This window comes from Leptodactylus fuscus, chromosome 4 (assembly GCF_031893055.1).
Source record: "Leptodactylus fuscus isolate aLepFus1 chromosome 4, aLepFus1.hap2, whole genome shotgun sequence".
NCBI classification, from domain to species: Eukaryota; Metazoa; Chordata; class Amphibia; order Anura; family Leptodactylidae; genus Leptodactylus; species Leptodactylus fuscus.
Window position 1 is genome coordinate 74,533,340 of NC_134268.1, and position 231,930 is coordinate 74,765,269.

Sequence of the window (231,930 nt, forward strand, 5' to 3'; positions counted from 1 at the left end):
GGCGTTTAAATACATTTAAAAACAAAAACTTTTTTTTCTTCTTTTCCTTTTATGATCAGACCCCTTAGGGACCTTGAAACTACTGTATTGCAGTGACTAGCAAAATGACTTCACTTCTATTAGATGCTGTCTCTGGCAGTGTGTAATAGATCTAATGCAATGAGAAGACTGGGAGCCTTGGATATGCTCCCGGCTGTCATGGCAACTGATCACTGCCCTCTGGTGACGCATGGCACCTACCCAATTTAGACACCACGGTCCCATTTAACCATAGCATCTAAAGGGTACCGATCACTGCTAATAGCGGTGGGTGCTGGCTATGTTATACAGCTGGCATCCACCCTTTATGGAGAGAGCTCAGCTCCTGAGCCCTCTCCATACATCCCCATGCGATGCAGGACATACTATAACGCCCTGTGTCGCTAAGGGGTTAAAGGGGCTGTGTCACCAATACAACTTACAGTAAGTAAACTCAATATGTATTTTAGAATAACTTTCTATAGTATTATTTAAAAAAAAAAAAAAAAAAAGTTTCTACATATAAGGATTGTAATTCTCTGCTTGTACAAGTATGGTAGCCCATGGAGTTCAAATGTATAGGTCTATGCGTGCCCATTAAAGGTGCATGTACAGGTTATCATGTAAAATAGGTCAATATGTTTTTGTAAGTAAAAGAAATGCTTCTTGGACTGTTGGGGGGTTGAAAATATTTTCCCTGGTAAGCTGCCAGTTCTGGGCACAGTTTTACCCACTCAGCTCCTTCTAACTGAATCAGAAGAAAAATCAATGGATGGGTTGATACTATTTAATTGATAAATGGATAAGAGAAGGTGCTGAGATACAGGAGCAGGCACGTATGTAGACTGCATATAGTAACTAGACTACTAAATAGCTTAGTCCTCCATGACTGATGGATTGTTAGAGATAAGACGGTACTGGGTGTCACCTGAAGCTCTTCTTCCAGGGGCGGAGTCTCTATCAGAAATCTGATGCTGTCCAATCTTAAAAGATTATGCCTGTGTATGGAAGATCCTGCTGGAAGACTGAGGGCATCACACTAGAGGTCATGGCACTCTTACAGGAGAAACCACCCCCAGGAAAAGTTCTTAGATTGCCACCCAGTAGTTTATTGACCCCATATTTGCATACAGTGCTCATAAATTATCAGGGGCAATATCTAAATAAGACATGGGGCTACAGAAAAAAAAAACACATTCTAGAATCTGTGGAGTAGCAAAACAAGGTGAGATAAGTAAATAGAGACATAGTGACAGCAGTGGTGAACCTAGCCTCTCTGCTGCCTGAGGCGGACAATCAAAAGATGCCCCCCCACGGGGGGGGCCCTCAGACAGCGGGGGGTTGGGGGTGCTAGCGGTAACATTACAATAAATACAATGCAGTAATATTTTATGAAGTAATACTCACAGGAGATGTCTTCCCACATTTCCCGTCTCTTCCCTTTGGACCGCCATGACCACTTCTTCCAGCTGTGACTTGACTCTGAAGAATTTGAAACACAAACATCTTTGACTCCTCACTTCTCCACACACCCAACCCCTACATCCCCAGGGGAGGTGAGGGAACATAATAAACACTGTTACTCACCTCTCCGGGATCCGATGTTAATCCTAGCAGGCTTGGGGCCTGTATGGTAATGTGGCAAACGTCACGTGGTCTAGGATATTACCAAATAGGTCCAAAGCCTGCGCTAGCAGTAACAGGCTATTACGACTAGCACAGGCTTTGGGCCTATATGGTACTGCTAGCACAGGCTTTGGACCTATATGGTAATATCCCAGACCATGTGCCATTTTAAGCATTACCATATAGGCCCGAAGCCTGCTAGGATTAACATCAGATCCCGGAGAGGTAAGCAACATTGTTTATTATGTTCCCTCACCTCCCCTGGGGCTTCGATTATTATACTCGGATGTCTCAAAAGACCCCCGAGTATAATAATAGCGGTAGTGGGATCGCGGCCCGGGCCTATTCACTACCGCCCGCCACAGCCTATAGTACAAGGGCAAGCGGGGGCGGCAGTGAACAGGTCCGAGGAGGTTGGTAAATAGGCCGCTACCTGCTGCCGCTTCCTCTTCACCTGGCAAAGTAAGATGTCTGCGTCTCAGCGTAGGCGGCATAATGATGCCACCTGCGCTTTAAACACCAAACGTCTGAGCCAACGCGAGAGAGCAGCAGCTCTACCGCGTTAGTTTAGCGGAGAAAAAAAAAGTAAAATAAATAAATAAATCGCCCGTGCTGCCGCCCCCCTTCGGAGGGCCTCTTGAGGCAGTCGCCGCACCTCGCCTCATTAGAGGGGCGGCGCTGAGTGACTGATCCTCTTTTAGGCTAAGGCCTTACGCTGCTGAAACACAGCTTTTTTTTGTTACAGATCTTGTTGAGGTTTAAAGCCAGGAGTGGATTCGGTAGAAGTATAAGAAGCTTCCTATATATTTCCCATTCTTTTTGTAGGCAGTATTACCTTTGGTTCAAAAAACACAACAAAATAATCCGTGTTTCGCAACATTAGTCTAAGGTTCTTCTTCACAAGCCAGTTTTCGCTCTTCACTTTGGCCAAAGTAAAAAAAACTGCAGTAAAATCTGCAACAAATAAAGCCACTTTTAGCTTTAGGCCTCCTACACATGGACAAATATGGACTGAATGTTGCTGAAATTTCCCACGCTGAATCTGGTCCAGAAACTGAGACTCTTTGCATGATTGTGATCTATGATGATGAAACTAGGATACCCTGCAGAAGTGCGCAAGGAGGCAGGGACATCTAGCCTCATAGATCACAACCATGCAAGGAGTCCTGATCTTCTGATTCGGTTTTCCTCTGTAATCCACAATCTTCATTTGTCCTCTCTCTGTATTCTAGTAATAGGCGACAAGATTTTTACTAGCTATGCTGCTGGAACCTGTAAAACAAGAAGCACTTTTGTTGTACCAGTCTGTTTGAGCACTAGATGTCAGTATATACATAGAAAGAAGATATTTTACATGACAACACAAAAAAAAGGACAATTTTTTTTCTCAACAATATCTTTAACAATATGTTTAACTCATCAGGTAAGGGGGCGTTCACACTACCGTCAGTGTCCGACAGGTAGTATCCGCTCCTAGTGTCTGTTCAAAATCTCGCACGGACATTAGGAGCGGACACTAGCTGTGTCCGTGACACCTGTCATTTATTTAAATGGCGATCGGGTGCGTTCTTTTGCACTCCGTGCCCTTCCTTCACTGTCCGCTTGTAAAGATGTCCGACTTTTCAAGCGGACAGAAAAACCCAACATGTAGGTTTTTTCTGTCCGCTTGAAAAGTCGGACATCTTTACAAGCGGGCAGTGAAGGAAGGGCACGGAGTGCAAAAGAACGCACCCGATCGCCATTTAAATAAATGACAGGTGTCACGGACACAGCTAGTGTCCGCTCCTAATGTCTGTGTGAGATTTTGAACGGACACTAGGAGCGGACACTACCTGTCGGACACAGACGGTAGTGTGAACGCCTCCTAAGAAGAGAAGGAGGATAAATAGGTTTACTATTGTGACTATTGGTGTACCTTGGATTTTCCTGAGAGATGAGAGAAGGTTCACAGGGAACCCGATTCATCATGCCAATGGAGCACAGCCAAGTTGCTGAGATCTCCACCTCTTGTGAATGGTAAAAGACCATTTTGGTACAACCCCTTTACGTATACAGTTTTGTCTTCTAATATTTTGTCTCTACATTCACAATAGATATCTCACAGGAGACGAAGCCTCAGGCAAAAATCAAACAGGCATGATTCCATATTGAATGACATATCGGACAGCTAGAGATGAAATACAATCTTTTTATCATTCCTTCATTGTGATGTACTCTACCAGTGTAGTGGATGAGATTTAAAGAAATATGACCTTCACACTACGTCTCAATCTTGCGCCATGTCAGTTATTGCTGCAGGTCCAGCTGTTGCTTTCAACCTTTGCAACGTATGGTAATGTGCATGTTAGGCTAAGTTCAGACAGGGTTTTTTGGTCAGGATTTTGAAGCGGAATCCGTGTCAAAATCTGGCTCACATTTAAATCAATGGGAGCCGGTCATTTCCTTTTTCCGTGAGTGGTTTGTCTCGGCTCATGGAAAAAAAGAAGCGACATGCTCTGTCTTCAGGCGGATTCGCCTCGGGACATCTGCCTTGCGACACCTCCCTCCCAACTTGGCCCATTCATTTGGGCCTAAAACGGAGCGGAATGCTGCGACTGGATGCCATTGCACTGCTGTGGGCAAGTCCATTACAGACATCCAGCAGCAGACCTGTCTTGTGTGGCCTTACCGAAACATGAAAAAAAAAAAAATCAATCTTCTCCTCACCATAAATATTATATTATGTACAACATTCTTCCCCTTTCTTGGTAATGCTCTGGCGTCAGATAAAGAGAGGCATATACTCTATCATTATATCATTAGTGTCAGTCCATGTATTCTTTCACTAAAGAACTTTAGCTGTGTGCTATTTTGATCCATCTTTTTTAATGATGTTTAAGCTTCTTGTAGTATTCACAGACTTGTTCTAATGTCTGCTATATTTACAGAAGTGTTTTCTGAACATAGAGAGAGAAGATATAGAGTAGTGCAATGGTGCCAGTTTTGAATTGCATTGAAAGGATGGACCTCTGGGCTGACCCTCATATTAATCATCTTAAAACCTTCTTTCCAAAAAGTAAAAGCAGGGCGAGCTTCGACAAGAAGCTACTAATATTAGGAGACCATATTAAATATCACTGAGCAAATCTTATCATATACACAATAGTATGAATTTGGTGCAAATGATGTACCGTATATACTCAAGTATAAGCCGACCCGAATATAAGCCGAGGCCCCTAATTTTACCACAAAAAAACTGGGAAAACGTATTGACTCGAGTATAAGCCGAGGGGGGAAAATGCAGCAGATACTGGAAAATTTCAAAAATTAAAATGGTCGGAATTTTTGGGTGCAGTAGTTGCTGGGTGCTGGGGAAGGGGAGGGGGTGTTTTGGTTGTTTGTCTGCCCCTTCCCTGAGCTTGAGGACTGTTTCTTTTTTCCCCCACTTGAAATTCAGACTGGCTGAATATAGGGTAACTACAGTGCTCCTATTAACCCCTTTCCGACAGAGGATCCCCTATATTCAGTAGACCGGGCACTTTCAGACACAGGGATATCTAATGGGTATGTGTATCACAGTCATTCTTTACTTTTGTATGTATTCTAGGGAAAGTGAGAGTGATTTAGAACTTTTTTTTTTTTTTTTTAAAAGCTCCTTTTCCCCACTATTTTACGGGAGATTCTATACATTGATATTACGGCTGGTCATAGACTCCCCACCCTCACCCCACAGACCTAAAAAAAATAAAAATAAATTTATTTTTTTTGCTTGACTGGAGTATAAGCAGAGGGGGGCTTTTTCAGCACAAAAACTGTGCTGAAAAATTCGGCTTATACTCGAGTATATACGGTATATTTTCAACATTCACTGAATAAAGACCTTTTGTCCTCCATCAGGACAAATATACCCATTTTACAACTGTGTAGGAAAGCAGACTGCATACACAGCACAACATAAAAAAAAAAAAAAAATGTTTATATAAACTTGTTGCTTTTCAGTAGGGGAAAGCTATTAGTGTCACATGCCCCTGTGTGCACAAAAGCCTTTTGCAGAAGGTGAAAAGCAGCTTGCTTATTTATAAAGGAGACACTGCTTTGAGCAAGTGCAAGAAGTAGTTAACTGTGGCTACAATCACTATTGGGGGGGGTTCACTGGACAGGAGACAGAAACCCGGCGCTCAGCTTTCATACCCATTCACTTGAATGGGTTTGTAAAGGTGACCGCCAGTGTGTGTCTTCTGCCTGTCCGTGGCTGTGTCCGGCTAAAAAAAAACAAACAAACAAACAAAAAAAAAAAAAAAAACGGTTTCCCCACAGACAGGCAGAAGACACACATGGGCTGAAGTGAATGGGCTTGAAAGATGAGCGCCGGGTTTCTGTCTCCTGCCCAGTTTTTCAGGGCAGAAGACTGAAATCGGATGGATTGTACAAACTGGCAAGTGAGTGCAGGTGTGAACCTCTCCTTATGAGGACACTGAGGCATTTGCAAAAAGAGTCATGCAAAATAGTTATCGCAATGCCCTCTGTTTCATATGTACTTGCTCCTGGTCCCCCAGAAGGTGACATAACATCATAGGCCCTATTCTAGGATCGTTTAACCGCTTCTGATCTGGTCATTGTTTGTATATTCTCTTAGATTTCCAGCAAAACTTCTAAATTCTTAGGGCAAGAGTTAAAAGCACATTGGGGCTCATTTACTTAACACATAATCATTTTTAGAAAATGTAAACCTAGTCCTAAAGTACATCACATTTATCACAGTAGTTGATGCTGGATGATACGTCTTGTGTATCTTTAGGATTGTCTACACTAATGTTATACCTAGCAGTTAACTGACTTTCCAACTATAAATTGTACAAGAATTTTGTCACAATTCTGATACTAATAAGTTGCATGTTAACATTTTTCTCTTAATCAAGTCCCATCCACTTGTCAAACAAGGCTTAAAAGTGTCTAAAATGCATAATGAATCAAATGTAAGGGGCATAATTAAAAGCTCATGCAATAGCTCTGCTTGGGACCCCAGTTCAGCTCATTTTCAATAGTCATCAGCCACGTCCCATTTGTACATTTTAGCAGCATTTGCATTTCTCTATTTGGTCCCAGATTGCTATGAAAACTTGTCCATAACAAATCTGTGCACACAAGTTTTCTTTCATTCCCATCCAGTCGGCGCACCCCACATGGTAATAGTCCCCCACAGAATCCCTCTGACTGCTAACCAACTGCTATTTTTCCCATTAAAGGATTCATTTTCTCCTTTGACAGTGGAAGGATGTGTATAATAAATCCTCCCACACCAGCTCACTGAAGGGCAGGGGGAGGGCGGGGATAATACATTTATAATGTGCAGAGAGATTACGCCACACTAGTGTGTTGATGGTGACCTGTAGGATTCCCATGGCTTAGGGGCACAGTCACATCTGCAACCACTGGGACCCCATAGAGTTACTCCACTGCAGGCATACAGTACACAGCTCAGGTGCATATTAATACAGAATTCCAGCACATTAGTACATCTGCCCTCTTGGCCATTTCCATTCAACTAAATCTGTGTAACGGAGATGATAATTATTTAGCTACAAAAAAAAAAAAAAAAAAAAAAAAAATTGTATATAATACTATTCTAAAATTTGATTTGAATAATGTGACTACTTACTGTAATGAAAGATTATAGCTAGCAAATAAACTGGGCAGAGCAGTGTATTTTACATATACAGTTTATTAAGTATAGACAAGTTTATAAACAGAATATTACAATAAAATCATAAAAAGACATCAAAATTTCAGTCCAATTCTTATATTGCAGGCCTTGTAATTTTAAGGTAATTCCCATACAGTATATTACAAGCAAATATTCAATAGTAAATATACATCATATAAACAGAAAACGGATAAAATCATTTAACAATGATTCTTCTGTGTAGCGACATGTATCGAGCAGACAACTAGCATAAAAGATGCGGGATATGTATGCCAGCTATGAGCTTGCCTACATTTCCCTGTACACACACGGCCCTGTGGAGGGTGCACCTCAACTATAAGGAACATGAGTGCCATATTGTAAATGAGGTGAACCCTTTGCTGATTCAGGGGTTCGTAAATCTGCCCAAAATCTATAAAATTAATAAATATGTACAATTATTCATAGCCTTCCTTTTACATGATATCCCCATCCAGCCATGAATCCAACTGGTAAGACGTTCTATATGATAGAAATTATAATAATCTCATTTCCACCAAAACCTTATAAACAAACGGTAAAGTGCTGCTGCTTAGTCCAATGATATACCAGACATATATATGTTCATTAAAGGTTTTGTACATATGAATTTTTTTACTTTATTTGGAATGACAGCACCACTGTTATATGGCATAAATTCTTAAAGTAGTGTGAGCTCCTGTAAAGGGGGTTCTAGAAACACTTGACACACCATACCTCTATGGTCACAATCTACTTGTTCTCTAGGTTTGGTCTGTTGGGGTACGTTCACATGATGTGATGCAAAAAACATTTATGGGACTGAGAAATCAGTTTCATGAATGTCAATGGAAAAGCCCCTTTTTGTAACTGTGCAATGGTTTAGAAATCCGCTATTTGACTTCTAGAAATCTCCAACTGGTTGATAAAGAATGCAGGACAGTTGTATAATATCTATATAACTCATATATTCCATTAGTAAATCATAATTGTAGATATTAGCTTATCCTGTGCCTGCCAGCAAAGAGCCAGGGTCGTATAGTTGTGGTTTTGCATATTGAGCTGGGTATTTACCTGTCAGCATAATGATTTTAATTGCAGGTATACATATCACATGACATCCGCTGAGCAATATAACTAGAATTCGCATTTTTAATGTACAAATATTAATGCAGCTATTTTTTAGCCGTTTCACATATTACATCCTACAACCAGTATTCATTGCTGTGAGCTTTGACCCTGAAAGCAAATTATGAATTATTACCTTAAGAAATAACCACCGTATCATAATACAGGATATATATGACAACATGGTTACATTATTAAAACATGTTAAAGGGGTTACCCTAGAATTTAAGAAATTGAACCTGCAGTAAATGTCATTAAAAAAAAACCCAATCACCTGTTAAATGCCCTAAGTCTTGGCTTCAGGAAAATAAAGACCTATGAGGACCACTGCAGCATTAGGTAAGGCTGGATTCACACTAGCGATGGAGTCTCCATAGGAGCCGCCGCAGAATCTGCCTATAATTTACGGAGATAGAAGTCCTTCAAGATGGACGTTTCTCTCCACCGATTTCAGTAAAAAAGCAGCGGAAACCTGGCGGAGACAATATAGTCCATTTATAGTCTGTTTTTTACATGTAACTGCTTTTTAAGTAGATAGGGTCTCCATCTTCCTGATCCTCATGCAGACCCAAAAGAAAGAAACACACATGCTAGTGTGAATCAAGTGAAAGTAATATTTGGTTCTGTGTTTTATAGCAATTCCTGCAGCCCAGTAAGCTTATTGGTCTAGAAAGCAATACATAAAGGGAAGCCATGACAGAATTCCAAGCAATGGGCCAAAGTCACCAACATCATGGCCTAGAGAGGCAAATTTGGACTTTTCTAATGGACGGAACATGATGTTTAGAAAAAAGGTGTAAAATATATAAACCATAAAGTGATTTCAATACATAAAAAAACAATAAAAAATGATTGTCATGTACAAAATAGTGCTGTAGATCTTTCAAGCTGCCGCTTCACATCTCTGGCTGAACAAGACTTCAACTATATTTGGGTCAGCAAGAGTGGAGATATCTCCCAAATCCTTCTCATTCCGAGCGATCTGTCGCAGGACTCTCCGCATTATCTTACCTAGAAAAATAGAAAATATATATATATTTTTTTTAACTCTGTGTTAACTAAATACTTGTTAAATACAATGATTTACTAATTTGTATTAAAAGGTGGTCTTGCATAAAATTAGGAAGATGGGGTCTGCTGTTCTTTTCTTCAAGAACTACCACTCGTGTCCACAGACTTTGTTAATGCAGCTCAGCTACTGGGCCTGCAACGCCTGCTGCAGCCACAGCAGCATAGAAAACCCAGCTGAAGAAGGGTGTGTTACCACCTGAAACGTTACATCATGTATATTCAATAGCGGTGGCCACAAATCCATAAATTTACATGCTGCTACTTGTAATTTTTTTATGAAATTTTCAAGAAGAAGAATGGTACAACAAAGCAAAGAAAACTGACAGCATAAAATATAAGCAATCATAACGTGTTAGCATAATATTTGATCTAGATTGATGCACTGTACTGTAGTGATCAACAGTTCATGGTCATATCATGTACAGTCCATGGTAAAGTCATGTACAGTCTATGGTCATTCGATGATCACATAGGTGTCAAGTTTGTTAGAAGACAGAGCTCTAATTACTGTGCTGCAACTCTAACGAGCCGTGCACCTGTATCCCCATCACATGACCATGAAGTATTCACCTGAAGTATACAAAGAATGATAGCAAGTGGAGATATAGAGAACCAATGAGGAATTGATACAGAAAATACATAGGAAAAAGTTAGAACTGTTAAGCCTCTATATGGCCAAAAAAAAAATATTTAATTGTGGAGGTTATCTGGAAAAATAGTATTTAATTGTGACACTATTGGCAAGTAAATACTAGGAAGAGGGTTAGTATATCTGGAAAGTTACCGTATTTTTCGGACTATAAGACGCACCCAGGTTTTAGAGGAGAAAAATAGGGAAAAAAAAATTTTCAGGCAAAAAATGGTAAAATATTTCATATATGGGAGTTGTAGTTTTGGAACAGCTGCAAGGCCACATTGACAGGTGACCCTGCAGCTGTACGGGGATGTATAGGGCGTTTTTTTTGTGGGGCCAGCTGTACTTTTTAGATATACCATTTTGGGAAATGTTTATTGCTTAGATCACCTTTTATTTAATTCAGAGGCAAAACAGAGAGAAAAACCCGGCAGTTTAGCACTTTTGATTTTGACGTTCACTGTACATAAAAATATTAGTAGACCGGGCATTTTCAGACACAGGGATACCTAATGTGTATGTTTCACAGTAATGTTATACTTTTATATGTATTCTAGGGAAAGGAGGTGAACTTTTATTTATTTTATTTTTTATTATATTTTTTTTTTTAAGTGGGTTTTTTTTTTTTTTTTTTTTTACTATTTTAATATCCCCCGCCTAGGGGGCTTGAACCTGCAATCATTTGATTGCAAGTCCCATAGACGGCAATACAAGTGTATTGCCGTCTATGGGAGATTCTATACATTACTATCGCGGAGGGTCATAGACCAGCCGCGATAGTAATATATATCTATGACAAGCCTCGGAGCCTTCATTAGGCTCCCGGCTGTCATCGGAACAGGTCGGCTCCTGCGGCCTCGCCGTGCAGGAGCCGGCCTGCATCACTAAAGGTATGGGGCTAACTGACTGATGAACCTGCGGAGGAGGAGTGGGTTTGCAGCATGGCCGCGCTACTGCCACCGCTGGTTTTCTTCAGCGGCAGGAGCGTGGCAATCTGCAGGCCCCGGCAGCTAAGACAGTCCCCGGCATCTGCTGTAATAGACCGGCGGATGCCGGGGAGTGTCTTAGCTGCCGGGGCCTGCAGTATTGTCACGCTCCTGCCGCTGAAGAAAACCAGCGGTGGCAGTAGCGCGGCAATCTGCAGGCCCCGGCAGCCAAGACACTCCCCGGCATCCGCCGGTCTATTACAGCAGATGCCGGGGACTGTCTTAGCTGCCGGGGCCTGCAGATTGCCGCGCTACTGCCGCTGAAGAAAACCAGCGGTGGCAGTATTGCGGCCATGCTGCAAACCCACTCCTCCACCCACATTCAGACTATAAGACGCACCCTCATTTTCCTCAGAAATTTGGGGGGAAAAAAAGTGCGTCTTATAGTCCGAAAAATACGGTATATACATATTCTGCAACAAACCGCAAATAACCATGTTACACTGATATTAGAAAATACATTGCATGTTTTACCTGATCGAGTCTTTGGCAATCCTGGAGCATTCTGTATAAAGTCAGGGGTTGCTATTGGTCCGATTTTCTCTCGAACTGCAAATGTAAATTTTAAGAAATTTTCTTAAGACCCAGTTTAAAAAAGAAAAAACAAAAGAAAAAAAACCTTATCATACAGTACAATGGCATATAATAAAATGGTAAGTTTTTTGCAGGCAGATCCTTCTTCCAAATCTCCCATTTATTGCAATGGGAGTCAGGCAGATTTGTTGTCCTTCTGATTTTTAGATACAGGGAAAAAAAAATGAAATGAATGGAAGTTGGGAGGATTTTTTTTTTTTTTTTTTAAAGTTGGATCCCGCCTCAAGTTCTATCTGTAAAATACAATCATAAAAACAAAAAAAACAAAAACAAACTTTAAATTAAAAAAAAAAAATTTATAAATAAAGAAAAGCTCCCTTTGTTCATTCTGTAGACATTCAATGGCAACATTAAGTATATTACAAAGTTTTAGCTCATGTCGTTTAGATTAAAACAGGACCCCATAACCCTGATAATCCAGTGACACTCCGTTTTACCGCTTCCAAAACCGAATATGACCAGTAGAAATTTGAGTAAAAATGCAACATGGCATATAACAGGGTAGTTTATACAATATAGGATCTTACCTTGCTTTTTAAGTTCATCTGCAATCAGATCTGTAAACTTCTTCCCATCTTTCAAGATTACAAAGCAGTAAAGACATTCACCTTTTACAATGTGTGGACGGCTTACCACTGCTGCCTCTGCTACTGCTGGGTGCTCCGCCAGGGCAGACTCCACCTCAGCAGTGCTTAGCAAATGACCTGTATAGGATAAGAATCAGAATAAGATAAAGTACCAACGACGTCAATGGAGTCATAACAGAGCTCTTATAGAGGTGAATGAGGCCTCTACTGCACTGTATGAATCCGACAAACGTCATTCGATATCAAAATGTTTTCCCCCAAAGATGTGTAGTATATGTACCAATTCACAGAGCCTGTACATTCTGCACCAGAACGTTGTATGGTCTCAGTGCATTGAGGTACAGGCTCTATGCAGGCGTGTGGGTAGAATATGTGCCATACAGTATTTACAAGTGTAATGAATTCAGCCTAAAATGCAAAGTGTTTATAACAAATCGCTCATTACACTTACCTGAAACATTCAGCATGTCATCAATGCGACCTGTGATCCAGATGTATCCATCCTTATCTCTCCTGCATCCTGTCATTCAGAATAAAATGTATGAGGTTAACAATTATGGCAATTACATGTACCTTACTGTGCAGCCCTTTCTACAGGACAGTTATAGAAAAGTTCGCTTTGACTGGCTGTTGTCCTTTTCTAATGCCGTAAAAGTTGATCAACTACATATGACTGATTTCAGCATTTCCAGTGGTCACACGGTATACCATGTGTAAGGCAATGACACCAAGTGATAGACTAACAATACTAACAGGTTTCCATTTGTTTGTAAAATGGCTATGTCTGTCACCTCGGCTCTTACTCTGGCCAAGCCTGCAGGTTTCGGCAGGACTGACTGAACAAAAAGTTTGAGCAGGTTACTTTTCCCTAGAGATGATTCATAGTCAGTAGTCTCACAGCGACTTATTCCCCTATCCCCATTTAAAAAGAAGTACTTCCACAGCTAAAAATATCCTTAAAATACAATGTGGCAAATACAGGGATCACTCACATAAAAACTTTACTACATTCATGATTATATATGAGACATTTCTTTAGAAACTGTCTTACCATCTCCAGCAACATAATACCCAGGGAACTTTCTGAAATACGTGCTTTCAAAGCGTTCATGGTTGCCATAAAGGGTCCTCATTATGGATGGCCATGGCTGCTTGAAGACCTATATTGTACAAAAGGGCGAGGCTTGTAAAAACTTTAAAAGATACATGGTGATAGATTGTGGCTTTCCAGAGTCAAAAGAGTACATGCACCACAAGCACAGGGGCAACATCTCCACATTTTAGGACTTAAAGACCTCCCATGTCTTCTTGGACCCTTGTAAATACACTGTAGGTTTGTAGAAAACACTGGAGATAACCGACTTTGAATTTACATGTTAACTCCGTGAAGCTCAGTGATGGATCACAGTATTGATGGCTTAAAATCTTTTTCGCTAGGATTTTAGACTATGAAGAACCCTTTTAAAAGTACACATTTGTATAGTGGTATTCCAACCACAACTAGGATGTAGCATCATCTCCGTTTTGTTGGTGTTGACCAATGGAACACCCACTGTTATGGTCCATGAGTAACTCCGCTCCTGACCTTACTGAAGAAGTTACTGTTAAGAGGAGCGCAACACAGTAACATTCACCTGAATAACAGGTTTTGTACATGGATTGTGTTTGGTACTGCAATTCAGATCTACAAAAGTGAATGAGGCTCCACTGCCATAACACACACAACCCCTGGACAGTTGAGATGCTGGATTTGGGAAAAAAACAAAAACATTTCTGGTTTTTTAACCCTGTAACTCCTTTAATGCAAATTCTTCTTACCAGGTAGCCCTCAGCTTCCCCTTCCAGCTCTTTTCCATGCTCATTCAATACTGCAGGAACCACGCCAAAAAATGGAAAAGTCTGCAAAACACAGATTAGGGTCAAACCACAATGTAAGCAAGCATGACATGGAATACGCTAGCAATAGAAATTAGACATGTAAATTATTACAATATTAGGAAATGAAAACATTTTAGGTCTAGAGTATACATGGAAAGTATCACAAACACCACAAGGGGCCCAAAAACTTTACATTAAAATAACAGACAATATGGACATTAAAGCATAACTGTTAAAGAGTTTTTGTAAATCCGTAACTCAGGTGAATAAAAGTCATAATGTATATCTTATCAGAGGAAAATGCTTCCAGCTCCTATTATCAGGTCCCCTCCTTACAACTGAAGTCAGACTACGGTTCAAAGATGTCTACTGAGGGGGATGGGCAGGAAGAGGAGCGAGTGAGAGGAAGAGACGTACTCCAGCAAATTACAGTAAGCTTTATGTCATACCTATACTGCTCTTATGGGACACAAGAAATCAGATTTAGCATACGTTACTTGATGCAACATAAACCTAGGACAATATGTCAAAACTCAAAACAGATCAGGAATGCTCATACTTTTGGGCCTCCCCGGATACAAAGGAATAGCCATAAAGGCTTATTCACGCTCAACCTTAAGGCTGCTGGACAATGGATCTCAGCAGCATAAAAGCATTTCTCTACCAGAAGATGAGAAGGTATATAATCTAATTTATGGCAATCACTTACAGCAGATCCTGGTTTCAGAGGTGTAGCTGCTGGCAAAGGTGTTACCACATGACCTCCCTGAAAATAGGAAAGGAAAGAAAAAACACATTATATTGTTTCCATTTCGTTTAAACGTTTTCTATTTGGTTTAAGCATAATCTGGTAAACTTTTAGAATTAAAAAACAAAACTAGCTGGGATGCAGTGGTTAACTTGTAAAGAGAACCTGCCACCTCTGCTGTATTTTCTCATAATGGAGTCGTGCCATTCTTCTGTTTCTCCTCTCTTAGAATCCATTGACAAATGGACGCTTCCAACCAGCTTGGGTACCGATTCCACCATTTGACAATCAGTGCTGATTAGACTGAATGACACTATGTAGTAACTAATCCCTGAATACTAAAACCCAGTTGTCAACTTATTCATTAATTTCTAGGAGGAATAACAATAATTTACTAAGAAAATTCAGGAGACCTGGAAGGTCCTCTCTAAAGGGGTGTGCCCATAAATGCCCCTTCACAGAATAAGAAATAGGACGAGTTGGGACAACACGGTGGTGCAGTGGTTAGCACTGCAGCCTTGCAGCACTGGAGTCCTGGGTTTGAATCCTGCCAGGAACAACATCTGCAAGGAGTTTATATGTTCTCCCTGTGTTTGTATGGATTTCCTCCCATTCTACAAAGACATACTGATAGGGGAAAAAAAAAAAAAAAAAAAAGTACATGGTGATCCCTATATGGGGCTCACAATCTACATAAAAAAAAAAAAAAAAAAAGAAATATGATGAGTTGAAGATTGATAAAAGCACAAATGCTGACACCCCCATGAACTACAAGAACAGACTGCTGAAGATGGCTGAAGTACAATACCCTGTTATCTCCAGCGGTCACACAGAAATTAATGGAGTAGCTGTGTGACCGCCACTTCATTCAGACAGAGGTGAAGGGCACCCCTTTTTCCAAAATTGGTGGGGATCTCAGGGACTGGATACCCGCCAATCTGCAACCTATCCTGTGTGATACATGGTGAAATACCCAATAATGGGTAAATCCCTTCATGGGGTGGATTGAGCACTGGTTTAAAGAGGTTTAGCCATCAAAAAGTGATTTCATCATCACATACGTTCATGGCTAACCACTGTATAAAGAAAGAAAGCTACATATTTAGTCATAACTTTAGCATCTATAGCTACATACTATAAGAACTTCTATAAAGAACTACTTACCGTTTCTGTCTGCCAAAAAGTGTCAACAATGGGACATCTCTGGTTACCAATAACCTTATAGTACCACAACCAGGCTTCTGCATTTATGGGTTCTCCGACAGTACCCAGAATTTTCAAAGAATTTAGATCATACCTGCCAGAAAATAAGACGCATCAGAGATAATAATAACCATAATGTTCACTGACACTTAAAAATAGGTTACATTTCTTTCACAAAGTGTACACAAAAGGCAAAGGATTTCTAATTAAATATGTTGATCACTTTTGGCTTTGTCTGGTGCTAGTGAAAGCATAAAAGGTATATTCCGGTAACATAAAATTACTTGGCATTCAGTGGGGGTCCCAGTGATGACAAAAGCTGGAGTGGTTTGCACCCCAGTGTGAATGTAATGAAAGGTTGGAAATGCATATCATATCTCCATTTGTTTCAAAGGGAACTTCCAGAGATGGCCGCAGTTCCAAACTGCCGATCCATTCACGTGCCAAACACCTCAGTTCTCATGATTTGTGAAGGTTTCCCTAGTCAGCGAGTTACCCCCTACCGTTTTGATAGGGAGTAACTTTTTGTTACTGGAATATCTCTAAGATTTTTGGATTGAAGACAAGAGTTACAAGATTTACATTGTTAATCATAAAAACATTGTGGAAACTGCTGAAAACTCACTTTTGAATGACATCATTTCCGTATTTCATCAGTAGGCGTATGGCTGTGGGTGCAGTATAAAACTGGTTCACTTTGTACTTCTCAATTATTTCCCAAAATCTTCCCACATGTGGATATGTCGGAATGCCTTCAAACTAAATACCATAAGAAAAACATTTTAGAAATTTCTTCAGACACCTTCCTCTCACAGAGAGTGCTGGTTCTCCTTCTAGAGATGCAACTCGTGGCGGGAGACTCACAGGTAATGCAAATTATCTCTTCTCCAGAAGGAAGAAAACTGTTGGCATTAATTTACTGAGACGTTACCTATAGGCGGCACTACTAAGACAAGTATCTTCTATCTGGGGGAAGAGCTAATTTGCAGATGGATATATGGATGGATGGCAAGAAATTTGTCTATAGCAAAAAATAATATGCTACAACTAGATATCTCTCTTCACTTAACCAATTTTGTGAAATTCAGTTTAGTACGCAGTAGGAATAGCGGGATTAGCATAGGTAAGACTGGATTAAAGTATAACTTTATATAGTGAAATTCCTTTGCTCCAGTTCTCACTGGATGAACTAACTATTCAATATCATATAATAGTATATAACCTTACTGCCATGGGTAAATGATTTCTTGGTAGTTACACACTTTGGCAAGCTTACCATCACACTGGTGGCGCCATTGGCTAATGGTCCATAGGTTATGTAAGAGTGACCTGTGATCCATCCAATGTCAGCTGTGCTCCAGTACACATCATCTTCATGGTAGTCAAACACGTACTTGAATGTTAGAGCAGTATAGAGTAGATATCCAGCAACTGTGTGCAGAACACCCTGCAGCAATGAAACCAAGCATTAGCAGGAACAAATGTAAGGACAGTATGTTATATGTATGTATGCAGTGGTTTAATTAGGCCGGAACGCGGCGGAACTCAGTTCATGCATAATTTAAAAATGCCAGACAGCGTTCCAGTATAATTTCTTATTTTATACCGTATAATTTTTACAGTATAAACTAAGAAATTGTCTGACCCACAATGTGCCCCATGGGCATGGGGCTTGCATCCTTATGCTTCGTGACGCAAGGCTCTGCTCACGTGACATCCGAAGTCCTGCCGTACTACATTGAAGATAGCTGACGTGATCTGCGGGAAGTGCTATGGAGCCAGGGATAGGCAAGTAACAGGTTGTCTGTTTTTTTTTGTTTGTTTTTTTGTTTCCTCCCCTGGGCCTCCGATTATTATACTCAAGGGCAGACCTGGGCAATGTGCGGCCCACGGGCCACATCCAGCCCTCTGACTGATTCTATGCGGCCTGCATAGCTAGTGGAAGTTTTTCAAGGATCTGTGATGAGGTCATCACAGCCTATCACCAGGATAAGGGTATGACTCGTTAGTGGGCGGAGCTACACGGGACTATGTGCTTACTGCAAGCTGTCGGCAATGGGGGCTGCTGGATGATCAAGAGAGAAGAGACAGCATGTGTGAGCAAGAGGGGGGAACTAGGGGCAGATGTAGGGGGCATTAAACTGGGGCAGCTGGAGGAGGATGTTAAACCATGGGGGGAGGGGGGTAGCTGGAGGGGGGACATGTCTGCCTCTAGTTGCCACCAGTTTAATGTCCCCCTCCAGCTGCCCCAGTTTAATGTCCCCTTTTAGTTCTGCTGGTTTATACTGGGGCACCACGAGAGGGACTTAATACTGTGGGACATTTGGAGGGAAACGTTATAATGTGGGGGTGTATAATGTACGGGTGACTGTAGGAGGATTTTACTTTGTGGGGCACATGGAAAAATGATTGAGAATGGGCGGAGTCAGCGGAGAAGTGGGTGGGGCTAAATTTGCTGCAGCGCACATGGCCCTCTAGAACCATTACTATTTCTCATGTGGCCCCATGGGAAAATTAATTACCCACCCCTGCTCAAGGGTCTGAAAAGACCCCAGAGTATAATGATTGTTCATGGGTGTTCACAATGGGGCATAATAAAGTGCGCATTGGCCACTTGGGGACATATAATACTGTGTGCAAGGGACACTTGGGACATATAATACTATGTGCAGGGGCCACTATGGGGCATCATTTATACCAATATTGGGCATACTAGTGGGCAGGTATGTGCGTGTCTGCGGCGGGGCAGGGTTGCAGTGGGAGCCATTATTCCAGAGTTCCCCCTAAATGTTTTTTCCAATCTAAGCACTGTATGTATCAATGTACAAACTTACGCTCCAAACAATTACATTAGTTATGTACAATTAAGTTTACATACAAAGTTTACAAACCTATATAGCAGAAAACTAATGTTTCACTGTGGCCCTGACTGACATCCAGGCAGAGCAATAGAAGAGAGGAAACAAGACTATAAGGGCTAGTTCACACGTGAACAAAGGGGCGGATTTTGACAGCGGATTTCACTTCAAAATCCGCCCCTTTACAATGGTGGTCTATGTAGACCACCGGGCTTTTTTTTCCCACTAGCGGCGGGCTGCCGCTAGCGGGGAAAAGAAAGGACATGTCCTTTCTTCAGGCGGAAGCCGCGCAGGCTCAGCCGCGCGGCTTCCGCCCCCGGCAGCTCCCTCCTATGTCGGCTCATTCATTTGAGCCGACAGCAGAGGGTTAAGCCGCGACAGCGATGGTCGCGGCAGGCGGGTTTTGACAAGAGAGAGACGCGGCTCACCGCGTCTCTCTCCGTGTCAAAACCCGCGCGGGCAGTTCACGTGTGAACTGACCCTAACAATACAAATGTATAGGTCACTCAGGATCCAAGGAAAATTAGATGACAATCCCTATGGGCAGCTTCTTTGGGGGCAGTATCTGCTACTTAGAGAAGTATCTATGTCTGAATATCATACGAAACAACTTTAGAAAAGACGACAAATCAAAGACACTTTTCCTGGTAATTTCTGGGTTAGGGCCCCTTTACACAGGCTGGCTGATTCTGAACGTGTAAAGCAGCCCATTCATTTCTATGGGGAGCGCACGTATGCCGGCTCCCATAGAAAGCAAAGGGATGTTTTAAACGCCGCTGATTCAGAACATTTACAAGTTCCAAATCAGCCAGCGTATACTCCGTGAGAAGGGGCCCTTATGGAGAATACTCTGCAAGCAGGAGCAGGATGTAACAGACATTCAATACCTTCGGCATAAAACTAAAACATATGGACTTAGCACTTTCTATTCTTTCTATTTCCTCAGATTTAAAAGGTCAAATATAGTCTATGGATATATAAAATGACTGAACGCGTCAGCCTCATATCCAGTAGAGCAGTCTCTTATCTTTACAACTGAAGAAACAGGAAACAATGCTCTTAATAAGTTCTGATAGAGTGAAGAGATCCTGCAGACAGAACTCATGGTGTGCGGTTTTCTGAAGTATCAGTAGGATTTACTTGTATCTGACAATTCCAATACAAAGCTCTGCAAAGATTTTGTGGTGTGTTATGGTAGACACAGACTGATACTGCAAGGTGTATACTTTCCAGGATATTGTATTGGAAAATGAAAAGGCATTAGGTGGAATGTTTAGTCAGGGAGCGGCGCGGTGCTACATGTCATAAAACAAAGAATGTGTTTACAAATGTCCCTAGGTACGTGGACAAGGCTGACATGACATTTTGCTTGAGTTTCCTGGTAGCACTCTCAGACTAATAGGCTTTGAAGAAAACAAATCCACACTCACATCAGTGAGAAAACATATAGCACATGGTGGCTTTAAAGTATGGGTAGGAAACCTTCGCCACTCCAGCTGTTGTGACACTACAACTCCCAGCATGCATACTTGCACTGCTCTTCTTGGAATTCCCATAGCAAAGAATGTAACATACTGGGAGTATTTGCCACGTAGCAGCTGGAGTGCTGAAGGTTGCTGATCCCTGCTTTACTGTTATAAAAAAAAAAAAAAAAAAAGCTCTTCTCATGAATCCTAGTCATCAGACAATCATCCACAAAACATACTATATGAAGTGTTGACTCTAAAGTGAAGGCAGATGTCTGAAAAAATGAGGTCAGACATGATTGATTTGAGCATTATTGATCCTTTTATCCTCAAAGGAGATAAGCCGGGGTGTCTGGCAGCGGCTTATTCCTCCATACTCCGAGAACCATGTTTAGAGGTGGTCAGAAGTAATCGCTTATTCAGCTGACCACTATCTATAATGTATGGCCACCTTAAAGAAAGTAGTGGGAAGTCACCATATAGCCCTATTAGCAGAAGTGGGGTCATCACTTGGCATTTAAGGGGGCCGTTTAGGTAATTGTTCCCCAAGACAGTTCTACTTTTCACAAGGGAGCTGTATGTGAACTGTTATTGGTTTGCTGCTCACTAACTCACTTTCTATCGTCAACTACAGAACAATATAGAGGGTTCTGCTTCATCTGAAGGGCACTTTGGTTTCCTGTATTTTACAGAGAAAATTTTTACTTCAAATCTGATTTTTTTTATAATAAAATTTCTGTAAATCAAGTTAAACGTTCCTTAAAAAAATTACAATAATTACAAAATTTTAAATGATTACATCCATGAAATAATGATATATTTACCTTTGGTTTTCCAGTCGAGCCACTTGTATAAAGGATGAAGAGAGGATCTTCTGAATCCAGCCACTCAGGTTCACACTCCTCATCCGCCTCCGCCATCAGCTCATCCAGCCACCTGTCAGTATCTGGATTCCAGGCCGTCTGCAGACAGGGACAAAATATTCATCAGTGTCCAGCACTATCAATGAGTGTGAACAGCTGCAACACATAATGTACTAATGTCAAAAATAGAAAACGTACAGGATTATTATTCTCTTCTTGGAATGGCTACATAATAGACTGGTCGTAAACATGTCCCTCTTGTGGGTATCAGACTCCCAAACCATAGAGTTCATACTAGGGTTGAATTATTATGTCCAAAATCGAAATCACATTTAATAGAACATTTTACCTTGATTTTGATTAATGATCATTTTAGGGCACTTCCCCTTTTTATATGCCACCCCTCCTATTTATACATCATGTCATATAAATTTTGATTTTGGATATTCAGATATCAGTAATATAGGTCGTGACATATCCTTTAGCCAGTGCCAGTGGGAGACAGGATGACATGGAGGAAAAGTAATTGAAATAACCAATGTGAGCAAGTTCATATCAGTTAATTGGCTCGCCTTTCCCAGTCCTACTAGTCCATAGGGTAGAAGAGTCACCTCCTGCACTTGGATAAACTAGAGAAGTGGGGCAGGTCTCAGACTACCAAAGCACAGAATGCGTACAGCAGTCTGAGACATTCCCACTGCTACTAAATGGACCAGCCAAGAACAAGCAAAGCACAATGGGGAGGGGGAGGAATTCATCAAATGTGCCCAAAAATAACTTCACTTACCACTTAGTCTAATGTAAAAAAAATGGCTCTCTGTTGAAAACTATATTATTTATTTATTTATCCCGACCCCTGTGGTATTGCAACCTGTTTTTTTATTTGGTGCCTTACGTTTATAATGCAACTTCTAGCGACACAACTTTTTGTATTATGGACAATTGTTGAATATGACTAATTTGTCGGCGCAATTCCTATTTTTTTCCTTTTTTTTACGAGAAATTGCAAACACTGCTAGACAGGTGCAAATCCGTCATAAAAGAATGTAAAGGACAATGAATATGTCTAATAGGTAATATGAATTAAATTAGGCGCAAACTATTTTTTTCTGCAAATCATTTGATAGTCATCCCCCTCACAGTCTATAGAAAAGTCAGAGAAGCTGGTGACCATTATAGAAAAATGAAGAGGGGACCTGCAATATGATCAGAGGGCATTTTATACATGAATTTTGCAGTTATTGTGAGCCAGAGAGTCACTTTAAGGAAGACATGGGGCACTATGACAAAATAGGAGTAAAGAGGGGGGGTGGAAATCTGCAATGTAAAGTGATACAATGTAAAGTGTATAAGTCTCTGATAAAGAAAAAGAACGTACAGTAAAGCATATTACAAGTATATTACCTGAAGTTTTGACTTGTTTTGGTTGTTCAGCCTCCCACTAAGGTGTTTTACTACAATGCAGTTCTTCACAGTGTGTGCCCTTTGTGACAGAGAAAAAAATAAATGTAATTTTAACATTCGGTACCGTATATAAGATGGTTTTATCTACATGTGCCAGTCACTATATTTTACTGCATAACACACTTTAATAAACTTTCTAGTATATGAACTTGACACAAAATCCAAGCGGCCTCCTCTCAAAAAGCTTGGACTTCAAGATAGTGGTCATCCAAACAGTGTTGTAATACATGCCGTGTCTGTAAGGTCAACTTCACTGGACAAATATGGTACATGTCGTATGCACCATATTGGCTCAGTGGTTAGCATTGCAGCCTTGCAGCACTGGAGTCCTAGGTTCAAATGTAGATTGTGAGCCCTGTATGGGACAGTGACTGACAATATCTGTAAAGCGCTGCGGAATATGATGGCGCTATATAAGTAAGCATAATAAAATAAATAAATAAATAAATAATACGCAGCAGAGTCTATGATCATAGCTTTCAGGTACTTTGATAGAATTTACTTGAATTAGGGGGCATGTAGGCTAGAAACACTGAAAAACTCTGTGCTCTGTTCACACTAGTTCCAGGGGTTCCGTTTTTAGAAGTTGAAATGTGGATCTTATGGAATTATTTCGGTTAAGTGTGAAACAGATTATAATGGATACCATTGACTTCTAGTGGTTCAGTCAGGGTTTAGTTTCTGAAAAAGCATCTACTGACTTGTAATAAAAGTTATCACATTGCAGAAATACGGTCTGCCTTGTCTGAGATGGTGAATATATGGTTCTCTGGTAAAAATGTTCCAGACCTGGGCAGAGCTTAGAGTTATAATGTGTAATCACCAGCCTACAAATGGTGCACAGCCTGCTGTATCCTCACATGGAGGGAACTCTATGTTGTCTTTCACTAGATAAGCCTCTGGTTACACTGACACTAGGTTTTCTGTTGCTTTTTGGTGGGTAGAATAGCTTTGCTATTCTTACAGCAGTGACCAGTGTCATCCATATCACAGGCATGGGTGAACAGCTGAAGTGCAACAAGATTTCAGTTTTTGTACACAAATTGTTCCAAAAAGGGGGCACCCCCACTAAATAGGATAAAACGTAACCTTTATTTATATTTTTATTTATTTATTTTTTTTAATTAAAATACCCCAACACAGTATTCGGCCCCTATAATTCTTGCAAAGGGCATATGTGTAAGTGTGTCTATCCACTCTACAGATTGAATAAGAGTGAATTAAATACCTCCCAGAATCACAGGGTGTGTTTCTAACAAATGCTTCACACGTCTCCTTGTGACTGAGATTACACTTGCTGCACACTATATACTATATACCTCTCATCCAGCAAACCAGAGGACAGTCTATAGAGTGTTAACACTGATTACAATGTGTCGTTTGTATTAACCCCACAATATTGTGGGGGTATTTTTTTTTTTTTTTTAAATATTATAAATAAAGGTTATGTTTTATCCTATTTAGTGGGGGTGCCCCCTTTTTGGAATTATTGTAAAATTGGTAACCCTTGATCCAGTGTGTTCTTTGTACACAAATTGCAAAGAAAAAGAATATTAAAAGTCATACTTGTCCTTGCACTTTTGAATAGCCTCATCCGCAATATGTTTCAAGTTGATAAGTTTTTCTCCTCTAAACACACCATCTGGAAAAGAAATATTTTTTTCAGGACTCATGACTAAGTTCTGAAGCACATATTCTAAAAGGGAATGTTTACACATTGCAGATTTACTGCAGAAATGTCAGCCTATACATGCCACTGAAACAACCCCAAACACATGCATGGAATAGATTTGCAGTCATTTCTACAACAAATTTGCCACATGTGATCATACATGCAGAAGGTAATATGCAGTGCTAAGCAGTTTACATACCTGCAGTGATCAAGGCAACACACTCAGAGTCCAAGATTCTTTCGCAAAGTGAATCAGAGGAAAATCCTGCAAACTAATACAATAAAAATACATCTTATTGTATTGTAATACACAGGGCATAAACAAATGGTCGTGAAAAATGCAACTAAATATGCAACAATAATTGCGTATTCAAAGTATATTGTGCTATAGCTTACAGTTATCTGCTGGTGATTCTGCCATTTGTAATCTGCTGCATATTCACCCATGCGTACCCTAGCTAAGGCCAGCTTCACACAGGCATATTCGGTCAATGAAATATGGAATTATATTGGCCATATTCCTTAACTAAACACTGACCAGAGACCCAGACTCCAAGCATCATGGCCATTTATGATACTAGGAATACATGCCCTATCGGTTAGGGGGTGTTTACACTGCCACTGCTGTCTGCTCCACTTTTTTTTTTTTTGCACGAACACAAAGTCGTACATGCAGGACTTGTATCCATGTGAAAAAAAAACAAAAACATTTTCCAGGCAGAGGCTGCATACAGACACCAGCGGTTACCTTTAAAAACCCATTCAAATGAATAGGTATTACAGCTGACTGCCGGCAAGTCGTCCCCTGTCCAGTTTCCCGGGGGTGTGGGATGTAAACCCATGGGCAAAAAGCAGCAGTAGTGTGAACGCCCCATTACTGTTCTGCATTGAAAACTTGATTACAATATGTAACAGTAGACTCAAAGGAACTTCTAGAATCAAACTCTGGGTCTCTGCTCAGTGTTTGGTCCAGGAAACATGGCCGACATATAGTTGGTATTTCACAGACCAAATTTGCCAATATGAAGAAGGCCCAAGTTGGAAGAATTGTATAAAACAATAACAATGTGTACCAGTTTTTCCCTCTCCTGTCTGATGTCGTAGCTCTGTGTATTTCTGCCAAATAAAGGCCTAAACTGGAACAATGAAGTCAGTGGCGTAACTAGGAATGGCTGGGCCCAAAGACAAACATTTGACAAGGATCCTCCCCCCCCCCACAAACAAAACAATTTCCTGCACACACTATTATGCAGCATAGTGGCCCCTGCACACACTACTATGCCCCATAGTGGGTTACTCCAGCAGGTAACGGCCTACTAAAAAAAAAAAAGGGGGGGGGGGGGAGCATAAATTCTTTTGTTGATTCATACACTTCACACCCCCAGATATTTCCTTTGAAACTGGGCAACAATTTAAAATTTAGCCTTTTCTACATTTATGTCTAAAGCAAATTATGATTTCAGTGCAAACCTTTTCACATACACAGATCTGTGCCACAAATATTTTTCAATTCCAACAAAAGTTAAAGTATGACATTCTATAAAACTGTATGAACATGAAGGGATAAGGAGGTAGAATAAGAACCTATACACTTGTCTGTATGGAGTCCTTTTACAGCCACGTGCAGGAGCCCAAGCTCTTTGCAACGACTGCATTTTATTCCAAGCAGATTAGTCTTATCAGATCTTCACATGACGATCAGAGTTACCCGCGCCGGCCATGAATCATGATAAATTATGAAGCAGATTTCACTGTAGGTGGATGTTCTATGCCAGCACAAGCATTTGGTGTTCCTCCAAAACCCAGGAAATAACTCATATGAGTACTATGTAAAACACTTCAAATAAAACGTACTCCTCTCATATAGCATTTTACTACTTTTACTGATGTTTATCTTTGCAAAATCAGAGCAGCGAGATGTTACAAAAATGTAGGAGGGATTTCTTTAAATCTCTTTTTGCAAACATTTGAAAACGTTATACTTTTTAGGTCTTGCAGGGTTTTTTTAATATTGCAGTTTGTGTTAACTTTCACTGTTCTGCTGCAGATTCTCTTGAGAAAATAACATGTAAAAAGCAACCTACGCTAGGTTCACACAAGTGTTCAGGTTTCCATCCTTCGGGTCCGCTTGGGGACCTGCAGACCCCATATACTATAATCTTCCTTGCAGGACTTTTCTCTCTGTCAATTTTAAGCAGAACATGGGACGGAGTCTCGTACAGACTCAAATGGTAGTGTGAACCTAGCATAAGGCTTTTACGCATGGTACCATAATGTGTTCTAGTAACATTTTTAGGTTCGGAGTGAAGAGGAAAAAAAAAAAAAAAAATAAAAAAAAATAAAAGAAGGAGTAACCTACCACTATAGAGTGAACAGCACCAATCCTTGCACATGCCAACATGGAATACACTAGCTCAGGGATCATTGGCAAATAGATAGACACTCGGTCTCCTTTCTTCACTCCTTTAACATGAAAAAAGAAACTTAGTGAGATTAAAGTTACTTTACTAGACACTTTTATGGCATCACATTGGGTCAAGTATGAAGCAGATAATCGACTCTTGCAAACAGCAATACAATGGGTCCCTATTTCAATGTGCACATTTTGCTATATAGCACCAGACCTGAATGAGCTCAGTGAATAAGCTACTAAATGCACCAGGTACCAAATGTCCATATGTGTATCTACAAATACCAATGCGATATCTGTTTCTTACCTATATAACATACAATATTTTTATGATCGCTTAAAGCCATACAAAGCGCATGGACAACATGTCAAGCTTGTGTTTTCTAAAAATTGCCAAGCAAAGCAATGATAACATTACCATAGCTGCTACTTTTATTTTATCACAAGGTTACGCACCTTCATTCACAGGCATAAATTTATTTCTCACAATTGCAAAATGTAAAACTGCTTTATCAATCTAGTAGCAGTTTCTGTGTTCTGTTGATGAATTAAAAATTTCCAAGTTTTTGCAAGCTTTTAAAGTGAAATTTTGACGTCATTATGAGCCACACTTGGTTTTGGCTTAAAAAAATATTAGTATATTACTGATATATAGTTATAAAATAGAAACCATTAAAACTGTTGGGCAAAATATATTTTAAAATTGTAGAACTTCCCATATAACCAAGATTAATCTTTGCCTAGATCAAAAAAAAATTAAAAAATTCCAATTTATATAAAATACTAGCAAATCTTGGCTACAATTTGTGGTAAATGACTAACTGAAATTGGTTATAAAATAAGTAAACCATTCACAGGAAAGCATATTAAACCCTTCTACACCCAAGATATCTAATGCCCGTAAATGTGTCACACGATTTCTATGTTACTACATTATGTCATGCCTTGTACAAAAAGGGAAAAAATAAAAAAAAACAACACATGAACACAGACGTTTATGTGGCATTAGTTGAAAGACCTCAATATCATTGATAACACTGCTTATATGACTTGGCCAGTAATATTAGCCCACCCATTGTACCTTCCCCCTTGTTCCATCCTCTTCCTGTCACTTGGATTTGCACGGTCATACATTACACTTTACTGGTGTTTCTTATACGTGTATGTTTTATTGTAGTAATACCATTTTTGTATCATAAAATTATTAAATAAAGACTAAATAAGAAAATAATGTCACAATAAATGAAAGAAAGACCTCATTGTCTGCTGAGCCAAATTTGGAAACCCTAAAGGGCAGCAGTGTACCCCATGGCTGGCCCGGACTATCACTACATAATATGCTCTTTTTGATTTGAGCTGGGCATTTCATAGACTCCGTATAAAGGCTAACAACGCACTTTCTAAAGAACAAACCAAGTATTTATTACAAGTCCCTATACTGTTAAGGGTTGTCGCATGAGGAGAACTTCTGTTCACATGTTCTATTACAATACAGTATATGAACATTATTAGTTCATAAAACCCCTCAGATCAGCTAATATTCAGTGGTGTAGGTTATAGGATCAGGCTAGTCTCCCCCCCAAAAAAAAATAAAAAAATAAAAAAAAAATATCATACTTCGAACAAATTTGCACAAATTTGAAAAGAAACAACAACAAAAAAAAAACACAGAAGAGGGCTAAGGGTGCATTCACACTGAGTAAACGCTAGCTTATTCTGAACGTAAAACACGTTCAGAATAAGCGGCGTCTAAAGCAGCTCCATTCATTTCTATGGGAGCGGGGATACGAGCGCTCCCCATAGAAATGAATGGGCTGCTTCTTTCACTCCGTGCAGTCCCATTGAAGTGAATGGGGAGTGCCGGCGTATACGGCAAGCTCTGCTCATGCCGGAGCGTACACGCCGGCACTCCCCATTCACTTCAATGGGACTGCACGGAGTGAAAGAAGCAGCCCATTCATTTCTATGGGGAGCGCTCGTATCCCCGCTCCCATAGAAATGAATGGAGCTGCTTTAGACGCCGCTTATTCTGAACGTGTTTTACGTTCAGAATAAGCTAGCGTTTACTCAGTGTGCATTCACCCTAAAAGGGAACTTTCCACTGTCTGACTACTGTGTTGTTTGTAAAATACCACACGAGCATTCTGTGTAAAGCACGCCATATGTGTGTTAGATACAATCTGTACTCATAACAAGACTGACAGAACGTGTTCTATTTCTATATCAGATATACACATAAATTATGTACTAAAATAGGAACAATGGAGGAAGTTTATCACTAGAGGTGGTTTGAGGCTATTACCCCACGTGGCATTCTGCAGCAAAAAAGCGAAAAACACCGCGGGAGCAACGCATCGAGGTTCTTCAAGCCACGCTTTGGACAGAAAGGTTGCAAAGGTTTCCTCAGCGGACTTTCTGCTTCAATTATACTTATAGGGAAATTGCCAGCATTTCTGTAGGTATAATGGACTTGCTGCAATTTCCAAACAGTTTTGGAAATCACTGAGTGTCCACTCGCATGTTTTGCTGCAAAGTAGGGGTGGGATTCAGTAGAATCCTATCCACTTTGCTGTGACTCTAAAACGTTGCCATGTTTACGCCTCGGCACCAGATGAGCCACAGTTAGGGAGCGTTCACACTACCGTTGGTGTCCGACAGCTAGTGTCCGATGCTAATGTCCGTTCAAAATCTTGTGCGGACATTAGCAGCGGACACTAGCTATGTCCGTGACATTTTGCATTGATTTAAATGGACATCAGGTGCGTTCTTTTATTGTCCGTGGGTGACCTTAACTGTCCGTTCCCAAAGATGTCAGTCTTTTCAAGCAGACAGCAAAGTCAGACATGTAGGTTTTTCTGTCCGCTTGAAAAGTCGGACATCTTTGAGAACAGACACTTAAAGGACACCCACAGACAGTAAAAGAACGCACCCGATGTCCATTTAAATCAATGCAAAATGTCACGGACACAGCTAGTAGCAAAAAAGTCAATGGTACCGCACACTCTAAAATTATATGTGGTGCTAGCGAAAAAAGGTCCTTCGACCCAAATATACTAGTGAAAATAGATTTTGCTGTACACACTGTTTTGTCATCAAAGGAATATAGAGATTTATTTTACAATATTGTTAACTCTTTTGACACAATGCAAAATATTGGCATAGAAAGACAGGCTAGATCAATTGGATATGACGTTTCGGTCCTTAGACCTTCATCAGACGCGATCTAGTGTGGTAGCAGGATCAGTATAAGTGTCAAGGCCTTTGATCACAGGCACCGGAAGTGTCTGTGATCAAAGTCTGCTCTAAGTGTATGTGCAGCAGAGCTGAGTCATCAGCACAGCAGCCTCTGCTGTACATACACAAGGAATAGCAGTGAGGAGTGCACGGTGAGACTTCCGGTGCATGGTGGAAGCAAATTAACATATGAATAAAAACTTATTCCAAATCTACTGCGGCAATTTACATACAAAAGGTAGGTGTGGAATAGCCTTTCTAAAGCCTATGCAATGATATGCTCATCTAAAAATAATTTTCCCAATGATAGAGCCCCTTTAAGCAATAATTTCAGCTATAATTTACTCCAGTTTGCTGGGGCAAGTTATAATGAACTAGTCAGATCATGGATCCCTCACTCATTCCCTGCCACCTTTTTTGGAATTGCTGTGTGTGGCAAGAAAACAGAACAAAGATCTGGTGCATGGCCATTAATAAATCTGCCACAATAAATTTAGGATGCAGAATATATTTTACAGTTTTGTTTTTTAAGCCAAATTTTCATCCCCCCACCACCAACAACAATGTAGTAACACATTTTTAAAGCTGAACTTTTTGGGCATCGGCAGCAATAATCACATTATTTACCTAAATTCTTCAAGACATTTGCCAGTTTGGAAACCTGTTTGAGTAACTCTGCATAGGTAATGACTGTAGAGTCAGAGGGTGAATTTCCTTCCCTGAAATGAAAAAAAAAAGTCAGTTTAATTTCCAAAGAATATTTGATAGTCAGCCATTACTACACTTATTCTATATGTGGAGGGGTACATGCACATGTAGTTCTTGCTTCTGTTGTGGGGCGTGTTGTCAGTAACCTGATCACTGGTTCTTGCCATGAACTAGGACCCACATAGTTCAGTGAGCCATGGGATATATCCTCACACAGCAGCAGGGCTCAGCAAGCAAAAAGATGCTGCAATATAGCTGGTGTCTGGGACCCATGAAGTGAGGCAGGATGGCTGTAGGTCATACATCTATATACTAGTAAACTGAACGGTTTGCTAAATATTCTACCCAGCTACTCCTCTCTACTCCTCATACACATACATGCTCAGTTTAGCTAAGTTCATATGTATTTATAGTGGAAAGAGTGGAGTAAGCCGCTGACAGGCACCTCTGGCAGCAGCTCATCATAGAATAGGCTATCAATATTAGATCAGTGCGGGCAGAAATATCTTGGCACCCATCAACCACCTGTCTGTAGAGTCCCCAGGATCAATGGCTTCCATGTACAGTTTACCTGCACAGCTCCACTCACTGAAAAGCATTGGCTCTGTCAAACTACTGTGTCAGTGGTGCTAAAAACTAGACCCTCTATCCATAAATGTCTATTTTCCATCAATATAAATGATATTATCATATAAGTGTAATACATGACATTGCATGTAATAAATACACAATATGAAAGGTAACTCTGAACAGGCACCTCAGCAGTTAAAGGGACACAAAAGTGTTGTGTACACAAGTCATGTCCTGAGCCCTGCCTTACTGACGTGGAACCAGATGTTGTTACAGAACTGTTAAGACAAAACAAACAAGTGAAAATATATATATATATATATATATATATATATATATATATATATATATATATATATATATATCTGTATAAACATACCCTAGCAGTATATAGATCACAGAATATTCTTCAATTCTTGAAAGTGCAACTACTTAAGGATCATCTCAAAGAGGTCACATATTCTACGTTAGAAGCATAAAAGGAGTGAACAATCTATCATTCTGATATGACAGGTTATATATACTGGATTAGTCAAATGCACTGTTACACTCGAAACTGGTTATATTATATATATATCTTTTTTAATGCATATTGAAATGTTACATATCTGGTAAACCTATGCAGGTCTGACCTACATTTATGAGTAGGAGACATCAATATAAAGCTTTAAGATTATTTTAGATGAAGTCAAACTGGTTATCTTAACATTTAATAGCAATAACCTAAATGGCACAGAGCTCTTCCCTTTCTATGCCGTCATTGTTCTATATAAAGATAAGAATGCCGTTTATAATGGATGATTTACGTCTAGAGAATATCATATAATGTTTAGTTCACAGGGAACCCTAATAATAGGTTATATAATTTATTGACATATATATGACTTATGTCATCTGTGAAGTAGATGTACTCTATGACCTATTCTTGCTAGAATGATAAGGACCAGTCTCTTAAGAATTAAGGCCAATGTGCCAACAGGTCTCACCAGAGGAAAAAGATATATAGGACCCCAAAACTGCCAGTCAGGAGAGCAGGAACTTCACAGAGGCGTCAGGTTCCAATGAGTGTGTTAGAACAGTGGTCCGCGACCTTTTTTCCACCAGGAACCAGTTTGAGCAAGACAATTTTTCTATGGACCGGTGGGGGCAGGAAGGGGTGTGGATGGAGGCAGGAAGGGGTGTGGTTGGGGTTAAGCATGGGGGTGTAGATTAGAATCATGTACATATGAAAACATAAGAGAAAGTGCAAACTGACGGACACTGCAGGTTATGAAGATGGCTACTGATGACAGACACTGTTATGAAGATGGATACTGATGACGGATATCACTCCTAATGCTGCTATTAACTTCACTACAGCCTCACTACACGTCACAGGGACAAGTGACGTGTAATGTAGTTGCCCAAAGTTTGGTAGGCGAGAGCGGGGTGGAGCCAAGACCCACTGCATGTCCTGCATAGTACTAGAATTCCGGATATACAGCGGGTCCCGGCTCAACCCCACACTTTGCTCACCTTATCCCGAAGAGCTACCACCAAGCGTCAGCAGCTGCTGACTCCTCGCTGCCGGTACGCGGACTGGTACAACATGCCCCACGGATCAGCGGTTGGGGACTCCTGTGTTAGAAGAACTATCATACCCAACAAAGATAGAATATTTGTGTATGAGACCCTTCTCTCTGTAGTCTCCAAGAGGACAGATTGACAACCAATCTGAGGAAAAAAAAAAAAGCCATGGAGCCAGGATGGGCCGCTGCCATCCATGTGGACACGCTGTCAGTGTATCTCACACTCTCTTTTTTTTCTCTGCACTATCTGACCACTGATGAACCTTTCATATAAGGGAAACATGTAAGGGTCATGCTAGTTCAGGGCAATAGCCTAGCCTCTAGCCTTTGGCAGATGGAAGCTGTTACATTGAATATTTAGTACAATGTACAGGCAGTATGTTATAAAGCATGAGCAGAGTAATATATAGTTTTTCAGGAAAAAAAAAAAAAAAGATTCAGTATAACTTGTCATTTATAGCTCTTCTCATTCTCAGTGTAGTTGTCAAGTAGGCGGTCATACTATGGGATTGACAGCTACCTTTGTATATATGGAAGACTGTCAATCTCTGAACAGAGCTCCTACAAGTTTGGGAAGACTGCAGCAAGTTGAGAAAGAACAATATGTTTATGTTCCCCATGTTCACATATAATATATATAGCAGAATATACAAGGAACGTTTTGAGCTATAGTAACATACACAATAACACCAGATAAATTGTTAACCAAATATCCAAACAATGAACCAATCTAACATTAGATTCACTCAGGCAGAGCTTCACAACTTGTCCCTGTCCTCAGCACTATACAGGTCATTCAGCTCTATCAGTATGTCCTTCAAGTCATTCTAGATCTTCCCTGTTTACCACAAGGCACTAAGAATAGCCCTGAATGGTGACACCCAGGCTCTGTTCCTTTGTAATGAGGACAGAATGTAGTCTATCATCTTTATTCAATATCAAGATGCCTAAAACTATATTCAACATCTGGGTCACCTCCAAAATAGCTTGAAGACTTGAGCTACATAACTTCAATGCCTATAGTTTAATAATATCTTTCCAATCTCCTAAGCAATTTGCTGAAGTGGAGCACATCAACCCACATGCACTTTATTGGGTTTATTCACTTCAACCATATACTGTATGACTTACTTCAGGGGAATAAGGAACCTCTGGATTTCCTAACACACTATATCTTTAGTGAGATCTGTAATGTGTACATCATGGAAATATTCACATTATAACTAAAAACTATACACATATACATGTATGAGCACATGGGTGAAGAGGTACTGTAGCGATACTGAAGCTCATAATTCAGTACTGATGTGGACATCTAATCTGAGAACGCTATGATCTAGAGAAAAGTATTTATGTAGAGTCAGTTTAGGATGTTGCAGTGTCGTACAAAAGGGCCAACACTAAGGAAGTCACTGTTCTATCATAAGAAACACGTCTGCACTATTTTATATTGTTTGGATTGGTCAGACACTGGCTATTCGCACCTTTCAACTTTATGCTGGAGTCCATTTGCCATTTCTGAGTGGCTTACTCTCTGGGTTTCCTAGATGTTCAGATGCATTTAGAGGTTGCTAGAAGCCCCATTATTTAGAGAAAAGGTGACTTACTGTTCATCTCAGTTGAGAGTTAGTTTGTGACAGAGCACCTTCAGCTGTGTAGGCTAGTTAGTGGCAGATTGGGTTAACAGGCAGTCCCATGTTAGCAGACTTAAGGTCCACAGAACTAAGACTTCATGGACCTCCTGATTCTTGAACACTTCCACTGCTAAAAAGTGTGGGGACCTGGGTATCCACATCCAAAATATGGCCTGCATTTCCCCAATGGTAGTTTGAAATGGTCCCAGGGGCCACCGCAAATCACTATGGTGGAAAGAGTCAGAGAAATGAGGTAAGTGGGAAGAGTATAGCCGTGCACGTAAAGTGCCATGAATGTGAAACCTGCTGCTATAAGTGCATTGTGCCTCCATGTTGCTATGATAATGGGATGCCAAGTAACTTGAGCTATGCCCGACTTCACTGCCATCCTATCTCCTGAGGCTTTATTTGCACTTAATACCAAGGGTTCCCAAAACGCCATAACACAGGAGACCTGAGTGTAAACTGCTAATCACTATACCACACTAGGGGCTATAAGAGGACTGGATGCTAAAAACAACTGTGACCAGTAAGGCCATCATCTTGGGCGTATAGCTTACAACGTCATCTCCACACTAGTGCCCTAGGTCGCTGCAGTATGTATACCTGACAATAATACACATCAGTATCTGCAGCACAAATCTGAGGCTGAGCCATGTATCACACCCTTCCACCATGGTTTTAGTACAGTTTCCTTTGCTGAAACCATAGCAAGATAGGGTAGGACACTTCTTTGTTAAAGCATGCTGAAAATTAAAAAAAATAAAAATTATTAATTGCAGATTCTAAAATCAATGAAGATTAGATGAGTATTACACTGAACTTAATGTGGTTTTTCCAATAAAATATATAAGGCCTCCACAAGATGGACATGTAGATGTTCTTTCAGCAAAAGTATAAACAGATTATTCTACTACAGGGGTCCTCAAACTTTTTAAACAGTGGGCCGGAAGCAGAGCAGGTCGCACAGACATCGGGAGCAGTGCCCTCCAAATTTAAAGTGAAACGTGCTCCATGGCCTGGCCCGAGCTGCCCAGGAACTTCATTATAAATGCACGCCTGCCGGCGTTGTCGGCGGGGCCAGACAGAAGTGCTTGGCGGGCCGCATGTGGCCCTCGGGCCGCAGTTTGAGGACCCCTGTTCTACTACATATACTGTATTCACAGGCCAGGAATGTCATAAGTGTTCACAAAATACAGATAACTATAGTAAATATTCTACCATACCTTAACCACCATATTAACTAGGTTATCTATAGGACTCATCAGTATACAGGGAAATACATGCAATGTCAAACTATCCTAGTTAATATATGATGCTACCATAAACTTCCAAAGCCATTCAGAGTCAATAGGTGCATATCATGGAGGGCCAACAATGCATGTGCATCTTAAAGGGAACCAGTTATCGGGAATGCAGTGCAGTCAGCATGCTATAGAGGAAGAACTAGACAGATTGATATATAGCTTTGTGGGGAGAAATTCTGCATAACATATTTTATTTACTAGAGTCTCTGCTCCTTCTTTGCCATAAAGTCAAGGTTGTGGTCTTATCAGTGACTGACAGCTATCTCTGTATGGACAGTTATAGACAGAGGCAGTCAGAACCTGATAGAGCCTCTCCCTTGACTCTATGGTAAAGAAGGAGCAGAGATCTAGATTAATAACGTTTACATTATACCGAATCTTTCACCTTAAATCTATACATCATCTATACATCATGCTGCTCAGCATCTCCTGCCCCATTACATAACGCCTGCAGATTGCAAGTCACTTCCCTGGTGACGGTTTCCCTTTAATAACTTAGGCACATCTTCACTCAGCCACACAGGGGATTAATATTGGCAAATTCCCCAGTGTCCTAGACCAATGTAAACATTGAAGAGTCTGTAGCACTCAACCTGGCACCATGGCCCCTTCCCCAGGAGTCTGACACTCACCATTCATGGCCCACCCCAAGGACAGGTTATCAGAATAAAAAAAAAAAAAAAACAAAAAAAAAAAACAACCCACACTGGACAACCCCTTTAATGAGAACACAAACAGATAAGGTTCTTTAAAGGCTTAAGGGGAAGTTGAAACATGTGTACATGGTATGTAATAATACAGGCTTTTAGCCTCATACCCTCAGTTTACAATGCGTGGAATGAAAAAGTAGTTACACTTGAACAGCCAGTTGCACATATCACAAAGGATGTGTTCGGATAGATGACCATCAAAAAAAGACCCTGAAGCTGTTTATTTTATTTTTTTTTCCTGAGGGTGATGCTACACAGTGTTCCCAAAGCAGATACAACTGCACCCAGTACTGGGGCCATAGGAGCTTTCACTTATAAGCAAGTAAACCACAGATGAACTGAAAGCCTTTTCTCATTAGGCTGGGTTTAAACAGCACCTTTTTTTAGACTGAGTTTACACACTACTTTTCTTTTACTGATGAACTGTATGCAGTTTTTAGTTATAATGAGTAGCACATTTTACTATACTTGGTGTCAGACATTATGGTGAAACCCTCTTGTTACTGGCATTGTAGTGTGCTACAATTTATTAATTTATCCTAAAAACTCGGGGCCACAGTGTGGTTTTATTTTCACCTGCACAGCAGTATGCCCAGACAAGCACTGTAGAGGAAAGAACAGAATGGTTCCATATAAGTGAAGGGGTCCATGATGCCAGGAGCAGCACTGGGCAGGGAAGTTTTATGGGGTTGCAGCACTGTTTGACATCAGTGATTGATAGGTAGGGGTCCTGCTTCTATCAGGAGAACAGGTAGCTCTGTTCACCAACCACTTCTTTGAATAAAAGCGAACATATATGAGCAGCTTTCTCCATTCAAGCCTATATGAGTTGCAAAAAAGGCATTGCTAGCTTGTGGATATGTATACAACCAAACACAGAGAATGGATATGTTCCTGCATGACCTGGCAAGAACACTGATCCAGCATGTGGGAAGGGGCTGGCCAGCTGTTTTTGGCGCTTGTGTACACTAGCAGAGCTGTCTGTCACATCCATTACATCACTTGTGGTCAGCTTTATTACGTTCTCTAGTAAATACTAGCTATATTACCAGAAATACGCCGTCTTATCTCCAAGGTTCTTCTCCATGACGTTCCTGTCCACAACATTGTAGCAGACATTGGTCTTGGCCCCTTTCATGAACTCCACATAGATTTTGCCTTTGGTGATATCGAAATTATAATCCAGCACTTTCCCGGAGGGGGGAGATTTCCAATAAAATTCAGAGGCAACATCCATCCAGAATTCTGAGGAGAAGGAAGACATGTATGAGGAGGCACCAGAGCATGAGTCTCATCACGTCACGTCTCCTTATAATACACTGTATAATACTATACATTCTGCATATATGTAGCAGAGCTGATATTGTCATTTATCCATCTCAGTCTTCTGACATAACCTGCTTATTTACAGTCCCTTGTAGTCCTATGTAAGGCTACAGCACCATGGTATTATAATGGCTTGTGCACTAGACTACCAAACTCTTCTAGTTGTGAACTATACTCAGCTGGATGTGACAAGCTCAGCTCTGCTACACCTGGCAGGAGCACACCACGTCCTAGGCTCTTCTATGAAGGAATACCTTGTGGGTTTTGGATGGACTTCTCATACAGATCTTTGTATGTTCTCAGGTCTGGGACATAAGCATGTTCTCGCAGGGGCTCTGCAGGCTGGTACACTTCGTCTTCTGGAGCTTCGGGACTCGTTGCCTTCACCTGACTTGGCATCTTTGCTGCTCAAACCACAAGCAGGTTAATGGTAATTTTTGGAAAGAGTGATGTATGAGGTGCTAGTGAGTGCCCCCTCCGGCAGAGGTGTGCATGTAAATAGAGGTGACAGCGGGACTGGACTACATGGGTTTAGCAGCGCTAATCCCTCCTCGCCCCCTCCTCACTCGCAGCCCTCTCCGTCCTGCAGCAGGACCCGATTTGTGAATCTCGCCCGGGTCTGTATTCTCATATGTCGCCAGCCAATCAGTGCCCGCCCTGCTCACACTCCTTCCTTCTGATTGGCTGCGGCGCGCTCGGCTCATCTCTTGCCATTGGACTCTGAGGAGATGGTTCGCACACAAGACGGTGGAGCCAGCGGGCGGAGGGAGAGGGCGCCGTAAGGAGGGGGCACTGGAGGAAGGGGACGCTCCAGTCATAGACACATGCACATTAGAGGCTACTGCTTCACAGGCTGCCCTTCTCTGCCAGTATTGTGGGTAGGGCACTGTACTGAGGTGTGAGAGCCATTCATGCAGCACACAACCTTAATAGGGCACTTCCTGATTGCACTGTGGCCACATAACTCCTGAGTCACGGGGAACTCCTGATAAATATGTCCTTTCTACACCTGACAACTACCTGTGTGTGTGAGGGCTTCCTAGGCTAGAACTGTATGCTAGTCCTCCCCAAAGCAGAGCATACCCTGAGCTGCTGTAATGTCTGCCCTCACACACAGCTCCACTACCTTAGTAGCCCAAAATATTCAGTCCTATGGCTAATAGATGCTATCATAACTAAACCTGAGACATGACTCCTAGTGCATAACTAAACCTGAGCCATGACTCCTAGTGCATAACTAAACCTGAGCCATGACTCCTAGTGTATAACTAAACCTGAGCCATGACTCCTAGTGCATAACTAAACCTGAGACATGACTCCTAGTGCATAACTAAACCTGAGGCATGACTCCTAGTGCATAACTAAACCTGAGCCATGACTCCTAGTGCATAACTAAACCTGAGCCATGACTCCTAGTGCATAACTAAACCTGAGACATGACTCCTAGTGAATAACTAAACCTGAGCCATGACTCCTAGTGCATAACTAAACCTGAGCCATGACTCCTAGTGCATAACTAAACCTGAGCCATGACTCCTAGTGCATAACTAAACCTGAGCCATGACTCCTAGTGTATAACTAAACCTGAGCCATGACTCCTAGTGCATAACTAAACCTGAGCCATGACTCCTAGTGCATAACTAAACCTGAGACATGACTCCTAGTGCATAACTAAACCTGAGCCATGACTCCTAGTGCATAACTAAACCTGAGACATGACTCCTAGTGCATAACTAAACCTGAGCCATGACTCCTAGTGCATAACTAAACCTGAGACATGACTCCTAGTGCATAACTAAACCTGAGACATGACTCCTAGTGCATAACTAAACCTGAGGCATGACTCCTAGTGCATAACTAAACCTGAGCCATGACTCCTAGTGCATAACTAAACCTGAGCCATGACTCCTAGTGCATAACTAAACCTGAGACATGACTCCTAGTGAATAACTAAACCTGAGCCATGACTCCTAGTGCATAACTAAACCTGAGACATGACTCCTAGTGAATAACTAAACCTGAGCCATGACTCCTAGTGTATAACTAAACCTGAGCCATGACTCCTAGTGCATAACTAAACCTGAGCCATGACTCCTAGTGCATAACTAAACCTGAGACATGACTCCTAGTGCATAACTAAACCTGAGCCATGACTCCTAGTGCATAACTAAACCTGAGCCATGACTCCTAGTGCATAACTAAACCTGAGACATGACTCCTAGTGCATAACTAAACCTGAGGCATGACTCCTAGTGCATAACTAAACCTGAGCCATGACTCCTAGTGCATAACTAAACCTGAGACATGACTCCTAGTGCTTGTGAGGGTACACTCCTCTGCCATGTTCAGGACGGACTGACCCTACTGTATATACTGTAAACATACAGCCGCCTGCAGTTTATGGGTCATTTGGGCTGTAGGAGAGTGGACCTATCCTCAAATGACAATGGAAGTTGTAATAGCAGCGCTCGGCCACTGCACAGTGTACGGCGCTCTCTTCATCCCACTCTGTACACTGCAAAAATTAGCAGACCAATATGGGGTCCAGGTGTCGGACCTCCACCAATCTCAAATGAATTACATATCCTAAGGATACATCATTTATTGTGGGTCTCTAACAACCCCTGGGGCTGACCGGTTCATTTGCATGGATGACCTGTCCTCAGCAGCAGTCGTCAATTAGAGTACAGGGGGGGTCTAACACATGGAACCCAGTCTGATCAGCTGTTTAAAGGGCTGCAGTGTTCAGGTAAGTGCTGTGACCCCTTCACTGTTTATAAGGCAGAAACTAGATCACACAAATGCTATAGAACAGACACCATGTAATGCATACAGTGAATGGGTGATGGCGCTTCCACAAGATCCACAGCCCCTTTACACAGCAGATTAGCTGGGGTCCCAGTTGTCAGACCTACTGTTGATTTATTGACGATGTAGCCTGATGATAGAGCATCAGTAGAAAAGAACTGATCAACCCCTTTAAATACAGATGAAACCCTGTTGAGATCAGAGATAACTCTGAAACAAATCCCTCCTAGATGCAGTGTTCAATAGTGACTGCAGCATCTAAAAGGTTATTTTCTGTTGTTTTCCCCTAGTTGTCCGACACCATGTTTCCGTCCCTGGGTGCCTCAGTCAGGGAGTGTGACATGTTGTCATGGCAGCCAGAGACCTAATCAAGGCCCCTGGGTCTAAGATGATTTACGTATGTCATTGTTGCTGAGGTATCAGTGCTGCAGCGATGATTTACCCTACTTAGCCTTAAGTAGATTGACTAAAAATATACCAGTCTTAGATGGGTCACTTTTTGGAAAAGCGATCATTGCTGAATGGGGCCTCTTTTAAGGTTTTGTTATGGGGCCCCATGGTTAAAAATAGTGAGTGGGGATACTGGGAACGCAATTGGCGCATCATCATCAGCTTTATTACTTAGTTGGAGCAGTGTAGGAGCATTATTACTGGGGGGGGGGGGGGGAGTGGGCATTATTACTGAGTGGAAGCGCAGTAAGACATTATTGCTAATTGGGGAAGAAAAGGCCATCATTACTGAGTGGAGACATAAAAGGGAGCATCAGTACTATGTAAAGAGACAAATGTTGGGCTTAGTAAGGAGCATATAAAGAGGCTCTTTAGAGGCACTTACTTTGTGGAGCCTATGGCAGGTAAAAGACATACTGTGCAGGATTTATAGTGGCACAAAAAGTGCAGTACTGTTACTGTGTAAGACTCCAAATGTGGCATTGTTACTAGAGATGAGCGAGTACTGTTCGGATCAGCCGATCCGAACAGCACGCACGCATTGAAATGAATGGAAACACCTGGTACTTCCGCTTTGACGCCAGCCGGCCGCTTAACCCCCCCCCGCGTGCCGGCTACGTCCATTCATTTCTATGCGTGCGTGCTGTTCGGATCTGCTGATCGCTCATCTCTAATTGTTACCTTCTGGAGCACTATTGATGGGACATTTATATAGATTGGTAATATAGTTGTGGAGCAGGGAGCCAAGTATGTCTGTGTTCCAAATTCTGCAGAGCCAAGTCATGGTTACGAGAAGTCATTAAAATCTGTGCTACATGAATAAGGAAGTGAAAACTGTATTACTATCATACAACATAAGGCATTGGGTGTAATTGTATTCACTTGCATGGTCTGCAGAATAGATGTTTGGAACTGGTATCTGGCAACACAAGGCCATCCTATACTGCAAAGGATGGTCTTGGAATAGTGTATTCTATTCAGTATGTTGGTAATATTTAGTCACTATGTAGTGGTAATATGTGGCCATGGTTTGGCAGTATTATTTGACTTACTAGTGGTAAATCATTATATACTGTGTACTCCTTATCTTTATATGCAGTATTTTTCTTAGTATTATACACAGTGTCCTCTATATTATTATATACTTGGCATAATGCACCATTAAATATGTGTCAATGTGTTAGTGATTGTACATCTACTGGTGGCCTTAACCAGTAGTAACCAGTCACAAGCATTCACATACCATGGGGTATTTGGTGTGGAGGTTCACACAATCCATACATTTTGGCTGATTAAATGTATTTTGCATTATTTTAATAGCAGAGGACAATGATATTCTTTATTATAAAAAATACTCCTTTAACCTTTAAAGAGGACCTTTCACCACCTCCAACAAGTCTAGCTCTTAACATCATTTACTGCTCCCCTGCTTCTGGCACAGTTGGAATTTCTTCTCTAGCGCCCACCATTCCTGAGCAATATGTGCTGTTAGTTTTGCTGCCTCATATGCTCTGTACTGTTAGAAGAGCGCTGTGAGGCAGGAGCTGACTCTACTGAGCTTAAACAGTACATCGTGCACCAAAACTAACTGCACTAGTGGCTTGGGAATGCTATAGGATAGAAAGAAAATCCCAATTGTACTAGAATCAGTGGAGCAGGGATTATTAACAGATGATAAAAACTTGAATTGGTGGAGGTGGTGAAAGGTCCTCTTTAACCCCTTAAAAAAAACCAAAAAAACAACCTGCCTTTGATGTATTCTAGTGAGTACAAAGAGATGGCTGGGATTTTAGCGTATCCATCCATTAGTCATTTAGGTTCATGAATATGGCTGAATTAGAGGTCACAAAAGGTGCTGTAGGCAGAATCACCAAAATGATAATACTTGTATGGCAGGACAGAAACTGGCTGGTAGGAAGTCCTGTTTCTGATGATAGCAGTGGGGCTGCCAGGCAGGAATGATGTGAGGGTTTCTATATTGATCATTTTTGTGCACGTGTAACAATGAGATATTGTTAATTTTACTGATAGTAACAGAAGACTTTTCTTTACTGTTGTCTTCCTGGTACCATCAAGATGCAGCTTTACTATTTGGGGGGATGTACATAAAATATAATCAAAAGGAAATGAGAACAGTTGGCAATTGCAACCAGATTGTAGAGCTTAGTTTCTTCTAAGGCTCACGTTACGTGGCAAATAGATGGTCATCAATGTAATAATAATTGAATAATACATTTTTAAAGTTCTTTATAAATCAGTAATCTTTCTGCAGCGCTCTACAGTAAGTTCAGTAACATAAAAGAACAAATCAGGTACAATGTTACAATACAAACACAGGCTTACAATCTTCAAGAGATGGAACAGGTCCGTCACAGCAGGAACTGTTGATAGTGGCTTGTTGTTCTGATGTGTCGGGTGCAGAGTCTTACTATTTTTTTTTTCCACTGTGAGTTAAAGGAACAAGTTATCTTTATGTTGAGACTTGGTACAAATATTTTGATACTAAATATAGATTTAATTTTTAAGTTTTTCTACTTTTGCACACAAATGTATGTGTTGTTACATTAAAAAAGCCATAATTTTATTTATCTGTCATTGTAGTCAAAGATTTTTTTTTTTTTGGAAATAACGTTTTATTAAATTTTAAAATGACATCAGTAAACCTATATCATTGAAAACAATAAGTGTGGTGGTACAGACACAGATAAAACATTCAAAAGTGCTTGTAAATAACCACAAATTGAGCATTGACACAACGGAAATGGAAAGTGGGGGAAGGAAGCGAGCGAGAGACAAAAATGGGAGGCTGAACTTTATAATAATAATAATAATAATAATACATTTTATTTATATAGCGCCAAAATATTCCAGAGCACTGTACAATTTGTAGGGTTCAAATACAGACAGAAAGATACATTACAAAGAAAGTCATTTCACACACTGGGACTGAGGGCCCTGCTCGCAAGAGCTTACAATCTATGAGGTAGAGGGGGTGACACGAGGTTGCAGGGGCGGCATTGCTTATACGGGGGTCAGACAATGTTGTAATAGAGGTTACTGTCATTACACTAACATAAAACTTTATGAGCCTTCACTGGTGGTGTCCTTTAACATGTGGATGGAGCTTGGACATATAAAGTTAGCCTGAAATGGCATCATATCATGTAGGGTAATGTGAGAGCGGGGACAGAGGAGGGTTAAATTTTGGGGATTCTAATTATAGTATGGAAGGGTTTACCTTAGAAATTGTGATAGGCCTGTCTGAATAGATGTGTCTTTAGTTTGCGTTTGAAGCTGTAGAAATTGGGAGTTAATCTGATTGTCCGGGGTAGAGCATTCCAGAGAAGTGGTGCAACTCGGGAGAAGTCTGGTATACCAGCATGGGAAGTTTTGATAATAGAACTAAGACTAAGGCCCCACAGGATGACCCACAGCTATAAAGTGTTGCGAGAAAAACCGCAGCAGGAACATAGCAGCACTTTAAAAAAAAAAATAAAAAAAAGTTCATGGAGTTTTCCTCCGCAGACTTTGTTACAATTATATCTATGGGGAAGCTGCCGGCGTTCCTGTAGATATAATTGACATACTTAGATTTCCCAAACTGGCACGGTTTTTACCACAAAGTGGACATGGGATTCGCAAGAACGTCATCCACTTTGCAATTACTGTAAAACGACACAATTTTTCCTGCGGCGTTTCTGACCTGTGGGACCCCGGTCAAAATATCTCTCACTCCTGAAGAAATATCCTCTGTTCTCATGCCTTCCTTGAGCCCCTCTAGATGTGTACACTTGCAATAGTCGAGCTTTTAATTGGTCACCAAATGGTATAAATTGCCCATTGTAATCCATAAGTTCTATCCTGAGGCTTCACCTTTGGGCCATAAGGCCCTAGACTCCTATTTGTGTATTTGGTGGGAATGCAAAAAGATATCCCACTTCTGGTCGCTCATTCAGCAGATTGTGAACCAGATTTGTAGACTCTCCGAACCTCTGACCCCAGTAGGCATAGTTTTGAATTTATGGCCCACCCCCTCTTCCACCTTAGGTCTCCCAAGTGACTCTGGCTTCAACTTCTGTCTATCACCAAGTCTTTGATCCCCCTTATACTGGGCATCAGAATCCCCTCCCACAATATCTCACTTTCTACAGTCTCTCAACTAACCCATATGGAGGAACTCTCCCACTTTGAACTTTGCACTTATCAGAAGTTCATCTGTATGTGGGTGACCCTACGTGGGCACACCCCTGGGATCCCCCTGGTCAATTAGGATATTTTTTGAGACCCTTTGGTTCTTATCCCCAGCATTAATTTTCTCTCCCACCTCCCCCATGTTCCAAATAGGATATTTTTTGACTGATGTTCATTTTATTTATTTATTTAAGGGGGGGGGGGCTGTTATAAAAAAGCAGCAAATTTGACCGGTTTTATTTTTGGAGTGCAGCAACCTATTAACCAACTGCATAGCAAAAAGGCTACGTCCTGACAGTGGAAATTATGTCTCTATTAATCACCAGGGCAGGCTTAGTAGTGTAAATTAATATGCATCTTGTCACAGTGCCATGTTTAACCTGCTAATTACAGACCTATTTCAGGCCTAAAGGAACAAGTCATTGTTTGAAAATTTTGCATCTTTTTGGCATTTCAAAAACTGTAACAGCTTTTGTTTTCCATTAATACAGTTGCATAAGGGCTTGTTTTTTGTATTTGTATGTTATTTGTATTTTTCAGTGCCATCATTTTCAGATGAGCATGGTCATAGATAGACCTTTGTATCTAATATTTAAGGATTCAGTAATGACTGGGTCTGTTCCACAGGATTGGCGAATAGCAAATGTGGTGCCAATTTTTAAAAAGGGATGTAAAAGTGAACCTGGACACTATAGGCCAGTAAGTTTAACTTCTGTGGTGGGAAAGATATTTGAGGGCTTTCTAAGAGATGCTATCCTGGGGTATCTCAATGTAAATAATCTTATAACACCAAATCAGTATGGGTTTATGAGGAATCGGTCCTGTCAGACTAATCTGATCGGCTTCTATGAGGAGGTCAGTTCAAGACTGGACATGGGTAATGCAGTAGACGTGGTGTACCTGGACATGGGTAATGCAGTAGACGTGGTGTACCTGGACTTTTCAAAGGCTTTTGATACTGTTCCACATAAACGGTTGGTATGCAAAATGAGAATGTTGGGACTGGGGGAAAACATATGCATTTGGGTTAGCAACTGGCTCACTGATAGTGTACAGAGGGTACTTGTTAATCGTAAATATTCAGACTGGGCCACAGTCACCAGTGGGGGCCGCAAGGGTCAGTATTAGGTCCTGTCTTGTTTAATATCTTTATTAATGACCTGGTAGAGGGTTTACAAAGCAGGGTGTCCATATTTGCAGATGATACTAAACTTTGTAAGTTAATTAATAATGAGGAGGACAGTAGAATATTACAAAGGTATCTAAGGAAGCTGGAGGCATGGGCGGAGACTTGGCAAATGAAGTTTAACGTTGACAAATGTAAAGTAATGCACTTTGGTCGACGTAATAAAATGTATGACTATGTACTTAATAGTAAATTACTGGGTAAGACTGCCAATGAAAAAGACTTAGGGATTTTAGTGGACAGCAAGCTTACCTTTAATGACCAGTGTCAGGCAGCTGCTGCCAAGGCAAATAAGATTATGGGATGCATTAAAAGAGGTCTAGATTCTCATGACAAGGACATAGTTATGCCTCTACAAATCACTGGTATGGCCACACTTAGAATATTGTGTGCAATTTTGGGCCCCGATATACAAGAAAGACATATGTGAACTTGAAAAAGTGCAAAGACGGGCAACCAAAATGATTAGGGGAATGGGTGGACTGGAGTACAACGATAGATTAACAAACTTGGGGTTATTCAGTTTAGAGAAAAGACGTCTACGGGGAGATCTAGTAACAATGTACAAATATATGAAGGGACAATACAAAGAACTTTCTAAGGATATTTTTACTCCTAGGCCAGTGACAGTGACAAGAGGACATCCACTACGTCTGGATGAGAGAAGGTTTCACCAGAAACATAGAAGGGGATTCTTCACAGTAAGAACAGCGAGGTTCTGGAACTCTCTGCCCCAGGAAGTGGTGATGGCGGATTCACTGAACAAGTTCAAAGTGGGCCTGGATGCCTTTCTTGAAGAGAAAAATACAGTCCTATGAAAAAGTTTGGGCACCCCTATTAATCTTAATCATTTTTAGTTCTAAATATTTTGGTATTTGCAACAGCCATTTCAGTTTGATATATCTAATAACTGATGGACACAGTAATATTTCAGGATTGAAATGAGGTTTATTGTACTAACAGAAAATGTGCAATATGCATTAAACCAAAATTTGACCGGTGCAAAAGTATGGGCACCTCAACAGAAAAGTGACATTAATATTTAGTAGATCCTCCTTTTGCAAAGATAACAGCCTCTAGTCTCTTCCTGTAGCTTTTAATCAGTTCCTGGATCCTGGATAAAGGTATTTTGGACAAACAATTCAAGTTCAGTTAAGTTAGATTGTCGCCGAGCATGGACAGCCCGCTTCAAATCATCCCACAGATGTTCAATGATATTCAGGTCTGGGGACTGGGATGGCCATTCCAGAACATTGTAATTGTTCCTCTGCATGAATGCCTGAGGAATTGGAGCGGTGTTTTGGATCATTGTCTTGTTGAAATATCCATCCCCGACGTAACTTCAACTTCGTCACTGATTCTTGAACATTATTCTCAAGAATCTGCTGATACTGAGTGGAATCCATGCGACTCTCAACTTTAACAAGATTCCCGATGCCGGCATTGGCCACACAGCCCCAAAGCATGATGGAACCTCCACCAAATTTTACAGTGGGTAGCATGTGTTTTTCTTGGAATGCTGTTTCTTTTTGGATGCCATGCATAACGCCTTTTTTTATAACCAAAAAACTAAATTTTTGTTTCCAAAATGAAGCTGCCTTGTCCAAATGTGCTTTTTCATACCTCAGGCAACTCTATTTGTGGCGTACGTGCAGAAACGGCTTCTTTCTCATCACTCTCCCATACAGCTTCTATTTGTGCAAAGTGCGCTGTATAGTTGACCGATGCACAGTGACACCATCTGCAGCAAGATGATGCTGCAGCTCTTTGGAGGTGGTCTGTGGATTGTCCTTGACTGTTCTCACCATTCTTCTTCTCTGCCTTTCTGATATTTTTCTTGGCCTGCCACTTCTGGGCTTAACAAGAACTGTCCCTGTGGTCTTCCATTTCCTTACTATGTTCCTCACAGTGGAAACTGACAGGTTAAATCTCTGAGACAACGTTTTGTATCCTTCCCCTGAACAACTATGTTGAACAATCTTTGTTTTCAGATCATTTGAGAGCGGGCTGTCCATGTTCGGCGACCATCAAACTTAACTGAACTTGAATTGTTTTGTAGAAAGAAATGGTCCAAAATACCTTCATCCAGGATCCAGGAACTGATTAAAAGCTACAGGAAGCGACTAGAGGCTGTTATCTTTGCAAAAGGAGGATGTACTAAATATTAATGTCACTTTTCTATTGAGGTGCCCATATTTTTGCACCGGTCAAATTTTGGTTTAATGCATATTGCGCATTTTCTGTTAGTACAATAAACCTCATTTCAATCCTGAAATATTACTGTGTCCATCAGTTATTAGATATATCAAACTGAAATGGCTGTTGCAAACACCAAAATATTTAGAACTAAAAATGATTAAGATTAATAGGGGTAACCAAACTTTTTCATAGGACTGTATAATGGGTTATGGTCTCTAGATTTTAAGGACACGTTGATCCAGGGTTTTTATACTAACTGCCAGATTTGGAGTCGGGAAGGAATTTTTTTCCCCTGAAATAGGTCAATTGGCATGAGCCTCATGGGTTTTTTTTGCCTTCCCCTGGATCAACACTGTAGGGGATTGTAGGGTTATAGGTTGGACTTGATAGACTAATGTCTTTATCCAACCTCATCAACTATGTTTGTAACTATATGTATCATTTTCAGATATTAGCTACAACTAGGCACATCACTTGGCGGTATGCCAGCAGTAGTAAATGTGCTTCTACCTATATGTAACATACAATTTGCCTTAGTTTTACAGGCATTTTTTCAATGCTGTAAATAATATATTTTTAGTTACTGTAATTTTTATTTAGATGTTTATGTGCTCATTAATTGTAATAATAATGTAAATAAAGCCACAATAAAATCTGTCAAAAGTTCTGACCTGCAAGAAGAGACGTTCTATCCATACTACAAAGGAGAAAGACAATGAAAGGTGGAGCTTCATTTTAAAGGGGTTGTCCAATTCTTTTTATTGATGGCCTGTCCTTTACAAGTATAGCTCTGAACAACCTCTTTAATAACTTATTAGAATGTACAGTGCTATATATTTCATGAAGCCTGTATTTCAGCTTTGGGTTAGTCACATCTCATGACTTCCAGACTAGTATGAGGTATAGTAGTAACAGATTTTATTGTCACAGCAAAGTTTCTTCATCTCTTAGTTAGCTAAGTACTCTAGACAGGCAACCTGGACATTTTGCAATAGTTTAATGATTTCAGTATAAGAGAGTTTATTAAAGTTCAAATAAAACTATGAATCATTTGCTTGACTAATTTTACGATATTCACTGGAAAATTTTGTGAAATTCAATAAATTATTAGTCAGTCACTGGTCTTTCAGGGCGTGGAATACATCAGACCTTCTGGCAGATGGGGTGATTTGGACAAAAAAAAAAAAAAAATCCTCCAAGAAGAGGCCCAGCGGATCTTCAGACTTGAAAGCCTGAAAACACTTGGTCTCAATGATGGCATCTCATATACATGCTTTATTTATGATGTTACAGTAGTGGGGGGATTTACCCTTTATGACTTGAACATGATCCCATGATAGGGATCTAGTGACAGACTTCATAGACTCTTGTCATACTATAGACTTTTTGATTTTGTATTATGCATTGACAACCGGACCTAATAATAAGGACGTGTGCACAATTGCTCGATATATGATATAATATATCATATAATATAGTAGGCTATTTGAGACCTGACCTTTTGCTTTTTTGCTTTGTATTTCCATAAGCAATAGGCAGATGAACCAGACAATACTTACCCCTGGCTGATAAGAATCTGAGATCTTAGGACCCATTCATTTCTATTGTACCATCCATACATCCATAATTTTTACAGATCAGTGCCCAAGCCATAGAAACCATCCAAAATATGAAGCAGATCCTATTCTTGTCTGTATTTATAGCACAAACTCGCACATAAGTGTAAGAGAACATACAAGTCTTTTCATGGACCGTGATTGTGGATGACATACTGATGCAAAGTGAACTTTTTTTTACAGAATGTGTCAAGTAGACCAATATCTAGAACAGGGGTACACAACATGAGGCCCACAGTGCTATTCTACGCCGCCAAAATCATGACTAAGTAGACATGTATGTCTAGGTCACAATAGTTCTGTTGCTGTCAAATATTGTCTGCTCATGTATTCTCCTGATAGATGGAAAGCTCAAGATTGGAACTTCCATATGTCAATTTGTGAAACATGGTCAATATACCAGACATGCCTCAGATAGGTACACCTCTAAGTCTTCATTGTGTTCCTTGGAAGTGGTATAATGTGATATTGCAGCCCTCAGAACAGAAAAGAATGTATAACCCTGATCTGGAAGTACTCTACAGTATAACTGAATATTCCCTATAAGGGAGGAAGGAAGCTCCTCTTATTTTATGGATACAGATTATACTTCTTGTTTTTCTGTTGCCTCCGACCTTTTCCCCATTCTCTTCACTTGGTGAGGGTCACTGCATGGCCTTCCTCATAAATTATCAGTTTGCTCACCTTGTCCTTTGCCTTTCAGTTCTTTCCAGAATTGCAACTGTGAATACATGTCCAAGCTATGTGAAATGTCAAAAGTCACTGGAAAAGCCATTCAACTCTATGACCTTTATTAATGCTAGCAACGTGAAAGAAGCAGCTGAAAGCTCTTTGGGTTATACCTAGGCTAAAGATAACGTCCCTGCAATGCAATTTTACTAATTTCTTCTTAAAAAATTGTAAAACATAGAATACAATAAAGAATGTCATAATATTTTATCCATTTGAGTAATAATTCTGTGTGCTTCCATGTAAATGCAGTAATGGACAGGTATTCTTCAATCTGTTATCTTTTCCTATACCAGATAGTGAGGGGCTTATGGTGGATTTTGGAGGGGAGACTTGCTACAGAGCGGCACACTATTTTATATATAAGCCTCAAGAACTGTTCCACATTTTATCACACAACCAACAAAGGTGAGCAGAATGTTATCTTCCGGACACTGTCTATTGTGCCCAACAATACTTCTCATGGAGTGTCTTCCCTTCTTTCATACCAGTTGTATAAATAGTACATGGAAGGTTTCTGGTTCTGTTACATACATTGCATTGGGGCACACAAGCTTGAAACATGATGTCTTACTCCTACAAGGCCTAATTAAAGCAATATATTTAAGTAAAAATGATAAATAATAAAAATATTGTTTATTGTTCTAAAAAAAATTCATGATTCGAGCTATGATCAGTAAATATAAATAATATCATCTTATAGTAACTGAATATGTGCTCCACTTTTCCCACTGCAGGTAGGACAGTACACTTTACCTTCAATGGACTTGTGCTCAACTTGTGCTGCCCTGACTTCTCTGGAGACATCAGGGAGCATCAGAGATGACCATGATGAGAATATTACTCATCTGTAAGTATTACACAGATTTTCTAAACAACCCCCTGAGGTGGGCAGGCATATCACAGGCAGGTTTTAGACACTAAAACACTGGTCCATAAAAACATACCTGTCACATATTTAGAGTCTCAAGACCTCCTGACATGTTCTCTATAATATCCTACTGACTGCTGCTTCACTAATGGGTGACGGGCTGAGACTGCCACTGGGTGCCCATGGCTCACTAGTTGTCCACCATGAACTTCAAACCTCTTTTTCAAAAGTCACCAAATTTACTAGCCACTTGCTTTGTATTATTTTTTCTTGTACCAGCACCTCAAACTCTAATACCCACACCAACTGTGATCCCACTGACCATGGCCTGCATAGAGCTGGTGGTAGCATTGTGTAGTTGTGTCAAACGGTAAAAAAAAACTCATTCCAGAACCAAAATTTTATTGGACTTGATTGTAGCAATATAAAGTAAGGTACATGTTCACATTTCAACACTCTTCCCACAGTTTCAGTTACCTACAGTTTCTGGGAGGCAGCAGGCGTGATTATTCTTTCCATAGACGATGTTCCCTTACGTACTCATGGACTTAGCCTCCAGTTCTACATGACAGGGTAGCTGCTTCTTGGGGCAGTGCTGACAAACATTCAAACAGATGGACCACACTCTGGTCTTGTATCTGTCTACTCTCCCAAAAAGGTGCTAGGGCCACACTTTATACAGTTCTCCTGAACCCTGGCATACTGCAAGCATCACTTTACAGTTACTGTAGTGCTGGGTCATACCACGAGAAGTGGCTAAACAACTCCTCTCATGGTATAACATCTAAATGCAACTAAAGTTCCACCTTACACTTTGTACCTGCAATTCCCGGGACATCACTCCTGCACTCATACAGAACACCAGCAACTGTCTCTCTGCTGTCTCAAATATCATGTCCTCACTCTATCTGAAACTAAATATCTCCAAGACTGAACTACTACTGTTTCCACCATCTAATAGATCTGTCCCTGATATATCCATTGCAGTCTCAGGCCTTACTATAACTCCTAGGCAGCAGGCACGCTGCCTCGGGGTCATGTTTGACGCAGACCTTTCCTTCACCCCTCATATTGAATTACTCGCACGTTCATGTCACCTCCACCTCAAAAACATCTCCAGAATACGCCCTTTCCTTACCAGAGATACACTAAAGACACTTATTGTCTCTCTGATTCATTCTCGCCTTGACTACTGTAACTCCTTACTAATTGGTCTTCCCCTCACTAAACTCTCCCCTCTACAATCTATTCTGAATGCAGCGGCCAGGCTCATCTATCAGTCTAGACGCTATAGTGATGCCTCTGGTCTGTGTCACTACACTGGCTGCCTATTCATTATACAATAAAATATAAAGTTATCACCCTCATCCACAAGGCTCTCCATAATGCCGCACCTCCCTACATTTCCTCCCTCATCTCTGTCTATCGCCCAACCCGTGTTCTCCGTTCACTCAATGACCTAACACTTACATCCTCTATTATCAGAACCTCCCACGCTCGTATACAAGACTTCTCCCGAGTTGCACCACTTCTCTGGAATGCTCTACCCCGGACAAATAGATTAACTCCCAATTTCTACAGTTTCAAACGCAAACTAAAGACACATCTTTTCAGACAGGCCTATCACAATGTCTAACGTAAACCCTTAACCTTCCTCTGTCCCCGCTCCCACATTTCCCCACATGATATGATGCCATCTCAGGCTAACTTCATAGGTCCAAGCTCCATCCACATGTTAAAGGACACGACTGTCGATGGCTCATAAAGTCTTATGTTTATGTAATGACAGTCACCTCTATTACAAAAGTGTCTGACCTCTGCATAAGCAATACCGCCCCTGCTACCTCTTGTGTCACCCCCTCTACCTCATAGATTGTAAGCTCTTGCGAGCAGGGCCCTCAGTCCCATTGTGTGAAATGATTTTATTTGTAATGTATCTTTCTGTCTGTATTTGAACCCTACAAATTGTACAGCGCTGCGGAATATGTTGGTGCTATATAATTAAAATTTATTATTATTATTAATTAATATGCTGGAAAATATTAATGCTGCATATACTTTATCAAATGTAAAAATCTGACGTTTATATTGGAACGTTTCCTTTAATTATGGTGTTTCCCACATTTTGGAGTAGAGTTATATACGGTAATCACATTAACAATCGCTTTAACAACCATAACTAACTAAATAAATATAATTTGATCCACAAGTGGCCTCATTTAGCAAAAAAAAAAAAAATCACTCCAGAGACCTTTCCACAATCCCCCACTGCTCTTGTTTACATTACAGGGGATTAAAAGGTGAGAATTAGGTTTTCTTTCAGTAAAAGAGTAGCCGTTTTAAGAACTAAGTGTGGTTTGTAGTGTGTAAGCAAGTATGGTTTTATTAAGTTCTAAATAAATGAAGACATACAGATTCTGGTGCTGGGTTTTCCTTTACACTTTCATATGGCATAATAATATTGACTTTATTTGTAGACTTACCTATAGTGACGAATGACAGCACGTTTAGGAAAGAAAGAGACTGACTAGAATGGATTCTGGGGGAATGGCATGATGTGAGACTGTGAGTAATCTACATTATACTGTGTGGGGGTCAGTACAATGTGTTGGGATCACCAGGGCGACGTTATACTGTGTGGGAGGCTGCAATGGGGGTTATGATTTATAGAGAACACTGGAGGGCCTGATACTTTGTAGGTGGAACAATGGAGCGTCATGTTGTGTGGGAGCCAAGAAGGAGCAAGAGACCATATGGAGGCACCAAGGGGGCATTATACACTGCTATGTTAGAAATGGCCAAACACATCAGAGTGGTGTATGTTGAGCTTTGTCCACAAAGTCTCTTAACTGCCAAGAAATCTCTAGGCGAACATCAATACTGAGTCAATGTAGTGCTGAATTGTGGAAGGAGAGTACACGGGCAGTTCCCAGCACCACAAATACACCACAGCTACAGTGATTGAAGATTAGAGCACAGCCATCGATGGTTGTAGGTGGTAACAAAACCAGCCCTTGATTATTCAATCCCTGCCTGTCTAATACCACATGACCATTTAGGTTACATCTGATCAAGTGACCTTACTGATCCCTCCCCTGCCTATCTTTGGGGTTGAGGATAATTACAAATAAAGAATAACCCAAACTTTCTTCCCTTTCAGAGGCCTAACAGCAGGCTATTCTGAAGGCTACAACAATGGTTATGCTGTACACAGGGCTTTGCAGGCAGTTTAAGTAAATACAGTACAGGAAAAATTTATTGACTTACAGGTGACATCTCTGACTGTAATCGTTCCCATTTCTCATCTCTTTCATCCGGACTGCCATGACCACTTCTTCTAGCTGTGACTTGACTCAGTAAAATTAATAAAACAGACATTGTTGCTGCCTCACTTTGAGACACCTGACCCACATTTTTCTCGCCTATACAAAGTCCCCATCCTGCTGCTACTCGGTTATAAAATACATGATATAGAAATCCTCTGTAAATGAATGATACCCCCAAATGAATCTTTAAATTAACAATGCCTCTTTGTGCCCCCTTAAAGGGGCTCTATCAGAAAAATCATGCTGATAGAGCCCCACATATGCGTGAATAGCTTTATAAAGGCTATTCAGGCACCGTAAATGTTATATTAAACTACCCCCCAGTTTTAAAATAATAACCTAAAAAAGAATGTGCTCTACTTACGGATCGTGCATGCTGGGCGGGCATTCAGGGTGTGTCGGGATTGTTCGGGATCAGAAATATTAATGCATGCAGCAGGCCAGGGTTATAAATAAAAATGCACTGACACTTACCTGCTTCTCCCCCCCCCCCCCTCCCTCTGTTCCTGCACTGGGCCTGCCATCACCTTCACTGCACTATTTGTATACAGAGTGGCTGCAGCAGTAATGTCAAGTTGACCTCAACAGTACAGCAACATACAATGTTTGGCTACTGTGGTCCACTGTTATGATATCTCACTTTAGCTGGAGCAGGTGTCACTCATTTCTCCCCAGAGCAAGCCCCTAGTTGTTGTTTGGCCTGGTGGTGGGGACACTGGAGTGCCGAGGACAGGTGGCTATGTTGTTTTTTTTTTGTTTTGTTTTTTTTGTTTTTATTTATTTCACCTCCCCCTGCCTAAGTACTGTGATTCCTGGACAACCTATTTAAGGCTAGGTTTACATCTGTGCATAGCTCTCCGTTGTACCAGTTCAGCAATGGACTTGAACGACAGAGAGCTGGACTATAATGGGTTCATTGGGTGTCCGTAGACTCTAGTGCAGGTGTGAACTTAGCCTGAATCAATAATACCCACTTTAATATTAGTATTAAGTTAGTATTAGTATTGTTTTTAGTAATCCAAGACTGCAGAGGTTAATACCTTCTTACACCCTTAAATAAATACTGTTTCTCAATAGCCCCCTTATACTAATAATGTCCCTGCTTGCCCTAATGACTCCATATATGGTTACTGGGCCATAATATGCCCACTCCCGCAAGCCACTACAGGCCTGTAGCCTACCGGTTATAGAATGGCCATGTGTTTCAACTGAATTGGTGTCATATAGATGCCAATACAGTTGAAATTATTGTATTTGTTTACGGCGGCCCTGGAGTGAGACCCACAAAGTCAGCCCCCCCCCCCCCCTCCATCCCCGTGATAGCTAAGTCTCTGCTTTTATGGCATTTACATAATACCAAAGCACAAAAATTTGCCACAGATTATTGGGGGGTAACAGGTATAGTATACTTTGACAACCTCCTGGTGTTTCGCCAAGACACATAAGTCCGGTTAGGTCAGAGGGACCCACAACGTTTATGTCATTTCCTGTTTTCATCACTTCCTCAACATTTACTGGTTTATATTTGTTTATTTTCCAAGTGTTTGGGACTGTTGTTGTTGGAGCATTAACTGTTGTTTGTGTGTGAAACAGTCGCCCTTAACAATGATGAAGAAATATTTGTCCCAGACGACCAATGACAGTCTCTAATGATCTTAAAATCTCACAGCTGGTCAGATTGGATACAAAAAGCTGTTTGTAAATGTGAACTTGCTTATGTATACTGTGTAAACTGATATAGTTGCATCAGCTGAAACCACCCAATAAAAGCTTTAATCCACAATATTCAGACAGTTACCAGTAAGCAAACAGTTCAATACTTGGAATCGACCAGCTAATGAGCTGCCAAGAAGTAACACATTGGAAATGCACTTGCAGGATTCACCAGTGACATATGTAGCCTCAACTTGGGCAAGTTACTAGAATGTGCTTGAGAACAGGCTAAAAATGAGGGTGGGACTCAAAAACGTATACCATTGGACAGTGACAGCTTTACCAGGGCTGGAATATTGCTAGGATATCCCATAATATCCCTGGGTAGGAGCGCACTTAGATGTGTTTGGTCCCCACACCCCATGCTAAACCCCTAGCTAAGCCTCTGTGTTACAGACAGTGAGCTGTGAACCCGCTGTGAAGAGCCGGATCAAGCACCCAGCAAACCGGGGCAGGCATCTAGGCCCTCAGCACCTGAGGGGGCAATGAGCAATTCCACAAATACAGATGCACTCATTGCACTGTTAACAAAGTCAAGCAGTAAGTGCAGTTTTCCTTCTTATTCACCACTCTTTTCTCCTCGAACATCTAACCATCTCTGCTCTGGTGCTGCCAGGAGCACCAGAGCAGGGAAGGGGCAGAGGTTCAAGAAGCTAAGGGTGGTAAGTGAGAATGAAATCTGCAATGACCCCTCATTCCCTGGGACACTGTAAATGCGCAAAGCACTGGAAAGCAGGTGGCTAGCATAAGTGGGGCATTGTACTATATGGGGACATAAGGGGCATTTTATAGGGGCACTGTACTTATTTGGACATAAGGGACCATTATAGGGGGACACTGTAATATATGGGGTCCTAAGGGACCATTACATGAGAGCACTGAACTGTATGGAGGCATAAAGGGCCATTATATGGGGCTTAAAGGGGCATTTTATTGTATGGGGACATTATAAGAGGGTATAATGGGGTACAGTATGGGGCTTAACAGGCCATTAAATGAGGGAATAACGGGACCATTGTAATGTATAGGGGTATAAATGAGAATTATATGGGGTATAATGATTTTACTACATGGGGCATTATTTGTGGTGGAGCATACTATGTGGACTATTTTAGTGTATGGGGACATAATATGGGTTCCATTATACTGTGTGGGGACATCATTATACATGTAGGGCTATGTCAAAGTATTCAAAGTTTTGCGAAGGCTGAAAGTTATAGAAGATCTGTGGCCATTCCAACACTCTCTTGGATGTATTTTGCAGTAGCAGCTTTTAAAGTTGTGCCACAAAGGAGCAGACTAAAGCTCTATTGCGCTAGGGCCATACAAACCTGGAACCGATCCTGCCATTGTGCCACCTAACCGGTTTGACTTAGAGTCTAAGGGGATATTTACATCCATTTAAACAGCCCATCTATCGTAGGCTACTGTCATCAATTTTGAAGACCTAATAATAGAGACCTGTTTACATTACTTTACGTAATATCAGTATATATTATACTTTGTATAACATGTTTGTCAATGTGCTTATACTCATAATAGTCTGATATTGTAATTTTGTGTATAATCATATTCTCACCTTTACTACTTAAAGAACTCATGCACATGACCATGTCCATTGTCAGGGTGCTAGCCGTTTTCTTTTTTTGTTGCAGATTTTGCTGCTGCGTTTTTTTTGAGCCAAATGCAAGAGTGGCTTCAAAAGGAATGGGAAGGAAAAGCCTATATTCTCCCTTGTGCTAAAGTCACTCCTGGCTTTGGCTCAAAAAACACAGCAAAATCTGCAACAATAAAAGGCAATTGTGGCCTCAGCCGTATAGTCCTCTTAGTGTCAAACATGTATGGCATTGATAAGACCAAACTAATGATTGCAGTTCACAAGGTTAACACTAGATGGCAACTTTTTACAAATAATTCAACATATTCAACAAGTCAGTTTACAGTATATACAAATAGCTTTCCTATATAAACTAAAGTGCCATTTACAAGGTTTATTAATTTGTCATCCAGAGATTACCACTGGAGGATGGATGTACCTCTTCAAGCACAGAGGGGGATTCACCTACCCCGGGATAGGCTCCTCTTGTTAGTTCTTACCATGTTCATTTTCTAAAACTTTGGAAACGAGATGAAGAAAAAAAACAATTCTGGCAGACTATTTTTAAATTATGCTCATTGCAATACAATAATTTTATAGTTCTAGTCATTATGGATGAGACAATACCTTCTGTGTACTCTTTACTTTATTGATGCATGAAAGCATTTTAATGGTATAGAGTGTAAGCTCTTGTGAACATGGCCCTCACTCCTATTGTTTGATATGTTTATTTCTTTGTCACATTGTAAAGTCTCATATTGTCTGTTCATGTGTCTTTTGGTTTGTAAAGTGCTAATAATAATGGCAAAAATTGTTCATGTTTTGTTTTTCTTTTTAAAATATTTCCAAATAATATATATATATATATATATATATATATATATATATATATATATATATATATATATATATACTAGCTGGTACCCGCGACTTCGTCTGCGGTGATTGTAGCAGTGGGTATATACAGGCGTGGGTAAGGTTTTCGTACTGTGTATAAGGTATGGGATATGAAATGTAACTTTGTATCTTGTTTTTGCTCTAATTCAGAGAATACGTGAGACTTTTGTGTTGAAGGTAATTTGTATTTGAGCTGCTATACGGTGTTGTGAGAAACTTTACATAGTGACTTTGGGACAGAAGTATTTGAAGTTAACCCTTTCCCGCCGATGGGCATTTTTTGATTTTTGTTTTTGACTCCCCTCCTTGTAAACCCCATATCTTTTTTATTTCTCCGCTCCCAGAGCCATATGAGGTCTTAATTTTTCCTGGGACAAATTTTTCTTCATGATGCCACCATTATTTATTCTATATAATGTACTGGGAAGCAGGGAAAAAATTCAGAATGGGGTGGATTTGAAGAAAAAATGCATTTCTGCGACTTTCTTACGGGCTTTGGTTTTACGGCGTTCATTGTGCAACCAAAATGACATATCCCCTGTATTCTGTGTTTCGTTACGATGCCGGGGATACCAAATTTATATGGTTTTATTTACATTTTGACCCCTTAAAAAACATCCAAAACTGTGTTAAAAAATTATTTTTTGCAAAGTCGTCATATTCCGACAGCCGTAACTTTTTTATACGTGTGTGTACGGGGATGTATAGGGCGTCTTTTTTTGCGGTGTCGGGTGTACTTTGTAGTTCTACCATTTTCGGGAAATGTTATTGCTTTGATCACTTTTTAATTAAATTTTTATCAGAATTAAAACAGTGAAAAAATGGCGGTTTGGCACTTTTGACCATTTTTCCCGCTACGGCATTTACCGAACAGGAAAAATATTTGTATAGCTTTGTAGAGCGGGCGATTTTGGACGCGGGGATACCTAACATGTATGTGTTTCACAGTTTTTACCGTATTTTTCGGACTATAAGACGCACTTTTTTCCCCCCAAATTTCGGAGGAAAATGAGGGTGCGTCTTATAGTCTGAATGTGGGTGGAGGAGTGGGTTTGCAGCATGGCCGCGCTACTGCCACCGCTGGTTTTCTTCAGCGGCAGTAGCGCGGCAATCTGCAGGCCCCGGCAGCTAAGACACTCCCCGGCATCTGCTGTAATAGACCGGCGGATGCCGGGGAGTGTCTTAGCTGCCGGGGCCTGCAGATTGCCGCGCTACTGCCACCGCTGGTTTTCTTCAGCGGCAGAAGTGTGACAATACTGCAGGCCCCGGCAGCTAAGACACTCCCCGGCATCCGCCGGTCCATTACAGCAGATGCCGGGGACTGTCTTAGCTGCCGGGGCCTGCAGATTGCCGCGCTACTGCCGCTGAAGAAAACCAGCGGTGGCAGTAGCGCGGCCATGCTGCAAACCCACTCCTCCACCGCAGGTCCCGACAGTCAGTTAGCCCCCCCCCCCCGGCCTCATACCTTTAGTGATGCAGACCGGCTCCTGCACGGCGAGGCCGCAGGAGCCGACCTGTTCCGATGACAGCCGGGAGCCTAATGAAGGCAACGAGGCCTGTCATAGATATATATTACTATCGCGGCTGGTCTATGACCCTCCGTGATAGTAATGTATAAAATCTCCCATAGACGGCAATACACTTGTATTGCCGTCTATGGGACTTGCAATCAAATGATTGCAGGTTCAAGCCCCCTAGGCGGGGGATATTAAAATAGTAAAAAAAAAAAAAAAAACACTTAAAAAAAATATAATAAAAAATAAAATAAATAAAAGTTCACCTCCTTTCCCTAGAATACATATAAAAGTATAACATTACTGTGAAACATTACACACATTAGGTATCCCTGTGTCTGAAAATGCCCGGTCTACACCTGGCCCCACAAAAAAAACGCCCTATACATCCCCGTACAGCTGCAGGGTCACCTGTCAATGTGGCCTTGCAGCTGTTCCAAAACTACAACTCCCATATATTAAATATTTTACCATTTTTTGCCTGAAAATTTTTTTTCCCTATTTTTCTCCTCTAAAACGTCTTATAGTCCAGTGCGTCTTATAGTCCGAAAAATACGGTAACTACTTTTATATGTGTTCTAGGGAAAGGGGGGTGATTTGAATTTTTAATCCTTTTTATTTGTGTTTATATTTTTTTTACTTTTTTTTAAACTTTTTTTTTGCATTTATTAGACCGCCTAGGGGTATTGACATGGGTGGGCGGTGTCACGGATTGTCAGAGTGGTGGGGGTGGGCAAATATGGCTGCTCCAGAGCGTTAAAGAGAGCCTCCTGGAGTATCGTTAAGGTGAGGGGCAAAGTGGTAAAGTATATGTATATGAGATTGTGTGGGGTTAGGGGCGAGGCTGCAGAGGGCAATAGGAATTTTGTGGCTTGCTATGGTCCAAAGTGTGTGAGATTGCAGAGATGGTGGTGTGAGTTTGGGTTTTGTGGGGGTCCTGGCACAAACGTATGTGCGCTATTGTGACGAAAAGTAGCCTATTGTTTAATCGGGTGTATTAACTATGTTTGTGGAAAATTTCAGCCAAATCGGTGGAGCGGTTTTTGCGTGATTGAGGAACAAACATCCGAAAATGCAAACATCCAAACCCACAAACTCACAAACTTTCACATTTATAATATTAATAGGATATATGTTACTGGCCTCTGCCTGCAACTATGTCTGCGTGTTGTTGGCGTTGATGATCCGCCTATATTCAGCAAATTGCTGCTGTCGATTATCCGCATGCTCTGGCGTTTCGGCAGCTCTCAGGCTGGCCTGCCGCTCAACTTGTTCCTTGGGCCATGCCTGTGATTGTTCCGACATCTCAGCAGCTCGCTGGGATGCCATATGAGTGTGTTGTTGGCGTCGATGATCCATCCTCTCCAGCATTTTAGCTGCTGTAAGAGCAGCTTGACGCGTAGCTTGCTGAATCCTCCTCAGCTCCGCTTGAGCAGAAGTCCGTTGACTTCTGGATACTTTCATAGCTCTGGTTTTTTTTTTAAACTTGTGACAAATTTGATTTTCGTTTCCTTACCATATTTAAAATTGGGAAACTGCTAATTTGTATTAATGGCGTTTTCTCAAATCAGTTTCCGAACACGCTGCCTCCAGAGTCTGCTTCTGACTTTCTGTATTTGTGTCTGCCCTCCTCCCTCTGGCTCAACAGGACACAGAGGATGTACTTATGCAGAGTCTTCTGTTGCTATCTGTGTGTTTACATAGAGAGATAACAAAGCAGGTGTTATCAGCAAGCTGCAGATTAGATGATTCTCCTGGCAGGAAGAGCAGTTTAATATAGTACAGTCCTATGAAAAAATTTGGGCACCCCTATTAATCTTAATCATTTTTAGTTCTAAATATTTTGGTGTTTGCAACAGCCATTTCAGTTTGATATATCTAATAACTGATGGACACAGTAACATTTCTGGATTGAAATTAGGTTTATTGTACTAACAGAAAATGTGCAATATGCATTAAACCAAAATTTGACCGGTGCAAAAGTATGGGCACCTCAACAGAAAAGTGACATTAATATTTAGTAGATCCTCCTTTTGCAAAGATAACAGCCTCTAGTCGCTTCCTGTAGTTTTTAATCAGTTCCTGGATCCTGGATGAAGGGATTTTGGACCATTCCTCTTACAGAACAATTCAAGTTCAGTTAAGTTTGATGGTCGCCGAGCATGGACAGCCCGCTTCAAATCATCCCACAGATGTTCAATGATATTCAGATCTGGGGACTTCCTTATCTCTGTCTACCGCCCAACCCGTGCTCTCCATTCACTCAATGACCTAAGACCTACATCCTCCATTATCCTCCATTATCAGAACCTCCCACGCTCATATACCAGACTTCTCCCGAGTTGCACAACTTCTCTGGAATGCTCTACCCCTGACAATCAGATTAACTCCCAATTTCTACAGCTTCAAGCACAAACTAAAGACACATCTTTTCAGACAAGCCTATCACAATTTTTAATGTAAACCCTTCCGTACCATAATTAGAATCCCTAAACTGAACCCTCCTCTGTCCCCACTCCCACATTACCCCACACAATATAATGCCATTTCAGGCTAACTTTATATGTTCAGGCACAATCTGCATGTTAAAGGACACGACTGGTGACGGCTCAGTTTTATGTTTGTGTAATGACAGTAACCTCTATTACAAAATTGCCTGACCACTGTATAAGTAATGCCACCTCCGATGCCGCGCCTGCTACCTCTTGTGTCACCCCCTCTACCTCATAGATTGTAAGCTCTTGCGAGCAGGGCCCTCAGTCCCATTGTGTGAAGTGACTATTTCTTCGTAATGTATCTTTTTTCCTGTACTTGAACCCTACAAACTGTACAGTGATGCGGAATATGTTATATAAATACAATATATTACTATTATTAATATTATTATTATTACCATGTGTCATCATTACATTCACAGATACAAAGTTTCATTCAGTACCAACAACCCCTCCTAGGTGTATTTTTATCAATGAGTGCACATACATTGTGTCCGTTATGTATACGGTATTTATCCAATATCCCACATATCACCAGTTGAGGACTTCTCCTAGTAACCCCGCCTCCGTGTGCCGTGCTCACCTACAAGACATCACTGCGCAGCGGTCACATGACTCGGTTATTCAGCATTTGATGTATTCTCCCTTGCCTGAGCTTGCTTCTCATTGGCTGTCGGCCTGTTCCCTGGGATCTGCGCTCTGCTAGTGCTGCCTGTCTGCCTCCGGTGCTCTTGGGGCCCAGAGTAGCTTTGACCTGAGCCGCGATGTTCCTGTGCTCCAGGCTCCGGGCCGGTGTCACTAGCTCGGTGAGTAGATTGTGCACTGGAAGCGGTGACAACTAGCTGTATAGGAGGAGTGTGGTCGCGGTATAGGCCCCGGTGTGTGCACGACCTTCAGTGTCCGCACGGCCCTCACCTCTAGCTGTCACCAAGCCCGCTGCTGTGCCCTCCAGGCTGCTGCTACATGGTTAGCTCTGCAGCTACTCCGTCCTACATACAGCCAAGCTGTGGATTCACCAGGAGAAAGTGGTGACGTCTTGTATCTCTTCTGCACACATTGGGGCATGTTCACACAGGGTATCTGATTCCGCCAGCGGGAATGTTTTGTCCTTTCCTATTGTGTCTGATTTTGAATCAGTGGGCTGAAAATACCGCAGCACATCAATTACAGCGCAGATTCCCAAGGAAAACAATGGGAGGTAGTATTGCTGTATTTTCCATGCTGTGTCACAAAACGTCTGTACCACCCATCTGAATAGAGTCAGTGTTAAAATTGATACTGTAGATGGCCATCTTTTTGTAGAACACAAGGTCAGGGTATATTACACGGTTGTGTTTCAGAAAAACAAACGTAAACATGGATGATCCTCTGTTAAACAGATCTGGATGCTAAAATGTGATGTGAATGACCCCTCTGCCTGTAAATGCGCTCACTGTGATCGCCCTAAGAGGGGGACAGTTGAGTATCACTGTATAAGACTAGTTTCACACTTTCACTATTTAGTCCGATGTAGGATCAGAACAGCGGACTGCAAAACAGATGCAGACACTGTGGATCATTGACTTTAACATTAAAGGGGTTTTGCCCACAGGATAGGGGATACGTGTCATAATTCACCAGCACTGTAATAACATCACATTGTACAAGGATACAGTTTTGACATTAAAGACTTTTGTTCCCTATTGAAGCAATTGGATAAATGGGGGGGCCTGAAATGTCACCTGCATCCTTCATGGGAATCAAACTCCAGTGTGCTCAGCACTGGGTGCACCATTCACTTCTATGGGTCTTCTGGAGATTGCAGTCCTGAATGCTCCATAGAAGTGTTGGTTGGCCAGCACACTGCTGCTTCATTCACATGGAGGTTGCAGGGGAGCTTTTGATCTTCCTCATTCTCTTGCTCGCTTGGATAGGGAATAAGTGTCTGTCATGACAAAACTGTATTCTGCGGTACATTTTATATTCCCTGTACTGAATTCTGAATAGCAATAGCCTCCTGAGGTTATGCACAGACACAGCAGAATATTTCCACTGCAGAGTCTGCATGCGTGTAGAGTCTAGTGGACTCCTGATAGGTATTGCCCCTGTAGCATTTGAAAGTGGTGGAATAACTTTACTTATTCTGTAATTTACTGCGGACAATCAATATGTTATGACATAGCCTTGTAAGGTGGTTCTCCAGTTTTATATTGATGACCCCTCCTGAGAGTAGGTCATCAACATCAAATTGGTGGGGGCGCTGGGTGTCACTATATTCAACTTTTGATGGCTCCTGACAATCATGACAGCTTCTTCCCATCCTACAATTGTGTCATGGGAAGGGGCAAATTGTTTTCAGGGGCACTCCACTCCATATATCTAACTCAATATCTTGTTATAAATGTTATGAGTATGTTAATTAAAGAAAGAACCCAAATCTACTAGTGAGTGAAATTAAATGGGTTGTCCTGGACTTCAAGGGGTGGTGCTAGGATAGGAAAAACATGCTTGCCTTCTCCCAGAAACGGGGCAACACATAACCATGGGTCAGATTTATTCAGTTCATATAACTGAACAGCAGTGCAGACACAACCCATTACCCCTTTAACTGGTCCCTGCCCAGTGACTTGCTGTTACGTCAGTGATATCAAGAGAGGATGTCAGCTGTAACACACAGTGCAGATATAGAATAATGAGACATCGAAAAAAACAAAAACGGGACTAGTGTCCTTAATCCCTTCACGCAAAATCATGTACAGGTACTTGATTAAGTGTGATGGTGTGTATAGAGAGAGGGCTCAGGAGGTGAGCCCTCTCCATACATGGTGGATCCTGACTGCAGCCAGCAACTGCATCTAACAGTCGACACCACCAATCGCAGCTGTTAACACTCTAAATGCTGTGGTTAAATGCAACTGCAGCATCTAAAGTGGCTGTATTTACAACACTTCCCACCTCCCATAAGAGTGATCAAACCATCAGCTGTTCCCTAAAATAGTATCAATAAAAATATAATGTTGTCCCGTGTAAAAAGATGCCATATGCAGCGCCATACACATAATTATGAAAAGTTACAGGTGTCACAATATGGCAACACGCAATTTATTTTTTCTATTTTGCAAAGTTTTCAATTTTTTTAAGGTGTCAAAACATTATAAATGCTACATAAATTTGTTATCGCCATGATCGTACTAAACCGCAGAATACAGATAACATGTCATTTTTACCATATAGTGAATGCTGTAAAAATTAAACCCATAAAAAATTGGTGCAAATGCATTTTTTTTTCCCAATTCCAACTGGTTCTGAATTTTATTTTCCAGTTTCCCAGTACATTGCACAGGAGATTGAATGGTGCCATTGCAAAGTACAGTTTGTCCTGCAAACAATAAGCCATCATGTGACTGATGGCTTTTGGAATGTGGGTACGAAAAAACGTAAATGAAAAAATGAAAATTGGCTCAGTCCTGAAGGGGTTAAGAATCAAGCTAGGCAGCATCCTTAATGAGTGTAATATAGAAGGCCTATCTTTATCATGCAGCTATTACCGCCTCCTTCAACTCCAGATCTTTGCATCCTTCAATAGGCGCTGCTCCATTGATTCAGGTGCTTTTGAAATATTCTCTATACCACGTCTTTCCTGAGCCAGCAGTGCAGTCAGGTGACTGTCTCTAGCTGTCTGCTTCAACCCAGGGGCACCCACTGACCAATTACCATATCGGGTGCTGAAACTATTAGCATTGATTGCTCTGTAACATAGGCCTAAAAAAAAAATCAGAGGAACTGCACCTATCGAGGGATGGAAAGAATAGGAGGTGGTGACGTTTTCCAGCCGAAATCACTTTTATTCTATTCACTGAATAGGTGATAAATATTAGACTGTGCGGAACCGACCACTGAAACCCCCACTGATCACTAGAACAGGCACCCCTGTCACTGTCACATTAAGCAGGGGTTGCAATAAAGTTGTGGTTGAGCATGCACACTACTACTTTATTCAAACTCTGGGGGCATTCAAAATACGTAAAGCCAGCGTGTATCACAGCCGTACACGCCGGCATTACAGCAGGGCTGCCGAACACTTCCCATTCATTTCTATGGGAGCCGGCATGCAAGCACTCCCCATAGAAATGAATGGGCTGCTTCTTTCACTGCGAGCAGTCCCATTGAAGTGAATGGGAAGTGCTGGCGTATACGGCAAGCTCTGCTCATGCCGAGCCATACACGCCGGCACTTCCCATTCACTTCAATGGGACTGCTCGCAGTGAAAGAAGCAGCCCATTCATTTCTATGGGGAGCGCTCGCATGCCGGCTCCCATAGAAATTAATGGGAAGTGTTCGGCAGCACTGCTGTAACGCCTGCGTGTACGGCTGTGATACACGCTGGCGTTACGTAGTGTGAATGCCCCCTTATAGTGTCAGCACTTCCATTGAGTTTGGTTGGAGTAGTGGATGCATGCTCATCTGCTCCTAAGAAAGGTTCATGAAATCTGCCATCAAAGGGCCCTCATATGTAGTGTCCATGATCTGCACTTGTATCTATTATCATTGAAGGGAAGATCAAACTGAAACGCAGAAGCAAATTAGTGGGTTGCACAGAACGGATAGTGTCAGGCTATAGATTACCATAAACTGCAATTCTTTTCTGATGGACTCAGACAACTGTGGAGAACTACAAATGTCCCAGCTGTACTTTCTCAAAGATGTCAGGCTTCATGTAATAACATTTATAGCAGGGCTGAAATGTAAGGACAGAAACTTGGAGCCCCATGAAAATCTGCATGTTTGGTGCACTAGAAGGTGTGCGAATGACAGGGCTGTGGAATCAGAAAAATAAGATACTGATTCAGGCTTCAGAATAAAATTATTGTTGGTTGTATATTGTATTATTATTGATATTGTAGAATTAACTCGAATGTGTAGTTTGTCGCATATTTTACTATTATAGGACCTCAGTCACTGTCTCTCTTCCTGTATTATAGGATCTTTATTGATTCTGTCTGACCATGACGGTAAGCCATTTATGCAGGAGTTAGAAAACTAGAGGAGTTGAAGTCAGTGGTGTCAGGAGTACTGCGATAATGGTCATGTCTAGGCTCCTGTCATCCAGAAATTGTCCATGTTCCAAAAAAGTCACTATTAAAAGTATTGGCTAGTGTTCTACTTCTATGTGATATATGAAGTGATATTGCTGTGTGATAAGAAGCAGTCTTAACTTTTTTTTTTTTTGTATTGTTGCAGGTACGACGGTACTTACATAAAACGGCAAAATGCAGTGGAGCTGGAGGAGCCTCATTCGTGGTTAGTAGACATTTTGCAAATGGTGAAGGAAGAACAAGAGCTCTAATCTAGAAGAATTATCCTAAAAAACAATTGTAAAAGTTCTTATGCATATGACACAGGTGGTTTTTTTTCCCCCATAGGAGTCACATGATAGGAACAATGCTGTGTGCTTTGTTGTCAACCGTTATTAGATACCAGGGGTGCTAGCACCCGAAACTGAGATTTTTTTTAGTTGAGAGGGAGCATGCCCACAGATAGAACTACTATCTGACACTATATATTCTACTTTTGGTTTTCACTTTGGCTGTACGCCATCTTTTAATAGTATTTATTAAATATTATGTTTTAGCTAGGGAATATTCAGTGAATGGGGTATTAAGGGAACTTTCGGTCCCCTGTCCTCCAGATCACTGGGGACCTGGTGTTGTAATAGTATGCTGCCAACACAACAAGTCATTTGAAGAAACTTCTTCCCTCCTAGATATTACATGATAATAATAATAATAAATTTTATTTATATAGCGCCAACATATTCCGCAGCGCTGTACAATTTGTAGGGTTCAGATACAGACAGATACAAAACAAAGAACGTCATTTCACACAATGGGACTGAGGGCCCTGCTCACAAGAGCTTACAATCTATGAGGTAGAGAGGATGACACAATAGGTAGGAGGGGCGGCAGTGTTCAGACAATTTTGTAATAGAGGTTGCAGCCATTACACAAACAAAGCTTTATGGGCCGTCACTAGTAGTGTCCTTTAACATGTGGATAGAGCATGGACAAATATGTTAGGCTGAAAAGGCATCAAGAAGGGTATATATATAATACTCCAGCAAAGCATGACAATTCTACACTTCCAACTTTGTGGTAACAGTTTGGAGAAGGCCTTTTTTTGTGCTGGCATGAGAAATAGTAACACAGAGCACAGAGCAAGGCGTATAAAGACATGGTTGGATTAATTTGGATTGGAACAACCTGACTAGCCCTCACAGAGCCCTGCCCTCAACCCCTTCAAATGCCTGTCCAACATCTGTGTCTGACTTCACAAATTCTTATGGGTGAATGGGCAAAAATACCCACAGACACACTAAAAAATCTTCAAGTAAGCCTTCTCAGAAGAGTCTAGAGTGTTTTTAGCAAATGGAGACCAACCTCATATTAATGGCTGTGGATTTAGAATGAGATTTCCTAAAAGCTCCTGTAGTTGTCCCAGTACTTTTGTATAGTGTCTATAAGATTTAAGCTGGCTATACACAGAAGATTGTCTGCTGAAAGTGGGACTGATAATTTCAACATGCCCAGTACTTTATATTCCTGGATATAAGCCGCCACCAGTGGTTTGCAGCAGCAGCGGCTTACTCTCCTCACCCAATGGTATGGGAAATAGCTGTTGGCTGAAGGAGCTATATAGATTTTATAACCTTGGGTTGCTGCCACATGAGGTACAGAATGTGACTATAGCCACAGTCAGTGCTGTGGTTGCCAGTGCTTTTACTTCTAAATAATTGAAACCGTTATCTAGCGCTGTTGCTGTAACAGCAAAACCACACGGCCATAATGAGAGAAATCTGTAATGAATTCAATTAGAAGTGAAAACATCAGTGGCCCAGTAAAGAATATGGCAGTAGGCATGTTCAGAACCCTGTGTGGCACCGCTATTAGTTTCTATAGCATTGTCCAGTAGAGCTTAATTAGCTTGGTAAGTAATTGTATTAATTAAAGTGATGTAGCATCGCTTACAGAGTAAAACCTAGTGTACCTGACTGCTTTGATTGGACACTGTATATATACACAAATATGAATAATTCTCTTCTGGTGCTCAGATGTTTTTTCCATGTGTGTGTTACAGCACAGAGATACCCCTGAGAACAACCCAGATATTCCCTTTGACTTCACTGCAGAAAATTACAAGGTACGTGGCGTGCACTTTGGGTTATGTAACATTAGAGCACTCAGACGTTGCCTTTTATATAACACCATTAGTGGCTGCAGAGCCGGCATCTAAATTGCTTTGCTTTTCATTCTGGGCTTCGCTGACACTGGAGAGATTTATATTTTAACATTTTACTATTTCTTTTCCAGAGAATAGAGGCTATAATTGGCAACTACCCAGAAGGTCACAAAGCGGCAGCTGTAATCCCAGTGCTTGATTTGGCTCAGAGACAGAATGGATGGCTGCCTATCTCTGCAATGAACAAGGTATGATTAGCAGAATGGAGATATAATGTGCGTCAGGAGCCACTCGGCTTCTTTATACAATAAAGTCATTGTTAAAATGATTTTTTTTTCATACTGAACATGAGGTGCCTATGGGAACATGCAGCTATCTAGAGGATTTATGGAAACAAATAAGGAACTTTGTGCAATTTATGTAAGACATGTCCTGACTAGGCAGAGCTGACACACAGGACTGTGCTTGAGATGTATAATGACAAATATTCGTAGGGCTCGTTCACAGGGAGGGGGTGGATTTTGGCGCTGAATCCTCCTCAAAATCTGACCCCTCACAATAGAGGTCTATGCAGACCGCTAGCGTTCTTTTTTTCCGCTAGCGGTTTGTTCCCATTAGCAGAAAAAAGAAGCGAGCTGCCCTTTCTTCTGGCGGACTCCGTGGCTGTTTCAGCCGTGGCATCCGCCTCGTGGCAGCACCCTCCGAACTAGGCCCATTTATTTGTGCCTACTCTGGAGCGGGAAGTCACAGCAGGCGCATTTTGGTCCTATTCTGCTACGGTTCCCGCATCAAAATCAGGACCAAAATACGCCATCCCGTGCCCCATGTGAACGAGGCCTTAGGGTGCATTCACACTACGTATACGGTGACTGATTCTGAACGTTAAAACACGTTCAGAATCAACGCATATAAAGCAGATCCCATTCATTTCAATGGGAGCCGGTATACGAGCGCTCCCCATTGAAATGAATGGGCTGCTTTTTTCTCTACGAGCGCTCCCATTGAAGTGAATGGGAAGTGCTCGCGTGTACGGCTCGGAATGAGCCGAGCGCCGGGCCCCCTTCACACGGCGAGCCATACACGCAAGCGCTTCCCATTCACTTCAATGGGAGTGCTCGTAGAGAAAAAAGCAGCCCATTCATTTCAATGGGGAGCGCTCGTACGCCGGCTCCCATTGAAATTAATGTGATCTGCTTTAAATGCGCTGATTCTGAACGTGTTTTAACGTTCAGAATCAGTCACCGTATCCGTAGTGTGAATGCACCCTTAGAGAGAAAAATATTATGCAAAACAATATTGGCTATTCTTGGGGTGAAATATGTTGTTGTGTTTTAAGCTGGCCAAACTTTAGCCTGCCTAAATGTCCAATCCAAATTTTGGCCAATTCTGATGACAAATGTTAAAAAAAAAAAAAAAAAAAAAAATACTGTTTGCAATGGCCAACTTTTGTCTGTCAAAAAATCTAAGGCAATTATACCATTATTTTCTCTGTTACAAGCTCTGTACTATTCACCTAGTCTTTTTGTTTTACTAAAAAAAATTTTGTTTTGCCATAAAAGATATATATTTTTTCATTTTTTTTTTTTATGTGGCAGTGATGGAGCCTTGTCAGGGGATTTTTTATTTTATTTTTTACATTGTATCAGTTTATAGGTTCATTGGTATCATTTGGAATTGTTAAAGTAATAGTTTGGCCCATTATGAATGCAGCAATACAAATGTTATGTTATGTGTATATATACTTAAAAAAAAAAATCTCACAAATAAATTGGGCAGGGAAACAGTTTGTTTAATATTTTAAAACTTTTAACTTTTTTTCAAAATTATTTCAAATTCCCTGTGGTACATCTCGACTTGGTGGCTTGCTCACTAGTATAAGGCAATGCAGTATATTATGCCTAAGATGTAAACTATGCTAAGCAACCTATAAGGCCCAGCTTCTGGGATGGCCTAATTGGCGTAGGAAGATTGGGGGGGGGGGGGGGCGACATTGTCACTGGCTTTTACAAACCACTCAGATACAACAGCCGCTATTGATTGTGGTATCTTTTGGAATCTTGACTCTGTCTTATCACTAACTATGGCCATTACAATGGGTGCTCAACTGTCCATTAAATATACCGGATCAAAGTAACACACATGTATGACATTCTGTGGTAACTAACTCTTGTTTGCTGTATTCATGAACAAAACTACTGCTCTGTGCAGATAGAATTAGCTTGTTATAAAAACAATGGAAAGATTTGTTTTGACAGTAACTGGTGTGTTTTTTAGGTAGCCGAAGTCTTGGATATGCCTGCCATGAGAGTATATGAAGTGGCAACCTTCTATACAATGTTCAACAGGAAACCTGTAGGAAAGTACCATATTCAGATTTGTACTACAACACCTTGTATGCTTAGAGACTCTGATTCCATACTGGAGGCTATTCAAAAGAAACTTGGTATGTCCTTGTAACCAGTGTCCTTTGTGTTAACATGTATTTATGCAAACTTAACCACTACTTGCTGACTGTCCATTGATTTTATACATCCGGCGGTTGACATTTAACTCTGCAATTACGTATCTACAGTGTTGGCCAAAAGTATTGGCACCCCTGCAATTCTGTCAGATAATACTGAGTTTCTTCCAGAAAATGATTGCAAGCACAAACTCTTTGGTATTAATATCTTCATTAATTTTGCTTGCAATGAAAAAACACAAAAGAGAATGGAAAAAAAAGTCAAATCATTGATCATTTTACACAAAACTCCAAAAATGGGCTGGACAAAAGTATTGGCACCCTCAGCCTAATACTTGGTAGCACAACCTTTAGACAAAATAACTGCGAACAACCGCTTCCGGTAACCATCAATGAGTTTCTTACAATGCTCTGCTGGAATTTTAGACCATTCTTCTTTGGCAAACTGCTCCAGGTCCCTGAGATGTGAAGGGGGCCTTCTCCAAACTGCCATTTGAGATCTCTCCACAGGTGTTCTATGGGATTCATGTCTGGACTCATTGCTGGCCACTTTAGAAGTCTCCAGTGCTTTCTCTCAAACCATTTTCTAGTGCTTTTTGAAGTGTGTTTTGGGTCATTGTCCTACTGGAAGACCCAGGACCTCTGAGGGAGACCCAGCTTTCTCACACTGGGCCCTACATTATGCTGCAAAATTTGTTGGTAGTCTTCAGACTTCATAATGCCATGCACACGGTCAAGCAGTCCAGTGCCAGAGGCAGCAAAGCAACCCCAAAACATCAGGGAACCTCCGCCATGTTTGACTGTAGGGACCATGTTCTTTTCTTTGAAGGTCTCTTTTTGTTGATGCCTTTTCCCAAAAAGCTCTACTTTTGTCTCATCTGACCAGAGAACATTCTTCCAAAACGTTTTTGGCTTTCTCGCGTAAGTTTTTGCAAACTCCAGCCTGGCTTTTTTATGTCTCTGGGTAAGAAGTGGGGTCTTCCTGGGTATCCTACCATACAGTCCCTTTTCATTCAGACGCCGACGGATAGTACGGGTTGACACTGTTGTACCCACAGACTGCAGGGCAGCTTGAACTTGTTTGGATGTTAGTCGAAGTTCTTTATCCACCTTCTGCACAATCTTGCGTTGAAATCTCTTGTCAATTTTTCTTTTCCGTCCACATCTAGGGAGGTTAGCCACAGTGCCATGGGCTTTAAACTTCTTGATGACACTGCGCACGGTAGACACAGGAACATTCAGGTCTTTGGAGATGGACTTGTAGCCTTGAGATTGCTCATGCTTCCTCACAATTTTGCTTCTCAAGTCCTCAGACAGTTCTTTGGTGGTCTTTCTTTTCTCCATGCTCAATGTGGTACACACAAGGATACAGAACAGAGGTTGAGTCAACTTTAATCCATTTCAACTGGCTGCAAGTGTGACTTAGTTATTGCCACCACCTGTTAGGTGCCTCAGGTTAGTAACAGGTGCTGTTAATTACACAAATTAGAGAAGCATAACATGATTTTTCAAACAGTGCCAATACTTTTGTCCACCCCCTTTTTTATGTTTGGTGTGGAATTATATCCAATTTGGCTTTTTGACAATTCTTTTTGTGGTTTTCCATTGAAGACAAATTAAATGAAGATAATAATACCAAAGAATTGCAATAATTTTCTGGAAGAAAATGAGTATTATCTGACAGAATTGCAGGGGTGCCAATACGTTTGGCCAACACTGTATGTGTTCTTACAGCGTTAGCAGCTGCTTAAAATGATGCGGGATCTGGCTGTCAGTAACAGTCAGATTCCCCATATTGAAAGGTATGGATAGTGATAAAAATCAGTAAAAATGGCTAAATACTACCGCTGTCAGTCCCATGCAGTTTGGATCAATTCCCAGCAAACATGTTCCATCTAAACAGAGGGAAACAAGACCATGCTCTCATAATTATTTGGTATTCCAGCAGTCAGACCCATATGATCTGCCACTTATCACCTATTCTGTAGGTGGGTGATAAGATACATTCTTGCAAAAAAAAACTTTTAAATGAATAAAAATGAAACAAACATGTGAAACTCAACATTGTATGTGTAGAAACTACAGCTTGTCTTGCAAAAAAATAAATATCATTGCAATCTTCACACTGGCTACTGGAGCAGACACATTGAGCTGCTGTTTATTCTCTGCAACTCACGTGTCAGCTTTACTTTATAGACTGAGACAGTATGAGCAGAGACATCTCATTATCATTAGAGGCCAGCAATTTAGTAACAGATGGCTGCTCTGTTGTATTACACAGCTAGATCTCTGCTGCCTGAAGTGTGACCAATAAGGAACACATTTAGTGGCACTCTTTAGTAATTGGCATAATCACACAGGCCGATGTAAACTGGGGAAGGGGTACACAATCTCTACTGCAATTGCTTTTCCCTTTTCACTGTATGGTCTATTGACCCTGATTACAGATTAATTTGACCCTGTACAATCATTCCTGGCTGGCGCTTGGTATCTGCCAAAGGAATAATACTCAATAATTCCAGGAGATTTAAGTTGCCATAAAGCACACACCCTGCTGCACCTTTCAGTAGGGATTCACCTTGCTATAATATGACTACATTTTAATCACTATTGAGAGGGGGGCAGGGTGAGTTCTCTGCTAATGTATACATTTGGACTACTGTATTTCAGAGAACATGAGGGTCCCAGGTACTAAACCCTGCCAGGTTGACATTGGTGACTTATTGTAAGGATAGGCGATCAATATCATTTGCCCAGTAAATTTGGTACAGATCTTCTTATGTTTGGTGATAAGCACATACCGTATTTTTCGGACTATAAGACGCACTAGGTTTTAGAGGAGGAAAATAGGGAAAAAAAAAAATAAGGAAAAAAAATTGGTGAAATATTTAATAATATAATAATATAATATTTCACCAATGTAAATAGAACCGGGGGCTTTCGGACACAGGGATACCAAATGTGTATGTGTTTCACAGTAATGTTTTTGTTTTATATGTATTGTAGGGCTATGGGGGTGATTTGAACATATCTATCTATCTAATCTATCCTATCTATCTAATCTATCCTATCTATCTATCTATCTAATCTATCCTATCTATCCATCTCCTATCTATCTATCTATCTATCTATCTATCTATCTATCTATCTATCTATCTGTCTGTCTGTCTGTCTGTCTGTCTGTCTGTCTATCTATCTATTCTATCTAATCTCATCCATGGATGGAAAGAGACACCCTGCAGTGAAGCTATGTAAGAAGAGAAAAAGGGGCGGGCCAGACGGGTGAAGGAGGTGTGGTTTTCTAAGCAAACTTGAAAACACACCTCTTTCACCCATTTGGCTCGTCCCTCCTTCACTGCCTCTCACATCTTGCTCCGGCAATGAAGCCACACAGACAGGGAAGTAGGGGCGGGCCAGACGGGTGAAGGAGGCGTGGTTTCAAGCTTGCCGAGAAAACCACGCCTCCTCCTCCCGTTTGGCCCGCCCCTCCTTCCCTGTCTGTGTGGTTTCATTGCCGGAGCCAGATCTGAGAGGCAGTGAAGGAGGGACGAGCCAGACGGGAGAAGGAGGCGTGGTTTTCTCGGCAAGCTTGAAACCACGCTTCCTTCACCTGTCTGGCTCGCCCCTACTTCCCTGCCTCTCATATCTCGCTCCTGCAAACACGCGACACAGACAGGGAAGGAGGGGCAGAGCAGGCAGGCACCGTGCTGCTCTCCGTGCTGCTCCTCATAGACAGGACACAGACGCTGCACACGCTGCATTCGGACTATAAGACGCACACACATTTTCCTCCTATATTGGGAGGAAAAAAAGTGCGTCTTATAGTCCGAAAAATACGGTAAGTGGCTGTTCTGTTTGTATGATTTCATTGCAATGTCTGACAGCTGTCATGGTTTGTGTTCCTAGGAATACATGTTGGAGAGACCACACCTGATAAGATGTTCACGTTGACAGAAGTTGAGTGTCTTGGTGCTTGTGTAAATGCACCAATGGTGCAAATTAATGACAATTATTATGTGAGTATATCACTGCTGTGCACGTTTTTCCTCAAAAATCTATCTTCTTGTGTATAAGAATTACTCCATAAGGCCTGATTGACCCCACCAGTCACTGCATTACTTTTTGTATGTCAGTGGGAGAGTATTATCAAGAGGGACATTTTCAAGGTCTATATTAATGGAGCCTTCATGCTGTAATTTGTATCCGTTTTATCAAATGTAACCCAATGTGATAAATGTGGAGCCTGGACCTGTCACATGGAAAATGTTGCATAATCTGTAGACTCCCTTCTAGAGCAGAAGTTGTGCAGATTGATATGTAGGTTTGTGTAAAAAGAGTCGGCCTATTTATCACCCCCCATTACTGTGCATACAGAGATAGCCGTCAGTCACTGATGGGACCGCCTCTTTGACTTTTAACATAGAAAAACAGAAATTTTGAGCAATTGACATGGTACTTTTCACGTGATAGATACCTATTAAGCCTGATGTTATTTTTACTCCACTTTATACACCACAAAACTGCACCCCCCCTCCCCCACCAGAGTAAAATTGCAACACCTTTTTTATACTTGAACTCACAATTCAATACAGTATATGCATTAGTAAAGAATGCAAAGCATGTTTCAGGTTCAGTCCATAACTCAGGATGGATATGGATATTATCTATCTATCTATCTATCTATCTATCTATCTATCTATCTATCGCTACACAAGATTACTTGTAGGGCATAGCAGATTTTACCTGAGTAGGTAATACACCTGTTATGTTACTTATAACATTTGAAATGAAACATGTCAGATTGTACATGTATCGTGTTATAGCAAGCCATCAGTGAGAGATTTCATGTCTAGAGGAGAGGTTGCCCCTTAACCCCTTCACTGCCAAGGGTCTCTGGAAATTCTGCACATCCGGTAGCCAGAGCAATTTTTACAGTTTTGATATGGACAAATCAAACCTAAATTGCAACATTAAAAAAATCATCCAACCCCCCCCATACCTATATATTTTCTTAAAGTAGACATCTGCAGCATTGTCAGAATGCCACTTGGTACTGTATACGAACAGGCACCTTTATGCAATTTTGATTTAAAGTGAATGTTTTATAAAAAATAATAATAATAATAATGCAAATGTATATTAGATGTTAAAAGTGTAAACCAAACAATAAATTATATGCACCAAACCTCCTAAAAATAAGAGTTCAACATGTGCAGAGTTCATTCATATCACTAAGGCCTACACCCGCATGCACATGTGTTTTGGAAATCGCTAGAACCGGAAGGAACAAAAATCTGCTTTGAAGCTGGAAATGTTATAAAAGTATCATCCTATAAAATGTAAGGATTGCACACCGTGAAAAGCAAGTGAACCCCAAAACCCTGTATATTTTTTTGAAAGTAGGCAGTTTTTATACTGAGTGCCAGATTGGAGTCGGGAAGGAATTTTTTTTCCCCTGAAGTGAGGCAATTGGCATGAGCCTCATGAGGTTTTTTGCCTTCCCCAGATCAACACTGTAGGGAATTGTAGGGTCACAGGTTGGACTTGATGGACTGATGTCTTCATCCAACCTCATCTACTATGTAACTATGTATATAACCTGAAGATTACATATGTCTCAATAGGTTATCAATAGCCACATCCACCTCCATGCAACTTTGTGTCAAAGAAAAATAATTTTTTGAAAAAATGCACTAAAATACATTTAAAATAATAGCTTAAGGTGTAGAAAATATGTCTATATACTATACTATTTCCCACAAACCTCAACTACAACAAGAGCTCAGACTCCCAAAAATACTAATACAGGAAACAAGCAAGGTTTTGCTGTTATTCTCGAATATGTTAAAAAGCTATACTGCACCTACCAAACTGTGACACCAAAATATACCTTTTTTGAAATTGCACAGTATACTGTATACAAAACCACAACTTAATAGTTCATATATACAACCACCTTCATGCAACGTTGTGGCAAACAGAGATTACAAGCAAAAATTGCACAAAAATTCAAATTTGTCACTAAAGTACATGTTCAAGCAATCCCTTTCTGCAAACAATTTACTTTCCAAAAAACTGCAATATATGAGGAGTTCATACATACCACACATGTATATATTTACAGGGGTGGGTGTTAAAGAATCGGCAAAATCGCAGAAATGCGCCATCCCATTTTGTGCATGCAAATTAGATAGGAGTTTACATAAAAATGTTATTTTCCATCCCCCTTTAAAAAATGTTAGAAACTTAAACCTTCATCTCTAGTGATAATCGTTATTGCTATTATTTTAGTGTGTAACGGACATCACTAGAGACGTATTTTACTTTAGAAAGCTCAGGTATGGACAGGACAGGGATTGGGTGAAATGTAAACTTTATTCATGACTTTGTATGTGTTGTGTAAGTGTTTGGTGCAACTTTTTTTTGGTGCTGCGTCCTGGACAATGCTAAATGTGTTACAGCGCAAAAAAACTTGGTTATATTTAGAGGGTATTACATAAGAATACCCCACTAGTAAGGCTCAGGGGGAAATTACATTATACCTGGATGTGACAATCAGAACACGAAAGTATAGTATGCTCTATGATTGATAGAAGGGGGGATAACAGGGACAGAAATCCCTGCTACCCCCCTCCTGGGGTCACATACAGGTTAGGCACAGAGATGACAATGATTCCTCACCTCTGTGCAGCCTGCAGGGCTCCTCCTCACCCTCCCCTTCTACTATAGTTCACAAGCTTCCCGAGACAGGAGGGGAAGGGGGCACTTTAGAGTCCTGTATCTCAAGACTGGAAGGGCCTATCATAATGATTTAAGATTAATTTTAAAGATGAGAATCTCCTCTTTAAAATGATACCAAGGTCTTCATAATACCATTTACAGTTATGGAGCGAATTGCTGTTAAAAACGCTGTCGGGAATTGAGATCTTCAATGGGATCTCAATGCCGAATAGCGTTTTCAACAGTGAATCGCTCCGTAACTATAAGTGCTATTTGAAGATCTTGGTATCATTTTAATGATGAGATTCATCTTATTATAATAGGCCCTTCCAGTCTTGAGATATCGGCAATAGAATTAAGGACGTACTAGATACATCCTCTGCTACACAAGTGCCACCCTGGGAGGACATAGAGCTACGTCCTTGACAGGGAAAAGGTTGAGGAAACTGGGGGAGGGATGAGTCAGTGGGGAGTCACACCGTGCATCCCATACCTTAATGTATTTCGAGGGACAGCCTCTCTGTATACGATCTTCTCATATCGGATGGTGTTTCTGAGTAACTTCGTCCAATATAAAAATGTATTATTTATTTTTAAGTCTAATTTAATAAATCTGGTGTACATCATCTCAACAGGCCCACTTTTTAAGTATATTCCTGTACTTTTTAGCATAAATCTAATTGTAAATTTAGTAGGCATCCTATACCATTGTAAAACTTAATGTGAAAGATGCAAGTTTGTAAATGGTTAATAACTAAATCTGTAAATTGAAATATTCCTAAGAGTGCTCAACCATATTCACAGTGTATTATTTGCTAGGATGCACCTGTACTTGCCACATGAGAGAATGGCACGTTACATGCTCAGTATATGAAGTACAGGCGCTGCCCATCTTTTATTTTTCTTGGTTTTAGCAATTATTTTCCCCTCACACACATAGGATAATTTAACCATGAAACTAAACTTTATAAGCATCCCCTCCGCAGCTTGTATAATGCTGTGTATATGCTAGTCATATCCAACACCTGCTGTGGGTAATAGCCTTCTGCATGGCGTTGTCATGTCCTTATTCTGTACAGACTTATCTACAAAAATGTTTGCTTAATATATATCTATATTGAGATTGTTGCTGAGTATCTAGCTGGATAATCCACCTGCTAATCTGGCTGCAATACAGTGAGACTTTAAGGGTTTTAGATGTGCAGATGGTGTTTACACAGAGGGGGTACATATGCACGCGAGATAAAAGACTGTTCCTTCTACATGACAGTTCTGCAAGTAAATACAGCGACAATAAATCTGGTGTGGGAGAGAATCCTTAAATATATTAAAGGTATGGATCTCGTGTATATGTGATAGACGGAAACACCAGACTGCTGCATTCTGTGCCCTTGTTTTCATTGGGATGTCTCCATCTTTTCAGCCTACACTGCTTTTATAAGCTATTTCAGGCTTCTTTATGGCTGCTCTGAATTTTATTACAGACCTCCCTGCTGACCGTAACATAACAGCACAGTAGTTCAGTGGCAGCCACATAGCTTACACATCCCAATACTACTTATCTGATGATCATTCCCCTTCTCCCTACTCTCAATGTCAGCAGGTATACTGATCACAAATGCAGTCATGTTTGCTGTTCTTTTCCACTAGACATGTATGCTGTCAGTATCCCAGCCATAAAGTGTAATGCTGACAATATTAAAATGAAACTCATTCAGTGGATTGACTGTAAACACATTCTCACGAGAAAATAGGGCTTGAGCGTATCCTCCTGGGAGTCTTTTCTTCTAGTCTTTTTTTTTTTTCCCAATAGGAATAGCCACTTCTTACTGTAGGCTTCTGTGATCTTGATAAAATGTAGCTGTGACGTATTTATGAGAATACAGAAGGTTCAGGTACTACTTCTCAAGGTGTGTGCATTTACAGTGGAGTTGCCTTATGGTCTTAAATATGAGTGCCACCTGCTTACATTATAATCTATTATAGAGCGGAACTTTTATAAGATGGTTGTGCTTCCTTATAACATAGCTTGCTATTTATTCTAGTCTGTGCCATAAGCTAGCAGTTTCTTTGTAAGATAAGTTATTGAAACAGTCTGAGATCCTTAGGAAGACCAGGCCAGAAGAGGACCGGATGACATATTTTTATCTTTTGAATAAAAAACAGATTTAGGCTGAGGCCCCACATTGTGGAAACGTAGCTTTTTTTTGTTGCAGGTTTATGGAGTTAAAGCCAACAATGGCTGCAAGAATGGGAACTATACAGAAAATATTTACTCAATTCACTCCTGACTTTAGCTCACAAAAACGCAGCAACATCTGCAACAAAAAAGCTGCATTTCCGCAGTTTTAGTATCTATAATTTTTCATGCTGCATGACAAAATCTGATTTTAATGGATTTAGTGATGCAGATGTGAATATAGCATAACAAATTTTTTATAAAAAAAATATGAGCTTGGAAAACTATAAACATCCAGCCTTAAAATGTGTAGTACGTTATTTTTGCCAAGAGATGTCGCCAGTGCTGTACCTGCCTATGTATAGCTTCCTCATTGAAAAGGAAACCTGAATGTGACAAGTTCACAACATTGAGTTATCAATTATATTTTTTTTATTACTTGAGTTTTCCACCTTTATGTATATCTTAAATTGGTAGTCTAATACCTGGTTAACCAAAGTGATCAAATCAACGGATGACCCTAAAGAAGTGATGGGCGGAGTCCGAGTGGTTGCTGTGGGAATTATGGATTATTTTTTTGCAAAATAAATGGAGCAAATTTATTAAGACTGGCATATTAAATGTGTAGATTTGCATTCTAACTCAAACCAAGAAAATGGCGTGAGCTTTACTTACTCAGTCCCAAAACGCTCACATTCACAGAAAGGGCCTTGCACCCACCATGCTCCACATTATCCTCCCTCTACGTCAGTTTTCTGGCATAAAGAGAATGAAATTTACCCGTTTTGTATGAACAAAAGTGAATGTTGCCATGTTGAGGAATATATTGATGTGAGTACCTAAAAATCTTACAGGAGGATCTATTGCCAAAGGATATTGAAAATATCATTGATGACTTGAAGGCTGGGAAAGTTCCTAATCCTGGACCAAGGTAAGGGCAATGTGATTGTATTAAAACATTCCTGATTGCATTGTACAAACTACTTGCAGTCTCCTTTCAGTGGGTTAGCCTCAAAGTCTACGTAAGGTAACTTACATAGTCATCTGAAGTCTAACACGGTCATGTTGTACTACTAGTATTTTGGCAGTCGTTTTTTTTCTTACGACTTGTGAATACCCAGAACGGGCTCGTGTGCGTTTTGCCTAGGATGGCTTCATCAGGAGGTGAAACACTTCATGTTCCTTTAGTTATTCTCCCACATCGCCGATCCTCTCCATCCTTTATTTTCTTGGCTTCAGTGGTGACAATCATATATCACACAAGGCCTCTGCAGCCAGTCACTGGCCTATGTGTGATATATGTCAGGTTACTTTCAGAGAATATATAGATATGGGGATACAACACGATTTGATTTTATAATTTGGGCTCTATGTATTTATCAACTGTTTCTGGTGGTAAAAAAAATTAATAATAATTTAAATATTTAAGACGTAAGCAGATGGATATATTCCTGGTTCTATATAAATTGAAGCATAAGGTTTAGATAATGTTTTTTTTTTTCCCCTTCCTCCAGAAATGGCAGATTCTCGTGTGAGCCCGCTGGAGAACTAACCTCTCTGACTGAACCCCCACCAGGACCTGGCTTTGGGGTTAGGGCGGATCTCTGAATTTTGTGATTAGTAAATGTATCTATTTGCGAAACTGAACATTAATAAAACTATGTCATTATCCGTCATGTGGTCAGTTTGTTGTGTATATATGTGTTATCTTGTCAGGTGAATAAATACTAGAGGACACAATTTGGATGAGCTGGTCTTAACAATAAAATTTGACGATACTTATTTTGGACTTATTAGATCCCCCTTATTAAAATGGCAGAAATAAGGAGGCTTCTTTACCCACTTCCAGGTTGTGAGAAAGGTGTTGTATGTGGACATTGCTCAGATATACAGGGACAATAAAGGTAAGTAGTTATATACAGCAAACAGAACCAAGAAAAACAGCCAATAAATGCAGAAAATATTACTTTATTCATTTTAAATGTGCAGTTTATATTTCCACCATAATAAACTTGAAGTTAGCCCTGGTATTGGAACTAAGGAGAGGACAGTCACTTGTTATATTCTGCATCAGAACGCATGAAGTCATACAATGCCACATTACAGATATTTATTTCCCTGGAAGCAATATTCTGTAATTCTCAAGAACATGCATCAGCCTTAAAGTTTTCTGAGTTTTGGTTGTTAATGACTTAACCTGAGGATTGGTGGAGGACGAACACTGAGCATTTCCACCAATAAGCTGTTCTCATCAGTCACTGGGCCACAACTAACAACGGATGGAGCCAGAAGCAAAGCTTGCGTCGCAATTACTTCTGCTTCATGTGAATAGGCGCAGAGCTGCACTACCTCAGCACAGCCATGACACAGAAAGGATCTGTGTCCTGCTCTGTTTTAGGTTTACTACAGTGTCAACAGCCAATCAGTAGGGGTGCTGGGTGTTGGAATCCTTAAGGCTGAGGCCCCATGTGTCAGAAAAGCTGCTATTTCTTGCAGATTTAGCTGTTTTTTTGTTTTGTTTTTTAACCAAAGTGAGGAGGAGGGGATTGAGCAGAAGGGAGAAGTATAAGCACTTTTATATTTCTCATTTCTTTTGAAGGCACTCCTGAGTTTGGCTCAAAAAATGCAGCAAAATCTATAACAAAAAAAAAAAAGGCAACTTTTTTGCAACATGGGGCCTCAGACTAAAGGGGTTTTGTCATCTTTTCAGCTGTAACAAGGACAAACAAGTTCTGTATACTACCAATACTGCATCAAACACAATAGTACTAGTTGAAGTCTACATTACTGTTCTCATGTTTATCCCAGCTTGTTGTTTTCCTCCTCTTTCTATAAACTTATGTGGACGTCTATGCAGAATTTGATAAGATTTGTAAACCTACAAACCTGTCCCCCACACAATAAAGATGCCTCTCCGTGTACTGCACTCATGTAGAATCCCCATATCTTCTCAGTTGTGCTGCTCCTTACTGCTGTGTCTGAATACTAAATGGCACAGCAGCAGCCTCTGTCTGGGCTCCAGCAGGAAGTGTCTGCAGGAGGTCAAGCACCAATCAGCTGCTGAGTTACATGCAAGCAGTCAGTGAGGCAGGGAAATCCCCGCAGGCCCCATTCCTTCCTCCCACACACTGCAGAGCCACTGGCTGTACCCCAGAGAAGCTGCACATCTATTGCTAAAATAGCTTTTACAAAAGCTGCTACTACTCAAAACTGAGAAACTAAAATCTCCTTCAGGTTAGGGACCCACAATGCGAAAACACAGTTTGGGGCACATATTATTAAAAAATAAATAATTTATACACTAGATGTTCAAGTCAAAAATTCCTTAACAAATCTGCTGCATCTGAGCTTATTCTTGTAATAACAAAGGTCTTATCACCGAAGGTCAATCCACAGAAAAGGAAGAGAATTGGTTCTATCCTGTCAAAGGATTGGTGACTGTAAATGACTGACCAATCTTACCGATACTGGACATAAATGTGTGAAAATCCAGTTTGTTCACACTACCACTTTTTTCCAGATTGTAAACTATAAGGCCTTATTTACACGCACACTTTATTCTGCTTTTTTTTTTTTTTTAATATAAAGGTCACAAACGCTGCTTCAGGCCTTATGCACATGACCAAGTGTTTGAGGGTCTTCCAAGGTGGACGGAGGATCTAACGTTCTGCCCTTTCCAATATGACAGAATAAAATCACCCCACTGAAGTAAATTGAGGATGGAAGGGGCTCAGATGTCACCCAAATGCATTTAGTTACAAGAAAAATTTTCATTTGATATGCAGCAAACTGTGGTAGAAAATCTCTACATGTGTGTATACTCCCAAAAGTTTACGAGCAAAATATTTCAAGTTTACATGACAAAGCATCTCCTTTTTGACACTTTTGTGCACAGTTCTCAAAACACATCACACTCTGGATAGGTCATTTCCCCCCCCCCCCCCATAGGACTTCAAAAATGGAAGAAAATAGCAGCAACCAAATAAAGTTCCAGAAAACCAGGGCTGTGGAATTGGGATGCAGAACTCCTTTTTCCTCTAATTCAGGAAAAAAACAAAACATGACTGAATTCCTATCATGTGATTTACATTAAAGTCAGTGGGAATGGACACAGATGGAGCTACAATGGACATGAATAGCAGTAGAGTAAACGTAGCCTAATAAGTAAATATACAAGAAACTACGCATCTAATTTTGCAATATAAAAAAAACTGTATAATATTGAACAATTTCAAACATTCTAGTTATTTCTACTTAAACTACTGGTATGTTCAGATTTGCATCTGTGTGTCCAACGTTGATCATCTGACGAATCAGAACAATGGTCAAACAAACGTCTAAAACGGTGGATACCAATGGTACCTGACAGATCTCACTGACTATAATGGGGCCCATTGGGTGTCCGTTCTTATAAACTAAAACGGTCAGATGTAAAAGTCAGACTTGCAGCAATTTTTCATCCAAATTTTGACTGTCACTGTGATGGGAGACTTTGACACAGATGTGAACTTAGTCTTACCACCTATAGGATAGGGAGTAAGGATCGGTTCACATTAGCATTTGGCTTCCGTCCAGAAGGAGTCTGTATGAGGACCCCTCCAAACGGAATACCAACGCAACTGCAAGCACTGTGCAGTTAAGCACATGGACCCCATAGACTATAATGGGCTCCGTGTGCTTGCCGAGATTCGTGCGGGCAGTGCACAGCAAGCACACGGACCCCTTTATAGTCTATGGGGTCCATGTGCTTAACTGCACAGTGCTTGCATTTGTGTTGGTATTCTGTTCGGGGAGGGGGGGTCCTCATGCAGACTCCTTCCAGACGGAAGCCAAACACTAATGTGAACCAGACATAACTCAGAGACTGGTGGGGTCGCACTGCATAGAGCTCTCATGAGAGCATGTGTGGGTGAAGGAGCCCTAAGGCTTGATTCACACACAGGGTTTTGGGGTTTGTTTGTTTTTTTAAGTCAAAGTTGCAACCAGATGTCATCGTCTACAGCCAGTGATGTGAAAGTCTTGAAATTAAAACGCAGCATGATCTGGGGATGGTGTTCTGTACAGGAAAATTTTGAGTTTTTTTAATTACAAATGATTAAAAACACTGGATGGATTGTTTCTGTGTCAAGGAGCCCAAAGAGGGTTTAGGAAACTCCGATGTACTAAAATGCAGACAGTCATACGTATAAAATTGCTTTTTCCTGCTCCTGTTTTCATTCGCCCCTTCTATCACAAATGAATAAAGGCGACCATACCCCATGCCTCATTTCAGATTCCAGCTGATGCCAGTCACTGTTCCCTCATGAGTCACCTGACTATTCCTAGAGCTGGAAGGGAAACCACACACAGTATTTTCATTGATTTGTAAAGCTCCTTTATGAGTAACGGGTTTTCCTTTGCTGTGACCAAGACATGCTGTACTGGCACAGGCTAGTAGTCAGGAAGCCTTTCCTGTGTGCTGAATATAGCATCATGACTAGAAGAGGTGCTCATATGATGTGAACGGGAGACGTGACCCTTCACCAGTGGGAGCCGCTAATGATGGTACACTGAAGGAAGTCAAGTAACTTTACATATGGGTTTCCAACAAGGAGTATATGCTGTAGAAACATCTCCAAGACCTCAGTAACTTGCCAGAGCCCAAAATAGTCCCCTTTGGGTCTCTGCTGAGTTGGTATACCTCTATGCACTATACTACAAAGCGGTATTCTGCATATTACAGTATACTTCTTACACGTGTGTGGGTGTACATACTCTCATAGGAATTTAGTTTGACCACGGCTGCCGGACATTTATGAAGGAGTAGGAGTGAGGGGTTCGGCCGACTGACGCAACAGCCCCTTTAAAATGATCATGCTGAGTTTTTGGCAGGGTTTGTTTTCCCCACAATGTGGAGATGAAAGAAATAAAATCTCATTCAGGTTGCTGAGACAGTAAAGCGTACCATTTTCTGCTGCGTTTCCACAAAGACCAAAACATATCACTATCAGAATGGTGGGGGTCTGACTTTTGGCCCCATTTGGATCTATGGCTGCACACAGTGCACAGTACATTTTGCAGTGGCTGTGTTGGGTACTACAACGTGACCTATTAAGTTGATGAATATAGAGTGAGGCCATGTATCAGACAAACCCTAGTGTGTGGGAATAAAGCCGGCATTCTGTGCATGTCTACCGGCCCTGGCTCCATGTAACACATCCTAACGGACAATGCACTGCCACAAGGCGCCAGCAGCAGCATTGGCCAGCTCCAGGAAGACACAGTTGCCATAGTTACAGGCTATGTCTCTTCTTAAGTACTATCGCTAGCCCTGACACAGAGCACCGCCTCCACACAGCACGCATTCACACATGAGCTAACGCGTTATCACTATCGCAGATAACTATTTAAATTTTAACAACTGTCGCTGTCAAAACAGAGGGTTGCGTCACTGCCGCAAATGACGTCACTAGCCCTTCCTAAGGTCCGCGCATGCGCCCGAAGTCTCTAGAGGACAATACTCACTGCGCCATCACAACAATAGTGAAGGCGAAAGCAACAATGGCAACCCGCGTATTACAGACAGCAGACAAGAGACATAACCGGAGAGCTGGAGACAGAGACTGGGGAGCGGCCACCGGAATCCGACAGCTCGTAACACAGCTCGCCCTCCTCCGCTTTCGAGAACCTTCTTCTAGGCACAGCCATCCCTTGTGACGTCAGTAAGCCAGTAGCCAATCACAGGCGACAGGTCTGTTTCCAAGTGCCAGCTTGTAACGACTGGTCCCGCCTTTTCCGTGACGTGTGAGGAGGGAGGGGGCCTGCGGACAGATGTGTAGAAAGGAGAATATGTCGTTAGTGGGGGCAGGGCTAGTAACTGACAGGCTTAGCTACTGGATGTTGTGCTGTATATGATGCTGGGAGAATAGAGAGAATGTGGCGCCCCCTCTGACAAGTCGTTAGCGTTGCATGTGTCCATTGTTACACAGCCCCCTCCCGTAGTCTATAGGTGCAGACGCTTTGCTATGTATGGCTTGTGAGTGACAGTTCTTCGTCGCCCCGCCCCCAGCTCGCCCAATCCCGCTCCGCCGGCCTGGCGTCACGTGGTGTGTAGTGCTGCGTCCAATCCGCTGTGGGTCGCTGAGGGCTGTGTGCTGGGAGGCGGGGAGCGTGTAGTGAGGGGGAGGGCGACAGAGAGGGAAGAAGAGGGGTGTGAGCGCTGCTGTGAGGAGACTACCTGGGGAGTCATTGCCCTGCACCCCGGCTCTTACCCCCAAACCACTGTGTGACGGGTGGCTAGCAGAGCGGGATAGCTTGTAAGCCTTGCAGCGGGTAAGTAGCTGTGGACGGGTCACATGGGGAGGGGGTGGGTAAAGCTAGGCCGGGGAATATGGCAAAGGGGGTGTCAGGAGGCTTCCCTGTGTTGTTGTGCAGTGCACATGCCATGGTACGGCGGTGTGGGGTGTCCCTGCTGGAGGCCTGCTTGTCTGGGTGGAGGCCTGGCACTCCCGGTGGTTAGCAGGCCTGGCAGTGTGTGCAGCTGCTCTCCACACCCCCTTCATGGCAGTGTCTGCCCAGGTGCCCGGGCATGGGAGTTTATGGCACTGATAACCGCTGCCCCCTCCTTCCAAAGCTGCAATGCGTGCCCAGCTTCTGCTTGTTTTCCTCTCTTAGTCCATATTCACAAGTAGTGGCTGTGCTGCAGATTTTCCACTCCAAAATTGCTTGTGAAATTTCCGCTGTGTAATTTTTATAAAATCTCACATGCTGAAGAGAGAAATCTTTGGTGTGACTTGCCATTGGATTAGGGTTTTACATCCTAGACGTGTCTATCTATGTCCCTGTTCTTCTCTACAGGTTTTACCCAAAGTAATTCATAGAGTGAAGTGAATTTTGCTTTAAAAAAAAAAACAACCGCCATTTGGTGCTGATTTTCTTGCGGCAAAAAAATCTGCAACAAATGAGCCCTGTGTGAACATACCTATAGACGACGTATTGTCTCCTTGTCTGCTGCTATGAGCTCATTCCACAACTACTGGGGTGTCATGGCTGCGGGGGGCAACGTAAAAACATGTGCTGTACCAGAAGAACAACAACTGGTAATCTGCATGGCTCTCTATTACTACAGTATTTGTGCTCTTTGTCTGGTGTTTAACCTGGCATCCCCGCCGCTATACCCGACTTCTTAGCCGTTCTTATTTATTTGCTGTCTTGTGTATTTTTACTTTCTTGTCTTTGCCCCCAGGAGAAATCTGGGTCACCTGAATGCATAAGATGTTGCCTATTTACCTCTCGAGTGTCAAGAGACAGCTGTCAGCCCCAGAGGATATGTTGTGTATTCTGCTTTGTGTGTAGGGGGTAAGGTTGTATTTGTATGCTGGGCACTATTGTACAGTGCCAGTGGAGGAGGTGTTGTGGCTGAGCGGGCTGTTTTGTTACTGAGGATTGGTCCTGATAGAGCAGCAGGAATGGCTGCTGGATGTGTCACTGCCCATCTGCCTGCAATGCTATGGCTCCAGGCTGCACTCAGCTTCCCAGCCCAACCTTCATGTTCATTGCTTTTACTTTCCTTTTTATTACATCCTTCACAGGTCCTAAGCAGTGAAGTGTCCTAGAGGGCAGCGGGGCAGCCTTTGGCAGGTCCTCAGCATATTTGGCAGCTCAGTCAGGCCACAAATCAATATCATTACCATCTACAACAGTAACATGAGGGGTTCTGTTCATTTATCTTTATATGTGTGAACCCATTTTGTTGTGTTATTTGCTCTTTGGGCATTGCGTTCACATATCTTTCAGTGGTATGGTATAAAGCAAGTGTGAAGAAAGGGGGTGTGTTCCTTCCCTCTCCACAGGCGAGCGTTCGGAGACAATGCAACCCAGGCATGAATGCCGCATAGAGAAGAAGAAATGGCACATCCTAGCAATAAGCTAGCTGGAGGCAGCTTGACATGGCATTGCTTCATGTTCACTGCAGTCATGCCCTACTTGGCTTTTATATAAGCTTGTATCTGGCAAGGAGTTGACTACCCCACCTTTTTCTCTGGTTCGCCTTAAGAATTGTTGTGACTTGAGAGCACGAGAGTTTCCGGGATACATAATAAGGCCAGAAATTGGTTGACAAATACTTTTTCTACAGTCTGCATAAAACTATTATTTCTTGGAGCGTTGCGGTATGTGTAGATTTGGTTTGGATGCTGTTGCCATTTTAGCAGGTGTACGTAGGTTGTACTTGTGGTTGGCTCCTCTGGCATTGGTTTTCTAGTATTGATAAGGTTTCAAAGTAATTTCCATCAATAACTTTGCAATGCCGTGAGATCTAAATATTCCCAGGCTAGTAGATCAATGCAGTCATTTTGTCTCATGGGTATTTTTTATTGAAAAGTCTGTATGACACCTATGTATACTGGGCTGTAACTTCCCTCTTGTTTTCTTTGAATTCATTGCAGGTTTTGGCAAAAAGTTCTGTATCTAAAAGTGGCAAATAAACAACACCAGATACAACTTGGCTTAGTTCAGTAACCGCGTGAAATTGTGAATGGAGTGTGTGTGTGTTGTCTTGTGAAGTGAAGCACCTCGTTGTCATTACAGCGCTATGTGGTACACTACCATGTACCGATGTTGGTGAATGTGTCTGTCCTGTGGTTACAGAAATATCCACTTGTGATGGAGAAGACCTTATGACCAAATAAGCCATTCATTGCCCAAATGATGTTGAAGGAAATCTTGTATCAGGTTGATGCTGCCTGCCCTATCTGAGAACAGAATAAGGCCTGTGCTCATATGGTGCGTTTTTGATTGGTGACACTGTATACCTGAGATGTGGCCATAGCCATATTCAGTCTCAGTGCTTGTGTAGCATTACAAGCTTTTTGACTTTATTGTTACTGTACAGCCTGAAATGTTATCCAGCTAAAATCTGTGTTTTGTGTACTCAGTACTGAAACATTGTCAGCCAGGACAGTGGGGCACATTTATGAAGACTGGCATACAGGGCATAATAAATCAGCCTCATTGTTTGTCACCACCCGTAGGGGCTGATTGTCAACCAGGACAGTAGGGCACATATATGAAGACTGGCATAAAGGGCATAATAGATCGGCCCCATTGTTTGTCACCACCCGTAGGGGCTGATTGTCAGCCAGGACAATGGGGCACGTTTATGAAGACTGGCATAAAGGGCATAATAAATCAGCCCCATTGTGTGTCACCACCTGGAGGGGGGGGGGGTCACCAGATGCCAGGATATAAACCCAGCCCTGCAGATAGGTGAGGGTTATCTGAATAAATCATGTTTTCACTTTGGCCTCTTTTGCCAGGATAACACTTGTTTTGTCAATATGCAAATTAGCTCTTTGAAGCAAAGCTGGCATTCTGGTTGTGCCGAAGAGGTAAGTGGTAACACCCTCATTGCTCCAAAGTGATCATTTGCATAGTGACAAAATCAACAATATCTTGGTAAATATGAGGCACCAATTCACAAGGAAAAAAAAATCCCCATTTGATTCAGGTAACCCTAACCTATGGATCTGCAGGGCTGGGATCCTGTGACAGACTCCCGTTTAACCTGTAATAGCATGCAGTTTTTAATTGCAGTAATGAATAGTGTATTTCTACTATGTCTGTAAAGCAGAAGTTTTCAATTTGATGGCCATTAGCTTACTCATTACTTCAATTAGAAAAGCATTCAGTTATTGATTTATAAAAGCGCCATGTAAACCCAGCCTAAGGCAGAGTTTACATGGCGCTTTCCTACTCTAGAACTGTATGCAGTTTTTAATTGTACTAATAAGTATCACATGCCAGTAAAGCAGAGGTTTTCCATTTAATGGCTCTTAGTATACAGGTGTAATGTATAGTAACATGTACCACTTATTAATGCAGTAAATAACTGCATGCAGTTGATCAGTACAGTATTGGGGTTCATTCACACGGAGTAAACGCGTTATTTTGGCAAAATACACGTGTAAACAATACACGTGTAAAAATAAGACTCCCATTGACTTCAGTGACGTTTTACACATGTATTTTGACGGGTTTTTTTTGTTTGTTTTTTTTTTTACACGTGTAAAAAAAAAAAAAAGTCAATGGGTTTCTTATGTTTACAGGTGTAATTTGCCAAAATTAAAGCGCGTTTACTCCGTGTGAATGGTCCCTTGTTGTGTAAATTCTGCCTAAGGTAGTGATAGACACCATGTTTTTAGCTAGGAATGCTCGGAATCATGTGTGGGGCCCTCCCGATGGTGGTTGACAGTTGTCTCCCTACTACTTTTCAAAGGGAGAAAGCTGTCAATCAGTGGTAGTTGGGCTTTGGGATACAGCAGTGTATGTATATCATTGAGAGGACACTCCAAGACTGCACCTACAAAACTGTGATTTTGGTTAACAATACTGCAGGAAAACAAGTGGGCTCGTTCACATCTGCGCCCGGTCTCCGTCATACAGGTTTCCGTTTCCTGCACAAAACTGAGCAGGAGACGGAAACCTGCAGGACTCTTTCAAACCCATTCATTTGAATGGGTTTGAAAGATGTCCGGCGGTGAGCGTTTTATGCTCTCCGCCGTGAAACCGTTTTTGTTTTTTTTAAAATTGGACACAGAGTCGGACATGCAGTACTCTGTGTCCGATTTAAAAAAAAAAAAAAAAAAAAACGGTTTTGCGGCGGAGAGCATAAAACGCTCACGGCCGGACTCGCTCTGACAGCTTCATGCAGAAGACGGAAAGCTGAGAACGGACTCCGGGCGCTAGTGTGAACCCAGCGTAAGGCTGATTCACACTTACGCAGAAGTCTTCGTGGCAGAATCTGCTAAAAAATTGGTGGAGAGAAAAGTTCTGTAAGGAGGACTTTTCTCTTCGGTGGGTCAGTATAAAATTGATGGACCCCATTATAGATTTTTAAGGGGACAGGGTCTCATCTTTCAGGTCCCTATGTGGACCCAAAGAATAGAAACCTATACGCTAGTGTGAACCTAGCCTTAGTGAGCCAGTGCTGCCGTCAGCGTCTGTGTCACTACTTTATGGTACCTTCAAGTATGGAAGCATAAACCTGGTTTAGACTAAGGTCCTATACTGCGAAACATTTAATTTTATTTCTGCAGCAGCCCAAAACGCTGCATTTTCACAATGTAGAGCCTTAAATTGGTCCCCCTTGATATAATGCTTGCGGACAACCCATTGACTTTACATATCCAGTCCGTCCTCTCTTTACACTCCAAGGACGTGCACCTGCAGAAGCATGGGGCTAGGCTCTTACTATAGCCAGACTTTCTATAGAGAAGACATTCCTGATCACTATGTACACAGCTATGGGAGATGCCATAATGCCGCTCCACTATCAGACAAGAACTGCATGAGTTTCTGGGTCCTATAGGAGGCAGCATAGGCGGCATGTATTGGTCCCAGTTATGGGAGAAATAAGCCAAAAAAAATGAAAATCCCATACCAGAGAGGGTGAACTATTTTAATTTTTAATTTTTTTTTTGTGGCATTTTGTGCTATTAAAAGTAGAATCTTTTTTTGTTTACATTTTCTTTTATATCAAAATAAAAACAAAAAACATGGAAAAACTAAATCTAAGAATAAAACCCTATGTGTCACCGAGAAAAGCAGCAAAAAAAAATCTTTTAAACAGCCCAAGGGGACTGAAAAAAGTTAAAACCGCGTGTACGAAAAGTTACAAAAAATTGTCACTAGAGGAAATGTCATTCTCCTGAAAGGGGTTGTCTGATTTCAGTAAATAAATGTTATTGTTTGTATAATGAAATGTTGTACAGTTTTCCAGTATACGTTCTATATCAATTCCTCAGTTTTCTAGATCTCTGCTTGCTGTCATTCTTTTTAATCCATTTCCAGTGGATAAATATGAGTCTGTGATGACACCATTATTATTTACTGACAGTAACAAGGTTGATAAGTAAAGATCTATAAAACTGAGAAGAGCTGATACAGAAAGTATCTTGGAAAATCATATATAATTTTCATTACTCAAAACAATAACTTTTTATATGCTGAAACCGAACAACTGCTCTAATACTTTGCGTTTAGCACTGGTCACTACTGCACAGAGGTATTATAGTTGTGAGAAAGGTGGGCTGGGGTCATACATACGGTAGTAGACAAACTGCTGAATCACTGTCATGAAAATTCAGAGCTGTGCTTTCTTAAAAGCTGCTTCCACAAAAAATTGCCCAAGGCGCCACATTGCGGAAATGCAGCTTTCTTTGTTGCGTTTTTTTGAGCCAAAGCCAGGAGTGGATTGAACAGCAGGGAGAAGTATAAGAACTTTTTATAGAGTTCCCATTCCTCTTGTTGCCATCCTTGGCTTTGGCTCAAAAAACCGCAACAAAACTGCAACCAAAAAAAGGCTGTGTTTCCACAACGTGAGACCTTAGCCTAAAACGGGATTTTTTTTTTTAATTTTTTTTTTTAAAATTTTTGCAGCAACCCTCCTGAAACTTTGACTTTTACATTGAGAAGGTTGATATTAATTAACATGCTTCAGGTTGAAAACATGCTGCAGAGGTGAGGTTGTGCTGCAGGTATTTTTCAGTCACCTGAGTATGCGAGCCGTGAATGCAGCCTAGGATTCCCATGTGGAAGGGTTGGGTCCCTACAAAGCTACCAAAACATATGAGAGCATGAAGGTGTTTTCCCCATTATAGCTGCGGATGAGTTGCCTCACTATATATATATATATATATATATATAATGTTTAGCTTGAGGCTAGAGCAACACGTAGACTTTTGACCAAGTGACATTAAGGTTGCAGATGTTGCGCTACCAGTCAGCTAGTTGTGTAGTCATGCACAAACCCAGGAAGTTTGGTTTTCTGCTGACTGTTGCGGCACCTTGTCAGTTGCAATGTGATAAGATGAATGTTATGTTGCATGTCTGCATAGTGTCATGCAGCTCTAGTCTATACCTATTACACGTTTCTAGGCTTGTAATAGGTGGGTGTCTGTGGCCTATGACCACCCCCCACTTCCTAGAGGGAAAGCCCTGTGCAGCTTTCTAAGGGCCATGTCCCTTTGTAGTCTGACATGGAAATTTTCTGTTTCTGGCAATGTGCTGTAAATACCCATCGCAATGAATCAGAGGTTTCTGACTACATACTATATGAAGACTTCCAAGTCAGGAGACATTGGTATATGATACACAGATTGCTCAGCAATGGTGTTTTTTCATAAACCTAGAGATGTTCACAGTTGAACCTGTCCCTTTAGCTTAGCCTTTTGTCTCCAGGAAAGGTGAAAGCTTATTAGATTGTAAGCTCCTGCGAGCAGGGCCCTCTGTCCCATTGTGTGAATTGACTTTCTTTGTAGTGTATCTTTCTTGTCTGTATTTGAACCCTACAAAGTGTACAATGCTGCAGAATACGTTGTTGTTAGATAAATAAAATGTATTATGTATTTTCCATCCCTCCAGCTTAGTACGTTGTCTTATTGTGGCCACTATACCGTGGCATAATGCTGGCTTCTGCCTTCATGCCTGCTAGCCCATTATACAAAGATGTACGTTGCTCAGTAAACAGAAATCCTCAGAACTAAATGAATGTTATTTCCCATTTATCTTTTGTTTTTTTTAAAAAAAAATTAAATTCATTAATTCTAAGGGCTGTGGGCCGAAATATCACAATAAGTAATGTTGGTAGAAAATAGTAACTGCACAGGAGAGAAATTGCTCGGTTAAGCGAATGGCTGCCTATAAAGGATGTATATGCATACATAAGCAGTCTTTTGTTCTTTGCAAGGTGGGAATGCCCCTAGAATTTTTTGCTGCTATGCATCTGCTATCGTTGTACTTACACTGTGTGCTGTGCTATCCTTTGTTATGTGCTAGAGCGTTAGACTGTTTAGGATTTATTTATTTTCATTTTAGGAAATACATTGTAGATTTTTGGGGGCCTACTTGAGATGTCGTACAAAGGTTATGTTGCTATACAGCCGAGCACATTCATTGTGTTCTTCTATATCTGTTGCTTTGTAATTTCTTTCTGCTCTGCTGTCTCCATTGCTTTGGTTTTTTGAGGCTTTCCAGCTTTGTACAATTGTTACCCTTATGGAATGTTTCTGTACATAGAAGTGAATGTGTCTATAATGTATTTGCTCCACATTTCTATCCTTACACATGTGGCACTGCAGCTGTTCGGTGTCCTTCAGTTATTTCAGCAGTTTGTGAGCTCCTAGCTCGGCTTCATCTGTGTAGTTTAGGATTATTTTTTCCTCGCTGACATCAGTACAAGTAGTTGTAAAGTCATCTTTTCAGAGATATATTTGCCGATAATGTCGGCATTGTTGACCAGGGTTTATTGCTGTGATTACTTGTCTATAGAAATGCTCAGAAACAGCTATTACCCTGAAACCTCCTTTTGAGCAGCTTTTGCCAAAACAAAGTTGTTTTGCAATAAACGTCTTGGAAAATGCATTTTCGTTTTCTAAACTCAACCTATAATCCCGGTTTTATTGGTTTGTAGACTAAAGGCAGGGGACATGCTTGCATCCAGTAATCCTATAAGAGAATATTCTCAATATGCATGCAAGTCTGTTTATGTAGCATGTACATGGATTTCTGCAAGCTCCATTTAGATGAATAAGACAGTCCAGACAACATACCATATGTAAGCCCTATATGGGTCTGCCCAACAGAAAATACAGAGCTCTTGCTGGCAGTCAGGTGTTGTAAGAATGTCAATATGGCAGCACATACTAGTGTGTCTAGTCCATGTCACTCTTAGCTGTGGTTCTTGTGATGTGCACAGATATACCTGTTTTTTTTCTTGGGGGTCAGTTGTATTCTTGTCAGTGCAGTAACATGCAGTACTACGTACAGGAAGGGACTGTCAGATTGTACTGAGACAGACAACCAAAATGATACCTTCCCTGTTACTTAAACCTATAAACACGTTTCTTATTATGCATCTGAATAGACAGGGACATGAGGAGTCCCTTTACTTTGGGAGAACACACCTATACATGGCACCTGAACAGGCTTGGTCCATAGACCCTGTGGACATAGTAAAGGGGCTCTGTTATATGCACATGGATTGCCTCTGAGTTGTATGTAGCTGTAATAAAGCATCTGTGGACTACATTTTGGGTCCTACTGTACCTGTCTATGTCTCAGATTCCCGTACAGAGCAAGCCATTATATTGCAGACTCTGATATCATGCACAGAGCCGTGTGCATGTGGCTGGGCCATGACTAAACAGCATGGATGGCAGTAGCCAGAATAAACATGACTAGCATAAGGCACAATACAAACTTGGGGGAAATAAAATGATGACTTGCTCCAAGGATACTGTATTGCTGAGATTCCTCTCATAAGAATAGAGTCAGGGCCAGTTTTAGGTGTCAGGGGGGGAAAAGTTGCTGACTCAAACTTCACAATAAACCAACAAGTCATTTCTTGACTACTGAACCCTTTTGTTAAATGACTCAAGTACTGCTACGTCTGTGCCTTCACAATCGGGTATTTGTTTTGACTCATTCCATATTTTCCATTCATATTTATAAAGTGTCACTTATTCTAGGTACACACCTGCGCTCAGGTTTCCGTTCTTCGGGTCCGATTGGAAACCGTCGGGTTTCCAAATGAAAAATACAGAGAGAAAAGTCCTTGTTGCAGGAATGGGAGACGGAAACAGAGCGCTGGTGTGAATCCAGCCCTAGAAAAAAAAAACATTGCAACCAGTTAGAGCTCAGCTAACTTTTTGCAACGTGTCTTGAAAAACACCTGAAAATCTGTTTCCTAGATTTCTTTAGACCCAGTTTATGTTTATATTGTGCTGAAGAAATCTGCCACACAACATAACAAAGATGTTGGATAATGCATACACATCGGCTGGGATCGACAGGCATGATTTTAAGCTGTATTCTGCAAAATCTTTCCAGGGCTGCTTCTACAGAAGGTTGAATTCCTTCTATGGCTGCTGTGATCTCCAAGCTACATGTTAATTTTTTTTATTTCAGTGCTATGGGCTTACTCACCATGACATGCTCCATCAGACTCTGCATTACTGAGCTATTCTCCCCTACAAGTATTGTTTAGAAGGGAGAACAACTATTCTAATCTGGGCTGCAGAGTCTGGGCCAGTATTACATTACAAGTTATTGACTCCAGCTTCACAATAAAACAATTTAATTTTTTTAAATTATATTATGCAGTTTTTGGTATTGGGTAATTAATTAAATGCAGAGTTTGTTACATATTTACTTTCATAGGAATTTAATTACTAGCTTTTTTTTATGCATTACAGGAGCTGTACTACTTCTCTGATCGTCGCTGTCATCCATTTATGAGAAAGTCAGTCAGTAGTGTGACCTACTGACACCACAGCCCTGCTTGTAACATGCAGCATGTGAAGGAGTACTGGGTTACATGCAGCTCCTCCATGCTCATGGCTTTTCTGAAAATTAGCAAGCGCAGCACTATACATTGTATAGCAGCTCATTTAAAGGGGTTTTCCAACCCCAAATCAAATTTTTATACTGTTGTCCTGCACAGCAAAGCCATATTAGAACAAATCTCCGCCCACATTCCATGTTATGGAGCTTGTATTACATCCTGCAATAGGCAGTTGGTGATAGATAGATAGATAGATAGATATCCTATCCTTCCTCCTACTAATCCTATTCTAGTATTATTATATTATATACTAATATTATAAATGTGAAAGTTTGGATGTTTGTTCCTCAATCACGCCTATACCGCTGCACAAATTTCACACACACATAGAATACGGCCGGAATAGAATATAGGCTTCTTACCGTTCCCATGGGTGGCCAGGCGTCACAACCGTGAGCACCGAAGTTCATTTGGGACTAAGTTTGAGGACCTGATATGACGTCATCACAGGCCCTTGAAGCGCTCGCCAATTGGTGCGCGCTATGGTATGGAAGGATGCAGCCCGGCACAGCGCGGAGTGAAGAACATGGTGCCTCATGTGCGGGATCTCCGGCACAACGCTGCCATGCTGCATCACCTTTGTGGCGCTCGGCAAGTCCAGCGGCTAGGGACAGTCTGCACCCCTGACAAGAGGCCTGACACTCCCAGCTCAGGTCCGAGGCGGACACGCGGCCTACATCTGCGGAACACCACACGTGGAGCGGATATGCCGGCTGTGTGAGTATACTGGGGAGAGGGGTTTGGGGCCCAGGGAGGTGCACAGGGCCGCAGGGCTGGGGGGAGAAGAGGGGCACACGCGGCGGGTTTGGGAAGAGGGACAGTGAGGTGCCCAGGGCCACAGGGCAGGGGGGACGCGGAGGAGGAGTTTGGGGGCCCACTCAGGAGGGGTGGGTCGCGCAAGACGGCTTTCGATGGGGGGGAGGAGTTCACGGAGTGCCGTGCGGGAGGGGTCGGCACAAAAGAGAGGTTTGGGGGTCAGTGGTGGTCCGCGAGCGCAGCACCATCGTCCTAATATATATATATATATATATATATATATATATATATATATATATATATACACACCCTATTACTGCAGAAGAGAGGTATTGCAGTATACTGTATTAGCATTCAAGCCCTCTAGAATGTAAAAAAAAAAAAAAAAAAATTCAATTCAATTTTTAATATAAATAAAAAAGAAAAATGACACTTCAAATCACCCTCTTTTCCTAATTTCACAAAAATAAGCAAACAAATAAATGAGGTATTGCTGTATTATAAGGTGCAAACAACTATTTTCTTAGTCATTTCTAAAGCCAAATTTTGGGTAAGGAGAGGGAGGGTTTTGGTTTTTTTTTTAATTTAAAATATAGCAAAGAAAGGGGCAACTCAGTGGCTCAGTGGTTAGCACTACAGCCTTGCAGCGCTGGAGTCCTGGGTTCGAATCCTGACAGAGACGACATCTGCAAGGAGTTTGTATGTTCTTCCCGTGTTTGCATGGATTTCCTCTCATATTCCAAAGACATACTGATAGAGGAAAATGTACATTGTGAAACCTATATGGGGCTCACAATCTACATTAAAACAAAAAAAAATAGAAAATAAAAAACTATTTATGTATTTTCCCTTCCTGATTCATCATATGAAATATTATTCTTTTTATCTTGCAAAAAACCAGCCCTTCTAAGGCTTTGAGTGTCTGTGTAATTGACTTAGGGCTTATTCACAAGACTACAAAAACACAGATGTTTTGTGAACACTTTGCTTTCAGTCTGTCTATTTACATGTCCGTTTTCTCGACTGTCTGTCTTTCATGGCCATTCAAAAACTGACATGTACTATCTTTATCCGTGAAAATGGACATGAACAGGTTGTAAATCAGATTAGTATGGCTATGACAGGTGGGAACCAGACTGATCACAAGAAAATGGCCACAGCACTTGACTTTTTCTAGCAGACCCATAGAAATAAATGGAGTTAAGCACGTGCCTGGGCAGCTGGTGGAAAATTTATAACAACACACTTATCCCCTATAAATTCCAGGTCATGAGAATAAGTTGTTTGGAGAGAAACCCTTATAATGCTGAGGCCACACGCTATGGAAAAACAGTGGCTGAAATAAAAGAAGCAAAACTTACAACAAAATAAGCTGCTTTTCTGCACCATGTGGCATCAGTCTAAGGTTGTTTCTGATGGGTGTATAATGCTTTCATCAAGTGGTTTCACAACAAACTTGCATTTATGCTACATGCTACTGCCAAAAATCCCTTTTTTTTTTCTCTAGCATGGGGGGGGGGGACTGTTATATTAGTCTGTGTATGTTTGTTAGTAGCTCACAAGCTTTTGTAGATGTACCTAGTATGTGTAGCTATGTGTATACATCCTAGGCACACCTTGATCTATTATTAGAATACAAGTATATAGACTATTGTATTTAATTACAGCCGCAAAAGTTTCTGCCGTATTTTTAAGTCTGTGTTGTCACAGTGTTGCAGGATGGTGGCTATAATTTGCTACTGTGCAAACCTTTGCGTTGAATGCTTTAAGAGCTTGTATAACTATTAGAAGGTGTGACTTATGTTTTTTGTTTTATCTTGTTACTTCTAAACTTTCAGATTTTGTGTCCACATCATTTCAGAGTTCCAGAGAAATATGCTCGCTCTTGAGGGAAAAACACTAGCTGTATCCATAAGGGGTTAAATTCTACCTCCTATTGTGTGCATGCTTAAACCTCTATGCAAAACTATTATTGGGGTACACTTAAAGACCTGTCACCTCTCCTGTCATGTCTGCCATTGTGCAATTTGTTTTCCCCTAACACAGAGTGATTCAGAAAGAATAGTACAGAATTATAACCTTGGTATTCATGAGCAGGGAAATATAGCACAAATTTATTAGCATGAAAAGACATTGCTATATATACAATACAAATGTTAGATGTGATTTCCATTGTTGACACTTGGGTGTTGCAGATTCTGTGAGTGGGAGGATACACTGGATAGTTTTCATTTCCAATCTAATGTTTTGGTAGTGTTTCTTTGGCTTATCGGTGAACATCCAAATGGAGATGTGAAGGTGCACGTTGGGCAGATCTCTGTCTGTGGCAGAAACCAGTCCTTTCACCTGTGAAGGTAGAACAGTTTCCTTGGTAAAAAAAAGAAGGGACTATAGACTTTGGACTTGCTTTTTGCACAGAGCATGCTCAATACAGGCCCACGATTTTTCAGAGCCCCAAATTGTAACGGTGTGTCGGTTGACCTTTCCACTGAGGTGGCATCTTTGACCATAATCCTGTCACAAGGTTTCTTTCCAATTGGCCTGTTGAGGTAATGGAAAAGTCACGAGATTTTAGTTTGTTGTCTGTTCTTGGCTCCTGAAGACGGTGTATTCTGTATGACTTACAACACGCATGTCTTCTTAAGATACGCCATACTGAGATTTGTGATTATCTGTAGTTCTTCCATACTAGTCAACCTTCTAGAACTACGCTCGGCTCGTACCCGCCTCATATCCTGTTCACTGCCTTTTCCAAAGTCTTTGGGCAGCCCAGACTTTTCCCATGACATAAACATCCAGTGGTTTTGAATTGCTAACACGAAATGCAGTTTCAATGTGGAGCACATTAAACAAATGTATTCAGAAAGTTTTGCTGTAGGGTCACAATGGAGCCCTTTCTTGCAGATTCCAACATGTAAAAAGCTTTTTCATCAGTGTTTTATGTCACACTATGTAAGCACATTTGCACATTTTCTGTGATTGGTTGCTATAGGAAACTGAGCTAGTCTTGCTTTGTTAGTCACTCGCCTTTTACCACTGATGTTACTAGCACTAAAGGTTGCTGTTTTTTCACCATTCTTCTGAATTATCTGTATAACAGGTTTTTTTTGTTTTGTTTTTTTAAACAGCTATACCTTGTGCTGTAGCTCTTATTCTGCAAAAAAAAATTTAATTTGGTATCTTGGGTTATCTACAATTTCCTACAGTGATCAGTGCTGACAGTATCACATGTTGTAGAGACACATCCCTCTAGTACAGGGAGTCTATCATTAGGGATTTTGTTTTTTTAAGTAAACACACACTGAGCCTTTAGAAAGGCTATTTAGTCCTACCCCTCTCTCTCCTGCTCGCAGCCATTTTTGAAATATACCATTTTTGACAAATATGTAAATGAAGCTCAGGCAGCACAGCATCATTATACTGTTGAAGCCGTTGCCTTCTGGGCTGTTCCTTCACGCCCCCTTTATACAGATTAGCTGCTCTTGTCAGAGCTGAGCAGAAGGACCAGCTCTGTCCTGGGGAGCCCACTGGACCCAGTACAGGTAGTCTAAAAGTAAGACAGTGTAAACTTAGGGAGCTTTCACACAGAGTTACGCTGCGCTCATTCTGAACGTAAAAACACGTTCAGAATGAGCGCGTAAAAAGCAGCTCCCATTGACTTAAATGGGAGCCGGGATACGTGCGCTACCCATTGAAATCAATGGGAGGCCTTTTTGGTACTTTTCCCTTATCGGGCCAGCATCGCAGTTCAGCAGCAGCATCGGGACATGCTGAACTGCTGACTACTGGCCCTGGATCTGTGTATAAAGGAGTAGCGGATCACAGGATGCCAGAGAGGGGCGCCCAGACCCTGCCCTCACTCGCAGTGCGGAGAGGATGGTGACGGGGTCGGGATGTGGGTTGACTTGGTGATTGTCGGTGGGCACAAGCTTGTGAAGCCGGAAGTCACCCCCTGATGCTCCGGCTGCAGTGACACGCACACGGCATCTGTCACGGTGGCACACCGCTCACACCAGGCCGGGCTCCACCATCCTCTCCGCACCGTGAGTGAGGGCAGGGTCTGGGCCCGCCTCTCTGGTGTCCTGTAATCCGCTGCTCCTTTATACACAGCTCCAGTGCCAGCCAGCATCGGGCCAGTAGTCAGCAGTTCAGCATGTCCTGATGCTGACCTGCGATGGGTAGTGGGTAGCGCACGTATGCTGGCTCTCATTCAAGTCATACGTGCGCACAGTTTGAACGTGTTTTTACGTTCAAAATGAGCGCAGCGTAACTGCGTGTGAAGGCTTCCTTAGACTAGACAGTCTGTAATGCCACCAGATTTATCAAAGTGTATGATGGAGAATGATAAATCTGGCACATCTTTAGGATATCTAGTATAACTTTGCACCATATATTGTCTGGCTTGTTCAGTAAATGAAAATGCCAAGTTAGGTACCGTTTTAGTTTAGTGGCACATCTTGAGTTTTGCTCCCTATTGTCGTAAGCCTCTTCTTTTGTTGAGCCTGGTGCAGAAAGTATCTAAAACGGTTAAGGCAAAGGCCATACACATTACAGTTGTTAGCATCCGGCAGAAAATGGTAACAATAGACACTAACAGAGCCAATAAAGATGGGCAGTATAGTAACGGACGTTATCGAACACTAACGGACATTAATGTGTCCGGGGTTTTTAGACCATGGTTAGAAAGGTGTATGGTATAAATTGCAGTGAAGGTGGTCTTACTGCTTGTTGTATTTATTAATTATCCGCTCCCTTCTGATCCTCAGTGATCAGACCCACTAATAGACACTGCAACTTGTGGGGGCAGTTTCTTATAAGATTCACATGAAGACTCTCATAAACTGAATTGGTGACGCTGACTTCCTAAGAAAAATGCAGCTGGTGTCATTTGCGGCAGAAGCCATCTAATGTTCTTTGGGCCACATTTTTCAAGTGTTTTTAGATACTTTTCCAACTTGTATGAGAGAGGTTTGTGATGTTGCAGAGTAGGAATAGCCCTGTGCAGCAAGCATCGAGTTACATATTTTTCTGGCATAAGCGAAGCCAACTAATAGAAGACTAAACTGTCTAATAATGCATCAGATTTATCAGTCTGCATTTTTATAGAACTTTTTACAGCTTGGGGGTGTTTTGAGCTTTTCTCACATTTCTTAATCTGACTAAGCGAAGTGGAAATGAATAAAACTCAACATATAGCTGCAGTGGCTGGTTATACACATTGCAATGGGCTGATCCAGAATGTGAAACCCTCTGGATGCTATTCAACTATTTTAATCCAACCCGAAGCAGAGGAAAGATCTATCTGGCAATCTGGATATGACAGTGCTAACGTTTTGCATACGTATACAGAAAATGTAATAACTGTACTGAACCAGGAATCCTAGAGAGGGTGTCTGCTGGAGATTTGTTCTCAGTAAGCTGAGATTATTGTACACATCTTGTATAGGAGGCCAGACTTCAAAGAAATCCACGTAGAGTAATAAAAACCTTGGTAAATTGAAGCCATAGAGGATATATATATATATATATATATATATATATATATATATATATATATATATATATATAAAATAAATTTTATTTATTTTTTTACAGTACAGACCAAAAGTTTGGACACACCTTCTCATTCAGAGTTTTCTGTATTTTCATGGCTATGAAAATTGTAGATTCAGACCGAAGGCATCAAAACTATGAATTAACACATGTGGAATTATATACTTAACAAAAAAGTGGGAAACAACTGAAAATATGTCTTATATTCTAGGTTCTTCAGAGTAGCCACCTTTTGCTTTGATTCCTGCTTTGCACACTCTTGGCATTCTCTTGATGAGCTTCAAGAGGTAGTCACCGGAAATGGTTTTCACTTCACAGGTGTGCCCTGTCAGGTTTAATAAGTAGGATTTCTTGCCTTATAAATGGGGTTGGGGCCATCAGTTGTGTTGTGCAGAAGTCAGGTGGATACACAGCTGATAGTCCTACTGAATAGACTGTTAGAATTTGTATTATGGCAAGAAAAAAGCATCTAAGTAAAGAAGAACGAGTGGCCATCATTACTTTAACAAATGAAGGTCAGTCAGTCCGAATAATTGGGAAAACTTTGAAAGTGTCCCCAAGTGCAGTTGCAAAAACCATCAAGTGCTACAAAAAAACTGGCTCACATGAGGACTGCCCCAGGAAAGGAAGACCAAGAGTCACCTCTGCTGCGGAGGATAAGTTCATCCGAGTCACCAGCCTCAGAAATCGCAGGTTAACAGCAGCTCAGATTAGAGAGCAGGTTAATGCCACACAGAGTTCTAGCAGCAGACACATCTCTACAACTACTGTTAAGAGGAGACTTTGTGTAGCAGGCCTTCATGGTAAAACAGCTGCTAGAAAACCACTGCTAAGGACAGGAAACAAGCAGAAGAGACTTGTTTGGGTTAAAGAACACAAGGAATGGACATTAGACCAGTGGAAATCTATGCTTTGGTCTGATGAGTCCAAATTTGAAATCTTTGGTTCCAACCACCGTGTCTTTGTGCGATGCAGAAAAGGTGAACGGATGGACTCTACATGCCTTGTTCTCACAGTGGAGCATGGAGGAGGAGGTGTGATGGTGTGGGGGTGCTTTGCTGGTGACACTTTTGGGGATTTATTCAAAATTGAAGACATAATGAACCAGCATGGCTACCACAGCATCTTGCAGCGGCATGCTATTCCATCCGGTTTGCGTTTAGTTGGATCATCATTCACGCCGTGAGTGAAAAGCCTATAGGAAGATGGTCCTGAATTCCATAGTAATACATTGAGATCCTGAGTGCCGTTTCATTGAAAAATACAGTGAGAATCTGCAAGCCAGAAAGGCGGTTGCGTGAAGCAGTGCCAGACCCCAAATCTGCCTAAACTTTTGCTGTCCGGTTCCTCAGTGAAAGGCCTGTGTAGAAATAGCAGGAGGAAATAAAATGGTAGCCATACATCTGTAGCAGCTGTTGGTTACTCCTCTGGCCCACAGTGTTCCTCTCTGAATACCCTCCCCTTCCTGAAGCCAGTGTAAGTAGGTAGCATACACTTATGTAGTGGTTTAGCTACCCTAAAAACAAAAGTTGTATGAACACCCCATATATATTAGGTGCAGCTACTTAGCCAGTTCACATGGGGCACGTGTGGAGGAAAATGGTCAGGATTTTGAGGTGGAATCCACCTCAAAATCCGCCTCCTCACGATAGAGTCCTATGGGAAGCCGCTAGCATTCTCTTATCCACTAGCATTTTTTTTTTCCGCTAGCAGAAAAAAAAAGCGACATGACTTTTCCTCCGGCGGGTTCCGCCTAAGGAAACCAGTCTATGGGAGGCGAAAAACTGTGTAGTGATTTTTTTGACACAGGTTTTTCAAGATTCATTCACTTCACATTCTATGCCCCAGGTGAAGAGCTATTGGTGCCGGTACCGTAGCTCTTCAGTGTCAGAAGGAAGTTTTTGACAGTCTGTCAGGAACGCCCTTCCTCACAGCAGCGCCTATAGCGCTGTACTGTGAGATCGGGGAGGAATGCTCAATGTCATCGCTTGGTGGTGAGCAACGGCCCCTCTCACAGTACAGCGTTATAGGTGCTGCTGAGAAAAAGGGCGTCCCTGACTCACTGCCAGAAACTCCCTTCTGACAGTGAAGAGCTACGGTACTGGCATTGATAGCTCTTCCCCAAGGGCACAGAACCTGAAAGCCGATAGTGCACTGAATGCAGCGCACTCACTGACGGCTTTCTAGTGGTATATAAAACCGAATGTGCCCCAGATTATGAAAGCTCCTTTAAAGAGGACCTTTCACCACTTTTGGGCACATGCAGTGTTATATACTGCCAGAAAGCCGACAGTGCGCTGAATTCAGCGCACTGTCGGCTTTCCCAATCTATGCCCGGTGTAAAGAGCTTACGGTGCCGGTACCGTAGTGCTCTATGGTCAGAAGGGCGTTTCTGACCATTAGTCAGAGACGTCCTTGTGCCTCGCGGCGCCAATCGCGCTGTACTGTGGAGCGGGGAGGAACTCCCCCCTCCTGCTCCTGATAATGCTCGTCTATGGACGAGCTGTGCGAGCAGAGGGAGGGGGGCGTTCCTCCCGGCTCCACAGCACAGCGCGATAGGCGCCGCGAGGCAGAAGGACGTCTCTGGCTAATGGTCAGAAACGCCCTTCTGACCATAGAGCACTACGGTACCGGCACCGTAAGCTCTTCACACCGGGCACAGATCGGGAAAGCCGACAGTGCGCTGAAATCAGCGCACTGTCGGCTTTCTGGCAGTATATAACACTGCATGTGCCCAAAAGTGGTGAAAGGTCCTCTTTAAGTTTTCTAAATGACTTGTAAGGAAATAAGGTAAGGGTACTTTCACACTGCAGCTTGTATGTCTGTAACATTAGGGTCACACTATTGTTCCAGCCTCTCTGTCCCAGATTCTGCTTAAAAGTGGCAGAGAAAAAATTCCTGCCAAGAGGATTTTTCTCTGCTGTTTTTGGCAGAAATGTGGAGGGCTCCATTAGCGTGCATAGGGTTCATGGGTTTCCTCATGTAACCGCTTTTTAGGCTGATAGGGATTCTGTCTTTTGGGTCCCCAAGTGGATCTGAAGGACTGAAATCGAACAAAAGCGTGAACCTAACATGAGAATTTACATTGGAATGATGTCCTGTGAATAATATTATAGGGCCACTGTTGCGTCACCTTGTGATAATGTATAGTGTGTGAAATTATTTTTTTTTACTGGCTGCCTCTGTATGATAGCGGAAAGAAAGGCATATCAGAGCGACCAATCGAATAATCCTTTAGTTTACACTGGGTGAATGGGGTCTGTTGACAAGATTGACAGGGGCTAGGAACTTATGTCCAATGCATTGTGGAAGCAGTCTAGTTGGGAGGAGCGCGTGCAGGGAATCAGACTCCATGCTTATGTTCTCTCCTGTATTAGCTGTTAGAGACTAAGGCCTCATGTAGGGAGCCTCAGCTGAAAAACGCTGTGAAGACCACAACAAAAACGCATTGTGATTTTTATTTTATTTTTTTCCCCTCCAATGTTTTTTACGTAAAGTCTGCAGAGTTTCTCTCCGCTGTCTTTCTGTCTGTATTATACCTATATAGAAAACACCAGTGTCTCTGCAGGTATAATTGACATGCTGGGATTTACCAATTTCACAACATGTTCTTGGTGACCTGTTCCCTTCAATGTGACTTGTAAAGGAAGATTTTCAGCTTTGTATTTGGGATAAGAACAGTGGGTACAATATATACACACCCACGTGTAATCCCAGTTTAATAGTAAAGGTGTACCATTGTTTTTACACTGCAGACAGCATAGCACCAAATCCTATCATGCTAGGAAGCTGGCTAGCTGCCATATGTTGACGTCTGCTGTTATCATGTTATGTAATTTAGTACCGTCTGTACTCTCTGCTTGTCATTCTAAACAATTTGGTGTATTTGCTATAGTTGGTAACACAAGCTGAAACTTGGCCAAAAATCTGTGTGGGATACATTACTGTTACAGACCCATTCACCTTAATGCTCTATATTGGCTCTTGGCCAATAAATAAAATTTAGTTTTCATTTAAAAGTAAAAATGGCTAGTAAAAGGGTTAAAGCAAACATTCCTACATGACCGACCTCAAATCAAATGTGTCACTATATACTGATCTCAGCCTGGGAATATCTTTCTAGTGAACATTTACATGTCGGTCACACAAACTGCAGGAGTACAATGTGAATAACGTTCTATTCAGCCATGGTTCCCATATTATATAGGGAATATCTCCTACATTTTTTTTTTCTTAAAATACTGAAATATTTGACTTTTTAATAATTATTATTTGTAACTCATTCTGCTTTAGTTGTCTTGATTTGTAAATGTTAGTTTCTTCTATTTTCTGCTATGAATAGGTTTGTACAATGAGCAGCACTTTATTCCTTCTACACCAGTCCAGTTATGAGACTAAGGGTACAAAGCAGGACTGTGGAGTCAGTCAGGTCCAGTTTTGGATGGAGTCTTTAAAAAAGTTGGCTTAAAATGATTATAGTTAATTACATTATACAATTATTAATTGGATCCATAATATGTTTTATATTTACTTTGACAGTAATTGAGACACTAGCCTTCACACGCACGTGTATTGGTGCATTCACACGATGTAATGTGGAGCGCTATCTGGCACGTATACACGTGCCGGCAGTTGACGCGCTCAATATATGTACGCTCCTAACTCCCATTGAAATGAATGGGAGCATTTTGAGCGCGTCATCTGCCGGCACGTGTATACATGCCAGATCGCGCTCCACGTTACATCGTGTGAACGTACCCTATTTTTGCAAAATACACGTGTAAAAATAAGACTCCCATTGACTTCAATGGCATTTTTTTTTTTTTTTACACGTGTAAAAAAACACGTCAAAATACACGTGTAAAATGTCATTGAAGTCAATGGGAGTCTTATTTTTACACGTGTATTTTGCGAAAATACACACGCGTTTACTCTGTGTGAAGGGGCCCTTACACGTGTAAAAATACGCCTGTAAAAAGTCATTGAAGTCAATGGGAGTCTTATTTTTACATGTGTATTTTTACTCCGTGTGAAGGCTTCCGAGGCTGAATTCACACATGTTTTTTTGGACTGGATTTTGACGCGGGACGCCACCTTGGAATCTGACCAAAAAATGCCTGCTGCGGCTGTCACAGCATTCCACTCCGGATTAGACCCAAATGGATGGGCCTAGTCGGGAGTGTCATGCCGTGGACGTCCATGGCTGTTTTAGCCAGGGAATCCGCGACAAGAAAGGCCAGCTTGAAAAGGTAAGTGAACGGCTCTTATTGAAGTCAATGGGAAGTGTGTTGGGTTTTTTTTTGAGGCGGATTCCGCATCAAAATCCGGTCCAAAAACCACCGTGTGAATTCAGTCTTATAACAAATTAGAGGAGCTGTACTGTGTCTGTCTGACAATTGGCGTCAGCCATTTTATGGAGTTGGTAGTTTGGCCTGTCTACTCCACCGCCCTGGTATAAAGCCCCTTTCTTTGTATAGCGCACCCTACTGAAGATTGTACACTTGTGGCAAAAAGTTTTGAGCCTGACACAAATTTTTGTTTTCACAGTTTGCTGATTCATTGTTTTTTTTTTTTTTCAAGATTTTTTTCTTGGTTACTGAACTGCAAGTTTTTTGAAGTTTTTTTGTTTGACAGTTTTCTGATTCTATCATGTGCCCTTTAATGTTGCGCTACTAGTATGTACACACATGTTTGCAGTGCGGGTACCTCGTGTATCATAATGTTCTATTGAGATGGGCATCAATCATCGCCAATTTGGGCCTACAAGTGAATGGGGGTGGGTTGTGTCACGTCTCCAGACATGAGAAGCCCTCTCCTCTAGTTTCCATGCTAATGGGGAAAATTCATGAAATGCTTTCCGATAGCAACCAATAAGTGTTGTAGAAACTGAAAGCTGCTCTGTGATTGGCCGCTGTGGGATTGTGTCTCTGATGTCTTCAGTGCTGCAGTTGCCGCTGTATGTAGAGATGATCTGTGACTGACAAGCATGTAGTGGATTGCAGAGCAGTTGGATTTTGTTGCTATGGAAACAAAGATGTGCCTTGTAAAGACAACATAGTGTATAGTACAGCCGCTGGCTCTTTAAGCAGCTGATCTGGTGTGGATTGCATCAGCTTCAGCCGCTTTTCAGTGTACCTCTCCACTCATTGGATGGTTTATTGCTAAAAATCCCCATCTATTCATTGCTGTTCCTCTGATCTTTATTGTGTCATTGACCAACATATCCGGTATAACTCTGCTTCCATATTTACCCCACTGTCATGTTTTTTTTATCTGATGCGAGCCCTAACAAAAGAACAGAACAACATGTGTACTATTCTGATACTTTCCAAACGCCCTTCCCTGAAGTGCACGCTCCTGTTTTGTGCTCCCTGTTCATGTATGATAACAAATACCCGATGACTACGCTCACCAGACGTCTGCAGCAATCTGTTTGCTGTATGTGAGTCACACATTGCTGGGCCTGCATGCTATGATCAAATGAATCATATTGTACAAGGTACCTGCTTACTCAATGGCATACTGAGGAGTGATCGCTGGTGCTGTCTATGGCCAGTCAGACAGGGGAAAATAAGGTTGTGTTCACATGTTGGATTAAAATCTCATGTATTTTGTGACTACCATTTTCTTCAGAATTGCTGTGGGTATACCGCAGATTTGCTGAAGGATTAAACCCTTTGACATTCAATTTTTATTTATTTATTTTTAAACTATTTCCCTCTGTCCTTCTAGAAATCCACTTGCCTATAAACAGGGTTGTGTCACCTCATTGACATTTATGGGTATGAAATTTGCAACTAAATTCTGGTACAGTTCACATGGAATCAAATGTGACTACTGCACTGCAAATCTACAATTTACAGTACAGGTGGGTGGAAGAGGGAAAGGGGGGTTAAAAAAAATAAAATAAACCTGCATGGATATCCGAGCACGATACAGAAATGTTGCAGATTTCCAGCGAAAAGGTTGACAACTGTGGCAAATCTTTAACCGGTTAAGGACCAGGCCCAGAAGTACATTAAGGACCGGGCCTCTTTTTTCAAAACTGACATGTGTCACTTTAAATGGCAATAACTTTGAGACGCTTTAACTTACACAAGTGATTTTGAAATTGTTTTTTCGTAACACATTATACTTCACGTTAGTGGTAAACACTAATCAATATTTTTGTATTTATTTATAAAAAAACTAGCAAATTTGATGGAAATTTGGAAAAAATTGCAATTTTCAAAATGTGAAATTCTCTGCTTTTCAGGCAGATAGTCATACCATCCAAATACATGAATAAATATTATCTCCCATATCTCTGCTTTATATCGGCATCATCTTTTGATCGTCTTTTAATTCATTTTGGACGTTACAAGGCTTACAAGTGTAACAGCGATTTTCCAGATTTACAAGAAAATTCCTCAAACTAATTTTTTAGGGAACACTTCAGTTCTGAAAGGAATTATAAAGGCCTATATAATAGAAACCCCCATAAATCACCCCATTTTCAAAACTACACCCCTCAAATTATTCAAAACAGCATTTGGGATGTTTGTTAACCCTTTAAGCATTTCATAAGAATAAAAATAATATGGAGGTCAAATTTAGACATTTCATTTTTTTTCACTAATACATTCATTTAGACCTAAAATTAACACATTCACAAAGGGTTAAAGGAGAAAATGCATCTCACATTTTGTTATACAATTTCTCCCGTGCACAGAAATACCCCACATGTGGGTGTAAACTGATTTTTGGGCACACGGCAGTGCACGAAAGGGAAGGAGTGACACTGGGTGTTTGAACAGCATATTTTGCTGGAATAATTTTAGGTGCCATGTCTGATTTGCAGAGCCCCTAGAGAACCAATACAGTGGAAACCCCCTAAAAGTGACCCCATTTTGGAAACTACACCCCCCACAAAACATATCAAAGGGTAGAGTGAGCATTTTGACCCTATAGCTGTTTCACAGATTTTATTAACATTGGGACATGAAAATGAAAATTTACTTTTTTTCCAACAAACTGTCAATTTAGCCCCAAATTTTTCATTTTCACAAGAGGATAAAGGAAAAAAAGCTCCCTAAAGTTCGTTACACAATTTCTCCTGAACACAGAAATGCCCCATATGTGGTCATAATCTACTGTATGGGAACATGGTGGGGCTCAGAATGGAAAGAGCGCTATTTGGCTTTTGAAGGGCAGATTTTGCTGGAATATTTTTCAGGTGCCATGTCGAATTTGCAGAGCCCCTAGTGTACCAATAAAGTGGAAACCCCCTAAAAGTGACCCCATTTTGGAAACTACACCCCTCATAGAATTTATCTAGGGGTTTGGTGAGCATTTTGGCCTCACAGCTGATTCACAGATTTTATTAACAATGGGACGTAAAAATGAAAAATTACTTTTTTTTTCCAATTAATCGTCCATTTAGCGCCATATTTTTAATTTTGCAAGTAGCTGAAGAATTAAAAGCCCCCCAGAGTTTGTTACACAATTTCTTCTTAACACGGCAATACCCCATATGTGGCCATAATCTGCTGTATGGGTATACGGTGGGGCTCAGAATGGAAAGAGCGCTATTTGGCTTTTAGAAAGCAGAAGTGGCTGGAATAGTTCTCAGGTGTCATGTCGCATTAGCTGAGCCCCTAAAGTATCAATACAATGGAAACCCCCCATTGTGACCCCATTTTAGAAACTACACAGGTGACAGTAAACTGGAATTCACCAAGAAGTGACCCCATTTTGTAGGGACAATTTTAGGGCCTCTGCAAATGTGACGTGGTGTCCAAAAACAAAGAATCTAAATCTGCACTCCAAAAGCACATATCGCTCCTTCACATCTGCGCCCTGCTGTGTACCCAAATAGCGGTGTATGCCCACATGTATGACACTGGTGTACCCCGGATAACGGACTTAATGCCATATGTGGGTATAAATGGCTGTTTGGGCACAGCCGGGCACAGAAGGGAAGGAGCGCTATTTTGGTTTTTGGAGCACAGTTTGGTTTTAGGACACCATGCCACTTTTGCAAAGCCCCTGAATTGCCAATAAAGTGGAATCCGCAGACATGTCACCCCATTTTGGACACTAGCCCACTGATGGGATTTATGAAGTGTTGTAACGAGCGTTTTTAACCCTTGAGTGTTGCATTTATTTAGTTTCCAGAAATGAAATCACAGCTGATAATGAGAAGTTAAAAATGAAAAATTTCCAGAGATTCGCCATTTTAGTGCCCGATATGTTGTGCCCAACTTATGTCAGCAGAGACACTCCAAAAACTGGTAAGCGGGTATCCCGGGCACAACAGCTTTTAGAGCGTTCATCTCTGATACAAGGCGGGCACAACATATTACGCACTGAAATGACGTATTCCTGGAAAAATTGTCATTTTCACCTCTCACAATCAGCTTCGTATTCATTTATGGATAATAAGTTATAGCAACACTTGGGGGTTAAAAATGCTCTCTGTACCCCTGGAGAAATCCTTCAGGGGTGTAGTTTCCAAAATAAGGTCACATATCAGGGGATTCCACTTTACTGGCGTTTCAGATCTACAAAAGTGTCATGGCATCCAAAAACCAAACCGTCTGTGCTCCAAAAACCCAATAACCCTTCTTCCCTTTTGCGTCCAGCTGTGCCCTAATATCAGTTTATACCCACATATGACATTACGTCCGTTATCCTGGGTACACCAGTGTCATACATGTGTCATAAACTGCAGTTTGGGCACACAGCAGGGCGCAGAAGCGATGGAGCGCGATGCGGCTTTTGGAGTACAGATTTTGATGTTTGGTATCTGGACGCCATGTCATGTTTGTAGAGCCTGTAAGGTACCAGAAAAGTGGATTCCCCAAAGGAGTGACCCCATTTTGAAAACTGCACCCCTCAAAGAATTTCTCAGGGGGTGTAGTGAGTATTAGTATCCCAGACGTGACTGCACAGCGGATGGCGAAGAGGGAATGTATAAGCTGTGCGGAGAACATTGCAGACACCAAATTCCCTACTATGTCCCAGTAGCTCCTATGATTGGGGGAGTCACTCTGGGGGTCACTTTGGGGGTCACTTCTGGTGTTTTTTCGCTCATAAGCTGTAAATCTGGGGTGTCCCCTGATATTCGCTCGCACAGCTTATATATTCCCTATCTGCCGCAGCCAGTTGTGTTCTAATAATTTGGCGATTTTTGGGGGGGTTTTGCCTTGACATTGCTAGATGCTATATTTTCTTTATTTTTCTGGTGACGTGGCCATATAAGGGCTTGTTGTTTGCAGGATGAGATGCATTTTGTAATGACACCATCTTTGGGTGCCTACAACTTACTGATTACATTTTATTAACTCTTTCTTGCTGGATTAAAAAAAAAAAAAATCAATCCTGCATTGAGTTTTACATTTTAAATTTTTCGCCATGCAGCGTACAGCATAAGTAACATGTGTCCTTTATTCTGCGGGTCGGTACGGTTACGGCGATACCTCATTTATGTTATTTTTTTATGCGATACTAAGTCTGCAGAACAAAAACACATATGGGGACATAAATCAATGTTTTTTGCATCGCCATCTTCTGAGACGTAACATTTTTATTTTTCGGTTGACAGTGTTGGTTGAGGGCTTATTTTTTGCGGGAAAATGTGCGCTTTTTATTGGCACTGTTGTGGGGTGAATATGACTTTTTGATCACTTTTTATAGCATATTTTGTAGGATGAGATGGCAAAAAATCATTATTTCCGGCGAGTTTTTTCCGTTTTTTTTTTCCGACGTTCACCGTGTACATTAAATATTATTTCAGTTTTATTGTACAGGTTGTTACGGACGCGGCGATACCAAATATGCATTGCTTTTTTTAATTTTTAGTGCTTTTTTTTATATAATTCATTTTGTATAGAAAAAAAGGGATTTTTGGACTTTAGAACTTTATTACTTTTTTCATACACTTTATTATTTTTTTTTTAACTTTTTTTTTACTTTTTCATGTGTCCCTTTAGGACACTTGAATCAGTTGATGCTTTGATGAAAGCATCAACTGATTCTACACAGTAGCAGACAGGACACGAGCAGGACATGAGCCTGCTCGTGTCCTGTAAGCTGCAGAGGAAGTGAGACACATCGCTCACTTCCTCCACCGCCTGGCAGGATCACCAGGTATGTGGGGGCTCCGGTAGTCTGGGGTCACTGGCCAGACCCCAGACTACCTGTTACTGACATCGGCACCCCTCGATCTCGCCGCGGGGGGTGCCGATCACTTTAAATTATCGGCGGATCCCTTTCGATCGCGCCGTGATGTTTCACGGCGCGATCGAAAGGGTTAACACGTCCAGTCGGACTGAGTTCCGACTGGACGTTATGGAGGAAGGGGTTAGGTGTTAGTAACACCTAACCCCTGTCCCCCCCGCACCCCTCCCCCCGCCAGAAAGGTACCTAAAGGCCGGACGTATTTCGGCAATAGTCCGGTCTTTAGGTACCAGCACATGAGGCCGTAAATTTACGTACGGCGGTCCTCATGTGGTTAAGCAACATGTGGATATTCTACAGATACATGGCTAGATCCAAGGCAATATTCATCCACTGTGTATAGACTTCATGCTTTAGCGTTGCAGAAAAACTGTTTGTGTTTTGTGGGTTTTTTTTTTTTTAACCTAAACTCAAGAACAACTACAAAAGGCATGGAAAATTATACCTTCTAGTTAATTCACTCCTGGCTTTGGCTAAAAAAAAAAAAAAAAAAAAAAAACTGCAGGAAATCTGCAACAAAAAAAAAAAAAAAAAAATCAAGTTTTCTGAGATGTGGGGCCTTATTAGCCTTTATAGAATGGTTTTCAACAGTGTAAATGGTGTTGCAGCAATTAATGAACAAGGGAAAATGTCTGTCATACCATATTTATTGTGGCCAGCTACAAAGGGATTTGTTTAGAAGCCAAAATCTTTCTATTCCATTACCCTAGCATCATTCATTTAATGCTGTATTGGAAGGTGGTAAGCCTGAAGTAGTCACCTGTGTGCATTGTATTCCATATGTGCAGACTTCAGGACATGACTACTATATAACATATTCAGTGACAACACCCAAGGTGATCCAGGCAAGAGAGGAGCGGCTCTGTACTGGCAGAATGGGTTACAGGCTTGGCCACACACAGGGGAAACCATAGTAAGCATTATAAATAAATCCTTATTATCATTGAGATTTTTTTTATTTAAAAATAATTTTTGGAAGGAATTTTCTTTCACTACAACAACAAATTTACACACTTTCTATGTCCTGGTCACCAATCTGTACGGACATCTGCTGCCGGCGCCATTCACTTGTCTTTATAAGTTCAAGCACACAGTCGTCTTTTCTCACAATAAACCACAATACATTCTGCATATACACTCACCGGCCACTTTATTAGGTACACCTGTCCAACTGCTCGTTAACACTTAATTTCTAATCAGCCAATCACATGGCGGCAACTCAGTGCATTTAGGCATGTAGACAAGGTCAAGACAATCTCCTGCAGTTCAAACCGAGCATCAGTATGGGGAAGAAAGGTGATTTGTGTGCCTTTGAACGTGGCATGGTTGTTGGTGCCAGAAGGGCTGGTCTGAGTATTTCAGAAACTGCTGATCTACTGGGATTTTCACGCACAACCATCTCTAGGGTTTACAGAGAATGGTCCGAAAAAGAAAAAACATCCAGTGAGTGGCAGTTCTGTGGGCGGAAATGCGTTGTTGATGCCAGAGGTCAGAGGAGAATGGCCAGACTGGTTCAAGCTGATAGAAAGGCAACAGTGACTCAAATAGCCACCCGTTACAACTAAGGTAGCCAGAAGAGCATCTCTGAATGCACAGTACGTCGAACTTTGAGGCAGATGGCCTACAGCAGCAGAAGACCACACCGGGTGCCACTCCTTTCAGCTAAGAACAGGAAACTGAGGCTACAATTTGCACAAGCTCATCGAAATTGGACAATTGAAGATTGGAAAAACGTTGCCTGGTCTGATGAGTCTCGATTTCTGCTGCGACATTCGGATGGTAGGGTCAGAATTTGGCATCAACAACATGAAAGCATGGATCCATCCTTCCTTGTATCAACGGTTCAGGCTGGTGGTGGTGGTGTCATGGTGTGGGGAATATTTTCTTGGCACTCTTTGGGCCCCTTGGTACCAATTGAGCATCGTTGCAACGCCAAAGCCTACCTGAGTATTGTTGCTGACCATGTCCATCCCTTTATGACCACAATGTACCCAACATCTGATGGCTACTTTCAGCAGGATAATGCGCCATGTCATAAAGCTGGAATCATCTCAGACTGGTTTCTTGAACATGACAATGAGTTCACTGTACTCCAATGGCCTCCACAGTCACCAGATCTCAATCCAATAGAGCATCTTTGGGATGTGGTGGAACGGGAGATTCGCATCATGGATGTGCAGCCGACAAATCTGCGGCAACTGTGTGATGCCATCATGTCAATATGGACCAAAATCTCTGAGGAATGCTTCCAGCACCTTGTTGAATCTATGCCACGAAGAATTGAGGCAGTTCTGAAGGCAAAAGGGGGTCCAACCCGTTACTAGCATGGTGTACCTAATAAAGTGGCCGGTGAGTGTATGTTCACACTCTTTGAGTCTGCAATCTGTATATTCAAGTCAGCAGTTTGCGGGCAGAGTGTTTTTTAATAGCACTGTGCAATTCCCCAGACTAGGCTGTCATGGTGACAACTTGATGCTACTAATGTGACAAAGAACTGAAATAATTGTCTTTTTCACGAGGTATAAATATAAGCACCTTTCTCTATCCGATATAAGGATAATCATAATGTAAGAAGTAAATAAAATCTATATGTAGTGTGGAACAGACATTAGGTTTTACAATGAATAGTGCAATGTAGACCAAAGAATACTGTTCTGTACAAGGTGGTCAAGCGCTATGTAACAAATTACCATAGTCTATATCTCCAGTGACATTAGTCTTTAATAAAAAAAAATATATATATATATATATATATATATATATATATATATATATATATTTAAATTAGCCACTGAAATCTAAGCCGCGCTTAGAAAATGATCCTGTATTTCTTCCGCCTTCCCTCCAGTCTATTTCTGCTGTTTTTTAGATACAGCACAATACATATGAATGCGGTAGAGAGATAGAGATCCCTATTCACATACAGCAGAAAAAAACATGCAGATTTAAGGGCTCGTCTTCTGTTCAGATCTTTTGCTGTTTCAAATTCAGCATTGAAAAATGATTTCTTTCCTTTTCCTTGATAGAATAGTGTAGCAGACAAATGCCGTCTATGCCAAAAACCACATTTCTGAATTCAACTGAACTGAGGAGGATTCCAGCGGACTGCTATGAGAAAAAGCACATTGTAATCATTGAGCATGATAGAAACATTTCCTTACAGTTTCTGCAATGTGAGAAAATGGCAGTGTGAACTGATTGCAGAAAAGCCGTGCTGTTTATTAGACATTCATCTCTATCATTACTATAGCATATAAGGGGTATGGCTAGAGAAGTGGTTAGCATATTCATTGACATAAATCGAGTAGGGCCAGTATAGAATGAAGACCTTACTGATGCTTGTATGTGGTATCATTGTTTGGGGAGGCTATTTTGGCACAGAGATCCGGGTTCTGGTACATCTGGATTGTGCCGTCAGTGAAGGTTTGACTAGCCGCAGAAGAGTGAGTAGATTGGAGGAAGAAAAAAGACCCCTATATGTGATAATGAGAGACATTAGAGGAGGCCATTAAATCTACAGCAGAGCATGAGGTCTCAGCAGGACAATATATACCCCTAAAGCCTTTTTCAGCTTATTAGCATGATAATGCTGATTTTCATGAAAATGGAGCTGCGGTGCAGAATAACAAAGACCTCTTTGGAAAGTGTAGAAGCCGCCTTTACAAGGTGCTGACTTTCCTGCTGACAGACTCCCTTTAATGTTGATTGTGGGATCTTTCATGTGAGCCATCCCCGTCACGGATCTTCAAAGTGTAATGTTTATGTTCAGCTTTATACAGGGGAAGGAAGATCCATGCCTCTCTTTCACTTCTTACGGCCTATCGGCACGTCCACAAGTAGCTCCCTACTCTCTTACTACGAAGAGTTGAAATACGTTCTTGGCAGGCGATGGTTTAAAGTAAGCCGATCGCGTTAACCCAGTGGTGAACCTAGCCTTTCTGCTGCCTGAGGCAGACGACAGAAAGGCACCCAACCCCCCACCCACGCCGTCATCCCCCCCCCCCCCCTCTATTCACTCACATTTCCCGTCTCTTCCCTTTGGACCGACATGACCATTTCTTCCAGCATGTGATTTGTCTCTGTAAAGTTTGCAACACAGACTTCTTTGACTCCTCACTTCTCCAGGCACCCAACCCATATTGTCCTCACCACACAAAGCCCCTTAAAGAGGACCTTTCATGAGTTGGGGCACATGCGGTTTTATATACCGCTGGAAAGCCGACTTCAGCGCACTGTCGGCTTTCACGATCTGTGCCCCAGGTGAAGATGTACTATGAGAGGCGTTCCTTACCACTATCACAGTTCAACACTATAGACGCTGCTGTGAAGAAGGGCGTTCCTGACAGACTGTCAGGAATGCCCTTCTGACTGTAAAGAGCTATGTTACTGGCACGATAGCTCTTCACCTGGGGCACAGATCGTGAAAGCCAACAGTACGCTGAATTTAGCGCACTGTCTGCTTTCGAGGGGTATATAAAATCACATGTGCCCCAACTCATGAAAAGTCCTCTTTAAATAGTGCCCCTTGTTAATAATACCCCCTTGTATTAATAATGCCCCTAATTGTCCCTATATAAACCCCCCTTGTATTAATGATATGCAGTATTTATATAAGGGCTTTTAGGGGCATTATTAATACAAGGGGGTGTTTAAAATACTCCTTTGTATTAATAATGCCCTTAATTGCCTTTATATAAGTAACTCCTGTTAATAAAGTGCCCCCTCCTAACGGCCCTTTAAATACCCACAACTCGCCTTTAAAAAAAAAAAAAAAGCCAGGATCACAGGGCAGGACGTCTGCTGTGTATCAGCGTAGGAGGCGCGTGACGTCATTGCATCGCGCCTCCCACACAGAGAAGCAGACATGTTGTCTGTCTGTCTTCTCTGTGTCTACAGCAGCACAGATTTAGTTTTAAATTCTGTAGATCGGTGTCTTGCAGATGCCGATCTATTTAACAGCGCGGCCTGGGGCATTATTATCAGGAGGGGCGGCATATAATAATGGTCTGGAGCAAATCACGCAGACCAGCGGTCCTCCATGCCGCCCCCTCTGATAATGCCGCCTGAGGTCGTAGCCTCATTAGAGGTGCGGCCCTGCATTAACCCCTTAAAGACTGGTCCAATTTTCATTTTTGTATTTCTGCTTTTTTCTCTACGAGCGCTCCCATTGAAGTGAATGGGAAGCGCTCGCGTGTACGGCTCGCCGTGTGAAGGGGCCCGAGCGCGAGCGCTTCCCATTCACTTTATTGCGCTCGTAGAGAAAAAAAGCAGCCCATTCATTTCAATGGGGGAGCACTCGTATGCCGGCTCCCATTGAAATGAATGGGATCTGCTTTATATGCGCTGATTCTGAACGTGTTTTAACGTTCAGAATCAGTCACCGTATCCGTAGCGTGAATGTACCCTAAGGCAGTTTTTTTATGCAGAGCAGGATGTAGTTTTTATTGATGCTTTTTTGTGCAATGTCTGGCGGTTTGAACACTTATTCCATTTTTTTTTTTTTTTTTTTTTTTAGAAGGTGAAGCAGTGAAAAATGGAACAAATATTTTATAATGTAATAATAGTTTGAGCAATTTTTTTTACTGAGGGATAGCTGAAGTGTTTTTTTTTTATGTATGATAGGGAAATTGGTGGTGTTTTGAATATTTTATATTGTTTTTTAAAACCCCCAAGGGGATATGAATTCTAGGAAGTCTGATCACCTATACACTATAGTGGGGCAGTGAACCCACCCTTTGTCATACTTTATTAGGGAATTCATCATGGTTGCATTAGCAAATGGCCTGTATAGTGGCCGCTTGTACATCACTAAGTGTGTGTTGCTTTCTAAAGCGTGTTCATGTATTTTGCACGCTAAACATGTATGAATAATAGCGTATGCACAGACTTCTCAGGCTGCCTCTCTCCTCACGGCTGCCCATGTTGTCTGCTCACTCTGGTCTTAGGTGTTTACTGGGCAGTCTTATTAGAGAACATGTACACTTCCTTATCGGGAAAGCTGTAACTAAGTTTCTCACAAACAAAACTATGTATTGATCTGCTCAGATATATATATATATATATATATATATATATATATATATATATATATGTACGTGTGTGTGTGTGTTTATTTGTTGCCTGCACGTCCGACAGCATGTTCAGTCTGGCAGGAATCCATAAAAACCACTTTGTGAAATTAACTTTACCTGTGTTCTTGTGGGGGGGGGGGGGGGGGGGGGGGTTCTTAATATTATGAGAATTGTGTTTTTTTTCTATTTTTTTTTATGGAAATAGGTTTATTAATTATATTAGTATACCTCAAAGCAGTGGAAACATTTAGGAGGCGAACTAGAGATATATTCATGTACTGTAATGAAAGCATGAAGAGGAGACTACATGGTCGCTGTATCTTCATTATAAAGACTGCACCTTCGTATAATATTTAAATAAAATATTGTGTTTTATGACTAATATACCGTATATACTCGAGTATAAGCCGAGACCCCTAATTTTACAACAAAAGAAAACTGTGAAAACTTATTAACTCGAGTATAAGCCTGGGGGGAAAATCCACCATTGCAGATAAAAAGTCTGGTCATGTGCATTGCAGCTTAGTAACTCCATGGGGATCATAGTAATAGCAGTTAACCCCATCATGCCCTTCACACTAACCCCCTGTGTGCCTCACATAAGAAATACTGATATGTGGGACATATGGAGGTAATAATTAGGTATCTTCATAATTGAGGTCTTTCATTAGTACCCTCATGTGTCTCACATATTAGTAACCCTTATATGGGGTACACAGGGGTTAATATGAGGTGTGCTGGTGTGGACGGAGCTACTAGGATTTACACTCAACCTTATCTGCAGATGTTACATACCAGTGGCTACAGGACCTTTGATGACATCAGTCACGTGACCTCATGACAAGCCAATCACAGAGCAGTAGCACTAAAGGACCTCCCCCTTCCAGGTCCTTCCAGTTTTCTGTGCTCCGTGGTCCCTGACTCATGTATAAGCCGTGTATAAATTTTTTTCTTTTTGTCCCCGTATGTAATTTTGTATTAAGACTGATGTGAGCATTCTCTTCTAGTTGCACCAAGCACAACATCTTTTCTCCCTGTGCAGTATTTATGGATTGCTATTCGCAATGGTTACCACATTAAACTAGGAATAGAGAATGAGGTGATTGTCGGCCATACTTGTGAGAGAGCTGTCAGCTCCACAATGCGTGTGTATTGAATGTAAGTGGGGGAAAGCTGTTGTCTGACCGCTATGTTCCCTAACACACCTGCTATTAGGGTAGAGTTCAGAGAACCTTATATATTTAAGATAGTTGGGTGTAAGCAACATCCACTTAATGGGGACCTTTCATGTCCTCCTACACATGCGGGTTTATATACCGCTAGAAAGTTGACAGTGCACTGAATTCAGCGCACTTTTGGCTTTCCCATTATGTATCCCGGGGCTGGAGATATTGCAGATTAACGTCACCGATGTCTCCCCATTGTCAGAAGGGCACTCCTGACAGTCTAGTTGGTCTGAAGAACGCTCCTCCTGACAGTACTTGTCCATAGACTTGTACTGGGGGAAAAGCGCTCTTCACAGCTTAGCGTTATGGCTGGGCGGGCAGTAAGGAACGCTCCCTCTGACAGTACAGCACTGAGGACGAATACTGTCGGGGGGAGGGGTGTTCCTCACAAACTCAGCTAGACTGTCAGTAATGCCTTCTGACAGCAGGCAGAGATCGATGCCGAAACTAATGACACCGATATCTCCAGCCATGGGGCACATAACGTGCTGAATTCATTGCTTTCTAGCAATATATAAAACCGCAAGTGCAGAAGGACATGAAATGTTGTGCTGCTGGGTCTATCTTCCAAGGGCATAATGTGACGGAAGTACCCAGGTCAGATATAATCTCTTGGGTTTGGACTCTGCAATTAATGAGATTTATTTGATTAATTTGCCATTGCTGAGAATCACCATTCTGATTTTCAGTGATGGTATCTGTGCACTCAAATGCTCACATAAAAGGGGAAATATAAAATCCCTCACTGCACAGATAGTGTAAGGTAGAACAAACAGCATGCATTGTATTTACCTCTGTGCCATATATAGATTGCTGTTTTTAATATGTAAAACATTTTCAGATTTGATGCATTTTTTTAACTTTACAGTTGAAACATACTAAAATAAATTTTTCACTTGTAAAATTAAGAAACCTCACTGAAGAACATATAAAGACTGCCTGTTTTTTCAGATGTACTTTTAACTGCACAGTGTGGTGCTTTTTCCATCCTAAACTGGTCCCAGTATGTACACCATCATGTATTCATCTGTCCTATGATGCTCCTTACTAAGATTTCTGTTGCTTGAAAGTCAAGTTATAAGCTTTTAAGACTTTATATCAACATGTGGACCTAATAGGCCGGGGGGAGTCTCAAGCGGGACCTAATAGGCCGGGGGGAGTCTCAAGCGGGACCTAATAGGCCGGGGGGAGTCTCAAGCGGGACCTAATAGGCTGGGGGGAGTCTCAAGCGGGACCTAATAGGCGGGGGGAGTCTCAAGCGGGACCTAATAGGCTGGGGGGAGTCTCAAGCAGGACCTAATAGGCCGGGGGGAGTCTCAAGCGGGACCTAATAGGCCGGGGGGAGTCTCAAGCAGGACCTAATAGGCAGGGGGAGTCTCAAGCGGGACCTAATAGGCGGGGGGAGTCTCAAGCTTTGGCAAGGTCAAGCAGGACACTTTTTTTTTTTTTTCCAGTGCCCTGCTGTGATTTTCAAGGGCGGAATCTGCATCATATTCCTACATGTGAACAGCCCCTTTAGGGTTAGTTCACAGGTGAATATCATGTGGCATAATTTGTTCTGGAAAAAAAATGCTTCAGGAATTATTATTATTCCTGAAGCAGTTTTTTGGAGCGGTTTTTGGTAAAAACTGCCTCAAAAAATGCCAGGCAGTTTTCCCCTCCCTGACAGTTAATAAACCTTGATAAAATGCCTGTCGCTTTTTTGAGGTGGTTTTTTCCATCTCCCATTCACTTGTATTGATTTCCTGAGGTGAAATCCGCCTCAAGAAAGGTCATGTCACTTCTTTTTTTTCTGCTAGCTGCAAAGCGAACGCTAACAGTCTCTATAGACCACCATTGTGAGGGGGCAGATCATGACGTGGATTCCGCACCATAATCTGCCCCCTTAAAACATATCCATAGGGTAGGGGCTGTTTTTGTTTTATTTACATAAACTCTTCAAACTTTCTTGGTTATCATGTGTAGATATGTTTTCTTGGAACTGGGCTATGTAGTACTTATTGGGACATTAGCTGTTATGGGTTTGATAGTTTATAGCAGAGTCTTTATGAACAAAACCTCTATCTTCACACTGTTCAGAAGGCCCGTCTACCATATATTTTTGTTTTCATCAAAAGCATGAACAAATCCTAGCACATAACAGAAACCTTTCCGTGAGTGTCTGTAGAGAATGTTCTCCCCGGTTCTACAGATCTTGTGAACATAGCGCACATGAAGTCTGAGAACGCTATGTATACAGAGCTTGTACAGTGAAATCCTCTCCATACACAAGAGGTACTTCCTCTGTCTGCAGAGAGAAAAAGCTTCATTTTCCAAAGACAACAATAAGAGCTGTGAATGTGCGGTGTTCAGGCAATGGCTGATTATAATCTAGGCAGTGAGGGCAGCCACCCAGGGCTCGAGGCCGCCTAAACTGCCCCCCAATTATGCTAAGACTGTATTTATGAGCATTGCATAGTGGCTCTTTATTTCTCCTGCATACATGAACATATTACTACTCTTTCCTTCCATGAAAGGGCACTGCAAGGTACCACTACTTAATACTTCATATGTTGTTTGTGAAATATACAGTAACACTACTCGTACATATATAGGCCCTGCACAGTACTATGTCTTTATCTTGTATATATGAGCAATAGCTTTACATTACTTTGTTTAGGTTTGTGGTGGTGTTTTGTTTTTTTGTGAGCCTCTGTTTCTATCACTGGCAGCTCTGTTTGTGTACAGATCCTGTGCTGTTTCAGCAAATGGAACGCTGCAGTAAATTGCAGGCCTCAACAGTCACCTCTTCACAAATGTCACGGCACGGGACCTCTATAGAAATGAACGCTGCTTCTGGCAGTGGAAACTGAGGTCTGCAAAGAGATGCGTACTCGTTTGTTACATTTATATCTTGTTGCAGCACCATTCAGTAATTAAAGATAGGAAATGGACAATCCCTTTAAAGAAATATGGAAAGACCCTGTTTAATGGAAAAATGCAGTATGTGTGTTTTTGTTTTTTGTTTTTTTTTCTCCTTTCCCAACAACTGAGAAGCCAGCAGAAATGATCCTCCAACTTTTATCTGTACATTATCTTTTGCTTCTGGTACTCTATCCAGGTAGTCTCAGGTCATTTGAAAAAAATCTTGACAGGTGGTGCCCATAGTAGCTAGTTGTGGGCTAGGAATTTTTTTTGTTTTTTGTAGATTTTGTTGCTTTATTTATTTATTTTTAGCTAAAGCCAGGAATGGCTATAAAAGCAGTGGGAAATAACCGGAAGTTCTTATACTTCTCCCTTCTGCTCAATCCACTCCTGGCTTTGGCTCAACAAAAAAAAAACAAACAGCAAAATCTGCAACAAAGGAAGCTGCATTTCTGCAACGTGTGGCCTCAGCCTTAAAGGAGTTTTTCATAGAATCCTTTGGTTTAATAGGTGTGAAAAAGTTCTACAATTTCCCCATGACACTTAGCTTGATCCCCTTCCTCTTCCTCTTCCATCCCCCGGTTCCTCAGAAATTCCAGGTTAACACATGTCTATATATAGGGTTTGACAGAATTGTTTTGCTGGAGATTTGTTCCAAGGTTCAGCTGTGGTATTGCAAAATATAAACTCTGCTGCAAAACCTGCATGTTGTGTGGTTGCTTGCCTGTTCCAATAAAATTCTGACTGCATGGGAACATGACCTAGTTTTAGGCTAACACTATAGTACAGTGTAAGCTTGGATAACAATAAATGATAAAAATGAGAACTGTTCCTGGGAGGAGAATCTGAATTGGGGTGGGGGCATCCGTCAGCACCCAGCTTCTGTAAAACTACATTTCCCAGCATGCTCCATTCACTTTTATATGAGTGTCATAAACAGCCGTTCTTAAGTTGTTTTGGTCATAAATTCGCTGACATGTTTACTGAATATGGTCAAAGGATTGGGGGGGGGGGCGCGAAATGCTGGTATTTTCATGGTTATTGCAATTTATTTACATCTACTGTAGCAGCAGACCTATAGCTAGTGAGATTTTGGTACAAGTGTATTTTAGGTTCTCCATATTTGTAAGGATTTTCTGTGTGTGTTTCGTTATTCTCCTTATGAAGCAATTCTGTTTTCATATTCACAAGATTTCTAATTCCACATCAGAGTATCTTTGCTCTGAAACTCTCCAAATATGCATACAGTTTTCTTTGGACTTAGGATCTTTGTGTAGCATTCGTTTTTCAAGGACCATTTCTTCCATTCAGTACATTCCTAGGGATATAGAAAGAGCCTGTGTGACAATTGTCAGGCAGACACAGTTCAGTCCTTGGATGTAAAGCATAACCACAATAAGCCCTTGTCTCTTGTTAGCCAGCAATATTAATGGTGTCCATAATTTTCTAGCCTGGCTGGTCAAATCATGTGTTCACAATGACCAGCGTGGAGAATGTGCTTATATTCATTCTTGACCCAAATCTGTATAGCTAAGACAAGGCCCCCTAAAGGAACACTAAACCCAGAAAATGTACAAAAATGACGTCCGCTCTTCGTTTCTAGGTTTCATGTTGCTCTTATGCATATTGCTTCTTGGTATAGGAAATTGGGCAGCTATGCCACAGTGATGGGCAGTATGAAATGTATAGATTATCATTACACACACCCTATCATGTCAAAGGTGTTGTACGCTTTTGACTTGTATATAAATGCAATGTTTTCCTTCTCCTCAGGCACAGAATGATCCACCCGACTTGGTGTTGAAACAGATTACATAATAAGATGCCCAAAACGTTGTCTACGAAAGTAATTCCAAGTGAGAATTCAGACAGTGACTGCAACATCATGGTCGAGAAACCATCAGGACGAAAGGTAAGAGGAGCGCTCTATTAAGACATGGACAAACTGTGGCAAAGGCAACCAGATGTTTTCATTTGTTTTTCCCTTAAATAGGTTGTTTTTGTGAAATATATCCTATTTTTCCATGTCTCCAGCAGCTGGCTCTGGATGTTCCGGATGTCTTTCTGTGCTCAGTGGAATGCACGGAAAACAGCTGGTGAATTTCTTGCAGTTCATTCTGTAGTTCTGTGTTTTAAGCTCTCATTGTTCTATTCTTGTTTGCCTGCCTGGTCCTTTCAACATATGTGTATACCTGGCTGCTAAATAATACACGTGTATATAGACAATTAAAAAAAGCATATAAAAGTAATGAGTGTTCAGCCCTCCATATACTCCAAATGTGGACGAAACAGTCATACTGACCTCTGCTCGGGGCTGGCCTTAGCCTATGCAGAAAATTTTTAAAAATGTTTTTCCTCATTGAATTCCATGGCTCATAACTTTAATTTTACCATTTACCTAGCCATAATGGGGGATGGTTGGGGTGGGGGGTTAGGTTGAGGCTTCTGTTTTTTTTTAAAGTTGGAGTAGCTGTCGTCATTATCATTAATTGATAATTTGTGTGACGTTAGATAGTAAAGTATTACAGGCATGATACCTTTATTGACCAGAAAAATAATACATGGGCAAGCTTTCAAATCATAGAGGCTCCTTCTTCAGGTCGTTTACAAATGAATGACTGAGAGAAATAAAAATGAGAATAATGAATAAAAAAATAAAAATTTAAGAATAGGGAGAATAAAAAGGGAAAAAAGTGTAAAATGAAGCTTTATAATAATCCAGTCAGAGACAGAAGGACTCAGTCTAGCACCAGGGTTTATGGGCCCTGATGTAGCATGCTATAATTGTTGTGCTCTGTTCACTATAATTTTTTTTTTGTAAATACCTGAAGAAGGAGCCTGTGTGCTTTGAAAGCTTCTAAATGTAATTTTTCCGGTTATTGTGTCTGCATTGCCTTTTTAGGACATAAAAGTATGTAACATTGCATGATTTATTTTCTGAATAGCACAGAACTACACTATTTTTTGCTATATATTGATGATTTGTTTTTTGAGGAACTGGTAAAAAGGGTAACTCTGCCTTTGTTTTTCAGTGGTTGTTTAGGCCATGTATTATCCAATATAAAACGTTTGTCTGGCTCACAGTACAGTTGTCCAGATATCTTTAGCTGTTCACTTGTCCTGTAGAACTGTTTATTGTGCCCCTGAGAAACTATACACCAAGCACTTCCCCCTGAGTGTGATAGTGCCACATGTTGGAACAACAATACCATTTTAAAAAAGGTTTCATGCTGAGGCACCACATGGCGTCCCCTAGCAAAAAAGCCCTGCAGGGAAAAACCTCTAAGGACTTTGTTTCAATTATTCCTGGGGAATGGGGAAACCGCCAGTGTTTCCGTAGGTATGATTTGACATTCTGCGATTTCCAAAACCTCAGCAAGCCCGCAGCTCGGTTTTTATCCCAAAGTGGGCATGGGGTTCACTAGAATGCCATCCACTTTGCTCTGACTGTAAAACACCGCAATTTTTTTCTGAAGTATTTCCGCTGTGGGCAAATCGCGGCATTTACGCTACGTGGTGCTGAGGCCCCACATTGCGGAAATGCAGCTTTTTTGTGTTAATAATAATAATAATAATACATTTTATTTATATAGCGCCAACATGTTCCGCAGCACTGTAGAATATTGTAGGGTTCAAATACAGACAGAAAGATACATTATAAAGAAGGTAATTTCTCACAATGGTACTGAGGGCCCTGCTCGCAAGAGCTTACAATCTATGAGGTAGAGGGGGTGACAGAAGAGGTAGCAGGGGCGGCATTGCTTATACAGGGGTCAGACAATTTTGTAATAGAGATTACTGTCATTACACAAATATAAAACTTTGAGCCCTCACCAGTCGTGTCCTTTAACATGTGGATGGAGCTTGGACATATAAAGTTAGCCTGAAATGGCATCATATCATGTGGGGTAATGTGAGAACGGGGACAGAGGAGGGTTAAATTTTGGGGATTCTATTGACTGTACGAAAGGGTTTACATTAGGAATTGTGATAGGCCTGTCTGAAAAGATGTGTCTTTAGTTTGTGCTTGAAGCTGTAGAAATTGGGAGTTAATCTGATTGTACGGGGTAGAGCATTCCAGAGAAGTGGTGCAGCTCGGGAGAAGTTTGGTATACGAGCGTGGGAGGTTCTGATAATAGAGGATTTAAGTCTTAGGTCATTGAGTGAACGGAGAACACGGGTTGGGCGGTAGACAGAGATGAGGGAGGAAATGTAGGGAGGTGCGGCATTATGGAGAGCCTTGTGGATGAGGGTGATACGTTTATATTGTATTCTATAATGAATAGGCAGCCAGTGTAGTGACCGGCACAAACCAGAGGCCTCGCTGTAGCGTCTAGACTGATAGATGAGTCTGGCCGCCGCATTCAGAATAGATTGTAGAGGGGAGACTTTAGTGAGGGGAAGACCGATTAGTAAGGAGTTCCAGTAGTCAAGGTGAGAATGAATCAGAGAGACAATAAGTGTCTTTAATGTATCTCTGGTAAGGAAAGGGCGTATTCCGGAGATGTTTTGCAGATTTACCTGTGCTTTTTTGAGCCAAAGCCAAGAATGGCTAAAAACGGAATGGGAATTACCGTATATGCTCGAGTATAAGCTGAATTTTTCAGCAGTTTTTGTGCTGAAAAAGTCCCCCTCGGCTTATACTCGAGTCATCCAAAAAAAAAAAAAGTGTGTGTGTGTGGGGGGGTTGTTATGACCAGCTGCAATATCAATGTATAGACTCTCCCATAAAATAGCAGGGGGGGGGGAAGCTTTAAATAAAAGTTCTAAATTCCTCCTTTCCCTAGAATACATATAAAAGTAGAGAATGACTGTGAAATACATTAGGTATCCCTGTGTCTGAAAGTGCCCGGTCTACTGAATATAGGGGAACTGCAATGCTCCTGTTCCGTCGGGAAGGGGTTAACAGGAGCACTGCAGATCCCCTATATTCAGCCAGGCTGAATTCCAAGTGGGGGAAAAAAAAAACCAGTCCTCAAGCTCAGACAACCAAAACATCCCCCTCTCCTTTCCCAGCATCTACTGCACCCAAAAACTCCAACCATTTTAATTTTTGAAATTTTCCAGTAGCTGCTGCATTTTCCCCCTTTGGCTTATACTCGAGTCAATAAAGTTTTCCCAGTTTTTTGGTGGTAAAATTAGGGGCCTCCGCTTATATTCGGGTCGGCTTATACTCGGGTATATACGGTAATATATAGGAAGTTCATGTACTTCTGCTCAATCTACTCCTGGGTTTTGCTTAAGAAAATACAGCAAAATCTGAAACAAAAAAAACCTGTTTTTTATTTATTTTATTTCTTTTCTTTTAACCAACCCTGAACCCTTTTTTATGTTAATGGTAATGTGGTAAAGGTTCTGCTCCTAGCTCATACTAAATGTAGAAATGCCTCCTGAGATGAGCTGTTGAAACTAAACAAAAAGGACGGCTTTCACTTGAGTGCTAAGTGTCTTACAGTGTTGGCTCATTTGTATGGAGACATGTTTTTATCCACGTGCTCAGCCACTTTACATGTTTTATGTCAGGGTTACCTAGCTGGAGTGGAAAGCAGCTTTTAGCTTTCATAAAAGCTAATATTTATGAAGGATCTTTCTATTACAGTTCTCAAAGGGCATCTGTCTGGATTAGTCTTTATATAGAGTCTTGAGGTGTATATTTGTTGCATAACTTTCCCTTGAACATTAGAAAATTAAGATCCTTTCGAAATCCAGATAAGATGATTTGGCTGGATGCTGGGTAGTTTTTGCCAAGCATATGCACAAAAAAAAAAATCCAGACTCCATATTGAAACCGGTTATACAGCCATGGACGCAGTTCAGTGCTTCCATGATTTCTTCTATTTCAAATCCCTTCTATCATTGGGGGTTCCATTTTTTTTAAGTAACCACACGTTGGAATAGAAAGGCTATTCTAGTCCTACCTCTATTGCTCTCCTGCTCACGGCAGTTTGTGAAATATATAGTTTTTGGCAAATATGTAAATGAAACTGAGGCGCGTCAATAAAGGATAAGCAGGGACCCCACACCCAAGACGCCTGCTGATCAGTAGTATGAAGGGGCTGCAGGGATCGTACAAGTGTTGTGAACTCTTCACTGCTTACATTGCACACTGTCTGTTTTATAATAGCCCAAGAGTCTCATCCTATAGAAGTGAATGGGAAGAAATGAAAGCATCACTGCACGTTTCTGACCCCACTGTTTACATACGGGGCTACAATACTTCTGTTTAGGTAAAGTATAACAGAGAGGTGTTAAATGGTCACATGAAATTTATAAAAGGGTTTTCCTAAGAAACTTTTTTTGCAAATATAATTAAAATTTTGCAGTTTTAAAGATTTTCTCTAACCAACTTAATGGTGTCTTGATAGGCTGCCAATGGATATGACTGTGAATGCTGGAACTTTCTCTGGTCTGGTATTTGTTAGAAACCTAGTCATGATTTCCTTATCGTGGCCGGGTTATCTTCTTGTGCATGCACTGTTCCTGCCTGTTCTGTGTGACTAAGACTAAGGAAATCACAGCTGAATTTCTGACAAGTACCAGAGGATAGTTCCATTCAAGGTCTCCTCCATGGTCAACAAGAACTGAGTGGCCACCGTATCCACGGCTTCTCTGCAGATTTACACAGTAGGGGACCAGCGGCAGGACCAGTGATCAGAGATGTGTCTGATTGCAGCCATTTAACCGCTCAAATGCCGAGGGTCAGATTTCAGTGATTACTTTCACTTTCTTTTTCATGTTCGGTGACGGAACAAATATGTCCTGTGGGTAGTTAGCAGGAGCTGTTATGTTACCATTGGTTCCAGGACTGCCATAACAATACAACTGTTGAAGACAGCCTGAGGCAGGCTTCAATACTTATGGGGATTTTACCATAGAATCTAATAGAGTTGTATGGCATTATAATATAATATTATCTAAATATCACAGGTTCATTTTCCCTAGGGAGACACTGTATGTTAACAAACAAAACTTGTTTTTTGTGTTTTAAAAATGCTAAAAAAAAAAGAAAAAAAATTATCGTTTTAAAAATTCTAATTGCTTCCCTTTTTTCAATAGATCACATGTACAGTAAATGTAAAACAAAACTAAGCACAAAACACAACAGTCATCCCCAAACTATTAGACAAAAAGAAATAGGTATACACACACTCAAAATAGTGAGTTCAAAAATAGACCAAAACTCGTAATAAGAATATACAAACTTTAATGGTATCACATTAAAAAGTTATACAAAATAGATGATGCAAGTAACACACAGATAAATGTACAAAAAAAGAGCACAGTAAAGAGTCCAATACTGCCCAGGATAGTTATTAAATGCAGTTAAACGTGAGTGGTAAACAGAATATATATATATGTGTGTGTGTGTGTGTGTGTGTGTGTGTGTGTGTATATGTATGTATGTATGTATGTATATATATATATATATATATATATATATATATATATATATATATATATATATATATATATATAATATATACACACACACACCACATGGACCAGCAAGGTAAGCTAAAGCATAAGGCCAGATTATACATATGCTACCAGAAGGAGCCAAATGTATCCTATAGTGTATATATAGTGCAATAAGGCAAACACACAATTAAGCTAAAAGTATGTAAGCATTGAGTACTTTTAGACAAGAAAAAATGGCCACAAAGTAGATTGTAAAAGACTTAATAAACGGCAGCAGAGGTTACACAGCAGGTCTATCATATTAATGAATGGAAGTACAGCTTACCCATGATATAAACCACATAAGTAGAAGTAGAGGGGCAATAGAAGAAACCGCCGGCTCGCACCCGACGCGCACGTTTCGGCACGCCTGCCTTCGTCATCCCCAAACTATACCTGAGCAGATAGAAAAAAAATAAAATAAGTCAGGTTAAGGCCCCGCATGGTGTCCCGCAGCAAAAAAGTACTGTGGTAAAAACTGCGGTGGCAACACATTGCCGTTCTTTCCGCAGCACTTTGCAAAGAAGGTTTCCAGAGGTTTCCTTTGCGGACTTTCTGCTTCAGCTCTCCCTATAGAGGAACTGCCGGGGTTTCCATAGATATAATTGACAGACTGTGATTTCCAAAACCACAACCGTTTTGGAAATCAGAATATGTCCGGTGCGCATATTTCACGGCAAAGTGGGGATGATATTCACAGGAGTTGGTGAAATATTGAGGTAGGATGTTTCCAGAACTGTTTCTGAGCTATCCAAAATTGGCTGCACAGTTACTCAGTAGACTGACTGACAGAGCAGGGTTTATACATGCAGGTTTTATTGCAGTTGTGAATATTTCTAGTAATTTTTATGTAAGTAGAAAAACTGCGAAAAAAGGGCAACAGCCGTTTCGCGTTCCTCAGAACGCTTTTTCAAGCCTTAGATGCTTGAAAAAGCATTCTGAGGAACGCAAAATGGCTGTTGCCCTTTTTTCGCCTATAATGCTTTTTCTCCCTCCCAAGGATGTTTTTAAGTGTATCCAATAAAGGAATTGATTTTAAGAAGATTTTGACTGGTGAGTGCCCGCCCCATTGTTCAGCTGTTTTTCTACTTACATAATGGTTCACTGTTTTTTCGGGGTATGTTGAGCACCACCATCGTCTTTTCACCAGTTTTTTCTCGATCTGGTTATGTACTAAGTGAAAGTTTATATACTTTTTTTTTTTTTTGCAATTGTTGGGAATTAGCAGTGCCATCCTTCTTTTTCCTCTTTTGGCTATTTCTAGTAATTTACCTTTACATTAGATTTTGATAATCTTACCATGACAATGGAGGTTTTGGTGTTAAGAATAACCACTGCTTTACAATAATTTTCTTTTATCTTTTGTAGTACATCAATATAGACATTTTTTTTTTATGTAAGGCAATGCATAAATGTTCTTCTAGTTTGTTGGATTTTGCCTGATTGCCATTGTGTTTGGGCTAGCTTTCCCTCAGTTGAAGGTCTGTCATATTGAGATTTGGATCCTACTCATCTTCACAGAATTTTCAGTTTAATATCCCAGTGAATAATCTGTTTTTTTTTTATTTTAATTTTATTTCTAGAATAAGGAAAAAATGGTGCCATTTGCTCGAACTCCAAAATTGGATAGGACTGAAGGTGGGAAAGAAATGAAGGATAAATCCTCTATGAAACGAAAACTGCCCTTCACAATCAGTCCTCCTAGAGAAGAAGAAAGGGACTCAGACACAGGTAATGTGAATACTCAGAAAGGATTGAGAGTGGTTATTGTATGCTAAACGGTTATCTTAGAACCATAGAACAAATTAGAAGACTGAAGGCAGAAAAAAAACCATGATATGTCTAGTCTGACCTTATATTGTAAATGTGGACAATTTTAGGACTTTTCTTCTAGCTTTTCTTTGGATCTAAGTATAGCCAACTTTTTGTGCTGGTTACTAATTGTTCTATTTTTATGTGTAAATGATTTTTCCAGGCTAAAATATAAATGTGTAATTATTATTATTATTAACCTATCTTTGGGATAAGTCGTTTAACATCAGATATGTGGGAGTCTGACACTTGGCACCCCAACTGATCAGCAGCTGATACACAGAGATTGGTGGAGGAAGTACACAGCACTGTTCTCTTGTAGTGGTGGAACAGAATTGCTGCAGTTTAGTTCCCATTCTAATGAATGCGAAAAAACGGACCAATGGATGAGAAAGAACTGCGTTTGCTCCAGATCCATAAATTCAACACGTTCTTTATTATGGTTCTTAATACACGACGCAGCGGGCTGCGTTTCGGGGCTTCCCCTTTGTCAAGTGTATTACCACTGCACACACTTATCCTCACAGATGGATGACTATCCGAGTGAGCTGCAAGTGTTAACAGTAGCCAGACGTGAAGAAGAATAGCGTGCATTCATTCTAAGGGTACTTTAAACCAGTGAAAAGCGCGCGTGGATTCCGCACATGCGCACTAGTGACTGTGTGGTGACGTGGAGATCATAAATGATTCTATTTTCCCCAAAGATTTCTAGGCACTCCTCCTCACCGCAGTCCGCCGTGTACTGAGCCCAGTAATACACTTGACAAAGGGGAAGCCCCGAAACGCAGCCCGCTGCGTCGTGTATTAAGAACCATAATAAAGAACGTGTTGAATTTACGGATCTGGAGCAAGCGCAGTTCTTTCTCATCCATTGGTCTGTTTTTTCGTGTTCACTTCACCTCTTGGAGGTATTGGATGTTGCTACTGCTGCTAAAAAGCTCCTACGTACAAGATACCTGTTCTCCATTGAGAATTAAATCCTGGTGGTATGCTCGGTGAATTTCCTTTATCATTCTAATGAATGGTAACTTATCTGGCCACTACATGGAGATTAGGCCTGTCTGCTTCCTGGTCATGTTGTGTGTACCCGCTGCTGAGAACAGCTGATCGGTGGAGGTGTTGAATTTCAGACACTCCAGTTTAGTATTGATGAAGTGTGAACAATATTGTTGCCTGGAAAACCTTTTTAACTGTATGTAAATCAACTGCATAGAAAAACCAGCTAAAACAGCTTGCTGTGTTCAGCCACCATAACAGGGTGCTTAGAAGGTTCTGTGTACTGTTTATACACTGAAGCCAATGCTTTACGTTCAGTAAGCTCCTAAAGTTCCCCTACAGGCAAACACATTATATTTTGAAAGGAGTCTGAGCAGTTAGATCCTTCCATTCTTCTGATCGTGTTCTACAGAGAATGGAGAGATCAGTATAAACATTTTTGGGGATGGGGAGATGGTCATGGTCATGTAGGCGGAGTAATTTGTGCCCTTCATATGCAGTGCCGTGCCGTCTCTTCACTCAACACTCCCAAGCAACTCCCCTCTACTGAGTGATGGGTCTAGGGTCCAGTCAGTTGACCTTTTCAGTTGCCATTCCGCGGAGAAGCACTTCACCTGAGGGGGCTACCTCCTGGGCACTTGTAATTTCTGTGTTAGGGACATTTAAAGGGAGTTTGTTGCAAGAATCCAGCCTATCAGCCCATAACCAAAGATAAATAGGTTAGGGTCACCTGAATGAAGTAGTGTTTTCCCCTTGTGAATCTGTAACTCCACTGCCAAGAGATCGCCAAGTTCTCACTTGCATTTTCACAAAAATGGTAATAGCTCAGCAATGCAGGTACCGATTCACAAGGGGAAAGCAATTCTTGATCCCACCAATATACCTGGCTGGATTGGTATGTGGGGTTTTGGTGAAAGACTCTTTGGATTCCTTGGTAATGCAATCTGCGTGACTGAAACTCCAGGTAAATTGACACTGCTCTCCCTGTCTTCTATATATTTTATCTGTAGCTGCTGGGGATTTAGAGGTCGGTATGTGAAAAACCGATCACTGGCTGCCATAAATAATATATTAAAAATTTAATGTGCAAAATATGTTGGACCAAATAACACAACTGAGTTAGGATCTGGATGTTTCTTTAAGTCTGTAGGCTTCTGTTGGCTGTGACTGTAGGGATGTAGGGTTTAGTAGTTTGTACATCGGCTTACTTTTCCTTAGTTGAGGTGACATTTCTATGTGAAGCTCACAGGTAGCTGTGGTTTAATGCTTTTGATGGTTTCTTTATTAATTCCATCCAGAATGCTAAACCACTTTGTATTTGGGAACTACACCATCATTTATTGCTAGTAATGATAAAGGAACATACCGCACTTCCCTTAGGAATCTATTTCAGTAAAGGACCTGATCATAGTAGGGTTATGTATTGTCTTTATAAGGACTCTGTGGCATGCTGGAATTCAGTGGAACAGATGTTACTTATACGTGTTACATTTGTGGTGTTGTCTGAGAGGATGATGTTTTAGTTCTTTAGTAGCAGCATCTGTGTTTTTCCTAAAATTAGAGCATGTCCGTTGAACAGAGGCAGGGCCCAATCTCTAGTAATGTGCAGGTGTGGAGAGAAACAGAAACTACGCTTTTTCTTGAAACCTACAGGGCGACACAGCTGGGGGCCAAGTGACTGTTGTCTGCTTGTAGGGTATTATTAAAAATAGAGCATGCCTTGTATGGCTAGTGGTAGCACGAGTAGCGTACCCATGACAGTGCCCAGTTTAATTCTGGGTGATAATAAAGAGAAATGCATGATAAACTTTGATTAAACACAACATAACGTGTCAAGTAGAAACTGACAGTGCTAAAATACATATAGTCTGCCAAATGTCTGCATGCTTGTCAGTGTTGTGTTATATAGTATTGCAGGAATAATGCTTGAATGAATAGACACATCGAACGCCATGCTAGTGGTAAAGAAATGCAGATATGGTGGGTGAATTTACAGACGTTTGTCCTTTCAGCCTTCCTTACCAGTAATGGTATTGTGGATGTTCTTTCATCTTGCACCCATAAATCAAATCTTACAAATGGAGGAAAGCTTCCTCCGTCAGGATGCTAAATCGGCAGGTGTCCAGCTTTTTTCTACTTGTGCTATCAAGCTGTCCTCTTCTTTACTTGTTTCCTTCTTCCCTTCTTTCCTGTGCCTTTTAACCCTGTAGATTCTGAAGCAGGACACACAAGTGAAAACTGGGGCGAGCGAATAACTCCTCCTTACAGCACATATACAGGTAAACTTGTGTATATGCTCTCAGCACATTTCTTTTTCTCTCTTGGAGACAAATTGTATTAGCAAAAGCGGTTTGGGGGTGAAGCAGTCTCCATAAAAAGTATTCCAGTGTCTGGGTAAGGTGGGCAGATGTAACTGGTATTTGTATTCTCTTGAAATTCTCCTTACAATGGAACATATTAATGACGTTTTAAACAGTATGTTTGATGCACCCAGTACATTTAGGGGACTGCTCACATCACGGTTATGGTATCCGTTAATCAGATGCTAAAAATGTTATGTAAACATGGACATCAGACTGTAACGCGTGGCCATCCTTTTTCATCTGTTGGGTTTTTTTTGTTTGTATTTTTGCATCTGGTTTTATTATCCAGTATAATATGGTGTGAATGGCCCCTAGCTCTTTTTAAAGGGAACCTGTCACCAAGAGAATGCAAAGCAGTCTGCAGGCAGCATGATATAGAGCAGGATGATAAATAGTTTAGTGCAAAACAATTCAGTATGCCCATTCATTCATTCATTCATTCATTCATTCATTCATTTGCAATTTCTATGTGTAGAATCTGTCATTTGGGTAGTCCTATCAGTGACTGACAGCCCTCATGGTCACGGTGCCTGTCACTCAGTGTTAGGACCAGCTCCATAACTAGATGACAGGTTATAAACTTTGCTGCGTTTTCATCTGTTTTAAAGCATTTGGTTACATTTTTTAATGTGATTGAATTATTGCTGAGAAATTTAGACTTGAATATTTAGCCTTTTGGGGAACACCTTCACTGCTTTTCTCAAAAGGTGTTTGGTGGTCTTCCCTCTTAAAAGGACTTTCTGTTTTCATAAGACTGATGGCCTGTCCTTGGGAATCGTTCTCTAGACATCCCCACCACCCCATATAGCCAATTTGTGAGGCTATATGGTACTTGGGGATCACTTGCTCAGCTTTTCCGCAACATCTCGCCTCTGCTTGACCTCGCCCTGCCCTCTCTTAGTGCACATTAGTGTGATGTAACAGCATGTCTTTATGTATGTTGCTTTTGTTAATTTGGGGGAAAAAAATTTAAACAAATTTAAAGGTTTTTGTTTGTTTGTTTGTTTTTTTTTGTTCAAATTTACAAAAAAGATATCTTTATCATTGTAATGTGCTCCATAATACGGTGGTGATAGCTGAATATGCTTGACGGAGGTGGTAGAGTCTCTAACATATTTTGGCTATAGCTATAGTGTCGTTATGTAGTTTATGGGCAGGACCGGTCTGTCAGATCCATTCTTTTCTTCTCATTGACTACTGGGGTTCCTTTTTAACTTTTTGTTCTGTGGTACATCCCATATATTTGAATTCTGGAGTGGTCATATTCTTTGTGTCATGGTCTCTTCTTCATGTGCTAAAGATGTAGACTTTGTTTTATCATTCCCTTCTGGAATTATTTAGGCCTGGCAATGGTGGTTGCCCAGAATAAATTCTTAAGTCTCAATCTATTGTACAGTAGCGAGATTTGTAACTGCAACAGGCTGGTTTATATTGTAAATTGTCACTGTTTTTGCCCATAGAAATGTAATTAGAAATCTGCTGCAAATTGGCAATGAATATTTTCTGTTTTAAAATTCCTTTTTGTGTGGATGTACCCTTTTATAATTCTTCTTTCAAGACTACAGGGGTAGGATGAAGAAAGGAGCCTTTTAAGAGGCAGAAACATACCTTTGTGGTCACAAACCAGTAACGCAATGTAGAGAGAATCTTCTTTTTATGGATGAGCATATCCGCCTCAAGTGCATTGGGGGCAGACCTGATTTGCCTTCAGATAGCCCCAAGTGCTCCGAACAGCCTCTAAAATGGCTCTCCAACCAATTGCTCTGCCTCTGTGCCTGCCTCACAGCTGTCTGCAGGCATATTGGGCCTGCCCCTGATGGACTTGAGACTGATCTGCATCTCCATAAATAGGTTATATCTGCATTGTTTCATCACTTTATGGTCACAGCCATATGTTTCTGCTCCTTCTAAAGGCCACTACACTGCAATGGGTATTTTGGACCTTGCACTCTCACTTTAAAGAGACACTCTTTAATTATTTATTTATTTATACATATTATATTGTCTGAAAGACACTGCACTCAATAGTAATAATTGTCTACCGAAAAAGTTTTTCCTTATCTTGCTTTCACCCTCTTTAATAAATCACATGATGACGGTGTGATTTTTCTAGTATGGGTTACTGTGCCTTAACAGAGACTGAGACCTAAGAACTTTGTTCACATCTGTGGAAGCAGCTAAGAGCTGCATGTGTCCACCTTATGGTCCGTTCACACGATGTAACATACTGTTGATTCTGACACGTAAACTCGTGTCAGAGTCAGCACTGCAAAACAGAGTCCCATTGATGTACATGGGTTCCGTTTAGCACACGTAACACATTGAAATCAATAGGTTTAAAAGTTTCCCATTGATTTCAGTGTGTTACGCGTGCTAAACGGAACCCATTGATATCAGTGGTACTCTGTTTTTCAGTGCTGACTCTGACACGAGTCTACGTGTCAGAATCAACGGTGTGTTACATCGTGTGAATGGACCCTTACTAAGGAAGATCTTCCAAGCCTGGAACCAAAGACTTTTAAATGGTATTTTTTTCTGTTTTTATCCCATTCTTTTGAAATTTTGTGTCCTTTATTATTATTTCTTGTGTGAGTATATATAACACTGAACCCTTTGGATATTAAATTGTTTGGGGTACGATTTAGCTCAATTTGCAGCCTAACTGAGTTGACCTCTGACAGCCCATACATGACACTCCTCCTCTTGCTTTTGCATAATCTGCCCCCTATAGCCCCTGTGGTCCCAGTCACAGTCACCATTACCTTCCCTAACGTTAGCAGCAGTTGGTGCAGCATCCAGGGCTCTTGTGACGTCATGCTCAGTCGACGGTCCTGGAAGGCTCATTTTAGTATTGGTTATGCAGTGCTTTGTAGAGACAGGAACTAGACATGGCTGACCGCATCAGCAATAGTAGCTGGAGCGTTGCTTTACATAATCACATAAAGCACAGAAGACCTGCTTGAACTTGCCTAGATATTGTAGCTCCTACATTTCACAATCTGACACTATAACCTGGTAATACATGTATTCTCTCAGAGTACAAGCCCTTTACAGGTGTTGTGTACCAGCATCTTTTGCCAATATGTGCAGAGAGTGGATTTTCTGCTGCACACCTAGTGGCCATGGTGAGTACCACACACTGGGCAGTGCAGGGCACAGAAGTAGTGTAGTGTTCCTTACTTTCATTCTGTATTTGTAAAGTTGGTGTTTCATATGTTATTTTAATAATGTAACCATTGATACACATAACCTTACTGACACATCTGTTTTAGTAAACAGGAAGTATTTGCCTTGTAACAGCCTCCAACTGGTCACATCTCTGCTATGAGTGATGCAAGGTGTTTTTTTGCCCAAGCGATGAGTCAGAAATGGGAAGGGGAGGGGGGCTTTCTTTACTAAACGTTGAGTTTTTCACGTCACAGGTTTATTCATAGAACTTGTTTTAGATTTATGCATCTTTGACAGTCCATCTGAAATCTTCCGGACTGTGATATTAAAATCCTTTTCTTTAGTCCACCTGAGGAGTAACAGATTTCCCTGGTGTAATGCCTTTCTGAGTTATTAGATGACCTTTTATGTCCTTTATCCTTGGTAGGATGTGCTGCTTTCTTCTAGTGGATCTGTGGTCCCCCATCTGATACTAGTAAAGTTTACATTATGAACATCCATTAGACAGTCCCTGTAGAGTAACACTCAGACGTTGCGCTGTGCATACAATCTGGGCTTCGCCTTTTCTTCTGTATATCTTTCTTGCAACCCACTGAAAAATGATAGCAGCCGCTGGGAACAGAGTGCGCTATCTTGTAAGAGCGGTATTTCACTGAGCAGTCCTTTGCTACTGTCACATGTCTGTATGCATCGCAGTGATCTCATAGTAGTCCCGCAGCTTTGGCCACTATACAGAGTGTGCCCTCTAGTGGCCACAGATGGCAGGAACCGCCTTACATAGGAAATAGATTAGTTGTCAAACCTGACACACCTTCCCCATTCCCTTGCCCCTCTTTCCACTTTTGTTTTTTGTTTTTTTAAAGTGTAAGAAAAGAAAAATGTCTGAGTATAGTTATGATTGTGACACGCTATCAATGTGCACTAGTACTAGGCAATCAAAACCACAATTAATTGAACATTTTGCCTTGATTATAATTAATGAGCGATTTGTTTTAGGACACTCCCATTTTTGTATGCCACACCCAATATTTATATGCCACTGAATTTTATTTTCACTTATTGACATATACCCCATTCAGATTGGCTAGCATACAGCTAGTGGCAAACTAGAGAGGAAGGAGTGAATGTAAAATAATTGATGTGAGCAAATTCACATTTATTAAGCTGATTTTTGATTATTTTTTCAATAAATTTTCCAGCCCTAATTTGCAATTTCATATTGCTGAGAAAAGCCTCTGCTTCACTCTTATTTGAAACCCCAGTGTGATCCTTCCGTACTTGGACCCTATTGTTTTCTTACAATTTATTTTTCTCTATATTGTGGCTCGATTTGTACTTTTGTAAATCCTTTTTTTAATCTTATGAAACCCACTTAATACAATCACAACATTGTATCTTTTAGGTTTTTTTGGACAGCTGATCAATTACCACTCTCTAATAAAAAATTATGTACGTCTGTATGCTTTTTCACCTGCATGTAATATCTCAGCACTATTTCATACAGCGGCATATGTCTGGAAGTCATATTGACATATACACTATATGGAGCAAAATATTTGGCTACACCTCCTAATCGTTAAATTGTCCAGGCTAAACAATATTTTCCAATTAGGCCAGGGGAGGTGGGGGGAGAAAAACAAACCATACTCGTCTGTACACGATTCTCCAGTGTCCTCCCAAGGCAGTCTGGTCTGGTCGGCTGCCTTGTTGCTGTTGAATTTCTCGCCAGCTATGACTTCTTGGTTCTTTTCCCTTGAGGCGGCGGGTATTTCTGCTGGAAGACAACAGACTTGGCCTACTTAATAAAATTTTTAGCCTAGACAACCCCTTTAAATTCAGATTTATTGTGGCAATGAGTCCACTATGGTGAAACGGTAAAGCTCCTCTAATTTGTGATTAAAAACAAAACCGTGATTGTTGCAGAAAATATGCAACAAACTGTAAACTATGCATCTAATTCTTTAATATCAATAATTTTCTAACCATTTTGGAGTTAGTACTGTAACGTTTTATTTTCCTATTCAAACTCTGGAGCGCTATGTTTTAGACACTGTAGCGCATGATTAGGTTTAGTGTGAAGATCAGGAGTGACCTAGACAGAGCCTTGACCTCAACACCATCGAACACCTTTGGAATGAAATCAAGCTGAGATTGTGAGCCAGGTCCTCTTATCCAAATCATGGTCTGACCTCACAAATGTTCTAGGTCAGTGGACCAAAAAAAAAGTCCACAGGTACACCTCCAGGTCTTATAGAAAGGCTTCCCAGGAGAGTGAAAGCTGTTTTAAGTGCAAAGGGAAACCAACTCCATATTTAGAATGGGATATCATAAAAGCTGTAGTTGTCCCAATATCTCTGTCCCTATAGTGCACCACCATTGTATGGTGCAAACATGGTGTGAATTGGGCCATGAAAACAAAAGTTGACACTTTTTTCTTTCTTTTTCCCCCCCCCTATAAAAAAAAAAAAAAAAAATGTTTTGTGTCTCCCCATAACAAAAGGTTAACGTTAAAAAGTGCACAGTTTCAGCAATTTCTCCCGACTATGGAAATGTCCCACATGTGGATGTAAACTGCCTTATGAGCACTCAGTAGGGGACACAATGGAAGGCGTGCTATGTGGATTCTGGAGAGTGGATTTTGCAGGAAGACTTTTCAATCACCATGTCGCATTTGTCAAGGCCCTGAAGTGCCAGATCAGTGGAAACCCTCCAAGGGGTGTAGTGAGAATTTTGACCCTACAGATGTTTCACTGAACATTTGGGTGTATAAATGAAAGGTTGTTTTTTTTTTTTTTTTTTTCTTCCCCCAGTTTGTTCCAGTATTTCTCCTTCACACTTAAATACTCCATATTTGATATATGCTGCATGTGCACATGGCAGGGCTTGAAACTGAAAGCACTAGTTCACACGGGGACAAGAAGGCAGATTTTGACAGCGGATTTCGCCTCAAAATCCGCCTCCATACAATAGTGGTCTGGAGACCACCAAGCTTCTTTTTGGCACTAGTGGGAAAAAAGAAGAGAGCTGCCCTTTCTTCAGGCAGATTCCACGGCTCGCCGAGCCGCGGCTTTAACCTCCGGAAGCGGCCCATTCATTTGAGCCGACTCCGGAGGGTGAATCCGCAATGGTCGTGGCAGGCGGGTTTTGACCAGAGAGTGACGCACCAGTTCCCCATGTGAACGAGCCCAAAGAGAACTATTTGGCTTTAGGAGGGCAGATTTTTCTGGGATGGTTTTAGGTACCATATCATATTTGCAGAGCCCCTAAGCTGCCAGAAGAGTTGAAACCCCCAAAAGGTTACCCCGTTTTGGAACTTGACCTCTCAAGGAATATATAGTGAGAAGGTGACAAGCAGAGTGCTGGAGTACAGATATATCAGCCCAAGGCTCTTTCAAGTCAACGAAAGGAATCGGCTCCTGCCTGGGAGCCAATTCTTTTCCCTGTCCACACCCCTAAACTGTTAGCCATGCCCCATTTAACCATATGTTTGCTGTCTGCAGAGCACAGAATGTATTACATAAGGAGACAAAAGAATCTGTTCTTTTCATTGAGCAGAACCAATGATCCAGCTCAGTGAAAAGAGATGAAATTCCCATCTCTATCCCACAGTATCTTCAAACTACCATTAATGCAATCAGGTCGATAGGCTGAGAACACGTACTCTTTTTTTTTTTCTGTCAGAGGAGGAATCCTCTAAATTACATGTGCACTTCACCAGACAAAACTTCAGTTTTGATTTTGCATTAAGCACATTGGATTGCAACTATGGCATCTACAAAAATAACTTAGATTATTTATCGTTAAAGCGGATTTCCCGTTTCAGTCCAATGTTATTGTTTGTATAATGAAAATATACTTTCTTTATCGATTCCTTGTGGTTTTCTGTCATTCTTTCTACTTTTAGTGGCTAAAAATCAGACCTGGCCATGTGATGTACACTCCATGGTCATGTGATGTACAGTCCACGGTCAGGTGATGTACAGTCCACGGTCAGGTGATGTACAGTCCACGGTCAGGTGATGTACAGTCCACGGTCAGGTGATGTACAGTCCACGGTCAGGTGATGTACAGTCCACGGTCAGGTGATGTACAGTCCACGGTCAGGTGATGGACACACAGGTGCACTGCTTCCTGTGACTATAATGAGCTGTGCACCTGTGTGACATCACATGACCAAGGACTGACGTTTATCTACTGGAAGTAATGAGAATGAATGACAGCAAGCGGAGATCTAGAAAACCTTGAGGAATTGATACAGAAAGTATATTGGAAAATGTTACAACTTTTCGTTATAGGAGCAATAATATTTGTCTCTTCACATTGGTCCGAAAGGGGACAATCCCCTTTAACAGACTTCCGTGCAGTCCTATATGTCTCTATAATTAGGGTGAATTGACATGGTTATGTGCAGTCTGGGTGAGACAGTCCGTGTTACAGCCACATTTTCCAGATCAGTCACTTGCTTGGCTGAACTGCACTCACTGTTTGTAAACCTCCCACCACATGTATGCGTCACCCACCATTACTGGTACTGCATTCACATGCTGACATTTTACTTGCCAGTTCTTGTGCAACCTTTTACTATGTTTTCTGCCTCTGCGCAAAACATGTTGAAAGAAGACATGACATTTCATAATCAGATATTGTTTCTTAAAAAGGCTCATTTGCCACCTCCCCCAGTTTCAGTTCTTTTCATCCTTAAATAGGCACTCATTTTGGCACAGTTGGATTGTTTGCCCTAGCCCCCACCATTGCTGAGCGATCAGTGCACTTAGATTTGATGCCTGATATGATAATTAAGCAGGCGAAAAGGGCATAATAATGGATGGATAGTGTCAGAGCTCTGAATCACACCCCCTTGTCTGCCCTGGCCTGACAACACCCCCTTGACAGTAGAAACCTAATGATCATATCAGTCTCTAAATCTCATTGCTCAGAAATGGGGCGAGCCCCAGTAATCCAGCTGTGCCAGAATCAGAGTAGTGACGTGTTATAGGAAGGGAAAAGCTGGACGTGGAGGTGGTAAAATGCGTATTATAAAATTAAAAACAAAAATAAGAATTTCACTAAGATTTTGTCACTTCAGCCAGGAAATCACAAGCCTAGGAAAACAATTCGTGTGATACGGGGTGACTGAATAGGGTGTTTCTGTGAAAGAGCATGTCACACAGAAAATATAGTACTAATGCCTATGAATATAGACCAGAAGTGCTGTGAGGAAGTTTAAAGGGAATACCGCATATACTCGAGTATAAGCTGAGGCCCCTAATTTTACCACAAAAAAAACTGGGGGGAAGTGCAGCAGCTACTGGAAAATTTCAAAAATTAAAATGGTCGGAGTTTTTGGGTGCAGTAGTTGCTGGGGAAGGGGAGGGGTGTGTTGGTTGTCTGTCTGCCCCTTCCCTGAGCTTGAGGACTGAGGTTTTTTTATTCCACTTGGAATTCAGTCTGGCTGAATATAGGGGATCTGGTCCTAGACAGGACCATTTATTTTTTTTATTTTTTTTTTTTTGCTTGACTCGAGTATAAGCCGAGGGGGGCTTTTTCAGCACAAAAACTGTGCTGAAAAATTTGGCTTATACTCGAGTATATACAGTATGTCACCAGAATATTTGCTGAGTTTTTGTTAACCTAATTTTATTTATTTTTAAACATTTTTGCATGATTTAAATGAGAAGCTTTAGGCATTTATGGTATAATACGTGTAAGTTATTTATGGCTCATTAGAAGGGTAGTTATTTTCAGATAGAAATGAAGCCTCCCTTTAGTATACATACTCCTACGTATCAAATACAGTTTGATTATTGCTATATAGCGTCACAGTTGTGTGTTTCTGGCTTAGTACTTGTTCTTCCGCTGTTCTTTGTGAATGATGTCTGTCATTATCCGTTACTGTCTAAAACGTATTCAAAAAGTTATTAAAATAAATTTTACATCCCAAAAATAAGCATTTTGCAAAAGTTTCTAAGTGATCATTTATCCACTCTTCAGAGAAAGAAGGACCAGAGAAAAAAAAGATGAAGAAAGAGTCTGGAAGCAAGAAATCGACTCCTGTCAATATCCTCTTTGGCTACCCCTTATCTGAGCGTAAGCAGATGGCTCTCCTCATGCAGATGACTGCCAGAGACAACAGCCCAGGTAAAGTCTACTAACCTTATTAGTATTGCACCTTGGTCATTGTAGTCCTCCAGTGCAATTTCCTCTAAGTCTGTGGTGTTATTTACATCTACAATGACACATTGAATCCTTGATACTGGAGTAAAATTTTGAAAACTAGGATGAGGGATTTCCATAGAAGTTGAATGAGAGTTAAAAATAACTTTAACCCTTTCTCGACATCCGCCGTATTAGTACGGCGCATGCCGGGTGTGTAACTACGGCGGCATTGTAATGCATTGCATTAGTGATCAGACCCCCTGGGGTTCAAGACCACTAGGGGGGTCTAATAAATGCAAAAAAAAAAAGTATTAAAAATTCAAATCAGCCCCCTTTCCCTAGAACACATATAAAAGTTGCTAAATATTGTGAAACACATAAACGTTAGGTATCCCTGTGTCCGAAATCGCCCGCTCTACAAATCTATAAAAATATTTTTCCTGTATGGTAAACGCTGTAGTGGGAAAAATAGTCAAAAGTGCCAAACTGCCATTTTTTTCACTGTTTTGATTCTGATAAAAATTTAAATAAAAAGTGATCAAAGCAAAAGCAATTCCCGAAAATGGTAGAACTAAAAAGTACACCTGGCCCCGCAAAAAAAGACGCCCTATGCATCCCCGTAGACGGACGTTTTAAAAAGTTACGGCTGTCAGAATATGGCGACTTTTAGAAAAAAAAATTAACAGTTTTGGATTTTTTTTTTTTTTTTAAGGGGTTAAAATGTAAATAAAACCATATAAATTTGGTATTCCTGGAATCGTAACAAAACACAGATTATAGGGGACATGTCATTTTGGCTGCACAGTGAACGCTGTAAAACCGAAGCCCGTAAGAAAGTCGCAGAAATGCATTTTTTCTTCAGATCCACCCCATTCTGAATTTTTTTTTTTCCAGCTTCCCAGTACATTATACAGAAAAATTAATGGTGGCATCATGAAGAAAAATTTGTCCCACAAAGATTAAGACCTCATATGGCTCTGGGAGCGGAGAAATAAAAAAAAAAAAAAAAAAAAAAGTTATGGGGTTTAGAAGGAAGGGATTCAAAAACGAAAATCAAAAAATGCCATCGACGGGAAGGGGTTAAAGCTATTGAAAAGCCCTAGCTATGATGGTTCAGCTTACTTGTGCAGTCTAAAGGTTTGCCCCATGTGATATTCTCTTTCATTTCATTGGCCATCTTGTCCACAGATTCTACCCCACATCACCCTTCACAAGCAACACCAACTCAGAAGAAAACGCCAACATCCTCCACAAGGCAAAAGGACAAAGTTAATAAAAGAAATGAGCGTGGAGAAACTCCATTACACATGGCAGCTATACGAGGAGACATAAGTCAAGTGAAAGAGTTGATTCGTCTAGGCGCTAATGTCAACGTAAAAGACTTTGCAGGTAAACCTCAAGACATGTTTCTATTGTATAGTGTGGTGTAAGTATCTTGTATAGAAATAAAACGAAGGTTCAGCTTGCATTGGAAATCTAGTTGTTTGTTGTCATTCCCGTCGCACATATCTGCTAATCTAAGCAGTTGCTCACAGCAGTTCTTTATGCACAAAATTTGAGGGCACTCTGCCAAGACTCAGACACTTCATGAATTTTTTTTTTTTTCTTTCCTTTTTTTTTCTGCTTTTTTACGCAACTAGCATAAATGTGCCAAGTGTTATAAATAAATGTATTATGTTTTGCAAGGAACCAGAGGAAATAGGAGGGTAGAACAATTCAGGTCACAATATGGTTAACTCTTACCAGTTGTACATAAGCTGTAAACAAGTGAAAAATGCATGCGTTCTGCTATCTACATGTAAGAAAAAGCCAGCTGAGTGTTATCAAAGTGTATAATACTGGTGAATTGTATTAGAGCAATTAAATTATTGTAGAAAACGCCTTTTTTTTTCCCCAGGTTGGACACCTCTACATGAAGCTTGTAATATGGGATATTATGATGTTGCAAAGCTTCTGATTGCAGCTGGAGCTGATGTAAATACCCAAGGGCTTGATGATGATACACCGCTTCATGACGCTGCAAGCAGTGGACACAGAGATGTAAGTAGTTCACAAAGCTTTCCTTCTTCTTGAGATGTACTTGTGCAACTGATACTGTGAGAACATCTGCCTGACTGAGTGATGGCTACCGGAGAAGATTGCTAGGTTTCCCATCAAAACGATCGAAACCTTAACACAACACACAAGTCACTGTTGTTTGTAATAAAGTGGATGTGACACTGCCTTGTGGTAAACAGAAGCCACAATGCAAATGTGACCAGAACTTGAATAAAAGGATCTTCCCCCATCTTGGCAAATGGCTACATTGCAAATAGTAGAGGACAGGACTTGTGGAAACAGCCGAGCACCGCCACTCTACACAGTTTCCATAGCTTACATAGAGGTCAATAGGAGCTACAGAAATGGAATAGCACATTTAGCTACGCTATACCTAGAACCTCCCATTCACCTTTATAGCGGTTGGGACCTGCAATTTGCCAATAACTTTGTTTTCTTAAAAAAAAAAAAAAGTGTTTAGGACATGAAAACTTTGGTCGTGACACGGCTTGTCTCCCAGCTAATAAAGCAGCTAAGTGAGTAGCTATCTACAGTGAAGGAAATAATTATTTGATCCCTTGCTGGTTTTGTAGGTTTGTGTACTAACAAAGACATGAACAGTCTATAATTTTAAGGGTAGGTTAATTTTACCAGTGAGAGCGAGATCAAAAATAAAATCCAGAAAATCACATTGTATACATTTTATAAATGTATTTACATTTTGCAAGTATTTGATCCCTCTGAAAAACAAGACTTAATACTTGGTGGCAAAACCCTTGTTGGCGCGCACAGCAGTCAGACATTTTTTTTTTGTAGTTGATGATGACGTTTGCGGACATGTCAGGAGGAGTTTTGGTCTACTGCTCTTTGCAGATCATCTTTTAAATCATTAAAATTTTGAGGCTGTTAATTGGCAACTTGAAGCTTCATCTCCCTCCATAAGTTTTCTATGGGATTAAGGTCTGGAGACTGGCTAGGCCACTCTATGATCTTAACATGCTTCTTTTCGAGCCACTCCTTTGTTGCCTTGGCTGTATGTTTTAATGTCCTGGCAGAGAAAAGGAGGTTGATTTTACGGTACATGGCTCCATCAATTTTACCATTGATGTGGTGAAGTAATCCTGTGCCCTTAGCAGAGAAACGCCCCCAAACCATAATGTTTCCACCTCCATGTTTGACAATGATGACGGTGTTCTTTGGGTCATAGCCAGCATTTCTCTTCTTCCAAGCAAGACGGGTTGAGTTAATGCTAAAGGGCTCAATTTTTGTCTCATCTGACGACAGCACCTTCTCCCAATCACTCTCAGAATCATCCAGGTGTTCACTGGCAAACTTCAGACGGGTCTGCACATGGGCCTTCTTGAGCAGGGGGACCTTGTGGGCACTGCAGGATTTTAATCCATTACGATATAATGTGTTACCAATGGTTTTCTTGGTGACTGTCATCCCAGCTGCCTTGAGATCGTAAACAAGTTCCCTTGTAGTTTTAGGCTGATCTCTCACCTTCCTCATGATCAAGGATACCCCACGAGGTGAGATTTTGCATGGAGCCCTAGATCGATGTCGGTTGACAGTCATTTTGTACTTCTTCCATTTTCATACTATTGCGCTAACAGTTGTCTCCTTCTTACCCAGCGTCATGCTTATGGTTTTGTTCCCATTTCAGTGTTGTGCATGTCTATGATCTTATCACTGACATCCATAGAAAGCACTTTGGTGTTTCCCATGTTGTAGAGGTTACAGTCTGAATGATTGAGTTTGTGGACAGGAGTCTTTTATACAGGTGACCATATAAGACAGCATCTAACTGGTCTGTAGGAGCCAGAACTCTTAATGGTTGTAGGGGATCAAATACTTATTTCTTTATGCAAAATGAAAATATATTTATAAAATGTATACAATGTGATTTTCTGGATTTTATTTTTGGTATTTTAGCTCTCACTTTTAAAATTAACCTACCCTTAAAATTGTAGACTGTTCATGTCTTTGTGGGCGAACTTACAAAATCAGCAAGGGATCAAATAATTATTCCCTTCTCTGTAACAGTTATTATAATTTTGAAGATAGAAATATCAGCTAAAATTCATCCATGTTCTTGTCAATTCCATCAGTTTCCTATTGTATGTTATTGTCCCTGGGATTCTAGTTGTGTCAGAATGTTGCTCTGAATGACATTAGTATTAACTGTACAGAAAAAAACATACTCATGCATATTCATTTTTTTATTTAATAATGAAGATTGTGAAGCTCCTTCTCCGTCATGGTGGGAACGCATTCCAGGCCAACAAACATGGGGCTCGGCCAATTGACGTAGCTGAGACAGAAGAACTTGAACAGCTCCTGAAGCGAGAAGTGCCCCTTTCTGATGATGATGAAAGTTATACAGGTGTGCAGAAGTTTTCTCTGTGTATACTTGGTTGTTTTATTTTTGTCTGTAACATTGTGCGCAGCAGGCAAGAGATGTATCAGACTAATGTATTTTTTGAAGTCTGAAGAAGTGTGGCGTTCCTCTTTACTCCAAGTTTGCAGAAAGAACACTAAAAGATAAGGCTATACAGGAAGGGTAGGCATCTGTAATAGAATTTATATGGATGCCTATCCTTGCCTTCTCTCTCTGAAATTTTCAGAGCTTTAACCCCTTCCCGCCGATGGCATTTTTTGATTTTCGTTTTTCGTTTTTGACTCCCCTCCTTCTAAACCCCATAACTTTTTTTTATTTCTCCGCTCCCAGAGCCATATGAGGTCTTAATTTTTGCGGGACAAATTTTTCTTCATGATGCCACCATTAATTATTCTATATAATGTACTGGGAAGCAGGAAAAAAATTCAGAATGGGGTGGATTTGAAGAAAAAATGCATTTCTGCTACTTTCTTACGGGCTTTGGTTTTACGGCGTTCACTGTGCAGCCAAAATGACATGTCCCCTATATTCTGTGTTTCGGTACGGTTCCAGGGATACCAAATTTATATGGTTTTATTTATATTTTGACCCCTAAAAAAAATTCCAAAACTGTGTTAAAAAATTTTTTTTCTAAAACTCGCCATATTCCGACGGCCGTAACTTTTTTATACATAGGTGTACGGGGATGCATAGGGCGTCTTTTTTTGCGGGGCTGGGTGTACTTTTTAGTTCTACCATTTTCAGGAAATGTTATTGCTTTGATCACTTTTTATTCAAATTTTTATCAGAATCAAAACAGTGAAAAAACGGCGGTTTGGCACTTTCGACTATTTTTCCTGCTACGGCGTTTACCGAACAGGAAAAATATTTTTATAGATTTGTAGAGCGGGCGATTTCGGATGCGGGGATACCTAACATGTATATGTTTCACAGTTTTTAACTACTTTTATATGTGTTCTAGGGAAAGGGGGGTGATTTGAACTTTTAATTTTTTTTATATTTTTTTTAACTTTTTTTTTTTATTTTATTTTTTTTTTGCATTTATTAGACCCCGTAGGGGTTTTGAACCCCAGGGGGTCTGATCACTAATGCAATGCATTACAATGCTAATGCATTGCAATGCATTGCAAAAAAGCATCCTTTCTTTTGCAGGCTGCATAGACCAGCCTGCAAAAGAGAGGATTTGCAGACAAGCCTGGGAGCCTGTACAAGGCTCCCGGCTGTCATGGCAACGGGAGGTCAGCCCTGGAGCATGCTCCAGTAGCCGGCAATCCCGGCCAAAATGGTGGCGCCCAAGCGCTGCCGGGAAAATGGCGCCTCCGGCGCCTTTGACCGCAGTGCCGGAGGGGTTAATGCCTCCGATCGCTCCGGGGACCGATCGGGGGCATTAGAGCCGGTTGTCTACTGCTTAAAGCAGTAGACACCCGGTGGCTATGGCGGCCGCCCAGCTCCCAGGCAGTCGCCATAGTTACAGACCCGACATGCGCCGTACTATTACGGCGCATGTCGGGAAGGGGTTAAATACTTTCTCTTAATATCTTAGTGGTGACAGACTTTTATTGTGATTGGTTGAACTCGTTGAATTATGATTGGTTGTGATACTGGAACATACTGTAAGAAACTTACATACTTGTCAGAAACCCAGCCATGATTTCCTTGTTGTTACAAGATTATCTTCTTGTGCATGGATTGTCCCTGCCGCATAACCTGTCTGCAATAAGGAAATCATTGTTATATAAAAGAGTGGTTCTCAAGGCATGTTATGCGTACCCCTGAGGATACATCCAACCATCCCTGGGAGTATGCACCGCAGTGAGAGTCCGCCTGCCTCTAATGGTAGTTCATGGGGTTTGTCACCTACAAACTACAATTATTCTCGGAGGGTCTCTTTGGACTCTCAAAGTTTAATTAGCAGTCACAGGGGAGGTGAATAAACATAAAAACAGTGTTATTCACCTGTCCTGGGCTCCAGCACTGCTCCCTATGCTCCTCCAACCTACAGAGATGATGTCTGGTGTTGACGTGGGCCATGTAGCATAATGAAGCATACGCTACATCACCGACTGACGTCACCTTTGTAGGCTGGAGTTGGAAGCAGAGCAATGTCGGCGCTCAGGACAGATTTTTTTTAATGTTTGTATACCTCTGCTGGGCCTCCTCTAATTATAGGGTCCGAAGAGACATTCTGAGTATAATTGTAGTTCACAGGTGATGAACCCCCCAAAAAATGCAGGTTTGGTCAAAACCAATATTTCTTTTGTATGTAGAATTTTATTAATGTTGAGGCCACTATGGGACATTCTACGGTGTGGGGGCCACTATGGGACATTTATACTGTACGGTAGCCACTATGGCACTGTTATTTTACATGTGCGGGCACTAAGGGGTCCATTAAATAATTGTTAATGAAAGCTGCAAAGAGAGCCTCATTTTATTAACATTTATAAGTGATTGCTAATTTGGGAGTACTCGGTTGGTATATTTTCTCACCAGGGGGTGGTTCACATGAAAGGGTTGAGAACCACTGGTCTAAAATATGCTATATGTTAGCTTTATTTTACAGTGGAATTCACTCTCAAGGCTGTGTTACACAGCCAGTCTTCAATCTCTGAAGTGCCAAGAAATTACAAACTCATAATTACATAGGCCAATGCAAACTGGCGTTGCAATGATCTCTCCTGCAATTGTTTCTCCCCTATTCAGCTGTACAGATTATAGTACTGCCCTGTTTACACAGTAGGTTGCTGATAATCTGCATCAGCTAATTAGTGAGTGGTTGCTTGTAGCACCATAAGACAGGGTTGGTATTGGCCATGAGTGTTCTTAGGAGCACTTGTTGCCAATAATACCAGTCTTAAGGCCATATTAGACAGTATGATATGAAAGGCTATGCTGTATGAAACTATGCAACAGTTTGCATTATCACTATAGAGTGAAAGCAATGAAGAGCCAGGGCAGATCATAACATACAACAGGCACCCCTGTGTCACAGACAATCACTTCTGTAGGTTCTGTACATGATGGAAGGATTGGTTTTGCTATATTCTTAAGATATAGTTTAATTACTTTGTATGTATGCATGTACATACAGCACTAGTATCATGCCTATTTTTCCTTATTATTTATTTGGATACTATAGTTAGTTTTTTAATTTCATTTTTTTTTTTCAGTTGTAATTTGTTTTTAACTCTATACTTTTTATTTTGTTTTTAAAGACTCTGAAGAACCACACTTCACCAACTTGTCCAGTGTGGATGAGAACTTGGATTCAGAGGGTGACAAGGAGTCTCTCATTAGTGAAGCCAAACATGACCCTGTTAAAGGGACCTCTTGTACCCCAGGTCTTGATGAATATGAATTTAAAGATGAGGAGGATGAAGAGGATGAAGATGATGAGGACGACGAGGATGATGACGATGCTGATAATTCAGAAATCAGTAAAATGCTGGAAGAAAAGCGAATGGTCAAGATTGACATGAAAAAGGAGAACAATGAAGAGAGTGAAAACTTTTATGTAAAGAAAGAGAAGATTGATTTTCCAAAACTGTATAAAAATCGAAAACCAAAATCTTCTCGGCTTTTGTTTACAAGCTCTGATAGTTCAGATGATGATTTGTTGCCTGAAAAAGTGGGTTTAATATCAGAAAGCCTAAATTCTGAGGGTCGGATTAAGAAAGAATTCAGTGTTTTACAGGAACAGAAGGAGAAGGGCAAAGTCAAGAGGAAACTAAAAACTCAAAGCAAGAACAAGGAGAACAAGGAATTAAAACAGGAAAAGGATAAAAAGGAAAATGTGAAAGTGGTAAATTTAGTAATGAGCTCTGCCTTGGATTCATTAGATAAATCTAGAGATGAGGATGTATTTAGGAAGTCTTTGTGTACCAAGGAAGAAGGGTCATTACATTTATTACAGATCACTCCTGGCAAATCCCCTAAACATTCATATGCATTTGTTGACAAGCAGGCAACACCTCTGAAACAAGAGAACACTAAAATTTGTGTTTCACCTCCAGGTGGATCCGAGTCCTCATTACAACCAGAGTTATTTCGTTATGATCAGAGCCCTGACTCCGAATATGCACTAGAAAGTTCAAGTGCCACGTTTTCAAAGTATAAGGAAAAAAGTAAGCATCTGAAAGACTTTTTGACAGTATTAGAGTATGGTGAGAGGCCTGTTACCAAGTGCAAAGAAGATGACAAGAGCCCTTCATATGAGACACCAGAATGTATTGCTAAAAAGGCAGACAAGGAAGGCAAAGTACTAAAGAAGCACAAAGTCAAACATAAAGAAAGGGAAAAGGACAAACTTAAAAAAGAACCAGATGCAGAAAAGGAGCGAAGCAAGCATCGAGAAAACAAAAACACACAAAGAAATGTGGAGTTTGACAGAGAATTTTGGAAAGAAAATTTTTTTAAAAGCGATGAAAATGATGAGGAATTTCTTGGCATGGACTCTAGAAATACCCCAGTGGAGAAAAAATTGAAGCTGGAAAAAACTCCAGTAAGGGATGAGAAGTCACAAGAGAATCACGAAAGCAAAGAGGGTCCCAAGGATGATTCCGAGGAAGTTATAAAAAAGGAAAAAGATAGCAGTAACCTCTTCCCCGAGAAAGAAGCTGATGTCTTTTTACCGAATGTGATTACTAAGGATGATTCTTCAAACACGGAAAGAGAAGCAGATACAGAAAAAAAAGCCAGAGAAAAATCCGATAAAAGGTTAGCATTAAAAGAAAAGGACATGGATAAACTGGATAAAAAAAGTTCTGATAAGGAGAAAAAAGCTAAACAAGATCACAAATCTGAGAAAACTGAAGTACACGAAAGCTCTGACAAATGCAAAATCCATTTACAGTCTTTACAAAAAGAAAATGACAAAATTAAAAATGCCTCTTCTAGTAGGGAAAAACCAAAGGACAAAAATGAGAAAAAGAGTGAGAGAATTGAAAAGGATAAGCATATTGGTGAGCAAAAAGCTCTTTCAGATAAAAAGATCAAACCATCAGATAAAGATCTCGATACAAGTAAATTGGATAAAGGGAAACGTAGGGAGCGGGAATACAGAAAGAAGGAAAAATCTAAGGAAGGAGAATATACCGCCGGGACTAGTGGAAAGTACAATCAGGAGGACAGAAAGCAGGGTAACAATGAGAACAGCAAAATCCTGCATGAACGACTGTCTGCAGTCAAGGAAAAGAACAAAGACGAGCAACAGAAAATGACAGATTTCAAAGAACGAGACCGGAAAGATAAAGAAAAAGACATTGATCGATACAAAGAGCGGGATAAACATAAAGACAAAACTCAAACCAATATATTGAAAATGAAACCGAAAGAGGCAGAACCAGAAAAGTGTAAACCAAAATTACAGATCCTTAAAGAGTCCCGGCCTAAAGAAAAACGACTTGTTAATGATGACCTGATGCAAACTAGTTTTGAACGTATGTTGAGTCTCAAAGATCTAGAAATTGAACAATGGCACAAAAAGCATAAAGAAAAAATAAAACAAAAGGAAAAGGAGAGGCTTAGGCATAGGAACAGTACAGACCTTGGTAAAGTAAAGGAAAAACAGAGGCATACACAAACACCTTCCAAAAGCAAAGAGCTGATGAGATCCAAAAGTTCCGAAATGTCAGATGTCTGTACAAAAGAGAAATTATTAAAAGATGCCACAAGCTGCAGATCACAATCTGTTGATTGCAAGAATCTGATGCACACTGGAAAGACTCTTTTAATTTTAGAGAATAACAATAACCTTGCTAGGTCTCCCAGATCCGAGAGTGAAAAAACTGGTCTGAGCTCACGATCAATATCTATGATTTCGGTTGCAAGTTCTGAAGACTCTTGTCATGCTACTGTGACGACTCCAAGACCTGCAATGGAGTACGATTCAGACTTTACACTTGAAGGTTCCGACTCTCAAATGTCATTCTCTCAGTCACCGTTTTTACCATGTGCAAAGTCACCGGCTGTTCTTGATCGGGAATTAGACAGCCTTCCTGAGTTGCCTGATCGTCTGAAACCAGCTGTGATAAATAGACTTCTCCCAAGTTATCTCAGGTCAGTCTCAGTTGAAGATAGCAAGCTGGCAATAAGCGAATGCAGGCCTGTCGTAGAAGTAAGGCGATGCAGCATGCCTGCTACTTTTGTGGAACAAATAAAGACCCCTTCGACAGTATTGGAAAATACATTGCAGGAAACGTCATCAGTAGCCTCATCCATTCCAAATAGCTGCCTGTCTCCTAAACCGGAAATATTATCTTCGTCAGAGACTACATTATCTAACAGCCATCCTAGCAGTAGAAAGTCTTTACCTTTCAGTAAACCTGGTGTAGAATCCATTGCTTTAAAGCCAGAGACACAATTAAGTTGTGAAGGAACCCCGGCTTATGTTGGAGGAGATAAACCAAGTCATACAGGAATGCCTTCAACTTTGTCAGAGCCTGAATCTGCTAAATTGGTTTGTTCTGAGAATGAGTTTCCCATCATTAGTGAAGGTGATAAAGAAGGAGCACAGGATCCTCAACCTTCTGGGCAAGAAAACATAAAAGCAGGTACTCATGAAGTTGGTATATCACCTTCTACAACATCTTGCCCCAGTGTTACAAATCCTTTAACCTCTGAAAAACAGAGTTCCCCGAAATCTGCACAACTTAGCAGTCCTAAAGAGATACAGAACATTGTAAAGGAAGATCAAAATGCTTGTGCCAACACAAAATGTGTCAAAGGACAAGATCTGTTAGAAGATGATCCAAAGCTTTCTCAAGTGGAGAAGATTACAGTATCTCCTGATCCACCCCTAGAAAACGTCCAACCAGTGGAAAAGATAAAAATTCTACTTTCGGACTGTGCTGTTGACAAAGCACTAAACAAAGACGAGGTACCAGGGGACTCTCAAAGTAATGCCCTGGCGAAAGACAATATTATTCCAGATAAAACAGATGATGAACAATGTACTGGCAAAGAAAGCAAGCCTAGTTCAGAACCTGTGGCAACTTCAGTAACAAACAATAAGTGTCATTTGGATTTGGAAAAACCATTACAAACCACAGAAACCCCTAAAGACAATTCACATGTTCCAGTCAACAGGTCGGTGCATTCAAGAGAGTCTGCACTGAAAAAGCCTGACCAAATCCAATGTGCATCTGAGAATAATGCCCTCTCCGTGCAAGAAGAGATTCAGAAGTTTAGTCAGTCTATCAAAATGGAAGTAGAAGAAAACGCTGAACTGAAGACAGAACCACAAGAAATTCCTCAGAGGATTACAAGAAATCGGGCTAATATGTTAGCCAATCAGAATAAACAGATGCAGACATCCTACTCAAACCCTTCAGAAAAGGAGACTGTGGAAACATCCATATCACTAAGAGGGAGGATTCGTTTATCTGATGATGATGATGTTCAGGTTCATCACCCACGGAAAAGGAAGATGCCTCGTGTGCCTCAACCAGGTCTGGTCAATCCTTCAATACAGCAAGCTAAAGAGAAAACACAGCAGTCCCTGGCTGCCGTTGTAGATTCTCTGAAGCTCGATGACATTCAACCATATCAGTCTGAGAGGGCAAATCCATACTTTGAGTATCTCCATATAAGAAAAAAGGTAGAAGAGAGGCGCAAGATGTTGTGTAGTGTTATTCCTCAGGCACCGCAGTACTATGATGAGTATGTGACCTTCAACGGCTCGTACCTACTAGATGGGAACCCTTTCAGCAAGCTGTGCATACCAACGGTAAGCCTCTTCAAGTGACTATTGTCTTACATAACATTATTTATATGGCACCATAGTGTTCCACGATGATTTTCAGTCAAGAGATTGCAATGAGGATGGCCGTAGATCATAAGAGCAATGTAGAGGGGTGCATAGGTAAAAGTGCCATGTTCACCTAATAAATCAGTGCATCAGGGAATATAGAGTTAAATAAAACGGATTTGTGGTTTTTAAAAAAAAAAAAAAAACAATGACTATTTAAATGGATGTCCATCCTTCCGCATCTAGTTTTTCCACCCATTGAACGGATCTGCTCGCACAATGTGCATTAAGGCGAAACAATTATACCGTATATACTCGAGTATAAGCCGAGTTTTTCAGCACAGTTTTTGTGCTGAAAAAGTGCTCCTCGGCTTATATTCGGGTCATTACGGTAATTTTCTGCTAGCAGGCCAAGATAGCAGACTCCACCCCTCCACCGCTCCATCACACGCCGGGTGACGTAGCCACGTAAGCTCAGGCCCGTACCCGGCGTGTGGCTGCTTCCTGCCCTGCTGGCAGAAGTACCGTAAGTACTTCTGCAGCTCTTAATGTACAGCATCGCCGCGCTCCTAGCAGGAGCGTGGCGATGCTTTGGGCCCCGGCACCCGCCCCGTCTGGGCCGGGTATGTACCGTAAGTGTAATGGCGCCGCTCTGCAGAGCGGTCGCCATAGAAACCGGCCCTCCGCTGCAATGCTTACAACAGAGATGCTGAAGCTTATGCCTGCGATCTCTGATTGTAGGCATAAGCTATGGCATCTCCGCTATAAGCGTTACAGCGGAGGTGCCCTCCGGAGATGTCCTCCCCCCTTAGGTCTGCCCCATACCTTTAAAGATGCAGGCCGGCTCCTGCGCAGCGAGCTCGCAGGAGCCGACCTGTTCCGACGACAGCTGGGAGCCTAATGAAGGCTCCCAGGCCTGTCATCGCTATATTACTATTACCAGCCGTAATAGTAATGTAGACAATCTCCCATAGACGGCAATACACTTGTATTGCCGTCTATGGGACTTGCAATCAAATGACTGCAGGTTCAAGTCCCCAGAGGACAGAAATCGACATTCAGTGTCTGTTGGTGAGCGTCTTCTGCTGCCCATGGCGAAACCGTTATGCATAACGGAGATTGGGCGCTGGTGTGAACCTGCCCTCAAAGTAGAAAATGACTGTGACACACATACACATTAGATATCCCTGTGTCTGACAGTGCCCGGTCTACTGAATATAGGGGATCTGCAGTGCTCCTATTCCGTCGGGAAGGGGTTAATAGGAGCACTGCAGATACCCTATATTCAGCCAGGCTGAATTCCAACTGGGGGTAAAAAACCCAGTCCTCAAGCTCAGGGAAGGGGCAGACAGACAACCAAAACACCCCCTCCACTTCCCCAGTATCTACTTCACCCAAGAACTCGGCCATTTTAATTTTTTAAATTTTCCAGCAGCTGCTGCATTTCCCCCCTAGGCTTATACTCGAGTCAATAAGTTTTCCCAGTTTTTTGTGGTAAAATTAGGGGGGTCGGCTTATATTCGGGTCGGCTTATACTCGAGTATATACGGTAATAGGCCTTTTCTGTAACAAGTCTATAGCTCCTACAGTGTGTTACCTCTTGGGTTCTTCTTATCAGAGGCCTCCTGCACCCTCCCGTCCTGGCATACATAATCCTATTCCACTGTGAGCCTGAGTATGAGTCATATCTTAAAAGTCCTCCATGCTAATAAATGAGGCTGATGCCTTTTTATAATTGAGGTTTCAATAAGAAAATGTCCGGTTCCAGTGAGCTCTAACACATTTCCGCCATTTCCACCTGTTGTTAAATAAGCCTCTTGAAGCTTTCACACTGTGGATAGACCCTTATAGACAGATTGTAACGCTGAAGAAAATGATCATTATGTATTGACTTCCACATTTGTTTTTGTTTGAATATAAGTATTTCTGTATTGGAGAGCCTTTTCTAGAGACAAAACAGAAGTTACATACTGTAAATGTGAATGGCTTATATGAATTTTCTTTTTCTTACAGATTACACCCCCTCCATCCCTTTCCGAACCACTGAAAGAGCTTTTTCGACAGCAAGAGGTTGTACGTATGAAGCTCCGTCTACAACATAGCATTGAAAGGGTAAGTGGCCTTCACTGCTCTAGAGAAAACAAGCAGCCTCCTCTTAAAGCTACGGAAAAGGGCTAAGCTGTGAAATGTCTCTTCGTTTTCTCAGGAAAAACTTATTGTTTCTAATGAACAAGAAGTTTTGCGCGTACACTACCGAGCAGCGAGGACATTGGCAAATCAGTCCCTGCCTTTCAGTGCCTGTACCGTGTTGCTGGATGCCGAGGTGTATAATGTCCCACAAGAGTCTCAGGTAACTGAAATGTACAATTAATTTCTCTTTGGAATTTTTTTTTTTAATAATAATATGAACAATCTACTTGACAGCCTATATACAACACTTACAACTAAGTGTATATTCTCTACCAACCCTGCAAAAGTGGATCATCTGATCATGGACAAATGGACTCGCCCAGGGCAACATACGATAAGAAAGCACATGCAACACTTGGGAGACTAGTTTTTTTCTGTAATGTTTCTTAGATTTAGAGGTATTTTTTTTCATGAACAGCACATATTCAGTGTCCACAAGACGAGAGGAATAAGTGTCTTTTTACTGAAGGGTCCAACCACTGGGACCTCCAGTGATTATGGGAATGAGGGTGCCTGAATCGAGCACGTAATTCCAGCAATCAGACACCTATCCCCTATCCTGTGGGTATAGGGATAATTGCTGTCTGTTGGGAAGCCCCATTAATATTAAGAGCCGCAGCAGAGATCTCATGATTGCTACAGGTCTGGCCTCCAGGACAGCGGATTGTGGCTGGAAAGGCACATGCAGTTTCAATGCTGTTTATGAGACTAAACCAGAAGCGGGGAAGAGAGCTTACCTCTATGACATCCATTTACACTAGGAAAGGGTTATGAAAAGGGGTGGACAAGATCAGGCAGGATAACTGAATGTATGACTTACTATAGTATTTCGGCATTTCTATTTAAAGCACCAGTGCCATAGGCAAAATAGGCCCTAAATCACACTGTGACATAAAATGTAAATGTAATTCATGTAAAATGGTCGATTTACAAAATGAATTTCCATGAACCAGAGCTTCTGTGGTTCCTTATCATGGTATGATATTTATGCTTGTTGTTTTTTCATTTCATCTACATTAAATCATAAAATGCTGAAATGCTCATCCTCAAGGTCTTGTTAGACAGAAGTAAATGAGTAATGCTATTTAAAATGTGGCAAAGAAGTATAAGATTGTAATAAATCACAAAGTCTGTTTAATTGGGCCAAAAAATTACTTTCCATCAATCTTTCTCCAAAATAGATAACCACAGGACAGTTTTACAGTGGCGCACGTGATGTGGATGAAAAAAGAAAAGTAAAGGTAATTCATTAATCACATTGTGAAGAATTAAGCCATACTGGTGCTTTAAATAAATGCTCGCCTTCAGGCAGGTAATGACTCTGCCTGCTATATTGACATATGGATAGCAGACAGAATGGAAACCTTCTAATGCTCTCCATCTGTACAGGTGAAAAAATGGCTGCCCTGTTATGCTCAGGCCGTGTTTGGCTACATAATAGGACTGGCACTGGATGTGATTTTGACGCTGTGTTCAGAGAAGAGTTATCATTTTCTTGCAAAAAGTCTATTTATAAGCCTGTTTAAAGGAGCAGTAGCCAATGAGTAGCTACAGTGTTTGTGGTGGATGATATTAAAGGGAGTCTACCGCCTCCGTAATCATATTCCGTTGTCGCTACTGTATTACAGAACACATTTATTTTTTTCGATCCCACAGCACTTTACAGACATTGTTGGTCATATTATAGTGATAAATCTACCTTAGCTATATATATGTTACTTTTAGAGATTTGTAGAAAATCTGCTTAAAGGTCTTATGCAAAAGAAACTGTTAATGCATTGGGAGCAGGCCTTAAAGAGGACCTTTTATGTCCTCTGCACATGTGGTTTTATATACCGCTAGAAAGCCGACAGTGCACTGAATTCAGTCGGCTTTCCTGTTATGTGCCACGGAGCAAGAGACATCGGTGTTACCCATATCTCTTCACTGTCAGAAGAGTGTTCCCGACAGTCTTGCTGGGCTGATAGGAACACCCCTCCTGACAGTACTCGTCAATAGACTGGTACTGGGGGGAAGGGGGGCGTAGCTCACCACTCAGTGTCTTTCTGGTCTTTTATCCACCTCTTTCACTTCCCCTCCCCTCTTCCTTCTGCAGCCGCTCTCCCCGTGTAACCTGCATCTTCTGATTTATAGATCAGTGATTTACACAAAGTCACCTTAGCTGATGGAGGCAGCAGGGAAACCGCCTGAAAGGGGCACTTCTCTCTGAAAAGATATATTACAAAGTGTGTTGAAATAACAGTACTGCTGTCTGTATTTGTACCCAAATGTGGTGGCATTAAAAAATACAATTCATCCCTTAACCTCAAATAGTTACAGCAATGCCCAATGCAGCTGTGGTGCTTTACTGTGCCACACTGCAAAACCGCAGTTGCGGAATGCTTTTTTTTTTTTGTCATGTGACATGCACAGTTCCGTTGTTTACTTATATAAGCCACAATACTGGAGAATGCAGCAGAAATATATACTATATTATATATGAGCTGATTGACCCATCTGGTATTTTTCTACCTAAAAATCACACTTTAAAGGAGCACTCTGAAGCGGGGTGCATGACACAGATCATCTCTGGTATTCTATGAATCCTTGATGCTCAGTCATAAAACACAGTATCCACGCATTGCCTACAGTATCTCCCTACATCACTATCATGGTACATTGTTATACTTGATTCATTAGATGTGTATATCAGACCAGCTGGATGATGTTTTAGTGTTTATAAGGGTTATGGGAGATTGAAGCTGAATAGACAAGCTTTTTTTCCTCTTATTGTTTTTAGATTTCCTGTTTTTATTATTTCACGTGTTTGGTTTTCTGCAGCTTGTTCTACCTAGGAATAAACCAGGTGAACTCCAGTAGAACACTGCCACCCACTGGCCACTTCAGTATAGTCATGTAGCATGCAGTATTTTATGAAAGTACCCTGCTGAATGTATTAACATTACCATAAATCTGCTTGATGCCTGTAGTTCTTCTGAACCAAACTGTTGTAGCCTTGTTACAACCGATCGGCCTATGGCCTAATTCATACAAACAAGGGTAATGTGAAATAACAAATCTGACATCTGCACTGTAGTTGATTCACAGTAGCTTTTCCTTAAAAACAAATAACATACCTTGCGTAATAAATTATTGCCCAAATCTGCATTGTGGATGTTGTCTACAGTTAGCTTTACACCAGTACATGCTATCAGTATGCAGAATATGTATCTCTAACATGTCCATAACTATGGATCACCCTTATTTTGATCACTTTGCAAAGTCAATAGCCATTTTGTTTCTATATAGCAGATTAAAATACATTTGTGTGAATACTCTGAGGTGCTATTATTGTCTGTGCTATCTAAATTTTATTTTTGTGGCACTTTTTTCTGCTTAGATGTGGAATGGCACGCCAAGTAGATTTTCCTCTTTTCTGCTGCCAGCGTAGACCAGCTCAGTGATTTGAGTCAAGAATACACTGCTAAATGGCCAGGGCTGTGGAGTTACTAGGCAAACCCTTCTAGATTTCCGCAACGTCGCAATTCCTGTTCCAACTCTTTCATAAATGGCTGACTGCGGCAAAGCTCCTCTTAATTCACGTAAAGCCAGTGACTGAATTCCTATGAAAGTAAATATGTAACAAGCTCTGCATATAAGTAATCAGACCTTCTCAATAATTTTTATCATATTCTAAACCACCCAAAAGTGGCCCCAAATCCAACTCCACAGTCCTGTAAATGACATTAACCTCAAAGGAAATCTTGTCACCAAAACCATCCCTTTCAAACTCTAAGCAGAGACAGATGGCCATGGTTCACTTGAATAAAATGCTTTGTCTGATTCCCGATCGATGCTTCCGTCTCTGAGATATTAGCTTTTTCATAATATGATAAGCAGGTAGGTGCCATGAGGGTGTCACTGTCTCTCTCTTCACACCACAGACCTACCTCATAGGGACTGGAAGCTGGAAAGCATAACTGCTTGGTGCAGCGAGGGTGTTTCATTCTATTACTCTCCATCATTGCTCTCATTGCACCAAACAGCTTGTTAGCAAAGCAGGAAAAAAGCCAATTCCTCCATAATGGAGGTGCTGATCAGGAAGCAGCAAAAAAAAAAAAAAGGATATTCTTCATTTGAGCCACAGCTATTAGACTGTGCTTTTAGTTCAATACAGACTGTTCTCCTGATAGACTCCCTTTTAATATTGGGGTTTGTAGATATCCAGTCTGCATCAGATAATTTCCACCTTACCGGACAGAGGGTAGAAAATGGACATGGATATGTGCTGAAGCTACTCTGCCACATAAGGCTATATTCACACCATTGTTAAAAAAGTCGCCACTTTTCTTGCGGCATGGAATAGTTCATAAGACTGTATTTATTCTATGCAGTGGCATTCGGAATTTCCTCTTTTGATTGGCAACCTTGGGGGAAAGACACAAAGTGGCATCTGTTGGACATGTCAGTTGAATGTAGGTGCTGGCTGGGACATCATGAGACAGACAGACAGACAGACAGACAGACAGACAGACAGACAGACAGATAGATGTCTTTATTTCAAGTCTTCCATAATTGTGTAATAATAAGTGAGTCCACCTGTTATTAATGGTAATGTGGCATCCAGACAGAATGGTTGGCCTCACTGTCCAGCTCCTGTTTATTCTAATTTCAACATAGCAGCCAGGCTCCTGTCCTGAATATTCATATAAGGCCATAGACTGTAAAAAACTATGCTGAATGTCCAGAGGTAAAATGCAGAAGCATTTTCTTCAGATGGTTTTTGCAGTGGCACACCTGCAGATTTCTCTGCGGCTTTCATCCAAAATCCAAGGCAACAATAGACATGTGCTGTGGGATTTTAACCAGCAACAAGTCTTTTTCGTTGCAATTACTTTTTTATATAGCATATGGATGGGATTTAAGAACTGGCCATACTCATAAGAGACGTCGGCTGACTTAAAAGCATTCAATCATTGGAATCCCATTTTTTTTTCTCCCTAATATGTAGGAATAGCCTTAAGAAAGGCTATTTTTTTTCACCCCTACTTTTAGAAGTCTTCTCTGCGCTGCCATTCCATAGATATCCTGGTTTTCTTCGGTATGTAAATTAATTTACTCACAGCACAGGGGGCATCCCCAATGCTGCGAGAGAATTTTCCAGCGACACCTCTATCTTCTTCTGGCACGCCTCCCCGCGATGTCTTATTCCGTCGGCTTCTTTTGGATTTAAAATTCATGCATGCGCGGCAGTGAATTTTAAATCCGGAAGAAGACATCGTGGGGAGGCGTACCAGAAGCAGACAGAGGCCATCGCTGGAGAGTTCTCTCGCAGCACAGGGGACTCCTCCAGTGCTGTTTGAGCACTGGGGCCCGCCTCCAGTGCTGCAAACTCATTTACATACTGAAGAAAACTGTGATAGCTACGGAATGACGGCACGGAGAAGACATCTAAAGGTAGGAGAAGAATAGCCTTTCTTAAGGCTATTCCTACGTGTTAGGGAGAAAAAAAAATGAGATTCCAATGATTGAATCCCTTAAAAAAAAAAAAAGAAAAAAAAGGTATCCCTTATCTTGGAAATTTTCAGATGTGGATTTATGGCATGATTAGCCAGTCATTTGCCATTTTGCGCAAATGACTTAAAGCATTTTTTTTTTCTAGTCTGCCCTCAAATCACACAGTTTAGTTGCTTGTGTTAATGGTGAGGTTGTTCAGGAGCATTGTGGTTGACTCTCATATGTATGGTCATCTTAAAAAGGCATCTACAGGTTTTGTTTTTTGTTTTTTTTTTTGTTTTTTTTTAATTTAAATAGTGCTTCTGAGGGGGCCATAAACACAAAAAAAATTGAATCTCCTCTATCCAGGCCTCCTTTCCAGTAGAAAACTTGCAGTTTCTTATATACACATCCCCAGCTGACATCATTCGTAATACCATCCTCTGTGAAGGCTAGGATGCCTTAATGCAAGCTCTGCCTCATTTTCTTAGAATTTTTATTTAGTATGTGAAAATTACAAGTTCACTTTGAGGACGTGTAAGTGAGGTTGCAATGGAGGGTTTTAATGCAAAGCGGAACAGAAATGGTCTTATATATGTGAATGATCCTTTTTCTAACAGTGTTTACCTCTCTTGCAGACAGAAGATGGGAAAGCTTCTGTACGAGACAGATTCAACGCCAGGCAGTTTATGTCATGGCTACATGATGTCGATGATAAATTTGATAAATTAAAGGTAAGTTGCAATGTTCTTTCTGCTATACAGCTGCTGAATTCAGAATGTGTCTTAAGGCTAAGTTTACATGACAGAAAATGGAGAGGAATTTGAGATGGCATATGCCTCATTTCTCTTCATTTTCTGTTCCCAGCAGAAGAATGCCAAAGAGTATCTGCATTCCCACCCAGCTTTCTCAAGCCACAGACTTCACGCTAAGTTAGCAGCGGCATATGTGCTTATTTTTTCCTTGTCCTGCTACAATCTCCGTCTCCTGTTCAATACCATCGGAGACAAGTGAAATCTGCTTCTGAGTTTGAGTCAGAATATGCATAAAAATCAGAAGCTGATTCCACTGTGTGAATGGGACTTAAGCTGCATATCACAGAAGTATCTGCTGGGCTGCTTAGATATAGCTGTGTGTAGATGGGATACAATTATAGTCTCATACTTGTGGATGTTTTCATTTACTGACCGCTAACAGATTATTAAATTGAGGAATATAAAGTACATGAAAAGTTTCATCAAACTGAAAACCCTTTTTAAGTACCTATTGTACCTATTGTACTTGTACTATCTAATAAGAAGTAAGGGCTAGTTCACACGTGAGCACAGGGGAGGTTTTTGACAGCTGATTTCGCGTCAAAAACCTCCCCTTTACAATGGTGGTCTATGCAGACCGCCAGGCTTCCTTTTTCCGCTACCGGCGGGCTGCTGCTAGCGGAAAAAAGAAGCGACATGCCCTTTCTTCAGGCGGAAGCCGCACAGGTTAAGCCGCGCGGCTTCCGCCCCCGGCAGCACTCTCCTATGTCGGCTCATTCATTTGAGCCGACAGCAGAGGGTAAAGCCGCGACCACGATGGCACGGCAGGCGGGTTTCGACCAGAGAGAGACGCGGCTCGCCGCGTCTCTCTTGGTGTCAAAACCCGCGCGTGCAGTTCACGTGTGAACTAGCCCTAAGGGGGAATGTTGAGCAGTTGGTTGCAGTATATAAACTGGAGAGGGTAGGTTTAGTTATGGATATAATTCAGTATAAAAGTGTATCCTGTTGATAAAGATAATAGAGGTTGACTAACTCCCTTTCACTCCTTGTCTGCAGACATGTTTACTCATGAGACAGCAGCATGAAGCCGCAGCACTCAATGCAGTTCAGAGGTTAGAGTGGCAGCTCAAACTACAAGAACTGGACCCAGCCACATACAAATCCGTCAGCATTTATGAGATTCAGGAATTCTACGTTCCACTGGTGGAGGTCAACGATGACTTTGAACTGACTCCTATATGAAGTTGTCACACCCTGCAGCTTCTTCCATAGACAGCACTTCTGTATGTTTAGCTGTAGACAGTCAATTTGGCAATTATGGGAGGACACAGCCTCTGTGAGGAATACCTGCACTGTTTCTTAAGAGGGAATGTCAAAGAAATACAAGCGCACACAGCCTTCGGGCCTTTCAGGAACATGTGGATTAGGATGTGCATATAGAAATTATTTTATATAAATATATTTAATCATAGAAATAAAAATGCATTTTACTACAGTAACTTCACTGTCTGCAGCAAAATGGAAGCATATAGCTGGCAGCTCAGGAAGCTACTTCCAGATAGTAGTGAGGGGCTCGAGATGATATTCATTGGACAATCGTCCATGTTTGTTTAAGCTACTATTGGTACCTGACTTTTGCACACCAATGCATTACAGTTCACTGGAGAGATTTTCTAATGAGTGCCATAGAGATCTTATTAAACGTGCAATGCAGGAACACCCCCCTTCTAGCAGCAGCAGCGAGGGTTAACGTTCCATCTTCTACCCAGGATCTAATGAAGTGTAATGCAATGGAAACAAATGAAAAAGCTCTGAATTGATCACATCTTAAGAAGATATTGTGTGAGATTCAAACAAATGTAATATTGTCTTATTTTAAATAACTTATTTTATATGTGTATATATTTCTGTGCATTTGTATATAGTATTGTAATTAATAATCCCCAACTGTACAAAGATAGATATTTTATGTGGAAACTTATGTCTGATGTTTTAATGGACCAAAGTTGTCGTCTTTTTGGTTTTGTTTTTACCTGTAACGTGTTGTACTTGTACGTGTTTCAGTAAGGCATGTTCATAGCCTTGTAAAGGTTTATGGATAAGGTATTGCATGCACCACTCAGCTCAGCACTTATACCACAACACATCCAATACCATGTAATACTTCAGCAGAAAACAACCTTCACACTAGCCTGCCGCCAGTAACCTTTATCATAAGCAGATTTATTTTTTTTGTTGAAATCTAAAAACCAACAAAAAAAAAACCAACTTGATAGACTTCGGACTCAAGTGAGCCTATTTTTAAGAAAAACACAAAAAAACTTTGAATGAAAGTTCTAAAAAATTGTAAATGTTCTATTTTAATATTTACATAAATTTGTATATAGCTATGTAAATATATTGTTTAATAAATTTTATTGGTCCTGTTCAAAAAGCATATGGCTATTTGTGTACATTTATTTTACAATAAATTATTGGATTATCATTTTGATTCCATGAATAGGTGACATACACTGAAGTATAGCCCGTGTTCTGGGAGCAGCATAGTGCAATCTGTTTCTTCAGTGGCACAAAAAAATTCATCCTCCATTCTATTCCTCACTCACCTCTTTCCATGAATGTGAGCAGAGCGGCAGTAGACCCGGCATAGTTATTATAAGTTATGTTAGTATGGTGTCATGAGTTATACTAAAAATCTACTCCAGTTCCTAACTATCATAGATATCCATTCCGGAGGCCCGGAGCCTCTTCATAAATCTGCTGTGCCTTCCACCTGTCAGGGCCTTTAAGACTATGATATGAAATTCCAGTATCAATAAATCTGCCCCACTGATTTCAGCAACCTGTTGGATTCACACTAAGGGTGCATTCACACGGAGGAAAATGATGAGGAATTTGGTGTGGAATTTCAGCACTGAAAAAAAAAGTGGGTTCCTTTTTCTGCTTTGTCTTATGCCATGAATAAGGAGCCAATGCTCCAAAACGCATAGGCTTAGGTTTTGACCCCACCGCCACTAATGTAATTTTAACCAGCTGTATACTAAAAAATAATAAAAGCCAAGTTTTATTAAGAACAACTTCGGAGACTGTACTCGTGCTGGGAGACACCATTTGCAGTTTTCCATTAAGGGATGGGAGCAGCTGATGAAGAACGGGGCAATGTGAATTAAGCAAGCAGCACAGTTTAGGGTGGACTGGAGGGGTGCTGAGGGTGTTTGCTGGGAGTCCATGGAGAAGGGTGTTACAGTAATCTAAGCAGGATATGGTCTGTGCAGAGCCTATCTGTCATTTCTGCTTGCCCTAACCACTGCTCCTAGCTAGGTCAGAACAGCCTAAATGGTGAGCAACTTTTCTTTTTTTTTTTTTTTTTTTTTTTTTTTTTTTTTTTTTAAATAACCATCCTACTTTTTTCCAGTCCAAAGATGCACCCCCTCTCAAAGTTTATCAACTGAGCAAAATATGTTTGAGTACGTTATCTCCAGTCATCACCCAGGGAAAATGGTCTGGTCATGAAGTGGTTCAAATCTGGAGGGATAAAAAAAAAAAAAAAAAAAAATCTATCAGTCATTCAGGAGTTTGTGTAAGAAGTTCTCCAAGTGCTACTTCCAGTGATCACAGTTCTTATTACATGTATATATTAGACATGTAGATGGACAATGTGATCACTAACATAAGAAGCCATTAACCTTTCTTGTCTTCTATGACATATACTGCTGCACTGAATTCAGAGCACTGTCAGTTTTACAGGCATGTGTCCCAATGCCAGAGATATGGGTGCTATTAGTTTTGCTACTTATAACAATGCACTACCAGAGGGATCAACCACACAGCTCAGTGTCTTCCCTCAGTGATTTCCCTATAGGTATAATGGAAGCAGAAAATCCGCAGACCTTACATGAAAATGCTGCGGGGGAAAAAAAAAATGCGTTACTGCCGCAGTTTTTCCTGCCGTGCTTTTTTTTGTTGCGGCCTGCTATATGGAGCCTTATAGTCTTAATAAAGCCCAAGTGCCTTCTTAATTAAATTAATTGCCTCCTCATATTATGCCCGATTCCATCGGACATAAATACTGCACCACTAATGACCACCCCCTTTTGTTCAAAATGCCCCCTCCCTTATAGCTATAATGTTATAATTACCCCCCTAACGACCCCTTATACTATTAGAATACCCACAAATAAGCTATAGTAAGTTATAGTCACCTACCTGCGATCCTGATGACCAGAGCTTCTGCCTCCTCCCTGTTCACGCGCAGCACGTCTTCCTCAGCACAGGCGGAGTGATGCTATGATGCCATTGTGCCACCAGTGCTGAGAAGCAGACGTCTGTTTGGTTCTAGTTGCCTTGTCAACTGCAGGCATTATGTGGCTTGCGGTTTACAAGACAGCCAAGTTGCAGGAAGCGTTTTAATTAGATCGGTCTCTGCAGACACCGATCTAGTTAAAAGTAACATATTAATTAATGTCAGTGCCCAGGGTGTTACTCCAGCAGGTAACAGCCTATTTAAAAAAAAAAACAAAAAAAAACAGTCGGCACCCGGCAGCCCAGTGGGCCCCCTCAGGAGCTTGGGACCCCGACACGTGCCTGGGTTTGCTGGGTGCTGACTCCAGTCCTGGTCAAAAAGGCATTCCTCACCACCCTGTGATGACTGCGCTGTGAGGCTGGTCCCTCTGCCAGTGAAGGGATATCCGTAGCTGAAAGTAATGGCACCAATGTTTCTGCCACTGTGGTCACATACAGTGCGCTGAATTGAGCAGTATATAATATGTCACATCATGGAGGACATGAAAGGTCTTTTTTAATACCAGAAATGAGGATTTGCTGGGTAAGTGCACAACTGAAAAGTACAGTCTGCCGTGTGTGAATCGGTTTCTAGCAGCGATCTCTGTCCACAATATTACTTTTTTTTTTTCCTTGTCTTTGTTTTACAATTATTTCAATAGCCTTCAAATCACACATAAGGGGTTATAAATGCAAACCAAAATTCTTTATTACTGACTGCATATAGAAGCACAAGAAACATACCCGTGTAGATGTGGCATCAACAATACCGCAGATAACATACCAGGGTGTGTGTAATATATGTTAGTTGTATGTATTAGTGGTTTCCTGGCTCCATTGAGCCCTGTGTGGCCTCCAACATGCCCCTTAGGGCCCGTTCAGACAGGCACAGAGGGGGGCCGATTATGGCGTGGAATCCACGTCATAATCCGCCCCCTCACAATGGTGGTCTATGGAGACCGCTAGCGTTCGTTTTTCCGCTAGTGGAAAAAAAGAAACGACATGACCTTTCTTGAGGCGGATTCAATAGAAGTGAATGGGAGGCGGAAACCGTGTTGCGATTTTTGGTGCAAACCGTGACCAAAAACCGCGACACAGTTTTTACGGTTCATTCACTGTCCGGGAGGGAAAAACCGCCTGTTGTTTTCTGAAGCTCCAAAAAACGCCTCAAGGTCCAAAAAACGCTTCCTAATTAGGAAGTGTTTTTTTTCGGACCAAATTACGACACACAGTATTCACGTGTGAACTAAGCCTTAAACAGCTGATGCCATTTCAGGAACTATCTATAGATTCTTTATTTGGGACTGTCAACCATCTTTCTATAGTCATGTGAATAGAGATTTAGGATTTCATTATTTTACTGCTGAATATTATATCCTGAGCAAGTATGCAGAATGTATTCATGATAATCTGCCTGTAATGCTTGCAGATTTTAGAGTATTCGCTAAGATTTGTAACATACAAATATATCACATGTGAATATCCCCTACCCTTCACACGATGTAACACTCCGCTCATTTTGTCCATTTTACACGTGTAAAAATTACACGTGTAAAATGTAGTTAGCCATTGAGTTCAATGGCTTACACGCGTATTTTTGAGCGCTCAAAATACGCACGTAAGCCATTGAACTCAATGGCTAACTACATTTTACACGTGTAATTTTTATACGTGTAAGGCTTAGTTCACACGGAGTTAACGCGCGCGCATTCTGACACATATACACGTGTCTGAATGTGAGCGCTCAAAATAGATCCCATTCATTTCAATGTGTCGGCTTACGGGTGCTACACATTGAAATCAATGGGAGGCTTTTAGGCTTCACACAGAGTAACGCTGTGCGCATTTTGCCACAAATTACACGTGTAAAATGTGGTAAGCCATTGAGTTCAATGGCTTTTTTTTTTTTTTTTCCTCGTATAATGCGCGTAATTTTTGCGGGCCACCATTTGTATACAGAAATTGGTGTGCAGTTGTCAGGATAGAAAGCAGCCATCTCCTGTCATCAAAAAAATTGTGATCAATGTTATAATGTAACTATTCATATAGTATCAGATATCGCTACATGTAACCAGTCTTATGGCCAACTGTTTGCTGTCAGCCACCACTGATCTAAAAGTTATTCAAGATAGGCAATAGGTTACAAGTAACACAGAAGGGGAAAAAATGTTTAGGCTGAGGCCCCACATTGCAGAAATGCAGCTTTTTTATGTTGCAGATTTTGCTGGGGGATTTTTTTAGCCTAAAGAATTTTTTTTTTTGGCCACAAAAGGAATGGAAAATATAAAGGAAATTTCTACATCCCCTCCCTTCTCCCTTCTGTGCAATCCACTCCTGGCTTTGGCTTAAAGGAACGCAGCAAGATTTGCAAGAGAAAAACCTGCATTTCGGCAATATGCACATTTATATTTGCCACTATCCTCTGCCTACGACTTTGTCTGCGTGTTGTTGGCATCAATGATCCGCCTATATTCAGCAAATTGCTGCCGTCGATGGTTTGCCTGCTCCGGTGTTTTGGAAGTTCTCAAGCTGTCCTGCTGCTGAACTTGTTACTCACACTGTGCCTGTGATTGTCCCAGCAGCTCGTTGAGACGCCGTATAATGATCGTGTTGTTGGCACTGATGATCCGCTTGCTCCGGCGTTTTGGCAGCTGTTAAGCTGGCCTGCCACTGAACTCATTCCTCACGCTGTGCCCATGATTGTTCCGGCATCTCAGCAGCTCGCCAGGAAGCCATATAATGAGTGTGTTGTTTGTGTCAGTGATCCGCTTGCTCTGGAGTTACAGCAACTCTCAAGCTGGCCTGCCGCTGAACTTGTTCCTCGCACCATGACTGTGATTGTATCGGCATCTCAGCAGCTCGCTGGGATGCCATATAATGAGTGTGTTGTTGGCTTCAATGATCCCCCTGAGCTCCACTTGAGGAGAAGTCTGTTGACTTCTGGCTACCTTCATAGCTCTTGTAGTTTTAGAATTTTGCGACAAATTAGATTTTCTTTTTCCAGCATGTTTTAAATCGGCAAACTTACCATTTGAATTAAAGGTGTTTTCCCATCCAGGTTGGCTTTATCAGAACCTGAGATAAACTGCTGCAAGAGCAGTGTAATATAGTATACTGATCCGCGTACATTTATTCAATTGATGTTGGTTGTGATCTGCTGTGTGCGGGCCCCTGCGGCGCCCACTCCCATGGCACCCCCCTTTCCCACGGTGACACAGCCTCACCCTGCCTTCCTTTTTCGGGGCCCCCTCTCCCGCCACAGCCCCCATCCCCTACTCCCGCTGCTCCCCCTGCACCCTCTACTGCAACCCCCCACCCGCAGCCTCCTCCCGCAGCAACCCCCACACTTATCCCTCCCCAGGACCCACCCCCCCCTCCCTCATGAGGAACCCCCCTCCTCTTGGCCCCTGCTCCCGCGGCCCCACTGCACACGCCCCAACGCACACCTCCCTCCCGTGGCCCCCCTCACCTCCCTGGACCCCCCCTCACTGCAGGCCCCAGTCTTCTCTCGTCCACGTGACCCCCCCCCCCCCCCGGGTGCTCCTCGGCGTGCCACCCGCAACTACTGTTTGTGGCCCCGGGCTTCCGCGCTCTGCCACATGCCTCAGCGAAGCATCCGCGGGTCTATGGAGGCAGCAGCATATACGGGCCAGACTGTGCCAGGCAGCAGCGCTTCCCCCTGCGAGGCAGTGTACTCACCGAACATGTGCAGCCCATGGTGTCCGCACGCGGCTACCTGTCCACTGGTGGCATAAGTAAGGGTGCATGTCGGCGGCTCTCGCAAGCGTTCAAGCGCCGCCATGTTCTTCATTTTGCAGCCAGCCCGATGGCTCCGCCCACACAGCAGCAGCAGCCAATCGGGTGCCAGTACAACGACCTGTGATGACGTCATTTCAGGTCTTTGAATATCGCAGGAATGGAAATTTTCCGCTCGCGGTTGGGCAGCCCAGGAGTGTAGGCGAAAAGTAAGTAGCCTATGTTTCAATCCCGCTGCCAATGTATGTTTGTAGCAAATTGCAGGCAAATCCATTCAGGCTTGTGGCCAAGATTGAGGAACAAACATACAAACACACAAACTTTCACATTATAATATATATTAGTAGGATGAACATAAATTCATAACAGTCGTGAAGCCATGTCATTTACTGGGAAAAACGTAGCCTATATTTTAATCGAGGTTACAAACTATCTATGTGCCACATTTCATTCAAATCCGTTCAGCAGTTTTTCTGTGATTGAGTAGCAAACATCCAAACACACAAACATCCAAGCACACAAATTCTCACACTTATAATATTAGTAGGATAGGATTCCTTCTAAAGTCACTCTTTGCTTTGGATTAAAAAAAAAAAAAAATCAGCTTTTTTTCAATATGTGGCCTCACCTGATAAGGTTGAAAACACACATGCCGTTTCTGAGCTAAAATCAGTAGATCTAGTAGGAAGTAGTATCAAGTCCCTTTAACTAAGGCAGTGGTCAGCTAATTTAATTAGCAAATGTATGTTTATTAGCTTCTCTCATCTTTTATGCAGGGAATAAAAAACAATTGTTTTCTGTAAAAATCCTTACCCCGCCCCCCAATAGAATTTGCATCAGCCTGTGCAAAAGGCCCATTAAAACAAGTGCCAATAGATTGTTATATGGCTGAGCCAGAGAACTCCCTGTGTGAATTCTTTATTTGTTACTCCTTTTAATCCAGTCCTGGCTTTCAATCAACTCCTGCATGTGTGATTCCAGCCTAAGGTCAGGGGATACCTGTTGTGTATCAACAAGGGAATTGCCAGAGGCTAACCCATTACAAAGAACAGAATCAGAATAGTAGATGGAGCTTAAATGAATTGCATCCACACATTGCAGAAACACACCAGGAGTGTGAAGGGTCTTGCTCTGGGGGTTTAGAACTACATGACAATTATTGCTGCATGCTCGCCCACAGCTTTCAACTTTTCCATAGAAAAAGCCGTATATACACATAATACATACGCGTTAGCAGACCTGTGACAGATCCAGGCAAAATCTCCTGAGAAAGCTGAATGTGATGATAAATGTCTTGTGTATGACCAGTTGTAGGACTTATTAACCTACTGCAGGCAAACCCATAGATTGTATTGGGTATAGGCAGATGTCCATTCATTTTTTACAGTCCAACAATGCATTGGAAAAAATAAAAATAAAGATATGCTCTACTTTTAGCTCTTTAAGGACCACAAACACTTATAATAGTCTATGGTTCTATTTAAATCACAGCGTGTCCGCACCGCGGGTTTTACCGCAAAGTGGGCATGAGATTTGCTAGAATCCCATCCACTTTGCCATTACTGTAAAACACCACGATTTTTCCTGTGGCGTTTCCGTCCCGTGGGGCCCCGGGCTTAGGGTAAGTTCACACGGGGTATTTTGGTCAGGATTTTGAGGCCGTATCCGCCTCACAATCCTCACAATGGGAGCCGGTCAGGTCTTTTTTCCGTTAGCTATTTGCTCCGGCTCCCAGGAAATAAGAATGGACATGCTCATTCTTCAGGCCTCCTCCCAACTAGGCCCATTCATTGGGCATTCAGTTGCGGCTACTCGTATTTTGGTCCAGAACCTGAGGCGGCCTCCACCTCAGGTTCCGGAGCAAAATACCCCGTGTGCACTTACCCTTATGCCGGGGCCCCACAGGCTGGAAACGCCACGATTTGGCCACGGCGAAAATGTCGTGGGAAAAATCGCAGCATTTTACAGTACTAGCAAAGTGGATGGGATTCATGCGAATACCATGCCCACTTTCCGGAAATAGTTGCAGCGCGGACACGCCGCAGTTCTTCCCGCAGCGCTTTAGCACGGCAGTTCCAGTCCGTGGGGATTTAGTCTTCAATTGTTTTTCACAGATAGCACACTGACCCATTCATAGGTTAAAGAAGATCCCACCGGAAGATCAGATGCAAGTTGAATTTATTAAAGTAATACAGATGATCACACTATATGGTGTACATGTATGTAAACGTTTTCGGCTTACAAGCCTTCCTCAGACTCTACGAAAACAAATACAGCATATCAATACCACATGTGAGAACACATAAACACCATTAGTGAGAGGTATACACGTCTATGTACAATGATATGATGTAAACATAAGTGTATATGTACAAAAAATATATATATATATATATATATATATATATATATATATATATATATATATATATTATACAAAGCATGTCACAATTCAGTCATCGGCTAACATCGCTAAAAATGGACGTGATCTTGTAAGGTGAACAATACCAAAAAGAGCTTCCTGCGGATAACAGACAGGTATGTAGACATGGCAATTGGTATTAAACTAAAGTGGCATGACATGGAACTATGATAAACACCGTATTGTCCTCGAGTTTCTTGATCCTGATCCTTGACAAGGTGTATGAATACTGAACAGTGTGTAAAGGAATATAAAGAATGGAAAACATAGAAACCCACTCACCAATAATGGTTAAAGTGCCAGCAAATGGGAGGTAGCCCAATATTGGATATCTTTGGAACCTGCATATTTGCTCCGTCCGGGGAGATAGTGTCCCCTAGAACCAGTTTAGGAAGAAAAAGGAGAGACAGTCACATTTAGGACCCTGGGGAAATATCAGGGTGTTACTTGATCTAATACACTAGAGTGAAGTTATATAAGGTACGGCATATTGTCGGACATTAGTACATATGTATATATTATTTTTTTTTATGAGTACAGTTACAAATAAAATTAAAATTAACCCCCCCCCCCCCCATACACAGTAGTGGGGCAATATGGTGTGCCCCCTGAATTAAACTCCACTGTTGGGACTGTACCTGCGGCAATATGGCCTGGACGACCTGATCTATTAGCGGTGTCCTGCCGGGTTGGAGGCCGGAATCACCCTTGTGTGGACGTCAAGCCTGCAGGATAATAAGCTAGGGACTGAGGTAAAGTATAAGGAAGGGTTGTGTCCCGTCATGGTCTCCTTACCTGGATACACTGGAGGCTCTAGTCCTAACACGTTGGTGGCCTGTGGGCAGTCTGAGAGGCAGGACGGACTAAACACTATAAGGCCGTCCCCAAGAATATGATAATGCACGTCAGACAGATGCATAATTATAAAAGGGAAGAGTCCCTAATATATAAAGTGTCTAATGTAGGAGAGAACACAAATATATATATATATATCGTTATATAACAGATGTGGAGAAGTACAAGACATAGAGAATACATACGTAACCAGTAAACATAGATGTAATAGAATGGAGAAGTGACATGAAAAGAGGAAGAATAAATTCAAAGGGAGACCCGAGAAGACAAAGGAGAAAAAAGGAAAGAAAGAAAGGACCATGATAGTTGAACTCTCATGTATTGCTAAACTCACGCAATACACGGGATCAAGGATACGACTTTACTCGATATTAGATTTTCAATGTCGGATTTAAAATCGTTATTGACAATTCTGGAATAAAAGATATATTAGTCATAGACCACAGTTTTAGTCATATAACAGCTGTCACTTCGTATTCTCTGTTTAGTCCCATAGGTTCCATCGTTTGTAGTCTAAAAATCCAGAATGTCTCTCTTTTTTTGAGAAGGTGCACTCTATCGCCCCCTTTCCTGGGCATTTCCACCTGTTCCAACACCTGATAGCGGAGTTGGGCTATTGAATGTTTTTTTTCAATAAAGTGAGCCAGAACAGGTAGGTGAGTGAGGCAACATCTGATGTTCGATTTGTGTTGCCCCATGTGGTCTCACACAGGCTGGGTAGTCTCTCCCACGTATGCGAGACCGCATGGGCACTTCAGGAGGTATAAAACATACAATGACTCGCACGTGAAGAAACCAGACACTTTGAACACATATAAACGGGGTTTGGTCCGAGCTAAAATTCACGCTCAATTACAGCAGTATGAACATCAACTTCCTTGACACTCTGATTTCCATAGATGAGAGGGGGAATTTAACATCTGATCTATATGTTAAGGAGACTGACAGGAACAGTTTAGTGCATTTTTTCAAGTTTTCATCCCCCCGGCCACTAAGAGAAGTTTGCCTAAATCACAATTTATGAGATAGTGCAGACCCAGACAGGAGGGATTTAAGAATCAAGGAGATGGGTGACAAATTTAGACAAAGAGGCTATCCAGAACAGACCATAAGGGATCTGGACACCAGGAGTAGAGGACAGTTAGGTAACAACAACAGTGAGAAACCCAAGCGAATCCCATTTATTCATACCTACCATCCATTTGTATATAAGATTCATAAGATTATTCGTAGGCATTGGGGTACGTTGAAACGCTCTTTCCCACAGGTGGAGGAGTTCCGTAGTGGCTTTCTACCATGTTATAAATGACCAAGAAACTTAAGGGATTCACTGGTGAAAGCTGACCTAGGTTCAACACTACGGGTACCTAGACAAACGTTCCTGGATGCACCCTGGAAAGGCACCTTCCCCTGCTTAAGGTGTTTGCAATGCTCAAATGTATTGAAGGGTGAGAACCTTTATCACCCGCACTCGGGCCAGGTGTTCAAAGTGTTTTTTCACGTGCGAGTCATCGTATGTTATATACCTCCTGAAGCGCCCATGCGGTCTCGCATACGTGGGAGAGACCGCATCAGGCAACACAAATCGACATCAGATGTTGCCTCACTCACCTACCTGTTCCGGCTCACTTTATTGAAAAAAAACATTCAATAGCCCAACTCCGCTATCAGGTGTTGGAACAGGTGGAAAAGCCCAGGAGAGGGGGCGATAGAGTGCGCCTTCTCAAAAAAAGAGAGGCGTTCTGGATTTTTAGGTGTAATCAATTATTATTAAAGATTTTGAATACAACAGTATAATAGACACAAACATTAAAAACAAGCAAATAAAGAGGGGGACAACATATCTCAAATAACAACAAGTTGGCCACGTAGGGCCGTAACGCAAAATGAGAAGTAAGGAGAAAACCCCAACAGGGAAATCAAAGCCTTACAAGAGGCCGCAAATCAAAAAGACAAAAAGATGAAGACCAAGACAGAGCCAGAAACAAGGGGTAGACAAAAGGAAAGGACAAGACAACAGACAAGTAAGAAGAGGAGGAAAATAAAGACAGTCGGAGGGCACAAACACGAAGGGGCGGATTACGAAAACCAGGGAGTGGACACACCAAGGGAGTCAGGAGAACAGGGCTGAAAACTCTGAAGATTCTTGAAACATGACCCACGCCCGCCAGAGGGTCTCAAACTTAGAGGAGTCAGGCAAATCCATTGCCACGAGGTACTCCATTCTACGTATAAGCAGGAATTCCTGCAACCATTCTAGCAGGGACGGAGGGGTGGAGCTGCGCCAGTGGCGGGGGATAACCGTTCTGGCGGCCGTGAGGAAGTGGCGCAAGAGATCGCCTTTAACACTGGAAAGCCTACCAGGGAGGAGGGAGAGAAGAGCAATCTGCGGGGAAGGGGTCAGGATGCGACCAGACACTTTTCCATACAGGGAAAACACGGAAGACCAGAAAGGCTGGATCTCCCTGCAATCTCACCAAATGCGGAGGAAGGAACCCTCCGTGATACCACAGCGGCAACAACGGTCAGAGACCAAGGGATAGATTTTGTGAAGGAGGGTGGGACAGCAATACCACGGGGAGAGTAATTTGTAGTTTTTCTCCTGGGCACTACAAGGTAAAGGCAGCTTGTGGGAGAGGAGAAAGCAACGGTTCCAATCAGCGGCAACAGAGTGGTGCCCAGATCAGACTCCCTAGACCTAACATAAGGGGGGGGGGGGCGGAAAAGGCGGCATTCAGCAAGGCGTCATACAAGAGGGAGAGGGCACGCGGGGGGGGGGGGGGGATGAGGGGCTGGTCCCAGACAGCAGACTTTCCAAAGGCGAGGGCAGGGAGGAAAGGAGGGATGGCACCGAGTAGCGGCGCCAGAAGTCAGAAAGCTGGAGATATTCAAAGCAAGAGAGGATCGAATCCGGAAAAGCTAATTGAAGTTGGGCAAAAGGGGGGAGGGAGGGACCGCAGATGGATCCCAGTTGGATATCATCTGATGCAGCCCAACCCAGGAAGCGGGGAGCAGAGACAGCTGGTGGGAACATGGGATTGTTGAACAGCGGACTCAGTGGACCGGGGTCCCTAGCAATGGCGGATGACCTGCAAAGACTATCCCACACCGACAGGAAATGAGTAGCCAACTGGGAGGAGCGAATGGCGACGGGATGAAGATGAGAAGGAATCCAGGGGATGGAAGGGAGATAGGAGGAGGTGAGTTTCGCTTCAAGGTAAACCCATTGTTTATCGCCACGTCTGTAGCGCCAGTCTATAAGGCGGAGGAGACCCGCTGCATGGTAATAGAGGAGCCTCTCAGACTGCCCACACTCCTCCAACGTGTTAGGAGCCTCCAGTGTATCCAGGTAAGGAGACCATGCCGGGACACAACCCTTCCTTATACTTTACCTCAGTCCCTAGCTTATTATCCTGCAGGCTTGACGTCCACACAAGGGTGATTCCGGCCTCCAACCCGGCAGGACACCGCTAATAGATCATATTGCCACAGGTACAGTCCCAGTAGTGGAGTTTAATTCAGGGGGCACACCATACTGCCCCACTACTGTGTATAGGGGTTTTTAATTTTATTTGTAACTATTCTCATAAAATATATATATATATATATATATATATATATATATATATATATATATATACACTCACCGGCCACTTTATTAGGTACACCTGTCCAACTGCTCGTTAACACTTAATTTCTAATCAGCCAATCACATGGCGGCAACTCCGTGCATTTAGGCATGTAGACATGGTCAAGACAATCTCCTGCAGTTCAAACCGAGCATCAGTATGGGGAAGAAAGGTGATTTGAGTGCCTTTGAACGTGGCATGGTTGTTGGTGCCAGAAGGGCTGGTCTGAGTATTTCAGAAACTGCTGATCTACTGGGATTTTCACGCACAACCATCTCTAGGGTTTACAGAGAATGGTCCGAAAAAGAAAAAACATCCAGTGAGCGGCAGTTCTGTGGGCGGAAATGCGTTGTTGATGCCAGAGGTCAGAGGAGAATGGCCAGACTGGTTCGAGCTGATAGAAAGGCAACAGTGACTCAAATAGCCACCCGTTACAACCAAGGTAGCCAGAAGAGCATCTCTGAACGCACAGTACGTCCAACTTTGAGGCAGATGGGCTACAGCAGCAGAAGACCACACCGGGTGCCACACCTTTCAGCTAAGAACAGGAAACTGAGGCTACAATTTGCACAAGCTCATCGAAATTGGACAATTGAAGATTGGAAAAACGTTGGCTGGTCTGATGAGTCTCGATTTCTGCTGCGACATTCGGATGGTAGGGTCAGAATTTGGCGTCAACAACATGAAAGTATGGATCCATCCTGCCTTGTATCAACGGTTCAGGCTGGTGGTGGTGGTGTCATGGTGTGGGGAATATTTTCTTGGCACTCTTTGGGCCCCTTGGTACCAATTGAGCATCGTTGCAACGCCAAAGCCTACCTGAGTATTGTTGCTGACCATGTCCATCCCTTTATGACCACAATGTACCCAACATCTGATGGCTACTTTCAGCAGGATAATGCGCCATGTCATAAAGCTGGAATCATCTCAGACTGGTTTCTTGAACATGACAATGAGTTCACTGTACTCCAATGGCCTCCACAATCACCAGATCTCAATCCAATAGAGCATCTTTGGGATGTGGTGGAACGGGAGATTCGCATCATGGATGTGCAGCCGACAAATCTGCGGCAACTGTGTGATGCCATCATGTCAATATGGACCAAAATCTCTGAGGAATGCTTCCAGCACCTTGTTGAATCTATGCCACGAAGAATTGAGGCAGTTCTGAAGGCAAAAGGGGGTCCAACCCGTTACTAGCAAGGTGTACCTAATAAAGTGGCCGGTGAGTGTGTATATATATATATATATATATATATATATATATATATATACTAATGTCCGACAATATGCCCTACCTACCTTTATAACTTCACTCTAGTGTATTAGATCAAGTAACACCCTGATATTTCCCCAGGGTCCTAAATGTGACTGTCTCTCCCTTTTCTTCCTAAACTGGTTTTTGGGGACACTATCTCCCCGGACGGAGCAAATATGCAGGTTCCAAAGATATCCAATATTGGGCTACCTCCCATTTGCTGGCACTTTAACCATTATTGGTGAGTGGGTTTCTATGTTTTCCATTCTTTATATTCCTTTACACACTGTTCAGTATTCATACACCTTGTCAAGGATCAGGATCAAGAAACTCGAGGACAATACGGTGTATATCATAGTTCCATGTCATGCCACTTTAGTTTAATACCAATTGCCATGTCTACATACCTGTCTGTTATCCGCAGGAAGCTCTTTTTGGTATTGTTCACCTTACAAGATCTCGTCCATTTTTAGCAATGTTAGCCAATGACTGAATTGTGACATGCTTTGTATATATTTTTGTACATATACACTTATGTTTACATCATATCCTTGTACATAGACGTGTATACCTCTCACTAATGGTGTTTATGTGTTCTCACATGTGGTATTGATATGCTGTATTTGTAGAGTCTGAGGAAGGCTTGTAAGCCGAAAACATTTACATACATGTATACCATATAGTGTGATCATCTGTATTAGTTTAATAAATTCAACTTGCATCTGATCTTCCGGTGGGATCTTCTTTAACCTATGGATATGGATTGGGACCCACTGTGAACTTACCCGGTGTCTAGTCACACCTACTTGTATTACTGACCCATTCATTTCTATGGCTCCATACACATGTCTGTGTATTATCGCCAGCGCATATATGTGGCAGTGAGCCCAGGGCAAAACTCAGGACAGCTTCTATTTCTATCCAGTTTTCAGCCCTGGTTCTGCAGACCACCTGACACCTGTCTGGTTGTCTATATTTCATCCACCTTGCTGTTACTGTAGATGGCAGAGGATTAATGGTGGAGGAGCTTGCAGCCACGTTGTGTTGGAGATTTTAGTTGCAAGCTGTACCTGAGATTTGTCTCTATTTAATCCACTTAGCTGTTACTGTAGATCACAGAAGGTTGGCGGCAGGTACCCATGCATTGCCTAGTGTACTGTCAGTCCTCTCCATGTGTTTTCAACCTAAAGGTTTTTCTAAAAAAAAAAAAAAAAACTCTAAACACAAAATATTGACTGTCTATTTTCCAGTATAAAAGGATCAAAGAGGATGTTAAATTCTAGAGAAAAAAAAGCAATGCTAGAGACACAAAGCCCTGTAGTCCTTGTAGCTCCAGATATGGGGTCTCTGGGCTTGCTGTGTACACTGGAGGTATCTAACAGAAGAATACCAGTCATTTGTCTATGGGATGGAAAATAGGAGGGAGGTGCTCTGGAAACTGACTGCAACTTTTTGTGAGCATATTGGGGGCTGGGATATCCCTGCCCCTCCTTCTCCTTCTCTTCCACACGCCATCAGAGTCTAGGAGGTTACAGAAAGCTGGATAGTTTGATCCTTGTAGAAGGGAGAAGTATAGTGAGACAAACCCTAAGGTGAAGACGGGATCCTATCCTATACAATTACTGGTAAGAACCTGGAGGAGGTGGGCTTGCTTGTCATGGAACATGAGAAATGATCCTTTCTCTTTTCCTTGGGGTGAAATGCAAAACTGTAAGGAAACCCAGAGCTGAGTCTAGTGACTAATGCCTATTCACTTCTGTGTCTGGACAAGAATACAGGCTTGGATTTTTATATGACCTACCTATAGGTAGAGGAGGCCATAGAGCAATGTATATGGAGACTACCTATGGCAGCAGACTACAAGGAATGTTCTGCTGCAGTTGCTTACACTGGCTTGTGCTGCTGTTAACCCATTTTACTCCTATTCTGTTCATTGCATTAGTAGGTTTTGGAAATGTGTATGGCTTTGTGTACTTGTATATGGATGGCGGTATTATAAGTTATTATGACATAAGGGTATTCACTTTTCAACCAGTCAGGATAGAACATGCTTCTATATTGACCAGTTCTAAAGTGTAGTCAGGAAGGGATTACACTGATCTATATTATTCACTAAATTCCCTTTTTGTAGATCCCATTATTTCAGGAATTCTAGAGCGTTCTCTGGGCTTGTTCATTTACATGACACTTTTTAGTCTGGTTGTGAGGGCAGATTGCATAACCTTTAAGTGGATCCTATAATGAAAATGAGTCCAGGGGGGATTCAAACTATTCCCATAAGAATGCAAGTGTTAAAAAGGTGGTGACAAGTGTGACAATGAAGGGGTTAAATGCTCTGCAGTTTGTTCTATTATACTCCTGTTATTAAAGGTCTAGGAGGGGCAGTTTCCAATTTACTGACCTTTTACATGTTTTCCATTCTGGGCATTTACTCGCTGAGTTTAACCCTATAATTAATGGGATTTATTTGTTCTTCCATCCCTTTTAAAACAATATGACCAGGAAAAGTCAGCATAAAGCATGATCTATCTTTACATGGGTTCCTGCATATGTAGTGTTTGTGTTCATCTAGTATGTAAGGCCCCATTCACACATTCATTTGTTACAAATGCATTCTGTCAGGGTTTTCCACTCTCCGCATATGGACTTATGGTTTCTATGTTTGTGATAGATCCATTATTTAGCTAAAAAAAAATCAATATTTTTGAATGCTTTGGATCTGTGAAAAATAGTGCTCAAATGGCATGTAATAGTGAAAGCATAAAATGGATCTGAGTGTTGTCCATAATGAACAAGGAAAACGCACATTTGTTACAACCGAACATGTGAATAAGCCCTAAATCAAGTAACACTTCACCCCTGACAAAAAGCAACCTGTTGTGCGTTTATTTTTGGGAGGAAGTAGGTGGGTAAGATTTCCTACACAAGCACCTCTAATATGTATATAGCAAGGGGGGGGGAAAGTATATAAAGAAAATCTAGTCTATAAATGTATGGAATATAACGGATAACAGCCCCGTACAATATAACGTCCTATTAATAGCAGTAAACACTAACACATAATATCAGATTTAATGAATTACAGGCGATGGGTCTCATGTATGAAGTGTTAGTGGTCAGGACCATCGTAACTCTTTTATAAGCCGCAGAGGCGTTCTGACATGGATAACAAAAAGTTTTACAAAGTACAATATGTGTCACGAAGTGGCAAGTGCTAGAAACCATTCTCATTATGCACGAAGGATATGTCGCCCGGAGGCTGCTTGTCTCCCAAAACTTATGGTTGCTTGTAGTTGTAGTAAAATATTTTCTACATAATAATACACCTAAAAAATGTCAGACTGCATCCGTTACATGACCGCTATGATTAAAGGTCCATTAAACCGAAAGCGTGAAGCTCATAAAAGTGTAACTTCTAAAATAAGCTGCTAATATAATATACTCTTATGTATATAAATGGTAAAAGGGTTGCCATAATTGGAGATATGTGTGATAAGAGAGGAGGACCTGTTACAGAACCACCGACTCCAACTCTTTGCATTGTTTGATTTTGGCGCAGTTGAATATTTATTTTTTTTTGCTAGCCCCATTTCCGCCTTATTCCCAAGCAATCATTTCTGTTAGTATAAGCACAACTGTTCCCATTAGTGTCAGGTGGGTAGTGCTTGTCTTGGACCACCCACCTGACAGAAGAGAGCATAATTGTCCTGAAACTAACAGCAATATTGCTCAGGAATGGAAGGGGTTTTGGGGGAAAAAATAACTGCGCTCGAATCGGTGGAGGGGCACCTACTGAAGGATGCATCGTGTTGGTGGAAGTGGTCAAAGGTCCTCTTTAAAAGACTAGGTTCACACCTCCACCTGGGTTTCTGTCTGTGAATCCGCTTGAAAAGTGCAACCTAGCATCATGCATGGCTATAGATCTGTTTTACATATGATTTCCATCAGTCCGATCATACACGTGACAATATTCTCTGAAGAATTTTTTACATTTTTGTAGTTGGAGTAGATCATACACAAGGTAACAATATAATGGGAAGGTTTGCACTTCCACTGTTTTAAAACCATCCTAGAATTTTTTGACTTAAAAATTCTGATCCATAACTGACCAAAATCTAAGATGAATTATAGGTTTGGCATCCCACGATTGCGGAGGAGACTTGTTATTTTCTGCATTTGACAGTAGAGTTTATAGGCTTTAAGTCTCAGGATACTTCCTTGAAAATAGAGGCCTAAAGAAAATTAGGTTTCCATCCGTCAGCAAGTGGAATGTTTTCTGGTTATCTTATCTTGGTATGGGGTAAACCCATACTAATGAAAAGATTTAACATTCTCTTTGTGCCAACTCTGCAACCAACAGCAGGAACAGAATCTGATCTTATTATCCGATAATGAAACTTAAGTCAAAGATAACCCTTCTTGTTGTTCCTCCAGCCTTCCAGCTCTGAGTGTTTAGCTCAGTAGGCTGGAAGAACAAGAATACTTATCAGCCGCCCATCAGAAATACATAAGCGTAATTGGATGTCATTTTAGTGGATATGATTTTTTTAATCTCAGCTAAAGATGCAAAACACTAAGCAACGAGTCCCATGAAAGCCAAGAATAAAATCTAATTAATATACAAAAGAGATTGGATTCACGTTGTTAGGGGGCGTTCACACTACCGTTGGAATCCGTCAGCAGTGTCCGTGGCTATTGTCCATATAAGAATTTATCAGTGAACACTAGCTGGTCTGTCTGAAATTTCCATTCATTTCAATGGGATTTTATCTTGTGTCCATTTGCACCCATGACTTTTTTTCAAGTGGACAAAAAAATCCCACATGCAGGACTTTCCGGTCAGTTTGAAAATGCGGACAGTAAGGATCTGTTATTTTTTATTTCATTTTAACCTTGAAGTCTATGGGCAACAGACTAATAACATCAGTTAGTGTCTGTTAATGTCTGTTATGATATCATTTTTTTTTTTTTTTTTTTTAAACGGACACCTTCATAACAGAATCCAAAGGCAGTGTGAACCCTACCATAGTTGTGTGGCTGTTTGAGACTCCACATTTCTTGGTGTATCTAATGTACCCTAATGTAGAGGGCCATGTTTGTATACACATAGAAAGGGATTAGTCAATTTGCCTCATACCTGAAGTTGTCCATCATGATGTTCAATCACAGCCGACGCCCGCACAATGGGCCTAAGGGTAAGTTCACACTGGGTTTTTTGGTCAGGATTTTGAGGCCGTATCCGCCTCAAAATCCTGTCCAAAAAGACTGCTCCCATTGAAATCAATGGGAGCCGGTCAGTTCTTTTTTCCTGGAGCCATTTCTTCTGGTTCCCGGAAAAAAAAGAAGCGACATGCTCATTCTTTCAGGCGGATTCGCCTCGTGATTCGGCCTGAAAACACTCCCTCCCGACTTGGCCCATTCATTGGGCCTAATCCAGAGCGGAGTGCGCCACTGGATGCCGATGCAGCGCATCGGCATAACTAGCCTCAGGTTCCAGACCAAAAAAACCCTGTGTGAACTTACCCTTAGGGTGGTGCCACACAATGTACCTGATACATCTATAGCAGCATTCAGTCCCTGGGCTGCCACTGCTTTCACTTCTCAGTGAGAAACACAGATTTATTTCATCTGTATCTTTATTCGCTGAGCGGTCTTGCTGTTATCTCGTGGCCAGTTATGATATCCAGCTGAAATGAATCAGTGTTTCCCTTACTGAGAACTGAAGGCATCAGCAGCCTGGGGACTGACTGTGGCCATAGCTGCGTTAGGTACATCATGTGGCACCACCCTAAGACCATTAAGTCCTTGAGGCTAAGGCCCCACGTTGCAGAAACGCAGCTTTTTTTGTTGCGGATTTTGTTGCTTTTTTTGAGCTAAAGCTAGGAGTGGATTGTGCAGAAGGGAGAAGCATACGTATTTTATAGATATTTCCTTATTTCTTTTGTAGTCGTTTTGGGCTTTGGCTCAAAAAACGCAACAAATCTGTAACAAAAAAAACTGTGTTTCTGCAATGTGGGGACTTGGCCTAAAGGAGTTTTCCAGGATATTTCCATTGATGATCTATCATTAACCCTTCCCACTCTGCACTATACTGTTATGTCACACTAAGTATATAGTTGCCATAAGTCTCAGCATTGTAATATGACAAATCCACAATATAGCAGGCACAGGAGTTTTTCCCCTCTCACTTTGCTTGTGACTGTTTGAGTCTAAATAATACTCTGACTCCTTCAGATAAGCCCCTCAGATTCTGTAATTGGCATCTGCATGGTTGGGGGTAGAAGCTTCTTCTGCTACGAGCCTGCTATCCTTCCAGGGTACTAGTGAGTGGCCATGGCGGTCAAGAGACCAATCGAGCTGACATATACAGCTGTGTGACAGGCCTTGTGGGCAATGTGTTTGGGTCACTTTGCCCCCACCAAAAATAAATACATCAATAAAAAGTACCGTAATCAAAAAGTTGTAAATACATAAAATGGTACTAATAAAAACAACTTGTTCCGCAAGAAAAAAATCCCTCACATAATTCAACAAAAATAAAAATTATTCATTTTGGCATTTATTTATAGAGATAAAATTCTAATAAAACTAATACAAATATGATATTGCCATAATTGTATTGACACACTGTAAAAGGTTGCAAATCCCCAAAGACCTAAATAAATGCAGAACATTTACATGTACCACAAATGGTGTAACGAAAAATACAAGTCATCTTGCAAAGAATAATGGCTACAACAGCAGAACAATAGTGATGGAAAGTGGAGATTGTATAATATGGAAAGCCGCTGAGTCTTTAGGACCCAATCTAGACTTCATCTTTAACGGGATAAGAGAGGTCATTGACGCATTAATCAGTAAGGGTCTCACAACAGCACCCCCACTGATCAACTGATATACAGTGTAGCGATGTGGTTGAGTTGCTGTACTGTGAGTGTACTGTGCCATGCCAGGGTCAGCTAGGCACCCACCCTAGCTCAGGGACCCACTGGAATATTCACCTCCTGAATTAGGTTATACCAATGGGTATATACTGCATTTTATGTCAGTAGAAAATGATCACAATCCACTAGAATAGCAAACCTACACAGAGCACAACTTCCATTGGATGTATAGCATAAAAATGTAATGTGTAATGGCATGTTTTAATTTTTTTTCTGTTTGTTACCCCTTTTGTTTAGTGTCTACCTGCTGGTTATGACACTTCTGCTTTTTATGTTTTCAGCTTTCTGTGGGAATTTTTGGTGTCCTCTGTAAAGAATGAAGCCGTCTGTCTCTACTATTGTAACCGTAGTTGTCGTTTTGTGTGTTATTTGGATTATGCCCATTCGGTGCTGCAATAAAGCTCTCTGCGCAAGTGATGTCAGCAAATGCTTAATACAGGTACCTTTATTCTGTTATTCATGGCAAACTACTAGGGTGATGCTGAGGGATAATTCTCCATGTGCATATCTACACTAGGATAATGCCAAGGGCCCACCTTCCATGTACACAGCCATACTAAGGTGATGCTGAGGGCTCATCCTCAATGTACACAGCCACCGTAGGATAATGCCGAGGGTCAGCCTTCCATGTACACTGCCACACTAAGGTGATGCTGAGGGCTCATCCTCCATGTACACATCCATACTAGATGATGGCGAGGGCCCACCTTCCATACACTTCTCCACACTAGGATGATGCCAAGGGTCCATCCCCCATGTATATATCCACACTAGGCTGATGCCAAGGGATCATCCTCCATGTACACATCCACACTAGGATGATGCTGCGAGACCACCTTCCATGCACTTCTCCACACTAGGATGATGCCAAGGGCCTATCCTCTATGTAAGCATTGATACTAGGATGATACCGAGGGCCCTCTCTCCATGTATATATCCACACTAGGATGATTGAGGGCCCACCTTTCATGTCCACATCCACACCAGGATGATGCCGAGGGCCCACCTTGGAAGGTCCATATCTACTATTTAATTGTAGTGTAATGTGTGGTCATTGCATTGAAAGGAACAGGTCATCAACAAGGTCATATATAATTGTGAATAAACTCATGAAAAATTAACCCTTGTAGCAAATTATTAACTCCACAGTTGTCTTCTACTGGACTTTCAAGGCCCATTATTGTGCCAGAGCTTAGGCCCACTGGTCACTTCTCTGACTCTACTCATTCGGTTTTGACACATTTTGTGAATATTTGAAATATCTATCATTTAATGGTAAAATATAGATCTAGCTAATCGATCACCATTGTACGAGCATTGTACACATGTACTTCATGTAGATTTAGGAGTAAGGATGGAATGTATAACTATAACATTAAGCATTGACTAATAGCCATGGGGAATCTTCCTGCTGCAGAGAAAGTGATGAGTATACGGCCACTATTACAGCTGTCTGAATGCCACAGCTATACAGACACACTGGTGCCTGTACAAGACCTAGGAATGGAAAGGCACCCATTATTCTGCTCGCTATGCCTTTAAGAACAACTATGTTACCACATCTAAAAGCAATCTCTACTGACTTGTAATTTTGCAGTTGTAGATAACCACATTTTTTCTAAACTAGATTGTGAGCTGTTGTGACTTGTTTTACTTAGCTCTCAGGATAAGCTTGCTCTATTCTCACCAAACATTACAATATTCATATTCAGCTTATCTCCAAGACAGCTGTTGCAATGAATAAAAGTTGTCCTGACCATCGGTGTGATAGGTCCAATGTTCTATTAGAACCCCAAGGGTATGAAATACAGTGGACTCGTATAAATACAAGGCGAGTCGGGCCCGACTGACGTATTACACTCAGGTAGTTCCCTTCACAATGCGTGGCCAGAATGTAGATGTGTAAGGCTTCATGCACACGACTGAGTGTCTACCAATGTTCTGTTCTGATATTTATATGGCATGTCCTATTAAAATCACTTTTCATGATTCCATTGGATTTCATGTAAAACGGTTAGCACTCGGATTGCACATTCGGTCATGTGCGTTCAACAGTGTTTACCTAGATCTGGGGCCCCTTTATTCTCAAGGATCAAAATTAAGGCACTGCAGGGAACTGTTGAAAGGACATATATCCCTTCATTTTAGAGATAATGGGGGTCATATAGTTTAGACCCCAACAAATAAGGAAATTATAGAATTTCCTATAGTGGGCAATAATAATGTGCTTACATTATTATCTATACTAAATGGTTACGCTATACCGGTCATCCTCAATGTGTCACTGGGACAATAAGGTGGAAAGATTCTTTGACCGGCAGCTATCATTTTTCATTCAGTCCCTGGATATAACTTTATAGTAAATAATAATTACATGGAAAATCTAAATTATTTTGAGCTATACAGAGGAAGCTACTGAGACATTGAAAAAGCCGTAGACCAAGTAGATTTTGTAAGTACATTCCTTAAAATAAAGTAATGCAGTGCACTGTAAAGACTTCTGCATTAAACAACTTGCACCATTGTGCTCCATCCTTACAAAGGTAATAAGATGACATATACAAGGTAAATCTGAGAACTTTACCCTGCCTGTTCTTGGAATACAATTAAGATGTTGTGGTGTAAACAGAAGCTTAATGACTTCCTTTTGTGTGACCCCTCCAGACTTTTGTTCTATGCTAGACCAGAAGTCTCCGCATTATAAAGTGAGATTGGAGCATTTCTCCTGCTGGGAGCAATAATGAGCCTTATGACAGTTTCCCTGAGTTTTGTCTGTCTTCATTTTATCACAGTTGCTATTTTTTTTTTAGATGCAAATGGAAACACTCCAACTACAGGCACTAACATTTAAAATGATGTTTTTCTTTAAATGAAAAAAAAATATTTTTTATTTTTTTTAACTTTCTGAACTTGAACGTGTTTTTCTTTTTTTGTCCATGTTTTTACCAGGAGCTCTGCCAGTGTCGGCCTACAGATGGGAACTGTTCGTGCTGTAAGGAATGTATGATGTGCTTGGGCACACTCTGGGATGAGTGTTGTGACTGTGTCGGTAAGTCTGTCTTGCATTATTATATACTCCAATTAGTATTTGAGCAGCAAGAATTTTTGCCCAGACTACTTGTATTATGCAAGGTTCACCTGATTTTCTGATTTGCATAACATTTATCTTCCTTGAGTATCACAGCAATACAATGGCAAGTTATGCTTAACAATATTTTGACCGTGTATTTGGGTTAAAAATGTTCTTCTACTTGTGCATCGTAAATGTCAGGGCGAGTACACACGGAGTTAACGCGCGCGCATTCTGGCACGTATACACGTGTCAGAATGTGAGCGCTCAAAACAGATCCCATTCATTTCAATCTATCGTTATGGACAAATAACGCGCGCAATTTTGCGTGCCTAATTTTGCGGCCACAAAATTACGCGTGTTATACGCCCGTAACGATACATTGAAATGAATGGGATCTGTTTTGAGTGCTCACATTCTGACACGTGTATACATGCCAGAATGCGCGCCCGTAAACTCCGTGTGAACTCGCCCTTAGATTTATTTTATACACACGTGGACAAATTTGTTGGTACCTTTCATTTAATTAAATAAAAACCCACAATGCCCACAGAAATAACTTGAATCTGACAAAAGTAATAATAAATACAATTGTAGAGATGCCACAAAGATTCTGGGAGAATGTCCTATGAACAGATGAGACAAAAATTTTGCTTTTTCATAAGGCACATCAGCTCTATGTTCACAGAGGGAAAAATGAAGCATATTTTGAAAAGAACACTGTACCTACTGTGAAACCTGGAGGAGGCTCTGTTATGTTCTGGGGCTGCTTTGCTGCTTCTGGCACAGGATGTCTTGAATCTGTGCAGGGTACAATGAAATCTCAAGACTATCAAGGGATTCTAGATAGAAATGTGCTGCCCAGTGTCAGAAAGCTTGGTCTCAGTCACAGGTCATGGGTCTTGCAGCAAGATAATGACCCAAAACACACAACTAAAAACACCCAAAATTGGCTAAGAGGAAAACATAAGACTATTCTGAAATGGCCTTCTATGAGCCCTGACCTAAATCCTATTGAGCATCTTTGGAAGGAGCTGAAACATGCCGTCTGGAAAAGGCAGCCTTCAATCCCAAGACAACTGGGGCAGTTTGCTCATAAGGAGTGGGCCAAAATACCTGCTGAGAGGTGCAGAAGTCTCATTGACAGTTATAGGAATTGTATGATTGCAGTGATTGCCTCAAAAGGTTGTGCAACAAATATTACGTTACGGGAACCGTCATTTCTGTCCAGGCCTGTTACATGAGTTTTATTTTTTTTTTTTATTCTGTTGAAGCGAAAAGCAACTTTCATTTGTTCATTTTCATAGAATTTTTATTAATTATTACTTTTGTCAGATTCAAGTTATTTCTGTGACCATTGTGGGTTTTTCATTAAATGAGGGCGACCAACAATTTTGTCCACGTTTATATGTTAGGAAAATATGGGAGGCAAAATAGAGACTGTTTTGAACCGAACTGATTCCTTTGTGTAAACATGACTAGAGTGGTCAGAAATTTACAGCTGTAGTATAGATTGTAAAGGGTTGCCATATTGTTATGTCATGTAAAATTTACACTAGTACCATTCAGTATTGTGGCTGACTTTTACATGAGATATATTGCCATATGCATATTAGTAGAGACCATAACCAAGATGTGAAACCCAACTGAAAAAAAAGGCCATGGGCAGCACTAAGACCAGTGCATTCAGGTCTTTGGGGGCTTCCGATCCAATCCATTCCACTCTATTGACATAGAGCAGTTCCTCTCACTCTGAATGTCATCAGACTGGAATGAAATGACTCCCATTATTCTGCTCACTATGCCTTTAAGAACAAACATGTTACCATATCATCATTTTTTCTATTTTTTTTTTTAACTAATTTTTCTAAAATTTTCCGAGTCATATAACAGAACAATAACCATAACATGTGGAAAAATGAGAATTGACAGTATAATACAATCCAAAATACTTAAAAATTAACAAAGAACAAGAACAAAGGAAAAGACACAGGACTAGACAAAGGGAAGAGGGGGGAGGGGAAAAGATGGAAAACAAAAATGAACGGTTCAGACAGTCAAAAACCATGGGTAGTGCAATAGGTGTCCCAGTGTGACCAAATCTAGTTAAAAGAATCCACTGAGTGGTTCAACGTAGCAGTCAGATTCTCAAGGCTGCATGTATCTTTCATGCGAGCAATCAATTCAAACCTCGAAGGGAAAGTACATCTCTCCAGTGGCGGGCAATGAGTTTTTGCTGCAGTACATAGAGAAACAAGCGAGAGGTCTTCTTGCCCAAATGTTTTGGAGGCAAATTAAGCAAGCAAGTAATGGGATCCAGTGGGACCCCCTGTACAAACTGGGCTTCTGTAAGGAGTTGCACCTCCGCTCAAAAAGGACAAATAAGAGGGCAATCCCAGAAGACTTGATAGACCGTGCCCAATGAGGGCTGACAACGCCAACATGAAGAAGGAATTGCAGGATTGAGCGCATGGAGCAATGCCAGTGTGTGATACCATTGCATGAGTATTTTGTACTGAGTCTCTCGAAATGTAATGCAAGATGAAGACTTAGCCCTAGTCCACACAATATGCCACTGCCCAAGCGAGATTTGTACCCCCCAGGCTGCCTCCCACCTAGACATGTACCTATGGACAGGAGGGGAGCGATTTCCCCCATAGACGACAGAAGCCTATAAATATTCTAAATCAGGCCCCTAGTAGAGGTGCCAGCCCAGAACAGCCTCACAAAAGCCGAGGGAGGGGCAAGACCTGCGTAGACCCCAACTGCGCTCTATATGTTACCATATCTAAAAGCAATTTCTGCTGATTTGTGTATTTATTTATTTTTAAATGTAGATTGTGAGCACCACATAGAGCTCACAATGTACAGTTTTCCCTATCAGTATGTCTTTTGGAATATGGTATGGAAATCCATGCAAACACAGGAAGAACATACAAACTCTTTGCAGATGTTTTTTTGCCCTTAGTGGGATTTGAACACCAGGCCACCGTGTGGCCCCCTGATTTGTAACTTTGTACTGATGACTCTGGGTTCACACCTGCGCTTGTATTATCATTGTATTGTCATCACATTTCAAGAGCCATACTCAGGCCTCTCTTTTTTTTTTTTTTTTTTTTATTGCTTACCTATCCTCAGAATAGGTCACAAATTGAAGATCCATAAATCCATGCATTGCAGGCCATGTGACATGATGTTAATTGGCCATTTAAGTGAATGGGCTGAGCTGTGATACCAAGCACAGCTGCTATACAAATGTACGGGGCTGTGCTTGGTAACTCCTAAAGAAGCCAACCTGCTCATGCTGATTCCTAAAAATGCATGGATGTGCTTTCATGTAGCAGTAGGGTGGACCCCGAGAATCATGAGCACTGGTGGGCACTAGACACTCCAGTCTACCATGACAAATCCTTCACTGTATAGACATGTGAAATGAGTAGCTTCATAGGACTATCTGTAAGGGATTAGATATGGGTAAGGTAATAGTATATTATCTTGATAGAATAGCTGTAGCCCTAGCAGCTCACGGAGGTTGTGATGTGAGGCAGATCACACTTGGCATGACTTTACTGTCTCCAGGCGTGATTGAATGCAGGTGACTGGGTCCAGTGCCAGATTGGATCCCACCCCAAGGCCTGTTATAGGCACAGCACTTTTCTCCAGATGTGCAAAGTTATAAGCTGACATCAGTGCTTACAATAACACAAGCCGAAGCTGCACTTTCATTACACCTCCTCTCATGAACTCCAGCCCTTGCCACCACTTGCTTGATTTATTTTCTTTAAGGAAAAAAAAGTTCTTCTCGCCTCTTTTCTTAATGAGAACATACAGCAAAGATTATAAATTTTACAGATGTTTACAAGTGAGTTCCGACTAGGAAAGGGATGTAGGAATAGCCAGAAGTTTCAGAACGTGTGAAATGTCCAAGTTGTTTTTACTCCTCCGCCTATGATCTTACAGCTGTATCCCAGTAAGCTCAGCTATTTCTGTAACACTCATTCACTTTTATGGGCGTTATGGAAGCCGTGTAGCTATGTGAGCTCTGCTGTTTCTGTAATCTGATGCCTCTGGTTTTTGGGGTCCTTGTTCTAGTGATAAGGTGCACATCTCACCTCTGGGACCTGCACCATTAGATGTTTATGGCATGTCATGTGGAGATGGGAATAACCCTTTATTCTTCAGTATAAAACATATCCACTGATGCCCTTACATTGCATTAAATTATAGGCTTCCTTGTATGTGGGCACTTGCTGGGGAATAAGAGGGTCTGTGCTCCTTATTACATTCTGTAACCTGTTCATGGTTTGGTATGTTGGCTTGCTTTACACTGCATAGTCTCTCTGTGGTTTAAGGGAAAGTGTCTCCAGGAAAAGACATATTGTTTAAATTATGTTTTGAATTTTTGTCCTAGATTTTCCATATTCTCTATATTTTAAAAATTCCTAAGACTCTTGCAATTCCAACTCTTACCACTAAGCCTAAACTAGTTTGTGATTTCTTGTCTCTGGAGATGGACCATGGGCCTGGAGCAGACCCTATTAAAAAATATGGGAGCGTTTTCTAGGCATGTTCTATGACCATTGTGTACAGCGGAATAGATGAGCTGTGAAATAGCCTATTGTGACTACTAGATTCTGTGTCTTATCCACATGTGCATGATGGCTGTGATCATCAATATGCATAAAAGTGAGATGGCTACAACTAAGGAATCTGGTTAAATATGGTTTAAATTTAGATACCATAATAACAAGGAAAAAAATTTAAAAACTTCACAAAAAAATTCTTTATATACTTACATAAAACTTCTCAATCGCCTGTTGTCATCACCAGTGGTACACTCTTAACATTGTAAGAAAGAAATCGTACAGCTGACAAAGCGAGGGGTTGGTGGGAACTCCTATAGGGCCAGCAGGGATGGTTTATTACCATCCCAGCGTTTCCCTGTCACTGTGTACAAACCACTAAATGAGCGTTATGTACATAGCTATGTAAGCCACCATGATATGGCTTCACTTCCCACCCGAACTGGGAACTGCATAAACTTCTGGGTCCAAGAGGATCCAGATCAGCTCTGCAGCAAGTGATTGGAGGTCACATTCCTCCTGCAAATGTATTGGCCCACGTTACAGAAGAAATCAGAAATGGAAAAAAAAAGTTAAAATTCCCTCTCAAAGGTCTACTATGACCTTATTAGGGGGGGCACAATTAGGGGTGATCTACCAGCACCTTGGCTTCCTGAGGTGACCTATAGAAAGTGCCCCCCCTCAAAATACTTGACCCAGTGATCTTTCATTCTGTGATGGGGCCTCCCTAACTAAAATTGTAGGCCATGCCCCCCATTCATAAATCAAAAAATCTATTTGTCCCATAAATCTTATGATACCCCAAACAGTATAATAAGCCTTTTAATGATCCCCCACACAGTATATTGTCAGTGTTTAGACCCCCCCCCCCCCATATAGTAATATGTTAGCCTTAGATTCAACCCGAAGCCTTGAATTAAGCCTCATTGGTCATATGGGGCCTCAATCACAGACCTCAGCAGTGACCCCGGGGCATGTGACATCAGGCCTGAAGAGGATGATGGGATACCCCTGGACGCCCAGGAGAGGGGAGTATAACTGTTTGTTGTTTTTACTCGCCTCCCTTGGTGTTGCACAAGTTCAGTCACTACCTATTGGATTATTCCAACAGATGGTGGCTAATGTTTTACTCACTCATTCCCCACTCCTGTCGTTTCTTGCCTTCAAGGCACGGAAGCTGAAGGATGCTACAGCTTCCTCTGGAATAAGAAACAGGTTGACTGGACAGAAGCAGGGATTGCTTAATAAATATTTGCCACTAGTTGTTGGAATAAACTAATAGGTAGCTGCTGATTTAAGAAAAATGCCGCCCCTCAGTATGTGCCAGAAGGCACCGCCTGTCGCATCAGGTTATCTCCTGGATGGTTTGGGTCTGGGCACAATATTTTAAAATAAATTAAATTTATAATAAAAAATAAAATCTCTTTTCAGGAATTTGTCTTATTTTGAATGTTTTTTTTTCTCCACTCATAAGGTATTGCTTGTTTTATTGAAAACTGACAAATAAAAAAATTCCCTAAGGTGACTAAGGCTAGGTGCACACTTGTGTCATATTCTCCGCCGTCTGTATCCACTGTGGGACCTGAACAACAGAGAGTGTGTCCGTTAAAAAAGCGGTTACTCACGGACCCCATAAGCTATGATGCAGTCTGGCGGGTTTAAGTATAGTTTTCAATATAAAACCGGCGAAGATAAAAATTTCCCGTGTAGGACTTATCTCTGCCGATTTTCAGGTGCAGATGTGAACTACGCCTAAATAGTAATGTAAACTCTGACATTCAGGGAGATTGATGAAAACAATTGCAAAATGGAGTGGATGCCCAAAGCAACCGGTCAGATTCCAACTTTTATTTATCAGAGGTCCTTTTTAAAATGAAAGTAGTAACTGTATCCATTATCATGAGCAATGACTCCATGTAGGGGTCTTTGTAATTGGTGGGACCCCTACTGATCAAGTTACCCCCTATCCACAGGTAACTTGTTGTGACCGCCTTTGTAATGTCTAAGGCTGCATTCACACTACGAAATGCCAGCGTGTATCACAGCCGTACACGCCGGCGTTACAGCAGGGCTGCCGAACACTTCCCATTCATTTCTATGGGAGCCGGCATGCGAGCGCTCCCCATAGAAATGAATGGGCTGCTTCTTTCACTGCGAGCAGTCCCATTGAAGTGAATGGGAAGTGCCGGCGTATACGGCAAGCTCTGCTCATGCCGAGCCATACACGCCGGCACTTCCCATTCACTTTAATGGGACTGCTCGCAGTGAAAGAAGCAGCCCATTTTTTTCTATGGGGAGCGCTCGCATGCCGGCTCCCATAGAAATGAATGGGAAGTGTTCGGCAGCCCTGCTGTAACGCCGGCGTGTACGGCTGTGATACACGCTGGCGTTACGTAGTGTGAATGCACCCTAATAGTTTGCCGTTCACTACTAAGCTCCACCTAGACCTACAGGTAACCAGCTTGCTAACTTTCAACCTTATATGAATACAGGGATTTTGATGCTGTATATAAAAAGAATATTTAGAATATTAGTGGTCGGCTATACAAAACATATCTAAGGGCGGATGCTAATGCTAAACATTTTCTAATATGATATCACCATCACTATAAACCTAGCCAGCAATGATTTTTAATTAATAAGATTGTTTTCACTTGCCTTTAGGAATGTGTAATCCAAGGAACTACAGTGACACTCCTCCAACCTCCAAGAGTACGGTTGAGGAACTTCATGAGCCCATTCCATCCCTCTTCCGAGCACTAACTGAAGGTGAAAGCCTAAATCAGCTCAACTGGAACATTGTGTCGTTCCCTGTGATAGAGGAGCTTTCGCATCATGAAAACCTTGTATCCTTCCTCGACTCAGTAAATCAGCAACAACACCAGAACATGTCTGTTCCTCAAAACGGAGTCCATGTGTCACACTCAAGTGAGAAAGGTGATTTTCCAATTTTTTTTCTGAGAGATAACCTTTCCACAATAAGGAAATCTATACAAATTACAGTTTGTCAGGCTGTACCAGTACATCTGAAGTGCAGCAATTAATAGTACTCTTCATGTGTTTATCAGGGTTTGGGTGCACCCTATACATGCACCCTAAGGCTAGAGCTACACCTAGACTTCTTACCTAAAAGTTTGTGTTCTTAGGCATATATTGAATAGTTTGAAAATCTCTTCAAAGCCATTCCAGTCGAGGGAGTAACTAGAAATACACAATTGCACTTTTACATTCTTGTTTGCAACAAAACTAAATTTAATTTGTAACAGTCCCTGTGCTGATATGTCCGTTCTGTGTCTCCTGCTGTCAGTGTGGATCGGAGTCTGTCACTACATTCCTATTTGTGTGTCCCAAACCAATCCCTGATGACTTTTCAAGTATGCTCAGCCCTCAGCCTTGCCCTTGACAAAAAGGTTCTAGCATGCTAGACTGGCAGTCAGGTTCAGACTAGTCCACCAGGCTACCAGTGAATCCCATGGTGGGCTCCGTGCCTTTTGGTAGGGCAGGCGTTGGGGGGCAGACTGGGCCCAGACTCTCACTCCAGAGCCAGTGCGACCACATCAATAACAGTAAGAACAGAGAGGGTCATGTGTCACAGGGCCCCTTTCCAATAGAAGCCTGCACAGGAGAGATCTGTAAAAATAATAAACATTTTTACTCTCCTCTCCTGGGCATCTGATATCCTCACCAGGCATCAGTGCTGAAGCCCAATCACAGGCATAGGGCGCATTGGCGTTAGCCACAGACCTGAAGGAGAAGCCAGCAGAGCAATGCAAGAATGCCCAGGAGAGGTATAATATTGTGTGGGTCTGCTCAGGAGCATATTATAATGTGTGTGGTCACTGTGGAGCATTCTATGGTGGTGTGGGCGAGCTCTCAGGAGCAAATTATACATGTGAGGCCACTGTGGGGAGGATATTATATTGTGTGAAGTTACTGTGGAATATTATAGTGAGGGGGACACTGTGAAGGAAATTATATTGTGTGGGGATGCTGGGGAGCATATTATACTGTGTGGGACCACAAAGGGGTATTATACTGTGTAGAGGCTCTAGGGAGCATTATACTGTGGTGTGGCTCTGGGGAGCATTGTAAACAGTGTGGAGCGTTATTTACCATGTGTGGCAACTGTGGGGCATTTTATATTGTGAAGCATTATATACCATGTGGAGCATTATATTGTGTGGAAAGGGGAGGTCCAAAATTCCTGCTGACAGCCCTGTGTGCTATGTCTGCATCACAGCTCCCTTACTATAATCGTGGGTGAGACCCCAGAAGTTCTACTGGTGGACCCTAGGCCCTTCAATCTGACACTGCTGGCAGTAAAGTGCACATGATAACTGAACTGACCTGCGATTTGACCCTCGGCTTATTCATGACCATGTAGCTGTCTACTGTTCTTGTCTTGTTTGCTACCTGTGTCTGACCTTGGCTTGGTACTAACTTCTGACAATCTGCCTGATCCTGGTGCTTTGCTTTGGGCCAGCTACTACCAATACTGTAACACCTCAGGGAGTAGTGACCCAATAGTCTCCCCACACATGGCATATTGGGTGCTGAAGCTAACAGCACCAGTTGCTCATGAACATTGGGGCTACTGAAAAAAAATTCCAATTGCACTGGAATCGGTGAAGGATCTTATTCAAAACTTTCTAGTTTAGGAAGGTGGTGAAAGGTCTTCTTCAACTGTAGGATTTTGTGAACTTAACATTCTTTCCAATGTTAATACATAGATCTGTGAAATACACATATTATTATAAATTATGGGTGTTTTTCAATTTCCCACCACGTCTTGTTTCCAGCAATTGGCAAATAGCACTCTTCCTGCAATAGCTAGATGCCAGTATAAATTCAGGTGTCCTTCCTGTCCTTTCACAGCACCATCCGGTTTTCCTTGGCAGAAAAGGGTGTTCAGTAATAACTACAGATGACTAGGCACATTAAAATCCTAAGCTAAAATTTTTATATAAACACAGAATAGTGAAAACTGGACTTAAGGAAAAATGACTGGAGAATAAAAACAAAACTTATTTCTGCAGCAGGGAGTACTGTCATTTATTTTTTTGGGGTGGGGTATCTCTATAGCTTTTTCAATTCCTTTAAATCTGCTGGTCCCTGGGTTACCTCCATGTGTCTTCCTTCCATGTTCAAGTAACTGTGGACATCCTTTCCCCATCACAATCTGTCTACAATGTTCCTCAAATCTCACACTGCCATTTTGTGTTGATCCCGTGTAATGGTTACCCCTAAGTAAGGCTGCTTTCTCACAGTCAGTCTTTAGTCATTCATCTTGTTCAGTGATTGTGAGCCAAAATTAGGAGTGGAGACTACACAGAGATCAGGTATAGCAGAAATATTTCTACCTGTTCTGTATTTTATTATTTTAGGCAAAGTTCACAGTTGCACCTGGTCTCCACCTGGGATTCCGTTACCCATTCCGCTTGAAAAATGCAAGCAACACTTTTTTTTCTCCTCCATGTTTTTCTTCCTTTTTGGACGGAAACCCAGCGGACGTCATTATAGTCTATGGGGTCTGTGGGTTTCCAAAGGTAACCGCCTTTTTAAACAGTTCAGGTTTCCATTTAGGGGGATCCCCAAGCGTCACCCCGAATGGAAATCCAAACGCAGATGTGAACCTAGCCTAACCTACTCCTAGTTCAATATCTAAGTCAGGGAAAGCCTCTTTAATTCTGCCTTTCAGTTGGATCATTCTTGCATTGTCACAATGATGATCTCTCCTCCTGTCTGATACTGATAAGACAAGGCGCATTCACACGACCAAGTTTCAGCAGGGAAAATCGGTTTGTGTGTTGGTTGATCTTACCAGCTTGCACCTTATGTTGGGGCTAGTAGTAGTATAGATGGCTATACACCTAGCAGTCTCTCTCCCAGGATAAAATACAAGCTGGTAAATCCGGCCAAAAAACACACCCAGGTTCACGGCTGAAACTCTGTTATATGAAAGAACTCTTAGTTAAACCTTAGTACTTACAAGTGTGGTTTAATTTTTTTTTCCAGAGACTGGGTGGAAAATCCCACCACATCTGATACAGAAACAGCTCTGACATGGTTAACATATATAATACCATTTTTCTTAGTGTTCTGCGATCATCTGTCTAGACTTTTGTATATCTAATCGGTTTGTTTGCCAATGATTTCCTTTTCCTATATACACAATATCTGTCCATATTTAAGATAATCCTTTAATAGTCCCACTATGGGGAAATTCAGTGTGTTACAGCAGCATGGATAATACAGTAATATATTACAAGAAAGAATACATACAAGCTCATAGCAGATAGAAAAGATACGAGGATTTAGGATCATTCCCCACCAGGCCCCTATATATGTGAATTGTCCGTGTAATCAGATCCACGTTCTAGTGCTGGAAAACCCCTTTTCTCTCTCTCATAATCTGAGCAGATTTTTTTTTAGAATGGTGTTATTAACATGTATAATAAATTTGGTGAATAATTCCAGGTGTAGTAGCTTTTTAACATATTTAAATATTTATTTAGTCACCATTTAGGAATTGAAAACCAGGTGCAGCGCCTCGTGCCGATCCTGCACAGCTAACATGTCTTATTTAGCTGTCACCTCTGCTCATTTCCATGATTCACAGTTGATTATACTCATTGAAGCCTTATCAACTCACCACTATATACTCTTCAGTATGTCAGTGCATCTAATAATAACTACAAGCCATATACCACTTCTCTATAAGGTCTGTTTGTTTTCTTCTGGAAGCTCCAAAACACAATGGACCCGATTTACTAATAGATAGATGCCAATATGCCAGGTTTATCATTATTGGATGATGCGGGATGTTACATCTGACATCTCTTTAGACTCTGTAATTTACATTTAGATTACATCTTCAGTTGAGTATTTTCAACCAGAATTTTAAGATAAAATTTTGGTGTATTTTTGGCACATTTAAGCCACAGCCCTTTTTCTCACAAGTCACACCAACATGTCTAAAGAATCAATAAATGTTAATCCAAAGTAGATGCTCCACATGGCGACAAAGATACACTACGATTGTCAGTGTCTAGTTGTGTGCCATCTGAGGGGGTATCCACTGTATGATTCTGATGAAAATAAAGCAGGTTCTATCCTGCTCTGTCATCGAAAACTGAATGGATCAGAAGCCCCACTAAGAGGTAAGTGCGTAATGGAATGAACTTGGATGATACGAAGATGTCACTTAGTACATTCTACTGCAAACTGTGTCCCACATCAGATGCACACTCGACCATGTGCATGGGGTCTCATGTTACCATCTTTGCTGTAGTTACGCAACAGCCAGATGTAAATGTAGTATGATGTTGTCCGTGTATGGCCCTTTAAAATTGTGAGTAAGGAACTTTTTTGAACTTTTTTTTGTGGTCAGACTGTAATATTCTAATTAGATTGTTTGTATTTTTTATAGAGATGGTGAAACATTTTTTTTTAGTTATTTCTTGTAATTTTTATATTCCATTTTCTGTGCATGTTTGTAGGGGTGGTCTTCTTATCTGAGCTTCTATTATTAGTTAGAAAAATGCTTTACAGCAGTCACATGGACCATAGTCTGGAAATGGCTCATTTTAGACTGTGGGAAATTTTCTCAACAAATTCTGTGACCTTTGCAAGTAGATAAAGTTGTGACCATCAGTCCATCACCTATTGTGAGTGATGGATCATATAATAGAGGTTTTATCTTTCATTGTAATACTGCCTACAATGATAATGAGATTACAGCTATTACAGTGAACAGAATACCATGCACGCTATACAGAACAGCGACATATTAGGTTTAGTAGCAAGTGTGAACATGCAGGAATTTAGTAATAAATTGGACTTCAATAAACTTTAATTGGAACTACCATTGCCTTTCTTTTTCCTTGTAGATTTTCCTGGTTTATTTTTTTCCTAATTATCTTTTTTTCTAATTTGTCCTTTCTACTCTTGTTTTGTGTACCAATGTTTTTTAGGTCATAGATCTTCAGTATTTCTGTGTACTTTTTGTATACTTTTAGCCAGATGTTATTGACTTAATTTCTGACTCGACATCTGGTTCCCGTGTGTGTTCTGGATATGCATATTCCTTGTACATTGTTATTAGTAAGATGACATCAAGCTCGGTCTATTCAAAAACCTCAACAAAGATCTAATACATAAATGTGCCCTGACTACCATGTTTTATAAGATGTATTTTTAGGTTCTAGATGATTTCCATTTAATTAAAAAAAAATAAATTGGATTGATATTAACCCTAATGTGGAACAAAGGCTGCAAAGCAGATGTCAAAGACCGAGGGTGATATTCAACATAACTGGAGATCAACTGCAATAAACTTGGTATTAGAAGCTTTGATTTGTGGTCACAGAGTTGAAATCGATACAATAGTAAACCGTTCTGGTTTTTTTTTTTTTTGTTTTGTCTTTTTAACTTTAAACAATAAGTTAGAGGATTGTTTTAAGCTTCTACAGTCTTTTAGGAAGACTCATATTATTTAAATAGCCCTTTGATAAATTGCGTAATGATGTATATTTCCCTTGTGATGGTGTTGCAAGGCAAGTAAACAAACATTAGAGCAAATGTCCCCTCCAAATGGCCTGTATGTAAAATAACTTACTGACAGTTTTACTGTGAAGTTATATGCTTGCCTCCGGAGCACTGACTTCCCATCTGTTTCCTGTATAAACAGAAGGTTCAACTCCACAATACAGGTCTATGGTAGTCTTATCAAGGCTCTAATGTACCTCCATTGTGAGTCTGACCTCCTGTTCATACAGGAGGAGGACAAAACTTCACAATATAGCTCACTTTCAAATTGGGTTGGGGGCAAAAACATTTTAGTGGCGTGCTTCTTAAAGGTCTTTTGGGGGAGTAAAGACCACCACTGACTGACTGAACTTACATTTCCTGTGTGTTGACGTGAACCTGTAAGTAGAGACCAGGTGAACCCAGTAAGGATTGGAATAGGAGTAGAGGGGGAATGGTGAATTTAATATTATGCCAGGCTGACCCTTTTGAAAATCCTATTATTGCATTCCCCCATGGATTACAAATAACTGTCAGTCCCAACAGCAGATGCCCTATTGAATAGCTTATCAAGGACCCCTCTAACACAAGGAAATTGTCCAAAGAAATAATATGTATTACAGACATAGTTTCCATTCCATTTTTGCATTTTTGATAATGTTTACGGCTTGAAACATATTATCGATGATGATAATAAAATAGTACCCAGTGAGTTTACCGTGAGCCCATACAGAGAAGCCAGTGTTGCCTTCACCAACATTTTTGTTCTTTTGAAATGTTAAGAATTGTTAAATTTTCCTGGGAATTATAAACTTTGAAGTAGATGTTTATTTTACAGCCTGGTGTTTGCTCTATGACTAATGGTCAGTATGTTCTGTTTATTTTCTCTTTACCAAACCTGACCTCCTTGAGCTTGGCAGTACAGATGTGTCTGTTTTCTGGATGTCCTAATATAACCCGGAGTCTAAATCTGGCCTGTGACTCCGGAGGTGATGTACTTGAAGGGTAAACATTTCTGAAGTATCGGAATATCCCGAAAAATGGATGCCAAAGATGGAAATGCAAACATGTCCTGGTTATAGAAGCTATTACAAATGTATATCTGCACATCCACTATCATGTTTTATTATTTAAGTAAACTGGTTCATAAGACCATGTTTGAGTGTGTTTTAGCCACCCACAGTGTTAATGGGCTGCCAAGTGTCCATGGCTATAGTCATATTTTCCGACTGTAAAGTCACTATTACATTTAATTACTGTGAGTTCTTGGTTTTGTTGTGTTTCGCTGCCAAGTGACCTCACACCCTTCTTCTCATATGAATGTAGTTTGAAGAGAATATGCTGCTTTCATATGGGTGAAGTGTTAAAAACTTTGTGTCCTGATACAGGAAGAATCATTGGTGGTACCAAGTGTTTGTACATATTAAATCCTTGTTATTAGTTTAACATGAAAAAACACAGCATATAAAAGCTTTTAAGAGATTTCCATAAGCATCTGACACATCATGACTTATTCATGACAAGCGCAGTCAGAAAATTGTTACATAGGAAAGACCTTCAATGTTGGAGGTGATTCAATTCTAGACCTTCTGTTCCGCTATATTACTTTGTTATAATTTATGGAAAGGATGGGGTTGTGGTGGGTTTGGAGGTAGAAATGTTGGCTCCCTCGGAGGCATTTATACAAAAAAGGGTAAGTTTAAGTAGTGAGGGAGAAAACTGGCCATACACTGTTGGGTTGGGATTTCTTGGGCCTTACAGAGAAAATTACTCTGAAAGTCTACCCATCATTTATACAGAACATGTCTGTTGTCTTTGCACGTGAGCATATCTTCAATAAGAACTAATATGGTATGTAAATAAAATAAATCTTAGCTGTAAGTTATTGGCTCCATAGTCTTCTCCAAATGGTGGTGTCTTCTGTTGGACTTATGGGACTTTATTGTATTATTGGCCCAATATTATCTCACATCCTGAACCACTGGAGTGTTCTCCAGTGCCGTGGAGGGCCAGTAGTCCAATTTGACACTGGTATAGCCAACCTACCGTATGATTTCTAATATTGTCAAAGCATACTGGCGTTTTTTGGAGACTGCTGGCATAAACAATGCATTAATCCTGTTTAGTGTATTACTGGGCTAACTGAAAAGGACAAAAACTAAACTAGTTATTGGTGGTGCAGAGTTAGTAGATATGTCTTGGTAAAAAAGTTCCTCTGCCACAAAAGGAAACACAAGTATAATAGCACTATGTGGTGGCCAGCTACAGATTCTGTATTGTGGCTCTGGGGGTTCAAGTTATGTCTTTGTTTAGTCTACAGTTTATGTTGTAATTCATCCAGGTTTAGCCAAAAAATGTCCTTAGGTACTCATCCTAGAGTAATGGGAGCAAGTAATAGTAGAAATACATAGTATTCATGCTTTACCTAGAACTACTGCTTAACAGCATGGGTTATTCACTTTCATAATCAAACTGTATGTAAGAGTTGTATTGCTTAGTATTGTGTTCACATGCTGTTAATACAATTACAATCTCTATTAAAATCAATTGCCCATTAACATTGGATTTATTTTATTTCTTTTGCAGAGCACATGTGCACAGTGGTATACTTTGATGACTGCATGTCTATCCATCAGTGTAAAGTTTCCTGTGAGTCTATGGGCGCATCAAAGTATCGATGGTTTCACAACGCATGTTGCGAGTGTGTTGGCCCAGAATGCATTGACTATGGCAGCAAGACGGTGAAATGTATGAACTGCATGTTCTGAGGGCATTGTCCCCAGGCTCCTTACTGCCCACTGTATAGAACATTCCTGCCACTATATGTTTTGTGCTGAGTAGTACATGGTGCTGTCCACTTAAACAGTGAAGATGGTAAAGAAGAATATGTACTCCTTAGAAAGGATCATCCGATTTTTGGTAACAATATTTTATTTTGTTTTTATACTCTAAACTTATGTAAATGTGTTAGATTGCTGTGTACCATTTCAGATTCACAGAATGTATTTTTTATAAACCATGTAAAATTAAATTTTATTATATAGTTTACAATATCATTTACCACATCGATTTTAAAATGTCTTCATGTTTGGGAAATCAAGGTTTCTGTAGCAGAGAAATGTTTCACGGTACCCAGGACTTTGACTTCAATGTCTTAGACTGAATTTATTCCTTGCATTGCATTAAAAACTGTAAAGACAAAGGCATTGTTTACCGGAAAAGTATATCATGTAATGAGTATATTTCTTTTTACCTTTCTGCTCTACTTTTGGGGTTTTTAACTTTTTATTTTGTTGTTGTTCTTTATTTGTTGCACTTTTGGTAAATACTTGCAAATGTTTCATAAATGAATTTTTTGCTTATTTTTTTTGTATGTTGTGTTTTTGTTCTTTTAAGATGCATGAAAATAGTTCTGTCTTGGTAAATCAATAACAGCATGATCGTGTAAATGGTATGGGAATGTAGCTTGGTAGAAGCAGTGGCGTGGACTCAGAGTCAAGACAGGGACACAAAATATGCAGCAAACTGGTTTATTTAGAAAAAAACAGGACAATACATAAACCTTGGCTTCAGGCACAAAATGAGCAAAACAAAATACAGCCTTAAAGAGGACCTTTCACCACTTTTGGGCACATGCAGTGTTATATACTGCCAGAAAGCCGACAGTGCGCTGAGTTCAGCGCACTGTCGGCTTTCCCGATCTATGCCCGGTGTAAAGAGCTTACGGTGCCGGTACCGTAGTGCTCTATGGTCAGAAGGGCGTTTCTGACCATTAGCCAGAGACGTCCTTCTGCCGCGCGGCGCCAATCGCGCTGTGCTGTGGAGCGGGGAGGAACTCCCCCCTCCCGCTCCTGATAATGCTCGTCTATGGACGAGCTGTGTGAGCAGAGGGAGGGGGCGTTCCTCCCGGCTCCACAGCACAGCGCGATAGGCGCCGCGAGGCAGAAGGACGTCTCTGGCTAATGGTCAGAAACGCCCTTCTGACCATAGAACACTACGGTACCGGCACCGTAAGCTCTTCACACCAGGCACAGATCGGGAAAGCCGAGTTCAGCGCACTGTCGGCTTTCTGGCAGTATATAACACTGCATGTGCCCAAAAGTGGTGAAAGGTCCTCTTTAACTTCAGGCAAAAACAAAATAAAAAAAAAAACTACTCGTCTGAGTGACTAAACAGAACGGATAACCTAACTTATACATATGGCTTACATCTAGCCACACAACAAAACAAGCGCAATATTGTCTCACCGGACTCGGGGTTACAGGACAGAACCATACACCTCCTTTCACTCCATGGAACTGAACACAATACAGGATCTGCAGCCATTTTCTGGCCCAGTAATGAGCCAAGGATCTACACCTGGGCTGAGGCCTACTCCAGAACTGCCCTGGACCACACATATGTCAGAAACCAGGGGCTGATATATCTGGACTCCAGCACTCTCACCATCTCACCGTGGTCACTACCTTTCAAAAAATTTTGTATAAATCAATAGTACAGGAAAATATAAGAAACTTTGAACTATATCTTATCAGATAAAAATGGTAGAAAAAGGTTAGGTAGGCTTTAAAACATATTGGGCCTAGTTTCTATTTTGACTTTAAGTCATGGGAAGAAATTATCATGGCCAACAAGCTGTCTTCAATCAGACTGTTTTATATAGAGATCCACCTCTGCATCCAGCCTCTATGGAGGAGGAGGCTGATGCTAGCAGGTTAATTGATTTATCAGTCTATGGAGTTAGTCTTATCTGGAAGCAGGAACAAAAGTGGCGGTTATCTCAGTGTCTTTTCCAGCAGCCTTTTCATCCTCCTACCCTCTGTCTATTGCTTTCATTACCTGTTTTTCAAATTTTTGAGAGGTGAAACAGAAAAAAAAAAAGTGTGCGATGAACGGGCCATCATGTATTATGTATTTTTCAGTCATGTATTTGTCTTCTGTATTATATCTCATGCTATATTAACCCTTCTTGAACACAGGAACACAGGATGTGGGTGTTGGATGGCAAAGCCTGATTAATTACTAGAAGTGGCCGGCCACCTCTTATCATGGCCTTTTGTTGCTCCTGGTCAACCCTATTACCATACCTGTCCTAACCTCATTATCTCCCCAGGGGTTTCCTGTGAAGCAGGGGCCTATGGCAGACAGCTCCGGACTATTCAGGCCCCACTTCAAAGAGATATAGTTTTATGAATGCTATTGCCCCAGGAGAATGTTAGTTACCCCCCATTAAATTCCTCAGGTGCACAACGCGAAGGCGCTCGTTCCAAGTCCAAACGGGTGAGGGCAGGGGAGAGGTCCAGACACTGAACTCATTACCCAAAGGGGATTGGGGTGTTATCCTTGGTGTCTACATCAGGGGTGCTCTCACTTTTCTTTCAGCATGTGAGCTACTTTATAAACTGACCAAGGGATAAGATCTACTACCCACTTCTTGTGGGCGGGGCCTGTGGGCAGGGCAAAGCGTGAGAGCAGGAGACAGCTCTCCAGTGTCTGCTTGTTCACAGCGCAGGCTGTGAATCATCTCTGGACACTGGCAGACCGGGGCCTTGCACTCGTTCGCAGTCAGGGCTGCTGCTGCCTGGCCTGCAAGTGTCCGGAGTGCTTGTTCACAGCGCAGGCTGAGAGTCATCGCCAGACACTTGCAGGCGGGGCCTGGTCTGGTCTGGTCTACTGATGGGGAATGTCACCCCAAAAGCCAGAGGATTACTTAAGAACTCTAAGCAATGTGCCATGGATTTTATGAGAAGGAACTCCAGAGACCCACCTGGGTATTATATCTCTTTTTCTAGCATTTTAATCTCTTCTTTTCTTGTACTGTACCATGCTTTTGTAACTGTATTTGCTTGTCTTCCGCTAATATATGTCTCTATGTATGTTTATGGCTAGTACCCCACTTGGGTTTCTATTTCTTCACTTACTGTATTTATTAGATCTCCTATGCATCTTATACTTCGGGGGGTGTCTGATCAATTATGCAATATTTTACAATGCTAATGCAATGCAAAAAAATACTGGCGTTTGTATGACAGGCTATATTGAGTAGTATGTCTTCAAAATTAATACCGGATGAGCCACAGAGCCATCAAGATGCTCCCAGCTGTCATTGCAACCGATGGGCGTCCCTGGTGGATGTCAGAAAGGGGTGAAAGGGGGTACCTGAGTTTTCATGAAAAGTTGAAATATGTGCAGAGTCTTGCTGACGGTCTGTTCTATGACCTAAGCTTTCATAAATTGATTTCAGGTTTTTTTTTTGCTGCTAATAAATTATGGCTGAAACAAAGTTGACATTTGTCTCTCGGGGAGTGTGCTATAAGGAGCATTCTGCTCCCCCCTCTCCATTGATGTTAATGTTCTGCCATTCTGATAGGCGTAAATACCAGTATACAATTGCAAACAAATATCTAAGAAAAGCACAAGTGACCGTAATATAGGAAATCCAGAATACCTGGCTTGCGAAGACATGCAATCAACATGCAAAAGTAAAAAAAAAAAAAAAAAGGAAAAGTGCTGGTAAATAATATCTCTGCTTTAGCCACACAAGTATATATAAATACATACAGTGTGGGACTGAACAGCCTAGGGATCACCAGAGAAACTTTTTTTTGGGTCCCAACCAACAGCTTCCTGCTAATAGTCTACACCCCGACTCATTCATTGACATCTTACGTATGTGCCGAATATCTAGCATTACCGTGTACAGTTATCCTCTATAGTATTGTCCCCACAGGCCTCAATATCTCCATGGCTGGTTCATACACAGTACTGTATGGGGAATGACACAATTATAATTGAGGGAGCTGTGATGCAGACATAGCACACAGAGCTTCTAACAGAAATTTTGAGCTTCCCCCACCCACAGTATAAAGCTCCACATGGTATATGCCTGCTTCTACCACAGTATAATGTTCCACAGTGGCCTCCACAAAGTGTAATATGCTCCACAGTGCCCTCCCCACAGTATATGCTCTCCACTGTGGCCCCACACAATATAGTATGCTCCTGAAAAGCCCCACACAGTATATTGTGCTCCCCAGAGTGACCGCTGAATCTTTGAGCGGCGGTCCTGCCAGCGGTCAGCACACCACACCGCTATCATGTGTTACAGTGTTAAGCTGTTTATTTTGTGAAGTGAGAAAAAGACCCCTGATGATTCTTTTTAATAGAAGAAACTCTGCGTAGGGTCATAAATTCCCAGTTAGTCAGTGGATTTATCATCCAGTTCAGCATTTGTACGGTGACCTGACTGTCAGTGCCTCTCTCCTCTCTGTTGGCGTGGCAATAGGCCAGTAACCTCAGAGGGGGGGAGTGATTTGCTGGCAGTTCACGCTTTGGGTTCTGTTCACAAGTTGCTGTTTGGAAAAAAGCCACTATGGTTTATTAGGGAGTGAGGGTTTCAATATCCTATAGGGCATATATAGGTGTATATACAATTGCCCCTCCCTAGTTATTTCTTCACTTTTGTATGGACTGAACAGGTGGAACACAATCATTTTGTTTTACTTTTTGGATTGGTTTTAAAGGATATCAATAAAAGTGAAATTTTATGTGTTTATTTTTTTGGGCAGATAGTGTCATTTGTCCCTCTGTGAACTTTTTAATATACACACATTTGTTAATCAGTGAATTTTTGCTCCCCAGAGTGGCCTCACATAGTATGATATGCTCCCTAGAACCCATCCTGACCACAGCATAATGCTCTACAGTGGTCCCACAGAGTATAAGATGCTCTTTGCAGCCCCACCACGGCATAGCGCCTTTTTCCTGGCTCCCAAACAATCTTAACACTCCATTTACACACACTATAATGTTCCAAAATGGCCTCCAGACAGTATAATGTCCCATAGCAAACCCTCCACATGGTGTAATGTCTCATAGCGACCCTTCCAAACAGTATAATGTCCTTTAGAGGCCCATCCACACAGTATAATGTCCCACCATGACCCCTGTCCCCTGCACATACTATTTTGTCCCACCATGGCCCCTGTAGACACTATCATGCCGCACAGTGGCCCCTATACACAGTATAATGCCCCATAGTGGACCACCCATGAACAATTATGGGGCCTTGTGGCAGCCGCTACCGCAGCTACCCCAGTATTTACACCACTGGCTACGACTATGTTCAGAACACTCTGTGGCAGCAAATGAGGATGAAAAGCAGAAGACATATTAATTGTAACTCCTAAAGCAGTACAGAAGTTCTTCAAAAACCTTAATGTGAATTGAACACTTCTATCTGAAATTACATTGTCAGAACTTTCATGCAACCTGAATACCTCCTTAATTATGAATTATGCAGTTTGTTCTGCAGTAGGAATTCCAACTAATTACCAGTGAACAATTAAAATGTATAATTTTATTGTGGGTACATGGCCCAAATTGCAATAAAAAACTAAAACGCTTGTGTTGTGTAGTTTTGTTTTACCAGATTAGAAAAACAAGATGGTTTGTTTCTTATTTGCCCATCATATAGTTTCTATCTGGTCTGACCTCACTCCAAAACAGATAAAAGGTAAATATAGCCTTGGGAAAGAGACAGCTAGTATCTGGAAATAGCTTCTTATAAGTTATTACTCCTTCTACTGGCTATTTTAACCATAAAAAAAACGCTGCCTATAGTTTTGTCGGCAGAACTTATTAAATTGCTGGATTGCTCATATGGGACAGTTTATGCTACAGTCATCCAGGGTTAGAATGGCTACTAGCTGGACACACAGATGAACCAGGTCAGGTCCCAGATGAAGAGGAATCAGATTACGCTGGGTTCACACCAACGCCTGAACTCCGTTTTCAGGTTTCCGTCTTCTGCATATTAAGACGGAACCCTGTCATGCAGAGTCCAGCTGTGAGCGCTGGTGAGCGTTTTATGCGCTCCGCGGCGAAACAGTTTTTTTTAAAAAAAACGGACACAGAGTACTGCATGTTCAACTCTGTGTCCGGTTTAAAAAAAAACGGTTTTGCCGCGGAGCGCATAAAACGCTCAACGGCACACACGGCCGGAGACTTTTCAAGCCCATTCGAATAATGCCTGCAGGTTTCCGGGGCTTTCCTCCACAAGGGGGGCATGGTTAGCACGAGACTACAGCTGCTACAATTCTTGTTACAGTTGTACCGGGACGTTGGTCAACATACAAAATTCTCCTGGATTGCAGGGAAGCCCTTAGGACTTTAACTTGTGGGATATACAGTATATAGGCGGATATATAGAACATCCTCAGATGTATATACTAGTTGCCTACATTAACCGATTAATGCCTCATGCTGAATAAACCACATAATGCGCATATGGACTCTTAGGGAGCCATTGATGGCTATCCTGTAGATGTACAGGGCATTATCAAAAATGTCAGAGTGCTAGTTTCCTAAATTCACTGGCTGATATTGCATGCGGAAAAACTGCATGATGTGCATATACACCTACACAGGTTACGATTTTCTAGCGATATACCATTGTCAAAGTCTATGGTGACGTACATCCAAGTTATACTATATATAAAAGTACCCTCATCTAGATATTCAACAAAACCCCTATACATTTATTAAGATCACATATAGTAAAGGAAGAAACACGAGCATGTATAGTTTCTTACTGGGCATGTCCATGTCCTTTCTGAACGTTTATTGCTACCATATTTCCATTATTATCTTCATGTGTTCGATTATATAGGAAAAATATATAGTATTTTAGGGAGTCCATCCTAATTAAATCTCAACTCTACAAGCCCTATAATCCTGTTTATATGAGGGTATCCTTATAAGCCTACTCTGTCGTCAATAAACAAAAAAATCCCTATGTATAATTGCGACAAGTATCCTTTATCCCACACCATCCTACATCTATTAGACAATGACGCATGTTATTATAAGTACCTTGGTTCTTATCATATATGCAACTGCTCAGCTAGGTAGGTACAGTATATAAAGGAACATCCAACAGATGTTGTTCTATTATCCCTACAAATGAGTATATTATCTTTTTCTCATAATTTCCGCCTCTCAGTGATGGTTCAACCTTCTCTAGGACCAGAAATCTGACATTTCTCGGATCCCCTTGCTGATGAACATTAACATGACTGGCTACCGGGGTGTCAGAGGTTCTGTTAATGTCACCAATATGCTCCAAAATCCAGCGCCTGAACTCCCTGCTAGCTTTTCCCACATATTGTAATGAGCAGACGCATGTCATCAAATAAATGACCCCTCTTGTTTTGCAGGTAGCTAGGCATCTCACTGGAAATATTTTGCCTAGATTTTTATTCAGATAGTTTTTGCTCTCATCAATAAATGCACATTTCCACATTTCTTTGTGCCTTTAATGCCACTCTTTCCCAACCATGTAACATCCGTTCCCTGTCGTCCTCAACAGCGGCACAATGTGGGGTATTTCTGCCCCTGTGTGCTGGTAGGACAGGCGGATATTTAATTAGCCAATCAAATGCATGGCAGGCCCTATAAGAGGGCACAAGAACCTCCCCTCTGCGTGTTTTTTTCTGTCCTGTGTGGACAGAGGACAGGTGGGAGGACTTGTGTCCTCTTAGAGTAGCTCAGCAGGATCACTCACCTCCTGAGCAGTTGTTTTCTTCTTGTCACCTTCTGTGCCCTGCGGGGAGAAGGTGCTTGTTAGCCATGTGTGGCTACCCCCCTCTATCCCCCCTGCCCCCCCTCTCCTCCGCTTCCCCTGCTCCTTGTGACTTACCTGACATTTTGGTGAGAGTCCGGGGACTCCGCATGCCGCCTCTGGTGGCCGCGCGGACTGCCGGCGGGTGGAACCACACTGTTGTGTATCCTGTTCCCCGCCGGCCGCTGTAAGCGCGCACTTCCGGTTTCGCCGGAAGTATCATAGCGCCATGGCAACGGCCTGGCGCTGGCGGCCGCTCACTCAGGGAAGATTCAGGCCTTATTAAAGGCCAGAAAAGACGGGGAGATGTGGGGGTAAGTGCCCGTGTTAAGGGCCTCTTGGTGGGGGGGAATGTATATCTTTGCAGACCCCTGATTACAGGGTTAGTTGTCTGGGCAGGTTGCCTCACCTGCTTTGATTGTGGCTCCGCCACTTCCAGCCGGCCAGAATTAAGAGGCTGGCTGGCCTGGTGTCAGAGACCTTCCTGCAGTATCTGCTGAAGGCGTGCAATTGTGGTGTTCATTGATCTTGAACTCTTTTCCAGTTTGCAAACTTTATTGGGATCCGTCACCTCGCTGTCCGGTCTACAGGACCTGGTAAGATTTACCCTTTTTTTAAAAGCTGGTATGATGTCATGGTGACAGTGTTGCATGGTCTATTATCTCTCTCTGTAGGATATGTCATCCTCTACTACCCCTCCTGGGGATGGTAGGAGGAAAACCTCTTCCAAGAGGAAACATCTTTCCTGCTTCGATTGCGACACACCGCTCCCTGATGGTAGGTAGCGGCTTGAAAGGTTGTGCCCTGCGGGGTACTACTGGTCCTATAACTTGCCTATTTTCAGGCTATGAGTGGGCCCGTTGTCGCGGGTGCAGAGGTCCTCCACCTGTGGAGCCCTCTCCCAGAGATATGATGGCATGGGTCAAGGAGATGGTGAGTTTGGGCATCGCTTGGGTAAATAGTTTTTTCCTTGCTTGTACTCTCCTTTTTGTTTTGCAGGATGATTCCCTCAAAGGGATCCATTGCACCTTGTCTCAGCTCACCAGGAGACCATGCTCTGAGCTCCGTTCCTCGTCTCTCCCCCCCCCCCTTGTAACACCTGCGGGTGGCAGAGGATGATTCCTCCGAGGACGACTCAGTTATTCCAGCAGAACTGCGTTCCATTATGAACAAACGGGCAGGCTGCTGAAGTCCATCCGGTCTACAGTGGGCCGAGATGTTGACGGGGAAGCCTCCACGTCTGCCTCTGGGGGACATATTGCCTTCCATGCGGACGCCACGCTGACCGACCTTATGGCGCAGCAGTGGAAACAGCCAGAGAAAGGACATTCGCTTTCCAGGATCTTCAAGAGTTTGTTTCCTGTTAACACTACCCAGTGGGATTCCTGGGGGCCTCCCCCGAAGGTGGATTTGGCCGTAGCAAAGCTGTCCCACAGAACCCTGGTGCCCTTGGAAGATGGTTCAAATCTTCAGGACCCTCTGGATCGTAGGGCGGACTCCGTTCTGAAGAAGGTCTACTCAGCTTCCTCCGCGCAAGCCTCTGTGGCCATAGCCTCCTCTATGGTTGGTGACTTTTTGCGCAACCGCTTAGCCGCCTTGGAGCGGGATATAGACTTGGGCGTAGACAGAGATGAGATTCTGGCCTCTATGAAAAGAGTTCAATGGGCTGCAGATTATTTGGCGGAATCCTCTTGCCATCAATTAAAAATCTCCGCCAAATCTATGGCGTTGTCTACTGCGGCCCGTAGACCCCTTTGGCTAAAGCCTTGGCGGGCAGATTTTGCGTCTAAAGCAGCACTCTGTGCTCTCCCCTTTGAGCCGGGAAGGGTGTCTGGCCAAAGCTTAGACGCCATTATGGAGGGATTAGCTGAAGGTAGGGGAAGGTCCCTACCTCAAGCATCCAGGGGCCGACGTGCTCCCTCTAGAGGCAGAGGTTCTTCCTCTAATTATAGACGCCCTTCCCAACAACGGCGTTTTAGATATCGCCCTAGGGGAGCTGGTCGTGGCGCTTCCAAGGAGGACACCAAGAGGAAGCCTGAGTTTTGATGTGGGGCAGCTCCCTGTGGCCCCCCTTCCTGTGGGAGGATGTCTTTCCTCCTTTTCCAGAGCATGGTTCACCCATATCCAAGACCCATGGGTGTTGAAGATCATACAACACGGATATCACATCGACTTTCATCTTCCACCTCCAGATCGGTTCGTTTCCACCCAAACTCTTCCACCTTCTCAGCAGGCCAGTCTAGAAGCCTTGGTTGCCGAATATGTTACCAAGGGTGCCCTGGAGAAGGTACCAGCCTCAGACCTCGGTCTGGGAGTCTACTCCCCCGTCTTTCTGGTCCCCAAAAGGGGGCTGGAGGATGATAATAGATCTGAGGTACCTCAATCGGTTTATCAGGAAGAGGTCATTTCGAATGGAAACCGTGGATTCCGTGGCTGTGTTTCTTCAGCCAGGAGAGGTGATGGTTACCCTCGATTTGAAGGACGCCTATCTACATGTCCCCATTGCTCATTTCCACAGGAAGTTCCTCAGGATTGCCGTCGCTATGGCAGGCCACAGGGAGCACTATCAATTCACAGCTCTGCCATTCAGCATCACATCCGCCCCACTGGTATTCACCAAGGTGATCGCTCCGGTCGCCGCAGCCCTCAGACTTCAGGGTCTTTTCATCGTCCCTTATCTAGACGACTGGCTACTGAAAGCTCAGTCTCCTGCTGCTCTCCTCCAGCAGCTCAACCTTGCCATCAACTTCCTACAGGAGTTAGGATTATCAATTGGGAGAAGTCCGAAATCGTTCCATCCACCTGAAGAAAATTCCTCGGATTTATAGTGGATTCAGAAGCGATGCAGATCTTCCTCTCCAGTCCAAGGAAGGAAAGAATCCAAGCCAGTGCACGATTCCTATTGCGCACTCGGCAGGTAACCATCCGGACCGCCATGAGAGTCCTGGGCCTGATGTCATCCTCGGCCAGGGCGGTGCCTTTGGCTTTATGGCATTTGCGTCCCCTGCAGATGGAAGTGTTGAGAACCTGGAACAGGTCTCCACGGGGATTGCACAAGAAGATCTGCCTTTCTCCCGCTACCCGTCTTTCCCTCAGATGGTGGATACACCTGAAAGACGGAAGGTCCACGGTCCCGACAGTGTGGACCCTGTTGACAACAGATGCATCCCAGTGGGGATGGGGAGCCCATTGTCAAGACAAAACTGTACAAGGACGATGGAGATGTCCGGAGCTGGGGTCATCCAATCTCAAGGAACTCAGAGCAGTGTACCTGGCCCTAGTACACTTTGCCCCAGAATTGAAAGGCAAGTCTGTCAAAAACCGGTCAGACAATATGACGGTGGTAGTCTATATAAACAAACAAGGGGGCACCAGGTCACCAACCTTGCTGAGAGAGACGAATCTCATATTTGCCTAGGCGGAGAAGAATCTGGTCCAGTTATCCGCTGTTCACATAAAGGGCTCCCTGAACATAGTAGCGGATCAGCTGAGTCAGGGTATTACCGTATCAGGAGAATGGTCTCTCAATCCAGACGTATTTCAACAGATCGTCCAGAGATGGGGTCTCCCGGAGGTCGATCTTATGGCTACTCGACTCAACGCCAAGGTGGGGACCTTCTGCTCTCTGTACCAGGAGGACAATCCCTTGGCGGTGGATGCCCTGTCCATCCCATGGAGGTTCAGGCTGTTTTACATATTCCCTCCAATTCCAATCATACCGAAGGTATTGATAAAAATAAGACAGGACCAAGCCTCGGGAATAGCCATAATCCCGTTCTGGCCAAAAAGGGCTTGGTTTGCTCAGCTCATACAAATGAGTCAGGGCATATATTGGAGGCTTCCCCCACTCCCAGACCTGGTAACCCAAGGAGAGCTGAGATGCCAGGATCTGAGGAGACTCAACCTGACAGCCTGGAGGTTGACCAGTCCCTATTGAGAAATAGAGGACTGTCACAAGCCGTCTTGAAGACCCTATCCAGTGCCAGAGCAGATTTGACTAACAGGAACTACCGTCGAATAGGTAACATCTTTAATGCCTGGTGTCTGCAGCATCAAGTGGACTCCACCGATCCCCCTACGGAGGCGATCCTGGACTTCCTTCAAGACGGACTAGACAGAGGTCTTGCTGCGGCCACACTCAAGGTACACGTAGCGGCCCTGTCCGCCTATCTGGGGAGGCGTTTGTCTCAGGATCCTTTAGTGAGCACCTTTATTAAAGGGGCAACTAGGCTGAGACCGGTGGTAAACACCCCTGTCCACCAATGGGACCTTATTCCGGTCCTGAACGCCCTATGTGGCCAGCCATTTGAACCTCTGGAAGAGGTCTCCCTCAAGTCGCTAACCGGCAAAATGGCGCTGCTATTGGCAGTCACACCTGCCAAACGCGTTAGTGAACTACAAGCTTTGTCCGCTGAGGAGCCATATACCACCTTTTTCTCTGACCATGTACAGCTTAGGTTCCTCCCTGGGTTTCGTCCCAAGGTGCCATCTGCTGTAAACAGGAACCAACTGATTTCCCTTCCAGTATTTTTTCCGTTCCCTTCTTCTGCTGAAGAAGAAAGATGGCACAAGCTGGATGTGGTTAGATGCCTGCAGATCTACTTGCAGCGCACTCGCCCCTTTAGGTGGACTGAAAACCTGTTGGTCAGCTACACGGGGAAAAACAAGGGCGCCAAAGCCGCCAAAGCTACAATATCCCAGTGGGTTACCGAGACTATTAGAGTCGCCTATACCGCCCAAGGGCTGTCGGCTCCATCTTTCCTTCATGCCCATTCAACCAGGGCAGTGTCCACTTCACGGGCAGAAAGAAGTGCTTTGTCTGTGGACCAAATATATGCAGCTGCCTCTTGGGCATCTGAATCCACCTTCATTCGGCATTACCGCCTGAAGGACCAAGTGGCAGATTCCACTGCCTTTGCCCAGACCAGTTTAAGTTCGGTCATGGGTTTGTCCCACCCATCTTGGGGACCTGCTTGCTATATCCCCACATTGTGCCGCTGTTGAGGACGACAGGGAACGAGTGATTATGAAGATAATCTTGTTTCCCTTAGTCCTAACAGCGGCACAAGATTTCCCACCCTGGGAATCATATCTTATGTATAAAACTGTATATAAATGTAATGGAGGTACTTTTGTATTTACACGCAGAGGGGAGGTTCTTGTGCCCTCTTATAGGGCCTGCCACGCATTTGATTGGCTAATTAAATATCCGCCTGTCCTACCAGCACACAGGGGCAGAAATACCCCACATTGTGCCGCTGTTAGGACTAAGGGAAACAAGATTATCTTCATAATCACTCGTTATAGGTGAGTAGTGGCTATGCACCAGTTGGTCTCTTAGATTTCTCCCTCATCGAAAAGTGATAGCAGGAGAAGTCCCCACTAGATGTCCCACCTCTGGATCTAGACGTAATATATCCCAGTAGCGTCTAAATTTGGCCCAGATTTTTTGACTACCACAATCATAAGTCTCTATTATTCTGGCACATTCTGTGCTTTCCCGCTTTTTAGGGACCAATAGGGAAGGTCTGTCTTGAATTCTGGCATGATGATATGCTTCCCTTAGAACGGTATCGAGGTATCCTCTAGCTTTAAATCGTTCCCTCAAATCATCCGATGCGTGTTTAAACTCGATGTTATCTGAGCAATTCCGTCGCATTCGGAGGTATTGCCCCTTAGGTATACCCCTCCTAAGGGGCAACGGGTGCCAGCTCGACCATCTGAGCAGACTGTTAGTTGAGGTCTTCTTTCTGTACACCCCAGTGGATAACCGACCATTGGGTTCTTTGGTAATCATCAAATCTAAGAACGGGAGGCATGTCTCATTGATTTCAAATGTAAAACAAAGGTCCACATCTTTAGAAGAATGGTTGAGAAAGGAGTCATTCTGTTATCCCTCTCTGAGCACTGTTAAAAGGTCTTTGGAGTCCAGTATTCCTACAAAATTTTTGGAAGACAAAATAGTAGACTCTGTTTTAGAACCCTCGGCAAGATTCCTGGACAAAGCATCAGCCTTGCCATTTCTTGAACCTGGCTGATAAGAAATTATGAAATTAAATTTAGAGAGAAACAAGGCCCATCTTGCTTGACTTGCAGACAATCTTTTAGCTGTATGGATGAACTCTAAATTTTTGTGGTCAGTAAAGACAGTTACTGGAGGATTAGCTTCTTCCAAAAGATGTCTCCATTCAGAGAATGCAACTTTAATGGCCAACAGTTCTTTGTTTCCTATGTCGTAATTTCGTTTTGCCGATGACACGGTATGAAAAAGAAAAGCACATGGATGAAGTTGCATCTTGTCTCCAACTCGTTGAGACAGGACAGCTCCCACAGCATAATCTGAGGCGTCTAGTTCAACATCAAAAGGTAATTCAGGATTTGCATGGACCAGTATGGGCGCAGAAGTAAAAAGAGTCTTTAGTTTGTCAAAAGCAACTTGTGCCTCTGGAGACCAAGAAAATATTTGTCTTTTCCTATAAATCCCTAAACATTGTTAAGATTTCTTGGAGTAGGCCAATCTATTACAGCTTTTGTTTTTGATTTGAGGCTCCATACTCAAACCTTCTGGGGGGATGATATATCCAAGAAGTTGGATTTTTGTTTGTTCGAATTCACATTTTTCCATGGGAAGTGCTCACGTGTACACTCACTGGCCACTTTATTAGGTACACCTGTCCAACTGCTCGTTAACACTTAATTTCTAATCAGCCAATCACATGGCGGCAACTCAGTGCATTTAGGCATGTAGACATGGTCAAGACAATCTCCTGCAGTTCAAACCGAGCATCAGTATGGGGAAGAAAGGTGATTTGAGTGCCTTTGAACGTGGCATGGTTGTTGGTGCCAGAAGGGCTGGTCTGAGTATTTCAGAAACTGCTGATCTACTGGCATTTTCACGCACAACCATCTCTAGAGTTTACAGAGAATGGTCCGAAAAAGAAAAAACATCCAGTGAGCGGCAGTTCTGTGGGCGGAAATGCGTTGTTGATGCCAGAGGTCAGAGGAGAATGGCCAGACTGGTTCGAGCTGATAGAAAGGCAACAGTGACTCAAATAGCCACCCGTTACAACCAAGGTAGCCAGAAGAGCATCTCTGAACGCACAGTACGTCGAACTTTGAGGCAGATGGGCTACAGCAGCAGAAGACCACACCGGGTGCCACTCCTTTCAGCTAAGAACAGGAAACTGAGGCTACAATTTGCACAAGCTCATCGAAATTGGACAATTGAAGATTGGAAAAACGTTGCCTGGTCTGATGAGTCTCGATTTCTGCTGCGACATTCGGATGGTAGGGTCAGAATTTGGCGTCAACAACATGAAAGCATGGATCCATCCTGCCTTGTATCAACGGTTCAGGCTGGTGGTGGTGGTGTCATGGTGTGGGGAATATTTTCTTGGCACTCTTTGGGCCCCTTGGTACCAATTGAGCATCGTTGCAACGCCAAAGCCTACCTGAGTATTGTTGCTGACCATGTCCATCCCTTTATGACCACAATGTACCCAACATCTGATGGCTACTTTCAGCAGGATAATGCGCCATGTCATAAAGCTGGAATCATCTCAGACTGGTTTCTTGAACATGACAATGAGTTCACTGTACTCCAATGGCCTCCACAGTCACCAGATCTCAATCCAATAGAGCATCTTTGGGATGTGGTGGAACGGGAGATTCGCATCATGGATGTGCAGCCGACAAATCTGCGGCAACTGTGTGATGCCATCATGTCAATATGGACCAAAATCTCTGAGGAATGCTTCCAGCACCTTGTTGAATCTATGCCACGAAGAATTGAGGCAGTTCTGAAGGCAAATGGGGGTCCAACCCGTTACTAGCATGGTGTACCTAATAAAGTGGCCGGTGAGTGTATGGCTCGGAATGAGCAGAGCTAGCCGTACACACGAGCACTTCCCATTCACTTCAATGGGAGCGCTCACAGTGAAAAAAGCAGCCCATTCATTTCAATGGGGAGCGCTCGTATGCCGGCTCCCATAGAGATGAATGGGATCTGCTTTATACGCGCTGATTCTGAACGTGTTTTAACGTTCAGAATCAGGCAGCGTATCAGTAGTGTGAATGCACCCTGTTTTCCACTCTTCCCTTTTATTGCTTGTATTTCTGAGGCTTTATTGTTCGTTTATTTTGGAAAATCTTAATAAAACTTTTTGATGGAAAAAAAAACAATACAGTTATTATACTCACTCTCCTAAATCGAGCAACGCTCTCTCTCTCTCCTACAGTAAATATCCAATAACAGCCCATTGGCTAGTTTACCGAGTTACCAGACAGGGGTTATTAAAGTTCATTAATTAATAACTGTAGTAACCCTTTGTTTTTGGCTCATAAAAGCCTGAAATGCGTCACTATGCGGCACATCTCAGGGGCGCTGAGTGCACAGATCCCTCCTACTGCAGAAGTCCCTGCACTCGGTGGAGTGGGATTACTCATGATCAAATTCAGACAGCAGAAGGAATCCCTGCTTTAGAAAGAGTTAAAGGGGTATCCCACGTCGCATACTCACCAGTCTTCACTGCTGTAAAATCTTCTTTCTTCTTGGTTTCTTGCATCATTTGGTGGGTGGGGTTTTACGTGCAACCTGCCCTTTAGCTCCGCCCCTCAAATTAGCATGTAGCTCTGCCCACCACATGGCGTGATCCTATGGGTTGGCTGAAGGGCCTGTGATGTCATCAAAGGTCCTGTCATCAAAGGTCCTCAAACAACACTATATGCACAATATTGGACTATGAAGTACAGGCAGGAGCAGCTCCATTCTGTGTTACATACAGACATTGCCTGTCTCTGCCATAATGAACACAATTGAATTAGCTAGCCTGATAACTGGGAGTACAGAAGATGAGTTCAGAAATGAAAGCAGCTACTCTCCTCTATCTGATAGCAGGGAGCTAGGTCAAGTGGTGCAGACACAGGAATAGCTAGATACACAGGCTCGCTCCCGTGCGCTTAGCCCCTCCTCCCTCCCCCCTGAGAGAAGGCAGATACATCACTTGACTTTTGAGCAGATAAGTCAAGGGCTGTGTCAACAATGAATTGAATAAAGTAAGATACTGGACAAACAAAGCAGTTTTGCTGAAGCAGTGTATTTGGGAAAAGTCTTACATCCACATTAACAAGCAGTATAGATTGTGATGGGACAACCCCTTTAATCGTGGTCAGAACTTGACCACGATTAACTTTTTCCCAGTAGCCCCTGCACTCCAGGAATTGCTCAAGAACATAACTTGACCATAGGTAACCCTCAGTGCAGGGACTCCTTCTACAGTAGAGTGCTCATAAGATAGGATATTATTATGAAATTATAAGTGTGGTCAACTTCACAGTGTAGAAAATGTGTGTAGTGTTTTCAATACAGAAAAGTAAGTAATAGAACTAAAAACAATCCCATTATGTAGGCATAAAAAAGTAGCTCTTTAGTTTCAGATTTACAGACCAAACATATGTTTTTAGCTTTGTCCCTATATCTAGAAGACTGTGATGATTTTTAGTTATTTTGGTGTGATTGAAGTCTGGTATTTGGAAAAATCCTTTGATTCTACCTAGCTGCCCTCTTATTGTATCTTTTTATCTTTCGCTTCATTGTTTGCATTCCAGTCATTCTGCACATGGGGGATCAGTTTACATCATATTTGTTTTTCTCTGCATGGCTGCTTTTCTCTCATGGGTCTGCTTTGTCTGTTTTTAAAAGGATATCTATGTGGGAAGGAAACTGACGCAGGAATGCTTTCCTCCAGGTGTATATTAGTTTATATATCAGTTCTCTGGAAGCATACTATTGCCTACTCTTATGCTTGCTGTATAAGGGTGATACTGTACACAGTGTATAATTATCAACTTCCTGGACCACCAGGTATATTAGAATACACATCAGTTAACCCTAGTTATACACAATAAGGGTATGTTCGCATGGAGCTTTTTGCAGGCAGATTTTAGAGATGGAATCTACTTCATGAAACACCTCCCAAATCTTCCAAAGGGAGTCAAAGGGAGGTGGGAATCAGATTTTTTTTAAAGATGATTTTTTCAGGCATGACTTAGCTTCAGGTGGATTCTGCCTGGCAAACCACATTGAAATGAATGAGAGGCAGAAAAAAACACAAACGGGTTTTTGTAGTTTTTTTTTTTTTTTGCAAAAAAACACTGCAATAACTGCTGCAAAAAATGCTAGACTGTAGTGCTCCTATTAACCCCCAAGTGCAAGAATTACAAGTGGGTGGGGAAAAAACAGTCCTCAAGCCCAAGGAATGGCCAGACAGACATTCAAAAGCCCCCTTCCCCCTTATAATAGAGGATAAATACTTGAAAAATCATAGTATTTATTCTGCAGAAGCTTACCTGCTTCTGCTCTTCAGCCTGCGCAGCGGTCTTGTGACTGGAGACCGTGTAGGAGCGCAAGCATATGTCGGGTGCGGGCGTTAGTATGCAGAGAGCAGGCAGGGAGACGACCTGCTCTATGCTAAGTATGAGGGACGGCCGTGGGAGAAGCGCAGCTAATAGGTCAAAGCAGTGCTGCGTCCACAGGGCCGCCCCAAACAACCGCTCGCTTCCCCTGCTGGGCTGCCGAGATGGTGACGCTAAGCCAGTCCAGGACAGCTTGCTTTAGACAACCTCTTCAAAGGGGCTGTCTGGGCCTAATTTATTTATGGGGAACAGTGAGGGGGTCATTATATTGTGTGGGGATAGTGATAGGAGCTAAAAATCTGGGGTAAGGGAAGGGGACATCAAATTGTGTGGGGTATATTAAAGGGGTTGTCCAGGCTTAATCCTCAGGATAGGCCATAAATACCTGATCGCTAGGGGGCTGGCACACGGTCCCATCAGCTGTATGGAATCACTTCCGACGCCTGTTTTGTACACAATACAGGACTAGAAGCAGAAAGCTCTATCCACTGTTTAGTTGCCCGGCGCCTTCACTGCAGCTCAGCTCCCACTAACTTCAATATGTGCTGATATGCAGTGAAGGAGCTGGCTAATACACAGCGGACAGAGCTTTCTGCTTCTGGCCCCATATTGTGTACAGGACTGGTGCCATAAGTGGCTCCATACAGCTGATCGATCTGAGAGCTGGGTGTCGGCCCCTACAGATCAGGTACTTATGGCCTATCTTGACGATAAACCATAAAATATTATGCCTAGACAACCCCTTTAAAGAAGACCTTTCATGTCCTCGGGCACCTGCGGTTTTATATACCGCTAGAAAGCTACAGTGCGCTGACGTATACTCAAGGGGGGGATACAAAAATAAAAAATGCTGTCACTTACCTATCCCCGGCTCCGCTGCAGTCCTCGGTGGTGTTGCCCATCTTCAATGACATCTGGACGTCACATGACCCGGGATGCAGGCCCAGGTCATGTAACATCAGAGACATCACACAACTAGGCTCAAAGCCTGTCTGGAGCCCGGAAAGGTAAGTAATAGAGATGAGTGAGTACTAGTCTAAATGGTAGTTTTGAATACCACGCTCCCATAGGAATGAATGGACGCAGCCGGCTGCTCCCATTCATTCCTATAGGAGCGTGCTATTCGAAACTGCCGTTTCAAATAGTACTCGCTCATCTCTAGTAAGTAACACTGTTTTTTTATGTTCTCTTACCTCTCCCAGGCCTCCTATCATTATACGCGGGGGTCTGAAAAGACCCCTGAGTATAATAGTACTGTTTGTGGGGCCTGTGGCATCACTTACTGATCCCGGCCCCTGCCAGTATTGGTAAGTAAATAGGGCACACTACTGGCTGGAGTAACTCCAGCTGGTAACGGCCTATTAAGAAAAAACAAACAAACAATGCAGCGGTAGTGGCTGTCGCTGGGCCCCTAATGTCCCGGGCCCTGTGGCAGCTGCTACCCCGGTAGTTACATCACTGGAGGGGTATTATTTGGCTAAGAAGTCAATAAATGCTCACATTATTGCAGGGGCCATGATAAGTTCACAATAGTGTCTGGATTTCTGTCGTTTGGGTCTGTATGGGCTATGGTGTCCGTGGGTTTCCTAAGGTAAACACTTTTTTAGGCAGATTAGGTCTCTGTTCGGGAGCTCCCCAAGCGCACCAATGAACAGAAACCCATGCGCAGATGTGAATCAAGCCTTAGTCTGCACAAAAAGCAGTTACACGCAGAAACTTGCCAACCCCATAGACTATGATGAGGTTTGCTGGTTTTATACTGAAACTTGTAAGACTCCTCCTTGCAAGACTTTT

The 231,930-nt window shown here is 41.7% G+C and overlaps 4 protein-coding genes across 9 annotated transcripts; 3 read left to right on the forward strand and 1 right to left on the reverse strand.

The window, feature by feature from the left end:
* Positions 1–7,327: 7,327 nt before the first annotated feature.
* LOC142200365 (acetyl-coenzyme A synthetase, cytoplasmic-like) lies at positions 7,328–38,571 on the reverse strand. Its single transcript, XM_075270687.1, has 18 exons — positions 38,198–38,571; positions 37,667–37,862; positions 30,748–30,839; positions 26,836–26,939; positions 24,676–24,748; positions 24,371–24,446; positions 22,745–22,823; positions 21,302–21,439; positions 17,430–17,600; positions 16,779–16,912; positions 16,115–16,247; positions 14,912–14,968; positions 14,143–14,223; positions 13,376–13,484; positions 12,776–12,844; positions 12,265–12,441; positions 11,618–11,692; positions 7,328–9,463 (listed from the first exon to the last, which is right to left on the reverse strand). The coding sequence occupies exons 1-18, from the start codon at positions 38,340–38,342 to the stop codon at positions 9,336–9,338; spliced, it is 2,037 nt and encodes a 678-aa protein (XP_075126788.1). The 5' UTR covers positions 38,343–38,571; the 3' UTR covers positions 7,328–9,335.
* Positions 38,572–61,974: 23,403 nt separating this feature from the next.
* ANKRD12 (ankyrin repeat domain 12) lies at positions 61,975–172,180 on the forward strand. Of its 6 annotated transcripts, XM_075270666.1 has the most exons (15): positions 61,975–61,988; positions 88,432–88,840; positions 128,994–129,132; positions 136,262–136,409; positions 139,697–139,765; positions 149,009–149,155; positions 150,362–150,562; positions 151,071–151,213; positions 153,449–153,596; positions 156,827–161,337; positions 163,372–163,470; positions 163,565–163,708; positions 164,730–164,789; positions 169,662–169,757; positions 170,835–172,180. In XM_075270666.1, exons 3-15 carry the CDS (start codon positions 129,043–129,045, stop codon positions 171,018–171,020), a joined length of 6,042 nt encoding a protein of 2,013 aa, XP_075126767.1. In that variant the 5' UTR covers positions 61,975–61,988; positions 88,432–88,840; positions 128,994–129,042; the 3' UTR covers positions 171,021–172,180. The 6 variants fall into 6 exon arrangements, with proteins under 6 accessions (XP_075126767.1, XP_075126766.1, XP_075126764.1 ...); XM_075270665.1 differs by lacking the exon at positions 61,975–61,988 and having other exon boundaries at positions 88,330–88,840; XM_075270663.1 differs by lacking the exons at positions 61,975–61,988; positions 88,432–88,840 and adding an exon at positions 89,279–89,421 and having other exon boundaries at positions 170,835–172,179.
* On the forward strand, positions 64,195–83,786 carry NDUFV2 (NADH:ubiquinone oxidoreductase core subunit V2). Its single transcript, XM_075272157.1, has 8 exons — positions 64,195–64,341; positions 68,756–68,815; positions 70,649–70,711; positions 70,882–70,998; positions 73,025–73,193; positions 77,118–77,227; positions 82,965–83,041; positions 83,625–83,786. The coding sequence occupies exons 1-8, from the start codon at positions 64,300–64,302 to the stop codon at positions 83,716–83,718; spliced, it is 732 nt and encodes a 243-aa protein (XP_075128258.1). The 5' UTR covers positions 64,195–64,299; the 3' UTR covers positions 83,719–83,786.
* Positions 172,181–187,492: 15,312 nt separating the features above from the next.
* TWSG1 (twisted gastrulation BMP signaling modulator 1) lies at positions 187,493–212,369 on the forward strand. The gene is made up of 5 exons (XM_075272158.1): positions 187,493–187,604; positions 193,205–193,362; positions 195,873–195,972; positions 203,241–203,513; positions 211,689–212,369. Exons 2-5 carry the CDS (start codon positions 193,240–193,242, stop codon positions 211,868–211,870), a joined length of 678 nt encoding a protein of 225 aa, XP_075128259.1. The 5' UTR covers positions 187,493–187,604; positions 193,205–193,239; the 3' UTR covers positions 211,871–212,369.
* Positions 212,370–231,930: the final 19,561 nt, after the last annotated feature.

Coding starts and splice junctions, on each gene's coding strand:
- NDUFV2 (XM_075272157.1), top strand. CDS start 64,300: ATGTTCCTGTGCTCCAGGCTCCGGGCCGGTGTCACTAGCTCG. Junction 64,342..68,755: donor GGGCCGGTGTCACTAGCTCG/GTGAGTAGATTG, acceptor GTATTGTTGCAG/GTACGACGGTACTTACATAA. Junction 73,194..77,117: donor GGCTATTCAAAAGAAACTTG/GTATGTCCTTGT, acceptor TTGTGTTCCTAG/GAATACATGTTGGAGAGACC.
- TWSG1 (XM_075272158.1), top strand. CDS start 193,240: ATGAAGCCGTCTGTCTCTACTATTGTAACCGTAGTTGTCGTTTTGTGT. Junction 195,973..203,240: donor TGAGTGTTGTGACTGTGTCG/GTAAGTCTGTCT, acceptor ACTTGCCTTTAG/GAATGTGTAATCCAAGGAAC. Junction 203,514..211,688: donor GTCACACTCAAGTGAGAAAG/GTGATTTTCCAA, acceptor TTTCTTTTGCAG/AGCACATGTGCACAGTGGTA.
- ANKRD12 (XM_075270666.1), top strand. CDS start 129,043: ATGCCCAAAACGTTGTCTACGAAAGTAATTCCAAGTGAGAATTCAGAC. Junction 149,156..150,361: donor TGCCAGAGACAACAGCCCAG/GTAAAGTCTACT, acceptor TCTTGTCCACAG/ATTCTACCCCACATCACCCT. Junction 169,758..170,834: donor ATAAATTTGATAAATTAAAG/GTAAGTTGCAAT, acceptor CCTTGTCTGCAG/ACATGTTTACTCATGAGACA.
- LOC142200365 (XM_075270687.1), bottom strand. CDS start 38,342: ATGCCAAGTCAGGTGAAGGCAACGAGTCCCGAAGCTCCAGAAGACGAA. Junction 37,863..38,197: donor GTCCATCCAAAACCCACAAG/GTATTCCTTCAT, acceptor CCTTCTCCTCAG/AATTCTGGATGGATGTTGCC. Junction 11,693..12,264: donor AGATGAACTTAAAAAGCAAG/GTAAGATCCTAT, acceptor TTACATTTGCAG/TTCGAGAGAAAATCGGACCA.